Below are 285,683 nucleotides of genomic sequence, written 5' to 3'. Positions count from 1 at the left end.
AGTGCTTCAGGTAAAAATATCTGGAATAAGCATAATCCAACTACATATTTATAAGCATACACTGAAAACATAAATACAGGCATAACTTGGAGATTTAGTCGGTTCAGTTCCAGACCACTCCAATACAGCAAATATCACAATAAAGTGAATCAGATGAATTTGTCAGTTCTTGGTGCCTATAAAAGTTATGTTTACATTATACTGTAGTCTATAAAAGTGCATTAAATCTAAAATATGTACATATCTTAATTAAAAAATACTCTTGCCAAAAAATGGTAACCCCCATCTGAACCTTCAGCCAGTTGTAATCCTTTCTGCTAGGAGAGGGTCTTGCCTCCAAGTTGATGAAGATGCCTGTGAAGTATAATAAAATGAGGTGCACCTGTATATAGACAAGACTTGAAGGCAAAAATATTACCAGATGCCAATTCCTAGAAAGAAAATAGTCACTGTATAATAATAAAAGGTAAAATTGATAAAGTTCTAAAATTCTTATGGCACCCAATAACATCTCAAAATAAAGTAAAATGGATAGTCGCAAGGAGAAATAGGTAAGACATAAAGATATCAATTCTTCTCAAATTGATGACATTATACAATCAATTCCAATGAAATCCCTACAGCTTAATCAAATAATCTTAAAATATATATGGAAATGCAAAGGACCAAAAATAGTCAAGACACTCTTGAAGCAGAAAAAGTTGTAGGACTGGCTATACTAGATACATTATAAAAATTTATTGTAAAACCATAGTAATTAAATCATTGTGATACTGGCATAGAGAAAGAGACATTATACAAATGTAACTGAAAAAAATCCAGAAACAGATTCATACATATGTGCCCATACCTCTGAATGAGGTAGTAGCACTCTCAGAGAAAGGGAAGACTTCATTCAGATGTATGGGAACAATCAAAAAGAAGGTAAGAAAGAAGGAATTGGAGCTCTACCTAACACCATACACAAAGGCAATTCCAGGTGGATTAAAGATCTATATGTTAAAGACAAAATTATACAACAGGGGTAGTCAACCTTTTTATACCTACTGCCCACTTTTGTATCTGTTAGTAGTAAAATTTTCTAAACGCCCACCAGTTCCACAGTAATGGTGATTTATAAAGTAGGAAAGTAACTTTACTTTATAAAATATATAAAGCAGAGTTACAGCAAGTTAAAGCATATAATAATTACTTACCAAGTACTTTATATTGGATTTTTGCTAAGTTTGGCAGAATAAATCTTTATAAAACAACTTACTATAGTTAAATCTTTTTATTTATACTTTGGTTGCTCCACTACTGCCCACCATGAAAGCTGGAACGCCCACTAGTGGGTGGTAGGGACCAGGTTGACTACCACTGCTCTACAAGATAATATAAAATAACTTTTATATTATAAAATGGAAATTTATATTATTATTATAAAATGGGAAGTCATGAAGGGAAGGCTCTCAAACACATACAACTTGTCATAGCATACTCAGTGGTGGATTTAGGTCAGTTGAAGCCCCAGGTGCAGAAGAAAATATTGGGCCCCTTACATTAGAAAAAAGTGTAAAGTTTTGCAGGGTGCGCCCGCCGTTAAATCCACCTCTGAGCATACTGTACAGATTCCAGCCCAAAGAAGCTTACTTTACATATCCCCACAGAAAGAAGATTTTTCTCCTTGCCCAGCAACCACTCACCCAATTACAAGCGACCACAGCCCTGTACTCTCCCCCACTTCTAATGATCTTTTGTCAAAACTGCCCCTCCCAATTTCCTCCCTTCTTCTATAAATGTATGCTCCTCTCCTTTGTTCTCTGGACTTGACTATGATTCTCCATAGTATGCTTGTCCTGAATTGCAATTCCTCTTTTATTCCCAAATAAACTCATTCAATTACAATTATTGTGTAATTTTTAAGGTTAACAGTCTCCACGGGGGTAAAACCACATTTCTTTCTGTCACTGGTTCAGTTCCCTCTAGCAGCAGATTCAGGCAGGACTGGCAGCCACAGCTTTGATCCAGAGGCCCCACATTTAAAATAAAAAATCCTAGCCACACCAATCTGACAAGAAAAAGAAATAAAAACCATTCAAATTGCAAAGGAATATATAAAACTCATTATTTGCAGATGACATGCTACTGTATCAAGAGAACCCTAAAGATTCCACCAAAAAACTGCTAGGACTGATAAATGAATTTAGCAAAGTAGCAGGATACAAAATTAGTATTCAGAAAACAGTTGCATTTTAATACACCAACTACAAACTATTAGAAAGAGAAATTAAGAAAATCCCATTTACAATTGCATAAAAAAAATAAGATACCTAGGAATAAATTTAACCGAGAAGGTAAATGATCCATGCTTAGAAAATTATAAGACATTTAAGAAAGAAATTGAAGAAGACAAATAAATGGAAGCATATACCATGCTCATGGACAGGAAGAATTGGCATCATTAAAATGTCCATACCACCCAAAGCAATGAATAGATTAAAAGTATATAATTCCTATCACAATACCAATGGAATTTTCCACAGAACTAGAAAAAATCACCTAAAAATTTATATTCCACAAGAGACTACAAATAGCCAAAGCAATATTGAGAAAAAAGAATAAAGTTGGAGGAATCACACTACCAGATATAAAACTATACTTCAAGGCCACAGTAATCAAAATAGCATTGTACATTCTGGCATAAAAACAGACTGCAAATCAATAACACAGAATAGAGAACTCAGAAATAAAGTCATGCCTATTTGGTCAATCAACCTATGATAACAAAAGCAAGAATATACAATGAGGTAAAGATCATCTAATCTATTCAATAAATGGTTTTGGGAAAACTGGATAGATATATGCAAAGAAATGAAACTAGACCACCTTCTTATACCATATGCAAGAATAAACTCAAGAAGAATTATAGACTTAAATGTAAACCTGAAACTATAAAACTCCTAGAAGAAAACATAGACAGTAAACTCTTTGACATAGCTTTTAGTAATATTTTTGTTGATATAGCTCTTCAGGGAAGGGAAACAGACAAACAAATGGGACTACATCAAACAAAAAATTTTTGCACTAAACTATCAACAAAATGAAAAGAAAACCTATTGAATGGTAGAAGATATTCACTAATGACACGATAGAAATTAATATCTACAATTTACAAAAAACTCCTATAACTTAGCCAAAAAAAATTTTTTTTTAATTTAAAAATGGGAACTCTGGCCAGTTGGCTCAGTGGTAGAGCATCAGTCTGGCAAGTGAATGTCCCAGGTTCGATTCCTGGTCAAGGCACACAAGGAAGTGACTATCTGCTTCTCCACCCCTCCCCTCCCCCTTCTCTCTGTCTCTCTCTCTTCCCCTCTTGCAGCCATGGCTTAATTGGTTGGAGCACTGAAGGTGCTGAGGATTGGGAAGATGCTGAGGATGGCTCCATGGAGCCTCCACCTCAGGCACTAAAAATAGCTCTGTTGTGAGCATTGGCCAGAGACAGAGGTTGCCAGGTGAATCTTGGTCGGGGCACATGTGGGAGTCTGTCCCTCTATCTCCCCTTCTCTCATTTGGAAAAGAAGGGAAAGAAAAGGGCAGAGGACCTATGAAAACAATGCTCAACATTATTAATTGTCCAAGAAATGCAAATTAAACCACATTGAGATATTACCTCATACCTGTCACAATGGCTATCATCAATAAATCCACAAACAAGTGTTGGTAAGAGTGTGGAAAAGGGAACCCTTTTGCACTGTTGGTGGGATTGCAAATTGGTGCAGCCACTATGGAAAACAATATGGAAGTTCTTCAAAAAATTATAAATACAACTACCTTATGAACCAGCAATTCCACTTCTGGGTATTTATCTTAAAAAATCCAAACACAAATTTGAAAAAAATATATGCATCCTTGTGTTCACTGAAGCATTATTTACAGTAGCCAAGATATGGAAGCAACCTAAGTACCCATCAACAGATGACTGGATAAAGAAGAGGGATACACACACACACACACACACACACACACAGTGGAATCTTACCTGGCCATAAAAAAGAATGAAATCTTACCAACTGAGGCATGGATGGACTTAGAGGGTATTATGCTAAGAAAAATAAGTCAGTCAGAGAAAGACAAATACCATATGATTTCACTTATATGTGGAATCTAAAAAACAAAATAAAACAAACAAAATAAATACAGAGAACAAACTAATAATTGCCAGATGGGAGGGAGGTTGGGAGGCTAGGTAAAAAAGGTAAAATAATTAAGAAGTATAAGTTGGTAGTTACAAAATAGTCACAGGGATGTAAAATACACCATATGGAATACAGTCAATAATACTGTAATAACTATGTATGGTGCCACGCAGGTACTAGACTTATGGGGAGACCACTTCATAAATTACATAAATGTCTAACCATGCCTGGACCGTGGTGGCACAGTGGATAAAGCGTAAACCTTGAAGGCTGAGGTCCCCGGTTCAAAACATGGGCTTGCCCGGTCAAGGGTCATATGACAAGCAACCAGTGAAGAGTGAAGCAACTATTAGTTCATACTTCACTCCCTGCCTCCTCTCTCTGTAAAAGCAATAAATAAAAATCTTAAAAAAATAAATGTCTATCACTGCATTAAATTTAATTTAAAAAAATGTTTAACCACTATGCTGTACACCTAAAACTAATATAAAATAATACTGAATATCAACTATAATTGAAAAATTAAATTTAAAAATAGCAGGACACTACTTCCACACTTCAACGGCCATTTGCCAAAATCAACAGCCTGAACAGCTGCTCAACTGTTAACATGATTTTTATCCACATCACTTGGGTTTCCATTTACATCAGAAACAAGGCGGGGATAATTATTCAACTTTGTTTCAGAGATCTAGCTAAAGCAAACTAATAATTAAATTGGTATACTGGGATATCGGGAGATTATATCTATAAAACATAGGTTTATTTTTAAAACTACCAGAGTTCCCAAGATAAAAAATAAATTGTTAAGTATTCTCATTTTGACGGTCAGGAATAGAGATGGGAATAAAATATTCCATTCACAATAACAAAAGCCATAAAATACTTAGGAATAAATTTAATGAGAAAGTTGTAAAACCTATATAAAGAAATTATAAAACATATTGGATGATCTAAAAGAAGACTTAACGCCTGACCTGTAGTGGCGCAGTGGATAAAGCGTCAACCTGGAAACACTGAGGTTGCTGGTTCAAAACCCTGGGCTTGCCTGGTCAAGGCACATATGGGAGTCGATGCTTCCTGCTCCTCCCCCCTTCTCTCTCTCTCTGTCTCCTCTAAAATAAATAAAAAATAAAAATAATTTAAAAATAAAAAAAAAAATCAATAAATAAAATCTTAAAAAAAAAAAAAAGAAGACTTAACAAATAGAAACCATTTTTTTATCATCTGGGGAGCTTTAGGACCATACAAAAACGTCAACTCTCCCAAAATTTGCATCTAAATTGAATAAAGTTATTTTAAATTTCATGTGAGATAATAAATTCTAAGAATAGCCTTGTAAAGTGTTTTTAAAAGAAAAATAGTGAGGGAGACTAACCCATCTAGATGTTGATGCCCAAAATTCTAGTTTCAGCTAAGATTTCACTCCTCAACTCAGAATCACCTGTTCAACTAATAATAGGATGTCTCCATTGGTGTGTGGAAGGGACATCTTAAACCCAACAGGTCCAAAATCAAATACAGTGGATTATAAATAATGACCAAGGTATTTCACTTAATAAATAAAGCTGGCATAAGTGAATTTCCATCTGGAAAGAAAAATAAAAATAAATCTTGACTCCTGTCTACCCAGTTATAGGCCTGGAGGTTGACACAACAACTTAAAAACATTGCAACAAAATATAAAAGCATGTTTCTGTGTGGTGGGATGGTGGCAGGATTTTTTAAAAGCATGACAGGAGCCCTGGCCGGTTGGCTCAGTGGTAGAGCATCAGCCTGGAGTGCAGGTGTCCCGGGTTTGATTTCCAGACAGTGCACACAGGAGAAGTGCCCATCTGCTTCTCCACCCCTCCCCCTCTCCTTCCTCTCTGTCTCTCTCTTCCCCTCCTGCAGCCAAGGCTCCATTGGAGCAAAGTTGGCCCGGACGCTGAGGATGGCTCCATGGCCTCTGCCTCAGGCGCTAGAATGGCTCTGGTTGCAGCAGAGATGCCCCAGATGGGCAGAGCATCGCCCCCTGGTGGGCATGCCGGGTGGATCCCGGTCGGGCACATGCGGGAGTCTGTCTGACTGCCTCCCCATTTCCAACTTCAGAAAAATACAAAAAATAAAATAAATTTAAAGCATGACAGGAACCCCCCAAACCAATAAATATTTATCTGTCAAGAAACACCAAGCCAAGGATAAACCAGTAGAAAAGGAGCCAAAATTTGTGAAACCAAGAGGTCTCAAGAGCGAGGCCAACAGGCTACAAGCACTCTGGACCATCAAGGAAAATTACCTGGAGATGGCTCTCTTAAAACGTAAAGCATGCAGCTTCCTTTCCAGGTCTTCTATCCTGATATGAGCGCACCAACACCATAGGGACATCTATATAGAAAAAAGTTTTCTGTAGTGACAAAAAAAAGTGGGAAAACAACTCAGAAAACAGGTTTCATTTGCGTTCGAGCTTAACATGCGGACGCCAGAGGAAAAAATCCTCCTTTTCTGCATTGGGGTGTGAGTCGGCCATTGGGTCAGCAAGACCTTTCACTCGCCCTGGGCTTTGAGGAGACCTCAACGCTGCGGCCCCAGACTAGCCCTGGGGTCAGACTACACTCAATGGAGCCGCTGGGAACCGACGTACGCCCCTCGGATGGCCTCACCCGCGGAGTTTGGTCACATTGCTGCCCCGCACCTGGGCTGGAACGTGGACGCCAGCCTACCATGCTTTCGCCAAGTCGGCGGGCTCGCGATGCTTCCAAGGCGCTTGCGCAAGAGGCAGCCGCTTGTGCAGGCCAGACACTAAACAGGCGTGGTTGCGCGCCCACCACGCCTGGAGTGTGGGCTTGTGGCTCTCAGCAGGCCACAAGCGTTGACAGTCTGGGAGAAGGCCGCTGAGGACCTGAGCACTGAATACCCCCCAAGGCCTGTGGAGAGAGATGAACGGGTCCCGGCCCTGCCATCTGGGCCAGGTGAGAAGTTGTAGCCAGCGCTCAGTTATGTATTGGGTTGGCAAGAAAGTAATTTCGGTTTTATAGTGTGAAATAAAACTCATTTTTTATACAAAGAATAAATTTTAATCAATTACATATTTTCCATTTTGTTCTGTGACCTTTTGCCATCTTTCTTGCAGCTTCGTGATTCCGCACTTATAGAAATTTTGGTCCTTATCAGCGAAAAACTGAACCAAGTGCAATTTAAGGTCATCATCATTTGTGGAAGTTTTACCATTCAAAGAGTCTTGCAGACTTCTCAAATAAATGGTAAACAGATGGTGCCAGGTCAGGGCTGTATGGGTGATGCGACATCACTTCCCAACCAAGCTCCAATAATTTCCCATGAGTTACTAAAGATATGTGAAACTTTGCATTATCATGGTGGAACACAATTCCTTGGCGATTTGCCAATTCTGGCCATTTTTCTTTGCTTCATCCAGTTTCATTACTTGTTGACAGTAAACATCTGAATTGATCATCTGGTTTCTTGGAAGCAGCTCAAAATACACACCACCTTTGTAGTTCCACCAAATTGACAGCATGGCCCTTTTTTGATGCAATTCAGCTTTAGATATGGTTTGTGCCGGTTCATCATGCTTGTACCACGATCATTTTTGAATGATGTTACTGTAAATGACCCATTTTTCATCAGTGATGATTCTTTTCAAAAAAGAGTCGGTTTCATTGCACTTGAGATGCATATCACAAATACTGATTTGTTAAGTGAATCTTTCAATTCATGTAGAACCCAAATAGTGAGCTTCTTAGTGAGTCTAAGACATTTTAAGTGATTTTCAATTGTTGTGTGCGATACATTTAACCTCTCTGCAATCTCTCGAACAGTTATATGACGATTCTCTTCAATTATGGCTTTGATTTGGTCATCAACTTCAGTAGGTCGACCAGAACGTTGGTCATCTTTGAGTGAAAAATCTCCAGAACAGAATTTTTTAAACCAGTTCTGACAAGTGCATTTTTTTATGCAATCAACACTATAAACTTCACATATCTTTTTGTGAGCCTCTGCAGCTTTACGGAAATAAAAAAGTAAAATATGCTGAAAATGTTTGTTTCTGCACTTCATGTTAAAATTGACCCTAAACAGCCTGACCAGGTGGTGGCGCAGTGGATAGAGGGTCAGACTGGAATGGGAAGGACCCAGGTTCGAGATCCCAAGGTCTACAGCTTGAGCGCGGGCTCATCTGGTTTGAGCAAAAGTTTACCAGCTTGGACCCAAGGTCGCTGGCTTGAGCAAGGGGTTAATAGGTCTGCTGAAGGCCCACGGTCAAGGCACATATGAGAAAGCAATCAATGAACAACTAAAGTGTCGCAACGAAAAACTGATGATTGATGCTTCTCATTTCTCTCGTTCCTGTCTGTCCCTATCTATCCTTCTCTCTGACTCTCTGTAATAAATAAATAAAATTGACCCTAAACTAACAGTACAAACAAAATGACGCACAACTTGCTTCTAAAGTAACCTAAATGTGACTGATATCAAATGTCAAAAGGAAAAAACCACAACACTGACAGAAGTCCTTCAAAACAATTACAACACTGTGGCAACCAAAAATACTTTCTTGCCAACCCAATATTAGTTGATTTAGCATGAGGAACTCAAAAACTCTCTTCCTTCTGACAAATAGGGCTCTTCTCCCACCACAGTACCCCAAATTCAGCTAGAGAAAAGATTGATTTAAAAGGTGGGGCACATGGGAGGGGAGAGTCCAAAGCTCAATAGTGGGACAAACTCAAAGTGGCGGATTCGAGCTGGCCACACTTCCCAGGAAACCTGCAGTTGTTTGGGCATGAAGTAGTTCCAGAGAATCCCATAGAAGCATCTCAGCAGTGGATAAGAAAGGAGGAGGGATGTGTCGTTCAGGTCCTCCTCCTCCTCTCGGTCCAAGTTTGCCCCAATGGTATGAGCTTCCTATTGTCGAGGCTTTGGCTAGCAGCTGCTGAGCATGCCCGAACCCCATTACAAAGGCAACCTTCCGTACAGGCCCAAAGGAGGCTGAGTGAAAGCTGCACCCTACTCACCCTTAGGGGATACTGAAACTGGCCAAATGGGTAAAAAGCCGTAAGGATGGCCATGCTGTTCAAAAAGCAGCTGAAGACCTACAGGAAGCAGATGGAGAGCAATGAATCTTGACACAGACTGGGGGGTTGGGCAACAGAGGGCTTTGGGCCGCCATTCCAAATGATAGGCAGTCTGTATAGGTCTCTGGATAAATTTCAGGTGGAGAATTGGTTCTGTGGCTAAATAAGCTGGGCAACCTGTACTAGCATCTAATTTATTTAGAGGAGGAATAGGGAGCCAGAGCGGGCAGTAATTTGTCTTGAAGCCTTAGGAATTCAAAGGTTCTGCGGGACCTGGCACATTCTAAGTTACCAGATGAAAAGAGCCAGACTGCCAAACAGGCAGGGCTGGCAACATTTTGGCTCACTGTTAAATAGGATGTGCCTTGCCAGGCCCTTCATCTCTCGTCTTTTGTACTGTGGGGCCAGTGCCTCCAGCAATGCTGAGAATGGGCAAAAGACAGACAGTCTGAGTCTTCAGACCCACAGTGGAGAAAGCATGTTCTTTTAAAGCTCTGCCTCCTGTGGCCAAGCTGGCTGTTCACTGCTCAGGGAACCAAGAACAATGTGGCCTCTTGGTTCCAAAGGAAGCCTCAGAGGTTCCATCTCCAACAAAGGCCAAACACTCCAGTGGAATCCTGAGGATGTTCCAGGCACCTTGGTGATGATCAACAGTTCCCTCACAGCCTGGCCCAGCCACAGAACCACCTTCGAAGAGGGACAGATAGCCAATGGAGGCACCACCCACTTAGGCGAAGCCTTGTGTTCTATGTAAATGGCAGTTTGAGCCTCGTCTGTCTTAAACATTTATGGGAGCTGTGAACTCTTGGCCAATACTGCTTGAACCACAGGTCTGACAGTCATGTAGACCCAACAAGAAGAGTCAAAAAGCATTATCACTCAGATGGATACAGAGGAATCAGTTTTTCTCAGCCTGCAATTAATTCATGCCTTTTTTTTATAAACAAAAATGTCAAATCCTTGTCCTGATCTGGTAATAAATATAGTGAGGTTTTAAATCCTACATCCATGGGACACTTAAGGGCAGAGGGGGGTCATGTAAGGTGAACATTTTCCTGAGGTCTTTGCCCCTGGATTTTCATCCTATTTTTTTTTTACTCTTTTGTAAAGTGCCTAACCCAAGATTCAAAACTACAGTCCTACACCAGAAGAGAAACACAATTGGCCAATGAGGATACTCCATCTCACTTAAATTAGTTCAACTCAAAAATCCATCTTTTTACCCTTTCAAATTAGTAAAGAGACTGGCGTGCTGGCAAGTGTGTTTGTGTGTGTGTGTAAAACACAATAGGAGTTGAAATTGGAAGTCTTTTCTGGAATATATCTTAGAATTTTTAATATATTCATCATCTGACAGCCATTTCTTTTTGGAGTTTACCCTATATACGGACAGATGAGTTAATGAATATATCCACAGTCGTGGCATTTTTCATGTTAAAAACATAAACCAAAATCTTTATAAATAGGGGACTATTAAATGACAGGACAAGTTACTAAAATGCTATGTGGTTGTTCAGAATAATAGACCCCTATGGGCAATTCTGACAGTTTCCAAGATACATTAAGTGTGTAACAGAAACAGAACAGAATGGATTGTATATTTGTGTGCTCAGGATTGACAGTTTCCAGGGGTAAAACAGGTATAAGGGTGGGAAGGAACCTTGCTTTTCATGGTCTAGCCTTTGTATGTTTGAACTTTTACCATGTGCACGTGTCACTTAAAAAGAAAGACAAAAGGAGTCATCATCCCTCCGACTCCTTAAAAACAAGAGTAGCTGCACTCATTCACCTATTTGCTGCCTTGAAGGATGGACCTTCCTGCCATAAACCAGACAGACCATCTGTCTCCTCCCAAATAGGTCAACTAGTCTGTGATGAGAAAAGGGAGGGACCCCCGCATTGTATCTTCCCACCAAGAATGGCAGTAGCTCTCCTGAGAAACAGGCTGCAGTCAGAACATCCAGAAATTGAAGGTAAAACATTCAAGAAATTCAGTATTTGTTTTTGTGGGTATTGAAGATGAAGATGGGAAATGAAGGTAGAGATAAGAGAGGTTAAAGCCATCATGGTGGAAAAAATGAGGAGGAAGGTGCTGGACTTTATTAAGAAAACAGACTGAGTTCAGGAGTCTCACCAGTACAAGTTTATAGTATTGCCTTTTGATTACAGGTGTATAAATAAAAAACTTGAGTATAACCCTCTGGTAAAAATGCAGAACCAACTTCCTTTTAGATAAAAACAGTATGTGTAGGGACAGAAATGGACCATATGCTGCCTGGTACAGAGACAGAGCTGGACAGGGGAGGAATCACCAGCTTGAGAAACCCCAAAACTCAGAGGCTCTTCCAGAGGAAGAAACCAGGGTCTCTTCCAGTGGTATTTCCCCAAATTCCACTCTCCCAGGGTTGTGGTTTGGGGAAACCCAAAACCCACAAGCCATGGGTGCCTCTGGCATGTGCACAAGTGGATTAAGACTCCTGATTCTAGTGTGGCCTTCTTCCCTCACAAGAGCTTCCTAGTTTTGTGCAGATTTCACAGGGTGGCATATGGGCCACTGCTGACATGGGGTGGGTAGATGTCAGTGTAAATCACAGACCAGTGGTACAAGGCCTTCAGAAAACTCAAGTCTTCAAATAAGAGAGAGGAGAGCCTGACCAGGCAGTGGTGCAGTGGATAGAGCGTCAGCCTGGGACGCAGTGTATCCAGGTTCAAAACCTGAGGTTGCTGGTTTGAGTGTGGGATCAGAAATGACCCCATGGTCACTGGCTTGGCTAGAGCCCCTGGGTCAAGGCACATATGAGAAAGCAATCAACAACTAAGGTGCCACAACTATGAATTGATGCTTCTCATCTCCCTTCCCTTCCTGTCTGTCCCTGTCTCTCTCATGCGCGCAAAAAAAAAAAAAAAAAAAAAGACAGAGAGAAGAGCAGAGCATTGAGAAAAATCAAACTAGAACCTTTCCATTCTCTATTAAAGAGAAAACAACTCTTGCCTTTGTCTTTGACCCTGAGAAGTTGCTTGAAGAACACAGCTGTATGAGGCTGTGCCTGGCAGGAGTGAAGGTATGGTATGCTTCTGGAGAACCTCACTGTGGGCGAGAGGAACTCTGAGACCCCCTTCTGTTTGCCCCATAGTAGGGACCCTAACTGGGGGTGGTGGGGCCAGGCAGAGAAAGTGATTAAGGAAAAAGCAGCAACAGGCCCTCTAGACCCTGCCACCACCACATTGGTACCAGGTACTCTTTAATATACAAGGTCCTTTCCTAAAGGAAATCCTTTGGAATTCATTTATTTGGTGGGCTATCTAGGTCAGCAATGACCAGTGTCAGTTCTGTCTACTCAACCTCAAGTCATTGAGGGGGGAAACCTCATTGACAATAGTTAACTGAAGAAATCACTCCAGCAGTGAAAGCTTGGGTGATAGATGGTGAGGTTGAAGAGGATCTTTCTTCCTCATGTTGTTGAGACAAAGCCACAGCCAAGACGACAGCTGCTCAGGTCAACACATCCCTAACCCAAAGATAGGAGCTGTTCAGTGCCAAGCCTCCTCCTGACCCATGGCCCCCGTTGGGGGGGGGGGTGTCCCCTGGATCAGAACCTCTAAAGGGAACATTATTCTTGGGAGGGTTCCCTCCCCCCCTATCCTTCAGATCCCAACATTGTTCATCTTTTAGGAGAGACACCAGCCCTGCCCCTAGAGCCTCTTCAACTTCTGGATGGTGCTGGACTTGCCACATCTTGAGAAGCCAGGAGCCGATAAGAAGTGGCTCAAACTTGACATTCTGGTTTTGTCCTTTGCCCCAGTCACAAAAAAAAAAAAAAAAAAAAAAAAAAATATATATATATATATATATATATATATATATGTACATATATATGTATATATATGTGTGTGTGTATATATATGTATGTATGTATAGTCTCACAGCAGGCACAGTATCTTGTTTCTTTTTAAAAATAAATATTTATAAACTTAGGGAGGAAGATTCAAAGAATCAGAGTATTTTTCCCTCCAAAAGCACAAATGTCCCACTGAGTCAAATCAAGGTAAAAAGTCTCCCCCAACCCGGGAGCTCTGCACTGAGGAGCAGGGGAGCTGATCTCTGGCTCTGAGTCCCTTAGTCCCCCTTGGTGATCAGGTCCTCGATGTAGGCATCCAGCTCATCATCTGTATTGATGTCAATGTCCTGAAATAGAGCAGGACAGGGTCAGCTGGGGGCCATAAGGTAGTGGGGGGCCTGCCCCCTCACCCTTCTTGGCAGCCTGTAGGGCCCAAACCCAGAGTCCCTTTCTCTCCCTCCACCCCTCCTCCTGGCTATTAGCCCTGTCCCCTTCTTGGTCATCCCCGCACCCCCAATCCTCTGTGCACAGATGACGCCCAGATTTTTTGCTTCGGTCCTGACTCTACCCCAAGTTCCACGTTGCCTTTGGTGTGTTGCAGGATTCTCAGATTCAATACATACAAAACAGTGCGACTAGACCACCCCATCCCAAGTTGTTCCCATCTTGTATAGGTCATCCTCTTCTCTCCACCCAGAGGCTTAAAACAAATCACAAGAATCACCGCTGCGCCTGACCAGGTGGTGGCACAGTGGATAGAGCGTTGGACTGGGATGCGGAGGACCCAGGTTCAAGACTCCGAGGTCGCCAGCTTGAACGCGGGCTCATCTGGTTTGAGCAAAAGCTCACCAGCTTGGACCCAAGGTCGCTGGCTTGAGCAAGGGGTTACTCAGTCTGCTGAAGGCCCACGGTCAAGGCACATATGAGAATGCAATCAATGAACAACTAAGGTGTCACAACGAAAAACTGATGACTGATGCTTCTCATCTCTCTCTGTTCTCTTCTCATTCTCTCTTCTCTGTCTGTCTGTCCCTATCTATCCCTCTCTCTGACTCTGTCTCTGAAAAAAAAAAAAAGAATCACCCTGGTTTCCTCCCTTTCCCTCAGATATTACAGACCTGTCCACTACCCTCCCTCCTTGCTGTCACCTTACAAGGTTAAGGCCACCAGAATCTCTCACCCAGACAACAGTGGGAACCTCACTGGAATCTAAGGTTCTATCCTCTGCCCCCTCCAGGCCCTCCTACAACCAACCAGAGTAAATGTCTTAGATTGTAAATTGGATGATGCCACACCCCTTCAGTGACTTCCCACCTTGTACAGGCCCCACTTTTCCTACAGCCCACAATGCCCTACCTGAGGTCTGGAGTCCTGCTCCTCTCTCTTAAGCAGCCACACTCACTCTCGCTTGAGGGGTTCCCTCTCGGCTCAAATACCTCCTTAGAGAGACCACCCCTGAAGATCCTAGTCAAGTATCCTCCCCTTTTCCAGACTCTCATTCCTTTTACTTGATGGCACTTCCCGCCATCATTAACTCTATCTCCTCCACTAGAGTGTCAAGCTGTGAGAACAGGAACCTTATCTTGTCTGTCTGGTTCACCCGGCACCCACAGGACAAGCACAGAGCAGGCCCTTGGTGTTTACTGCCTGTATGAAGGACTGAGACCCTACAGGGTACTCCTCACTTTGGGGCCACCTAATCCCATCTGGGCGTCATCTGGAAAAGAAAATTTCTATTTTATGGCTTGGAGGATTCTTAAACCAGGTTGTACATCAAAAATGTCTAAACAAGGGCAAAAGTCTGATACCGTGGGTCTGGCTGGGATGAGGCCCAGGCAGCCGCACCACCTCCAGCCCTCCTGGTCAGGTTGCTGTGCAGCCAGGGTTGGAACCACAGATTCCTGTGAGTGAGGAGAAGGGAGCAAGAGGTGCCCAAGTCCCCCTCCCTTAGAGACCCGGTGGTCCAGCTGCAGTGAGAGGAGTGCCTGGCTCACCTCCTGCACCTTTTGCAGGAGTGCCACGATATTGGTCCTCAGCTTCTGCAGCTTCTCCTCGGTCTCACGGAGTTTTCTCTCGGAGGTACGCAGGCTCTCCTCGGAGGCCTTGGCCCGCGAGTCGGCGCGACTCTGGTAGGAATGGCATAGATTCTGGAGCCCCACTTCATACTGCCTGAAGTACTCTTTCTGTCAGGAGGGAAGACAGAGGGTAGGTGCATGAGCTCACAGAGACCTTCCAGATGAGCAATGGTTTCCCCAACTGGCTCATCGCAGGATTCTGAATCTGAGGGGATGTCAAACACCAGGGGAAAGCAGTCTCTAAGCTCCGGAATAGCAAGACCCTGCTGCCCATCTCGTGGGGTTGCCATGAGGACGAAGGCAAGATCAAATTTGTGAGGCACTTAGCAAAATGCTTTGGCCAACAGCAAGCTCTGAGTAAATGTGAGGGATGATTCTTACCATTCCAGGTGGCACAAAAAGACAAGTTACTCTCCTAGCTCACTCATACTTTTCTGACTTAACAAAAGACCTTTTATCAATCCATTTCCAAGCCACACCCCACAATGTCAGGACCAAAAGTTCTCTTCTACCAATATTTAGCAAGCAAATACCAACAGCAGATAGCTTCAGATTTGTGTAGTATATTTATGCAGCATCAATTTTTCCTATCTTCCCTGAGTCCCTGAAACTTCCAAGGGATGAAATAGTAAAGTTAACTACCAGTTTCTGTAGACATGACTCTTTTCAAACTTTTAAAAGGCAGCAGAGAATTTGTTTAAAATGAAATGTTACATGGAATCTCAGTGTAAAATATTGCCCTGGCCAGGGAGCTCAGTTGTTTAGAGCGTTGTCCGAAAGAACAGAGATTGATGGTTTGATCCCCAGTTCAGGGCACATACAGGAACAGATCAATGTTCCTGTCTATCTCTACCTTCTTCTCTCTAAAATCAAGAAAATAAACATTAAAAAGAATTTTTTAAAATTATTTAGGTAGTATCTCTTTAGATTTTATTTCTTTTCTAAGTTCAAACTTGTAATATCACAATTTACTCTCAAGTGAGAAAGATAAGGCTATTTTAATGAACACGAACTCACAAGTCCTGACTGACCAGTAGTTTAACCAACTCTAGCATGTATTTATTTCTATGAAGATGTGTGAACTACCTAGCACTGGATGGCTCCTGACTGCTATTTTTAACAAGTGTTACTATCAAATATTTAACTGTGTCACTCACCTTAGAATCTAGAATATTAGCCTATTAAACCATGATGGCAAAAGAAACGTCAAGTTCTACACAAAAAATAATTACCATGGCAGCACAAAGTGAATTTTCAAACCTGCTCCAAAGTATTAAAATTCAGTATAAAATGTTGTGAGTCTGACTGGGATTTGCATCAATGGTTTTTTTTCAAACTTTTAAAGTAATTATAGGTTCACAAAGCACTTGACTTACCATATATATGCATATCTCACAATATATGTATATATTTGAATCTAATATTTACAGGACTACTGTGGGCTTTATAGAACTCCTGGTCCAGCAGCAAGGGAAAAAGGATGATCATTTAGGCTGACAAGTACATAGTAATAGCCTCTATTGTGTCCGTGACATAAAAAAAATTAAAGTTTGAGAATTGGGCGCCTAAGAACTGTATAATTGTTAACCAGTGTCGCCCCAACAAAATTCAGTTAAAAAAAATTAAAGTCTGAGTTATTTTAGACATTACTGTCATAAGGACATCAAATTGATGCATTAGTGATATACCTCCTTTTATAACAATAAGCTAACAAGAGTGTTTTAGGCTCACACTCCTGCTGATTGTTTCAGTGTGAAAAGCCAAGCCCACTGCAGAGATCCCACTGCACCCAGGCTTTGCTGTGAGTTTGGCAACAACTTTAAAGCAACAAATCTGACTGACAAGAAGGTGTCAGGCCAACCTGGACAACCTCCCAGCTGTTTGTTCCTGGGATGGGCAGGACAAGAGTTAAGTATGGAGCTTTCCATGAAGCTGTCATAAGGGCTGCCATTTTCCAGCTTCCTCAGTGTGCAACACCCCCTCTAATCTCACAGGGAAACAAGATGGCACCATGAGAAGAGTAAGACCCTTGTCCTAAGGAGTGCCTGGGCTCAAATCTGGGCTCTACCACATTAGACTCTGACCTCTCAGGGGCTAAGTGTATTCAACTCCTAGCCTCACTTCCTTTTCCTAAAGTGGAATGGAGATAAAATCCCTATTTTTCTCTCTGGAAAAGCTTATTAAGAACACAGCTGCTGCCTGACTAGGCGGTGGTGCAGTGGATAGAGCGTCAGACTGGGATGCGGAGGACCCAGGTTTGAGACCCCGGGGTCTCCAGCTTGAGTGCGGGCTCATCTGGTTTGAGCAAGGCTCGCCAGCTTGAACCCAAGGTCGCTGGCTTGAGCAAGGGGTTACTCGGTCTGCTGAAGGCCCGCGGTCAAGGTATATATGAGAAAGCAATTAATGAACAACTAAGATGTCACAACAAAAAACTAATGATTGATGCTTCTCATCTCTTTCCATTCCTGCCTGTCTGTCCCTGTCTATCCCTCTCTCTCTCTCTCTCTCTCTCTCTCTCTCTGTCCCTGTTAAAAAAAAAAAAAAAAAAGAACACAGCTGCCATGTGAGGGCCCAACATCTTGAATATACTAATCTGGCAGTTTCAATTCCAGTTCTCTAGAAAAACCACCCTAGAAAACTTAGCTATTCCTACCACCATAAACACAACCCATTTGATGTGGATGGCTCCCAGATCCCCACCTTCAGCGCTAGCCTTCCACCCTAAAGATCTAGTCCCCAATCTCCACCTGTCCATTGGACATCACTAGAAATTTAGTGCCAGTACTCCCAGCCCATCACAATTAAATCTCAACTAATCGTTCTTCTCTGATGAAAGCCCTCCTTTCTCTTCCAGTTAACAGCTTTGTCATCAACCTCCAATTCCCTCAGACTTGAGACGCAAGGAAGCATGTGACCTCTTCCTCTTCCTCCGTCACTAGCCTACAGTCAATGACCACTTTGTGAACAACCTCTGCTATGGCCCTTTCAGCTGCTGGTCCATTCCCACCACTCTGGTGCCCATTCCTATCCCCTGGTATCTGATCATTTTTAACTGGACCTGTGTCCTTCCCCCTGGTATCTCCCATCCACCTATCCTACCCAAACATGCTGCTACTAGAGTTACTCTCTTAGGAGCAGGGTCAGCAGACTATGGCCCATGGACCAAATCAGCCTATTGCCTGTTTTTGTAAATAAAGCTTTAATGGAAGAGTCACATCCTCTTTTTTATGTATTGTCTATGGTGGCTTTCAGGCTGTAATAGTTTAGTGGAGTTGTTGCCACAGAGTGTATAACCTACAAAGGTGAAGATATTTGCTAACTGGCTCTCTAAGGAAAAGTTAGTTGACCCCTGTTCTAGACTGGTTCAGATTGACAATTCCATCAGCTCAAACATTTTTCTGGCTTTCCCATATCATACAGAGTGTAAGCCACTGTGTTTAGGACTGGACATTAAAGATACATCATATCCTGGCTATCAGGCCCCCTTCTTTCCTAAATGCTCACCCTTCACCTGCTGCCTTGACCTCCCCCATATGCCCCTTCATCCTGCTGAGCCTTGAATTCACAAATGCCCTCCTGCCCCAAATACTTTCCGTTATTCACACAGGCGCTTGCCAAAACCCACGTATTCCTCAGTCCGAGGAGTCACTCTCTCCCCCTCCCCCAGGCTGCCCACTTCCACAGCATTTACTACTCTCCACCTCGCATCCAGCTACCTGGTAAAAACCCAGTCTCTACTGACTCTTAAGCTGCTTGGAAGCAGGACTCTTGCTACTCACTACCAGTGCAGGACCTGCTCAGGGGAGGTGCCGCATCAACATTTGCTGGGTTAAATGAGACTCAGTGCTTATTTCCACACATCACGGGCCTCTGTGTATGTCTCTCTGAGAGTCAAGTTTTAGGTACATTGAGCCTAAGTTCTTCATTATTGCCTGGGACAGGTTTACTTCCTCTGCTGGGATAGAGGAAAAGAGATGCATTCATCATAAAATGTCAAACCAGGCCTACTATCCCTAAGTGTGGACTCAGGCCCAGGGTCTCATGACACCAGAGTTGTGTTCAACTAGGCCACTTCTTTTTCCACAGTGCAAAGTCTCCCCTTCCATTCTCTCAGCATAAGAAAGGAAAACTGGTGGGAAGGCACACAACTGAAAGCTGGCAATCACAACAAACAACAAGGGGGGCAATTCAGAGCATAAAACCAAAGGTCAGGCCAGACTCACCAGAGGAAACGTTATCAGCTCATCTGAATTCATAGCACTCAGCTCCTTCTTAGAGATGGGGAAACTTGGAGGCAGGAAGTACCGCAAACAATTCCTAAACAAGAAAAAAGGTAGGGATAGGAAATCAGAATGGCATGGAGGGGCAGAAAGCCACTGCTGGCCCCAGAGCAGGATGACAAACACACCGGAGAATCTGGACGAGCAGGTCGACGGTCTCATGGTTGGTGTTCGGGGCAGTGGTGTCAGGTTCGGTCCGGATACACTCAGAAGTGGAGGGGTCTGTCATGACCACAGTCTGCTGGGCTGTGGACAACTCTTCCTCCCCACCTTCCTGCTGTGTGTCAGGACTCTGATACTCAGGGGAAGGGGGCTTCATCAGCCGCACATCCTCACTGTCCTTTTCCACCCTAGGAAGAATACAGTGCTTCTGTCGTATCCCGAGCTCCCATAATGGGATACAGCCTCCCTGCCTTCGCCAACTCTGCCAACCCAGCCTCTTGGAAGGGGCATTACCAGCGGTCTCTTGGTGTTGTGTCTGTGGGCACATAGTCAAACTTCACCTTCCACCGCACCACGTGCTTGCCCACCTCCACGGCCGTGACACGTCCTGTGTACCACTCTCTGTTCACACGCACCTCCACGTGTAGCCCTTTATCTGAGAATGGGGATGCGGTAGAAGTCAGAAAACTAGACTAGAGCCCCCCACTTAGGGCTACCTTGAGAAAAGTTGTCCCAGGGTTTTCAGGGACAAGCACCCTAGGTGTTTACCCCTACTATGCCAAGGACATAGAGCCCAACCCCCTGGTCTCCTTCCCCTTCTATCATGAGTTGCAAAGAGCAGCAGGATGAGTGACTGCCAGAGGCAAATGCCAAGAAATTAGTCTAAAAATACACACAAGGGTGTGCTTCTTCAGAATTCTTCTTGGAATTAGACTTGGAACCACTGTAGCACAGCAGCCCAAAGCCAGGAACGCCTCTATAAGCTTTCAGGATAAGCTGCTGCTGGCTGAGATGCCCTACTTCCCCCATAGGATGCCAGATACCTCCCTGAACTCACCTTTCTGAGCCTTCTTGAGGTCGGCTGAATCCTCTTCCTCAGCACTGTCTGAGAGCTATAAGGAGAATGGAGTCTGTTTGAGGCAATCCCCAGTGTCCCTGAAGAGCAGACTTGCATGACTGGAGGCCAAGAGTCATCAGCCGTCACCTTCATGCTAACTTACAAGGCAATTTAAATCACCATGCCTTGCTAAGACCCACTCCTTAGATCACTATCTTAGGCATCTACCCTCTGTCATCTTTGTAAACAAAATAGCACGTAAGGGGCAGAATGGCAGGGACACAGGAAGCAAGGGTTTCAAGCCTCCCTGATCTGTGTCAATGTGACCTCAGACCTGAGACTAGAGCCAGAAGCCAGTCTCACTCAGGATCCTACCTGGCACCATGTTTCTAGACATCTTTGTGACTGACAGTCCTTCAGGGGTGAAACGCTTCTGGAAGACTTACGTCACAGAGCAGAAACAAAGCTGGTACAGACTATAGGTGAGAGCTGGAAACCCTGGGGAAGGAGGCTCTGACAACTCCACCTCAACTACCTACCTCATTCACATCCTTCTTTTCCTCCTTCACAGCAATTTTGCTCCGCTTGGACCTCTCCTTCCTCCTCTCAGCATCTTCCTCAGATTCTTCTTCATCAGAGACTTCAAGAGTCCGCTTCCGTACAGGGGTGGCCTAGAGCAAGGGGAGAGGGAATATAAGGAGTCATGTGAGCCCTTGAGATGCAAGAAGATTCCATCTGGCCTAAAGGAACTTCAGAGAGAAGCTTATATGCTTCTTGGTCCCCAAAGCTAAGCATCTGATATAACTCAGTACAGAGCAACTTCCTGGCCCCTATATTCATAAAGACCTTTGCTCAAAGCTGTCATGGAAGTCTCCTAGTTCACTCAATACTTGGCCTGCCTGGCCAGCCACGCTGTGACCTCCTGAGACACACCAACCACTACTGCAGCCCAGCAAGGTGATCTGTCACCAGACCACCAACCTATGCCCACAGTATAAGAAGCCAGTGGAGGCAATTCAAGTTTGTGGCAGGTCAAAATTTAGAGACAGTAGTGAAAAGTTCCGTGGATAAAGAACCAAATAGCTCTGTGCCTCTGACCAAGCCCCTTCAGGTATCTCAACTCCTCTTCAGAGACAGCAGGTGATCACCCAGGCTCCTCCAGCACAGCTTTGACCTATCCCAGTTTCACTTCTATACCACTGAGGGTGGGCTGGGGGCTGAAGGAAGAAAAGCATCTCACCAAGGAAAGTTTACTAGGTGGCTCTGGCTTCTTGACCACTGGAGTCTTGATGGGTCTGGGGGAAGGGACCTCCCGAGGGTTCTTGGAGTTGGGCAGCAGAGATGGTGACAGTGGCTGCACCAGAGGGGTGGGCCGAGGCATAGTCTTAACTGCAATGTTAGCAGGCTTTCGGGGAGGCTCAGGAGGCTGGAGAAGCCTGGATGTACAGGCCTCCTCCCGGGCTACCAGAGCAGGAGGCTTTGGGGTGCTGCTGATGACAGGAGCTTTTCTGGGCTGGTTGGTTGGCATGGGAGCTTGCAGAGAAGGGGGTCTGCTCGGGGCATTCTTGATCACAGCAGGTAAAGGAGGTGACCGAGGACGCTGAGGTCTACGTGCAGGTTCCTAAAAGAGGCCCAGAGAGTGAAAACATTGATGCTAGCACTGGACACCTGAAGGGAAGCCCCTCTCCTGCCCCTGGGCTTTACCTTAGTGGGAGGTCTGGTGGTAACTTCCAATGGCAATTTCTTCAGGTCAGCTTGGGAGCGAATGGGTGTGGTTTTCTGCAGGGCAAATATAATGATGAGGTTGTCTATCTTGGTACATTAGAGCAAACTCTTTTTGGAAGCCCACTGTCTGGGATACAGGTCAAATAAAAAAGAAAACCTGGACCCACAGCCCTACTATTACGAGCCTCTCATTTTTACTGGAAAGACAAAACAAAACAAAACACAAGGACATTCAAGAATCCGCAAATTGCAAGCTTCTAGAGGATTAATCCAGCAATAGAGAAATTGAACTAAAGTCCCATAAAAGAAACCAGAAAAGGTGATAAAAGTCTGATGAACAAGGCCGAGAAAGGACAAGTGGGATACAGCAAACAGGTTGGCATGCATAAGATGTCTGAGTTAGTGAGAGCATCTGCACAGACATAGAAGTCAAAAGCTTTTATAATATATAAAGGGTTGATACCACCAACATATCTAAAAAAAGCCCTCACAAATCAAGGGGATAAAAGCAGGAAAGACATGTTGTTAATGGTGGCTACCTCTAAGGTAAGCTATTTATTTCCTGGAGTTTTAAAACATTCATAAATTAATTGAACCACTTTGTAATAATATAAACAAAATACTCTGTCTTGTTAAAAGAATAATCAGATCATACTTGAGAACCAGTGTGCCTGGAGAGTCGAGCTGGAAAGCTTTGGCAGTACTCATGGGTGAGTGGAGAATGAAACTGAGCCTGAGGGAAAAGGGTCCCGGACAGACTTGACACAGCCTGGCTCTGCCCACTGCCCATGACCACACACCTGCAGGGCCTCTAATTTCTCCTGCTGTTGGCGTATTTTCTCTGTCAGCTGCTTTTGTTTCTCTTCCTGTGTCTTCAGGTCCTTTTTGAATGTCCCCAGGGGAACCTTCTGCTTCTGCTCGGAAGCTTCACACCTGTACAGAGAAGGTGCTAAGAAGGTTGTGGCAAAATAGGGCTCCATATAGGGCAGGGTCCTTTCTCCTCAGCCAACCCGTGCTGTCTCTCACCACAGCAACCACCTCAGAATTCCCAAATGTATGGAATTAATACTGCAGGACCCACGTATATTCTTATTTCCAGGACACTTATTATGTGCAGCAAGACAGATGTAAAGATGCAGGACCTCAAAAACCATAGTGAGAAAAAACATGATGGAAGGATGAAGATACCCACAATCTCCTTGTTAGAAAAAAGTGCTCACCGGTCCTGCTCAGGATCAGGGTTCATGGAGCAAACCCAGGTGTCAGGGTATTCTTTTTCGACAGAATTCAGCTGGAAGGGGAGGGTCCGCCACTTCAGACATAAATCTGTGACACAGAAATCACCCCCCACCAAAGTGAGCCACACCTACCAACAATATCTATCGCCAGGCGCTCCCAGCCAGGCCCAAGGCAAAGATGGACCTGACTTCCCATTCAAAGTGCTTCACACTGGCTCCAGCTGTGCCATTCTTACAGAACAGTCATTCTTCTCAGGCACAGTGAGACCAACAAAGGTGGAACCTTTACACCGTGGCCTTTCAACGCCCCCAACCCCTCTTTCTCCTCTAGCAAGATCCTGGCTTAGTCATCACTCACCCTATTAACAATGTGGTGCCAAACCAAGTGAAGCCTAGCAGCTTAGATGACATTTTGCCTCAATCAGGAGAGACAGGTAGAACTCAGCACAGCCCTATGACTGAGCAACCAGGGCCATCACCGAACAGACTCATATCCCTACTGGGATTGTAAGTCCATGAATGTCAATGCAGTCAGAAGGCCAGCACAGGGACAGAGAGAAAAGAGGGTCAGAGACTATGATGGAAAAGAGTCAAGAGGAGGTTCTAACCACCAACTCACCACACTGGATGGTGGTTGGGATTTCCATAGCTCTCCGGCGTTTGTAACGGAGATCATTAGATGGGGGTTGGTTCCAGTTGGCAGAAAGGTAGCCAAACTCATCCCAGAATTTGATGATTCCCCGCTGGGCTGGAAGGCAAACACCCACATCTCATTAGGAGGTAGCCTTTCCCTCTTCCTAATTTCACCCCCTCAGGCAATAAGAGTATCCTAAGGCTGAAGGTGAAGAAAAATGGCATTACCAATGGCAATGTCTTTCCAGTACTGTGCCAGGTGCTCCCCCATTGCCCGTAGTAGGTGCCGGTACTCCTTGGCATCAGCAAAGTCCTGCTTATTGTGTGTAGGCTCCAGGACCAGATAGGGCACATCAACGACTCCAACAACCCCACCACATGCCCTGCAGGAAGAAAGAAGAAACAGCTCTATTACTTCACTGGCCGAAATCCTCCCATCTATCTTGGGCTGGGAAGCTCTCTTGAGGCAATACTCACATGCCCCCTTCCAGCTGTGGGCCCACTTTCTCATACATCTTGATCAGGCGGCTACAGTTGTAGATGAACATGCCATCCAGATCCCGGTGTTCAATGTTAACCCCAAAAACAAAATTCAATTCCTTTGGTTCTTTAAGTGCTCTGAGAAGACAAAAGATAAATTCTAGTAGCTCAATCCAGTAACACACAAATACCATAGTGATTAAGATGTGTTTAAGCCCTGGCCAGTTGGCTCAGTGGTAGAGCATCAGCCCAGTATGTGGAAGTCCTAGGTTCGATTCCCGGTCAGAGCACACAACAGAAGCGCCCACTGCTTCTCCACCCTTCCCCCTCTCCTTCCTATCTCTCTTCCCCTCCCGCAGCCAGGGCTCCACTGGAGCAAAGTTGGCCCAGACACTGAGGATGGCTCCATGGCCTCCACCTCAGACTCTAGAATGGCTCCAGCCACAATGAAGCAACACCCCAGACAGGCAGAGCATCGCTCCCTGATGGGCATACCAGGTGGATCCCCGTCGGGTGCATGCAGGAGTCTGACTGCCTCCCTGCTTCTAACTTTGGAAAAATAAAAAGTAAAAAAAATTTTAAAAAGATGTGTTTAGCTTAAATTTGAGACCCATTTAGCAAAAAGTTTTGTATTTTCATTCAGTGTGTAACCTGTGTGACTAAGCATCTCTGATTAAAACCATGACTTTCACCTTTGGTAAGAGAAGTTGTATTTAGGTATGAAAGGGATACTGTGGAGCTGCTGCAAATCGGTGAGTTACATGGTGAATAAACACAAAGTTTTCTGCAATATCTACTCCACTAATGTGATGGTAATTAATTTTGAAAAGACAAAAAAATCACAACAATGAACAGGTATGTGGCAGAAGAGATTATCATGTGATAAATGTCAACAAAATCACAAAAGTTGACAAGTAGGTAAATAAGCAGTGAACTGACTTAAATGGAAGAAATCTGAAACCTATGCCTATGACAAGGGGGCCAAGAAGCAAGTTAGAAATTCAAGGCCCGAAGCCCAGAAAGGCTCCAGACATAGAGGTGGAACAGGGAGATGATTTAATGAACCAGGACAAACACCCATTCTAGATAAAAAAGGTCTAAAACTCAATCTATAGCATTATTCAACAATTGTAACCAGGAATAAAAAACTAAGAGTAGATATCACCAGATATTAGAAGTATAGGTAAGTTAAAATATTTTTTAATATTCTGTATTTTATAAGTTTTATACAATGAGCATTTTATATACTCTTTAAATGAAAAGAATAGGAAAGAAAAGGGGAAAAGGGGGATGAGAGAAAGAGAAAGAATGAAGGGGAGAGAGAAAAGGGAAGGGAGAGACACAAACAGGTGCCAGTGAGAAAGTTTTGGTGTTCAAATCAAAGCGAACACTGCCCTGCCTTTTCCTAGCTCAAGAAAGAGGAATTGAACTAGGACATCTGACCAGCATTTAGGATTAAAACATTAATGGCTTTCTCAAAGCTATCTCTGTCAACAATCAGTACAAAAGCTCCAAAATTTAAAAGATTAAAGGCCAGCTGTGGCACTCACCGCTGCTTGGCATCCTTGATCCGTTTCTTGACATCAGCTTCTCTACGCAGAGTAATGGCTGTATTCTGGACCTGCCTCAACATCACCTGGAAACAAAATTGGAACCAAGTGAGAAAAGGAGGTGCTCTGGCCCACAGCAGTGAATATTATAATACATTAAAAACCTCTTATTTTAAATCATATGGATGCAAAAACCATACCTGGAGATTTATTTCTTTTCCACAGAAAATGGGGACAAACTCAAAAGCTATATTTCACTTGACCACACTTATTCACATAGAGGAAACACCCCCAACTAAAACGAGTCTACATAGGTGAGTCAGACTGGGAGGGCCAGACAACTATACTGTGTGATCTGGAGCAAGCAATACTTTTTACTTCAATTTCTCTTTCTATACACTGAGGATACTAACAGTATCCATACGTCATAAGATTTTGGGGATGTTGAAGTGATTAGTCAATATTTTGCCACAGTGTTCAACAGTGATTATGAAACATCACAACATCCTATTTTTCAGCTGTAGGCCAAGGGGTTCACGACTGTCTTGTGGCTGCGCCAGGCCATCTCTGGGATTCTACTGCCAGAAATCCTGGAGAACAGCTAGCTGCACAGATCTAGAGCCTTACCCTAGAGTCTCGCGTGAGGTCTCCACCTAAACGCAGTTCTAATGTTCGAGCTTTGCTCTCCGCCTCCCGGGCCTTCTCTTCAGCTGTAACCCAGAAGAAACCATTCAAAGGTTGAAAACTTAGAAATCCCTCTTGGATCTCACAGTGCAGTCCCTACTGGGTAGGATGGTGTGTACATGTACGTGTACACTGTCAAGGAAGAGGTGGAGCTCGTCAGCAACCTCCCTGCTTGAACTGCAGAGTCAGTTCAAAAAGGAAAATCAAGGTGGGCCCAAGGAAATCGGCACTATTTATACCTGAGATAGGCTTTTCAAACTTTACAAATGAATCAAAACAGGTCAAAAACTGCCCAAGGCAACCCAAGATAAACCCTCAGCAGGAGCTGGAAGTTATCAAAGTTCTCAGCCAATCACTCTCCATTAAACAGCCAAGAAGCCCTGCTATCACGACTGACTTTGACATTTGTGTCCTGGAGTCACAAAAACCAATTTCACAAATATTTGGGCTAGAGGATAGTGTGGGATTCTTCACTCTGGGCAAGCCCAGCAATTGACATTGTTTTAGATAAGTCCCTACAAATGACTGCCTAAGAAAAAGATTCTGGGGAGAAAAACTAAGAGGATTGGCCAGCTGGGAAGGATGCAGGAGAAACTGCCCCCAGGGTGTGGGATGGAGATTTTTCCTAGATCTTGCTTTGGCCACAAGCCATGTCCCTTAGGCGACCCCCACCTATACCCTTCTGCACAGGGGAGACATTACCAATCCGTGCCACGTGCTCAGCTTTCTTCACCTCCTGCTCCGCCCGGGCCTTGAAACGACTTGATGTGTACTTGTACATCCTGAACAAAGGAAAAAGCAACCTAAGGGCCTGAGTAGTAGAGGGTAGGGTGGCAGCCCAAGCAGCTCAGAAGGCACTCTGACTTCCTGCCCCGTTTCAAGCTGACTGTCCTGGTGTGATGAGCCCAAACCCAAGCTTATTTCAGCAAAAAAGACTCAATTCCTTATTCTACTTGCCCCTTGCCCCCTGCTGCAGTTTGATAAGCAACCACACTACTCACCTGTATCATTAATACCACAGTATAAACAAAGATCAGTAACAGCCAGGGCCTTTGCTTTCCCATGTAGTGTCTAAAGGCCCCTTGGCCCTAAAATCAAGAGGCTTCAACAGCTCACTGTGCCAGGCAGGGCACACTCCATGTCACAGAGGGCACTCGCACTTCGCCAATCTCCAAGCCCACTGGCCACCTCTGTCCCTCCCTCAGGACCCAAATGTTTCCCCCCCAGTAAAGTACAGGCAACTTAAAGGCCCTAACATAGTCAATACAGTCAGAGCCTTGTGTATAGCATCGCTCCAACAACGCCCTAGAAGCATGAGCAGGCCCTGTCCTCCGTCCAAGGGAAACAGCAGGCCAGAGTGGGCAGGCCCCTACCTGGGCTTATACAGGCAGCACGAGAGCCTCTTGGTCTGCACCTTGTGCCCATGGATGAAGATCCTCATCCGGGGATCAATATAGAGCACAGCAGCATAGGCACGGAATGAGCGCCGCTCTGGCTTCCTAGAGGTGGCAGGGACAAAGGAGTGCTATCACCCACCCCACAACCAGCCTCACCAAGGGTATTGTATGACAACCTCTCTGTAGGCCCTCCATCTTCCCACCTTGTGTCTCAGCTTTTCTGGCTGCCCTGAAAGTTTACTCCCTCAGTGCTGGCACCACCATCCTGCCTCCTTCTCATATCCCCAGCACAGGTGCCCCATAGACACCTGACCTGGCCCTACCACTGCCCCACCATGGACCCAGCAAGTCCTCTCCCCTCCCAAAGGCCTCAGTTTCTTCTGTCAAATCAAGGAGTTGGAGCAAGGGATCGTTAATATTTTCTTTTGGCTTAGCTGAGGATCTGTTGTCTCATTCGTCCCTTTGCCTTGTGGCAAGAAGATATGGAATCCTCAGCTTCATGAACTCTAATACTGGGAAAGCCAGGGAATGAGCTCTCCCCTCTCCCTGAAGTTACCTCCTAAACTTCGCCCAACTGAGAGAACTGATACCAGTTCCAGGGTTTCCCTCCCTCCTAGTCACACTCACGTGCCCTCTGGGGAAGTCTCTGCCATCTGGATATCTCTTGGATTTGAGATTATGTCTAGCTCTGGCTCTCCATTATCCATGAGTTTGAGATTGAAGATAATCACCAGTGTTCCTAGGGAACAGAAATCCTTTCTCTTTGCCAGGTGCCTCTAGTCCACTCCCACACCACTCACAGCTCTCAGTTCCAGATTCGAGGCAATGCAGTTTCAAAGCCTACTTACCACTGTCTCCAGGAATCTTCATGAACTGAGCCATTACTTCCTCCTCATTATGAAAGGGAGAATACTTATAGATGAGCTCTGTCTCGATAGCGAATTTTTCCACATTGTCTGTGACAGGGTCCCGGGTCTGAGCATTCCAGGTGGGTAATGGGACTATCACCTTTCGAGTAAACAGAGGCGAACACTTTCAGTGAGGCCCCAGGACAGCACTCCCCTAACATGTGCATTCATCTTATCCAGTGGTGGGATCCAGCCGTTTTGCACTGTTTCAGCAGAACCAATACCTAATTTTTGTTGAGTTTGGCGAACAGGTGGCTAAAATGGCATTTATACTCAGGGTTCTCTCTAAGGTGGGCGCCTAGGCAGCCGCCCAACATGGAAATCACAAATTTACATTCCTTACTCTTTTTTATTGGTCATCTGCCCAACAGTTCTATTTTAAGCACTTAGTAATGTTCATTCCATCTATAGGTGAAAAAACTTGCAAGTTGAGGATGCCAATCAAGAAGCAATATGAAAATATCTTTAACAGTTTTATTGCTTTTTGTCAGGTATTATTTAATATTTTTTCATTAATATTTTAAAACTCTTTCTTATAACAATCTAGTTTTGTGTACCTCTTTTATTGTTCTTATTGAAGTATTAAGTGCATGAAATAACAAACTACCTTTTGGTATATCACTTTTTAATACTTAAATAGATTATTAGGGCAGAGAACCGGTTAAATTATTTGAATCCCACCACTAATCTTACCCTTCCCACAGTGGTTCCACACTGTTGCAGATGTGAGGCCCAAGCTCCACAAGCTGGCACTAGGGGCTCTGTGGCTTCAGCCCCATCCCAAGATTCGGCCTCTCATCACTAGGTCCTCTGGGGTATGCTTGATTTTTTCCTGGACATCTATGCAAAGGCAACGCCCTGCTTGGGATATCCCTGGCCATTTTCCTATCTTGGTAATAATTCTACTCTTTTCACTAAGGAAAGTATACAGGGGGCCCTTGGGTTACCACACAGTTCCATTTCTACGACAGTGACATAACCTAAATTTTGTTCTAAGTCGAAACACACCCTAGCCTAACACAAATGGAACACTGTGCTTTAAACAGTCCAAAATGTCATAGGTAAGTGTATTAGGGGACACCAACTCCCGCACTCATACCCACATTTCTGCATATTCTTCTGCCACACACAACCAAACTATAAAGTTCGCCTATGTAGTCTTTAAGTATGACACTAACGGTGTAAGCCTAAACACCCACATCTCAATTTCTTTAAGTTTTTATGGGAGTGAGCATTGTAAACTCGAAACATCCTATGTCGACACTGTCATAACCCAAGGACCCCCTATATTTGCAATTATCTAGTAAAGCTGAAAATATACATACACATAACTTAAACTAGGCGCTTCCACTGTCAGATATACATACTAAGAGAAACTTTTGTACATATGTACTAAGAAATATAAAAACAGCAAAGTATCTATTACAAAGTAGATAAACTCATTTATACAATGGAATACTATACAGTGATGAAACTGAAATACAGCTATTAGCATCAAACATGGGTGAATCTCACAATGTTACATGATAGAAGCAAAATTAAAAGAAACCTATGATGAGTCCATTTATACAAAATTCATAAATACACAAAACTATCCAAGAATGCATACAGGCCCTGGCCAGTTGGCTAGGTGGTGGAGTGTCGGCCCGGCTTGTGGAGGTCCTAGTTGGATTCCCAGCTGGGGCATACAGGACGGGTGCCCGTCTGCTTCTCCACTCTCCCCGCTCTCCTTCCTCTCTATCTCTCTCGCCCCCTCCCACAGCCAGGGATCCACTCAAGCAAAGTTGGCTCGGGCACTGAGGATGGCTCCATGGCCTCTGCCTCAGGCACTAGAATGGCTCCAGTTGCAACAGAGCAATGCCTCAGATGGGCAGAGCATCGCCCACTGGCGGTGGATCCCGGTTCGGCGCTTGCAGGAGTCTCTCTCTGCCTCCCTGCTTCTCACTTTAGGAAAATACCAAAAAAAAAAAAAAAAAAAGAATGCATACATAGGTGACAACTATAAAGAAAAACAAAGAAATAAACACAAAGTCACTTGAAGGTACTTCCTTAAGAGGTACAATAAGCAATCAGATGCAGGGCATACTGAGGACTTCCAGCATCTGTTTATGGTGGAGGCTACATGGGTGTTTGCTTTATAATTATTCCCTAAACTGTACATCCATTTTTAATACACTCTTCCTTATGTAAGAAATTTAATCTTATGTCAAAGCAATGTTTTAAAAAATCCTACCCATGTCAATTTTGCCTCAATAAAGCTGGAGGAAAAAATCCTACTCTTTCTTTAAAAACCCTACCTCAAATGCCACTTCCCCAGAGGCCTCAGTGTGCTTCTTCCTCTTCCCCAGACAGCTTCTCAGGGAGCCCTGTGGATGGCTGAATGCTGGGATTCCCACAGAAGTTCAAATCAGATGGCCCACCATGAGGAAAAAAGAACTCTCTATTTTAACAAGTGTCAGTGTGACAAACTGTTAAAGAGCTCTGAGACATTCTGCTGGTTTCTTTTTTTTTTTTTTTTTTCATTTTTTCTGAAGCTGGAAACAGGGAGAGACAGTCAGACAGACTCCCGCATGCGCCCGACCGGGATCCACCCGGCACGCCCACCAAGGGGCGACGCTCTGCCCACCAGGGGGCGATGCTCTGCTCATCCTGGGCGTCGCCATGTTGCGACCAGAGCCACTCTAGCGCCTGAGGCAGAGGCCACAGAGCCATCCCCAGCGCCCAGGCCATCTTTGCTCCAATGGAGCCTTGGCTGCGGGAGGGGAAGAGAGAGACAGAGAGGAAAGTGCGGCAGAGGGGTGGAGAAGCAAATGGGCGCTTCTCCTGTGTGCCCTGGCCGGGAATCGAACCCGGGTCCTCCGCACGCTAGGCCGACGCTCTACCGCTGAGCTAACCGGCCAGGGCCCATTCTGCTGGTTTCTAAGAAGCTTCATGCCTATAGTATTCAACCCTAGAACTGGTTTGGACACATTCTTACCCAGCCAAAAATGATCTTATTTTAAAATCTTGGCTGAGTTTGCAATACAGTACAATCCAAAACAGTGACCTTCTAGCACCAAGTAAGGAAAAAATTTCAACCTGGCTTTTTCACCAGGGAATTGAGTTCCATTTGTGTCTGTGAATCTGTACCTCACTCTGCACATCCCATTCTTCAGAGCAGTCCCAGGTGACAATGGCATTATTTAAATTGGTCATTCGCTCATTTCCATCAGCTCTCATTCCTGCCATCAAAACACTTCTTTCGTTTCAATGTAACCATTGCCTTGATTTTCCTCTTACCATTCTGGCCACTCCTGTCACCACTGGCGCTTTCTCCTCTCTCCAGCCTTTAAATGTCGACATGCTTGAGATCCCAGGTCAGGGCCCACCGCAGAAGCGACCATCTGCTTCTCCACCCACCCCACCCTTCTCCCTTCTCCTCCTGCAGCCATGGCTCAATTGACATCCTTTAAATGTTGACATGCTTGAGATCCCATCTCCCTTTATATGCTCCTTTAGCTGAGCTCATCTGCTACCAAAAATCTTGGAACCAGGCCTCCCCCAAGCTCCAGACCCACACTTAACTCTGAGTGCCCAGAACAAAACACTCTTCCCCTCCAAGCTGCCCCTCTTTCATTCTTTGCCAGCTCCAGATGCCCACCATGCTCCATTGCCAAACCAGAACCTAAGTCACCTATGACCCCACCTTCCCCTTTCCTCTCTCCACGGTGATCAACCACATCTATGGGTCTCACATACTAAAGAGATGAGGATTCCTATTTCTCTTACCTCCCTGCTGTGAGCCCTTTTAGGCTACACACAACCAGAGCCTTTCAACTGGTCCACTCCAACACCCTAGTCTTTCCAGTCCAATCACTACACAATAACTAAACCGATCTTTTTAAAAGAGAACCTGATATTGCCACACCCTTGCTTAAATCCCCTTTAATGGTTGCTTTTTTTTTTTTCATTTAATGGTTGCTTTTTTTTATTTTTTTATTTTTATTTATTTATTTATTTTTTCATTTTTCTGAAGCTGGAAACAGGGAGAGACAGTCAGACAGACTCCCGCATGCGCCCGACCGGGATCCACCCGGCACGCCCACCAGGGGCCACGCTCTGCCCACCAGGGGGCGATGCTCTGCCCATCCTGGGCGTCGCCATGTTGCGACCAGAGCCACTCTAGCGCCTGAGGCAGAGGCCACAGAGCCATCCCCAGCGCCTGGGCCATCCTTGCCCCATTGGAGCCCCAGCTGCGGGAGGGGAAGAGAGAGACAGAGAGGAAAGCGTGGCGGAGGGGTGGAGAAGCAAATGGGCGCTTCTCCTGTGGGCCCTGGCCGGGAATCGAACCCGGGTCCTCCGCACGCTAGGCCGATGCTCTACCGCTGAGCCAACCGGCCAGGGCCTAATGGTTGCTTTTAATAAAGTCCCACATATTCATCCAGGCCCTGAGGTCAAGCCTGACCTGGCCCATGCTGCTCTTTAGAGACCACCACCTTTCTTCAGGTGGCCCTTCTGTCAAGTCACTTCCCACAGTGCTCAGGGTCTTGAACAGCCTACTCCCACTGCCCTCGGTCCATAAGAAAACATTCCTGATAAACCCAGTTTGAGCTAAGTCCTCCTGCCCCATCTGTTCCCAAGAGCCTGCTACTTCCAGCTGCAGCATTTCACTCATTTCAAGTATGCCGAATGAACTGACTCCAATAAGGCAAACTTAACCCACTGGCTTACCAAGGAAAGATAGTAGAAGAAAATAGCTTTTCACTTCCAACACGAACTAATTTGCTATGATTTAAGCTCCCATCTAAACAGGGCTAATACAAATTCAATCATAGATAACCAACAGAAATAAATTATATTGAAACTTTCAATGAATTTACCTATCTGCTGATGTGACAACCTTGGATTTCTTTCTGCAGACACTCTCAGCCCTTTCTTTTTTACCATTCTTTTTTATTTTTATGTTTAGTGAGAGGAGGGGAGGCAGAGAGACAGACTCCCGCATGTGCCCCGACTAGGATCCACCTGGGAAGCCCACTACGGGGCGATATTCTGTCCATCTGGGACTGTTGCTCCATTGCTCAGCAACCCAGCCATTTTTTAGCACCTGAGGCAGAGCTCTCAAAGCCATCCTCAGTACCAAGGCCAACTTGCTTGAACCAATTGAGCCATGGCTGTGGGAGGAGAAGGGAGAAGGGTGGGGTGGGGTGGAGAAGCAGATGGTCGCTTCTGCAGTGTGCCCTGACCTGGAATCGAACCCAATATATCTACAAGCCAGGCCAACGCTCTACCACTGAGCCAACCAGCAAGGGCCCTCTCAGCCCTTTCTCTTAAGCTCTGGCCTCCATTTCTCACATATGAAAGGAGGTAAGAGTCTAGTCTGAGGCTGGGCAGACCAAGCCCAAGGCCTTCCCTGATCTCCCGCTCCCCAAGAGGGGGCAAAGGCCTCACCAAACCAGCTCTGCAGATATCTAAAATCAGAATATGGTAGATTCATTAGGCCTTCCTTCCAGCAGAGAAATAATCAGCTGGAGTTGCCATCTAGCAAAGGACTTATAGAAATCTTTCCATATGCTCACCAGTTTTACTATCTAGCCAGGCCCTGTAGGTATGTGACTTGTAGCTTCTGACATAAATGGTTAGAGCAACACATTTCCTCAAAAGGAAAATATGCTCATAGCACATTCCACAAAATCATTATCACATGGGACAGTGCTGTTCCCATTATTATTACCAACTGTGGTTTCCACCCATAGTCACAGAAGCCCCAAATCCTCCCCTTGATAAAACAACTCTCCATAGAGACACCCCATCAGACTGAATTCAAGCAGCAGACTTAGGGGAGCTACAAATCCAAATTTAGGTTCCTGCCACTTGATGACCTGAAGCTTTGAGGTTTTAATTCCTCTCACATTAAGGTATCTGCCAATTCATCCAACCAGCTAATCCAATGAGCAGGGCCATGATTGTAATCTTGAAACCTCAATGAGCCTAGCAAATGACCTATAAAAGCAGCCTGGGCAGACCCAGAAGATGTGGAATGGCAACTTGGGCCATGAAGATGGGACCTACTTCATCAATGCCTTCCTCCTCATGAAAGGTACGAGACAAGAAGAGGCAGGTCATGGTGTCTTCCTTCTTGGTGAAGAGGATAAAATCCTTCCCAATGCGCATCGAGCCTCTGAAAGAGAAGCAGAAATGGGTTATTCTCCCAAGGATTCAGGAGTTCATCTGAAAAAGGAGCAAATCTACTGTCTGGACATGACTGAACTGCCTTTGCAAGGCTATGCTAAAAGCCTCCTTAAAGTCTTCGTACCCTGAGCTGAGTTCCAAAACCCTCATCCCCTCTCCTCTCATCTGACACTCCTCCCTCTGCTCGCTCTTCCACTGGCCTCAGTCTTTCGTTATAACCTTTTTGACCACACTTACCCAACCTGCAGGGCTCTCTCACCACCCTTCTAGCGCGAATTCACTGCCAATCATCAGCCCCAGGCTATTGCTACAAGAGTAAAAGTAACCCTGCTGCCTATGCTCCAGGTTTATCCCAGTCACACAAGATACCCTCTACCTATGCCACCATCACATTTCACTCTGGTAACTGATACCTTTAAACACATCATCTTCCATTCTAACCACAACCAATTCCCATTGTACTCCTCCTTCATTGACACAAACTACTCTCACATCCACTCATCCAACGGCAGCACCATCAAGAGAACAACCCTCTACCTATGCTTACAAGTCCTCAAAAAAACAAAACGATCAAGCACAGCAGCTAGCCATATAAAATATAATTCTTGATCACAGTTTTTGAGGAGGCCTATAATTGGCTCAGGTCCTATAACTATAGCCATCTTCTGTCTCAAAATTGTTTTGCCCACCTCAATCTCATTATGACAGAGGCAGGTCCCTGCTTTTGGATGCAACTGGTTCCTGAGAAATGTGCCTTGAGGCTGAATTCCACAAGGCAAAAGTCTGAATGAAATCAACTGCTTCCTTCCTCTGTCTGGCCACGTTAAACCATCAGAGGGACAGGCTAGGACAGGCCTTTCCCGGCAACATGGAATAGTTGCCTGGGAGAAGAATGAGGACCAGCAGGAGGACTGCCCACTGAACAATGGAGCGGTTTAGTTCCTTTCCTTGGAACGGCTTCTGGGGCTTCATGGCTATAATCTCATTAGTCTTCATAATACCTTAGGGGAGGCAATAAGAAGCCTTATTCCTCTCCTCTATGAACAAATACAAACCAGACTAGTATGCCAAATACACAAATGAATGCCATGTCCCATTTCACCAAAAGCTCGGGAAAACTCCCAGGACACTATCCAGACACCCTAGGGGCTGCCAAGTTCTGTTTCTCCTCTTCCAGTTCCTGAGGTTCTGGCAATTCTCCTTCCCCTGATAACTTCACAGTCCTCCTTCTTCCCTAAAGCTATTGGGTGGCAAAATGAGGCAAATTATCTTGCCTCTGTCAAAGCTTATTCTTGCCCTAATATGGCAAAATCTCTAAACTTGTGCCACTTTCTACCTCGTCTTTGAACCTGACCTTGGAGGCTGAAGAACAACTACAAAATGCCACCTTTCTGATGATTTCCCTGTTTTCTCAGTCCTATTCTCAGCACAAAACACTTCCTCCTAAAACTATTTTCCAAATTCCGAATTGATTTAAAAATTAATTCACTCTGAACACTAGATGGCTCCATGTCAATGGGTACTTTACAAAAGTTGTACTATGGTATTAAAATTATGCTGACAACACCCTCAACTTCTGTATACGTTCACTTCCCAGTCTTCTAAGTGCTTTCAGAATCATATTTCATTTGATCCTAAAACGTGTTCTGTACAGGAAAATGTCAGAGATAAGAATCCTACTTTCCAGAGCAGGAAACATAATCAGAGAGGTAAAATCAGTTCTCTGAGGCCAGAGAAGTGATAAGATAGGTAGGAGAAGGCTAGCCTACAATCCAGATGGGAAGTCAGGTTTCCTCACATCACACTAACTCTAGCAGGCCTCAGTTACTGAGGACTTAGCTCGCCCACAGCAGAATTACCTAGGGAACCTATGAAAAGCACAGATTCCTAGGCCTTACCCCAGACTCACTGATTCAGGCCAGGAATCTGTGGAAAGATCAGAAACAGAGAAATTAAAAAGAAGCTAGAACCTGACTAGGGCTCTCACAACAATGATAACATTTAATCTGCAACTTGGTATGTATTATAATCTCAATTTATAAAGGAGGAAGCTGAGTTTCAAAGAATTAAGTGCCTGAGGTGAGATTTAAACTTCAGTTTTGCCTGACTTAAGTGAGATGAACACAGCTCTGCTTTGCAGTAAGAAAGAACTGGTTCTTCTCTCTGCTCTAAACTTGGGCATTTTTACACTTTTGGGCAAGTCACTTAAGCCTTTAAAACTCAATTCCCTCATCTGAAAATAAGAATAATCATACTGACACCTCATAGGACTACAGTGAAGATTAAACAGGATCATTCAAGTAAAGGTTTTAGCACAGTGCCTAGCACATGGTAAGTGTCTGTTATTACCATCTGGTTACTGCCTTGAGAAACAAATCGAAAAATCCAGGTACCAGGTTCTTGATGTCCTTCGGAAGCCCTTTCTTTCTTCCCTACACACCCAAAGCACACTGCATGTGAGGGACAACTAATACTGCTGACTGACCAGACCAGCACATTCTCTCAAACAAAACAACACGTTTCCACAGCAAGACTGGAAACGTGACTCAGAATTCCATTTGTACAAACTCCAATTCCACTAAATCTTATTCCATCCAAAGGTCTGTACAGCTGGAAGTGAGCATTTCAGAAATAGAAACCTTTCTCTTGGGGCTTCACTCAAAACCAGAACACATTCCAAACACCAAACAAGTGGGAATCAAGGGCTGAAAAAGAAGTCTCAAGGGATATGAAGACATTAGGTAAGTCCCTGCTACAGGACCTCACAGGGCATGTGCCTGGAGACCATGTCCTCTAGGAGAGAGGGTTGGGTCTCTCTGACTCAACCTGAATCTCCAGTGTCTAGGACAAAGCATGACACGAGACAGGTGCTCAGGGAACACAGCTGTGCCATGAACAACCTTCTCGCTAACTCAGATACATACCAACTCCACAAAATTACTACTCAATACCTCAACCACAGAGTAAAATAAGACTGTTCAAGAGGAGAGATGCAGTTCCAGAGCACAGTGCCAAGCGAAACCTACAGCTTCTCCCACCCCAGCTGGTTTTGGGCAGTCATACTTTTCGATCTGTGAAGTACACTAGACTAGACAACAGTAAGTCCAAAAACCACTCCTTTCTGATCTTCCTTCTGTTCCAGAGTTAGTGATGGAAACAAGAAAAAAGTGTTCATGCGACAGAAGCAGGAGAGCTTCACTTGATTCTGTTTTGAATCATGTGACAAGCTTCTAGTATACTTACGATTTTAACCCATTCCCATACTGCCCAATCTGGGTGGACTCAGGTGTTCGTTTGGCTGACTTCCCAAACTGGATCACACTGGCAGCATCGCCTGAAGCGGCAAGCATAAGAGAAAGTGAAAAGTTTACATCTCTTTCCCAGAGTTCTCAAAAATAAAAGGTCTGAGCCTTGCTAACCCCAAGCAGAGCTGTATGTCTACTGAAAACCTCCGTCCAAGGAAAATTCACAACCATGAGGCAACTGGATGCAACCCCAGACTGGCCTGTCAGCTTAAGTCTAGCCATCACTATGACTCTGTTGTGTTACCCAAACATGGTACTAAGGCTTGGGGTAGGGGGTGGTGACTGTATTATAGTTTTGGCTGCAGGACATTGTGCAAGCTGATAAATATAATGTCAAGAGACAGCTAACCAGAGTGACTTCAGGTTGCCATTCAGATGCTATCTCCCATGCTAGGACAAGACCTAGCAAATCCATTAGTGAAACTAAGCCTGAGATGTTGCAACAGACTCCTCTCTCCAGGTGAATCTTTTAAGTCACAAAAGTGAGGCAACAAAAAAACAAGTTAACACAGTATTTTATAAAAATGGTTACATTCTCACAAAAAGAAGTAATTATCTCATCACTTACTTGGATCCATTCCTGCTCCATCATCCAAAAAGCAAAGCATAAATCCTCCTCGCAGATCTTCTTGTCTTTCTGTAAAAAAAAAACAACAAACCAAAAAAGAAACAAACAAAAAAAACCCACTGCCATTGTCAATACTGGGCAGTTACCCTTCAAGAGAAGGGCAACATGGGTATGATCAGAAGGTGGATTAATGTGAAGATCTGTTCAAAAAGGGCAGGTTGAACCTAGTTTCTCCCTGTAACCAACTTAGCTAGTGTGAGTTAAATGTCAGGGCCCTTGGAGATGGGAATTCCCAAAGCTTCTCCAATGCTTTCTAGTTTATCACAAACCTTGAGACTTTACAGAGGAAAAGGAATACCTGGCTCAGCATCTAACTGCACTCAGGACCACAGAATAGATATGTATTTCACACATACCTCAATCATCTCTCTGCCTGTCCCTAATGGGATTATTTCAACCTCTCCCTTATGCTGTGAATCCCAAGCTACTAAAGTACTGCTACTACTACACACTATATCTTATCAATACTACTCAAATCCAATAGGGCACCACCTTTGTGGGTTAAATTCAGACAAAGTGATGACATGCTATAGGTACAGTGGTGGCTATACCTATAAGATGAATCACTAAGTCTCTCTGCAACTATTACCACTAACTGCGGTTTCTGGGCTATCTGAATTCATCATCATATCCTGTTTGCTGTGGGTCCTTGAAATGGCTCCCCAACCCAGGAGTGAGATGGCACAGGGTGCAGTGAAAGCTGCCTGGTTCCCAGGTAGATAGGCTTGAGTACCAGGAGGAACAGTCTTTTGAGGGTGAATTAGAGAGAGCAGCCATAGCAGAGCTTCTCGGTGAACAGGAAGGGAATGCAACAAACTGTGACTGCAATTCCAGTGAGTGGAAGACACTCTTCTTTTAGCATGTCTTCTACAGCAGCAAAAGATTACTTAAGAGTAGTCTGGGCCATGTCACGGACACTGGAGAAGAGATTTCCAAATACAGACGGGGGCCCATACTAGAGTGTCCCAGGTGCCCTTTGACCCAATGAGGACTAGGTGGGCAAAGGAGTAATAGCACAGGTCTTAGAATCAGGAAAGCACTTCCACTAAAAGGAAGGTTGATATAAAGTACTACTGGAACAAGCACGAGGCTGCTTTGAAGCCTTGTTTCTAATTGAAGGCTTTTTTCGTCTCCCCAAGCTGCAGTTTACCAACTTTTTATACAACTATCTAAGTTGAGGAATCTGTTTAGAATGCTGTGTCCTCCCTCAAGCTAAAGATTCGAGTTGAGTCACAACTGCCTTCTGTTAAATGGACTAGTTAATGTAATTTAAAATGCTATTTCAGAAGTACTATAAACCATATATTTTCAAGTATCACTCAGTGTTCAGGAAGCTTTAGCTTTGGTGAAACATTAAAAACAAGTTTGTCTTGAAAGTTCAAGAGCAAAAAGACCTTCCTGGAAGTACTACTTATAGATAAGAAAATTTCTTCCTATGGCAGTGCCTTTTATCAGAGTCTGGAGAATCCAAATGAGATCTAGCAAGTAGGAACAAGAGCAAGAAAAGTGAAAAAGGGCTTCAAAGTTTCTTCTAGAGGGAGCAAAGTGTCATATGGAGACTCAAACTGTGCAAGGTACAGATCATGTAAAAATGGTCTAAATCTAACCATAAGCAATTTGCTGTACACTTTAGCCATAAACTATACATAAACACTCGGCTTTGACACCTAGAAATTGGTTCAAGCCAAGTACATTTTGATAGTCCCCATGAATCACTGGTGGCATTTCTTGAATGCCACCTAGGAAGTTACTTTTAGGCCCTTGTGTTTCTTAGAACAGGACTTGTAAACTGTTTTAGCAAACAATCAGCACATAACAGTGGGTCTGAGATCCCTTTCTTGCTCATAGACTTCACTTCAAAGATTTTTCATTCGGTTTGAGCATAAGAAACTCATTTGTATGCGATCCTCCTGGCCACATAGTGATGGACAGCCTGTAAGCAGCTAGTAGTGTCCAGATCCATGGTCATGTACAACACTACTTCAGGGTCAAGAGATACTAGCCAACACAGCAGTATCTTCTTCAACTTTGTCAACAGGCAGTGTGGCATCTTTACCTAGCCACAATGCTTATCCCAATCACTTGTTTATTTGATGAATATTTACTGAGCATTTTTTGTGCCTGCCCCTGTGATGAAGATAACAACAGTAAACAATGCAGATGTGATCATTGCCTTCATGGAGCTTACAGTCCAATGGACTGTAGCAGATCAGGTAAGCCCAGAGGGTTTAAGCAGGAGACTGGGTATCAGCTAGATCAAAAGGTAGTGTGATAAGAATCACTTGAAGAGCCTGATCAGATGGTGGCACAATGGATAGAGCATTGGCCTGGGACGCTAAGGATCCAGGTTCAGAACCCCAAGGTTGCTGGCTTGCGCACAGGCTCAAGACCCCATGGTTACTGGCTTGAGCCCAAAGGTCGCTGGCTTGAAGCCTAACGTCGCTGGTTTGATCAAGAGGTCACTGGCTGAGCTGGAGCCCCCGGGTCAAGGCACATATGAGAGAGCAATCAATGAACAACGAAGGTACCACAACAAAGAATTGATGCTTCTCATCTCTCTCCCCTTCTCTCCCTCCCTTCCTCCCTCCTTCCCTCTCTTCTTCTCTCACACTAAAAATAAATAAATAAATAAATAAATAAATAAATAAATAAATAAATAAATAAATAGAATCACTTGAGTTGGAGTCTGATTGTGTGGGTCTGAAGTGGTACCTAAAAATTCCAATACTGTCCATCAGTGGACCCACTCTGAGAAGCACTGAGCTACAAGGCTTTCCTGCTCAAAACTACCTCCCCAGATATTCCATCAGTTAAGAGATACATTCCTAGTACCTGATAATTATTTTAATTAGTCAATTGAGTGATATTTGAAGCCTCTAAGGAAAAGATTTTGAAAAAAGGAGTAGAGGAGAGCTTAAGTAGCTGCGGGCTATATGCTCCTCTCATGATACAAAAATGCCAAACTGCCTTCTTTGAGTTGTGCTTAAGCAGCTATGTAAGATTGTCAATGCCAGTCTGGAAGGCTATACATCTAAACTGCCCCCAACATGGCCAAGTCTCGCTTCTCCAAATTAGCCTGACATCCCTCCACCAACCCTACGGGGGAGAAGACAGAAAAAGAAAATGGGAGAAGGGATGTATCCAAAGTCAGAGATGATAAAATACATATTGTTGTCCTTAGCAGAGATTGTAATGAAATGAATTCTAAGTTCTTCATCATACTTTGCGATCTGTTTGAACAGTATTCATTATGGTTACATTTGCTTCGACTAATTGTCCATTTACTAACCACTGACTTGACACTACAGATGGAATCTTTCTTTGAGGAGTGGCACTCCCTAACCAAGGAAGTGAAGAAAGTCAATAAAAACACAGTCTACTTCTACAGGCACATTATGGTCTGTATATGGAATGCTTTGGGTAAGTGAACACCTCTCTACTTTGAGTCTGGCTCCTTTCTTGCCCTTCTTAGGTTTAAATACAATCTTCTAAAATGTGACTTTGTGGTGAATTCAGTTTCGGAGAAACTGCCAAGTACAGTATCAATCTAGTTTAAAAACAGGATATAGAAAAATACTGTTTCCCACATACTAACAAAAACTTTATACTATAGGCACACCTTGGAGATACTGTAGTTTTGGTTCTAGACCACTGTAATAAAGGAAGTCATAACCTTTTTGATAGTGGAGGATCTTGCCTTCAACTTGTAAAATAATATAATATCTGTGATGTGCAAAAAAGTGAGGCACAATAAAGCAAAATATGACTATATTAGTTATTACTAATTATGTATTAATTCATTTGTAAAGTGAGGTTGCTTTTATTCCTCCCATTGAATGTGTGAATAAGGCACTGAGTTAGAAAAGTGTGAAGGATACTTCAGCCAAGACTTCCTGTCTTAGAGTAAATCATGTCTTTTTCCAAAATGCTACAGTGCTTACTGCTTCTATCACACCATTTAATACTTAACTGCTTTATTGTTCTCTAATGATTTGTAGAGTGCTAACTGTCCAAACAGCGACTAAGTTCTCTAATGAGAATTTACAAAGCCCCCATCTCATTCTCTCTGAACTCCTAAAGCAAAACAAGAGTAGTACTGAGCACAGAATAAATGCACATTCAGCCTTTTTTCATTTAAATTGAAATCTAACTGTTCTGCTGCATTTTGAGTGTAAAAGTCTAAATTCCCTTGTTGAAATGCATCCACTAAAGGTGGTAGAAGGGAGTAGAGATGGTCTTTTTTTTAAAGCTTCTTACAAATAGACTTGGCTATGATGTTTTGTCCCTTAAATATCACTAGGAGTAGAAGCTCATTCTCTGCTTTATCATTGTGCAGTGATTAAAATAGCCATGATTTCTGTCAGAGGTAGCTGTAATTACTCCTCACTAAAGCACATTAAGATTTAAGATACGCCTGACTGGTGGTGGTGTAGTGGATAGAGTGTCAACCTGGAACACTAAGGTCCATGTTCAAAACCCTGACACTGCCAGCTTGAGCGCAGACTCATCCAGCTTGAGCACAGATTATCGGCTTGAGGGCAGGCTTGTGAGCACAAGATCACCAGCTGGAGCATGGGATCATCAAAATGATCCCATGATTGCTGGCTTGAAGCCCAAGGTCCAGGCTTAAGCAAGGGGTCACTGGCTTGGCTTAAGCTCAGCAGTCAAGGCATATATGAGAAGGAATCAATGAACAACTAAAGTGACACAACTAAGAAGTTGATGCTCCTCATCTCTCTTCCTTCCTGTGTCTCTCTCAAAAACAAAACAAAAAAAACCCAACCAAACAAAAAAGAGTTAAGATACACATTGGTACCTCCAATGTGGCCTGAAGGTTTAGTAATAACTATCTCCTAATAGTCTTCTGTTATGCTCCTTTTTCCTGTTGGTTTCTTCTAAAAATAAAAGGAGTCTTATTTTCACCACAATAAAGACTTTTAAACAGATGGCTTTTGGAATTTAAGCAGTATAGCTGACTTGTAGCTGTTCTGAACTACAAAGTAGTTCTTTGCTCCAAAGTATATCAGGCATGAGAAATTCCTGTCTGGAGAGATTACTCATAATTATATGACATTGGAAGTTCTAAGAATTACTTCTTAGTTGTGTGCTTGTTCCCATTTATTAAAGGACTATATCTGATATATGTATATGCTGGAATGATATATGTATAGGTCTGGAAGGTTTTATCTGATAAATGTATATTCCCACAAAACACTCAAGTCTTCTCAGAAGCTAGTCAATGTTATTCAAAATATTCCCTCAAACCTTTCAGAAGACTTCAGAAAAGTTTGTCAGAAAAGCAGATCATGCTATCCAAATTGGATTTAAAAACCATCTTCCTCCACTCTGCTTCCAGACTTTTAGCCTTTAAATGACCAAAAAAAAAAAAAAGTGCTAACACAAACAATAAACAGGCAGAATGCAAATTATTTTTTAAAAAGGAGGGGGGCGGCCCTGGCCGGTTGGCTCAGCAGTAGAGCGTCGGCCTGGCGTGCAGGGGGCCCGGGTTCGATTCCCGGCCAGGGCACATGGGAGAAGCGCCCATTTGCTTCTCCACCCCCCCCTCCTTCTTCTCTGTCTCTCTCTTCCCCTCCTGCAGCCAAGGCTCCATTGGAGCAAAGATGGCCCGGGCGCTGGGGATGGCTCCTTGGCCTCTGCCCCAGGCGCTAGAGTGGCTCTGGTCACGGCAGAGCATCGCCCCCTGGTGGGCAGAGCATCGCCCCTGGTGGGCGTGCCGGGTGGATCCCGGTTGGGCGCATGCGGGAGTCTGTCTGACTGTCTCTCCCCGTTTCCAGCTTCAGAAAAATACAAAAAAGAAAAAAAAAAAACAGGAGGGGGGCAATGATAGTGACTAAGAATTCTTCCACTGTTGCACCTCCTCTAGAAAAAAAGAAGAGGTTCTTACTGCCCAACAACAAAGCCAACTAAATAAGCAAAACAGTACATGCTTTAGTATCCTTAAATTCCAAGCAAAGGAGCCCTCCTTCCTACCTGACACCTCAGCTCGAAAATATCTCTGCAAACCTCAATGCCAATCTAGTTACCCAACTCACTCTCCAAGTTGGGACTGGTCCTCACCAGAGTTGTAGAAGAAATTGGCCTCCAACAAGATCTCTTTGGCTGTAGGCACCACAAAACTGCTAACTCCAAAAAGCAAAATCTCTGGTGGTTAGTATTACACTCCCAATTACTCTACTCCATCATTCCCATGTATATATTTCCTAGTGGTTACTTGAAAAGATCTATAGATCTCATCACCGTGTGTTAGTTTCTTTACATCAATATTCTTGGTTTCTATTACATGCCTAACCAGGGCCACCCTGTTTCTACCTAAGACCTAGCTGGAGTAATTGTGTCATATCCTCAGGCTCTAGAAACCACTTATTTCCTACTCATTTCTTAGGCATATCAATAAATGCATCATTAAAAGGAACTGGCATTAGGCCCTGGCCTGTTGGCTCAGCAGTAGAGCGTCGGCCAGGCATGCGGGGGACCCGGGTTCGATTCCCGGCCAGGGCACATAGGAGAAGCGCCCATTTGCTTCTCCACCCCCTCCCCCTCCTTCCTCTCTGTCTCTCTCTTCCCCTCCCGCAGCCAAGGCTCCATTGGAGCAAAGATGGCCCGGGCACTGGGGATGGCTCCTTGGCCTCTGCCCCAGGCGCTAGAGTGGCTCTGGTCGCGGCAGAGCGACGCCCCGGAGGGGCAGAGCATCGCCCCTGGTGGACAGAGCGTCGCCCCTGGTGGGCGTGCCGGGTGGATCCCGGTCGGGCGCATGCGGGAGTCTGTCTGACTGTCTCTCCCCGTTTCCAGCTTCAAAAAAAAAAAAGGAACTGGCATTAAAAGACTGACATTTGTCTTACCTGCATAAATATCTATTCTGGTGGCATCAGCATCTCTGCAAAATTAAAAGAAAAAAAAAACAAAACAAGATCCAAATGAGAATCTGAAATACCAACTATCAAAATGCATACTATTATGAGTGAGATAAATACTATTTTGAGTCTATTTTCATGAAATCATAGTCATTCTACATACATTAAAACTATACTTTTACACTGGTAACACAATTTTCCTTATATATCTGTGAAGCCCTTCTGGAACTCCATATTATTTAAATAATCAGCCTGACCAGGCAGTGGCGCAGTGGATGGAGCGTCGGACTGGGATGTCGAGGATCCAGGTTCAAGACAAGCTTGAGCGTGGGCTCATTTGGTTTGAGCAAAAGCTCACCAACTTCAACCCAAGGTCACTGGCTTGAGCAAGGGGTTACTCGGTCTGCTGAAGGCCCGCAGTCAAGGCACATATGAGGGGGCAATCAATGAATAACTAAGGTGTCGCAATGAGCAACGAAAAACTAATGATTGATGCTTCTTCTCATCTCTCCGTTCCTGTCTGTCTATCCCTCTGACTCTCTGTCTCCGTAAAAAAAAACAAAAAAAAAACCAAGAGTGTACATTATTTAAATAATCACATGACACATATGGCCTGGAGATTTTATACATAATATACAGTGGTACCTTAAGATACAAATTTAATTCATTCTGTAACCGAGCTCGTAAGTCAGTCAACTTATATATCAAACTGCTGATATTGGAACCATGCTCCAATGCGCCAACTAGTGGCAGCTTTCTGAATCACGGCTCATATCTTGGAATTTCGCTCGGATTGTGAACAAAAATATGGACCGAGTCGCAACTTGTATCTTAAAAAATTCGTATGTTGGTCTGTTCGTATCTCAAGGAACTACTGTATGTATATATATCTATATCTATATCTATATATATAGATATATAGATATATATAGATATATTATCAAGAAGCAGGGGGAATGAGAGGGCGAGAGAAGGGGTGAGAGTGGTTGAGAAAGGGGGGGAGAGAGGGGATAAGAGGGAGAGATGGGGGAGAGAGGGGAGAGAGGGGGAGAGGAAGACAGTAACACCAAGCTGTTCCTGTAAGTGTCCAGACTGGGGATCAAACTGGCAGCCTCTGTGCTTCAGAACAATGCTCCAACCAGCCAAGCTATCTGGCCAGGGCTTAATTTTTTATTGATTGATTGATTTTAAGAGAGAGAGAGGTAGGGAAAGAGAGAAGCGAAGCATTCATTTGTTGCTCCACTCAGTCGTGCATTCATTGGTGGTTTCCCCTGTGTGCCCTGATGGGGTATCAAACAAACAACCTTGTCATTTTGGGATGATGCTCTAACTCAGTGGTCCCCAATCCCCAGGCCACGGACTGGTACCGGTCCATGGGCCATATGGTACCAGTCTGCAGAGAAAGAATAAATAACTTACATTATTTCCGTTTTATCTATATTTAAGTCTGAATGATGTTTTATTTTTTAAAAATGACCAGATTTCCTCTGTTACACCCATCAAAGACTCACTCTTGATGCTTGTCTTGGTTATGTGATACATTTATCTGTCCCACCCTAAAGGCCAGTCCGTGAAAATATTTTCTGACATTAAACCGGTCTGTGGCCCAAAAAAGGTTGGGGACCACTGCTCTAACTGACTAAGCCAACTGGACTGGACCCTGGATATGTATTTTTAAATACCAATTTCATCATGAAAACATCTAAAAAATAAGTAAAAACATTTCCCTTTAGACAATAAGAACTGACTCAAATCTGTTTCTCTCAATTAATTACAATGATAAAAAAAATGTTCTAAAAACTTATCCATTTTTCCTTCACACCAAGATATTGAGATAAAAGAAAAACTATAACCTGCCACAAGCCTATAAAAAAATGAGGTGTCAGGCCCTGGCTGGTTGGCTCAGCGGTAGAGCGTCGGCCTGGCGTGCAGGGGACCTGGGTTCGATTCCCGGCCAGGGCACATAGGAGAAGCGCCCATTTGCTTCCCCCCACCCCCTTCCTCTCTGTCTCTCTCTTCCCCTCCCGCAGCCAAGGCTCCACTGGAGCAAAGATGACCCGGGCGCTGGGGATGGCTCCTTGGCTTCTGCCCCACGCGGCAGAGCGACGCCCCGGAGGGGCAGAGCATCGCCCCCTGGTGGGTAGAGTGGGTCGCCCCTGGTGGGTGTGCCGGGTGGATCCCGGTCGGGCGCATGCGGGAGTCTTTCTGACTGTCTCTCCCCATTTCCAGCTTCAGAAAAATACAAAAAAAAAAAAAAAAAAAAAAAAATGAGGTGTCATGGTATACACACTACAGTCAGCAGACTGATTCACAAGCCCATAATCTTATCTTCCCTAACCTTGAAAAGAAGCTGAGGTATTCCATTATATTCTAGCCATCAGCTGAAATGGCAAGCTCAGTTCAGTCATTAATAAAGCCTTCAATAAAGGTCTGGAAGTAATTTAGTCCAATTTTGCAACTGCAGGCAAGGAAAATGAGGAACAGAGAGTTTCATTGGTTTTAAATGCAAAAAACTACCTGATCACCTGACCAGCGGTGGCTCAGTGAATAGAGCATCAGAATGGGACGCAGAGGGCCCAGGTTCGAAAACCCAAGGTCGCCAGCTTGAGCGCAGGATTATCTCGTTTGAGCAAGGCTCACCAGCTTGAGACCAAGGTCACTGGCTTGAGCAAGGGGTCACTCACTCTGCTATAGCCCCCTCCCCAATCAGGGCACATTTGAGAAAGCAATCAATGAACAACTAAGGAGCCGCAACGAAGAACTGATGCTTCTCATGTCTCTCCTTCCTGTCCCTATCTGTCCCTCTCTGTCTCTGTCACAAAAATAAAAACAAAAAAACCCCCGCCTGGTCTGTGGTGACACAGTGAATAGAGCAACGACCTGGAATGCTGAGGTCACCGGTTCAAAACCCTGGGCTTGCCAGGTCAAGACATATAGGACAAATAAGCAACGAACAATTAAAGTAAAAAAACCATGAGTTGAGTCTGATCTAGTGGTGGCGCAGTGGATAGTGTCAAACTGGGATGTGGAGGACCCAGGTTCGAAATCCCGAGATCATCAGCCTGAGCATGGGTTCACCAGCTTGAGCACAGGGTCACACATATGATCCCATAGTCACTGACTTGACCCCAAGGTCGCTGGCTTAAGCAAGGGATCACTTGACTCTGTTGTAGCCCCTCCCATCAAGGCACATGAGAAAGCAATCAATGAACAACTAAGGTGCTCCAATGAAGACTTGATGCTTCTCATTTCTCTCCCATCCTGTCTCCTTTTAAATTTTTAAAAAATTAAAATTTTTTATTTATTTATTGATTTGGGAGGGGGAGGGGGAAAGCAGGGGAAGGGGAGAGGAGGAGGAGGGGGAAAACACTGTACTATTTCTCCTTCACATGTCCTTACTGGGAATCCAACTGGCAACCTTTGCACTTCAGGATGATGATCTAAACAACTGAGCTATCCGGCCAGGGGGCCTGGTGTGTGGATGTCCCAGGTTCAATTCCCGTGAGACTTGGCCCTGGGCGTTGAAGATGGCTCCATGGCCTCCACTTCAGGCGCTAAGAAGAGCTCAGTTGCTGAGCAACAGAGCAACACCCCAGATGGGCAGAGCATCTGCCTCTAGTGGGTTTGCCATGTGTATCCCCATCGGGGTGCATATGGGAATCTCTGCCTCCCCTCCTCTCACTGAATAAAAAAACAACAACTTCTCCTGTCAACTATTAACCTCTTCTTCTTTTGTTAATCAATACCCAATCAATAAAACAATGTCTGAAATTGCATTCAGAAATAAGACTGAAACAGTATTTTCATAACATAACAAAATCTTACTTTGAATTTTTATTTGCTTACCTTTGAACTAACCGAAACTTTTCAGTCTTGCACAATAATATTTATAGACTTCTATCACTTTGAACTCAGTATAACAAAGTGCTAAAAAATTATTTCTTCCAAGCATAGCAGCTAACAATGGATGATGCTTTGATCAACTGGCATTATCTGACAATAATATATTTGGGAAGACACAGAACTCTGGTATAATTTTAAAGACGTACTGGTAGATGATACTCTCCTAATAGCACAAATTAATTCAGAACTTGTCTGTCTCATTAATTTGATTCCTAAATTTCTATCTGAATTCCCAGTATTTCACTACAATTATCTTGCTCACACATAAGGGAAGGTAGCTTTGTTATTTTTATGCTGGAACACAGAACAATGAATGAATTCAAGTTGATCAAATAAAATGGAAGTATCAACTACTGTGCTATTAAAAACACTCTTTTGGGTAACAGGCCTCTTAGGAGTTACAGCTGTTATAGAACTGCCTTCCTCTGATGTCTTCAGAGAGCAAAGGTCACAATGACCCCAAAAATTTTCAAGCTCAGACTATATGCCTAAAGACTACATACCTTGCATTATCAACCAGTTCAGCAAGAGCACCAAATAGGAATTCATGAGTAGTTCTGAAACAATAAACACAAAGAGTCAGCAAAAGACTTAAGAAATTGAACTACGACTCCTAATAAAAAGGCAAGGTTATAAAATACTAAGTTTGTAGAAAAAAAATCTAAAATCACCATTTGTATTATCAATTTACACTACTGAAATGTAAACCTCTCCATTAGCTTGCTAATACCCTCTAGTATTAAACTATCAAGTCTTGATAGCTACACAGAAATGTTTATTCTATGTTGAAAAACCCCCTCTATAGCATTAAAATATCCTTAAGTGTACTACTGCTAAAAGCAGTGTTTTTCACTATTCATTTTCTGCCTAGAAAAATGAGTAATTTAGTTATTATTGCCTTTACCAGCTGTTTCTGTATATATCTAAGTATGCTCAATGGACAACTTGTTATCATCTAGCTTTATCAATAGTTGTGTATGATCCACTGGTAAAAGAAGAAAATCCATTTGCTGTTGTGCAATTTATAAACAAAAATATTCCATTTGAAAGTCAGGAGAAAGAAGAAAAATCCATTTCTTAATTTTCTCTTATTCTGCCTAAAATCAGAACTTTTTACATATTAAAGGAATGCAACACCTTCTCAAACAATTCCTCCTGATAGAACAAGAGCATGATCTAGTCTCCAAGGACCCCTGTAAATTTAACCCCTTCAAGGAAAGAAGCTAATGTTCATCTCCTTAGAGAGGATGGTCAAAGTTTGGGTAAGCATTCAACTACCACATTATTCAGAGCTCAATAAAGATATTTATGTATAAGATTTATCCTTACAATTCTTCCTCCATTTACAGTCTCTTTAATTTCCCTTAATAGTTCTCATTAGATATCAAAGTTGGATGTGTCCACCTAGAAACCTTGACTTTTGATTAAGGAAGATGTAAATTCATTAACACATATTATGTATTACCATCATCAAGTTTTCAAAATAACCAAATTATTCCAGCTGATTTTTTTTATATACAAAGTTTCGGCTAGTAAACTAAAATTTCCTAAAAACTTAGAATGAACTATACCAGTATTAGATAACCAGGATCTAGGACCTCTGATCACTTTTAGTATTATTTAAAGTAAGTTGTAAAATGTTTGTTCATAAAATAAATACTCAAAACACAACTGTCAGGAACAATAGTTTTAACTCTTCAGGTAAATCTTCAAATTTTTACAAATTCAAATTTTGAATTTTAAAATCTGTGAATTTTAGGAAGAACTTTTATCCATGAGATCAGTGATTATATGTTGCTAATCCAAAAGTGACACAAAAAAATAAGTTTTAACAAAAAGTAGAAAATTTATCTCCAATTCAACTAGAAAATAGAGCTCAAATTATTCTGACCAAAATCCAATTCTTAATTATTTTACATGAAAAACATTCTAAGAGAAAAACCTACATAAAACATATCTTTAATCATTAAAAATATTTAAGTCTCTAGAATCATATTAAATTCTTCAAATTACCAAATGAAATACAAAAGAATTCCTAAAGTACTCCACTAAAAAACAAAAAAGAAAAAATTAGATTACTCCAGTAAAAAAAACAAACAGAAAAAAACTAATATGATTTGCTGAAGGTACTATAAATTTAAAATAAATCTAACATTAGGGTGGTTCAGTGGATCAAGTGGCAACCTGACACACCAGAGGTCACAAGTTCGACCCTATGGTCAAAGCACCAATGTGAAGCAATCAGCGAGTATGCAACTAAATGGAATAACTAAGTGAAAAAATGAGGTGATGTTTATCTCCCTCCCTCCCTTTTCTCTCAAATTAATGGAAAAATAAATAAAATAAATAAATAAACAAACAAAATCTAACATTTGCTCTCAAGCATTCAACACTCTATTTCCTGCTTTAGAAGTGACTTATAGGCCCTGGCCAGTTGGCTCAGTGGTAAAGCGTTGGCCTGGCGTGCAGGAGTCCCGGGTTCGATTCCCGGCCAGGGCACACAGGAGAAGCGCCCATCTGCTTCTCCACCCCTCCCCCTCTCCTTCCTCTCTGTCTCTCTCTTCCCCTCCTGCAGCCAAGGCTCCATGGGAGCAAAGTTGGCCGGGGCGCTGAGGATGGGTCTATGGCCTCTCTTCAGGTGCTAGAATGGCTCTGGTTGTAACAGAGCAACGCCCCAGATGGGCAGAGCATCGTCCCCTGGTGGGCATGCCGGGTGGATCCTGGTTGGGCGCATGCAGGAGTCTGTCTAGGCTTTGGTAATTAGAATGAAGAATATAAATTATCTGGAAAATTAATTCTGATATCCTTTGCCATCAGGGCAAAGAAATAAAAAATAGAAATACTAATCTGACCAGGTGGTGGCGCAGTGGGTAGAGTGTTGGACTGGGATACAGAAGACCCAGGTTCAAAACTCTGAGGTTAGAGCCGTGCATGTGGGCTCATCCAGCTTGAGAGTGGGCTCAACACCTTGAGTGTGGGGTTGCTGGCTTGAGTGTGGGATCATAGACATGACCCCATGGTTGTTGGCTTGAAGCCAAATGTAACTGGCTTGAGCAAAAGGTCACTTGCTCTGCTCTAGCCCTCTGGTCAAGGCATATAAGAAAGCAATCAATGAACAACTAAGGTGCTGCAACGAAGACTCGATGCTTCTCATCTCCCTCCCTTCCTGTCTCTGTTGCAAAAAAGAAAAAACAAAAAAACAACTGCTTCTAAGCAATACATATTTCTGATCGCTTCATATGAAAATAATAGACATTTAGAATTCAAGCAAGACCTCAAAAGGGCAAGCACAAACTATCGCTGGCTGTTTTCACTACTTCATGGATAACGTTTAGAAATGTGCCACATATATTTAGAATTTTCTTTAATTCCAAATTCCACACTGTATCAATGCTGTTTCACACTTAATATTTTCAGGTAAGTTAACAGATATCTTTAAAATGTAACTAAGGGGCACTTTTGTGATGTGTATGGATACACCATAAAAGGGGCCTTTTGTGACAACTGTTGATAAGGTCAGAAACAACACTCAGAATCTTCCCAGACCTCCAATTGATTAATGATGAATGCTACTACCAAATGATAAAGCTAGAGTTCTAAATATCTCTTAAAATGGTAAGAACCAAGAAACATATCAACTGCATAAGTTCTCTTCTTTTCTTTTTCAAATAATATTCAAAGAGATGCACTCATTTCTCTTAGGTTCAGGGCTGGTGGCAGGTGACCAACCACAAAGGAATGTCTGATGAAGTCATGGACAGTTGAAACTGCTGACGACTGAAAATCCACCAACATCCATAATTGGTGAAAAGCACCCCTGCGCACAGCAATAGCAGCAGCCAATCAGCAAATGCCCCGCCACCCTTCTTACTTCCCTACCCTAACCTTTAATAAGTGGCCTAAGTCTGTAGCCTGTGCTTCTCTCCCTTAGGAGACAGCCCAGCAGTTTCCTTTCATTAAGGCCTGTTAAACTGGTCTTTTGAACTCCATCAATTTCTAGTTGGTATCTAACATAGATATTTAAATAACTCCAAGGAAATCCTTTTCTTCATAGAACTAACAATTACTTAGATGTGGTCCAAGAAAAATCATCTGGAAGGCCCTGGCCAGTTGGCTCAGTGGGTGGAAGTCCTGGGTTCAATTCCCAGTCAGGGCACACAGGAGAAGCATCCATCTGCTTCTCCACCCTTCCTCCTCTCCTTCCTCTGTCTCTCTCTTCCCCTCCTGCAGCCAAGGCTCCACTGGAGCAAAGTTGGCCCGGGCGCTGAGGATGGCTCCATGGCGACGCCTCGAGGAGAGAATGGCTCTGGCCACAACTGAGCATCACCTCCTAATGGGCATGCTGGGTGGATCCCGGTTGGGTGCATGCGAGAGTCTGACTGCCTCCCAGCTTCTAACTTTGGAAAAAGACAAAAAAAAACTCTGGAAAAAGATTTTTAATAAACTCTCAATTTCAAATGATGGATGCTTTTATATTATTTGTGCTGCCCAAGAAACTGTTTTGAAGCTCAGCAATCCAGTGACAAATTCACATGTAAATGTACTCATTATGTAAGGAAATGTCTCCTTATTCATAATCAGCCTGATTTTAAACCAGCTGAGTTCTTGGATATGTTGATAATAAGTAATTGCACTAATTGATAGAAAATAAAGCTGAAAAGATCTATAGCAACCATTTTACATTCAAACTGCTTGAATACATTTAGAGTAAGAATCTACATTTCAACAGAACTACAAGTCATAAGAAATGTCTCGAGTTGACAGGTTCTACTATAGTGGAACTTCAAATGTGGATAAAACAACCTAAAAAAATATGGTAAAGATAAAAAGTTATAAAATGGGCCAAAAGGAACTGACATAGAAAGTAGGCCTTATACTTAAGCATCCTGCTCTATTAGAATACTTAGCAGTACTACAAAGAATGACTTTTTAAGATACGCAATTTTGTGCCAAAGGAACATCACTATCACCACTACACCTAATTGTTCATGAATTTTTTACTATCAGTCACAAATCTGCCACCAAAGAGCAATAACAGAAAAAACTTCTTTTATCTAAAAATCCTAAATTTGTTTTGTTTTGTTTTTTACAGAGTCAGAAGAGAAGGATAGATAGGGACAGACAGACAGGAACGGAGAGAGATGAGAAGCATCAATCATTAGTTTTTCATTGTGACACCTTAGTTGTTCACTGATTGCTTTCTCATATGTGCCTTGACCGTGGACCTTCAGCAGATCGAGTAACCCCTTGCTCAAGCCAGCAACCTCGGGGTCTCGAACCTGGTTCCTCCGCATCCCAGTCCGACGCTCTATCCACTGCGCCACCACCTGGTCAGGCTAAAAACCCTAAATTTTTTTAAGCATAAGCCCATGTGCGTACTAAAAGAGACAGACAGACATAGGAAGGGAGATGAGAAACCAACTCATAGCTGCAGCACTTTAGTTGTTCAATGATTGCTTTCTCATAGTGGTGGGGGAGGAGGCCTCCAGCAGAGCCAGTGACCCCTTGATCAAGTCAGCAACCTTGGGCTTCAAGCTAGAGCCTAAAAACCCCCTTTTATCAACTCACACTAGTAACATCCAGTATTAAAAGAAATTAGCCTAAAACTTTCATGTTATCCTGAGAATTTTAAAGTGCCCACTTTAAACCTTAATGCTAATGTAACCAAGAGAATAACCATCAGTAGTCACCAGTCACCTAATACAAACATACAAAAATACGTATTTACTCTAACAGATGCTATAGAACTCACTAAATCGATCTGCCCAATGACTAGTGCCAAACAGCAAATTGCTACCATGCTTACCAACTCTGGCTTATGTAAGCTAGCATTAAAAAAGAATAATCACCATCTATTCAATGTACCATATGCTATCTAAGAGTTAATTACTTCATAAATATTACTTTATATAATACTCAGAAAAATTGTTGAATTAGTCCCATTTTATAGATGAAGAAACTGAGACTGAGCCATTGACCTCTGCCCAAGGACAGAGCCAAGAAGCAATTAAATCCAACCTTGGCAGGCTCCTAAGCCTGTGATTTTTCCACTGCATTAATTATACTGATTTACCTTCCTTCTAGCTTGGGCTCTGCTTGCAAGTCTACATTAAATAGGAGGTAAGGAAAGAGCCATTTCTTTCATAAATCACAACACAGCTATATTGTAGATGTCAGACACCCTAAAATGATCCTGTTTTTAACAACTTAACAGAAAAAAAAATAAGGTACTATATAACAAATTACTCTTTCTCTGAAAGTGAAATCCCACCACTTAAAACACAGAGGAGATACAACTACCACTATTAAGAGTACCAAATCACATCTTAAGAAAATTCTCACAGTTGCTAGATAGGATGCTGCCTGATTCAGGAATTGTTTAAAGCCAAATTAGATCTTCCAAAAAGAAAAAGAAAACCCAGTATCACTTTAAACAAGTGACTTAAATGAGGTTTAATTCTTTGCTTTGGCTCTGTATGTCTACTGGTATGTTATAAAACAGCAAAATAAGCAAAGAGATATATGCCAGAATCCTCAAATTTGAGGCACACTGAGATAAAATTAAAGATTTTTAAAGTGAGAAGTAAACCCCTCCCTATATATATATAGACAAGAAAAGAAGTCCTTAATGGTAAAACTGACTAGAGTTAGTACCGCCTAATGGTTACAAGCACTAATCACTACTGCCAGATAAATCTTACTGCCTTACATCTGTCACTTAACCGGTGTGTAACCTTTGAGATGGAACTTAATCTCTTTGAGTCTCAGTTTCCTCAAATACAAAGGAGAAATTCCAGCAGTGTTGCCATAAATATTACTTTCACCTATGTTTAAAATAGTAACTGGCATGAAGCAACTAATTATTGTTACTACTGTTATATAATCAAATAGTTTTGGGGGAAGCTGGAAAAAGAACCCAGTTTCCAAAGTTCCATTCATATTATTCTATGACCATCAAATAGTCTACCATTTCAAATTTGGCTCCTCATTCCAAAATTCAGAACTGAGATAACCATTCATCAATCACAATCATCTGTGAACATTCAGTGACCTTCAAATACCGATTCTTAATGTGACAGTTCAAACATAAAAAGGATACTGAAGGTTTTCCCCAAGGCTATATTATAAACTAGTCAGCAGCCTTACCTAACTGGATTTGAGTCAACATCCATAGCATAAGAATTTGCCTAGGTAACCTTTACAGTACCTACTCTAAAACTACTTTAGTTCAATAAGCTTCTTAAACAAAACACAACAAAGCCAGGCTCTATACTTTGGCAATTCACTTAACTTAGAAAAATTTTATTTCCTTGGTAGGAAAAATAGCAAACAAAAAGTTACAGACATGACAACAAAGAAGACTGACAATTTAGGGCTCTGGTTTTGTTTCTAAGTCCTTTCTCATAAAATGACAAAAACTATTAAACTATTATTGGATAGTTGAAGTCTATATTCTCAACCTTGAAGGTGCTTCTTCAGATCTCTGGGCCATCATTTAGCTGCTCATCACCTCTCCACATACTAAAATGTTAGAATACTTACCTTCACCTCAAAAGTGATAAACGTATTAAAATACTATGTAGTTATGACCCAATGGATTACTTCCAAAAGAGTGAGCATAAGGACCTGAAACATTCCAGACCAATGTAGAGTGATAGTAATCTCTTCATGAACCCAAGAATCATGAAGATGGTATGTGTCCTGAGATTTGCACACATTTTGAGGAATGGCTATTTAAATCATAGATTTAAGCAAGTTGCCATTTCCTGTTTATTCATATGCTTACTTGATATGCATTTCCTGCATATGAAAACTATTTTGGATGTCGGGATAAACTTCCCAGGAATATAAAGCAACTGTTTGTTGAAAAAAAAAATTTTTTTCTTCTCAAAAGTTGTCATTTAAATGTCTTCATTCTATTTTTTTTTTTTTCCTTGTTAGAAAGAAAGAAAAAAAAAGTGCTATAACGCAACTATTTTGGCTGTTGACACTAAAGAGAATATTGAATGGTCCGACTTCTGGTGATCCAAAAACAGTACTTGTTGGATTCCTGTTAAACAGTTGAGAAACAACTCATTATAGTGACTTCAAATAACTAGTTTGCATTTGATCAAATAAATTTTGATCCAATAAATGGTCATATTCTTCTGGACTAGTAAGAAATATTTCACTGATCTCAGTTCTTCCAATAAAGAGCTCAAGGCTCATCCAGCGATACATTCCCAGAAGTGAGAAATCAAAATTTTCTGGGAAAAAGATTTCCATATTAATATCAAGAAATGAGTTATCAGTGACTACAGCGGCACCTACAGAGTACTTACGAATTTGTGTGCAGATATTCAAATGTTAGCTGAGCTCGATTCAAACTGCTGTAATTTGTGAAAGCCATGAGTGCAGTGAGGCCCAGTCGTTTAACCACTAACTGGGAAATGCGACCTTATAGTGGAACAGATTTTCCAGGATTCCTTCCAGAAAGATTTGGTAAGTCTGTGCTCCTTACAGTTAAACAAAAGTTCTCGACAACCTATCCAAAATATATTCAGAGATATCTAAAACCGCAAATGATTTCTCCTTTAAGTATTCTTTTAATCTTCTCAAAGGCTATGATGTAATATTTTGAATAGAAATATTCACAAATATGTAGTCGTAAGGAGCTTTAAGCGTTCAGTTGCGATAGTTCAGAGTTGAAATGTCTATGATCTTGAAGTAGATGGTACCGGAGTTGGCGATTTTATTACTGCTCAATCTTCATTTTCTTCGAGCCCTTTTTTGTTCTTCTAGGAACTTTACCAATCAGAAAACTTACCAACCTCTGTTATAAAAATGGACAATCGTCCATGTCTTTGCCGCCAATGATCCCAGGGTCCTTAAACAGACCCCAGACTGGCGACCATGCTGTCGACGATAGTTCCGGCTTCACTCCCAATTGAAAGACCTCTTAGCCACTGATGGCGAATTCGAGTCTTCGGAGCCCCGCCCCAATCTCCCCAGGGTAGTGGATCAAATTACCTACAATGACCTATTGAAACGCCTCAGTTAACCAGCCCAAATCAACTCCAGCGGGCCGCGCCCCTCCCCCACACTCCTCAGACAGCGGCCTCAGCTTCTCAGGCCCTTCCTGGGCCTCCCCTCAAGGCGAGGAGTTAGGACTAGTTTTCAAAGCCCAAACTGAGGGCAATGGCGAGCGCAGCACTCGACCAGGCGTTGCCCAGCGCTCGCGGCTGCCTTTGTCCCTCCCCACGGAATTGGAACTCAACAACCGCAGCGCGCTCTTGGAACCATGTGCTGCCGCCGCCGCTTCCTCCTCCTCCTCCTCCTCCGCCGCTGCCGCCGCGACACGAGCTGCCTGTGCGCAGCGCTGAATATGACGATGACAGCACTCAGCACCACGGAATTCAGCTTCTGGGCTGCTCCGCAACTGCTGCCGTAACCACCACAGCCACCGCTTTGTCTCCGCTAGCGCACAAGAACGCGGCTGCCTCGCGCACTCCCCGACGCCCCAAACCCCCGAGGCCTTCGCGGCGCACTCACCCAATCATAGAGCCGCAGCTCTTCCCGCCCCCGCCCTAAAACGACGCCTCCTGATTTGTGAGCAGTGTGCCCCCACGTGACCGGATCTTGTTAGCCGGCCCGCCCCTGTCACGTGAGAGAGAGCGCCTCTCTTCCTGCTTTCTTGACCCTCTCCGCCATTTAAAGAAACAGTACCGGGGGCGGGCCGAGCGACGCAGCCGGGACGGTAGCTGCGGCGCGGACCGGAGGAGCCATTTTGTCTCGTCGCCGGGGAGTCAGGCCCCTAACTCGAAGAAGCCCTGGCGCGCCCTCCCCCCCTCCCCGGTCTGGTAGGGCGAAGGAGCGGGCGCGCGGTCGATCGAGCGATCGGTTGGCGGCTCTTTCTCCTGCTCTGGCATCCAGCTCTTGGGGCGCAGGCCCGGCCGCCGCGGCGCGCGCCCGGTGGCCGTTGGCGCTCGCGCCGAGTCTTTCTTCTCGTACGCAGAACTCGGGCGGCGGCCTATGCGTTTGCGATTCGACGAGGAGTCGTCCGGGTGGTCGGCGGTGGCGGGCAGCTGCCCCGCCCCGCTGCTGGGGAGGCGGCGGCGGCGGGATTTGGCGCGGCCGGGGAAGCGGGGGTGGCCGGGGCCGGCCTGGAGGCCTGGCGCCACCCTTCGGGGTCTGCAAGGACCCAGTTGGAGGGACAGGAAGGTGCTGGGGGATGGTTGGTGGTTGGCTTTCTACTTTGCCTGTTCCTCCTCATGCCGCCTTAGTGAGAGGTGGGAGCCCTGGCGGCAGCTCCGGGGTGGGAGACAAGCTCCGGAGTCGGAAGAGCTGGGTTTGCTTCCGGGCCTAGCCACCAGTTGGCCGAGTGACATTGGGCAAGTCACTCTGTAATCTGTCTGCGCCTCAGTTTCCTCCTCGACCTATCGATGTTTGTGTGATTAAAAGCAGTTTGTAAACTAAAGCATCAGTGTACGTAAGTGGTAATTACTGTTTGTAAATTTTTTGAGTTGTAGTGAAGTAATTGCCCAGTCCATGGATTTTGAACCTGGGAACCTTGGATTGGAGTTGGAGATCCCCAAACTCCTTGAAATTGTATGCAGAAATTAGTGGGAATGAGGATCCATCGCCAACAGATTTTCAAAGGGAGATGAGTTAACCCCGAAAGAGTTAAGAACCACAATTTCTTTATGCCATAGGGAGGAAACTGAGGCCTAGATGTAATTTGGGATCCTTCACAACCAATTTTAAGCCCCTGTTTGAATCCCTGGGATATGTGAGCTTTTCTGTGCATAATGGATATTCGGGATAACAACACTCCACTGCTTGACTTCTTTTCTGAGTCCTTTCCTTTCCCTATGGGGTACCTAAAGGGTGGCTAATGCATATGGTACAGTGGCACCCAATATAAAGCAGCTAAAACTAGGAGTGGTTATGTCCTCTAGTATCAAGAAGCCTATGGCCATTAGTTCCTTGTTTGTTGCTGCTTATACTGGCGCCTGACTACCTAATTGGCTTTTTCGTTGACCGTTTTCCATGACCATGTTTGCCATCTGTTATACTTGCTCCAATTTTATATCCGTAGTTGATGTGGTTGGTAGTGAGCAGGCTTATTTTTAAATGGTGCTGTCAAGTCTAGCTAATTAACGGTGCAGGTGGATTTTTAGCAAGCTGGCTCACTGGAAAAGACTGAACCAGGCATGGAATTCCTGGACATGTTGGGGGATTTATTAAATGAAGGTTAACATTCTCTGAAAAGTTTTGTTAGAATCTCTGCCGAACCTCAGTAGGTTTGGAAGTGTTTCAAAGCTTAACTTTTTCCTGAACTGCTTTGTATTCTGTTTGCTTGCAAGTGTGTTACTAAGGTGGCCAAAATGCCAATTTTTTGCTTCGATGTTCATTGTTAGCTGCTCTTGTCTAATTTCAGGCTGTTACCCAGCAAACACTTATGTAAATGTTTGAACAGTTGGATTTCAAACATTTTTGTTTTGTGGAGTGGTACGGCTCTAAGCAAATGAACACACACGTTTAAGTGTATTTTGTCCGGTCAGGTGTTACCCAGATCTACTATTACATACAAATGTCTGAAAAATATCAATTGACTGTTCCCTTTACCTAAAGGGCAGAGACAAATGATCTCACTTCCAGAGAAATGTTTTGGAGAAAAATGTGTTGGTTTTTTAGGTCTTTTGTAGTAAAATCTGGATGTACTGCAAAAGAATCTTAAGACTGGTGATAAGAAGCTTTTCTCCCCAGAAAAGAGGGAAAAAAAGACAACTGGAACTCAAAGCTTGAAATTCTGTGACATAACATGAGATGTCCAGGATAGGAGGTTGAAGGGGTTTCACTACAATTCTGCACTAGCTGGAGCAGATAGTGTTGCCACGGCATGGACTCCAGATTTGGAAGACCTGAGACCTGGAGGACTTTTGGGGATGTGACAGGAACTCTGGAGCTGAATATTTTTATTTTGAATTTTGAGACTATTGACCTCGCTTTCAGAAGAGAGACAACTAAGAAAGCAATGCTACCCACCATTGCTGTTACTGGGAATTTGAAGACCTGAGTTTTTGCCAGACCATCAGTACAAACTCTAGTAACACTACATCCAAAGTGAATTACGGTACTTGCCATTTTCCAAAATGTCTTAATTTGTTACCGTCTGCACTTTTGTTTGTACTCTCTTTCTGTATCCTAAAATGTCTTCCTATGGTTCTTCACCTGCCAAAATGCTGCCATTTTCTCCTTTTCCACCTCAGATGCTCTCTTCTCCATTAGGTCTCTTAACTTTAACCAGAAATAATCCTTTTAAGATTTTGTTGTATACCTTTGTATATGATACCCTATAAAGTAGACATTTGCATGTGTTTTTTTTGTTTGTTTTCTTGCAGATATCAAACCCCTTGGAAAAAAGGGTCTTGTCTTACGAATCTTTGCCCACACATACTACCGCATATGATGAAGCATTTAATAGAAAGGAGGAATTTAGAGAGCAGGCTATCTCAGAATAAGCATTCAGTAAGTGGTTGCTTAATCATTAATTGATAACATGGTTACTCTTGTTTGGGGGGAAATCACTAGGTATGTGCCATGTTGCTTCCTTTGTTTTGTGTTTTTATTATTTTTTAATTCTAAATTTAAAAAGATTTCGGGAGCCCTCAAACCAAAGAGAAATTGATATGTTGCATAGAGAAGGGTGTGTGAACCACAGCTTTATTCCCTACATATCTTATTCTCTCCCACTGAAGGTGGAATCTTGTTAGAATGAAACTTAAGGACAGCTTTTTTTTCATAAGACAGTTTAAGAAAGGCATTGGAAAAGGAAGAAGGGCATATCGCCTTGTCCTTGGTGTTGGTTTGCAAACTTAAATTCATTTTTTTGTGTGTTCCTTCTATGGAGCCCTTCTTTCTTCCCACCAACCACTGCCCAACCACCTGAATGCAATCAAATTACTCCCACAAAAGTATGAGACAGTTTATTCTCAAAGAGTCAAGAAACAGTCTTTGCCAGAGAGCTCTTTATGTTCTTATTATCACTGATTGTTAATCATAGGGCTTATGAAGAATTAGTCCCCATCAGGCAACTGATGTGCTGACAAGCAAACCCACCCCAGCATTAGAGTCCTGTGTTTGTAACTTCATGTATTTGTTACCTGTTTAGTCCTTGGACCTTCTGACCATCTTCCTTGTGCTGTTTCATCAGCCTACAGAATTGATACCTGGATTTTGCCCATGATGATTCTGTCATCTTACTACTGAAGAAGACACTATTCCAGCAGACCACTGTGACCCGAGGGACATTCAACCATCATGATGTGGCCTTCACCTCCACTCCTGTCCAGTGTACCCAGATTGAGCACCACCTTTTATGTGAAGTCACACTCGTCAAGCTAAATAGCTGAAGCTATTTAATCACAACAGAGGCCCAGTTTGTTCCATGAGTGTGTATTTTATTTCTTCATTTACAGCCTTCAGAAACAATAAATTTGGACCAGGGGATTTTTTGTTACCAACAGTGTCTGAAGAATGGCAACTTCTTGAAAATGACATTGGACCACATCCCACAATCTCAAATGTTTGAAGTTTATGAAGTGTTGAGGATCCCACCCAGGTCACTGAATACTACTCTTTTTCCACCTCAAGTCTGTAGTATCCTACTGAATGAGAAAGATATTCTGACCAGTTGGGATTAAAACAGGCACAGTGAAGTTCTCATAGCATCTTCTTTGGGATTACTCAGGAACCAGAACTTTCATACAAATGTAAGAAATTTTACAAAGGAATCCTTTACCTAACAACATCTCAAAGCTTCAAACAGATTCCAGAAAAGGCTTCTTGAGACATCCAGGTAGAACCTATATGGTATTCCCTCATGTTTATATCGCACTTTACAGTTTCAAAGCACTTTTACATGCATTAATATCAATTATCAAAATCACACAATAATTTATAATCCCTTTTTGAAAATGAAAATGGGATTTGAAAGGTTACCCAAGGCGGCACAGCTACCAAGTGGTAGAGGCCAGGCCTTCTGACTCCCAGTCCAGTTCTTTCCTTGGAATTAATTAGACCCTACTTTAACTGCAGTGTTAAGATAACTTCAGGTTGGGAACCCCAGAAAAGTTTTCCAACTTTCTGATCTAGTGCCCTCAACAAGGATGTTGTAAATGTAATATTTTGATGTCTGTACCTAGACCAGAATTCCATGGAATTACCCCTAAGGTTTAGGAGCAGACTGTCTCTATGGCAGTAGATTGCTCAGTCAACAAGATGCCTGTTTATCTTAAAACACTACTACCCAACATGAAACATGAAGCTACTTTTAGATCTTTTATCTATCTTCATGGTCTTTCCAAAGATGACCTAATTGATTGGGGATTCCTGTTTATATCATGCCCTTGTTTTTTTGTTTTTAAGTTTTACATTCTAGGACACCTAAGATCTTATCTATAGTTCTTTATCCCCAAACTAATATTTATACAAAATGAGCCATCCATTTAGAGCAGTACTGTTCATGTATGTGTATTTATATATATGACATATACATAATATATATTTCATGTAGAGTTTTTGTAGTCCAGTACGGTGGTAAAAATACTGTAAAATGTGTCCCCTCCCTGATTGATAATGCAGTATAGTCTATTAAAGGATATCAGAAGGCTTGCAGCAAAAAGACTGTCCTTTAGCTGTTTAACCTGTTATGTTCTAAGTTTAACCAAGCATAGAATGTTGTTGTTGCAGCATTTTTAATGGAATGAGGCAACTGCTTTAGAGTGGCATTGCCAGTGCTTCTTGAATGCCAACAGTCCTTCATCTTGACCATTACCTTGATTTTCTGTAAAAAGAACATTGTGAAGATTTGTGGGAATGCAGAGGAAGGGAATGGGGGAAACAGTTCATCTAAATTTGGATGGATTCTGTGACATTTAGCAATATATTTCTCTGTCCCTAGAATTGTGCTGTAAACCTAGTTCAAGTGCATTGCATCTCAGGTGGGTGTGAAAATTGGGAAGGGAAGAAAGGAAGAGGATGGAGAAAACAGGGAAGAGGGGTGAGAAGGAAATAATTTGTTAGAATTTTAAAGTTGTGGCCCACTGAGATTTTATCAGTGTTTGAAGGGAAGTCATCAAAAAACCCAGTGCTATTGTCACTTAAAACCTACCTGTTCTTTGATAGTCACAAGCCGAATTTCAGGCAATGAGAATTTATAGCAGACTTGAATGTTAATTTTGTAATTCTATATAATGTGGCCCACCTTAGGGGAAGACTAGGAAAGCACTTTGGCTTACCAAAGGCTCACACAGTTTCTGGTTTCTGTGACCTATTTTTTGTATTTCAGCATTTTGTGAACAACTTACTCTTAGATCATTGGTTTTCCAAAGGCTTTGTGGCCATGAAGCCCTTTGAATGAAAACTATGTGGAAGCCCAAAGTAAAAGTGAAGCTGCTCTGGATGAAGCAGGAGTGGGGGGCCTGAAACCTGCCACAAGCGTCTTCCTTTACCACCATGGTGACACCTAAGGAGACTTCTTCCCAACATCTAGAATTCCTCAGAACACATTTTGAAAAACACTGCCCTAGACAACAATATGTTCAACCTAAATGGTATTCTGATCTGTACCTATCCAACACATTCCATGTTCAGTTGTTACTGAACATTCTTAGGAATAATAACTATGGGAAAACTCAGAAAAGTGCAAGAAGATGGGTGTATTTGCCCCCTGAGTAGTTATATGGGCCAAAATTGGTATCAAATGGACCTAAAATAACAGCCTTCTGCCCCCAGATGAACTTCCAGGGATTCCTGGGTACTCTACACTGACAAACCCCCTTACCCAGCTTCTTTCACAAACACCAGATGCTCTAGTGGTACTTGAAATATGTGAATTTGAAGTCTTGATCCTTCTTGGATACCTGAATTGCCAGGTATTGAAGCTGATGCCTCATTGAGGCCATAGTAGACCAACTTGTACATTGGACCTCCCATCATCAGCCATGGTACTCTACTTCATGTGCAAGGGTTGGCCATTAACACTGAAAGCAGCATTCAAATACTGGCAACTTTAACTAAAAGAGTACCTGGTTTTATCACTCATTCTCAAACCGAAAGTCGGTATGACTCAACCATTGGCAGTTATACTGCAGCTTGGTTTTTACTAACTTTAACTGCTGTTTCCAGGATAAATTAGCTAATAACCTTTCAAAAGCTAAAATATTTCCTCCATCATTGGCATATCTGCCTGGCATATTCTGCTCTAAAATTATGAATGCTCAGCTCTAACTACATGTAAGACCTGATCCATAGGAGACAATCTTTGAACATCTTTTCTCATGTATGTGATTTAAATGTGGCTGTTTGGAACATTTTCTTCTAGCCAGTGAGCATTTCTCTTTTAAGATGGATCTTTCCCATGTCTGGTACCATCAGCTGTAGGTATTGGGAATATTTTGAGGTAGGCCTTTTGACCAGGCCATGATAGCTTACTTGCTGGGAACCTCAAATTGTGTATCATATACTTTTTTTTTTTTGCTGGAAATGTAGACTGACTTGAAAAAAATCTACAAAACCTGCAGCTAAGGATTTTGTCAGTAGACTCAAGCTTCCTGCTGCTTTTTCCTAATCATAAGACCACAGTACCTTGTCCTTGTGGATATGTTCGTGGGATTTTATCTGTCTCAATACTATTGTTTTACACTGATTCAGAGTGGCTGACTTCATTCCTTGCCATGAGATACTCTCAGGCATTGAGACAGCTTACCTGTTTCTGCAGGAAGGATTCAGTTTATGAACTTCTGGTCTACATCATGGTGAACAAGTAGACTTTGATTTATGTCATGAGAAAATCTCATTTACTTCACAGTTGACTTAAGGGCCAGCTGTCCTCAACTACTCTAATGAATGCACTGGTTAAATACTGGGAATGGTTTCTTTATATCTCTTATCCACTAGACTATGAAAACACGGCTTGGTCAGTAAGTCATCAAATGAGGCCTCAGTCTGGTTACTCTAGACTGCTCACTGTCAACAAAAGTAAAATAACTATCCTGCTTGTATACAGAACTATTATTTGTAAAGGAAAAATTGTCTACAAACTCAAGTTTTCTGCTACCTTCAAAATACCAGCTAGACTTTTCTTTTTCCTGTTCAGGAAAATACATTGATCTACACTGCCAGTCATTCCCTTCAATCCTGTCAGACTCATTCAAAATGAGGGGCTTCAGGTGCGGATGATCATCTTTCACGAGTCTGATGAACACTGTATATATAAGAACTGATGGTTGAAAAAGTAAAAAGCCTAAAATTCAAACCTAGGATCTTATTACTATCTCCATGCCTCAGATCTCAGAATCTAAGTCCAGCAGCACCATTCCACCATTTTGAGGCCTTGACTTCTTTTTGATTCCCAGAAGATGCAGACTTGATTACCAAAGAAAGGAGGGCCAATCTTAATGAACCCTATCACTCCCAGATATAGCATAGACACCTAAACAGAACCTCAATTCTGGATTGAGAATATAGCCTTCTGAGCTGAAAATTTTGGGGCAAATGAGCAGGAAAATGAAAGCTGCTGTACCTGGCTGGCTATTTAAGATCAGAAAATTGAATCCCGAGTAAACACTATGGATTAACCCTGGAGTACTCAGGGTAAAAACTAATTTATAGAGCTTCAATATTAAACTGCATGTTCTATATCATTCTGGTTATTGGTATGGCTGGCCCTACTGAAGGTACCCTACTTAACCTATTTACCTGACTCAGTGCTTGCCTGCCTCTTTTTGACATGTTTCTACAATCAGCCTTACTGTCCACGAGATGACTACAACTGATGTCAGTCTATCTTCTACCCAATTCCACCAAGGAGTTTTGAACCCAAGCAACCTGCACCTCACCTCACCAGGACTTAATGTTCTCAACAGGAAGGACCATGCTATGTACTCTGGCCAGCACCAGCCTTTTTTTTTTTTAAGCCTATATATATATATTTTTTATCATTTTTCAGCACCTGGGACCCCTTCAACCAGATCTGAAGGACTCCAGTAGGACTACACTGTCAGTTTCTCTCTTCTGCAGTAATACAGAGGTGCAACTGATTCACCAGTACAGAAATGAGAAATGTTCAACTTGGCAAAAGACTTGAACACAAGTTTTCACAAACTTAAGATTTACTTTACTTGCCATTGGGAGGCTAGTTGTCTTGCACTGAGTCCATAGATAGTTGGGCTCTCGGACTCAATACTTATTTTGAAGCTCTATTGTATCATCCAGAGTATGTTACTAAGGACATGACTATTCCATTCAAATGGATTATAAGCTTCTTTTGAGGACATACTCCTCATGATGTTTTTTTCAGAACACTTTTATTATCAAGAAAGTGACAATGCCAGCTGTTACCATTCAACTTTATGAGCAGAAGTTAAACTTGTTCGATATCTGGTCTTATCACTGATAGCAGTTATTTTTAATTGACCAGTATTCATTCTATCTCTTTGTAACAACTTGATGTTTCTTGGAACCACATCTCCCTATTTTCAGTCCATGTAGTTCAGACAGTATGACCTAACCTTAAGGTTCATGTGTGGATGTATAATTCAGACCTGATCAATCAGCAGAGTTCATCTCCTTGATCATCATGATTGATGCAGGAATGGTCATGTGATTCAAGTTGATCCAGTGATATTCAATCCTAGGAGTTTTACTGAACTGTGGAAGAGGAGAAACTCAGAAACACTATTTTCTGAGGTTGCTTAGCTTTGTAGGATGGAAAAGCTCAAAACAGCAGGGTCCACAATATCAAATGTGCCAGTGAGTGAAGCCAGTGCAGAGGAAAGCAGAGCCAAATGATGGAGAGACTTGAGTCCTGATGACAGTTTGTGCTCCTGGATCCACCTGTGCCTGAAGCTAGTATATCCTCTGGATTTTTCAGTTTTGTGAACCAATAAATACCCTTTTGTTTAAGTTACTTTGAGTTGGGTTTCTTTTGCTTGAAATTGAGTCCTAATATACTATCAGCCAATACCAAAACTTGACATCCAAATATTTATTAAACCAGGTCATGGCCACAATGAAATTATTTTCCAAATTGAAAGGGTGAGAAAGGAACTGACATTATTTAAGACAAACATAAAAATTCATTACATGGTAGAAAAGCATACAAGAAAACCTAAATGTTTATCAGTAAGGGATTGATTAGATAATATGGTTTAACCATTTTAAGAAAATTTACATGTCAGAATGAGTAAAGTACACTTACTGTGTGTGAACACAGGAAAAAAATGGCCATTATATTAAGTGAAACAAACCATTGATAGGAAAATGTAGTGTGAAAATTTAAAACATGTTTATAATATATAGAAAAATCTATTAATAGCTTTCTTGGAACAGTTTAGCTTACATGAAACTTGGAACTTGATACATTTCTGTATTTGAGTATTTTTCACTACTCACATTACTTGTAAACTTTATTTAAAATTAAAGATTTTTTTGCCCTGGCTAGATAGCTAGCTCAGCTGGTTAGAGCATCATCCAGAAGAGCAGAGGTTGCTGGTTTGATCCCCAGTCAGGGCACTTACAGAAACAGATTGATACTCCTGTCTCTCTTTCCCTCTGTCCTTTCCCCTCCTAAAATCAGTAAAATGAATATTCAAAAAAAAAGAATTTTTAAAATTAGGTCTAGTTGCCCTGGCTGGTTGGCTCAGTGGTAGAGCATCGGCCTGGCGTGCGGAAGTCCCGGGTTCGATTTCCAGCCAGGGCACACAGGAGAAGCGCCCATCTGCTTCTCTACCCTTCCCCCTCTCCTTCCTCTCTGTCTCTTTCTTCCCCTCCCGCAGCCAAGGCTCCATGGGAGCAAAGATGGCCCGGGCGCTGGGGATGGCTCTATGGCCTCTGCCTCAGGTGCTAGAGTGGCTCTGGTCGCAACAGAGCAATGCCCCGGATGGGCAGAGCATCGCCCCCTGGTGGGCGTGCCGGGTGGATCCCGGTCGGGCGCATGCGGGAGTCTGTCTGACTGCCTCCCCATTTCCAGCTTCAGAAAAATACAAAAAAAAAAAAAAAATTAGGTCTAGTGCTTACTATTTGACATTGGCAAGTTACTCAACACTGAGCCTGTTTCATCAAATAATTTAAAATACCTGCCTTAGTCTTAGTGATTATTTGAATAAACATATTCATCATCTATATTATTCAAACTGACAGATCACTGCACCTTGTTTGAGAAACTGAGCTCAGTAATTGTTCCTTAACTTTTCAAACACATCTCTTTAAATGTCCAAGTATTCTCAGAATGTCAGAACTTCAGTTTAAAAGATTATTTAAGCCTGACCAGTTGGTGGCACAGTAGATAGAACGTCGGACTGGGACAGAGGACTCAGGTTTGAAACCCAAGGTCGCCAGCTTGAGCGTGGGCTCACCAATAGAGCCCACGGAGTTGCTGGCTTGAGTGTGGGATCGTAGATGTGACACCATGGTTGCTGTCTTGAGCCCAAAGGTCACTAGCTTGAACAAGGGGTCATTTGCTCTGCTGTAGCCCCCGGGTCAAGGCACATATGAGAAAGCAATCAGTGAACAACTAAGGAGACAAAAGAGCCTCAATGAAGAATTGGTGCTTCTCATCTCCCTTCCTATCTGTCCCTATCCGTCCCTCTGTGTGTGTGTGTGTGTGTGTGTGTGTGTCATTAAAAAAAAAAAACAAGGTTATTTAATTCTCAACTGATACTAGTCTATTAAGACCTTTATTGCAGTTTTCACATTAGGTAGAGGAAGGAAAACTCCCATTTTTTTGACATTCTGGGTATTCTCACTACAGTCAAGGTCATTAATAACCTTTTTAATGCTAAGTTCATTACATAAACATCTAAACTTTTAGTAGCACAGATAACTCCCACCAGCATCTTAACATCCTTTAAATGCAAAGACTTTTCCCACAGCCTTCCTGCCTTTCTGGCTCTTTTGTGCCTAGAGATTTTTCTCCCTGTTGTTTAAATATTAGTATAGTATACATCCATTGATTTTTGGCCTCCCTTAAATCATTTTCCCTTTCCTTTAGTGTAGATCTCCATTTCTCCTTTGGACCACTACCCATTCTGGGGTGTTAGTTGAACTAATTTACAGTATTCTGGCCTTATAGCCTTGACTGAGGTTTGATGTTGTGCTCCAAGCTTGTCCAATCAAAATTTCCCTCCGACTTACTTTGAGTCTTAAAAGGTGACAAAATTACAGGACCTAAGTCACTCTGATGGCAGTGTTCCCAAGGAAAGCATGTAAAAGTTGGTGCAAGGATGTCCCCACATATCACATATGCCCTGGTTCCTGTTGTCAAGGCCTAGTTATCCAGTTTTCTTTCAGGTGTCCCCAAACTGCAGCCCCCTGAGGCCATTTATCCAGCCCCCACTGCTCTTCTGGAAGGGGCACCTCTTTCACTGGTGGTCAGTGAGAGGACCACTGTATTTGGCAGCCCTCCAATGGTCTGAGGGACAGTGAATTGGCCCCCTGTGTAAAAAGTTTGGAGACCCCTGGTAGACTATCATATGTTCTCTTTATATGTTTCTCTTTTATTTGTAAGCCAAAGAGGGTTTCAATTGCTGGCAACCAAATGAGACTTGATAGTTCAATAGTAGGTTTCAGACCCTCAGGAACATGGAGGATCTGGAATTGATTATTATACTGAGACTGAAAGCCAGTTAACACTTGATTTATGTCCCTGGATGGAGAGAGAGGTGATGAGCAATTTATAGTGGCAAAACAAGATGCTTTTCCATCATTTGGAATCATATACCTATTGCAGGCAAAATTTGACTAGGTAGCTGTTGACAATAGGACAATTGGAAGTGGATAAGGAAGGCCAAGACAATCATTGAGTTATAATGGTTACTTGGATGACATTAGATAAGACAAACTCAAACCCAGAAATTTACCTGTAGGCATAGAATAAAAGCCAGGGCCTTTCTGTGTCTAAGATGAACAAATATCTGTGCTTAATTCAAAAACTACAACTTGGAGATTGATTCCACAAATTGCAAAATCACAATGCTGACTGAATTTGCAGCTTTATTAAGATCTCCTTTGTGAGAGTTAAGGCATTAATCAGAAAACAGTCTTGCAGAGCTCTGATATCTAGGAGAATTCAAAAGACTTGGAAATTTTCAACCTTTGTGTATTTTAGGAATGAAAGTTTGGGTCTTCCTGTCAAAAACAAAAAACAGCTGAAAAAAATATAGAGAGATTATATTGAAAGAAGAAATAAGTACCAACTACAGCCCTGTGACTTACTGAAGGAATAAGATCTATATAGCCTTACCTATATCTCTTAGTTTGCCATGTCTTTTTATCCACCTTTCCTCTTTCTCCTTTTCAGTACTTTGCCCCTCACACTTGCCTGAAATGCAAGCATGAACACAGGGGTCGCCTAAAGCCATCGGAAAATACATATTTATTATACAATACATTTTTAAATAAAATATGTATTTTCCGAAGGCTTTAGGTGACCCGTGTTTTGGTTGTTCGACCCCCGCCAGGGTCGCGACCCACAGGTTGCGAACCGCTGCCTTAGATTATCTCCCTTGGGGAAAAGATGAATCCATTTTTTACAGTATGTTAAATGGAAGCATTTATAAAATGGTTCATGATGAAGAATGCATATCTGGAGTAGCCAAGAGATAGAACCTAGTGGACAGCCATATTTGCATACCAAGTGTCTTTCCCTGCTTCCTTTGAGTATAACTGCATACCTTTCCTTTGGGAAGCTACCCCTCTCTCATGCTACCAGAAGATAGTATGTAAGGAGGCATATGAGTTCCTGTTACTGAGATTTCCTTAGTTCCCCAGGTTTCTGGTTAAGCTTCTTTAACTTTTGTGAACTGCCTCATATCCTTCCAATAAATTACATTGGCTGGACAGGCTGCTACAGATTTCACAAGGTATCTCCATACAACCATATGCAGAGATCCTGTAGCCATGGTTGGTTTTTGTTACTTACAGAGAAACCCATGTTCCTCCTATATCTTAGGCCTTGCCCCATAGACTCAAAGATTTCATTCCAATGGCTTTCATTTCCAGCTGTATGTTGATAACCTCCTATTTAGGTTATAGAATAATAGGAATAGATGATTCCTATTTTCAGCCCAGATGTTTTCAGAGCTTCATATCTGAGTGTGAATATCCACCTGCATCTGGATATTCCACCTGCTTGATTAACACAGAGATACCCCACACTGACCCCATCATTTTCCCCTCAAAATCGGCTCTTTAGTGTTCCCCTTTTTTTAAAGCGAGAGGGAGGGAGACAGACAGGAAAGGAGAGAGATGAGAAGCATCAATTCTTTGTTGCTGCACTTTAGTTCATTGCTTTCTCATATGTGCCTTGATTGGGGGGGGGGGGTTTACAGCCAAGCCAGAGACACCTTGCTCAAGCCAGCGATGTTTGGGCTCAAGCCAGTGACCATTGGGTCATGTCTATGATCCCACACTCAAGCCAGCGACCCCACTCTCAAGCTGGTGAGTCCACACTCAAGCCGGACGAGCCTGCACTCAAGCTAGCAACCTCAGAGATTCAAACCTGGCTCCTCAGCATCCCAGGCTGATGCTCTATACACTGTGCCACCACCTGGTCAGGAGAGTGTTCCATCTTTTTTTATTAATGGCAGCATCCTTTACTGTTTCTCAAACCAGACATGGTCATTATTCTTGACATTTCCCTATCTTCTTTCACACCCTGGAAATTCCTATCAATCATTAAATTCTCTTAGTTTATCATGTAGATATATCTCAAAACCATCTTCAGGCCCTGAGCAAGTAGTTCAGTTGGTTAGAGCGTCAACGCAATATGCCAAGGTTGCAGATTCAATCCCCAGTTAGGACACATACAGGAATCAATAAGTGAATGCATAAATAAGTAAAACAAATTGATCTCCCTCCCTTTTTTCCTCTCTCTAAAATCAATAAAAAATAAAATCAAAACCCATTGATATTTAGAACTACCCAATTACTACTTATTACTATGAATACTGTAATTTATTTTCTTCCAAATTCCCCTTTCCATGAAGTTTCTAAATTAAATCTGATATATATAACTACTATATAAATAAAGCTATAGTAAGATGCCCAGAAAGCAACCAGATCTCTACCTCACAACACACAAAAAAAATAGGCCCTGGCCAGTTGGCTCAGCGGTAGAGCGTCGGCCTGGCGTGTGTGTGTGTGGGGGGGACAACCCGGGTTCAATTGCCGGCCAGGGCACATAGGAGAAGCGCCCATTTGCTTCTCCACCCCCCCTCCTTCCTCTCTGTCTCTCTCTTCCCCTCCCGCAGCCAAGGCTCCATTGGAGCAAAGATGGCCCGGGCGCTGGGGATGGCTCCTTGGCCTCTGCCCCAGGCGCTAGAGTGGCTCTGGTCGCAGCAGAGCAACGCCCGGAGGGGCAGAGCATTGCCCCCTGGTGGGCAGAGCTTCGCCCCTGGTGGGCGTGCCGGGTGGATCCCGGTCCGGCGCATGCGGGAATCTGTCTGACTGTCTTTCCCCGTTTCCAGCTTCAGAAAAATACAAAAATAAATAAATAAATAAATACCAGAAGGACTACAAATTAAAATGAAATATTGGAAGAAGAATTTTTAGCAGACTATTTTTACAACTGATGGGAGATCTTAAGCTAAACAGGAAACTACAAGACCTAAAGGAAATAATAGACACATTTGATAACATAAATAAATTTTGGGAAAACACTGTCTTGGTTCTATAAAAGATAATTGACAGGCTGTAGAAATTAAGTGACAGAGGATTAATGTCCCTAATATACAAAGAGTTTCTACAAATTGATCACTACATAACAATCTAATAAGAGACATAACTCAGAAGAAATTGAAAAGATCACCAGTGCTAGCCACTAATCATTTACTTGTTTGCTACATACCAGACATTATTTCAGGCACTTTATAAGTATTATTTAATCCTCATAACTTTCCCTATAAGAAAGGTAATATCGCTGCTTTACAGCTAAGGAAAAGGGCTTGGAGAAATAAAGTAAGTCATATAAAAGGTGGTCACACATCTTGAGTTATGACTCAAACTCAGATGGCCTGACTCCAGAGTCTGAACCATTATGCTATTCTGCATTTTGATAAACATATGAAAGAGGATTGGGTGTACACATGGCCAGTGGCAAAATTTTAAAAAGGAATGACCTCCAGTGCTGGCAAGAATTAGGGTAAATGAAAACTTTTGTACATTGTTGGTGGCAATGTGGATTGTTCCAATCTTTTTGAAAAGTCATCTGGCCATATCAATTAAAATTTTTAAATGCACTTTTTAACCCAGCAGTCTGTGTCACTTAAAACACTGAGATATAAGGACATCAGTATAAGAAGTTTGCTGCAGCATGGTTGTAGTAGTAGTAAAATGGAAATCACTTGACAGTCCATCAAAAGGGAATGGTTGAATGAATTACAGAACATCTGTACTCTAGAGCAGGGGTCCCCAAACTTTTTACACAGGGGGCCAGTTCACTGTCCCTCAGACCATTGGAGGGCCAGACTATAAAAAAAACTATGAACAAATCCCTATGCACACTGCACATATCTTATTTTAAAGTAAAAAAACAAAACAGGAACAAATACAATATTTAAAGTAAAGAACAAGTAAATTTAAATCAATAAACTGACCAGTATTTCAATGGGAACTATGGGCCTGCTTTTGGCTAATGAGATGGTCAATGTCCGGTTCCATATTTGTCACTGCTAGATGTAACAAGTGATGTCACGTGCTTCCGGAGCCGTGAAGCGTGCATCCCACGTCACTGGAAGTAGTACTGTATGTGAGCAATGCCATGCTTTGCGTCTCTCACTGACCACCAATGAAAGAGGTACCCCTTCCGGAAGTGCGGCGGGGGCCGGTAAATGGCCTCAGGGAGCCGCATGTGGCCCGCGGGCCGTAGTTTGGGGACCCCTGCTCTAGAGTATTATACAGCTGTAAAAATGCATCAGATCGCCCTGGCCGGTTGGCTCAGCGGTAGAGCGTCGGCCTAGCGTGCGGAGGACCCGGGTTCGATTCCCGGCCAGGGCACACAGGAGAAGCGCCCATTTGCTTCTCCACCCCTCTGCCGCACTTTCCTCTCTGTCTCTCTCTTCCCCTCCCGCAGCCAAGGCTCCATTGGAGCAAAGATGGCCCGGGCGCTGGGGATGGCTCTGTGGCCTCTGCCCCAGGCGCTAGAGTGGCTCTGGTCGCAATATGGCGACGCCCAGGATGGGCAGAGCATCGCCCCATGGTGGGCGTGCCGGGTGGATCCCGGTCGGGCGCATGCGGGAGTCTGTCTGACTGTCTCTCCCCGTTTCCAGCTTCAGAAAAATGAAAAAAAAAAAAAAAATGCATCAGATCTCTAGCTCTTAACCTGTGGCATGTCTATGATGTATTTAAGCAAAAACAGAAAGTTACAAAGTAATGTACATCATGAGAACCCATTTTTGTGAAAATAAAACCTAAAGATGTGGCCAAATGATCATGAAAGAAAGTTGGAAGGACACAACAGACTATTATGACTTATATGGAGTTTGGGCACATGCCCCCCCCCCCTTTTTAAGAGCTTACTCATAAAATTTTTAATTTTTTTTAATTTTTTTATGGAACGCTTCACAAATTTGCGTGTCATCCTTGCGCAGGGGCCATGCTAATCTTCTCTGTATTGTTCCAATTTTAGTATATGTGCTTGCAAAGCGAGCACTCATAAAATATTTTTAAGAGGTAATTTAATTGCAACTGGACATTTTTGAATTAGAATATGCTAATAGAAGACTGATGATCAAAAAAGGAGGGTGACACATACTAATAATTATGTCATATATTTAAGGTTGCCTTTTGAAGGTGATTGATTTCCAGGTGACTGGTCCTCAATTTTTAGCTAGCCACTCTCTAAATCAAAGAAACAGCTGTCCATTAGGATGCCACATTCTGACAAAAATGGGTTCTCTCCCTTTATTTGTTATTCCCAAAATAAATATTACATTTCTCAGCCTTCACTGCAGATAAACAATTTTAGCTAGTGGGGCATGAGCAACTTCTGGTACAACTAAGAAAGGTATTTCCTTTTGTATTTAATCCACTGACTTTAGAACTGTAAGATTATAAGCCTGGCACTGCTGGCAACCATCTCACTACCACAAGACTGCCTTTCTGAGAATGGAACTTACACAAGGACTGAAAAAGAAAATCCTTAAAACATATTGTTCCCTGGATCCAACCATGCCTGAAGCTAAACTAACCCTGGACATTTTTTTACAAGCCAATAAAGATTTATTTGCTTATTCAGTTTGAGCTCTCTTCTCTTTTCATGAAATGGATAGAGTCCTGACTTCATGTCAACTTATTACCAGGACCTGACATATAGTGAAATATGACATTATTTTTAAGAGGCAGAAACTTAGAACCTGTTAACTCCAGTAGACTGAGCCATGGAAATTTCTGCATTGGCAAAGCTGAGTATGCTGGCAAGCATTTAACCTCTAGAGCTTATTTCTTAATTCATAAAAAACAGAGTAGCAACAGTTCCTACTTCAAATACTGTGAGGAATAGGAGAAATGATGAACACAGTTCTGAGCACTGTGCCTGGCACTTAGTAAGCCCTCAGTAAATGGCAGTTGTTATTAGTAATGATGTTATTAAGGTGACAGTACCCTGGAAGCCTCTAGGCTCAGCCAGCCATTCTCTTACCATCTTTTTAACCTCAATTAGCCAGAGTCAAGACACACATACTCTATCATACTTCATCTTGTTTATGAGGAAAATCAATTTCTTATTTGCCCCAATCACTCTCAGGAGTGCTGGTGGCATTGGAACATGTCATATTGTTGATCTCCTGGGCTGAAGTGTTTGGATGCTACCTGTGCTAATTGGCCTGTTAGCAAATGTGGTAAGAGGCCTGGGTTAAGGAGGTCCAATTCCCAATAGAAATATGTTCTTCCTCATCTGTATCAAAGCAGGCAGCCAGTCTGGGAGCCTGGACATGCTCCAGATAGAAGTCAGGCTCACTACTTCACTGTGTGGAATTGAGGCCCAGCACACCCAACAGCTCTTTGTTTTAAAAAGTACAGGTTTAAGTCAGAGTTAAAAATCCTAGTCCTTCACACCAACAAGAACAAAAGATTTTTTTTCTGTTCATATAATTCTGAATATCCCAGAAGACCTTATGGCTTTATCCCATGTTGCTTATCTTGAACTGCCTGGCCTTCAAGGTTTAGGGAGAGTAGCTGAAATCAGACCTAGTCATTGAGACAGGGAAATAAGCCAAAGCCTTATTTCATCAAGTAGCACCTAGGGATCCCTGGACTCATTCTTGTCATTCTCCTGAAGCAATAACAGCAGAATAGAAAAAGGTTCAATGGCCTCTTTGGACAGGAGTTCTGATTTGTCAGTTCAGAAGATGTTTAGGACTGTTTAAAATTGAAGACAAAAGAGTTTGCCCAGAGAAAGTATTCAAGTGCAAATACTGTTTTAAGTGGTCCAGGATTCTCGAAGACTTATACAGATCAGGGTTTCAAAGCCTTTTGAGTTGGGGTGGGGATAGAATGGGGTCAGGGTGGGTAGGCAGGAAGACCAACAAGCCCAGATTTCACGTGGGTCACAAAGATTTGCTGACGTGCTCAAAAGACAATGACAACAATCTTGAAAATGGCATTTAACTTACATCCATCTTTAGAACACATCACTTGTAGTGCATATGTATTAACATTAAAAAAGAAATCTGGGCCCTGGCCGGTTGGCTCAGTGGTTGAGCGTTGGCCTGGCGTGCAGAGGTCCCGGGTTCGATTCCCGGCCAGGGCACACAGGAGAGGCGCCCATCTGCCTCTCCACCCCTCCCCCTCTCCTTCCTCTCTGTCTCTCTCTTCCCCTCCCGCAGCGAGGCTCCATTGGAGCAAAGATGGCCCGGGCGCTGGGGATGGCTCCTTGGCCTCTGCCCCAGGCGCTAGAGTGGCTCTGGTCGCGGCAGAGCGACGCCCTGGAGGGGCAGAGCATCGCCCCCTGGTGGGCAGAGCGTCGCCCCCTGGTGGGCGTGCCGGGTGGATCCCGGTCGGGCGCATGCGGGAGTCTGTCTGACTGTCTCTCCCCATTTACAGCTTCAGAAAAATACCAAAAAAAAAAAAAAAAAAATCTGGTTCTTTTCTGACCCGCACAATTATAATAAAGTATATTCTTCTGTATTTTACAATATTCATTTTTTGGTGTAATTATTAAAGTTCCACAAGTTATGGAGAGTATATGATAAAACAAGCATCAAATCAGAGTCCAGGGCTACACACACACACCTGTCACCACTAAGGCTAAGAGGGAACAAACAGCTCAGGAAGCCGGCCCCAGAGGTAGGACCTGCCTGAGGAAAAGAGGATCAGACCTCCTCAAGGGTCGGACAGAGGAAATGAGTAGTCACAGGGCTTCTTCCCATCACTTCCTGGCCCAATGCAGGCCCCCACCACCACTTTCAGATGTTTCACTATCTCTAATGATGGGAAAATCTGTAGTATTCAAAAGTGAATGTGGAAAAGTTTCAAGAAACCTCAAGTCTATAACAGGCACCCTTGTTTCGGCCGAAAAGCAAATTGATACCAAGTTGTTCTTAGCACTTCGCCAAATAGATTGCTGTTTCCTTGTGTCTGGGGCACCCAAAAAGGGAACAGGAGCTTAGGCTGTGCTTATGGCTCTTTGCCTGGATACCTCTCCCAGTTTCCTCTTTTAAGGCAAAGATCCCTGTTCTAATAGCATTCTGGCCCCCAGAGCCTGGCCTTGCCTATGTGGACCAGTTTTATGTTAACTTGATACTCTTGGCTTCACTTTCTGTACTTATCCTTGGACCTAACAGCCTAAGAAGAAGAAGGAAAGCCTGCTTGTTGTTCTCTCCTTCCTTGCTTCGCTCATTTCCTGGTCTTTCTTCTGCTAAGAAACTTGAGTCAAGTTTCCATGTGCCTCACACATGGACCTTAGAGGAAACTAATTTCTTTTACATTTCTATGCATAGGGGTACCAGGTCTATATGGAGGGAATACTCATACTCTCTCCAGCTCTGACTCTTTCTCCTTTTTCTAATCCATAGTGTCCACCTTTTCCTTTCCCTGTCTTGTGAAATTTCATATGGAGGAAGGCATTGAAGATATATCTAGACTTGTATAAAATAAAGGGCTATAAGAAATTTGGAAACGATGTGTAGATTACTACTAGGAATAGTCAAGATATGGTATTACAGAATCAGTTACATAATTTGTATAGTTCAATGAAAAATGAAAATGCAGGGGTTTTGTTCAAAAGTTACTAAGACTTTCAAGATGACAACACATCTCCTGATCATGTGGCCCTTCTAAGTAGGGGTTCCTGTGTGACTGCACAGATCTCATGCCCAGGAACCTGGCCCTGGTGGTATATTTCACTAAAATACCCTTTGATTAACAGACTAAAACATGTCCATGACACCCAGTCTCCCAGTTTGGCCAACATTTGGCATCAGTATAGTAAGTGGTAATAACTGTCACTTACTAGGGCTGGGAATGGAGCTAGGCCTTCTGCCTTTATTAATTCAGTTAATACACATAACACCCCAGTCATTATAGAAGAGGAAAACCAGGTCTCACAGCTTGTAGGTGGTCTATCCAGGTTTCTCACCAAAGCCCCATCCTCTAAACCACAGATCTCTTTAAGCCTGAAAAACAATGGGACCCATCATGGTGGATAAATAAGAACAGAAGCGTTATATGCATTCAAACCAGCAGATTTGGATATAATAGGATAATAGCCTTTGTTTATCTAACACAGGGGTAGTCAACCTTTTTATACCTACCGCCCACTTTTGTATCTCTGTTAGTAGTAAAATTTTCTAACCACCCACCGGTTCCACAGTAATGGTGATTTATAAAGTAGGGAAGTAACTTTACTTTATAAAATTTATAAAGCAGAGTTACAGCAAGTTAAAGCATATAATAATAGATAATTACTTACCAAGTACTTTATGTTGGATTTTCGCTAAGTTTGGCAAAATAAATCTTTATAAAACAACTTACTATAGTTAAATCTATCTTTTTGTTTATACTTTGGTTGCTCCGCTACTGCCCACCATGAAAGCTGGAACGCCCACTAGTGGGTGGTAGAGACCAGGTTGACTATCACTGATCTAACAGTGTGTGTCAGGCACTGTGCTCTGCAATTTACATACATCATTTGACATGTTTCTGGTGTCAAAGGTTATTCCACAGCCCTAAGTATCCTGTACTTTATAGGTCATTTGATACTTCCCTGAGTCAACTGCCCAAACACAGCCTTCCCCCAGCTATTGACTCTTTGTGATGTCACAAAAGTGAGGCACCCCCCCCAAGATGGTCATGAAGGCTGCTCCACCTGCTTGTGGACACTATAGCCAAGGACTACATTTTCTACTGGTGTCCAAGGACACTGGCCCTTACCTCATATCTTATCTGACCTCATATCTACAACTGGACCCTCACTTTCTCCAGCCCCCAGTGGTACATTTCAGCATCTCCCAAAGGATCCTTCAGGACAAGCAAGACCCAGGTCACCTCCATGTCTAAACATCCCCCAGTCTCTTTCTGATTTCAAATCTTTCCATGGCCTTGAAACACCAAACACTAACAGCATGGGGATGGGGATATGAAGCAGCAGTTTCAGCCTCCTCTTACTGGGGCTGAGATGGGAAGAGGAGCCACTTACACCAGTGGTTTTTTTTTTTCTTTTATTATTTTCTTTAAATAATTTACCATGTTATATAAGATGAAACTTTGACTGGAAGGGAGAGTCAGTACTCTAAGGTCTTGTAGCTAGGAAGTGGATGGAATTTCAAGCTGTTGGATTTTTTTTGTTGTTGTATTTTTCCAAAGTTAGAAGCGGAGAGGAAGTCAGACAGACTCCCACATGCGCCCGACTGGGATCCACCTGACATGCCCACCAGGGGGCGATGCTCTGCCCATGTGGGGTGTTGCTCTGTTGCAACGGAGGCCATTCTAGAGCCTGAGGTGGAGGCCATGGAACCAACTTTGCTTCATTGGAGCCCTGGCTGCGGGAGGGGAAGAGAGAGACAGAGAGGAAGGAGAGAGGGAGGGGTGGAGAAGCAGATGGGCACTTCTCCTGTGTGCTCTGACCGGAATTCAAACCCAGGACTTCCACATGCTGGGCCTACACTCTACCACTGAGCCAACCAGCCAGGACCTCAAGCTTTTGGATTTGGAACCCTCAAATATAGGCCACCATTCCATCACTGGAATCACCTCAGGAGAGCTCATTGAAACTTCCCAGGCCCCACACTGGTCGACATAATGAAGTTCTCTGGAAGGATCTGCATTTTTTAATATTCCACATGTTACCTAGAAGCTTCTGGAATTTCTATGTGGAATTTCTATTTAGAATTTCAGCCAACCTCACAATATTAAGTATGGATACCTGAGGTGTCCCTTCCAGGATCAGTGCTTCCTGGCATTCACACCTGTCTTAGCTTGAGATGCCATAACACAATACAATAAGGCTGGATGGCTCAAACAGCACCAATTCATTCTCTCATAGTTCTGAAGTTTGGAAGTCTGAGATCAAAATGATCAATCAATTTGGCTTCTAATGAGAACTTTCTTCCTGGCTTGCAGATGGCTATCTTCTTGCTCTGTCCTCACATGGCCTTTCCTCAGTATGTATATGAGGGGAGGGAAAGAGTGATCTCTCTGATCTTTATAAGGACACTAATCCTATCAAATCAGAACTTTATCTTTATGGCTTGATTTAATCTTAATTACTTTCATAGAGGCCCATCTCCAAATACAGCCACACTAGAGGTTCGGGCTTCAACATGAATTCAGGGGGGGACACAAACACTGAGTCCGTAACAACACCTTTGTGTAATCTGTTCTCCTTGAGTTGGACATCGTCCTGAGGTGGGATGTGTGATTTGCTTCTAACCAATAACATCTAGCAAAGGTGACGGAATGTCACTCTGTCATTATATCATATTACATTAATTATGTAAGACTCCATCTTGTTCACAAACCTGCTCTAGAGGTTCTCCTTGATGGTTTGTTGAAATGGCCATGTTGAGAATGTCCACATGACAAGAAACTATGGGAAGGCTCTAGGAGCTGAGGGTGGCTTTTAAACAAAGGTCAGCAAGAAACTGGAGCCCTCAGTCCTACAGCCACAAGGAACTGAATTCTGCCAACAACCTGACTGACCTTTGAAACTGGTTCTTCCCCATTCCCCATTTGTGCTTCCAGATGAGAACACAGCCTGGCCAACCCCTTCACTGTAGCTTTGTGTGTCCCTGAGAAAAGGACTCAACCATGTCTGAATTCCCAACCACAGAAACTGTGAGATAATGAATGTGTGCTGCTCTAAGCCACTAAATCAGTGGCCATTTGTTACATAACAATGGAAAACCAATCCATTAGAAAACCCTACAAGCTCCACTAACAAGACTGCATGGATAGTTCCTCTTTTTACATCAACCTAAAGAAAGTTGTGTACTTACTGAGCATGATGAAGGGCATGTGCCAAACAAGCTTCCTGCTTTTAAAAAAAAGTTTTTAATTTCTTAATTATGAAAAGTAATAGATGTCCACTGTAGAAAATTTGGAGGCATACCAAAGAGAAAATTAAACAGTTACCAGGAATATCATCATCCCACTCCCTCAGATAACCACAGATAACACTTTGGCAAACAGCCTTCCTCAACTTGGTTCTGTGCAGAGAGGCTAGATAAAGTTACAGAGAACACTCTGTGCTCTGTAAGGACTGTTTTGTAGCTTGCCTTCTCCACATGTCAGCCCACATTTTCTAATCAATTTTAAGTATCAGAGGGCAGAGAATTTGTTCCCAGCATTTAGGAAAGGGAAATTAAGCTCTATCTCTTGAAGACAGGAGTATCAATGAATTTATGGACATTTTTTTTCCCAAAGCACTATAATAGCAACATATTCAACCTCATATTGGGCATTAGACACCCCATCCAGTTCCCTGGTCTTTGGAGACCAGTGTTAAGTTCCACCCCCTTGTCCCATCTCATAATGGAAATGGTGATTAAGAGAAACACTGATATGAAAAACAAACAGCTACCCCATAGTTTTGTTTGAGACAGTCAACACCAGTAGAACTGGTGTGTCCAATCTATCTCCACCAACTTCCCAACATATAAGATCATCAACTTTTCTCTTAACCATTCAAAGACCGCATCTACCCGTAGGTAGTATGCAGAGGTATATTGCTTCTTGCGATGCTTAGGTGCCTAAAAAAGAGGTTCAGTCTGGCCCAATGGCTTGGTTGGTTACAATGGTATACTGACATGCAGCAGTTGCCAGTTCAATCCCTGGTCAGGGCACATACAGAAATCTGTATAGTTGATTAACTTTCTCACCTGGTCTCTCCAAAACACTCCTATCCTTATCTTCTTCCCATGAGAGCTTATCATTATATTTTTCACATCACTTACAGTCCCCTCCCTTAAAAGAATTCTGGTGCCAGTTGTTAAAAAATGAAATTTCTGCCTGACATGTGGTGGCATAGTGGATAAAGCGCTGACCTGGAACGCTGAGGTTGCAAGTTCGAAACCCCGGACTTGCCTGGTCAAAACACATATAGGAGTTGATGCTTCCTGCTTCTTCCTCCTTCTCTCTCTCTCTCTCTCTCTCTCTCCTCTCTCTCTAAAAATGAATAAATAAAATCTAAAAAAAAAAAAAAGCAATTTCTGTTTTTTTACATAAAGAATTGTATAGAGAAAATGATTTTTAATAAAAAGTCCATATCCAGCCACACTCTCAAGCAAATCTGAGGGCAAAGAAAATATTTGATAACAAGCAGGGACTCTGAAACTTCTCAGTTACCCTCTCTGAAAATAAATTATGGTCCTTGAGAATGTACTCCAACAAACTGATAAAGAAGCCCAGGAAAAAGACTTGGGAAAAAAAGAAACAGTAGAACTAAAACAAGAGAAGGTTAAAAAAAAATCCCAACTCGATAGCTACACAGCACATCAAAAACACAATTTGTCAAAACTAGAATTGGTAGTTAAAGGTCTCTGAGACAAAATCATCAAGAATAAAATAGTTGTCATTGCACAAATTGACTAAATGAAAATCTGGAAGTTCTTAAAGATAAAAAGACAAAAGACTCTTTGATTACCAAAAAAAAAAAAGAGAGAGAGAGAGAGAGAGAGAGCAGTTAGAAACTCTGGGGGAAAATAAGCTGTGCTGGAAAATTGTGGTCAAGTCAAAATGTACACAATTTGAGACAACTGATAGTGATCTAAATAGTAAGGAACAAAGAGCACCAAATAGCAACCTGAAACAAAGCCAAATTTCGTGCCTTCCTGGCAAGGGACAGAGCCATGTCATCCAAATACAAGTTCCACAAGTTGCTCTAAGCAAAAATTAAAGTAAATAGATAAGGGGGATAGGGGGATGGAGAGGGAGGAAGTGCACCAAATAAAGCAAAATTCTGAATTAGGGTCTCGGCTCACAAAGTAGATTGACATCTTTGCAGGTGGTCGCCTTTAAGTTCTATGTCACTGACACAAAGAGCACTAATTTTAAGCAAGGCCAAGACATGTTATAAGAAAAAGAAAAAGGATCCCCCTGAGTCTCAGGTCATTCAGCAGAGAGGCTTGAATGTATTATACATGTTCAAAGTTTAGCAAGGTGGTTTATTTATTTTTTTATACAAATACTGTATAAAACAGTTTCCAACCCTTATTTGACAAAAAAATGAGGGAGGAGTAAGATTATTTTGAATTCATGATTAATTTTGCTGGGCTTATAATACATTCCTTACAAAAATTAGGGGATCAGGGAACATGCAGATACTCCAGTACATTCAGCCTTTTGTATAGTGTATTTTCACCAATGAAATAAAAGTTGGTTTTGCATCTCATGTCACTGACACAAAGAGCACTAATTTGCTTTTTTGAGTTATCATTTGCTTTTCTGCTTTCTTGTTTAATAAAAATCAAATGCTTCTTTTTTTCAATTTTTTTTCCAATTTTTTTTTAAATTTATTCATTTTAGAGAGGAGAGGGAAAGACAGAGAGAGAGAGGAGAGACAGAGAAGGGGGGGAGGAGCTGGAAGCATCAACTCCCATATGTGCCTTGATCAGGCAAGCCCAGGGTTACGAACCAGTGACCTCAGCATTTCCAGGACAAATGCTTCTTTTTTTTATTGCTTCATATTAATTTTGAAATATCCCCTAACCTTTGTGAGCAGTATAGATAGCAGATGTAAATGTCTTCCCAGGACATCTTTTTCACCCCCTACAAGCAAATTGTCACTTTTATTGGCTATTTTCTTAGACATCAGCCTGTCTCAATTACTTTCTTCTAGTGGATTCAGGTGTTTTTTAGTTTTTTTAATGTGACAGAGAGAGGGACAGATAGGGACAGACAGACAGGAAGGGAGAGAGATGAGAAGCATCAATTCTTTGTTGCAACATTTTAGTTGTTCATTGATTGCTTTCTTATATGTGCCTTGACCGTGGGGCTACAGCAGACCAAGTGACCCCTTGCTCAAGCCAGTGACCTTCGGTTCAAGTTGGTGAGCTTTGCTCAAACCAGAGGAGCCCACACTCAAGCCGGCAACCTTGGGGTTTCAAACCTGTGTCCTCTGCATCCCAGTTGAATGCTCTATATCCACTACACCACGCTAGTGTGGTCAGGCTAATGTGTTCAAGTTTTAAACTTGGTTCCTTTCAATAAATTTTAAAGATGTGTATGAGTGTGTTTATTGTCTATTTAGCCATCATAGTTGTCTTCTGATTTTCATTTGACAGGTGATAAAATTTTATTACATGGAAATTTAAAATTAACCTAGTAAGAAACACAAAGTTTAAAGAAAACACAATGTTCTCATTCTTCTTACTATTTCACACTCTTTTTAAATATAGAAGATTTTTGGGGTAAAGGAAAACTTTGCTCTCATTCCAGTTCTTTTTCTTCTATTAAATTCTAGTAAAATAAATAATTTATTTTGAAAAACTGAGGCTCAATATCAGGATGATGGGATTTTTTTTTTTTTTTTTTTTTTTTTTTTTTTTTTTTTTCCTGAAGCTGTAAACGGGGAGAGACAGTCAGACAAACTCCCGCATGCGCCCAACCGGGATCCATCCGGCACGCCCACCAGGGGCGACGCTCTGCCCACCAGGGGGCGATGCTCTGCCCCTCCTGGGCGTCGCTCTGCCTCGACCAGAGCCACTCTAGCGCCTGGGGCAGAGGCCAAGGAGCCATCCCCAGCGCCCCGGCCAGGATGATGGGATTAAGAATTTAAAAATGAAAGGAATTCAGGATGTTTTTTTCATTTTATGTTATGTTTTTCTGTAATTTTCTTTAAAAATTTAACCATAAATATGATTATTTTATTTTTTAATTTGTATTTTATTTTTTAAACTGCTCTCTCTTTTTATTTTTTATTATTGATTGATTGTAGCAAGAGGAAGAGAGAAAAAAATAAATATAGATCTGTTTCTGTATGTGCCCTGATGGGGGATTGAACTGGCAACTTCTGCGTATCAGGATGATACTCTAATCAACTGAACTATACAGCCAGGGCAAATATGCATTATTTTTAAACCATAAAATATTATTTTATGAAAGAAAGCCAAATATATATGAAAAAAAGAGTTATGACAACTTTAAAAAAAAACAAGAAACAACTGAAAAGTCTGCCAATAAAGGAACGGAACAGTTAAATTATGGTATCCCCAAAACAATGACCTTTGGGAAAGAGTAAGTTAGTCTTATGTAAAGGGACTTAGAAAAATATTAAGGAAAGCAAATTACAAAAAATATGTTCTCATTTTTTGTGGGCGGAAAGGAATTTAATTTAAATTACCTAAATATAACTTAAAGGGCTTGAGGATAAGAGAAAGAGCAAGAGAGGGGTATTTGTATCCATATCTACAAACTGATTCTTTACTGGAAAAAAAAAATCTGTTTCCTAATGTAGGAAAACTGAGTGGACTTACTAAAAGAAAGTATAGTATATACCAAGAACACATATATTGAACTGTATGAAACATGAAATGCTTTCAGGGTAATTTTGACAATAATAAAATTTAACATTATGAGCTGACTTTAGAATCCATCACTTCACACCACATAAGACATTACTTCACTCCTTCTATGTGGTCCAGAAATTCTAGGAGGATGAAAGCCAGCACTTAACAGATGCTGGGGAGCAGACTGTTATTTTTAAAGCTTACCCGCATACAGTTCTATATTGTTTGCATTTGATACATTTATACATAATTTACATAATTTATAATTTTAAAAAATTACAGATTTATAAATATATGGTGCATATTATCTTTCTTTATTAATCTATTCATATAATACAATTTTAATGGCTATGTATACTTGGACATTTAAGTCTTTTCTAATTTTATAATTGTAAACATTCTTGTACACAAACCCTTGTTTATTTTTTTCATTTGATTCTTCTATGAATTCATCCTAAGGAAAAAAAGTAGGTACACATTGTTTAACAATATCTTTTTAAGGGTAAAGTAAAATAATGTTTAAAAAGAAACTCACTTTTATAATTCTTCTCCTTGGCACTGGATTCAGACCCGAGTCTGAAGAACCCTGAGAATTAAATAAATATCTAGGTTCCATTTTAGTTTCCACAGCCTGGGCTGGTTGCTGAATGGAGCATGGACCCTGACCCTGAACTCAGGGAACTCACACTCTTGAGGGGAAAACAGACACAAATAATTATAAAACAATGCAACTCATGTCACAATGGAATTGCAGTGTCAGAAGTGGTATGGAACACTACTCAAACTTTAACGTGCATACAAGTCATGTGGGGATCTTTTAAAATGTATATACTGCCCTGGCCAGATAGCTCAGTTGTTTAGAGCATTGTCCAGATCTTGCCAGTTCAATCCCTAGTCAGGGCACATCCAGAAACAGATCAATGTTTCTGTCTCTCTCTTTTTCTATCTCCTTTCCACTCTCTCTAAGATCAATAAGTAAATTTTAAAAATAAATAAGATGCAGATACTGATTCAGTAGGTCTAGAATGGAACTTGAGATTCTACATTCCCAAGGGATGGCAATAGTGTGATCATTTGCAGACCACTCTTTGAGTAGCACGAGTATAAACAGAAGGTAAACAAAGCTTTCCAGATGCCTCAGTAAGGATTTGAAAGATGAATATAAATTTCCCAGACAGTTAATGAAGGGAAAGATATACATTAGCAGAGAGAATAGCTTATGCAAAGGTACAGAGACATGAAATGGCATGGTTTGTCTGAAGCACAAAGTGCAAAGGGTGGGGGGAAGATTAGAAAGATCCCCCCTAAGAAGCACCAATGGTGATGAACAGAAGAAGAAGAGACCTGAAGGTCTTTTCCACAGGTTGAATAACTGACCAAATGTGGGACAAAGTGGAGAAGTGCTGCAGACCAGCACAGCTAGTAATTGTCCAGGTCCTGAGTGAGAACATTGTGGAATAAAGATATAAACTCAGAGAGAAAAAGGATGAGATTGGGAGGTAGCTTTGCAACACAGGTAGCTTGCAAGAGCAGAGCAAAGCCCCTGGTCTGCTTTATTATATAGTGCAGAGCCATATGCAAATAAAGATGTCTCTGATACAAAGTCACACATCTCCAAGGCAACCAAGAATTCTCCCAAGTGCAGAAAAACCTCCACTCTGCATAACTGAAATCAACCAATATCAGAACAAACAAAGGGTGAGAGGAAGGGCATGTAAATTGCCTCTAGCAACTTAACCAAGCAAATGAGGTGGGAGGATGGGATGAGCACAAATACTCAGCTTTATAGCCAATATGGAGGTATGGGGAAAGAGCTTAACCTTTGGCTAAGCCTTAAACTGCGAGAGCTTTGCCAGCTTGCAGTCTCCCACATATCCCTCTTTTTCATTTTTTAATTTTAGTTTATGTGCTGAGATTTGTACTCATCTGATTTCCCAGATTTCAGTTTGGAGGCCGACTGGAAAAATACAGAATAAACATAAAATTAATATAGCCAATGCTAACAAGTGTCTTAGTACATTGAAAGGATTAAAGCCTTTTAGATTATCAAGAAAATTCTTAGCCAATACAGCAGAACCTATAATAGAGCCTGCTATTTTGAATGTCCTTAATATGTTGGTGCAATTTCACCAAGACCATGCTGACACCATCACTCTTCCACATTCCCTGTAGATGCAACCCAACCCCAATTCAGTCCCATTGAGAACTATCACAAGGAGCAGGAGTCACACTCAGGAAAAGTCTGCATGACACTGGAACTGTTGTCATATTTCTCACTCTCTATAGCTGGTTTCCAAGTCCCATTATCACTGTTTCCAGCACATTAAGCTTTTGTCTTACTTAAGCTTAATGGGCATTCTGGATCTCTGGAACCAGGTTGCTTTCTAGGGGTTGATGCCAATCTATGATGAGACTTCACCTTCCTTGTTCCTCGCTGGCATTCAAAGAGGACCTGTTGATGACAAAATTGGAACATACCCTCGTCCCCAAGTTAGTAATTTGATTAAATTTTTGCCACGTAGGGCCGGTTAATATATCCCGGTAGAACATGAGAAATTTAGGCCATTGCTTGGCTGGTGTAAAATGCCTCTCAGCTGCAGTAAGTCCTGAGAAGGAAATGTTCAAAAAAATTTTTAAAGTAAAATAAGTCTTATATAATTGCTCTTATGGGCAAGTCTCTCCTACTGACTTATGGTGTCTTACCAAACTTTCAGGAACCCACTGAGGAGCCTTAGCAAACCTAGGAAAAACACACATATCCTTGGCCCCACATTCCTGTGAGCAAGTCCTTCCATCGCCCTTCAGGGAAGGCTTTCCTTGTTGGATTCTAGAGTCTCTCAGTCACTGAGTGGCCCTGTGTAAATCCAGAAGCCAGGGTCAGGGCCACCATCAGAGCTGCCCGGCCCATGCAGGTTCGCATTGGATTCGGACAGTCGGTAAAGAAACCATGGAGCCAAAAACTGGTCGGCCATAGTCTTTAATCTAGCTTGCACCCGGCGGGCAAGTAAAAATACACACTGGGCTCTAAAACCCAGTCACATTCAGTGCTCACAAAGCTACTGATTTATCCGAGTTTCCTAGAATCAAAGGTTTCTAGCTCACCAGCCTTATTCTCCTCAGTTCCCCATCTCCTTCCTTATCCCAGATACAAACTCTGTACAAACTGGCATCTCACTCAGCTCTCCGCCATCTTGGCTGCTTTTCCTGGCCTCCTCCACGTGGCCTCCTTCCGCTGCTGGCTCTACTCTCTCTGCTCTCTCATGCTAACCTCAGGAACCAAGAGGCCGAGTCCCGTTCTGCCTCCCTTTTATAGTGTAGAAATCCAAACCCTTAATCCAATATACATAATAGGGAAGTCTCTAATACAAAGTCACTTCTCTGAGGCATGATAGGATTGTACCACCTCACACCAAAAAGGGTGGGACAGGCTTAATCCCAAAACCAAGCCTCAGGCTACAACAATTCTCAACACACATTAATATCACCTGGGCAATGGCCTCACGTGGGCAGCGCCTATTTTTAACAAAGTGAGCATAATACATTTTATCTGCCCAACACTCTGTACATCAGTATTTAAAATTTTTTTAAAGTAAAAAGCACAATAAAGAATATTTTCAGCCTGACCTGTGGTAGCGCAGTGGATCAAGCTTCGACCTGGAACGCTGAGGTCGCCGGTTCAAAACCCTGGGCTTGCCTGGTCAAGGCACATATGGGAGTTGATGCTTCCTGCTCCTCTCTCTCTCCTCTAAAATGAATAAATAAATAAAAGTTAAAAAAGAAATTAAAGAATATTTTCAGGAGTTTCAGGACATGAATCTCCCTTTTTATTTTTCTAATAGAACTTTAAGCATTTGATGGGCATGCTCTACAATGCCTTCACCCTGAAGATTTTAAAGACTACCTGTCCTGCCTGACCTGTAGTGGCGCAGTGGATAAAGCGTCGACCTGGTATGCTGAGGTTGCCAGTTCAAAATCCCGGGCTTGCCTGGTCAAGGCACATATGGGAGTTGATGCTTCCTGCTCCTCCCCCTGTTCTCTCTCTCTCTCTCTCACCAATAAAAATGAATAAATAAATAAATAAATAAATAAAGACTTCCTGTCCTCAGGTCAATTCCAAAAGTCTGACAAAATGTAGTAAATGCTTCTACAAGTAATGCTCCCATACCTTTCAAAACATTTTTATCCCATATATACATATTAACAGGCAATCTAGAGAGCACATAAGGCTGAAAAAATCCAATATGGTCTTCTTTATCTTACCATTATAAAAAAACTTAGAGCTTTGTTAAAAAAATTTACATTGCCCTAAGCCTCACAGCTCTCTGACTGCTTCATGAATGAGCCGTAAAAAAAGCCAATGTTGCTCAGTAGTAACAGATACATCAGCTCCTGTATCTAAGAGTCCTCTGAATTTATGCCCTTGTATTATTAACTCCATTTCAGGGCATCAGAGGAGTCAAATTCCTGATTTCCTCAGGGCCCCTTTTGCAGGATGTGACCTGACAAGCAGAATTAGCATTCTTATACTATTCTCCCAACTGCCTGAAGTAGCTATGAGACAAGTTCTTGAAATGACTTATCAGGGCCCTGCTTAATTTTGCTCAATTCCTTTGTTTCACAGACCTCAGTATAGTTTTACACATAAACAAGACAATTTACAGTACAGAAACATAAGTATAACACATAAATCTGATTAATCCTCATACCAGACAACATAAAACACACTTTACAAAATACAAACTAAATTAGCAAGTCTTTAGGATCTAAATTCTATTCTATTTAAATTTAAATGAGCATTGCTTACATGTTAAAATTTTAAAGAAAAATGTAGGGATGAAACTATTTTATTTTTTCTTGTTCAATATTAGAGCCATTTCCAACTTTTGCATGCAAGAATTTAATTCAGGCCTTAAAAATAGACACATTTTGGACAACATCAGACAAAAACTAAACAGAAACTAGAATCAGATAAACCAGAGAGAAAAACCCAGGATTTCAGAGCACAACCAGACTAGAAAGATGCCTGCCTGATCTCAGTCAGGGCACTTTATGACAGAGGCACACTGAAAGATGGAACCAACAAAATCTCCCAGAGAAAATTTCCTCAGTAGCTGCATGATAAATTTTGTAGTCAGATCCACCAGGGGTCTCCTGCCTAAATTCCAGGTAAAGAATAAGAAATAAAATGATAGTTCAGAAGATTGTAGCTAAAACATTAAAGAAAATCAGACAATAACAGGAAAAGCTATAATTTTACCTAAGTCTCCTAAACATTCTCAAATTCCATACTTGCTATAACTGGTGGTTCAGGTTGACTATGCTAAGACTTCTCCTTTACCTCAATTTTAAAGCAACTTTATTTATTTATTATTTTTTTTTACAGAGACAGAGAGAGGGACAGACAGACAGGAACGGAGAGATGAGAAGCATCAATCATTAGTTTTTCGTTGCGCATTGTGACACTTTAGTTGTTCATTGACCGCTCTCCCACATGTGCCTTAACCGCAGGCCCCCAGCAGACCAAGCGACCCCTTGCTAGAGCCAGCGACCCTGCGTCCAAGCTGGTGAACTTTTGCTCCAACCAGATGAGCCTGCACTCAGATTGGCAACCTCAGGGTCTCGAACCTGGGTCCTCCGCATCCCAGTCCAAGGCTCCATCCACTGCGCCACTGCCTGGTCAGGCCTCTACCTCAATTTTAGGTGAGCAGCAGACTAAGCAGCCAGAGAGAACTAAGGCAGCCGCCCTGCCATTGCTCGGAATAATTGGGCGATGTTTGGCCTGCTGAAATCAGATTTGCTGAGGAAACACTGACATTGCCCCTACTGTTTGATGGGGCCAAGGAGGGCTCCATTGTCCATTTCCCTGAATCACCTGCCCTTCGGCAGTATACTTAGATTTATATTCACTCATCCAATGTTTCCCTCTCCTGCAGTGAGGGCAGAGGTCAGAAGCATTAGGAGCTGGCTGCCTCTCAGGAGGAGACTGAGACTGATACCCAGAGTAGGGCAAATTCTAGCAAAATTTCCTAGACCCCGCATTGGAAACAAGATCCATTGGCAGAAGTACTTCCCTGGCCTCCCTTTCTTTGTTTGTTCTGCTGTTTATCAAAGTATTGTCCTGGAGTCCTCCCCTGAAGTGCTATGGCAATAGCCAGACCTTGTATGTAAGAAGGCCAAATATCAACACATATTCTGATGTAATTCCCTATATCTTGAGCCTGATCTAAAGCTTGTTGAAGCTGGGACCTCCAAGGGTCTGAGACAAAGACCTTGGGTGTGCCCTGGCCGTTTGGCTCAGGGGTAAAGCATCAGCCTGGCATGTGGAAGTCCCAGGTTTCATTCCCAGTCAGGGCACAGAGGAGAAGCACCCATCTGCTTCTCCACCCTTCCCCATCTCCTTTCCCTCTGTCTCTCTCTTTCCCTCCCGCAGCCAAATCTCCATTGGAGCAAGTTGGCCCGGGCACTGAGGACAGCTCCGTGGCCTCCACCTCAGGTGCTAGAATGGCTCCAGCCTCTACAGAGCAACACCCAAGATGGGCAGAGCATCGCCCCCTGGTGGGCATGCGGGTGGATCTCCGTAGGGTGCATACGGGAGTCTGTCTCTCTGCCTCCCAACTTCTCACTTCAGAAAAATACAATAAATAAATAAATAAATAAATAAATAAATAAATAAATAAATAAATGAAATAAACTCAGAGAAAAAAGGGATGAGATTGGGAGGCCTTTATGCAAAACAGGTAGCTTGCAAGAGCAGAACAAAGTCCCTGGTCTGCTGATTATGTAGTGCAGAGCCCTATGCAAATAAGGATGTCTCTGATACAAAGTCACACATCTCCAAGACAACCCAAGAATTCTCCCAAGTGCAGAAAACCCTCCACCCTGCATAACTGAAATCAACCAACATCAGAACAAACAAAGGGTGAGATGAAGGCCATGTAAATAGCCTCTAGCAACTTTATCAAGCAAGTGAGGTGGGGGAATGGGACGAGTACAAATACTAAGCTTCATAGCCTATATGGTAGTGTGGGGAAAGAGCTTAACCTTTGGCTAAGCCTTAAACTGCAAAGGCTTTGCCAGCTTGTAGTCTTCCACAGAGGAGGACATGGGTGATAGGAGCAGGAGTGCTCCAACCAAATAAGTGAATAAAGAACCTAATGGAGTGTAAAGCCAGTAGGTACAGCCACCATCACAGCCTCCTAGCCTGTGCAGGTTCACATTTGATTCGGACAGATGGCAATGAAACAACAGAGCCAAGAACTGTGGGCCATTACCTTTAATCCTAGCTCGCACCTGGTGGGCGAGAAATACACACAATGGGAAAACACTTCCCTTTCCATTCAGGGCTCCCAAAGCCACTGGCTCATCCGAGTATTCCTAGAATCAAAGGCCCCACCAGCCTTATTCACCTCTGTCCTCCATCTCCTTCTCTCTGCACAAACTCTGCACCAACTGGCTTCTCCGTCAACAATCTGCCATCGTGGCTGCCTCTCCTTGCAGTGCTGATGACAGGATCTAAGCAAGAAAACCCAGGTCTGCCTTATTTTATAATATAGAAATTAAAGTTTTTAAGGCAATATACAAATAAGGATGTCGCTGATACAAATCCACTTATCTGAGGCATAAATGGGATTCCTCTTAAGAGTGCACTACCCCACATCAGGCAATAGTCAAGGGTGTGGGGGAAAGCTTAGTTTTGAGAAGATCTTAGTATTAGAAGGATGTTGAAAATATCTTAATATTAAAAAGGTGGGAAAGGCTTAGTCTTAAAACTAAGCCTTAGACCTGTGATGGCGAATCTTTTTATAAAAAACGCCCACTTTTGCAGTGCTGGTCAACCTGGTCCCTCCCGCCCACTAGTAGGCATTCCAGCTTGCATGGTGGGCACAGCAGAGCAACCAAATGGCGCCATAATTGGCCCACCATGAAAGCTGTAACGCCCACTAGTGGGCGGGAGGGACCAGGTTGACCAGCACTGCAAAAGTGGGTGGTTTTTATAAAAAGATTTGCCATCACAGCCTTAGACTATAAGGACCTTGCCAGATTATGGCCTGTCTCCCACCCCCAATGCAAACTATAAGCGAGCAAACATAAACATCATATTGAAAACTTATTTGACCTACATGGAGGTTTGAAGGAGAGGGTTTGAGATTCAGAGAGTTGAAGGTAGAAAAGTAGGGAGCAGTGGGTCATTAGTAGAACACTTTGGGGAAAGGCTGAAGCAGGAATGGAAAAGTTGTCAGCGTGTTGGGAAGTCAAAGCCATGGGCTGTGCATAGCAAAGGACTCTACAAGCCAGAAGGTTGGATAGACTCTGCTATCCTCAGAACCCCCACTATAAAGCTGCAAACCTTTATAGTATGCAGTATGTTTTTCATACTACATCTGAGGACGTGGATTATCAGGAGCCAAAACCAGGATCCCAAGGTTTCCCAAAATTATCAACCACATCTTTTTGTCTTTTTCAGAGACAGAGAGAGAGATAGACAGGGACAGAGAGACAGGAACAGAGAGAGATAAGAGGCATCAATCATCAGTTTTTTGTTGTGGTACTTTTTTAGTTGTTCATTGATTGCTTTCTCCTGTGCGCCTTGACCATGGGGCTACAGCAGACCGAGTAACCCCTTGCACAAGCCAGCAACCTTGGGTCCAAGCTGGTGAGCTTTGCTCAAACCAGATGAGCCCGTGCTCAAGTTGGCGACCTCGGGGTCTTGAACCTGGGTCCTCCACATCCCAGTCCGACGCTTTATCCACTGCGCCACCACCTGTTAGGGGTCAACCACATCTTACACAAAAACCTGCATGGATATGTTTATAGAAGCTTTATTCATAATTTCCCCAAGCGATTGAAAGCAACCACATTATCTTTCAATAGATGAATGAATAAACAAATTATGATATACTCATACAATAGTCTGTTTAGCAACATAAAGAAATGAGCTATCAAGCCATAAAAGATATGAAAAAAACGTTTAATGCATGTTTCAACATAAAAGAAGCCAGTGTGGCCTGACCTGTGGTGCCACAGTGGATAGAACATGTTAGTCAAAAAAGTTTGTAAATATGATATATATGTTTGCTCACTTATAGTTTGTATTGGGTGTGGGAGACAGGCTGTAAGCTGGCAAGATGCTTATAGCCTGCCTAAGGCTTAGTTTTAAGACTAAGTCTTTCCCAACCTTTTAATACTAAGATCTTCTCAAAACTAAGCTTTCCCCCACATCCTTGACTGTTGCATGATAGGGGGTGGTGCACTCTTAAGAGGAATCCCATTTATGCCTCAGATAAGTGGCTTTGTATCAGAGATTTCTTATTTGTATATTAGCTTAAAAGCTTTAATTTCTACACTATAAGATAAGGCAAATGGGGTGGGAGTGGGGCTCTTGCTCAGATCCTGCTGCCATCATCATTGCAGAATAGAGGCAGCCAACATGGCGGAGTGCTAAAGGAGAAGCCAGTTGGGGCAGAAATTGTGTAGAGAGAAGTGTAAGGCCAGGAGCCATGGCTGTCACTATCAAAGCAGCCGCCTGGCCCATGCAGGTTCCCATTGGATTCAGGCAGATGGTAAAGAAACGGCGGAGTTGGAGGATGGTGGGCCATCCTATTTATTGGTGTCTCACCAAGACAGGCAAACCACAAAAGAAGACAAGGGAAAAGCAGAAAACCAGCTCTTCCCATGAAGGGCAAGGGATCAGGGAAGCCCCTGCAATCGTGATAGCAGGAACTGTGTGTGCCAGCTCCTGGTCTGTCCCACTTTATAGTGTAGAAAACCAAAATCCCTTAATCCAATATACAGACAAGGAAGTCTCTGATACAAAGTCACTTATCCAAGGCATAATTGGATTCCTCATGAGAGTGCACCACCCAGATCATACAATCAGTCAAGGGTGTGGGGAAAAGCTTAGTCCTAAAACCAAACCTTAGGCTACAACGACCTGGCCTGCTTATAGCCTGTCCCCCACACCCAATATAAGTCACAAGCGAGCAAACATATATATCATATTTACAAACTTATTTGACCAACAAGAAGGAAGTGGGGAACAGAGGTAAATAAGGCTAGTGGGGCCTTTGATTCTAGGAAACTCGGATGAGCCAGTGGCTTTGGGAGCCCTGAATGAAAAGGGAAGTGTTTTCCTACTGTGTGTATTTCTCGCCTGCCGGGTGCAAGTTAGGATTAAAGGTAATGGCCCACCAGTTCTCAGCTCCGTTGTTTCATTGTCATCTGTCCGAATCAAATGCGAACCTGCATGGGCCAGGTGGCTGTGTTGGTGGCCACGGCTACTGGCTTTACAGAGAGTCAACCTGGGATGCTGAGGTCGCTGGTTCAAAACCCTGAACTTGCCCAGTCAAGGCACATACAGGAAGCAACTACTACAAGTTGATGCTTCCTGCTCCCCCCTCCTCTCCCTAAAAATCAATAAATAAAATCTAATAAAAAAAAGAAGCCAGTGTGAAAGGTTATATATTGTTGTAAAGCCTGTAGCTGTGGCCACCATCACAGCCACTTGGCCTGTGCAGGTTTGCATTTGATTCAGACAGACAGTAATGAAACAACAGAGCCAAAAACTGGTGGGCCATTACCGTTAATCCTAGTTCACACCTGGCGGTTGAGAAATACACACAGTCGAAAAACACTTTCCTTTCGATTCAGGACTCCCAAAGCCACTGACTCATCTAAGTATTCCTAGAATCAAAGGTTTGTACCTCACCAGCCTTATTCACCTCTGTTTCCCATCTCTTTGTCTCTGCACAAACTCTGCACAAATTGTCTTCTCCTTCAGCACTCTGCCATCTTGGCTGCTTCTCCTCTCCAATGCTAATTTCAGGAACCAAGAGAGAGAAAGCCCCTGGTCTGTCTCATTTTATAGTGTGGAAATTAAAACCTTTAAGCCAATATACAAATAAGGAAGTCTCTAATACAAAGTCACTTATCTGAGGTATAATGGGATTTCTCATAAGAATGTACCACCCCACATCATGCAGTAGTCAAGGGTGTGGGTAAAAGCTTAGTTTTGAGAAGATTTTAGTATTAAAAGGGTGGGAAAGGCTTAGTCTTAAAACTAAGTCTTAGGCTATAATGACTTTGCCAGCTTACAGCCTGTCTCCCACACCCAGTGCAAACTATAAGTGAGCAAACACATATTTCATATTTGTAAACTTATTTCCACATTCCACCCCTTTTGCTTGCTTACAATCTAAAGCACAGGTATTCCTGCACAAGAAAATTAGGCATATTACACAAATTACAACACCACAAATCATACAGTTTCAACAATTACAAAGGTACATTTCACCAGTCTCTGAACATTTTACCAAAAGCACAACATGTCCTCAGACTTCTTCCTAGCAGTATGAAAAGCTTCCCGGGGCAGTGGAAAGGCCTCCAGCAAAACTGTCACCCACCCCATCAAGGTATTTCACATTGCCCAAAATCCATAAGTCCATTCAACAAAGGAACCAGTGCCCACTCCAGTCGTAGTCCAGAAATCAATCCAAGCACATGGGGCCTCAGCACCCCCGCCATCATTGTCATCCTGGCAGGTCTTACACTGTCCCAGGGAGGAGCACATGGCAATGGCAGTTAGCATTTCCATCTGTTGGGCAGATAAAATACATTATGCTCACTTTATTAAAGATGGCGCTGCCCACATGGAAGCTGTCGCCCAGGTGATATTAATGTGTGTTGGGGGCAGGCTGTGGGCAGGCAGGATCCTTGTAGCCTGGGGCTTGGTTTTGGGATTAAGCCTTTCCCACCCTTTTTGATGTGGGGTGGTGCAATACTATCATGTCTCTGATAAGTGACTTTGTATTAGAGACTTCCCTATTTTGTATATTGGATTGAAGGTTTTGATTTCTACACTATAAAATGGGGGCAGAATGGGAGCTTGCTCTCTTAGTTCCTGAGATTATCATTAGAGGAGACAGCAGAGAGGAGAGCAGAGAAAGGCCATGTGGAGGAGGCCAGGAGAAGCAGCCAAGATGGCGGAGTGTTGAGTGAGAGGCCAGTTTGTGCCGAGTTTGTGCAGGGAGAAGGAAGGAGATGGGGAACATAGGTGAATAAGTTTGGTGAGCTAGAAACCTTTGATTCTAGGAAACTCGGATAAGTCAGTAGCTTTGTGAGCACTGAATGTGAGTGGGTTTTGGAGCCCAGTGTGTGTTTTTACTTGCCCGCTGGGTGCAAGCTAGGATTAAAGATGATGGCCCATCAGTTTTTGGCTCCGTTGTTTCTTTACCGACTGTCTGAATCCAATGCGAACCTGCATGGGCCAGGCTGCTGTGATGGTGGCCACGGCCACTGGCTTCACACCATTTTTGCTCTGGAGAGCATGATGGCATTCACCCCTATGTCCCAAAATTGCAGAACTACCAGGGGCATAGCAGGTACTCCTTGCTGCTGGGCTCTCATCTTCTGGAGACTGTGGATCACAACTCCAGCTGGATTCTCCTTATCCTCCAAAGAGGAACTGAAAACACCAACTCCTGCTGCTGGGCTTGAGCCCTGGGCTGCTGCCGCCTTCTGCTCCATGAGTCGTGCAGCCCCAGCCCCAGCCTCAGCCTCGGCCTCCTGCTGCTGGCTCTCCACAACGTCCAGGGAAATCTGCAACTCACAAACTTGTGATTCCTTCTCCAGCAGCTGCTCCATTTCCAGGGGAATCTCGCGAACCTGGTCAGCCTCCCTCTCCAGTGCTTGCTCCAGCTCCAGGGTCAGCACCTCTTTCTCTCACATTTGCTCCAGCTCCTTCCACTGCTCGGTTTGCAGGTCCTGGGCAGCTTCTTCCACACAGCTCTTGGTTTCCTCACACATGGCTGTAAAAATCAGCCAACCTACAGCCCCCAAAAGGACAGCCTTGGGGAAACATAACAGCAGCCAGTCCTCTACTCCACTGCTCAAAGGTGGTGGTGGCTCCATACTGATCTGATTCAAATCCTGCCACAGACTACACCAAATGTAGAGCAGATGGTAATGAAACAACGGAACCAAGAACTGGTGGGCCATTACCTTTAATCCTAGCTCGCACCCAGCAGGCGAGAAATACACACAGTGGGAAAATACTTCCCTTTCCATTCACTGATTCCCAAAGCCACTGACTCATCCGAGTATTCCTAGAATCAAACACCCCACCAGCCTTATTTACCTCTGTTCCCCATCTCCTTCTCTCTGCACAAACTCTGCACCAACTGGCTTCTCCTTCAGCACTCCGCCATGTTGGCTACTTCTTCTCCGCAATGCTGATGGCAGTATCTGAGCAAGAACCCCCCCCATCTGCCTTATCTTATAGCAAGGGTCACCAAACTATGGCCCACCAGCCACATGTGGCCCCTGAGGCCATTTATCCAGAAGGGGCATCTCTTTCATTGGTGGTCAGTGAGAGGAGCATAGTTCCCATTGAAATACTGGTCAGCCTGACCAGGCGGTGGCGCAGTGGATAGAGTGTTGGACTGGGATCCTGAGGACCCAGGTTCGAGACCCCGAGGTCGCCAGCTTGAGCGCGGGCTCATCTGGTTTGAGCAAAACCTCACCAGCTTGGACCCAAGGTCGCTGGCTCAAGCAAGGGGTTACGCGGTCTGCTGAAGGCCCGTGGTCAAGGCACATATGAGAAAGCAATCAATGAACAACTAAGGTGTCGCAATGTGCAACGAAAAACTAATGACTGATGCTTCTCATCTCTCCGTCCCTGTCTATCCCTCTCTCTGACTCTCTGTCTCTGTAAATAAATAAATTAAAAAAAAAAAAGAAATACTGGTCAGTTTGTTGATTTAAATTTACTTGTTCTTTATTTTAAATATTGTATTTGTTCCCGTTTTGTTTTTTTACTTTAAAATAAGATATGTGCAGTGTGCATAGGAATTTGTTCATAGTATTTTTATAGTCTGGCCCCCCAACGGTCTGAGGGACAGTGAACTGGCCCCCTGTGTAAAAAGTTTGGGGACCTGTAAAGCCAGCGGCCAGGGCTAGGGCCTCCACTATCAAAGCAGCCCAGCCCATGCAGGTTCGCATTGGATTCGGACAGTCGGCAAAGAAACAGCAGAGCCAAAAGCTGATGGGCCATAGTCTTTAATTCCAGCTTGCACCCGGCGGGCAAGTAAAAACACGCACTGGGCTCCAAGACCCACTCACATTCAGTGCTCACAAAGCCACTGACTTATTCAAGTTTCCTAGAATCAAAGGTTTCTAGCTCACCAGCCTTATTCTCCTCAGTTCCCCATCTCCTTCCTTCTCTCTACACAAACTGGCCTCTCACTCAGCACTCCGCCATCTTGGCTGCTTCTCCTGGCCACATGGCCTCTTTCTGCTCTCTGCTCTGCTCCCTCTGCTCTCTCATGCTAATCATCCCAGGAACCAAGAGGGCAAACTCTCGTTCTGCCCCCATTTTATATTGTAGCTTCACAATCTCTAATCCAATATACAAAATAGGGAAGTCTCTAATACAAAGTCACTTCTCTGAGGCATGATTGGATTGTACCCCCACATCAAAAAGGGTGGGAAAGGCTTAATCCCAAAACCAAGCCCCAGGCTACAAGGATTCTCAACACATATTAATATCACCTGGGCTACAGCCTCACGTGGGCAGCACCATTTTTAACAAAGTGAGCATAATACATTTTATCTGCCCAACAGGACCCCATCTTATAGCGTAGAAATTAAAGTTTTTAAGCCAATATACAAATAAGGAAATCTCTGATACAAAGTCACTTAACTGAGGCATAATGGGATTCCTCATAAGAGTGCATGTAAAGCCAGCAGCCAGGGCCAGGGCCACCATCAGAACAGCCCCATGCAGGTTCGCATTGGATTCGGACAGTTGGTAAAGAAACAACGGAGCCACAAACTGGTGGGCCATAGTCTTTAATCCTAGCTTGCACCCGGCAGGCAAGTAAAAACACACACTGGGCTCCAAAACCCAATCACATTCAGTGCTCACAAAGCCACTGACTTATCCGAGTTTCCTAGAATCAAAGGTTTCTAGCTCACCAGCCTTATTCTCCTCAGTTCCCCATCTCCTTCCTTATCCCAGATACAAACTCTGTACAAACTGGCATCTCACTCAGCACTCCGCCATCTTGGCTGCTTTTCCTGGCCTCCTCCACGTGGCCTCCTCCCTCTGCTGGCTCTACTCTCTCTGCTCTCTCATGCTAACCTCAGGAACCAAGAGTGCAAGCTCCCGCTCCGTTCCCATTTTATAGTGTAGAAATCCAAACTCTTAATCCAATATACAAAATAGGGAAGTCTCTAATACAAAGTCACTTCTCTGAGGCATGATTGGATTGTACCACCCCACATCAAAAAGGGTGGGAAAGGCTTAATCCCAAAACCAAGCCCCAGGCTACAACGATTCTGCCTGCCTTTAGCCCACCCCAACACACATTAATATCACCTGGGCTACGGCCTCCTCGTGTTATCTTTAACAAAGTGAGCATAATACATTTTATCTGCCCAACAGTGCACCACCCCACATCATGCGACAGTCAAGGGTGTGGGGAAAAGCTTAGTTTTGAAAAGATCTTAGTATTAAAAGGGAGGGAAAGGCTTAGTCTTAAAACTAAGCCTTAGGCTATAATGACTTGGCTTACAGCCTGTCTCCCACACCCAATGCAAACTATGAGCGAGCAAAGATATATATCATATTTGTAAACTTATTTGACCCACAATTGTATAATCCTGAAATTTCAGAATAGGCAAACCCAAGATGTGCCAGTTCCAGTGTGTGAATTATTTTAAGCTGAAGGCAACTGAGACACTAAGGGCTCACAAAAAACTTTCATCCCCCTTAAAGAATTTGATTTTGAGGTTTTGTCCATAATAAAAGTCATAACCAGAGATAACCTTTTATGACCTATCTGTGGGGCAGGGCAAGTATCTAATTACTTAACATTTACTCTTCTTATCCTCCTACAAATGACCTTCCTCCCCTCCTAAGCCCTAGGGCACCTTATCTCATCTTTGGTGCAGAAGATCGCATATACCTCATTTTAACTTTCTGTCTCTGACCCTATCATGTATATAGGGTTCCCATATGTACACATGTAATTAAATTTGGTTAATTTTTTTTCTTGTTAATCTAATCTGTCTCATATAGATTTAACTATTCTATCAGCTGAAAGAAACTAGAAAGGTAGAAGAAAATTTCTTCCTCCCCTACAATTCCAACTAGCAAACTCAAAACTATACAGGCAATAAAATAATCAGTGGAAGCCAGGTGTGATATCGTGATTTATAATCAGAATCACATTTTTGGTGTTCATTCCTGTTCAAAGCGCAGAGCTCCTAACACCCTTGGAATTCCCTGAGTGATGAGAAGATAAAATGTGTCTTCTGTTATGTTAATAGGTAACTTTTGGGAAGCTGGTTGCCAAGGGAATTAGAAGGTTGGAACTTTCAGTTCCATCCCACCCCCACCTTCAGGGAGGGGAGAGGGGCTGACGATTGAGTTGGATCACCAATGGCCAATTATTTAATCAGTTGTTGAGCAGATAAAATATATTATGCTCACTTAGTTAAAGATGGTGCTGACCATGTGGAAGCCCATTTCCCAGGTGATGATATTAGTTGCCCTAATGCTTGGAATGGGCATAATTATATTAATGTGTGTTGGGGGCAGGCTATGCGCAGGCAGGATCCTTGTAGCCTGGGGCTTGGTTTTAGGACTAAGCCTTTCCCATCCTTTTTGATGTGGGGTGGAGCAATCCCATCATGCCTCAGATAAGTGACTTTGTGTTAGAGACTTCCCTATTTTGTATATTGGATTAAAGGTTTTGATTTCTGCACTATAAAGTGGGGCAGACCGGGGGCTTGCTCGCTCAGTTCCTATGATTAACATTAGAGCAGAGAGCAGATTGGAGAGCAGAGTAAGGCCATGTGTAGGAGAGGAGAGTCAGCCAAGATGGTGGAGTGCTGAAAGATAAGCCAGTTAGTACAGAGTTTGTGTAGAGAGAAGGAGATGGGGAACAAAGGAGAATGAGGCTAGTGAGCTAGAAACTTTTGATTCTAGGAAACTCAGATAAGTCAGTAGCTTTGTGAGCGCTGAATGAGTGGGTTTTGGAGCCCAGTTTGGGTTTTTACTTGCCCGCTGGGTGCAAGCTAGGATTAAAGATGATGGCCCACCAGTTTTTGGCTCCGTTGTTTCATTACCAACTGTCCAAATCCAATGCGAACCTGCATGGGCCAGGTGGCTGTGATGGTGACAATGGATACTGGCTTCACATCAGTCATACCTAAGGAATGGTGCCTCCATACATCCCCAAAAAGACAGGGTTTGGAGAGCTTCTAAGATGGTAGATACATGAAAATGTGGGAATCGTAAGGTAGTTTCCCCGCCAAGGAAGAAAGAAGAGCATAGCCACTGTAAAGCCAGTAGCCATAGCCACCATCACAGCCACCTGGCCAGTGTAGGTTTGCATTAGATTTGGACAGAAGGTAATGAAACAATGGAGCCAAAAACTGGTGGGCCATTAGCTTTAATCCTAGCTTGCACTCAGCGGGCAAGAAATACACACAGTGAGAAAACACTTCCCTTTCCATTCAGGGCTCCCAAAGCCACTGACTTATCCGAGTTTCCTAGAATCAAAGGTTTCTAACCTCACCAGTCTCATTCACCTCTGTTCCCCATCTCCTTCTCTCTGCACTAACTTTGCACAAACTGGCTTCTCCTTCAGCACTCTGCCATCTTGGCTGCTTCTCCTGGCTTCCACGTGTCCTTTCTCTGCTCTCTCTTCTAATGCTAATCTCAGGAACTGAGAGAGAGCAAGCTCCTGGTCTGCCCCACTTTATAGCATAGAAATCAAAACCTTTAATCCAATATACAAACAAGGAAGTCTTATCTGAGGCATAATGGTATTCCTCATGAGAGTGCACCGCTCTACATCAAAAAGGGTGGGAAAGACTTAGTTTTAAAACTAAGCCTTAGGCTATAAGAATCCTACTTGCTTACAGACTGTCCCCCCACATCTAATGCAAACTATACGCAAGCAAACATATATATCATATTTACAAACTTATTTGACCTACAGCCACCAAGTGTGGAACAGCAAAAGCTTTATTTATTAGAGTGCATCCTGGACAAATTTCTCTGGTCCACAAGATGGGCCAGAGAAGTTGTGCCACCTCCCCTGTTTGGGGGTAATTTATAGCGTCAGTAGGGTGGTCAGGTTAATATGATGTGGCAAAATTTCATTGGCTGACAGACCGTTGTTCTTTTTCAAAGGGCTTCTGGGAAGTTTCTTTTGGTGCACATCAGTGTGGGTGGTTCCAGCCAAAGTTTCCTGGCCTGGTTCCTCATGTGACCTTCCTCCATTGCCAACTGACCTCACAGGAATGTTGTAAAGTACTGTACCTTACTTCTGCAGGTTTACGTAGAGACACCAAGTCCAAATGAATTTTTGAGGAGTTTTATTGACTAAGCCAGCTGCATATGACTAACACGGGGTATAGCTGACCCAAATAGTGCAGTGTCAAATATAACTCTGAGGCTGGTTATATACCTTTAACCACATACAGGTTGGGGAGAGCACGACACAATCATTAACAAGCTTATAACATTTGTCTAGAGGATTTATAAAAGACATTAAAACTCTCAAGGTAACACAAATGTGATGTTATTTTACATATCAAAGACATTCACAAATCTTTTAGTATCTATCTCCCCTCCTTTGCCTAGAGGTATATGTTACTCTCAGGATTCCAGAAAGGGAGGTAGAGTTAAAATCAGTGTAGGGTATGTAAATTTTGTCTCTTATTGAAAGGGAAAGGAAGTTCTTCAGATAACCTTTATCTTTTCAGAGAACTATAGTTAAACTAAATGACCCAGTCGTCCTTGTAAGTCAGGAAACTCCTATATTCTTCTCCCTCCATTCTCTAAAGCAGGGGTTGGGAACCTTTTTGGCTGAGAGAGCCATGAACGCCACATATTTTAAAATGTAATTTCGTGACAGCATACAATGACCCATGTATGATATGCATTATCCAATAAAAATTTGGTGTTGTCCCAGAGGACAGCTGTGATTGGCTCCAGCCACCCACAACCATGAACATAAGCGGTAGAAAATGAATGGATTGTAATACATGAGAATGTTTTATATTTTTAACGTTATTTTTTTATTAAAGATTTGTCTGTGAGCCAGATGCAGCCATCAAAAGAGCCACACCTGGCTCGCGAGCCATAGGTTCCCGACCCCTGCTCTAAAGAGAGGATGGGGCAAGAAGCCTGACTTTTTCTCCTAAAATACTAATATTAATTTTTGCAATTCTCTGGTACCTTACCACAGGAAGAGTGACACAATGTTGGGCAGATAAAATATATTATGCTCACTTTGTTAAAGATAGTGCTGCCCACATGGAAGCTTTCGCCCTGGTGATATTAATGTGTGTTGGGGGCAGGCTGTGGGCAGGCAGGATCCTTGTAGCCTGGGGCTTGGTTTTAGGATTAAGCCTTTCCCACCCTTTTTGATGTGGGGTGGACTTTGTATCAGAGACTTCCCCATTTTGTATATTGGATTAAAGGTTTTGATTTCTGCACTATAAAGTAGGGCAGACCAGGAACTTGCTCTCTTGGTTCCTGAGATTAGCATTAGAGCAGAGAGCAGGTTGGAGAGCATGTGGAAGAGAGGAGAAGGAGCCAAGATGGCAGAATGCTAAAGAAAAAGCCAGTTTGTGCAGAGAATAGGAGATGGGGAACAGAGGGGAATAAGGCTGGTGAGGTAAAAACCTTTGATTCTGGGAAACTCGGATAAGTCAGTAGTTTTGTGAACACTGAATGTGAGTGGGTTTTGGAGCCCAGTGTGTGTTTTTACTTGCCCACCAGGTGCAAGCTAGGATTAAAGATAATGGCCCACCAGTTCTTGGCTTCGTTGTTTCATTACCGTCTGTCCGAATCCAGTGATAACCTACATGGGCCAGGTGGCTGTGATGGTGACTGTGGCAACTGGGTTTACATTTGGCGTAGTTGGCAGGATTCAATACAGATTGGTATGGAGTCATCACCACCTTTGAACGGTGGAGTAGAGGATTGGCTGCTGTTATGGTTCCCCATGGCTGTCCTTTTGGGGGCCGTAGGCTGGCTGACTTTTACAGCCATGTGTGAGGAAATGGAGAGCTCTGTGGAAGAGGCTTCCCAGGACTTGCAATCTAAGCAGTGGAAGGAGCTGGAGCAAACGTGGGAGAAAGAGATGCCAACCCTGGAGCCAAAGCAAGCACTGGAGGAGACCGACTAGGTTCGCAAGATTTTTTTGAAAATGGAACAAATGCTGGAGAAGGAATCACAGGTTCATGAGTTGCAGCTTTCCCTGGACATTGTAGAGAGCCAGCAGCGGCAGGAGGCTGGGCTGAGGCTGAGGCTGAGGCTGAGGCTGGGTCCGGAGCTGCAAGGTGTGCGGAGCAGAAGGCTAGAGCAGCCCGAGGCTTGAGACCAGCAGCAGGAGCTGGTGTTTTCAGTTCCTCTTTGGAGGATGAGGAGAATCAGGCTGGAGTTTCAATCCACAGTCTCCAGAAGATGAGAGCCCAGCAGCAAGGAGTACTTGCTATGTCCCTGGTAGGTCTGCGATTTTGGGACATAGGGGTGAATGCCATCGTGCTCTCCGGAGCAGAGATGGAAATGCTGACTGCCATTGCCACATGCTCCTTCTTGGGACAGTGTAAGACCTGCCAGGACAGCAGGAATGAGGGGGGTGGCTGAAGCCTCATGTGCATGGACTGATTCCTGGACTATGACCGGAGTGGGCACTGGCTCCTTTGTTGGATGGACTTATGAATTTTGGACAATGTAAAATACCCTGATGAGGGTGGCGGCAGCTTTACTGGAAGCACTTCCCTGCCCCAGGAAACTTTCCCCATGTCTAGAAAGAAGGCCAAGGACATTTTGCACTTTTGGCAAAGTGCTCAGAGACTGGTGAAATGTACCTTTGTAATTGTTGAAATTGTATGATTTGCCATGTTGTTGTAATTTGTCTAATGTGCCTAATTTCCTTGCATGGGGATGCCAGTGGTGTAGATTGTGAGTACTAAAGTGAGCATAGGGGTGGATTGTTGGGCTGATAAAATATATTATGCTCACTTTGTTAAAGATGGCACTGCCCACGTGGAAGCTGTCACCCAGGTGATATTAATGTGTGTTGGGGGCGGGCTGTGGGCAGGCAAGATCCTTGTAGCCTGGGGCTTGGTTTTAGGACTAAGCCTTTCCACCCTTTTTGATGTGGGGTGGACTTTGTATCAGAGACTTCCCCATTTTGTATATTGGATTAAAGGTTTTGATTTCTGCACTATAAAGTGGGGCAGATCAGGAGCTTGCTCTCTCGGTTCCTGAGGTTAGCATTAGAGCAGAGAGCAGGTTGGAGAGCATGTGGAGGAGAGGAGAAAAAGCCAAGATGGCAGAATGCTAAAGGAGAAGCCAGTTTGTGCAGAGAATAGGAGATGGGGAACAGAGGTGAATAAGACTGGTGAGGTAAAAAACCTTTGATTCTGGGAAACTCGGATAAGTCAGTAGCTTTGTGAACACTGAATGTGAGTGGGTTTTGGAGCCCAGTGTGTGTTTTTACTTGCCCACCAGGTGCAAGCTAGGATTAAAGCTAATGGCCCACCAGTTCTTGGCTTCATTATTTCATTACCGTCTGTCCGAATCCAATGAGAACCTGCATGGGCCAGGCGGCTGTGATGGTGACCGCGGCAACTGGCTTTACACACAACCAGAAAGCACTGAAGCTCTGGGCCTTTTCTCACATACCTAGCCCTACACATCTCTGCCATCTGGTTGTCCCTGGTTACATTCTTTCATAATAAACCAGTGATCTAGGAAGTAAAATATTTCTCGAAGTTCGTGAGCCACTCTAGCAAATTAAATGAGTCTGAGGATAGGGTCATGGGAACCTCTGATCTATATAGCAGCTTGTTCAGAAGCACAGGTGACAACCTAGACTTTCGATTAGTATGTGTTGGAGGACAGTCTTTTAGGACTGATTAAGATTCCTTAACTTGTGGGATCTGGTGCTATGTCCAGGTAAACAGTGCCACAATTGAGTTAATTGCTTGGTGGTATTGGAAAAAGCACACACACATTGGATCAGGGGTTGGGGGAGAAGAATGAATAATAAAGCACATGGGATTTTCAGGCAGTAAAATTCTGTATGATAGTCTAACGGTAGATACAACTTATTACTGAATTTCTGAAAACTGATTAAACTGTACAACACAAAGAGTAATCCTTAGTATAGGCAAATTTTAAAAAATCATTTAGGAGAATGGGGGATCTTAGGAAGGAATGAAAACTGTGACAAGAGAATGTAATTACAGTATATGAATGTATGAATATATAAAACAACTTTACTGAAGGAGATGGAGGTGCTGATCTAAAGTAAATCTTTGGAATCAGTGGGGTCTGTTAGACTAAAAGCAAAAGGAATTGCACATAAGCATGGTACCCTAGCTGATAACATTGTTTCCTATGTGGGTTAACAATTCTGATAGTGCTATAGATGGATATTGAAAACAGAACAATTAAGTAAATGGATGCCAGATAGGGGGAGCCAGGCTTCTCACTTTTGGAATGAGAGTTTCTGGATAAGCAAGAGGAGGAAGCTAGAATGATCCATGTGGTAATGAATTGGAGTCAAAAATATTAGCTTGAGCTCATGTTCAGCTTAATACAGATATAGATGGTTACATATAGAAAATGTTTAGATATGTGTATATATGTGGGTTAGTAAAATACACACACATACATATATGTATATGCATACACATATACAGAAAAGAAGACCAAGTGAATGAGGCAGGAAAGTAAGAAGCTAGGAAAATTCCTTGGCAAGTAGAATAGGGAAATTGAGACAGACAGTTGAACAAACTGGCCAAGCAATTTACAGCCAGATACAGAAAGTTACCAGAGTGAAAGCCCAGGTTCCTAGCAACAGGCAAAAATGGTGCCAGGTCCCACCCTCAGGGTGGCCTTTCTTCCCCTGGCATATCACTGGCCCTGTGGTTTAGAACCCTTGACCTTTCCTCCCTAGAGATTACATCTAAGCCTCAGTTGTATTTCAGCTCCAGGCCCAGAAAAGCAGCATAACCAGGCGGACTTTGCCAGGGCCTCCTGGCACCAACCAATCAGTGGAGGCCAGGACCCTGAAAAAATACACCTGGAAAAGCTGATGAATATTCTATTGCGATCCTTTCTTAAGACCTCCCTTAAATTTCTAGCCTTTAAAACCTTCAAGACCAAGGACCCAATGGGCACTCTTCCTCCCAGAAGTAGGCCAATGCCTTTCCCTTCCCCTCTTCTTCCCCCACAAGCACATGTATCCTAAATTCTAAGGGTCCCCACAAGATTTGCAACCAGGGGAGCAATGGGCAACAGCAGCTTGTTCCAAGCTAACCTTCTTAACCCAAGACCCCCTTTTCTCTGACTCTCCAACGAGCTGACAGCATCCCCACCTTGGCTTACTTTTTTCCCATATTGTTTCCGGAGAGCCAAAGCAGCCCCAGCTAGTCTCTCTCGTGTTGCTTCTCCTAAGCCCTTCCAGTTTCACTGGGACAGCTTAAATAAATGTATTCTTAAAATCATCCTAAATCATGTTGTGAAAGCTTTCCTGCATGAAGTCAGAACACACACAGTATAGCCTGGCCCAAGGGAGACCTACTCCAGGTCAGTCCCCTTTCCTATAACATGGAGTTGGAGACAGAGATTGGGGTTTCATTGTCATAAGCCAAGTAGCCAAGTAATGTCTGGGGCATTAGAAGATAGAAGAAGCAGGGAAGGATTCTTCTCAGACCCTTCAGAGAGAATATGGCCCTGCTGACAACTTGACCTGAGATTGAACTTTTAAAAACCTTTCAAGGCAGCCCTGGCTGGTTGGCTCAGTGGCAGAACATCAGCCTGGTTTGTGGAAGTCCTAGGTTGATTTCTGGCCAGGGCACCCAGGAGAAGCACCCATCTTCTTCTCCACCCTTCCTCCTCTCCTTTCTCTCTTTCTCTCTCTTCCCCTCCTGCAGCCAAGGTTCTCTTGGAGCAAAGTTGGCCCAGGCACTGAGGATGGCTCCGTGGCCTCAGCCTCAGGTGCTAGAATGGTTCCGGTTGCAACAGAGCAATGCCCCAGATGAACAGAGCATCTCCCCCTGGTGGGTTTGCTGAGTGGATCTCGTTCGGGCACATGCAGGAGTCTGTCTGTCTGTCTCTATGCCTCCACACTTCTCACTTCAGAAAAATACAAAAAAAAAAAAAAAAAAGCCTCTCAGGGCAAAAAAAGCCAAGCCAAGGACTTGCCATCAGACTTTGCCTGCAATACATACAGATCTGGGTGAATTCTTCTTGAGGTCACCCCAATACCCCGAGGTTCCTGAGCCTACCAAGAAGTGACCTTCCTTACCTGGCAAAACTACTGGGAATCCTGTCAGCAAAGTACCAGACCAAAATTTCCAAGCGGCTTTGTTGGCTTCATAAATTCAACCTTTGTTTTTTAAAGCTGTCGTTTCATATCTGAGTCTATGGACATCTCTCTCAAATATGACATTCCAGTCAAAGACTTGGTAATATAACCAACATTTCTAATAGTGTCCTGTTACAAGAAGAACAGATTTTCATTGAACATATGCAAACAACTATATTGCCATAAAGAATATTCATTAAGTTTTCAAATTCTGGAGGGATGAGATAGAGAGAAAAATTATTTCAATTCTGCTTACAAAGGTATAATTTACCTGATTGTTATGTCATAAATTAGCTTAAGAGGAAAGGTTTCCTAATATCTGGAACAGAAAAGATGAAAGAACCAACAATGGGTTTTTTTTTAGTTGATTAGAAAGAGAGACAGGAAGGGAAAGAGGGAGGAGCAATTTAGTTGTGCATTGATTGCTTCTCAAGAACCAATAATGTTTTAAACAAAACTTATAAAAGTTATAACCATCGTCATCAGTTCATTTAGTCCTGTGTTATTAATTCTTGTTCTGTTTGAATCCAGTTTTTTCATTAGTTCGGGAAATTCTTACCCAGTTCAGTCTTATGATCTTAAAGTTCTCAGAAAACAGTTCTTGTTAAAGTTAACATTATATTAGGGTATTTCATATTTCTTTTCTTTTTTTTCTTTTTTTACAGAGACAGAGTCAGAGATAGGGACAGACAGGGACAGACAGACAAAGGGAGAAACATAAGAAGCATTAATTCCTCCTTGAGGCACCTTCGTTGTTCAATGATTGCTTTCTCATATGTGCCTAGACTGGGGGACTACAGCAGAGTGAGTGACCCCTTGCTCAAGCCAGCGACCTTGGGCTTCAAGCAAGCAACTTTTGCCTCAAGCCAGAGAGCATGGAGTCATGTCTATGATCTCACGCTGAAGCCAGTGACTCGTGCTCAAGCTGGTGAGCCTATGTTCAAGCCGGATGAGCCCACGCTCAAGCCTGTGACCTCAGGGTTTTGAACCTGGGTCCTCCGAGTCCCAGTCCAACGCTCTATGCACTGTGCCACTGTCTGGTCAGGCATATATCAGATTTCTAAGAATTTTACATAATTTCTGGAATATTTATACACCTATAGAGATACAACATAAAGAAGGCTAAGCATTACATTTTTATTTGACAATGCTTCCCATGTTAGAATTTGATTTGAGGAAGTTTGTCAAAAATATCAAGAGATTTAAATACTTAGTCAAATAGGATCATAGGTCACTGTGAAACAATAGTTATGCATTTAACTACAGTGACAAAGACTTCACAGGCAACTACAGTAAGTTACATAATTAAATTTCTTTTAATAGAGAATACTCAGTCTTCTTAAGATATCAAAGAACTGATATGAAATACAAAAAGTTATCTTGGCAAGGCACAAAATTGTTGTTCTGTAGGCCAGTGTTTTTCAACCACCAGTCCACGGACCCATCTGCCAGAAATTTTGTGCTGGTCCATGAAAAAGTTCACCTCCCTGATGTTATATGAAGATTATAGACCCAATGATCTTAGTTGAATTCGCTTATACTCAGGGTGATTTCTGCCTTAGTGGTCCCCAAAATAATTTTCCTGGTTTCACTGGTCCCCAAGTGTAAAAAAGGTTGAAAACCACTGCTCTAGGCCAATTGCATTTAACTTTAAGATAAAATGAGTTTCTTTAAATCTTTTACAAAAAAATGCATGTGCAGTCTTCATATCTTCTTTTGTATACTTTTCATATACAGTCACTTTCCTTTATCTCCATCATCAGTCACCATAATATCCTCCTCTTCATTCTCATTACCTTCCCAGAGATTCCACCTTTAGCATTCTAATCAGGACTTCTCCTAAGTAACTGAATCTTAATTTATGGCATCATGTGCCTTCCTAGCTTTGCTAAGGTCTCTAACTTATCCTGCTTTCCATCTTCCATTTAATTGATTTTGTGTTTTTTTTTAATCAAAAATTAATTGGGTGCTGGCCCTGGCTGGGTAGCTCAGTTTGTTAGTGCATCATCCTGATATGCCAAGGTTGCAAGTTTTATCCCTGGTCAGGGCACATGAAAGAATCAACCAATGAATGCACTAAATAAATAGAACAATAAATCGATGTTTCTCTCTCTCTCTCCCTTCCTCTTTCTCTCAAATCAATAAAAATTTTAAAAATAATTGGGTGCATATTTGTGGGGATTTATTTTTGGATTCTCTATTCTGTTCCACTGATCTATGGGTCTATCCCTCATCAGTCCCTGTAGTTATATATTAAGCTTTCACATTGGGGAAAATTATTTCTCCCAATTTATTCTTTCAAAAAGTTGTTTGAGTTATGATAGAGCCCTTTTCTTGTCATATAAATTTTAGAATAAGCTTTTCTCCATCTACAAAAAAAATTGATGAAATTGTGTTAAATCTATAGATAGCCTGCCTGACCTGTGGTGGCGCAGTGGATAAAGCCTTGACCTGGAACACTGAGGTCGTGGTTCAGAGCCCTGGGCTTGTCTGGTCAAGGCATAGATGGGAGTTGATGCTTCCTGCTCTTCCCCCTTTCTCTCTCTCTTTCTCTCTCTCCCACCCTCTCTACAAATGAATAAATAAAATCTAACAACAAAAAAATAAGAAATTACTTATCTTTTAAAAAAATTAAAAAATAAACCTACAGATAAATTTAAAGAGAACTGACAATTTTACTATGTTGAATCTGCCAATCCATAAACATGGTATGTCTATCCAAGTATTTAAGGCTTCTTTGATTTCTTTTCCTCAGAATTTTGTAATTTTCACTAGACAAATTCTGTTCACATTTTGCTAGACATATACCTAAATTTCAAATATAATGATGGATTACATTAATTTATTTTCAAATAACAAACTCATATTGCATATCTTAAATAAATTCTATTCAGTCATCAAAGAAAGAAAATTATAGACCAATATGCCTGATAAACATAGATGCTATAATCCTGAACAAAATATTAGCAGACTGGATCCAGCAATACATGAAAAAGATCATATACCATGATCAAGTGGGATTTATTCCAGGAATGCAAGTTGTTAAAACCTCCACAAATCAATAAATGTGGTACACCACACAAACAAAATGAAAAATAAAAATTGCACGATCATATCATTAAATGCAGAAAAGGTACTTGATAAAATCCATAACCCATTTATGATAAAAATTCTCAAAAAAGTAGGAATAAAGGAAACATACTTCATATATGACAAACTCACAGCCAACATCAAACTCAATGGGCAAAACTACAAGCACTTCCCTTAAGATTCAGAACAGGACAGGGATGTGTGCTTTCACTACTCTTATTCAACATAATATTGGAAGTCCAAGCGACAGTAATCAGAAAAGAAGGAAAAATAAAAAGCATCCAAATTGAAAAGAAAGAAGTAAAACTGTCATTATTTGAAGATGATATGATACTATAAATAGGGAATCTTAAAGATCCCACCAAAAAACTACTAGAACTGATAAATTAGTTCAGTAAAGTAGCAGGATACAAAATAAATATTCAGAGATCAGTTGCATTCTTTTTTTCTTTTTTTTTTGTATTTTTTCTGAAGTTGGAAATGGGGAGGCAGTCAGACAGACTCCCGCATGCGCCCAACCGGGATCCACCTGGCATGCCCACCAGGGGGTGATGCTCTGCCCATCTGGGGTGTTGCTCTGTGGCAACCAGAGCCATTCTAGCACCTAAGGTAGAGGCCACAGAACCATCCTCAGCGCCCGGGCCAACTTTGCTCCAATGGAGCCTTGGCTGCGGGAGGGGAAGAGAGAGACAGAGAGGAAGGAGAGGGGGAGGGGTGGAGAAGCAGATGGGCACTTCTCCTGTGTGCCCTGGCTGGGAATTGAACCCAGGACTCCTGCACGCCAGGCCAACGCTCTACCACTGAGCCAACCGGCCAGGGCCCAGTTGCATTCTTATATACCAATAATGAACTATCAGAAAGGAAAGGAAAGAAAATAATCCCGTTTACAATCACATAAAAATGCCTAGGAATTTAATCAAGGATGTAAAAGACTTGTACTTAGACAATTATAATACACTGAAGAAAGAAATTAATACCATGTTCATAGATAGAAAGAATTAATGACATTAAATTTTTATACTACCCAAAGCCATCAATAGATTCAACACAATTCCTATCAAGATACCAACGGTGTATTTCACAGAACTAGAACAAATATTCCAAAAATTTATATAGAAACACACACACACACAAACACACACAAAACAAATAGCCACAGCAATCTTGAGAAAGAAGAACAAAGTAAGAGGAATCGTGCTACCTCACATCAAACTATACTACAAGACCATAGTAAGGAAAACAGCATGATACTGGCATAAAAACAGACATAAAGATCAATAGAACAGAATAGAGAACCCAGAAATAAAATCATACCTTTATGGCCTACTAATAGTTGACAAACGAGGCAAGAACATACAATGAGGTCAAGATAGTTTAGTCAATAAATCCTGTTGACAAAATTGAACAGATACATGCAAAGAAATGAAATGAGACCATCTTCTTATACTATACAAAAGAATAAATTCAAAATGGATTAAAGACTTAAATGTTAGTCTCAAAACCATAAAAATCCTAGAAGAAAACATAGGCAGTAAAATCTCAGATATTTTTCACACCAATATTTTGGATATATCTCCTCGGGCAAGGGAAGCAAAAGAAAAAATAAACAAAAAAAACTACATAAAGTTTTTGCACAGCAAAGAAAACCTTTTTTTTTTTTTTTTTATTTTTTTTTATTTATTTATTCATTTTAGAGAGGAAAGGGAGAGACAGAGAGAGAGAGAGAGAAGGGGGGAGGAGCTGGAAGCATCAACTCCCATATGTGCCTTGACCAGGCAAGCCCAGGGTTTCGAACCGGCGACCTCAGCATTTCCAGGTCGACGCTTTACCCACTGCGCCACCACAGGTCAGGCCAAAGAAAACCTTTAACAAAATGAAAAGACAACCAACTAAACGGGAGAACATATTTGCTAGTGATACATCTTATAATGGTTAGTATCTAAAATTTATAAAGATCTTTTAGCCTGACCAGGCGGTGGCACAGTGGATAGAGCGTCGGATTGGGATGCAAAGGACCCAGGTTCAAGACCCCGAGGTCGTCAGCTTGAGGGCGGGCTCAAAAGCCCACCAGCTTGAACCCAAGGTCACTGGCTCCAGCAAGGGGTTACTCGGTCTGCTGAAGGCCCACGGTCAAGGCACATATGAGAAAGCAATCAATGAACAACTAAGGTGTTGCAACGCGCAACGAAAAACTAATGATTGATGCTTCTCATCTCTCTTTGTTCCTGTCTGTCTGTCCCTGTCTATCCCTCTCTCTGACTCACTCTCTGTCTCTGTAAAAAATAAAATAAATAAAATAAAAAAAAAGAACTTATAAAATTCAATACACAAAAAAAATCTAATTGCAAAATAGGCAAAGTACCTGAATAGACACTTCACCAAAGAGGACATATAGATGGCCAATAGACATATGAAAAGATGCTCAACATCACTAATCATCAGAAAAATGCAAATGAAAACCATAATAAAATATCACCTTACTCCTGCCAGAATGGCTGTCATCAATAAATCAACAAACAATAAGTATTGATGAGGATGTGGAGAAAAAGGAACCCTTGTGCACTAATGGTGGGAATGCAGATTAGTACAGTCACTGTGGAAAGCAGTATGGAGTTATCTAAAAAAATTAATGTCTTATGACCCAGTAATTCCACTTCTGGGAATATACCCAAAGAAACCCAAAACGCTAATTCAAAAGATTATGTGCAACCCTATGTTCATTGCAGCATTATTTACAATAGCCAAGATTTGGAAGCGGTCCAAGTGCCTATCAGTAGATGAGTGGATAAAATAGCTGTGGTATATTTACAGAGTGGAGTACTGCTCAGCCATAAAAAAATAAAATAAAAAAAGAAGAAAATCTATCTTACTTTTTACAACAGCGTGGATGTACCTGGACAGTAATATGCTAAGTGAAATAATTCAGTCAGAGAAAGAAAAGTACCATATGATTACACTTACATGTGGAGTCTAATTAATAAAATAAACAAACAAACAAAATAGAAACCAACTCATAGAGAACAGACTGACAGCTGTCAGAGGGAAGGGGAATAAGGGGCTGGGTAAAAAAGATGAAGGGATTAAGCAACCAAAACTCATAGACACAGACAACAGATTGGTGATTACCAGAAGGAAAAGGAGTTTAAGGGAGGTAGAAGAAGGTAAAGTGGGGATAATGGTGATGGAAGGAGACTTGACTTGGGGTGGTGAAAACAATACAATGTACGGACAATGTATTATAGAATTGTACACCTGAAACCTATATAATTTTATTAACCAATGTTTCCCAAATAAATTCAATAAAAAATTCCACTTGGTCCTATGTTTATTATTCATTTTACATATTGTTGTATTTTATTTGCTAAGTTCTTGTAAGAATTTTTCTATTTAAATTTGTGAGATAGTGATCTATAGTTCTCTTTTTCTTCTTTTTGCGCTTTTTCATCTGTGTTTGGTATGAGGATAATACTAGATTTATAAAATGAGTTAGGAAATAAACCTTCCTTTTCTATATTCTGGAAGAGATTGTGTGAAATTGCTGTTAATTCTTTGAATGTTCGCTAAAATTCTCCAGTAAAACTAGAAGGGCCTGGAGATTTTTGAAAGCTTTTAAGTTACAACTTTTTAAATAGTTATAAGATTATTAGGTTATCTATTTCACCTTGACTGAGTTTGGGTAGTTTGTGGTTTTCAAAGAGTTGGTCCATCTTTTCTAAGTCTAACAGTGTGAAGTTGTTTGTAGCATTCCCTTATTATCCTTTTAATAACATCTGTTGTGATGTCTCCCTCTTCATTCTGATATAACTTCTTTTATTTTGTCAGTCTTACTAAGGGTTTGTCCATTTATTGTTTTTTCCCCTCTGTTTCTCATCCTCTGTTGCTTTTTACTGCTTTCATGTGGGTTACTTAAACATTTAGGTAACATTTTTAGAATGCCAATTTTATTTATAATCTTTTTAGTGTATTGCTTTGTATGTACACACAATGTATGCAAGTGTGTAAAACACAAGTTTTATACATATTGTGTGTATACACAAAGCAATACACACATTGTATATATATTCAGTTGATCCTTGAATAACATGGGTTTGAATTGCATGGGTCTACTTATTTGTAGATTTTTTTCAGTAAATACCATAAATGTATTGTGTCTGCCTTAAGATTTTCTTTTCTTTTTTTTTTTTTTTTACAAGGACAGAGAGAGAGAGTCAAAGAGAGGGATAGATAGGGACAGACAGACAGGAACGGAGAGAGATGAGAAGCATCAATCATCAGTTTTTCATTGCGATACCTTAGTTGTTCATTGATTGCTCTCTCATATGTGCCTTGACTGCAGGCCTTCAGCAGACCAAGTAACCCCTTGCTCAAGCCAGCAACCTTGGGTCCAAGCTGGTGAGCTTTTTTTTTTTTTTTTTTTGCTTATGCCAGATGAGCCCACGCTCAAGCTGGCGACCTCAAGGTCTCGAACCTGGGTCCTTCCACATCCCAGTCCGACACTCTATCCACTGCGCCACCACCTGGTCAGGCCTTAAGATTTTCTTATAACATTTTTTTCTCTAGCTTACTTTATTATAAGAATGCAGTATATAATATATATAATTTACAAAATATGCATTAACTGACTGCTTATATTATCAGTAAGACTTCTTGTCAACAATAGGTTATTAGTAAATTTTTCAAGGAGTCAAAAATTATACATGGATTTTCAACTGCATTGAAGTGGGAGTTGGCACCTCTAACACCTGAGTTGTTCAAAACTACCGGTCCACTGTAGTTTTTTTTTTTTCTTAGTAACTGTTTTAGGTATTACCAGATACTTATGTAATTCCTCCCAGCCACTGGTATTGGTGCTTACCACATTGGGGTGTAGAAGCCATACTTTTAGATCTCTTTCCCATAATTTTCTTAAATATTTCTTCTGTATACATTGTGCACCACATCAGATGGTATTATAAATTTTGCTTCAACCATAAAATACAATTTAAAATCGTGAGGTGATAGTAAATTCACTTCTTTTTTTTTATTATTATTATTAAGTGAGAGACAGGGAGGCAGAGAGACAGACTTCACATGCACCCTGACCGGGATCCACCCATCCTACCAGGGTGATACTCTGCCATCTGGGGCTGCTGCTCCATTGCTTGACAACTGAGCTTTTTTAGCACCTGAGGCAAAGCCATGAAGCTATCCTAAGTGCTAGGGGCCGATTTGCCCGAACTGGGGAGCAGAAGCAGGGGGAGGGATGAAAAAGCAGATGGTCGCTTCTCCTATGTGCCCTAACTGGGAATCAGACCTGAGACTTCCACACATCAAGCCAACGTTCTACCACTGAGCCAACCGGCCAGGACTTTAAATTTACTTCTATTACACATTCTATTATTATTTAGTGTCTAAAGACCCAACCTTCTTCTGTTATTTTCTGATGAGAGAACATCATTTAGTCACTCTTTAGTAGCAACTCTGCTAGCAACAAATTCTCTTAGCTTTCATTTACCTGAGAATGTCTTTTTTTTTTTTCTCCAAAGTTAGAAGCAGAGAGGCAGTCAGACAGACTCCCACATGCACCCAACCCGGATCCACCCAGCATGCCCACCAGGGGGGCGATGCTCTGCCCATCTGGAGCGTTGCGCAGTTGCAGCCGGAGTCATTCTAGCGCCTGTGGTGGAGGCCATGGAGCTGTCCTCAACACCTGGGCCAACTCTCTTCCAGTGGAGCCTTGGCTGTGGGAGGGGAAGAGAGAAATAGAGAGGAAGGAGAGGGGAAAGGGTGGAGAAGCAGATGGGTGCTTCTCCTGTGTGCCCTGACAGAGAATCAAACCCAAGACTTCCAATGCTGGGCCAATGCTCTACCGCTGAGCCAACTGGCCAGAGCCTGAGAATGTCTTTATTTCCTTCTTCCTGAAGGAGAGTTTCACTGGATTATAGAATTTAGTATTGACAGTTCTTTATATTCTTCAGCATTTGAAAGATGTTCTGCCACTTCTCTCTTGTCTTCATGGTTTCAGATGATATATCTGCTGTCTTTTAAGGTGGTATTCCTGTACAGGTAATGTGTGATTTTTCTCTGACTGCTTTTAATATTTTTCATTGTTGGTTTTTAGAAGTTTAATTATTATGTATCTTGATGTGGCTGTCTTTGAGTTTATACTATTTAGGATTCATTCAGCTTCTTATATCTATATTTTTATGTCTTCAAATTTGGGAAGTTTTCAAATATTATTTCTTTGAACACTTTTTTAGTCCCACACTCTTTCTTTTCTACTCCAGTGATATGAAAGTTAGATTCTTTGTTATTGTCTCACAGATCCATGAAGTTCTGCTCCAATTTTTTTGGTATTTTTTATTTTAAGGGAAGTTTTAGGTTCAAAGCAAAACTGAGATGAGGGTGTGGAGATTTTCTTTTATTTCTTTGTGTGTGTGTGTGTGTGTGTGTGTGTGTGTGTGTGTGTGTGACAGAGACAAAGAGAGACAGAAACAGGGACAGATAGGGACAGACAGACAGGAAGGGAGAGAGATGAGAAGCATCAATTCTTCATTGTGGCACCTTAGTTGTTCATTGATTGTTTTCTCATACATGACCAGGGTGGGGGGGGGGCTACACAGAGCACATGACCCCTTGCTCAAGCTAGTGATTTTGGGTTCAAGCCAGTGACATTAAGCTTCAAGCCAGAGACCTTTGGGCTCAAGCCAGAGACCTCGAGGTTTCAAACTTGGGTCCTCTGCATCCCAGTCCAACATTCTATCCACTGCACCACTGCCTGGTCAGCCCAGAGTTTTTCCATATATCCTATGCCCCCACACATACATAGGCTCCCCCATTATCAATGTTCTTCACCAGAGTGGTGCATTTATTTATTACAACTGATGAACCTACACTGACACATCATAATTACCCAAAGTCTACAGTTATCCTAGAGTTCACTCTTGGTTCTGTACATTCTGTGAGTTTGGATAAATGTATAATAACATGCATCCAATATTATAGTATCATATGTATTATTTCCAATGTTTTAAAAATCTTTTGTGCTCTGCCTAATCATCCCTCCATACTTCAATCCTTGATCACTACTGCTCTATTTACTGTCACCATAGTTTGCCTCTTTTAGAATGTCATGTAGTTGCAATCATACTGTATCGGTCTCTTTCACTTAATATTATGCATTTAATGTCCTCCATGTCTTTTTATGAATTGGTAACTCACTTATTTTTAGTAGAGAATAATATTCCATTCTGTGGATTATCACAATTTATTTACCCATTCCCCACTAAAAGGAATCTTGGTTGTTTCCAAGTTTTGGGAATTATGAATAAACCTGCTATGAGTAAATATATGTGTAGGTTTTTGTTTGGGCATAACTTTTCAACTCCTTTATGTAAATACCTAGGAGCAAAACTGCTTGATCATATGATGAGAGTATATTTAGTTTTGTAAGAAACGCCAAACTGTCTTCCAAAGTGTTTGCACCATTGTGCTTTCCCACCAACAATGAATAAGATTTCCTATTGTCCCACATCCTCACCAGTATTGGGTGTTGACATTGTTCTGGATTTTGAACATTCTAATGGGCATGTAATGGTATCTAATTGTTGTAATTTGCATTACATGTGGAGCATTTTTTCATATGCTTTTTTTTTACTATCTTTATAACTTGTTTGGTAAAGTGCCTGTTTAAGTTTTTAGTCCATTTTTAAATCAGATTGTTTGTTTTATTATTGTGTTTTAAGTGTTCTTTGTATATTTTGGAAAAGAGTCCTTTAACAGATGTGTCCTTTGTGTATATTTTCACTCTTTTATCTTTCTGTTGTGAAGACTGAGTAAATTTTATTGACCTGTCTTCAAGTTCACTAATTCTACTCTCTGTCATCTTCACTATACTAATGAGTCCATCAAGCAAGACTTTTATTTTGGTTATTGCATTTTTCAGTTCTATAAATGTTACTTTGGTTCTTTTTATAACTTCTATTTCTTTGTTGAAAGTTTCTAATTTTGCATTTGTTTCAACAGAATTTGTAATTAAAGTTAAAGCATTTTTACAATGTCTACTTTAAAATCTTTGTCAGATCATTTAGAGTTTTTTTTGTTTTTCTTCTTTTCCAAGTGAGAGAAGGGAAGATAGACTCCCACATGTGCCCTGACTGGGATCCACCCAGCAACCCCCATCAGGGGCCAATGCTCCGCCCATCGGGGTCATGCTCGCAACTGAACTATTTTTAGCATCTGAGGCAGAGGTTCCACGGAGCAATCCTTAGCACCCAGACCGATACACTCGAACCAATCAAGCCATGGCTGGGGGAGGAGAAGAGAAAAGGGGAGGGGAAGGGGTAGAGAAGCAAATGGTTGCTTCTACTGTGTGCCCTGACTGGGAATTGAACCCGGGACATCCACATACTGGGCCAATGATGTACCATTGAGCCAACCAGCCAGGGCCAGATCATTTCAACATCTACTTCATCCTGATATTAGCATCTATTGATTATCTTTTATCATCAAATTATAATTTTCTTAGTTCTTGGTATAAGAGATGATTTTTTATTGCATCTTGAACATTTTGGTTATTATGTTAGGAGATTCTTGATCCTATTGAAATCTTATATATTAACAATCACTCTGTTTAGGTGTAGGTTCTGGCCTATTGCTGTGGGGTTTAGTTCCAATGACAGATTAATTTTCTGAGTCTTTGAAATGGTGTTATGATCTGCTTCATTTTTCTAGTGATGCTGAGGTTTATGTTCATTCAGTCCTTGGTGGTGCCATATGTGGGGGAAGAAGTGCTATTCTGGGTCACCTGCTGTATTTGAGGACCTCTGGCAGGGAAAGTGGGTGGACAGATGCCACTGGGGCTACATCTCCCTATGTAGAGAGAACAGGTAAACACAGGACTTTGCTGCTCTGGTTGTGGAATGGAAGCTACAATGACCTTTGCTACTGCCACTGCTGCTGCCAAATCAGGCTGCCCATAGGGACCCCAGTTGTGCGGTAGGATCAGCTCACTTTTCCAAAACTCAAATACATGTACAGTCATAAGCTGCATAATGATGTTTTGGTCAATGACAGACTACATATACAGTAGTGGTCTCATAAGATTATAATGGAGCTGAAAATTCCCATCACCTAGTGATGTCATAGCTGTTGTAACGTCATAACACAATGCATTACTCTTATGTTTGTGGTGATGCTGATGTAAAGAAACCTACTTCCAATTGTATAAAAGTATAGTACATACAATTACAGTAGTAGGCTATACCATCTAGGTTTGTGTGAATATACTCTAGGACAAAATTGTCTAACAATACACTTTTCAGAACATCTTCATTGTCAAGTGGCACATGAATATATTACCAACTTTAACCTGTCCTAAGAAATAATGGCCATAACAAAATCATGACTAGAGGGAAGTTTTAAATTTTCCTCTAAGACACATGTAATGATTGATAGAAAAAAATATTTATCTTTGTACCACTTGAAATCGTTTCATGGATGCCTAAGACCACTTTGGGGAACCAGCCCTGCCGCACACTGACACAGGACTTTGTGTGTCCTGCCTGATGGTGTGGTGAGTAGAAATAATCTCCCAAATGACCTAAGGCCATTTTGTGCTGAGAACACTGTACTATGGGTCTTAAATGATGTCCCCTCACCTAATTACAGGCCAAAACCACAATCAGGTTGAAATTCAGAAAAGATCTCTGGTATATGTCAGTGCAGTGTGTGGAAGTAGCATGTCTCACCTGAAGCAACAGGGCAAATGTTCACATATTTGCCCACTTACATGCTGACCCATTTATATGATTGCTTGCTTATATGTTTACTTACTGATATACTTTCTGCCTAAATAATCACATATGTACTTATCCTGACCTAATTACTGAATTATATGTTTACACACTTATACCTGCTTACATTTACTTCTTTACATGTTTACCACCTTACACATGTGCTTTATACATGCTTACACTCTTATAGACTAACACAATCACACAATTGCTCATCTGCTTTCCCTCCTCCATGCTTACCCTTTTACCTGCTTAGTCACTTACATAATTACACACTTACCACTTCCATCCGTGTGCACAAGTACACACTGATAAGATTACAAGCTCACACACTGAAATACTTGTGACCCACTCATGTTGCTTCAGGTCCTGATAAGGTGGGGTGTCAGTTGCAAAGACATCCAGTTTAAAAAGGAAAGGGAGCTGGATTTCAGAGAAGGAAGGCTCTTAGTCATGCCCCCAGCAGTCAGGCCCACTCTCAAATCCTGGCGTCTGCTTCATACCAGCCTGTTCTTGCAAGAGCCTCTGTCCACACCTCCAACAGTTGCCAACATATTTCCTGTGGTCTGAACATTTTTGTGGGATTTTTTCCCCTTCATCTCCATGTGTGTCAAGTTGGAAGGAAAACAGCCAGCAATTGGGGCACTTGCGCATTCACAGCCTTATGTGTAGTGCCCTTTGTATATATATTCTCCTCCCCGGTGTTTGGCAACTGGCCTAGCTTCATGCGGCTCCCTCTGGTGTGAGTCAGAGCTGATTTTCAAATCAGTGGATGCTGGCTTCATGAACTGTGTATGCAGGGATCTCTTCCAGGGAAGAACACCCTGAGTGCATTAGTGGCAGGGAAGAGCACTGAACTGTGAGTCCATAGGCCTGAATTCAGTGTCCAAAAAGCCTATTCTGAGCTGTGTGACCTAGGTGATGTCACTCATCCCCTCTGAGTCTCTGTTTCCTCATACATCAAGTCCTCACTCGACATCATTAATAGGTTTTTGGAAGCCGCCATTAAGCCAAACGACGCACAGTATAATGACACCAATTTTCCCACAGGTTAATTGATATAAACAAAAGTTAAGTTCCTAAAGCACATTTCTGGTCACAAAAACATCACCAAACTTCTAAGTAAAGACCCAAACACTTCTAATATTAAACACTGAAATAAAAGTGAGCATGTGAGCCATACATTATTTAAGAAAGATTAATAAAAACAAGTAAGATAATTATTTTCCAACCCACTTATTCCAGGTCATGGTCAGAGGTGATCAGAGACTATCTTGGCAGCTCAGGGCACAAAGCAGGACATCACCCTGGACAAGAAGCTCTTCCATCACAGGGGCTCCACCCACTCGCACTCACTCAGACTGGGACATCGTAGGCATGCCAATCCACCTCACATGCACATCTTTGGGATGTGGGAAGAAACGGGTTTCCAGAGAAAACCCACATAGACATGGGGAGAATGAACAAACCACACAGAGTGGCCCCAGCCAGGAATTGATTTTTTTCTCATCAACATTATAACAAAATGATATAAAAGGAAACAACATTATTCAAGGACCTGCTGTACTAGAGAAGGGAGTACCTGAGGGTGTAGAGAGGCAGATACTAGGTCCTTCTGCCTTTCTCTTCTATCTTTGGGTCCTGGGACACAATAGGCCAGTGAATGTTATGCAACTGGAATAAGACTTGTCAAGACATTCATAACTCCACTGAGCACTAGACAAGTGGCGTGAAAACCACAGAGCACCATTCTCAAAGTGGGGTGCTACCTACTTCAGAATCATTATAACACTGATCAAATACAGATTCCTTAGCACCTCTGGGGATAGAACACAGGAGTCAGGAATTTAGCAATTTGCACAGAGATAATCACTGCCTAAGGCAGTGGTAGTCAACCTGGTCCCTACCGCCCACTAGTGGGTGTTCCAGCTTTCATGATGGGTGGTAGCAGAGCAACCAAAGTATAAATAAAAAGATAGATTTAACTATAGTAAGTTGTTTTATAAAGATTTATTCTGCCAAACTTAGCGAAAATCTGACATAAAGTACTTGGTCCCCCAGGTAACATTTGGCAACACGTGCTTTAACTTGCTGTAACTCTGCTTTATAAATTTTATAAAGTAAAGTTACTTCCCTACTTTATAAATCACCATTACTGTGGAACCAGTGGGCGGTTAGAAAATTTTACTACTAACAGAGACACAAAAGTGGGCGGTAGGTATAAAAAGGTTGACTAGCCTGACCTGGTGGTGGCGCAGTGGATAGAGCGTCAGACTGGGATGCGGAAGGACCCAGGTTCGAGACCCCGAGGTCGCCAGCTTGAGTGCGGGCTCATCTGGTTTGAGCGAGGCTCACCAGTTTGGACCCAAGGTCGCTGGCTCCAGCAAGGGGTTGCTCAGTCTGCTGAAGGCCCGCGGTCAAGGCACATATGAGAAAGCAATCAATGAACAACTAAGGTGTTGCAATGCGCAATGAAAAACTAATGATTGATGCTTCTCATCTCTCTCCGTTCCTGTCTATCTGTCCCTGTCTATCCCTCTCTCTGACTCACTCTCTGTCTCTGTAAAAAATAAATAAATAAAATTAAAAAAAAAAAAAAAAAAAAGGTCAGGCGGTTTGCTTTAAAAAAAAAAAAAAAAAAAAAAAAAAAAGGTTGACTACCCCTGGTCTAAGGTCTAGGAAGCATTTCTGCTGCCCCTTTTTTTGTCACATGATGGATTCTCTTCTATTCTTCAAGTGAGCTCCAATTTCACTTCCACCATGAAGCATTCCCAGACTTGCCCCAGATAGAAGTAATTGCCTCATTCTCTATGGGCTCACAAGTAAACTACGTTACATTTGTGTCCCTAGCACTTAGTCCAGGAGCATAAAGCAGATGCTCATATTTAAAAATAAAATAAACCTCCTTCCCCTGGCTTATGAAGCCCTCAGTGATCTAATCCTTCTGGTTTCTACCACACCTCCACCTCTCCCTCCCCTGCCTTTTATTTTCAATGCTCCTAGCACACCAGCCTTCATATTGTTCCTTAATCAATCCCGAGTTTTATCCAGTCTATTGGCCTTTGCTCTCACAGCTTCCTCTGACTGAAGCATGCTTCTTCCTTTAGATCTTTTAATAACTGACTCCTTCCCACCAGACATTTAGTTCCAGGTCAAATAGCACCTCAGAGACACCTTCTCTGACCACTCAACCTGACGAAGCCCCCCACTAACATGTTTCATCATCCCTTTTTTTTTATCATACATTTATCATTCTCTCATAATTTCTTTTTAAAATATGTTTGTCTGCCTTTTCCTGGGGAACAAAAGCTCGTGAGTCAAGAGATTTCCATTAGTTTAGCTCAGTAATTTTTAACCAGGGTTGATTTTTACCCCCAGGTAACATTTGGCAACACGTGGAGACATTCTGGCTTGTCACAACTGGGCAGGTGCTACTGGCATCTAGTGAGTAGACGCCAGGAATGTTGCTAACATCCTACAATGCACAGGACAAAACAAAGAATGTTCCAGCACCAAATGGCAATCATGCCATGGTGGAGAAACCCTGGTCTAGTTCATTGCTGGGGTTCCAGTGTCTGAGCCAGTGCCTGGCAAATCTTATGCAGCTCAAACATTTTTGCAGCATGAACAAATGAAATGTTCGAATTAAAAGTTGGATTTAATTTTAAAGCCTGAAAGGTCCTCAGAGGGCAATTAAACCACACGTTTTCACACTCTGCTTCTGGAAGCCTCAGGCTACAGGGCAGAGTTTCAGGAATTCTGTACACCATGAAGAATTTTCAGCTAAATGTTGAAGATGTAAACTTTATGACTATGATCTGTTTTATATATTGGGGTCTCAATTGTCTGACAAGCTCTACTGCTTAAAAAAACTAGAGAAACCTGTTCCAGATCAGCCTTCTCATTTCACCGAGCTGGAAGCCAGGATCCAGAGATGTTAGGGGCCCCTCTATATTACACAGACAGCCAGGCCTGGGTCTCCTGAGTGCCCAGGTGGCCTTGGTCACAGACTGACCACAACTCTGTGATTCACCAAAGACACAATTTAGAAGTTAAACAATGTGATGCAACAGTTACAAGCACCAGAGCCATACTAGGTGGATTTTCATATTGGCACTGCCTCCAGCCAGCTCTTTTCCAAGTGGCCTTGGAAAAGCCACTTAACCTCTCCGAGCTTTCATTTCCCTGAGGCTCTGTAAAAGATAATAATAGTACCTACCCTATAAGGTTGTGATGCAGATTAAAAGAGAATATGTGAAAAATGTTCGTAACAGTGTCTGGCACATGGTAATTGCACTGTGAAGAGTGGGTAGCAACTTATGTCCGTTTGCCTGGGACTTTCCTGGTCTTAGTACTGAAAGTCCTGTGCCCCCCAAAGCCCCTCTGAACAAAGGGGAACAGTTGGTTATGCTAGCTGCATGTGTATATTTAATTTTTAAAAGTCTTTAGAAATGTTCAGTTTAATTATCACTTAGTACATTTCATATACTGAGCATGAGGGAAAGGTTACTGATGAATTAATTTTTGCATTGATTTATGGGAGTGATATTTCTTGGGTAGTATTTTCTTTTTTACATTTTCATATTTTCCCAGTTGTATTGTGATATAATTAACATATAGCACTGTATAAGTTTAAGGTGGACAGTATAGTGATTTGACTTAACCTACTTTCTACTAATGAAGTAAATGAACTATTGGTCATTTTCTATCACTTCCTGCAGGGAGGTCCCCAGTGCTTCTACTTGAAAAACATTTTTATAGCAGTTGGTCTGTTACTGAATCTTCTCAAACAAGAGAACTCTGTTGTTTTTTTCCAAAAGTCTATATTTACAACAGTTCACCATTCAGACTGACTGTTCCTCAGTAACACAGAATCTTAGAACTGGAAAGAAGCATAGGGAATATTTAGGACAACCATCCCATTTCCCAGATGGGAAGGCTGAGTCCAGAGAAGCCTGCTCCCATTTCTAAGGTCACACACTAGGAAAGGAAAACCTTGGGTCTCAAGTCTAGGGTTCTAATACCTGGGTCAGGGCATTCTCAGAGGTTCTCAGACAAGGTTCCATACCCAGTGGCAGGTTTCACAAAGAAGTTGGTGACTAGGGAGTGAGAGGGAAGCCACTTCCCTCAGCAACCTCACCCCTCCTCTTTCTATCACAGAAGCTCCACTTTTACCTTTTTGTACATGCAGCTCAAGTAGCCTTTGCAAAAGGGTTCATGTGCTGAAAACGGTATTTTTCTAACACTACTCAGTTATATAGTTTGCCATATTTTCTTCCCTGGAAAATTTGCTCCCATGGAGAAAAGTGTTTGTTTGAACCACATTTCTCCCCTCCTGGATAGATTTTACATGGTCAGAAAAACAGATGTATGGGCCCTTTAAAAGAGAGTAGTTAAAATAAAAGGCTCGGCCCTGGCGGGTTGGCTCAGTGGTAGAGCGTCGGCCTGGTGTGCAGGAGTCCTGGGTTCAATTCTGGCCAGGGCACACAGGAGAAGCGCCCATCTGCTTCTCCACCCCTCCCCCTCTCCTTCCTCTCTGTCTCTCTCTTCCCCTCCCGCAGCCAAGGCTCCATTGGAGCAAAGTTGGCCCGGGCACTGAGGATGGCTCTGTGGCCTCTGCCTCAGGTGCTAGAATGGCTCTGGTTGCAACAGAGTGATGCCCCAGATGAACAGAGCATCGCCCCCTGGTGGGCGTGCCGGGTGGACCTCGGTCGGGCGCATGCATAAGTCTGTCTGACTGCCTCCCCGTTTCCAACTTCAGAAAAAATACCAAAAATAAATAAATAAATAAATAAAATAAAAGGCTTATTCACTCACAGGAATGAGCTGGGTGAGTCAGGGCGTTGGTAACAACTGGCCCACATGTATAATCTCATGCCCATCATTTAGAAAAATGCTGCTTCTTGGGGCCACTTGACAGAAACTTGAAGTGAAGGCCCAGGAGGGTCCCAAGGTGGACAGTCCCCAGAAAGCATGATGGAGGGTGGCAAGTTGCAGTGACATTATCTAGAACCCAGTCCTGAGGTGTTGAATGGGGGTGGGGAAGAAACTGCTGGCAAGTTATGCCTCTCTCCTTCCCCTCCAATATAACTTTAAGCTGATACAGAGAAGATCCGAAGCCAGGGAAACATCTTAGGTTAGACCCCAAAGTGGGAGAAAGACAACTAGAAATAGCAAAGCAAAATGCACAGCCTTTGTCCATAGCGATTCTGGACTTTTCTTTGAGTGGATCAAGGCTTAAAGGCAGGCAAGGAGGAGTAAGCTGATTCTGTAAAGTAGAGATGAAAGCTCAGACCTGACACTGAGTAAGACCAGGTCTGAATCCCACCTTGGCCACTCAGCAGCTGTGCAGCCTCTGGCCAGGGCCGCCTCTCTGAGAATCGTTTCCTCATCAGTAAAATATAGACTAGTACCTACCTTATAGGGACAGTGAAGGATTTGAAAAGAGAGCTCTTCTCCTTACAATGCTCCCATGCCAATGAAATAGTCACAGTCACTGTTTATTAAGCATCTGCTAAGTACCAATCTATTTGGGCTCCTATCACCATAGATTTATCTTGCCTGTTCTAGAACTTTATATAAATGTCATCACACAGAACATTCTCTTGTATCTGGCTTATTTTTTTCAACACTATGTTCATAAATTCCTGAGGTTTAAAAAAAAAAAAATCTCCCTCCATCCAGAAGGAGGCATTCATCAACATTCAGTCTTTCATTACTTTCTTCCACCATGGAATCACTCATTCAACAAATATTTCCTGAGCCCCTCTTTTGTGGGGAGGGCTGGCCTAACACACTCAAACCATGGCAAAGACTGATGAACCCTGAGCCTCCCAGGATGTTCTCTGACCCCAAAATATTTTGGTAATAGCCCTCTTCTGAACTCCCCCTCCATCAGTTAGAATCCCTGGTACATAGAGGCCACATAGCCCAGTGGTAAGAAGTCAGGCTCTGACATCCATAGATAGGAATCCCCCCAAGCACACATCCAGAGTCTACCCTTAGCTAAAAGAACTGAAGCTAGGGGTGCTGAATTTACTCCCCCAGCATCACAAAGTTAGGGAATAGCAAAGATTAGGTTTGAACCAGGGGCCCTACCAGTGAAGCCCACATTCTTTTTTTTTTTTTTTAATTTATTGATTTGAGAGAAAGAGGAAGAGAGAGAGAGAGAGAGAGGATCGACTTGTTCCTTTACGTGCCCTGACCAGTGATTGAACCAGCAACCTCTGGGCTTCAGGACAGTGCCCCATCTGGCCAGGACAAAGCCCACATTGCACCTCAGTCACATCGCAGCCTCAAAGGCCATGTATCTCAATTTTCTCTAAGATTCTGAGAACTCCCTTACAAATGGCTGGCAGCCTCCATCTGCATACTTCCAGTGACAGAGAGCTCATTATCTAACAGAATAAAACAGAAACTTAGGAGGAAGAGTTTTGACCCTTATCCCAGCCTCTTCCTTCTCCTGCCTGGGCTCAGCCATCCTGAGACTGCCCCACCCTGCACTTTGGGGACTTTTCCCCAGAAGTGGCCTTTCTCCTTGTTCAGTCCCTCAAGCTCAGGGGGCAGAGTGAGATGGTGATGATATATTTACAGTGGGTTCTCTCTCTTCCTTTCTCCTCCTCTTTCTCTCACACTTTCTCTCTTGCCATTCCCAGTTCCTTTGAAGAGCAGCTACGACTGTCATGTTATCATTATTTGGCAACAATTAAACATATTTAAAATGTACATGCTCTGTGACCCAGCCATCTCTCTCTTTGCACATGTGCCCAAAGGCAAAGCAGAAGAAGCTAAGAGCAGCAGGGTTTGTGAGAGTGAAACCTTGGAAACACTAAGTGTCCATTGATAGGGAACGGGTATGACATCACAATGCATCCTTCCAAAAGAGAATGCCACAGCAGTTTAAAAGGTTAGGATTGAGGTATCCACCCAAGAGAAATGTGAACACATGCCCGAACAAAGACTTGTATGTGATTGTTTATAACAATAGTATTCACAATAGCCTCAAACTGGAAACATTCCAAGTGTCCAGCAACTGGTAAATGGATAAGTAAACTGTAGCATACAAAAGAATATTAGCAATAAAAAAAGATGGCACACCCTATGGATGAATCTTCAAATAGTTATGTTAATAAAAGAAGTCAGATGTGAAAGATTTCATGTATCTGATATGTCCAGAAGAGACAAACCCAGGGAAACAGAAAGTTCAGTGATTGCTTGGAGCTGGAAGAGAAACTGGGGATTGACTTGACAACAGGTATGTTGGCATCGTTTGGCGTTGAGGAAATGTTCTACAACTGGCTTGTGGGATGGTAGCACAGCTTTATAAATCTACTAAAAATCATTGAACTATATACTCACAGCGGGTGAATTTGATAGTATGTAAAAAAATTTTTTTTAACAGAGACAGAGAGAGAGTCAGAGAGAGGGATAGATAGCAACGGACAGGAACGGAGAGAGATGAGAAGTATCAATCATCAGTTTTTTGTTGCGAGACCTTAGTTGTTCATTGATTGCTTTCTCATATGTGCCTTGACCGCGAGCCTTCAGCAGACCAAGTAACCCCTTGCTCGAGCCAGCGACCTTGGGCTCAAGCTGGTGAGCTTTTGCTCAAACCAGATGCGTCCGCGCTCAAGCTGGCGACCTCGGGGTCTCAAACCTGGGTCTTCCGCATCCCAGTCCAACGCTCTATCCACTGCACCACTGCCTGGTCAGGAAATAGTATATAAATTTTACCTCAAACTTTTTTCCAAAGATGAGGTTGATACGGAAAAAGGGGTAAAATGTTAGGTTAGAAAAGTAAGATGCTGGACAAAATATACAATGCCATTTATGTAAAAAAAAAAAAAAAGTAAAATAGCCTGACCAGTGGTGGCACAATGGATAGAGCATCAACCTGGGACTCTGAGGTCCCAGGTTCAAAACCCCAAGGTTGCTGGCTTGAGCACGAGTTCATCCAACTTGAGTGCAGGCTCACTGGCTTGAGCATGCTATCATCAACATGATTCTATGGCCGCTGGCTTGAGCCCAAGGTTGTTGGCGTGAGCAAGGGGTCACTAGCTTGGCTTAAGTCCCCCCTTTCATCAAAGCACATACACGGCCTAGCGTGCGGAGGACCCGGGTTCGATTCCCGGCCAGGGCACACAGGAGAAGCGCCCATTTGCTTCTCCACCCCTCCGCCGCGCTTTCCTCTCTGTCTCTCTCTTCCCCTCCCGCAGCCGAGGCTCCATTGGAGCAAAGATGGCCCGGGCGCTGGGGATGGCTCTGTGGCCTCTGCCCCAGGCGCTAGAGTGGCTCTGGTCGCAACATGGTGACGCCCAGGATGGGCAGAGCGTCGCCCCATGGTGGGCGTGCCGGGTGGATCCCGGTCGGGCGCATGCGGGAGTCTGTCTGACTGTCTCTCCCTGTTTCCAGCTTCAGAAAAATGAAAAAAAAAAAAAAAAAAAAAAAAAAGCACATATAAAAAGCAATCAATGAACAACTAAAGTGATGCAACTATGATTCTCTTCTCTCTCCTTTTCTGTCTGTCTGTCTGTATATATCTCTCTATCTCACTAAAAATAGTAAAACAGGCCCTGGCCAGTTATCTCAATTGGTTGAAGCGTCATCCTGAAATATCAAGGTTGAGGGCTCAATCCCCAGTCAGGGCACATAGAGTAAGCAACCAGTGAGTGCACAAACTAAGTGGAACAACATATGAATCCTTTTGTCCCTCTCCCTCTCTCTCCTCTTCTCTATCTCTCTAGAACCAATAAATAAGTAATAAATAAATAAATAAATAAATGAAATAAAAGCCCTCCTGTGGCCCTGACCTGTTGGCTCAGTGTTAGAATGTCAGCCCAGTGTGTGGATGTCCTGGGTTTATTTCCCAGTCAGGGCACACAGGAGAAGCAACCATCTGCTTCTCCACCCTTCTCCTTCTCCCTTCTCTCTCTCTCTCTTGCTCTATTTCCCCCTACCACAGGCATGGCTCAATTGGTTTGAGTGAGTTTTACCTGGGTGCTGAAGATGGCTCCGTGGAGCCTCTGCCTCAGGCACTAAAAATAGCTCAGTTGCCGAGCAACATCCCTAGATGGGCAGAACATCCCCAGTAGGGGGCTCGCTAGGTGGATCCTGGTCAGGGTGCATGCAGGAGTCTGTCTCTCTATTTCCCCTCCTCTCACTTTAAAAAACAAAACAAAAACCTCTTGGCCTGGCCAGGCGGTGGCGCAGTGGATAGAGCATCAGACTGGGATGCAGAAGACCCAGGTTCGAGATCCCAAGGTCGCCAGCTTGAGCGCGGGCTCATCTGGTTTAAAAAAAAAAAATAGCTCACCAGGGTGAGCAGACCAGGGTTACTCGGTCTGCTATAGCCCCACCGTCAAGGCACATATGAGAAAGCAGTCAATGAACAACTAAAGTGCCACAATGGAAAAACTGATGATTGACGCTTCTCATCTCTCTCCGATCCTTTCTGTCACTCTCTCTGTAAAAGAAATAAATAAAAAAGAATGTTAAAAAAAAAACCCTCTTGTATGAATATGAATATGTGTATACATACATGCAAAGAATCCTCTCTTGAAAGCTCCACCCACACATGATACATCAATACTTCTGAGGAGGAGAGTAGGAATGAGGGACTGCAAAGAGTGTCCATTACTTCACAGTGAAAGCTGAGTCTCTGGGTAAATTTTTTAATTAAAACATATCAAGCAAGATTTTTTTTAAAAAAAAGGAAAGAAGCCTGACCTGTGGTGGCACAGTGGATAAAGCGTCAACCTGGAAACACTGAGGTTGCCGGTTCAAAACCCTGGCTTGGTCAAGGCACATATGGGAGTTGATGCTTCCTGCTCCTCCCCCTTCTCTCTCTCTCTCTTTCTCTCTCTCTCTATCTCCCCCCCTCCTCTCTAAAATGAATAAATAAATAAAAAGAAAAAAGAAAATTAAAAAGGGAAGAAAGTCATGCAAAGGATATAGAGGCTGCCATCCATACTCTAGCACCTTCTTTTACAATCATCAGGCCCACGGTTAAGGAACTGGCATTTGTAAGCAGTAAACTGGATGTGTCTAGACTTGAGAAGGACTTAAGGAATGATCTAGTCTAGTTCCTTTGCTCTGTAAGTGGAGAAACTGAGGCTCAGGGAGGGGTTGGGGCCCATCCAACAACAGAGTTCATTGGGCCTGGGCCCGGGCTGAGATCCAGGACTCAAATGAAGCTCCCAGCTCTGCCCCCGCACTGCACTCTGCACAAATTGTTTCGTGTCTCCGGGAAAGGGGAGTTTATAAATTTGGCCACATTTTGGAACAACAGAGCCATAAATGGACATGCCCGAGGAAGGCTGGGAGGTACCTGACCTTTCAGACTGGAGATGGGGAGGGGAAGGGAGAACAGGGAGGGCAGATCCAGCCATGGGCCAGATTTTTGCATCCAGGAGAAAATAAAGCTGGAGAAGAAGCTCGTCCAGAGGAAGGCTGCACATGAAGCTGGCAAACCAGGCAGACGTGGTCTCCAAATGTTCCATTTGCAGCTGTCTGGCTATGACCTTGGGCAAATGCCTTCACCTCTCTGAGCCTCCATGGTCACCAAACCTGGTGAATGATGAGAACATGTGGAAAGTTTGTGAAAAAGCAGATGACCAAGCCCAACTGCAACTTAGAACCTGATTCTTCCAGGATGGGGCCCAAGCAGCTGTATTTTGCAAAAGCATCCCAGGATAGTCTGCATCACTAGAGAACTGGAGTTCAGGAGTTGATGACATTCAGGCTCTTAAAATAAGCTTCTCAAAATCGTTATTTTTATGAGACTCTCTTACCTATGGATGAAAAGCCGGATTGCTTAGCATAGCATTCAAGGCCTCCACAACAAGAGAACAGCTTCACTCCCCCACCTCAATCATTCACATCCATCTTCCCATTGCTTCAGCAAACAAGGTGGAGTATCTTCCCTGCAGCCCCAGATACGTGGGAATCAATTAAATTCCACATCCCACAGTTCTTTTCCTTTTCCAAACACATTCATATTCACACTTTTAAATCTTTGCTCAAGAAGTTCCCTCAAGCTGAACAGTACCCTCGACCCCACCTGGTTTCTCTTTTGATAGAAATCCCACCTCAAATCTCCTCTTCCATGAAGCTTTCTTGAGTCTTTGCATTCCCAGACTGAGTCACTATTTATTCAGGGCTTATCCTCCGAATGAATGAATGAGTGGAATTGCTGATTGACTTGCCTCCTAGCCCTGCTGCCCACTTTGTAGTTAATAATGTTTGTTGAAATACAGTAAAATCTGAGGTCCCTGATACAACTCTGATCTGAATGCCACACCCACTGAAAAATAGTCACAAACATTTACTGAGCACCTACTATGCTCCAGGCATGTGTGAGCAGGCCAGATCATTTTAGAAGTGGTTAGTTGCACTAATGCTTTAAGAGAGAGGGGCTGAGAGATGCTATTTCATAGAGAGTGGTCTGGAAGCCCTTTGGCAGAAGTGGCATTTGAGCTGAGACCTGAAGAATGACCTGAAGGGTGACCTGATTTGAGTTTGAGCTCTCCAGCTTGTAGCTGGTGAGTGGAGGTGGGTGGAGACAGTGGCCAGAGCCAAAGGATGTGATTAACAGCCATATGGAGAAGAAGGGCCCCGCCACATGAAGATGGACACCACAGGGGGACCTGCTGCTTGGGTGGGACAGCTGACCTTTCAAACCTTAAATTCTTTGATTCTCTGGACCTTATCTATATTTTAAACAGACACACACACAAATAAAGAAAACAAAACCCCTCAGAGCCTCAGAAGTTGGCTAGAGCCTCAGAAGTAGTTTGTTTGGTTTTTAAAATATATATTTTCCCACTAAATTTTCAGTTTTATGTTTCCAGCAGCTGGCCTCCGTCCAAGGGGACAAGTTAGCTGGGACAAATAGGCTTCCGTCCCTCTGTCATTGTCCTCTGGATCACAGCTCGTGGCTGCTAAGAGGGTCATTTCCTGTGGCCTCAGCAGGGCCAGGAGGGCGAAGTGTGGGGGCTAGGCCTTCCCACGGATGCAGCTGGGTCAGCTGCATTTCCCGAGAGGACACTGCTTTGGGGGAGGAAGTGGGGAAGGCAAAAGGCAGCTCTGGCCCAACAGTTCATTTTTAAGTCAGTTACCTGAGGTTTAACAAAAATGTGGTGAGGTTCCCAGTCTAGCCTACCAGAAGAGCCTATTGCCCTGATATTGGAGAGTCATCTGTTTAAGATGAGAGAAACCCAGCCCAAAAGAGGGTCTGAGTCACCTGATTTCATGACTCACCAAATTCAGGCCAGGTGACCTGGGTGAGAATGATCCTTTGTGGTGTGAATGGGTTTTTGACTGGATGGTATAAAAGCCCTTCCCCCACCACAGAGCGGGGCAGGCCACTCTGATCCAGAGACAGGGGACTCCAATCATGGGGTCACTGAACTCCACAACTATGCAAGCCACACACATACTCAAATTCTGAGTTTCTAGGTTCAGCCCCTCCTGGTTACAATATGGCTTCTTAAACTAGTGTTCTGCCTCCAGGGAGAGGAGGGCGGGTGCCAGGGCAGTGTCTACTCATGCCCATCAAATTCCTCCCACAAACATATGAATCTTCTATTAGAATCATGCAATCATGCACCTTCCTCTCATGCCACGCTCCCTTGCTCATTACCTCCAGTCACACGAGCTTGCTTTGGGTTCTGCCTTCCCACCTCAGGACCTAGGCCCATGCTGTTCCCTCTGCCTGGATCACCAAAGTTCTCATGTCACCTTAACCCTTTCCTTCTTAGAGCTAACCCCAACTAATGCCAGTGATTTGCATAGTAATTTTCATGATGTCTTCCTCCACATCTTTGAAGCCATTCCACAATCTACCACAAGAACTTCCAAACCTGCCACAGAAAGGGAAAATAGAGCATTGGAGGTTTTTGTGACCCAAGCCTGGAAGAGGTGCACATCCCTTCTGCTTACATTCCATTGGCTGGAATCAGTCACATACCTCCTCATTGCGAGAGAGACTGGGAAATGTTGTCTAGCTGATCGTGGAAGTGAAGACATGGACATTCGTATATACTAGCTGACTCTCCACAGTGTGGCAACACGATTTCCCAACATGAAAAGAAAAGGGTAACATGGACCTGGAGAGGCAAAAGCCCCCACCACTGCACTGCACATGGCCTCAGTATCCCCACCCAGGGAGGGGAAGACATGTCTCCTGGGCCTGTGTTCACCTTTTCCTATGAATGTAAAACCAATTAATGGTCAGCCCCTGGAGCAGATACTGCCCACATCTTTCTTACAGGCACCTTTACTCACCAACAACTGCTTACTGCAAATGTCTGTAACTCCATGCCTAGTAGCATTGTCCTAGCCTCAGGAGCACACTTGTGCCTACATGAATATATATGAGCTGGAAGCACCAAAAAGGATGGAGAATTGATGAATAGACATCCCAGCTCCCTCACCCCTTCTTTGAGATGACTGAGGCATGCTCCACACTGTCTCAGAGAGTTCCCTAGGTAGGTTGAACTCTGGTTTCCTACCATGGTAGCTGCCTTGATAATGCTTTTTTTTTTACTGGGTGCCTTCTCTTCCCTATCTCACTTTCCCACTCCTTGGCATGAATTCCCTGGGATTACCTTCCATTCAGATTATTTGTATTAAATACTTGTCTTAGGGTCTACTTCTGGGAAGACCCAAACCAAGGCAGCTCCCCAAGGATAGGGACAACAACCCATGCTCTTCTCCCCGACCATGTCCAGCCTTGTGCTTCATGAATGCACAGTCATCATTTTGATTACTTTTAGAAATAAACAAAACATATGTCAATGAATTGGTCATTTTGGCCAGGGCTGCGGCAGACTTACCAAAGAGATGGCCTCACGCACTTGAAAATAAGCCTTGAAAGAGTTATCTGCTCATCCTGTTTCTTTCCCACACACAGGAAATCCTGGGCAGGCAGAGCTTCCGACCCGGATTGGGGGGGGGGGGGGAGGGGAATTTACAGCACTGGATCCAAACTCTCCTTCTCATGAGAGAAAATTTTGGGTTATTTCAGAGAATTGTCTTGCCTTCCTCACTGCCTGGAGAAAGGGAAAGGTCAGAGTTCTGGGTTCAAGCCCTCACTCCACCACTAGGCTACTGTATCACTTGGGCTGTTCCTTCCCCTCTCCTGGGCCTTAAAATCCAGCTATGAAGTATAGAAGTGGAATAATTGTGCTTTGGGAAATTTTAGAATTGCTGCATTCTGCATCTCCTCAGAACTCAGATCCAGGTCTGGCACATTGTTTCACTTGTGAAAACTTTTAAAGGATTTGAGAAGTCAGAGCAGTCAAGTATTTGGAGTATTTTGGAAGCCAGTATTAGCAACTATTAAGAAGAGTTAGAGCGGTTTGTCTTGTAGATGGAATTTTCCATGAAAAAAATCATTTTAAATATTTTCTTAATAAATTGGCACTCACTAGCAACTTTTCTCTTTTCCTTCTACCAGGCTTGCTCCAATCACTACATTGTAGCCCAGGTTACCTTGGTTAATCAGATCATGTTGTTTTCCTGCTTAAAACTCATCTATGGATACCCCATGCTCAGAAGAGCCTCCTCCTACAATGCTTTGCATGTAGCAGATGAATGATTATTGAATTTGATTTCCAAGCTACTGTGGCCTAGGAGGCCACAGAAGAGGTTATTCAAATTGGATCTAAAGTAAAAGAAAAAGGCTATGAGTGAAGGCCAGGAAAGCTTACATAAGAGTAAGGTGCTATGGACAATGTGATGTTGGCGCTCAGTTGCCTTTTAGCTCCATTTCAGATTCTTGATGAGTAAAGTTATTGCCTAAGTTACTTCAGTTCAGTGAGGTACGGTTGTGTGTGCTGATTATATCAGTTGGGGATGCATTAAACAGCAAGTTGTAGGACACAGTGGCTTATACCATAAGGACATTTTATGTTTGCTTGCTTATACATCTGGATACAGGTGACCAAAGAGTTGGTCCACCAGCTTAATGATGTTATAAGGCACAGATTATTCCTACTTTTTCACTCCTCTGTTTTTATATTTCAGTGCCTCATGGTCCCAAGATGGATATCACTTTTGTGAACATCATCCTTGTTCAAAGAGAGTGTGATACATCTTAAGATTTTCTGTCCCTTTGGGTCCTTTTATCAAAAACCTTCCTAGCCTGACCAGGAGGTGGTGCAGTGGATAAAGCGTCGGACTGGGATGCGGAAGACCCATGTTCGAGACCCCAAGGTCGCCAGCTTGAGTGCGGGCTCATCTGGTTTGAGCAAAAAGCTCACCAGCTTGAGCCCAAGGTCGCTGGCTCAAGCAAGTGGTTACTTGGTCTGCTGAATGCCCGCGGTCAAGGCACATATGAGAAAGCAATCAATGAACAACTAAGGTGTTGCAACGTGCAACGAAAAACTAATGATTGATGCTTCTCATCTCTCCGTTCCTGTCTGTCTGTCCCTGTCTATCCCTCTCTCTGACTCTCTCTCTCTCTGTCTCTGTAAAAGGAATAAATAAATAAATAAATAAATAAATAAATAAATAAATAAATACCTTCCTAGAATCACCCCTGCATAATTTTCTTTATGTTTCATTAGCCAGAACTAGGTCACATGACCATCTGTATTAGTTATCCATTGCTGTTAAGGAAATTACCCAAAACTAATTGCTGCAATAAATATTATCTCTCAAAGTTGATGTGAACCAAGTATCCAGGAATGACTTAGTTAGGTGGTTCTGGATCAAAATTTCTCAGGGATGATCTATGCCTGAGTCTTAATTTATAAAGGTAACTGTGTGACAACATGCAGTGGCCAATGCAATCAAAAGAAATTATTTTTACCATTTTATTTATTTGTTTCTTTGTTTAGAGAGAGGCAGGGAGAGAGACAGAAAGACAGGAACACTGAGCTGTTCCTGTATGCGCCCCAATTGGGGATTGAATGAAAGAAATGTTAAATGTTTATTCAGAATTCCCCTAGAAACACTTCCCCAGTGTTGGTCAGGAGGCAGAAAGAAGCAACAGAAGATCAAGGTCAAAACCTTTTTTGGGGTTTCTGTGGGAAAGGCAGGTAGTTTAGGATAACTAGTTTAGTATTGGCTAGTTTGAATTGCAGTGGGCTTTGGAGTTTATGGGGTGTCCCTAGTTGTCCAGTACTTGGCCCTGGGTTGATATATGGCAGAGGAAATACTGGCTCGTTGTGTGAGGGTTAGATAAGACGGTGGTTGGGGGTATGGATTCGGGATTAGTTAGTGTGTATATGAAAAGCAGGTTCACTGACAAGTTGTTTTCTGTTTCTAGAGATTAGGAGGGCAGTCTCTTCCTGGCCACAAAGGCTCACCAAAGATGCTAAAACATCATAAAATATAGAAAAATGTTTAAATATGTTTAATACAAGGATCTTTCTGGGTCACTGCAGTCATCCTAAGACTTGACTGGGGCTAAAATCACTTCCAAGATGGCTCACCCACATGCCTGGTCTGCTGATACTGGTTATTGGAGGAAGGGCTTACTTCCTACCACATGGGCCTCTCCACAGTGTTGTTGAGCGTCCTCACGACATGGCAGCTAACTTCTTCCAGAGTGAGTCATCTAAGAGAGTAAGGCAGAAGCGACAATGGTTTTTTTGTGTTTGTTTTTGTTTTTTAATGAGAAGAGGGGAGGCAGAGAGACAGACTCTCACATGCACTTCAACTGGGATCTACCCGGCAAGCCCACTAAGGGGCAATGCTCTGCTCATCTAGGGCCAGTTGCTCCATTGCTCAACAACTGAGCCATTTTTTTTTTAATTTTTTTTTTATTCATTTTAGAGAGGAGAGGGAGAGAGAGAGAGAGGAGAGACAGAGAGAGAGAAAGGGGGGAGGAGCTGGAAGCATCAACTCCCATATGTGCCTTGACCAGGCAAGCCCAGGGTTTCGAACCGGCAACCTCAGTATTTCCAGGTCGACGCTTTATCCACTGCGCCACCACAGGTCAGGCAACTGAGCCATTTTTTTAGCACCTGAGGTGGAGGCCAGGGAGCCATTCTCAGTGCTGGAGGCCAACTCACTCGAGCCAATTGAGCCATGGCTGCAAAAAGAAGAGAGAGAGAGAGAGAGAGAGAGAGAGAGGAGAGGGGAAGGAGAGGAGAAGCAGATGGTCGCTTCTCCTGTGTGCCCTGACTAGGAATCGAAGCCGAGACTTCCACATGCTGGACTGATGCTCTACCACTGAACTACCCAGCCAGGGTCACAACAATGGTTTTTATGACCTAGCCTCAGAAGTCACTCTTTGAAATGAGTCAGTAAGTCCAGGTTATGTTCAGGGGAAGGAGATGAATTTCTATCTTTTGAAAAGGAAGGAATTAAAAAATTTGCAGACATATTTTAAAACCATTTGATCATTCCTGACTGCAAGGGAGTTTGGGGAAATCAAAGGAGAATAGGGTTGTCATGACTGGTTTAGACTAATCATGATTTATCCCCTGGGACACAATGCCACCCCAGACAAAATCAGGGGTCAGTTAAGGAAGAGGAGAGGGAGGGTTGACGGGGAAACCATTGAGAGTATCTGCCACAATGAGGACAATAAAGATGAAGGGGTACAGGGATGTCAGCTCACTCTATGTCCCAATATTACATGGGACATATTTATACTAAAACATCATTTGTTATTTATCTAAAAGTCAAATTTAACAGGGTGTCTTCTATTTTCATTTGCTAAAAATTTAGCAACCCTCAGTGGGAAATAATCTTCCATAATCGTGGAAGGAGGTCACTGCGGGGGTGAAACTCCCTGGGAATGGGGGGGGGGGCTTGGGGTTGTCTGGGGGAAGAACAGATGTTTCAAAGCCTGGGATAGGTTTTGGGGGGCATAGGGCTGTTAAGGTTGAGAACTCTTATGCTCTCCAATGGCTATTCTCTGCTCCCGTTCCAACTCCACATCCACCATCACCACCACCAGTGCCTGTCACCATCACCCCCACTCTGACCTCAAAACACAGCCAGGAAGCTGCAGCCAGAAGCACCTCTTTTTCCAAAAGAGTAAAAATCAACTTACAAAGCCCAAGTGGGGGCTGTGGACAATACTGCAAAATACATGTGAAGGGTGTGGGAACTCGGATCCTCCCTGTGTGACCTCAGGCAAGGCCCTCTCCTTTCTGGGCCTCTCTTTCCTTGGCTATATAATGAGGGTTCGTCCAAATCATCTCATAGGGCCCTTTTACTTGTCCTACGTGTCTCCCTCCCAAAAAGAAAAGCTAGAGGGAACAAAAAGACATGGGTGGTTTCTCTTGTCCCGTCTCCAAGCCAAACTCCACGAAAATGTCCAGTGTAACATAGATTTAATATAAACACTGGTGCGCTAATACTCACAAATACCCCAAAAGGAGTCCCAGAGGGGCTATTTTTATCCCTTAAGACACATACACACTCCAATTCCCTCCCCCCCCCAAGAGTTTCTCCAGTTGGTTTTTACAAGAAGACAAGAGTTCCAGTTAAGGGCACTAATTAAACAGCTTTGACTATGGGCAGGAGGGAGGCTGGAGAAAATCTCCTCTCTGGGCATGATGTCACCGCAATTGTGCATTTCTCATGACCCAAGAATGTGAGTGTGTTTGCACTGCACGTTGAAGCCCGTGATGTAAGCACGGCCTGGTAAACAGGCCCCAGACAAGCAGGTCCTGAAAGGCCTGGCGGGGGCCCAGCTTGCACTTAACTCCTTCCTGGCAGAACTGGCTGGTGAGCCGACAAAGTTTAGCCAAGGAGCCTTCTCTACTTAGCCCCTGCTTCTCTCCCAAGCAGAGTCATTTGTGAGAGATGTGGGAATTTGGGGCCTCTCTGTGTAACCTCAGGCAAAGCGTCCCCTCTCTGGGCCTTCTAAATTTGGAATCACTGAGGCCCTGACCGGATGGCTCAGTGGTAGAGCATCAGCCTGGCGTGCAGGAGTCCCGGGTTCGATTCTGGCCAGGGCACACAGGAGAAGCGCCCATCTGCTTCTCCACCCCTCCCTCTCTCCTTCCTCTCTGTCTCTCTCTTCCCCTCCTGTAGCCAAGGCTCCATTGGAGCAAAGTTGGCCCGGGCACTGAGGATGGCTCTGTGGCCTCTGCCTCAGGTGCTAGGATGGCTCTGGTTGCAACAGAGTGATGCCCCAGATGGGCAGAGCATCGCCCCCTGTTGAGCATGCCAGGTGGATCCCGGTCGGGCGCATGCTGGAGTCTGTCAGACTGCCTCCCCGTTTCCAACTTCAGAAAAATACAAAATAAATAAATAAATAAATAAATTTGGAATCACTGAGATCTGAATTCTCACACCTGCACCTTTTGCTTGCTCTAGGGCCTTAGATATGTGACTCCTCTGCCCTGAGTCTATCTTTTCATCTGTACAATGTGGAGAGGAATCAGGTCCTCAATCTTTATCTTCACCTCCACAGTCCAAAAAACCTAAACAACCAAGGGCTTTTCTACAAACTCAAAGAAAACACATTTGGAGGCAAAACCTGACCTGAATGGACTGAGGCTCTGCAGAATATTTATTCCACTCAAAGGCATTGCTCTCACTTCAAGCTATGGCGATATTCACAGATTTGATTGAAGATGGGTGGGCCCAGATCCCACTTTAAAAGGATCACCTTTTACAGCCCCTCAAAATACTGAATCCTGAATTCTGAAACCCATCCAGCCCCAAAGAATTGATCAGGGACTGTGGGCCTGGGGTACCTGCTTCTAGCTCATTAGGAGACTTACTGAGAAATGGTCTTCTGTTGGAAAGCCAGCCTCTGGGAGAGGGCTTAGCTCTGACCCTGTGGTGTCCCAAGCAGCTAACTCCATGCCTGGCACAAAGCAGGTACCCAACCAATAGTTGTTAAATTAACAGCTGAAGTTGTTCATACCCCATAAATGCCATGGTGGTGATTATGGGGAAACTGAGGTCCAAGTGTCTGAACTGGCTGGCCCTATATCCTTTCCCACAGAGGGAGTTCTGACTTTCCCCAAAAAAGGTAGCTGCTCATATTTCTCTGCTGGCCCGCTCAAAAACAGCTTGGTGACCCCCCTCCAACATTCCAGGGCAGCTTTTTCCCGGCTGGCTGGTTTGCGGGCATCACCAAGTTTTTTTTGGCAAAAGGTTCTGCTGATTTAAAATGAGGAGGGCATGCAGAAAGCTAGAAGTGGGGAAGGGGTGGTCACAGGGCAAGTGGGGGCTGAGGGGTGTCTGGGGATGATGGGATCCGTTGGCTGGCCTGAGACTGTGGACCAAATTCCAGGACCCTTCCAAGGACTGTGAATATGTCAGTCGGGCCCTGCCTTAAACCTAGGGCTGGAGAATTATCCAGACCCCTGCAGAGCTGCCAGAATGGAGGTCTCTCCAGTGTACTCTGACCTAACCCCATCTTCTGTGGGACCCCAAGTAACTCCTTTTTCCTCTCTGGGACTTAGCATGACTAGAGAATCCAGCACAGTGTAGCAGAGCTGAGGTTATAGACACAGACTTGAATCTAAGCTCAGACTTTTCCTCTGGCTAGGTAGGGAGTTAGGGCAAGCTACTTTTTCTTTCTGAGCCTTAGTTACCTCACCTGCAAAATGGCACTCAGTTACAGGGATGTTGTCCCGATGAATGTGCCTGGCATATAACAGTGATAAAGCAATGTTAGATACTATTACCCTTGGCCTGGATAACCTTCCTGACTTGATGTTCTATGCTAGGCACTTAGTACAATACCAATTTCATTATCTGAACATCCACTATGTTCCAAGACTGTACTAAGTGCTTCACAAGCATTTCTTTTTTATTTCATCCTCTCAACAGCTCTCAAACAGTTACTAGCACTGTCTGCATTTTTTAGAGGAGAAAACAGGTTCAGAGAGGTGAAGTGATTCTCCCAACACTGCCCAGCTAGTAAGTGGCAGAGCTGGGGTCTGCCAGACTCTAAGCACCTCAGACCATGGCTCCAAGAAAGATCTAGAAGCCACCTGACCAGGTGGTGGCACAGTGGATAGAGCATCAGACTGGGATGCTCTATCAGATCAGATGAGGACCCAGGTTTGAAATCCTGAGGTCGGCTTGAGCCCAGCTTAAGTGTGGGTTCATCTGGTTTGAGCAAGGATCACCAGCTTAAGCCCAAGGTCACTGGCTTGAGCAAGGTGTCACTTGGTCTGCTGGGTCACTTGGTCTGCTGTAGCCCCCGGTCAAGGCACATATGAGAAAGCAATCAATGAACAACTAAGGCCGCAACGGAGAATTGATGCTTCTCTTCTCTCCCTTCCTGTCTGTCCCTTTTTCTGTCTCTCTCTGTCTCTGCCACACACAAAAAAAGGAAAGATCTAGCAGCCAATTCCATGCTCAGTTCCTCAAAGCAAGAGATTCCAGGCTCAGCTCGGCCATATGTGGCATATGGTCAGTGCAATGGCTTCAGTTTCCCTTGCTCAACCATGGAGATCCTCCCTGCTCTGTTTCCTCCATGGGGCCAAGGTAAGGGCTGTGGTGACTTTGAAAAGGAATTTTTAGGCTCTGAGATGGAATAGGAACTCTCAAAGGCTCAGTTAGGAAGAGTCAAGGGAAAAATTAAGTTTTACCCAGTCACCCTGGCAAGTGTCAGACCAGCTTCAGTGACAGAGGGGCCAGAGTAGGGAAGGTAAATGAGGGACAGCTGCCTCAGAACTGGAAAGGCTCTGTGTTAAGGGGATTATGCAGAAGCTGAGAACTAGGCCTCCAGGGTCTGACAGATCAGAGTTCAAGTCTCAACTCCACTCATCCCTGATGTGTGTCCTTTGGATTTCCCCTTCTGTCAGTCTTCCCAACTGTAAAATGGGGGTGATAAAGGTAAGAGCCTCACCAGGACTATAGTAAGGATAAGACTTGGCCCATGAATATTGGCTGAACAATTATCTTCTGGCACCTGATCTGCAATCCTAAAGGGGCTTCTAGTCTGAAGTAGAGACTGTATATAAAGTGCCTGGCACAGGTAGATGCTTCTTGGATGGATGGAAGGAAGGAAGGAAGGAAGGAAGGAAGGAAGGAAGGAAGGAAGGAAGGAAGGAAGGAAGGAAAGAAGGGGAGGGAGGGAGAGAGGGAAGGGAGGGAGGAAGAGAAGGAAAAAGGAAGGGAGGAAGGACAGATGGATGGGTAGATGGGTGGATGGAAGGAAGGAATGAATAACTTACTCCTGGTCACATACTGTGGTTCAGAGAGGTAACTTCCCACATAGTTAGGAAGTAACTTTTCCTGATACCTCACAATTGGCACTGAAGGATGCATAAGAGCTGGTTAGAGAGAGAGAGGCACTCCAAGTGGAAGGGACTGCGTGAACAAAGGCTTGGGGTTAGGAATTGTGGTATGGATAGAACACTGGTTTCATATGTTCTCTTTCAGTAACTTGCTCAACAAGACTCTATCAGGAGAGCATCTGAATAAAGGCTCTCCCAGAGTCCTCTGGGGCAGAGCCAGGAGGTTGTGTAAGGAATAGGGCCCCAAGCCCAGATGAGCAGGCAGGGAGCAAGCCCAGACTGGGGGCCAGGCCTCAGAGGGCCTCTTCTGGCCATATTTGGTTTTCAAGGAACTTGGAGGGTTCTTGCTGGCCCTGCTGCCCACACACAGGAGTGAGGCCACCCACAGTTGCTGAGTTAGGCAGGCAGCTGGGGTCAGAGCAGAGGCCCCACAATGGGGTGACTGTAATACCCTTGTTCAGAGTCTTGACCAGTCAAGAAGATATGGGTTCAAATCCTGCTCAACTATTGATAACTGTGACTGGGCCAGCCACCTCACCTCTCAGAGGCTCTGTTTTCTTTAGCTATAAAATAAAGCAATAGAAGTATGGATAAGTGTCATTACTGAGTTTGCTATGTACCAGTCTGCACTAAACACTCTACCTGCATAATCTTGTTTAATTCTCATCAAGATGGAAAAATATTACCATTGTTCCCATTAAACAAAACACGTGAGAACCAGTGTTTCTCATCCATGCATCAAGTAATTCCTAACTTGAAGCCTTTGCTCAGGCAGTTCCCTCCTCCTGCAGTGGCTCTTTCTCTCTAATCAATTCTATGCATAGTTCAGTGCCCAGAGTGAGATACCAAAAAGAGTTACTTCCTGACTGTGGGATATGGACTTTCAGATGAGGATCTTGAGGCACAGAGAGGTAAGGTCACATGCAGCCAAGAAACAGAGCTTAGGAATAGCTAGGAAGTATTTAGCAACTTCCCTACCCTACCCTACTCTCCCATTTCTGTTATTTCATCATTTCCTCTTCAAATACCCCCCAATAACCCCTGTAAAATAACACGTGGCATCTGCCCCTCCCCTCTTCCAGTTTCCAAATTGCTACTAAGCCTTATCCAGCTTCTCACAACAGTCCTATGAAGAAGGTAGGCTAGATATTATTCTCACTTCACAGGTTGGGTAACTGTGGCTCAGAGAAACAAAGCAAGTTGTCTGAGACCTTGCAACCAGTCGGAAAGGAAGCCAAAGTTGGACTTCAGTGCTGTCTGACTCCCAGTCCAGTGCTCTCTCCCCACCACAATGAGCGGACCCTCCAGATTCTGAGATGGGAGACTTCACCTCTCCTCTCAGCCAAGGCATCCCTAGACAAATGTGAAGATAAGAGAGAAAATTAATAAAGTCCACTTGAAGTGGACCTTGGAGCATTCTGCAAATCAAGAAATCAGGCCTTGCCTGCTCACAGTGGCACAGTGGATAAAGCATCAATTTGGAATGCTGAGGTTGCCAGTTCGAAACCCTGGGCTTGCCCGGTCAAGGCATAATGAGAAGCAACTACTATGAGCTGATGCTTCCTGCTCTTCTCTGCCTCTCTGTAAAATCAATAATTTTTTTAATCCTAAAACAAATAAATAAATAAATTAGGGCCCCTTTGAGAATTATAAAAGAATAAAGTGATTGAATAAGCCAGGAGCTGTGTGGGGAGCCAAGCCAAAGCCCTGGCCCAGAGGAATTATTACCTGGCCAGAGCTTCCCAGACTTTGGGATTTCACATCCCAGTAAAGTGTTCTTTCCAAATGGGGCAAACAATTGCCAACATTTTGTTATTTGTCAAAGTACATTAAAGAAAAGAAAAAAATTACACCTGAATCCTATATAATTTTATTAACCAATAAATCCAATTAAAAACTAAAATAAAGCACTACCTTCTACTGTCATCATAAAATTTAATAAGAAGGACTAATCTCAGAATTAGCCAATTTAAAAAAAAATTACCTTTATAAGTAACTTCCCACATTGTCTTAGTTTTCTCACTAGCTCCAAACCAGTGAGAATTATATCTAAAACAGGCATTTGGCAATCTCCAGATAAGCAGGAGAGATAGAACATTTATGCAAATAACTCAGAGTAGCTATCTATATTCATTGAGTGTCTTTGGGTTGAGAGACACATAAAACTACTCTGATTAGCTTAATAAAGAAAGATTTATTGAAAGAAGATTTCATTAGGAGATTGGATTCTGGGGGTTACATAGTGGACAGTGGGGTCAACCAACCAACCACTCCAGACAAGGACAAAAGACTTCCAAAACAAATGGGGCTGGGTCTCCTTCTTTCTCTTCTCTCTCTCTCTTTTTCTCTCTCTCTCAGCCCCCCTCCCTCCCTCCCTCTCTCTGTGCATGAATTGTTTTCTCTCTCTAGTGCCAGACAGGATTCCTCATTGTGGCAGAGATCATGGTGGCTAACAGCTTTTATTTTTCACATCTCATGGTTCCAGCCATCAGAAAAGACAGATTTCTTAGTTCCAGTGGGGTGAAGGGAGAAGGGAAGGTATCTGATTGGCCCAGATGGGTCAGATGTCTACCCCTAGACCAATCAACTGTGGCTTGGGGTGGAGTCTGTACCAATATGGCAGCTCCTGTGAGAACATGGTTGGAGTCAGAAGGCAGAAGAGCTGGGCAGGGAGCTGGGTGGACAATACCATAAATGCCGATGATTGAGATGAAAAATGCCCAAGTAGAAGTACAGATAAAGTATCATGAGAGTTCAGGGAAGGAAGGCACACCTCTAGCTGTGGAGATCAAGTAGAGCTTCTTAGAAGATATGGCATTTGAGCTGAGTATATCTGAAACATACAGAGATTCTAAATGCCATTTCAAATTGTAAGAGAAAAATGAGCACTGGTAGGGGAGAAAAGATCATCTGAAGGAACTTTATGTTTATGCTTTCCTTTGTCAAGATTTTTATAGTTTCTTTAAATTGAGATATTGTGTAATTCACATGTCATAAAATTTAATTTTGTTTTTATTTTTTTATTTTTAGAGAGAGAAAGGAACATTGAGCTGTTCCTGTATGTGCCCTGACCAGGGATCAAACCGGCAGCCTTTGCACTTTGGGATGACACTCCAACCAACCAAGCTATCTGGCCATTGCAAAAATAGTTCAGAGAGTTCTCATAAACTCTTCACCTCCTATATCCCTCACTTAGTTTTCACCAGTAGTAACATCTTACCTAACCTAAGTACAATGACCAGAACCAGGAAATTAATGCTAATACACTACTATTAACTAACCTACAGACCTCATTTGAATTTTGCCAGTTTTCTTTTTGACCTAATCCAGAATCCCCCATGGCATTTAATTGTTGTATCTTCTTAGTCTCCTCCAATCTATGACAGTTCCTCCGTTTCTCTTTTACTCTATGATCTTGTCACTGAAGAGTGCTATTCAGTCATTTTATCAGATAGCCCTCGATTTGGAGGTCTGATGTTTTCTCATCACTTGACTGAAGTTATGCATTTTGGGCAAAAACACCACAGCAATGATGTTGTGCCCATCTGAGTGCAGCATACGGGAGCTACATTCTGTCAGTAAGATTTATTGCTGGTAATAGCAACATTGATTACTTGGCTAAGGTGTCTACTGGGTTTCTCTGCTGTAAAGGGTTCCTTTGTAATTAGTAAGTATCTTGTGGGGTGATACTTAAGACTATGCAAAAATACTTATTTCTCATTATTTACAGTTCTTTTTAAAAGTGCTATCAAGGCCCTGGCCAGTTGGCTCAGTGGTAGAGTGTCGGCCTGGCATGCAGAAGTCCCGGGTTCAATTCCCGGCCAGGGCACACAGGAGAGGCGCCCATCTGCTTCTCCACCCCTCCCCCTCTCCTTCCTCTCTGTCTCTCTCTTCCCCTCCCGCAGCGAGGCTCCATTGGAGCAAAGATGGCCCAGGTGCTGGGGATGGCTCCTTGGCCTCTGCCCCAGGCGCTAGAGTGGCTCTGGTCGTGACAGAGCGACGCCCCGGAGGGACAGAGCATCGCCCCCTGGTGGGCAGAGCGTTGCCCCCTGGTGGGCATGCCGGGTGGATCCCGGTCAGGTGCATGCGGGAGTCTGTCTGACTGTCTCTCCCGGTTTCCAGCTTCAGAAAAATACTATATATATATATATATATATATATAAAATAAATAAATAAATAAAAGTGCTATCAAATGTACACATTCTATCCTCATTCCACAAACATCAGCTACTCACCCACTGGGTGCCTAACACTGATATACTCATAGCATGGCTTGGCTATGTGTAGCCCTATGATCTTGCTGGATCTTAGGATCCTATCTATAAAATAGGTGTAATTAGCTCTTACCACTCAGAGGATAAAGCAGGACTGTGCTTGTGAACTGTTTTGTAATGGTTACTGGGTTGTTCATTCTCCTTCCAAAGTGCTCAGCTCTGTCATCACCTCACCTATTGGCAATCTCTATTTTCATCCTGCCTGAACCCATGTCTGCAGGCTTCCATCTGTACTCACTGGCCAGGCTCCCTTATCCTATTTGCCAAGCCTTACTTGTGATGTCATAATAAAGTCAGAATAAGTTTTGGAGACAGGAGGCAAGCCTTATAGAGACTGACAATTTCCTCTGGAGCCTCTGTCTGCAATTCTGGAAGCTGCCTTGAGGTTCCAAGTGATGCCTGGGACACACGGGTGACAGACAGGAGATCTTTCTCCTATAGTAGAAAGAAGTAGAAGAAGTGAGAATTGCCTTCCTCCAATAATGTTTTGGCCCTAAAAAGGAAACTCTTGATCCCCAGAGAGTTCTAAACAAGCCCAGATGGATACTTGTGTCTTACTGAGTGAGTGATCTAACATGGTCACACTTTAAATTAACAACCTCAAAATGTGAAAAGATGAGCTCACCTTTGACCCAGCCTCCTAATTCAATAGCACTTTTGAGAACCAGATTTTAATGAACCAAGAGGGAGGTACAAGTTAAGTAACAGATCTCACTAAATTTAACTGTCACAGTCACTTCTGAGGTTGAAGACAACTCTTTTTAGAGGCATGAGCCATCCATACTTGGCTGTTACATTTGGTTCTTTGTACAAGATTGTTATGAAGATCAAATATGATAAAGGGTAAAGGCACTTTGGAACATCTAAGGGACCAAGTCAATATCGCTGTTCCCATCCTTTGGCCAAAGGCAGCTAAGGAGCTGCTTGACCAGAGTACAAGGTAGGTTAAGGTCCCCAGCTCTGACATCAGCCCAGGCTACCCCCTGCCTTCCTTCAGTCAAGCAGATGAGTCCCCTAAGTAGAGACCCAGCAGTGTACAGTGTTCCCTCCAGAGTCCCTAGCAACATTCACCTGGGCAAGTCACTCACCTGGGTTTCTCAGGCCCATCTCCGACTTGAAGAGCAGGCAGTTGTAGGTTAAACTTCCATCACATTGGCACCTGAGCAAGAAGTAGTGGCAACAGCTCAAGACTATTGCCAAATGTATTGCCCTCTCCCCCATGGACTCTGGGTAACATCCATCCCCTGGAGACCACCAAAACAGCAGCTATCCCAGACTAGGCACCTTTAGGTTTAAGAGACACCCTTCCCACCTGACCAGGTGGTGGCACAGTGGATACAGTATTGGACTGGGATGCAGAGGACCCAGGTTCAAGACCCCGAGGTTGCCAGCTTGAGCACAGGTTCATCTGGTTTGAGCAAAACTCACCAGCTTGGACCCAAGCTTGCTGGCTTGAGCAAGGGGTTACTTGGTCTGCTAAAGGCCTGCAGTCAAGGCACATATGAGAAAGCAATCAATGAACAACTAAGGCAGGGGTCTCCAAACTTTTTACACAGGGGCCAGTTCACTGTCCCTCAGACCGTTGGAGGACCGGACTATAAAAAAAACTATGAACAAATCCCTATGCACACTGTACATATCTTATTTTAAAGTAAAAAAACGAAACAGGAATAAATATGTATACAATATTTAAAATAAAGAACAAGTAAATTTAAATCAACAAACTGACCAGGATTTCAATGGGAACTATGGGCCTGCTTTTGGCTAATGAGATGGTCAATGTACTTCTCTCACTGACCACCAATGAAAGAGGTGTCCCTTCAGGAAGTGCAGCGGAGGCCGGATAAATGGCCTCAGGGGCCACATGTGGCCATAGTTTGGGGACCCCTGAACTAAGGTGCCTCAACAAAAAACTGATGATTGATGCTTCTTATCTCTCTCCATTCCTGTCTGTCTGTCCCTATCTATCCCTCTCTCTGACTCTCTCTCTGTCTCTGTAAAAAATAAAAAATAAAGAGACACCCTTCCCCCCATCACCCAGTTTATTCTTGTGCCCACATACCCAAACTATAATGTGTACTGAATCCCCTGAGAATCTTGTGAAAATACAGATTGATTCAGTAGGTCTGGGGTGAGGCCTGAGATGCCATATTTCCAACAAGCTCCTAGGAGATGCTAAAGATGCTGGTCTGCAGATCACACTTCATATGCAAGGCCCTAACCAACAGGCTGATCAGAAGGAGGTGTGGAAACCAAAAAACAATTTTGAGTGCATGAAAACACAGTGAGTTTGATGGCCTTCTCTTTTTACTTGAAATTTTTATAATCTTGATACCACTTCTGATGGCCTTTCAATAAAGTCCCCCTTTAGCTCAGGGTAATCCAGGGACATTTCTAGTTTTTGCAAACAAGAAAATCTTTCCTAATACCTCAAAGTACCTTGCCCCCAGAAGTAGGAGTGGATGACTCTTCTTCAGTCCCACCCTGTACTTTCCAGGCCAGTTCTTCCAGTCCTAGCCACCATGGCCTGGTTAGACCCACCTGCTTCTTAAATGGACCAGGTTCCTTTGGGGGGACTTCTGATCATTTAAATCTCTTTACCCTGGGGACTCCTTATTGCCATCTCTCAGTATTTTCCCAAAAAGAGACCTGAGGTTCCTTTTTGAGTATCAGTTCCTTGCTGTCCTCCCAGCCCCTCAGCTGTCTTGTGTGTCGATTAGCTAGTGACTAATTGCTCCTTAATTGTGACTTGGCTGGCCCATTACCAGCTCCTACCCACACAGGCTGTCATGTACATCCTGCAGGGAAAGGTCTTTTGCGAGTCCTTTGGTTCACTTGTCTCACAACTGTGTGGTGAACCTTTTCTTTGGAGCAAGGTCTTATTCTAGGCCCTGGGGAGTCAGTGGCCCTGGAAAGCCAGACGGGCTTAGTCCTTGCCTTCAAAGACCTCACATCTAGCAGGACCCAAACAACAATAAATAAATAATTTCAGATAATAATTGGTAATAAAAATTTTTTTTAAAGATAATACAGTACTGAGTACAGCCTGGTGCTTCAGATAGGTGCACTGGGAAGCCTTTCTGTGGAGATGACATTTGAGTTGAAACATGAATGGTAACCAGGAGCCAGCAAGAATGAAGATGAGGAGGAAAAGTGGTCCAAGTAGAGGGTAAGGCAAGAGCAAAGGCCAGGTAGGAGGGACCAGCACAGCTTGAGAAGCCCTCATTATATCCACTGCACCCATTCAGCCCCCAGGGATTCAGGGACAGCTAACAGGCTGGAATTGGTTGTAAGAATTAGAGCAAAACAGCCCTCACTCTCCCCATTGGCAGAGACTAGAGGTGAGGTTTACTCTTCCTGGCCACGCCCTCAGAAGGAGGAATTATTCATCAGATTAGTCAGACTCCAGGATCCTGATTGGTCCTTGGCAGTAATTAGGGTATTCTTTCTTCAAGGTCTCAACCTGCACAGTCCCACTGAAGGCTTAAGGAGAAACACCTTGGAGGGTCCACTTCAGAGGAAGTGGTGCCCTGGAGAAATCCAGACCCAGTTTTGGGACTCTGCAGAGGAACAAAAATTTATATTGCCATGTGAATTTTTCTGATTTTTAAATGTTCACAACAGGCCCTGGCCGGTTGGCTCAGCAGTAGAGCGTCGGCCTAGCGTGCGGAGGACCCGGGTTCGATTCCCGGCCAGGGCACACAGGAGAAGCGCCCATTTGCTTCTCCACCCCTCCGCCGCGCTTTCCTCTCTGTCTCTCTCTTCCCCTCCTGCAGCCGAGGCTCCATTGGAGCAAAGATGGCCCGGGTGCTGGGCATGGCTCTGTGGCCTCTGCCTCAGGTGCTAGAGTGGCTCTGGTCGCAACATGGCGATGCCCAGGGTGGGCAGAGCGTCGCCCCTGGTGGGCGTGCTGGGTGGATCCCGGTCGGGCGCATGCGGGAGTCTGTCTGACTGTCTCTCCCTGTTTCCAGCTTCAGAAAAATGGAAAAAAGAAAAAAAAAAAAGTAAAAAAAAAAAAAAAAAAAATGTTCACGACAAATTCAGAATGCTTTTTAAAAGCTGTGCAGGCCAGACACAACATGTCTATGGGCAAGACCTGGCCCACTGGGCACCCCAGGGTGCAGTGGGGCTTGGGGAAGGCCTAGAGGTAGAGGTAATAGAGAGGAGTCAAGAGGGCACTAATTACATCCTGGATTTTGGAATAACTGTGCCCTGGCAAAAATGTGCCCCAAGAAGAAGTCACTGCCACAGGCAAATACTGAGCACCTAGCACTGTGCAAAGTTCTGTGCTAGGCTGGAGGATACAAAGCACACTATGAGGCTGCATCTTCCTCCAGGGCAAGGGTGGGCCAATCACAGGAGACCTAGGTTCCAGTCCTGACTTGCCCTTCTGTAATTGCTGTGTCCTTGAGCTCATTATTTCTGGGATTCAGGAAACAGCCTGTGTGGACATCAGGTTCTAAATTAGGTGAGGGCAGATTATAAAGGGCCTGGAGGGTCTGGGTAGAGAGTCTGGAATAGATCTTATTAGTGGGTGGGAGCCACTGCAGGTTCTTGATCAGAGGAGTGACAATCTGAGTAAAATATTTTAGGAAAATGAATCAAGCCACCTAAACAGAGAGGAAAGGGTCACATACCATCCAGATGAGGTATAGTAGTAATACAGTACCTAAGGCTTATGCAAATCAGATCTTATCACACCTAGCTCAAAGCCTTCTGTGGCTCCCTACAGACCTCACGTGGGCAGTACCAACTTCATGGGTGTACGGCCTGTGCAGTTGCATAGGGCTCCATGCTTGGTTAGTTCTACTGTTTCTATCTTGAAATTCCTAATAATTTCTGAACAGGAGCCTCATGCCTTCATTCAGTACCAGGCCCCACAATTACATAGCCAGTCCTGCCCAGAGGGACCCTTTGGTTTGGCCCTTGCTCCCCACTTCTATCTCATTTGCACCCCTTTCTTCCTTTACCTTTCAAACTCTAGTCACATTGGTCTTCCATGCTATAGTTCCTAGAAGCTGTTCTTGCCTCAGGGCATTTGCACAACCCTGCTTGTAACACTACCCCTCACCCAAAGACCAACCCAGTTCCTTGTTGAGCAAATTTCTTCTTACCTTCCAGATCTGAGCATAATTACCTTCTTGGGCCTCCCAGGATTATCTATTTAAAACAAAACTTTAAAAATAATTTAAAGCAGGTCTCCAGTACACGTTCACATGGTGTCATGTGGCTCTTCCTTCATAGAGGTCACCCCAATCTGTAAAATAACTTTATACAGGGCTCTGTTTGCTATATCTGTCTCCCCCTCCAGACTGAGCTCCATGAGGCCTACCAAATGTCAGCAGATGCTCACAAACCTCTGTCTGGCTCCAAGGGGGTGCCGAGAGATGGGTTAAATGGAGGAGAAAAGAGGGGAACTCACTTCTTATCCACCTTGGACCTTTCCTTCAGGGTGGGCAGAAATTTTCAGTAAGTTCAGACCACACTCTCGGCAGGGCTTGTTCTGGCCCTAGCCTTTCCCAAGCTGAAGCCCATATGCTCCAGACCCTCTTGCCCTGCCCCCTTTCCAGTAACGGAACAATGCAAGAGGTGTGTTGGCAAAGAGATACATTTCAGAGAGCCAAGCTTTACTTATTTATTTTTTTTAAAAATTTATTATTTTTTTTACAGAGAGAGAGAGAGTGATAGACAGGAATGGAGAGATGAGAAACATCAATCATTAGTTTTTCGTTGCAGGTTGCAACACCTTAGTTGTTCATTGATTGCTTTCTCATATGTGCCTTGACCGTGGGCTTTCAGCAGACCGAGTAACCCCTTGCTCAAGCTGGTGAGCTTTTGCTCAAACCAGATGAACCTGTGCTCAAGCTGGCGGCCTCGGCGTCTCGAACCTGGGTCTTCCACATCCCAGTCCAACGCTCGATCCACTGCGCCACCGCCTGGTTAGTCTAAAGGAAGCAATAATGGAAGCATTTCAGACCTCTGTCAGCAGAACAGTCATGGGTTTTGGGGTCGTTGTGCTTATAAAGGTTTGTTGAGAGACTAATATCTAACCAGGCAAATATTTCCTTTTTTTTTCTTTTCTTTTTTTTTCTTTTCTTTTCTTTTCCCTCTCTCTCTCTCTCTCTCTCTCTCTCTCTCTCTCTCTCTCTCTTTCTTTCTTCCCTTCCTTTGCTTTCCTTTCTTTGTTCTTTTTTTTTGTTTTAAGATTTTATTTATTGAGTTTAGAGAAAGAGAGAGGGAGCAAGATCATAGTTGCTTCACTTTAGTTGTTTATTGATTGCTTCTTGTATGTGCCTTGACTGGGCAAGCCTGGAGTTTCGAACCAGTGACCTCACTGCCATAAAACAGCCACTCAATTGGCTCACTGTGTGATTTTGGGAAGATTCCTCAACCTTTCTGAGCCTCAGATTCTTCACCTATAAATTGCCCCTTATTTAAGCCATCCTGTACTGGGTGCTGGAGTTAATTCTTTATAGATGTTAATGCTCTGCTTGACCCCTCACAGCAGCCTAGCGAGGGAGGAAATGTGGTAGAAGCAATGCTTTGTGTTCTCTAACCCGTTTCCTTTTCCTGAGCACACAGGAAGGGCATATGCTCATCCTCCCCTGCAGATAGTGGAGTCAAGTGAATGTATTCTAGTAAATGAAATTACAGATGTCACCTCTGGGCCAAAAGCAACTAAGGGTGGGTGAGCTTCTTCATTTTTAGGTTCCCTATCCATATATACTGGATTCAGGAATGCATTCCAGGGAGGGCTTGAGGGAGTCGCTACTGAAGAAAGCTGCCTGCCAAGAGAAATGGATTAGAAGAACATTGACCTATGTCAGACTTTGCATGAATGAGAAATAAACTCTGGTTGGGTTAAGCCTCTGAGATTTTTGGTTTGTTCCAGCAGTTAATTACACTGAATTTAAAAAAATTAACTGTGTTTCAGTTATTAATTGCCACAGCAATGCTGCATAACAAATTGCCCCAAAACTTAGTACCTTAAAACATAAACTATTTATTTAGCCCTTGATTTCATAGACTGGCAATTTGGGCTGGGTTCAGCTAAAGGTTCTTCTGGTCTCGGTTGGGCTTATTCATCTGTGGTCAACTATTGGATCATCTGGTGACCGACCAGTACAGCTTCATCTAGGACAGCTCATTCCTATTCTCCCATCCTTGAGCAGCATAGCCCAGGTTTGTTCACATGACAGCAGGGAAGGTTCCAAGAGATGAGCAGAAGCTACAAGACTTCTTAAGGTCCAGACTCAGAACTGGCAATGTCATCTCCACTGCATTCTATAAGCCAAAATAAGTCACATGGCTGAGCTCAGATTCACAGGATGAGGAAATATACTCTAACTCCTGATAGAAGGAGTTCTAAAGTCATATGGCAAAGGGGCTTGCATGAGAAAGGCAAAGCTTGAAGTCATTTTTACAACAATCTACTATAGGAGGTATTAGTGTCTTCATTTGAAAGACAAGGAAACTGAGGCTCACGGAGATGAATGGCTAGTAAATGGAAGAATCAGAAGTTAAGCAAAACCCAAAACTCTCTTCATGCCCTAAGCTTTCCTGGTCACTCCAAACACTGATCTTCTTTGTCCAGAAGCCACCTCCCCACCTCTGCTAGCTGCACCTGGAATCCTAGCCAACCAGGCAAGGGGCACAAAAATCTGAATCTTTCTCTAACCATTGGAGAACAGGACATCTTTTCAGATATTTAAGGCTAGAGAACATCTTGTGCTACAAGTCCAGAGAAGCTGTGCCTGCAGTGACCCGGACTGGCAAACAGGCCTTCCCTTCTTGGCCTTCCCATATCAGATAGCCCTAGAGACCTACCATGCTGTGTGACCCAGACATAGCTCACACACCTCCTCTGTGTATTAGGATGCAAAGTATAAAGAGCAAGAGGTCTGCCTGACCTGTGGTGGCGCAGTGGATAAAGCGTCGACCTGGAAATGCTGAGGTTGCCGGTTCAAAACCCTGGGCTTGCCTGGTCAAGGCACATATGGGAGTTGATGCTTCCAGTTCCTCCCCCTTCTCTCTCTCTGTCTCTCCTCTCTCTCTCTCTCTCTCTCTCTCTCTTTCTCTCTCGCTCTGTCTCTCCCTCTCCTCTCTAAAATGAACAAATTTAAAAAAATTAAAAAAAAAGAGCAAGAGGTCAGCCTCTGGAATCAAAGTTTTGGGCCCAAATCCTGACTTACTTGCTGTTGGTTCTGAGCAAGTCCCTTTCCCTCTCTGGACCTCACACTTCTCTTCTATAAAATAGTTGTTATAAGAAAAGAGCAGTCCCGCCTGACCAGGCGGTGGTGCAGTGGATGGAGCGTCGGACTGGGATGCCGAGGACCCACGTTCGAGACCCCGAGGTCACCAGCTTGAGCGCAGGCTCATCTGGTTTGAGCAAAAGCTCACCAGCTTGGACCTAAGGTCGCTGGCTCAAGCAAGGGGTTACTCGGTCTGCTGAAGGCCCGCGGTCAAGGCACATATGAGAAAGCAATCAATGAACAACTAAGGTCTCACAACGAAAAACTGATGATTGATGCTTCTCATCTCTCTGTTCCTGTCTGTCCCTGTCTATCCCTCTCTCTGTCTCTTTAAAAAAAAAAAAAAGAGCAGTCCCCACCTTGGGGGCTGTTGTGATAATTGAATGAGAAAATGCATGATGTAAATACGTGCTGTAAATGACCCCCAAGATGAATTTAATAGCTGACAGGTGGCATTAGCATCATCTCAACCAAACTCTCATTTTACAGAGGAGAAAAGAGAGGCTCAAGCAGGTGCTGTGACTCTGCAAGGCCACACAGCTAAGGAGCAGTGATGTCACCAGCATACTCAGGTTTGTCTGGTTCCAGAAGCCCAAGTCTTTTTCTTTTTTCTTTTTCTTTTTTTTTTTCTTTTTTTTTTGAGAGAGAGAGACAGGGACAGACAGACAGGAAGGGAGGGAGATGAGAGGCATCAACTTGTAGTTCTTGTGGTTGCGACACTTTAGTTCAGGGTTCAGGAAACTTTTTGGCTGAGAGGGCCATGAACGCCACATAATTTAAAATGTAATTCCGTGAGAGCCATACAACGACCTGTGTACGTTATGCATTATCCAATAAAAATTTGGTGTTGTCCTGGAGGACAGCTGTGATTGGCTCCAGCCACCCACAACCATGAACATGAGCGGTAGGAAATGAATGGATTGTAATACATGAGAATGTTTTATATTTTTAACATTATTATTTTTTTAATTAAAGATTTGTCTGCGAGCCAGATGCAGCCATCAAAAGAGCCACATCTGGCTCGTGAGCCATAGGTTCCTGACTCCTGCTTTAGTTGTTCATTCATTGCTTTCTCATATGTGCCTTGACCCAAGAGCTCCAGCTAAGCCAGTGACCCCATGCTCAAGCCAGCTACTTGGGCTCAAGCCAGCAACCCTGGGCTTTAAGCCAGCAACCATGGGATCATGTCTCTGATCCCACTCTCAAGTCAGCAACCCTATGCTCAAGCTGGTGAGCCCTGGCTCAAGCCAGAGACCTCAGGGTTTCAAACCTGAGTCCTCAGAGTCTCAGGTCAATGCTCTATTCACTGCACCACCAGCTAGTCAGGCAGAAGCCCAAGTCTTAACCTCTCTAGAGTTAGAGAGTTCTGGGTTTGAGTCTCAACTCTGCCTCTTGCAGTTATGTGAGCTTGAGCTATTCCCTTTTTTCTCTGGGTCTCATTTGTCCCCCTCATCTAAATAAATCACAATCTGTTCATATGCCTTAAAGATTTTCCTCAAATGGGAAAATACACAGGAAATGCTTAGTATGTGCCCAGAATGGAGATATATGTGCTCAGCAATTGGAGGCTACCGTAATCATCAGGGGCAAGCTACTTAACCCTCTGTACCTCAGTTTCTCTATCCATCAAATAGGGCTAATAGCAGTCTTATCTCATTGGGGTGGTCATAAGAAATAAATGAATTACTGTGGGCTAAGCCTTAGCACAATGCTAGCGCTTAGCACATGTAGGAACTGCATAATCACTATTATTTTTAAAGTTCTGAAACCTATTGCAGGCCAGCATGAGACTATGGGGGACCCAGCCTTGCCGCTGGCTGCAGCTCCAGGCTTTGCCCTTGCTGCCATTCAGCTATTATTAGGCCCAGAGTCTTCATCTTAAATCCAGATGGGAAGCTAGAGGGGCAGGCACAGCTGGGTCTGGCTGGCGGAGGGCTGGGAATACTGCTGGAAGGCCGGGTTAGGTTTGGGCCCCACCCTGCCTGCCCTCCCTCGCCTGCAGGCCTGCAGAGGATCCGAGCCGCCACGTCTACACTTGGCTCTGAGGTCTGCATGGAGCACTCCCTCCCACTGTGGCTGCCTCCTCTGGGAAGGTTAACAGTGTTTCCACAGCCTCAGCACTTTTCTTCCCGCCCTAGGGAGGCAAGGCCTGCGTGGAAATTATGAACTGGACACAGCTTGCCTCTGGAGCCTGCAAAGGGACCACGCACTCTCTGTCTACTGGGTAAAGGACCCACACAGCTGTGTTCGAGTCCCAGGTCTACCATCAACATGTTGTGTCAATTTGGACAAGTGTGACTTGCCCTCTCTGAGCCTGTATCTTTATCAAATGGATATAATCTTAGCACCTACTTCACAGGGCTGTGGTGATAATTAAATGAGTGAATGTCACATAGTAGGCACTCAGTATGTGCCAGTTATTGTCATTTCATGCTTGGGTATGCCACGCCCTAGGGGTAAACAAGGATTTGGGAAATGGTGACTGGGGTGCAAGTGACTCTACCCCCGGCTTCTTTTTTTTATTATTATTTATTTATTTGATTGATTTGAGAGAGAGAAAGGAAGTAGGGGAGGAGAGAGAGAGAGAAATGTTGATTTGTTGTTCCACTTACACATTCATTAGTTGATTATGTCTTCTGACCTAGGATCAAACACGTAATCTTGGCATATCTGGACAACATTCTAACCAACTGAACTACCAAGTCAGGGCCCTTTTCCCAACTTCTGTGTGACTTGAAGCCTATCCTGAGAAGGCAGGAACTCAGATTACATATTTGGAACATAAAGCAGGATGGGCATCTAGGACTCCATGCTGATGCTAAGATTCAGTTCCTGTGCTCACAAGTAGTTAAGAAATATGACAAGGCTCCATATAGGAAGAGATCCCAAATGGCAGATGGCAGGGTACAATGGTTGAGACCAAGGATTCCTGGTTCAAATCCTGTGTGAGGTGCTGGCATGGCTTGGTCTCCCTGAGCCTGTCTTCTCATCTATATAATGATTATTTTACCTCACAGGGCTCAAGCTGTAAGGGTCATGGTAATAGCAAAATAGCTACTCATGTATTATAAGGGTGATCTGGAGCCAACTTCCAACCCACTGGGTGGCAATTACACTGGGCCCCTGCCATGAGCCTAGACGATGTCAGGCATCAGAGAAGTCACAAGAAATCCAGGCCAGCCCATCCAGAACCCTCTCCTAGGTCCATGAAGCTGGTCTCCTGGGGTTCAGCACAGCTCGGTGGGCATATCAAGCCCTCTAAGGCCAAGTTCCCTACATCAAAGAGTCCCTCTTTTCCCATCCCTCAGCACATGGGGCAGGCCCCTTCTTCTCCTCCAAAGCCGGAAGTTTATCTGGCACTGTCACTCAGAGAACACAGCAGCTGGATTATATCATGGAGGAGACAGCCTTGCCAAACTGGTTTTCCAAACAGGTCTCCAGCCCCACTCCTGGGCTGCTGGCCATGACTTTAAAGGCCTCCAATTCTGCCTATGATGAGGAGGGTCACAGCCCATGGATCCAGCCAACTGTAGGAAACTATTTCTCCTCTAAAGACCACACACTCCACCCTCACCTCACAGTCCTACCTCCCTTCCTTTGCTCATGATGTTCCCTTCTCCATGCTGCCTTTCCCCATCCCTTTAGCATGCCAAACAGCAAGTAAGGGCTTTGTTCTCAATAACTTTTAGACTCTACACACCATGTCTCTCTCTACCGCCACTAGGCTATGAAACCCCAACAGTAGGCCCAACTTGAATTTATTTCTAACCCGTCCAAACCTCCCAGTGCCCAGCAGCCCCTGGACTCCTTCCGAGGCCCAAGGTCTTGGCCCTGGCTGGCTTCACAGCCACTTGTGAGCATATCCCAAGGTGGGGTCTCTCATACAGTTTTAGAATTTTAAGTTGTCTAGTCTAGAGGGAAAGGGTCTAGAGAGTTCAGGACATAACCCCCCATTGCAAAAATGAGGAAACCAAGGTTTCAAGAGGACTATAACTTTGCCTAGAGTGGATCCAGGGCTAAGATCCATCACCCTTCCTGAGTTCTGACCCTAGGCCTGGGCTTTCTCTGCAGAATCCTTGCCTAGGGGGAACTGGGGGTGGGGAGCTAGCAGGGTGATTCAAGGAGCTGGCACCGCCAGCCTAATATAATATTTATTCTCAAACTCAGGCACTGGAGAATATATTACGCTTGGCCCCTGTGCTGTTCCAGCTAATCCCCACTCTGCCGAGTCCAAGCGTTGGATTTGGAGGAATCTGGACCCTTCTTGTTACCACCAACACCACCACCACCCCACCATGTCTGGGAGGGCCTGAAGTGGACCAGTCCAATTCCCTCATTTTACAGATGGATAGACTGAGGCCCAGGCCTCCCCAATGCCCACAAGATATGTTCACCCGGCTCACCTGGTATTCAGCGAGCTTCAAAGATGGGACTGCCCCTATCTCCATTTCCTGCCCCATCCCAGTTACAAACCTCTAGGTCTCTACTCACACTGTTCCTCTGCCACAAACACCCTTCCATGCCTTTCTCCCCCTATTCTGTGGAGTGGATTTCTTTTCACCCTTCTTCAAGGATCAATTTGCACATCACCTCCTCTGAGGAGTCTCCCATGATTTCCCCCACCCTAGAGGCAGCAAGGTGGAGGAAAGGGACTTTGACATGGGCCTTCACCTCCCAGAGCTTCAGCTTCCTCCTTTGTAGAATCGGTTAATACTTCTGTTGCACATTAGTCAACGTGCAATGGGGCAAACCCGGTGTCTGACACGCAGCAGGTGCTCAGTAAATGCCGGGACCCTCCTCTCAGATGTTTACGCGTTCCTGGGCTGTGGCTGAAGCTTCCCCAGCGGCTCATGGAACTGCCCTTTGATCTTTGTTTCACTACTACCACCGCCCCGCCCCGCCCCGCCCCGCCCCGCCCCCTAGAACAGAAGAAAGAAAATAGCCAGGCAGTTAGGAGTACTCGATGCAACTCACCTGTGCAGTCTCTCTCAGCTTGCGGAGGGGTGGAGCTAGCATGAAGCAGGCCGTACATTGTAGCAGGGGAGCTGCCACTCTAGGCAGGCCTTGGGAATCCCAGGTGGCCTAGGTGTTCCCCGCCCCAAGGGGCTGTTTCAACCAGCGCGCGAGGTTTTAAGTAGTAACGAATTGGCCTTGGAGGGCGCAAGCTTTCGTTCTGCAGAATAAGATGGCATCTAGGATAAGTAGAGGCCTACATGAGCCCTGTTCAGGAGAAGGGGATCTCTTGGAATAGCCTCCGAATTGGGATATGTTTGCTCTTCCTCCCATGCGACCTGAACAAGCCTTTTCTTTCTCAGAGCCTTTGTTTCTCCATGTATAAAATGGGACTGTCAAGGGGAAGAAATTTGGGAATGTGGGGATGAAGTAGGATACGTTTAAAGGGTCTCAGAGTGAATACTGCACCTGTCTGTAGATAGGTATGAGGTGAGGTGGGTTGTCACAGAGGATCTAAACAGTGGGGCTGAGGGACTCTGCTGGGGGCAACAGGCCCGTTCCCACATATTCTGGCGTCAAAAGATCCAGAATCACTTTTATTACCTCTGAGCTGTTGTTCTCAACTGTAAATGGAACAGTAACCCTGGACTCAAAAGGCAGTTATAAGAATTACCGTATTTCCCCATGTATAAGACGCACCTTTTCCCGAAAATTTTGGGGTCTAAAAACTGGGTGTGTCTTATACAGTGGTTGTAGGGGTTTTTTTTCACTTGCATTTCCCGCTTTTTCGCGCTTGTTTTTGCACTCCTTGTTAAAGACAGTGATTCGTCATCAGACACAGGTGAGGACAAGCTAATGGATGGGAGTTTTGACAGTGATGAGAAGTTGTATGAATTTTATGATGAATAAAACTTGAGTTCAATAAAATTATGTAATTGGGCCCCCAAATTAAGGTGCTTCTTATACATGGGATCGTCTTGTACTTGGGGAAATACAGTATATGCCTGGTACCTTGCTAGTCCAAAATAAATTAATTGATAATATTGTTGGGGGGGGTTGTTTGGTTGTTTTTTTGCTTTTTGTTATTATTATTGTTTTTATTTGACAGACAGGACTCCAGACCCACACCTCCCAGGCTCCAACTCCCTTTGGTCTCCATGGAGACCTGTGGGAGGCTCCAGAACCTCCAGCGAGGGAAACAAAGTGGCTTTCCCCAGTGGGTCTGAGCTCTTTGGGTCTCTCGGATGATTCTTTGTGTTGTCTCAGGCGTGTTGGCTCTCTCTGGGCCTCAATTTCTTCCACTTATTTAATGAGAGCCTGGACTCCGTATTCCTATTTAGGACTCCAGCACTCCTACAGGCAGTCCCTAAGGGGCTCAGAAGGGAGAAGCATGGCAGATGAGGGCAATGTCTGTGCAACGATGTGTCGACTGAGAAAGGGATCCTGCTCCATCTGAGGTGGTGCCTGAGTTGATCCAACATAGAGTGAAGATGCTGCGGGTCACGCAGTCTCAACTCTGAGGTGGTTCCGACTAGGTGTGCTGAGAGCAGCCTGGGAGCGGCGGCCAAACCTTGCCACCGACCGACGCGAGAAGGGGGCGGAGTCCAGGGAGGAGGCATGGTTTCACGAACAAAGAGGAAGGCTGCCCTGAAAGCTCCGCGACTCGGACGATCCCGAACCACTTACCCCAGCTTTGGATGTCCTCCTGGACTTGGGCGTAAAACTGCGTCCTCCTACCGACACCCACCCGACCAGCCTACGCCACCGCGGCAGTGGTCCCACGACTACAACCCGCTACAACCCAGGCCCGCGTGGGGTGTGGCCGTCAAATTGAATTTCCCCAATGGGGCACGAAGGTGGGCGGTACCCTCCCGAGGGTTGGCTGGCGCAGCACAGCGAGGCGGAGCCGGCCGGGCTGCTGGCGCGGCTGGACAGGCGGTGCTTCTACAATCCCTAGGACGGTTGCTGTGCGGGTCTGGGATCCCAATCGTGGCGCCTTCCGCCTGACCGTTCCTAGTCCATCTGTCGGATCCCAAGCGATCTAACCTGAGCCCGCGCGCGACTGGCGAGCCTGACTGAGAGGTGGGTGTGTGGGCCTTCGGGTCCGGGATTGGAATCCGGACATCTGGGCAGAGAGGTTCTGGGACTCCCAGACCTGGGAGTCCCCACCCATCCGCGGGGATTCTAAACCATGGGATAAGGTTCTAAGACCAGGAGACTCCACAACCTCCACGGGCGTTAGCCTGTGAAGGTAGACACCCCAGGGAAGTTCCTACATTCCTCTGAGATCTGCCACAATCGCAAGGGACCCAAGGCTGTGTGACAGAGTGCCACAGGACTGGAGAGGGACAGCAGTGGGAACACCTGAGGAAAGAGATTTCCTACAGTCCCCAAGAGGTCCTAGAATACAGATTAGAGACCCCTACGCTACAGAAGACATGGAGGAACTCAAAATGTCTACAGAACCTAAATCTAGTGATTGGTGACAGTCTTGGAAGGGTTACTCCAAAGTAGGTAGATAAGAAGCAAGGATCCAACAAAAGGAGGTTGGAGGTTGACATCTGTCCAAGCCTACCGGGATGAGAAAAGCAAGCAGGAACTTGAACAGGCAGGGTCCAATGAAACCAAATGTGTGGATTAGGACCAGCCCCCTACCCTAGACCCATTCACCCGATTGGGTGACTCAACAAAGTGACTGTTCTGGGGAGAGGGAAGAATTGACTGAAGGATGAATCAACAGGAGGGGGGAATCCTGGGGCCATTTCAGTCACTAAACACCTATGATGGGTATTTCAGGCTATGGGGTCTTGAATTCCAGAAAGACAATAGGGCTGCAGGAGGAAGGGAAGAGCTTAATTGGGAGGCTGTGCCAGGATTTAGGGGGCTATTTTGATGAGTAATGATGGGGCAAAAAGTACTTTGGAAAGGGGTTTCAGAAGCCGGACGTAGCCAAGATTTTTATTGAATCCATCCCTACCTTCTGGGTCTTTGGGATGCTCCTTCCCCCTGTGACAAATCCCTGGTCCTCTCAATTCTCAGTTTGCCTAAAACCAGAGGTTGGATGGGTCATTTTCTGAAGGCCCTTCTGGCTGGGAAACTGATTTCTAAGTGTGTGAATTGGCAAAAAGAGCTGGGTACCTGGACACCTTGCTAAATGAGGTCAAGGCAGCAAGGGGAGGAGTGGAGAGGGATGTGTACAGAGGGCTGTCCTCAAGAATTGGAAGACAGGGTGTTACCTCACAGGCTTAAGTCACCTAGGGGAATAAGAGTGGCAGTAGCAGTAAGGACTTAGATATGGGCTCAGCCAGTGTCCAAAGGCTGAGCTTTTGGGGGGTGGGTAGAGCTGGGCAGGCCCTGGGGGTGGGTGGGGCAGGAAACTGTGGAGTCTAGCGGTCACCCTCTGGTGGTGATCACAACTTAGGTGAGCCTTGCTTGTGCCCAGCTTCTCAATCCAGGTCCCTAGCCTCCCTGTTTGATCCTTAGACAGGGTGAGGGTCCAGCTTAGGCTGTATAGCAGATTAGCAGTTGAGTTGGCTGGGCTGGAACCAGGGACTCTTGGTTTATTAAGTTTTCCAACATACTTCCCTAGGGCAGAGGGCAACTCCCAGCCAGGAGCCATCATAGGTAGCAAGGATGGGACAGCAATGAATGATCATGGGTAAGAGGGCAAAACTGAGGCTTTAGAAAAGCCTCCAGCAGGCCTGACTTATGTCTTTCCCCTGCAGAGTTCCTTGAGCTGGTGTTAGGTGCCTTGGGCACTGAGGATCTCACCAGGAGGGGAAGAACAGAGCTAAGGGCCAACAAGATGGCGGACGAAGCCTTAGCTGGGCTGGATGAGGGAGCCCTGCGGAAGCTGGTAAGTGGTCCCCTTGTCCTCAGTGAGAGGACAGGCAAGCCAGGCCATAGAGGAGGGCCTTCCAGGCTACCTCTCAGCTGACAAGATGAAGTAATGGGGGAGGGGAAAGGAGAAGGTCTCAGGAATAGGGCTAGGCCTGTTCCACATGGTTGATGCAGAGGCACCAGTGGCATATGCCTGTCCATGCCAGGTGCTGAGGCCTGATTCCTCCCAGCCCCCCACTGCTACCACCTGTTTAAACAGTAACTGCTCAGGACTCATCCATATGCATCCAAGGGTGTGGGGAGGCTGGAAGTGCTTTTCCCAAGCAACAGCTTGGGCAGTGCCCACCCCTGGAGGTTGGCCCAATGATTATAGTAGCAGCAATGATTAATAATGCCAGGACACAGCAAGGGCAGGCTAGGTGCTGGGCACACCATCTCACAAAATGGTCACAGGAGTTCTGAGAGCCAAAAGGACACTTCCTCAGAGAAGTGAAATCACCTGCCCAAAGGCATCCAGCTAGGAAGAGGTGTGCCAGGCAGGATCCAAACAAGCCCCAAAGGGGGCCATGGAGAATCAAGAGTCCTGAATAAGTCAAGGCTGAAAGAGCCTTAATGAGCTCTGTGACTACTAGTCCGTCATTTTTCCACTCTGAGCCTCCGTTTCTTTACCTATAAAATGGGTAGTCACCTATGTTATAGGTAAAGGGGGGATATGTGTAAATTTAATATGTAGGTATTAGAGTTGGCATGGAGATGGAATGAGGCATGAGCCCAGATCTTGAGGTAGAAGGATGAGCCCAATCTATTCCCTTTCGCTAAGCTTCTTCCTGAGTGCCCTTACACCGGGCCTTCTCCCCCACCATGCACAAAGAGGCTGTGGGGCAACATTTCAGGACAGGCATGTGCCCACCAGCCAGGGCAGGGAGCAGCTGAACTGGATGAAGGACCAGGGCCCCACCCCCCCTGACCCCTGATCCTTGTCTGAGGAGGTAATTAAAGATTTACCTTCCCTAGGAAAAGGCAAGCGACCCACCTCACTCTCTTAACATTCCTCTGGAATCAGGGACTGGAGTTACCCAGTCCAGCCCAGCCACTGGGCAGTACCCAGCCGCTGCCGTGATTTACCAAGGCACTAGGACTGTGTGTCCTGAGACCAGCACCTTAGACTCTGGGAGTTGACTACTACCACAGCCTTCGGTGTGCAGCCCAGAGGGGTGGGTTGGGTTTCCAAAGGTCAGTTCGACCTCCATTCAGGAAGTTGGAATTCTAATGGAGGTAGTAATGGCTGAGCGGTCCAGAGAGGAAGCCAGGTCTTCGCGCATCCCTCTGAGGCTTGGGGGTTCTCCAGCCGCCACCCGCTAGCACCGTGCGGAATTCTGTCGCTGGAGAAGAGTTCCAGAGTAGCCGCAGCGGTGCTGCAGCCGGCCCACCACTGTCCCCCGCCCAGGAAAAGGACTAGCGAGATCCCGCCCCTCGCCTCGGGCCCAAGAAGCTGCCCGAAGTCTTTCCCACTCTGGGACTTTTCTCCCCCGCCCCCGAGCGCCCGCCATTACTTCGTCCTGACACTTCGAGGGTCCCGCCCCGCGCGCCGGCCGGGCCTCGACCGGCCTCGTGGCACGAACGGGGTCGCCCGGAGCCAGGCTCCTCCCCGTGGGGCCGGGCCTTATAAGGGAAAGCTGGCCCCCGCCCCGGCGTCGGCCGATGAGGGACCCGAGTAGCCGCTTCCGGCCCCGGCTCCCGAGCATTCCTGAGGAGCCGGCGGGGCTACGTGGGTTGGGGGCAACTAGGGACACGCTCGCCGCGTGCCTCTCCACCTCACTCCCGATTCGAGTTCGAACCCCGACATTCACTAACTAGCTGGGTGACCTGGGGAAGCTGCTTCAGTTCTGTAAACTTCGGTTTCCTCTTTGTAGTTGGTGCTGTTAAAACCAGCAGTGGAGGGGTGGCTCCCCGTCGGGCTCCCACCTCGGCGCCTAGTGCGGGGCTCTGGAGTGGGCGGGGTGAAGGGGAAGAGACGCGGGCGGAGTTCTGGAGCCCGCGGGCTTCCAGCGCCCCCTGGCGAGACCTCGCTCCACTGCCAGCCAATTCCCCGTCCATTACTGGCGGAGCTAGGACTGAGCAAAAGCCTCGGAAGGCTTCCCTGTCATGCTGGTGGGGAGACTGAGGCCCAGAGAGACGCCAGGATCTGTCAGGTGCCCCCGGCAGCGAGAGCAGAAAGTACCCGAGGCCACCCCACGCCCCCTTCCAGAAGGAAGCGCCCTCTTTCCTCCCAGGGGAATTTCACTGGGCAGTTTCCGAAACCGCCCCATCCTTTTCCCCTTCCCCTCTGGTGGACAATGGTGCTTTGTACTTCCTTCCCTCCCTTCCACAGCCCCCTCCACACAAGTGGTGGGGCCGAGAGGGCCCTGAATGCAGGACACAGCAGGGACACTGTGGGCGGATCTTTGCCCTCAGGCCCAAGGGAAGGGTCATGTTCGTGGGTTGACCAGTGGAATGAGGTTTTCCATCCCCCAGCTCTACCCTATATACTTTGGGGGGAATCGAAAAAGGTTCCCATTTTCCAGACGGGGACACTGAGGCTCCCTCATGTTGCACTAAGTTACCACATCAGGCTTTTTTTCAGGGACAATGACCCCATCTCTGGAGTCCAGGGCATTGGGAAGGGTGGGTGACACAGCAGACAAAGGGCTAGTAACTGCATCTAAGCCTCTTTACCTCTGCATAGGGAGGGCTGGACCAGCTGTCATCTCTGGACCTGAAGCAAGGCAAGGAGTGGGAGGGTGAGCCACATTCGCTCTCCTTCTGCTATATTAGCCCCCCCCCCCAGGCCCTTTATCTGTATCTCTAGTCCAGTTTAGAAGGGGACCCCAACGCAGTACCAAGGTCCTCAAGTTACCCACTGTACTGACAGACCCCAGCAACAGCGCTAACAGCCCAGCACAGACCCTGGAGTCAGAGAGACTTGAATTCAAATCCTGGCTCAAGTCATTTGACCATAAGCAAATCACTTCTCTTCCCTGGGCCTCAGTTTTCTTATCTGTCAAATGGGAGTAATAAAGTGCCAGGGTTTCTGTGAGGTTAGGACAAGTGAGGGGCTCAGCATAGGATCTGGCATACAGATAGATTCTCAATAAATGTTACCAACGCCTCTATATCTTGTACTCATTTGTCCTCGCTTTTCCCTCCTCCAAAGTGGCTGGAACCAAGCAGGGGGGTAATGCTTACTACAGCCAAAGCTATATGGCAGGTGTTGAGGTGGGTGGAACCCAAGTTACTGTCCTCAACCTCACCCACTGCCCTGAAGTGAGAGCCACTATCCCATCTGGTAAATGTAAAAGCCAAGACACCTAACCAGGACTAGACTGGGGCTAGACCTAGCTGGGGATTCTGGCCTGAACCTCCATAGATTCTCAAGAATGTGGAGCCTGAAGGGACCTGGAAAGTGACTCTGTCTCCAGGGCCCTCCCTACTCTCTTTAGATTGGGACAAGTGAGCTCACAGCTCAGTTGAGCCAACCCACACTCTGTGCTGAAACTTATACCCCACCCCCTATGTGGCTTCCCAATGGAGCAGGAAGGAATGATCAAGGAAGAGGCTGAAAAGGAAGAGTTGTAGGGGGTTCCTGGCCCTACCCTTAAGTGATTGGTGGGGGGGGATGAGGGTGGAGGAAATCACCTTGACTATACTTGCTCCCATCTGGCTCAAACCCATACTGGAGGCTTATCTCTGCCATTATCTTCCTGGGGGTGGGGGCCCTGGGACAGTTTTCTCTCCTAAGAGCCACAGTGGCACAGTGGGGGGTAGAGGTTTGGGGGAGGCAACAAGATAGGCTGATTCCACCTAGAGAAGGTGCCCTTTCCTAGACCTGATTAGACCAGTTACCCCCAATTTTCCAGGGACTGAGGGCTAAAAGCCTGTGGGAGCACCTGTCCTGCATATTCACCCTGTGTGAACCCTAGTGCAACCATCTTATCTTTCTGGGGAATTGGCCCTCCCACTCTGGACCCTAACCTCTACACCCCTTCAGTGGTCACTGGGCCTGGACTAGTGCAAGGAAAACAATAGCCCTTAACCAGGAGGGGAGCTAGGACTGCTAAGCACCTGCCCCTGCCTCAGTTTTCCCATCTGTCCAATGTCGGTAAGGCTGCCACCCTCCAGCAGGCCTGTGGTACTTTGGGACTAGACCATAGTTGTCTCTCTTGCTCACAGAGTAGACTCCAGCTGCCCAAATCCAGGTACTATTAGGGACCCATAAGATGGCCTCTCTCTTCCTCCTCCCATGATTCCTTGGCTCTCAGGGATTTGATGAAGGCAGGAGTCAAAGGAGTGCCTGGCTTGGCACCTGGTACAAGTGGGCAGTTGCTGGCTGACCACTCTGAACCACGGTGGGCTGTCCAGAAGCCCAGGCTGTGTGAGCTGTCTCCCCATGAGATGCTGGGTGGGTGAGTGGGTGGACAGACACGTGACAGGCTTGGGGCAGAGTGCATGAAGACAAATCACTCATTGTGCCACAGGCTGAGCCATAGGCAGTTGATGCCCGCCCTCCGCTCCTGGCAGCCAAAATGACCTGCCCTTCGTCCCCACCTACCCTACAGTTGGAGGTCACAGTGGATCTGGCAGAGCGGCGGCGCATCCGCTCAGCCATCCGGGAGTTGCAGAGGCAGGAGCTAGAACGAGAGGAGGAGGCCCTGGCATCCAAACGCTTCCGCGCTGAGCGGCAAGACAACAAGGAGAACTGGCTGCAGTGAGTGTGTGTGTGGAACGTGGAGATGCAGGTGGGGGGAGTAGGTGCCAAGGCTCATCTCATGTTATGCAGGCAGGCACAACAAACACAGGTGTGTCTGCTTCCTGAGTGTGCAAGTGGCAGTACAGACTCACATTTGGAATACACAGGGATGTTTGTGGGCATGGATGACACATGCCAGTCTTGGTGTCCTGGCGACGCCCATGTGGACAGCATGTCTGAGTGTGTGATATTAGTGCTTACATCCATGGGCAGCATGTAGCCAAAAGGTGTTCACAGCTACATGTCCCTCTGCCAAGGTTCTGGGTACCTTGTCCTGGCCCCTGCCCTCAGCTCACATCCTCCATGACTTGGCCATGGCAGTGGGGGTTATAGGCATGATGTCCCTGCAGCTCTCAGCAGCGGGAGGCCAAGCAGCAGGCTGCTCTGGCGCAGCTGGCGGGGCGGCTGGAATCCATGAGTGATGTGGAGGAGCTGACAGCGCTGGTGAGGCCCAGGCCAGGGCAGGGGATGGGGGCAGGGCAAGTGAAGACCCAGATTCCACAGCCCAATACCTGTGGCCTGCCTCTCACCCACAGCTGCGAGGTGCTGGTGAGTACGAGGAACGCAAGCTGATCCGGGCCGCCATTCGCAGAGTACGGGCCCAGGAGATTGAGGGTACGTGTCCTATCCTGGCCCTACCCCTGCCTATGCTGCTCATAGCACCACCCAGCCACTCACTTGACACTTTTCTCATCTCTTTCAGCTGCCACCTTAGCAGGGAGGTTGTGCAGTGGGCATTCCAACAGTGGCTCAAGAGAGGACAGCAAGGGGCGGGCAGCACACAGGCTGGAACCGTGTAAGGTAAGAGATGGACAAGGTGGGAGGATGGCCCAGTGTCTCCTATATCCATGGATACCAGCAGCCCAAAGTACCTGTGTCTTTGCTAGACTGGTACTTGAAGGGGCCCCCAGTGTTCGGAGGACACTCAGAGTCTATCTCAGGCCTCTGCCCACTCTCCCAGGCCATATGTCCCCCATTCCATAGTTGTCTATACCCAGGCCTTCCTCTCAAAGCCAGCCTGTCTACACTGCTCCCAGGTTCCCGTCTGTCTCCCATTGCCACCCTTGCTGACCTCCCTGCTGGCCCTCCTACCTCCACAACTACCTTCCATTCCAATGCCTGCCATCTAGCCTCTAGTCATCAGACAGGTAGATCTCCCTGAAATGCAAGTCTGACCCTGGTACCTCCCCAGCTAAAACCTATCCTGCAGCCGCCTCTTCTCCAGACAGCCCACAGCCTTACCTTGGCTTATAGGGCCCACCTTTCAGGCCCACACTGACTCGTGGAGCACTGTTCACAGATAGGACTTTGTTCTCCCTCGAGTGTGGGTGAGAGGTCAGGCCATGCAGAAACCCTAAGTGGCCAGCAGAGGCCGCTGGGTTCCTGGCAAGACACCTACCCTGCCCCCTGATTAACCAAGGGATGCCAGTGTTCAGGGTCCTCCGCTTTAGGGATCTTTTAAGTCTGGGAGTCCCTAGCCAATCTCCTGCTATCCCCCACCCCAGGCATTAGGATCTTGTCTTCTCTGAATTGCCCTTGAGTAGGCAGTGCCAAGACACTGGGAAGTGAGGCTTAGAGACTGCTCATGGCATGCCAGTGCTCATGCTTATGCAGGTGTGCCTAAAGAAAGCCATGCCCAGCTCCTCTGCTTTGCATGCCCTGCCCTGAGCACCTGCCGGCCTGGGGAGCGTTGGCCACATCCTGTGGGGCCTCCACAGGTGCCAGAGCCAGAGGAACAGGAGCAACAAGCAGAGGTCCCAGAGCCAACCTCAGCCCCCGAAGTCATTAGTCGGGATGTGACCACTGTGACACTCCTGCTGCAGATCCCACCTGGAAACACATCCAGTTCACCTGCCTCACCTGACAGATCACCCACCACTGCCTCTCCTGAGCCTCCACCGGAGCCTGCAAAGGCCCAGTGCCCTGCTGCCAAGGCTCTGAGCAGCCCCAAGCCACCCCCCAGCCCACCCCGGGCCACCAGCCCTGAGCCCCAGGAGACTCCAGCCCCCCACAGCACTGAGGAACAGGAGGTCAACGAAGTGAGTCTGGATAATGGGGAGGAATGCCAGGTAGGTGAGCTCCTTGGTCTAGGAGTCAGGTCCTACCCATGCCGTGTTTCCCTTGCAGCTTCTGCCTGGCCCCACAGAGCCCCCTGCTGCCCAAGGCCCCACCAAAGGCCCCCCCAACACAAAAAGAGCAGGTGAGGGTCCCAGCAAGGGTAGCTACAGGCATCTACCTTCCCCTCCCCTGTCCTCTCTTTCCCTGCCTGGGAAATGGGCTTTTGTGCCTAGACAGCACCAACCACCTCAGGTCCTGGCAATCCCTGACTCCTCCCACTGTCCCTGAGGTGTCCCTGCCCCCTCCCACCCATGGCCAGAGGCCTCCCTGCAGCCTTGAAAGGCAATGGGCCTGAGACACATTCTTTTCCCCAATAAGGGAGTGCGCCCATCTCCCAGCTGGAGCCCTGGGCAGTGCAGGCCAGGAAGGGTGTCCTCCACCCCCATCGGCAGGGAGGATCTGGGCACCCTTCCTCCAGCCCAAACCAAGCCCCGGCCCCCAGGAGTGGCCAAGTCATCCTAGGGTCAGTGCATGAGGGGAAGGAGGGGCCTGTAAGAGAGAAGAAACTGAGTGGGTTGGCTGAAAGCTATGGAAGGTATAGGATGGGCTGGGGAGGTGAGGGTACAGGAAGGAGTTGGGAGGCTGAGGAAGGTTAGAGGAGAAGACTATGAGAGGTAGACCCCCATCCACTCTTTATCTTCCCCCACATGGCTGCTACTGCCTCCTGATACCACCAGACCTAGTTGGACCCCGTCCCTGCCAACGCTCCCTGTCTGTGCTCACTCCCCGCCAGCCAGCCCAGAACCAAGGTACTGCCTGTTCCACTACCCCAGGCTTTAGGCAGTCCTTGTCCCACCAGCCACTGATAGCCTTCTTGTTCCTTCTAGAACCCACTCCTCTTGCCAGCAGACCTTCCCCGTTCCAGCGGGCTGGTTCTGTACGTGACCGTGTGCGCAAGTTCACATCTGATTCTCCTATGGCTGCTGGGTTCCAGGATGGCTCACCTCAGGCAGCACTAGGTCCCTCTACCCCTGCAAGGCTTCTGGGCCCCTCCCACGTCAGCGCCACCCCTGCCTCCTCCTCCAGCAGCTCCTCCTTACGGAGCCCCAATGATACCTCCTCCCGGTTCAGCAAGGAGCAGCGAGGAACAGCCAGGCCCCTGGCCCAGCTTCAGAGCTGTCCCCAGGAGGAGGGCCCAGGGGGGCGGGGCTTGGCTGCCAGGCCCCTTGAAAATGGAGCAGGGGGGGCTGTGGCCTGCTCAGAGGAGCCCAGTGCCCTGCTGCCTGTGGCTGTCGGCACTGCTGAGCCAGGGGCCAGTATGAAGACGACATTCACCATCGAGATCAAGGATGGCCGTGGCCAGGCCCCCACAGGCCGGGTGCTGCTGCCCACAGGCAACCAGAGGGCAGGTAGGCCTCCCCACTGATGGAGATGAGTGTCTGCAGCTGCCACCTCTGCACATAGGACAGGTGCTGAGGCCAGGGCTCAGGGTGTCTCCAAAGGGTGTTCTGGGAGCAAGGGGGCATCAACCTTAGCTGGCATTGTCCTCACCCCACCTGATGTTGACAGTAGCCTCTCTCCCCTTCCAGAACTGACATTGGGTCTTCGGGCACCCCCCACCCTTGTCAGCACCAGCAGTGGAGGAAAGAGTACCATCACCCATATCAGTGGCCCAGGGACACCAGCCCGGCTGGGGAGTGTCACTCATGTCACCAGCTTCAGCCATGCCACCCCTGGTGGCCGAGGAGGCTACAGCATTAAGGTGAGCCCTTCCTCACCCCACCATCACCATCCACCTCAGAGAGACTGCTTCAGGATTGGCAGGGTTCCTCTGCTCCATTTCTCTCCCACTGCACACATGGGGAAACTGAGGTCCACAGAGAGAAGGTGGCTGCCCAATTGGTGGCACAGCTAAGGCCAGACCCTAGCCTACCATCCACTATACATGTCAGAAACTTACTCTGTATTGGCCTTAAGTTTCCCACATGCTGATCTCTGATCCTTCCTCCAAAATTTGTTGGTTCGTTCCTAATAAACAGATGGGAAAATTGAGGCTCCGGGAGGGTGGTAAAGGCTCTTCCTGTGGCAGTCCCAGTGCCTCTGCTCCTATCCCACCTGGACCTCAGCCATGAGGTGCAGAGCTGATCATCTGCTTATCCAAGATCAGCCTGGCCCTTAGAAGATTGGAGATTAGCGATTAGCATCTGCATCAACACTTCGGGAGGGGGGTTGCTGGGCAGAAGCATTGATGGGGGACAGATGGGCAGGGGGGGCACCAGTCAGGTGAGGCAGCAACCTAGCAGGTGCCACTGGAACTGAATACATTGCACCCTTCCATTATTCATTCCCGAGCCCGGGATCAGCTGGCTGGGAGCTCAACTGGTGAAGGAATCCCCAGTGGGCCGCCCGGCTGCCCAGGTAATGCCCTCTGTGCTGCACCAGGGACTGAATGGGACTTTGGCTGAGGTGAGATGGCTAGAGCCAACTTTTGGCCTTCTCAGAGGTGACAGGGAGAGGGTGGGGGCAAGAAATCACCCTTCCCCCCACAGAGCAGGACCTAACTGCTCTCTGCCAAGGGAGTGAGGAAGGAGTGCCTGAGGGCCTAGGAGTGGGTGGGAAGTTCCACAGTGAGCCCTGGGTCTGATACCACCCACTAGCCTCAGTTTCCCCATCTAGAAACAAAGGGAAAAAGATCATGTGCCTACTTGCTCACAGTTTGTGGTTGGATTCGAGGACATTTATCTCAGAAACAAGACACTTGTTATAACAGGTTGCTCAACATCCTGCCTCTGTTTCCCCTACCTGTTCAAGGCTTTTTTTTTTTTTTTTTAACAGAGACAGAGAGAGAGTCAGAGAGAGGGATAGATAGGGACAGACAGACAGGAACGGAGAGATGAGAAGCATCAATCATTAGTTTTTAGTTGTGACACCTTAGTTGTTCATTGATTGCTTTCTCATTTGTGCCTTGACTGCGGGCCTTCAGCAGACTAAGTAACCCCTTGCTCGAGCCAGCGACCTTGGGTTCAAGCTGGTGAGGTCTCTGCTCAAACCAGATGAGCCCGCGCTCAAGCTGGTGACCTCGGGGTCTCGAACCTGGGTCCTCCGCATTCCAGTCCGATGCTCTATCCACTGTGCCACTGCCTGGTCAGGTGCCTGTTCAAGGCTTTCTAAAACAGTATGGCATGAGGGCAAAGGAGTGCAAGCTCTGGAGTCTGGCAGACTGGCTCCTCAGCTAATACACACAATGTGGCCCAGGCAGGCACATTTCTTGCTCCTTGCCTCGGTCTCCCCACCCATGGGGTATTGGGCCTTGGCCTCAGTAATCCTTCCAAACCCAGGCAGTCTTGCTATGCTTCAGGTCTGATCTCTGTAGGGCCAGGGCCAAACCTAGCGGTCCAGCTGCTTGGCCTGGCTGCCCTTCCCCCACTGCCCCCTCCACAGGGAGCTCAGAATAGGTTTCTATTTGGGCTGCATCACCAGCTGGCGGGTGGCGGGCTGGGAGGCCAGCAGGGGCGGGGCAGGCCCACTGCCCTTGCCTTCGCCCTCAGACCAGCTGCAAAGACTCTGACACTACCAGCCAGAGGCAGCAGTCCCTACTACTGTCCTCATCGTCACCCCAACATAGAGCTTCTGCCAGCACCATGCCGGGGGTACCAGGGCCTGGGTCTGAGCTGACTGCAGCCCTTGAGGAACGATTGGGCCAGGCACTGGAGGAGCTGCGGGCAGTGGCTGAGGCAGGACGGGTAGCAGTGACCCAGGCAGCCGAGGCAGCTGCCTCAACTGTGGAGCCAGTGGCCCGGGCAACTGAAGAGCTGCGGGCAGAGACAGCAGCACTGAGCCGGCGGCTGGATGCACTGGGCAGGCAGGTGGAAGTGCTGAGCCTGCGGCTCGGGGTCCCACTTGTGCCTGACCTTGAGCCTGAGCTGGAGCCCAGTGAGCTGCTCCTGGTTGCCACAGACCCCGAGGCCCTCTTCCAGGCGTCTGAGGATGCTGGGACCCCCGTGGCCCACCCACCTGCCTTCAGCACCCGCCGCCGCTCCTCTGCCCCTGCCCATAGCAGCAGTCTCGTAAGTCCCAATGGGCTGAGGGGAGGGGGTGGTTCTGAGACAGGCTCTGCCTCTGCTAAGTGACCTTAGGTACACCACCATCTCTGAGCTTCAGTTTACCTATCTGTACAAGGGACAGAGGCACTCGTGCTCCAAGACTGAGGTGAGAGGGTATCGGGCTCCTGGCCCTGAGGCACGCGTGGTGGCTGCCCTAGCAGCCTCTGGCCACAGCCCAGCACCTAGGTCCACCCCCACCCCCTACCCCAGCCAGATTGAGCCTCCCTGAAGCAGCTGCCACCTCAGCTCTCCTTACCCTTACAGCAGACAAAGAGGCCTTGCCAGGAGGGGAGGGGTTGGGATAATTAGGCCTGAGACAGTCTGCAAGGGCTGGGATGCCCTATGTTGGGGCTGGAGGCCCCTTAGAGGGTGGTTCCCAGTAGGTGACGGGGAATAGAAATGAGCTTCAGAGAGTATTTGGCTCTGGGCCCTCCCAGTCAGACACCTGATCAGAAGCCTATGGGCCCTGGTCCAGCCTTCTTGATGTGTGTGTGGGGCGGGAGAAAGGTGCTGCCTGGGCCCTAGCCCAGGAGGACCCAGGCCTTGGGAACTGACAGGACAGAGCACAGCCTGCCTGGGAGGGTGCTAGGAATGAAGCAGTAGGAAGGACTCAGGTTCAGGAGTTAAGCTACCTTTAGCTGAGATCCCGGGCTGCATTGCACTCATAGGAAGACTGTGGGCAAGTCATGCAGCTTCCCTGAACCTCAGTGTCCCTTCTGTTAAATAGTGACAGTAGCCTGACCAGGCAGTGGCGCAGAGGACAGAACGTCGTACTGGGATGCGGAGGGCCCAGGTTCAAGACCCCGAGGTTGCCAGCTTGAGCGCAGGCTCATCTGGTTTGAGCAAAGCTCACCAGCTTGAGCCCAAGGTCACTGGCTCAAGAAAGGGGTTACTCGGTCTGCTGAAGGCCCACGGTCAAGGCACATATGAGAAAGCAATCAATGAACTAAGCTGGTGTCGCAACGAAAAACTGATGATTGATGCTTCTCATCTCACTCCGTTCCTGTCTGTCTGTCTCTATCTATCTCTCTCTCTGACTCTCTCTCTCTGTCCCTGTAAAAAATAAATAAAAGGAAAGGAAAATAAAATCCAAATTAAAAAAAAAATAGTGACAGTAAAATCCCCAGGGCTTATACAGTGCTTACTACTGAATGGCAATCACCATTATTGCCGCTGTTAATTGTATTAACACAATCCTGGGTACATGGGGAACTCTACAACAGGGCTCTCAGTGCCTCTTCCCTGAGCCTGACACCAGCATGGCCATCCTTGGGCAGGCAGTCTGGCGGGCTGGTGGTTATTTCCAAGGTTGTGCCTGGAGCCCTGTCCATAGGCAACGTGTAGGTTTCATCTAGACATCTCTTAAAGTCCATGCCCTCTCCCCACTCCACAGATGGAACCAGAGCCAGCAGAGCCCCCCTCTGCAGCTGTGGAAGTGGCCAATGGCGCTGAGCAGACCCGGGTAGACAAAGCACCAGAGAGGCGGAGCCCACTGAGTAATGAGGAGCTGATGGCCATCGAGGATGAGAGCATCCTGGACAAGATGGTAAAGCCAGATCTGGTGGGCTGGGGGTTGGCAGGGGCAGGGACCAGAAGGCACCAGGTGGGCAATGACTGGGGCTCTATCTGCAGCTGGATCAGACTACAGACTTCCAGGAGCGGAAACTCATTCGGGCTGCACTACGTGAGCTCCGACAAAAGAAAAGAGGTAGATTGCCAGTTGCCCCACCTAGATCGAACTGCTCCATTCCCTAGGTGTTCCCTTCACTCTGGGGTCCATTCACAGACACACTAGCTCAGTAACTGCCCTGTTCAGCTTCTGTAGATCTAGCTGTTCCCTTGCCTCCTTCCCCCTACTGTTCCCTTCCCTAGCTGCTTCTCGCCCTGGCCACCACAGTTACTGTCCCCAAGCAGCTTCTCTTCTTCCTAGACCCAGTTACTCTCTTTCCCAGCTACTCCACCTTGGATCCAATTGCTTCTCCAAGTCCTGTCAACCACTCCTTCCCTGAATCCAGATTCTCCTTCTCCCAGATACTTTTTTTTCCTTGAAGTTCATTGATGACCACTTTAGTCTCCACCCCCACCCAGCTTTCCCTTGCCTGGGAAGGGCTACTTCCTCCATGAACCCAGCTATTCTTCCCCTCAGATTCTAAATTCATTTTCTTCTCCAGATACTCTCAATTTCTCCCTCTCTGAATCTAGCTGCTTCCCTCAGGGTCCACTAATGGCCACCCAACCTCTTTGTTCATTCACCCACTTCTTTTTTTTTTTTTTTTTTTTTTGTATTTTTCTGAAGTTGGAAACAGGGACGCAGTCAGACAGACTCCCGCATGCGCCCCGACCGGGATCCACCCGGCATGCCCACCAGGGGGCGATGCTCTGCCCATCTGGGGCGTTGCTCTGTTGCAACCGCAGCCATTCTAGCGCCTGAGGCAGAGACCATAGAGCCATCCTCAGCACCCGGGCCAACTTTGCTCCAATGGAGCCTCAGCTGCGGGAGTGGAAGAGAGAGACAGAGAGGAAGGAAAGGGGGAGGGGTGGAGAAGCAGATGGGCGCTTCTCCTGTGTGCCCTGGCTGGGAATCGAGCCTGGGACTCCTGCACGCCAGGCCGACGCTCTACCACTGAGCCAACCGGCCAGGGCCCACCCACTTCTTCTTTAGGCCCATTTACCCCCTTTACCACCTTCTCTCCTAACTACTCTTTCCCTGGATCAAACTGCTTCTCAGGTATCTCTGGTTTCTCCCTCCCTGGATCTAGATGTTTCCTCCTCTAGCACTCTTCTCCTAGCTAAGGCCCATTTGAAGGCCCACTCAACTAGTGCCCTCACCAAGTTTCTCCTTCCCTGAACTCTGCTACTCTCTCCCTAGTCTAGATACTCTCTCAAGACTCAGCTACTCAGTGCCATAAATTCTCCCCTTTTGGATCCAAATACCCCCTCTTTGAGTTCAGCTATTCCATATCCCCTGTTTCTTCTGGAGTTCATCACCACACATCCCCACTCCCTGCCAAGTTATGGCTATTCCCTGACTCCCAGCCACTCCTTGTACCGTGTCTTCAGTATTTCTAACAAACTGCCCTCCGCCCCATCTTGTGTGCCCCGTGTGCCTGTGCATATGTGCTGTGTGGGTGATGGGTGGCCCTTCTGGGCATGCATGGGGCATCCCCCACCCAGACCAGCGGGACAAGGAACGAGAACGGCGGCTGCAAGAGGCACGGGCCCGGCCAGGGGAGAGCCGTGGCAACATGGCCACTGAAACCACCACACGGCACAGCCAGCGGGCAGCCGATGGCTCAGCTATCAGCACTGTCACCAAGACTGAACGGCTCGTCCACTCCAGTAAGGGGCCAGACAGGGCTCATGGCTCAGGGTGGGAGCACGTTTACCCCAGCGGTCCCTATGCCTCTCACATCTTTCTCATCCTCGCCCTTCTAGATGATGGCACACGGACAGCCCGTACCACCACAGTGGAATCGAGTTTCATTAGGCGCTCGGAGAGTAAGGCTGCCCAGCGACGTCCTGTGCCTTCCTGCCTGCCCGCCTCCTCAGGCTCTTCCTCGAACTCTCTCTCCATACTTTCGTCTGTGTGTTTCTCTGTCCAGTTGTCACTTTTTCTTCTCTGCCTGTGGCTACCACCACTTCTCCCCATACCCCCACCCCATCTCCTAATGTCTAACCCAGGCCTCACCCTGCTTCTTTTCCCTTTTTTGCAGATGGTGGTGGCAGCACAATGGTACAAACTAAGACCTTCTCCTCATCATCATCCAAAAAGATGGGCAGGTGAGCACCCAGGTGCTAGGAAGTGATAGGCATACAGCCAGGGAGGGGCAGCTACTCCTACTCACCTTATAATCTGACCTAACCCTCAACTGCACCATGGAGGAGCCAGAGATTTTGCTCCAGGTCACACAGCTCTGAGTGGCAACAATAGCAACGAACCCTTTGGGAGGCCTAGCTGTCATACTATCTGCCTGGTGACACTGCCACTTCCCAGTGTCCACAGACCACATCCCATGTCACAGAGCACCTTTACGCCTTAGATCTATGAGGCTGGGGTACACCCCTCTATGTTACAGACATGCCAGGGCTAACAGAAGGCAGGGTCAGAATCAGAATTCAGGCTGGGAATGAAAGAGGTCCAGGGACTTTAAATCAGAGAGACTTGAGTTACCAAGTTCCTGCGCTGCTCCCATGCCCTCTGAAATCTGAGAACAGGGTCCTCAGTCTCCTCATCTTTAGTGTGAATGATAAGGGTCCCTCTCTCCTCTTGTGAGTTTTTAAATGGCATATAGGAAAGGTTCAATAAACATGAGCTATTATTATTTTTACCATACTGTTACGCCGATCATTATTGGTTGATAGTGTTGAAACTCTGAACTCACCTATAACTTGACAATACGATGAGCCTTCTTAGAGAACTCCCCAGGGGCTATGTCTGTTGAAAAGAGCTTGGCTCCAGTCTTCTTTTTGTTTGAGCTTCAGTGTACTCCTCTGTAAAATGGGTGTAGTGAGGAAGCCTCCCTTGCTGGCTAGCATTGCCAGAGAAGATACCACAAGAGTGTAGGGTATGGAGCATGACAAGACCCCTCCCTTGGCAAGTGAGGTTTGAGGCTTGGGAGCACCCTAATAGTTACCTCCCCATCTCCCAGTATCTTTGACCGCGAGGACGAGACCAGCCCACGAGCTGGCAGCCTTGCAGCGCTGGAGAAACGCCAGGCGGAGAAGAAGAAAGAGCTTATGAAGGCACAGAGCCTACCCAAGACCTCAGCCTCCCAGGCACGCAAGGCCATGATTGAGAAGCTGGAAAAGGAGGGCGCTGTGGGGTGAGCTACAGGGAGCTGGGTTGGGGGTGGACCACATGGGGTGGGGTATAGGCAGTGATGGGCGGGGCCCTAAACAGAAAAGGCCCTGCTAAAACTGGTGGGATGCGCCTGAAAGTCAAGGAAGTGGAGATGAGGCTCACTGGATGGACTGACAGCAGTGTCCCCTATAGTCTCATGACCCAGCTCCTGATAATACCCCTACAGCAGCCCTGGCGGACCCCGCACAGCAGTGCAGCGCTCTACCAGCTTTGGGGTCCCCAACGCTAACAGCATCAAGCAGATGTTGCTGGACTGGTGCCGAGCTAAGACGCGTGGCTACGAGGTGAGGCCAGTCCACCATTAGTCCCTTCCCCAAGACTGCAGCTCAGCACCTCTCTCTTGGCAGAACTCTTTCTCACTGATCTGTACCCTTCCCAGCCACTATGTTTGGCAGGGAAAATGGGAAGCCCTCAAATGGAATTAGGCTCAAAGAGGACACATAATATGCCCTAGATTCCAGAATAAGTGGAATCTACCCTTGCAGTCCCCTCCTTATTGCTCTAAGGAGACACTGGGTAAATTTCTATAAGTAAGGGAAGGAGTGATGGGGACAGGGCCTGTGCTGGGTGGTGCTGGGCCTCTTAGTTGCACTATTCCTATAAGTAGCAGACATGGGAGTTGACAAAGTTGGAGACGGTTCATGTTCCTACTAACCTGCTGTGCAGCCTTGGACAAGCTACAGGGTCTCTCTGCGCCCAGTAGCCTTAGGTCTGTAATTCCAAAATGCTGGGGGTTAGAAGGCATGGGGAAGTTGACCAGTCCTCCCACCACCCCTAGCACGTGGACATCCAGAACTTCTCCTCGAGTTGGAGTGATGGGATGGCATTCTGTGCCCTAGTGCACAACTTCTTCCCCGAGGCCTTTGACTATGGGCAGCTTAGCCCACAGAACCGGCGCCAGAACTTTGAGGTGGCCTTCTCATCTGCTGAGTAAGTGTTGGGCCCCAGCCCTGCTGGTGTTGGCTGGGCGTCTGGGGCTGGGCATCTGGGCCAGGCCCAGCTGTCCTGAGGCCCCCTGAAGCTGGCCAGCTGCACTGTCAGACAGTGGCTAAGACCCCCTTCCCCAGAAAGCCCCTGTCCTCCTCCATCCCGCCCACCTGATGCTGAGTGTGCCAGGTGCCCACCGGAACGAAGGAACCACAGGCCCGCCTACCAGCCCAGGCCAAGGCCCACCAGGTGGCCCTGTCCATAACCCCTCCATCCTTCCTCTGCCCCCTTCTCCCTCTCTTCCTTTCTCTGTCCTGCTCTCCTCCCACTATCACCAGAGCTTCCTGCTCCCACGGGATCCCGGCTGGAGATTCCAAAAGGAGGCTCCTGGCCCGGGCACCGTGCCCGCCCAGCCTATATAGGTGTTGCCAGAGGCTTATATAGGAAATCAGCAAGCCCTCCACTTTGGAATCATTGCCCTGTCTGCTCACCTCACCCTCAGCACCCTCTTCCATCTATCTTTCTTCTGTGCCTTTCTCTTTTGGTTCCCCCCCAGATACCTTCCTCTTCTTTCTCCCTCCACCTCCTCTCACGCCTCACTCACCCCCCTCCCTGGGGCACAGCCCTCCTTTCCAACCTGGGCGCCAACGCCATTGCCCCCCACCCCGCGTTCCCGCTTGCCCCAAGAGTTCTCTGCACCTGTGACTGGTCTGGCCCCCCACCCCTGTCTGCATCGCACACCATTAGTAATGGGTAGAGCGGCACGTCCACGATGGGGAGGGGGCATGCGGGAGGCTGGCAGACTGCAGCACTGAGAACGTAACTGAACTCATGTCTCTGTGTGTGTATGTGCGTGTGTCTCTCTGTTCTCCCTTCTCTCTTCTCTACCTCTTCCCCTTCTTCCCCACCTGGGCCCCGCTTCCCTGCCCCTTCCCGGCCCCCTACCCTCCCCAGGACCCATGCGGACTGCCCGCAGCTCCTGGACACAGAGGACATGGTGCGGCTTCGAGAGCCTGACTGGAAGTGCGTGTACACGTACATCCAGGAGTTCTACCGCTGTCTGGTCCAGAAGGGGCTGGTAAAAACCAAAAAGTCCTAACCCCTGCTCGAGGCCCCACGGTGAGAAACGACTCCTTGCCCGTCTGCCCCACACGCCGGAATCTGCTCAGCAGTGCACAGAGAGAGGTCTGGGAGGTGGGTGGTGGAAGCAGAGGGGACCCTGAGAAGAGCCAGAAGGAGCCAGACATGGCCTTGCTTGTCTTCTGGCAAAGCCATTCTCCTAAATGGGCAGTGATGACCCAGGTGAACCTGAGATGGAGGAAGCCCAGGAGTGACCACAGGGGAGGTGCCTGACCCAGCCTGCAGTTCTAGGACTGCTATCTGAAATAATGCAAACTAAGCTGTCATCTGAAGGACAAAGTTCAGGCTAGAGAGAAAGGGAGTCCTAGACAGAGGGATGAGCCTATACCCAGGACTGGGCACAAGAGATTGAGAGTATGGCACCTCCACGAAGGGAAGGAAGTTTAGGCTGAGTGTGATGAGGACGTGACATCCATAGTCAGGAGTTTGAACTTCCTCCTGAGGACAACAGTCATAAAAGTTTTCCAAAGAGAGGAAGGATATATGTGGGATGGTTAGCCTTCTAGAACAATCCTTGAATGAAGAATGGGGAACAAGGGGGTGGACTAGATAGCTGGAGAAGCTTTATAAGAAGTAGAAGAACAGGCTTTCTAATGGCTCCAGTTCGGAAGGCAGAGGAGGTGATGGAAGCCTCCCAGGTGTCCAGTTCGGGTACTGGGGAGTTGGTGATGCCATGCTCCATGCTGGGGAGCTCAGGAGCAGAGCCAGTTTAACAAGAAGATGTTTCTGGTTGGAATTCTGAACCCCAGACCAGCTGTGGCATTTCTTCTCTAGTCACCTCACCTCAGGGCCACAGTAAAGAATTCAGATCCTAAGCTAACTGCCCATTCCAGACAAGCTTAGAGAAGGAGAGAGGTGAGCTCAGAGTGTCCCAAGGGGTTAGATCAGAGCTGGGCCAGAAACTGGAACTCCTGACCCCCCTCCCCCTCACTAGGTGGCTATTTACCTTGCCACATCACTTTTCCTACCATTTTTAGAGAGAAGAAAAGACAGAGACCCAGAGGGAGCAAGGGGATTGACCAAAGTAATGTGAGTCAGGGACAGAGCTAGAAGTGCACTCAGATGCCCTTTGGGGTCTGGAGCCATTGTTGGGGCAGCCCACATGTGCACACATATACCCAGAGAAGTTGTGCAGGTGAGGGAAGGATGGGCTTGGTGCTGTCTCCAGGTCATATATGGACTTAGGAGCTGCTGCCCAGCAGGCTGGCCTGAATGGAGAGGGGCCCAGGCAGGCCCTGATCCAGTTTGGAAAGTGTGACTCAGCCGTACTGTTTCTCGAATCCCCTGGTGTTTGGCCTGTCACTGGAGCAGCTGGAGCCCTGAGGCGTGAGCCCCAGTGTAAACAATGGCTTTATAAGGTCTCTAGGGAAGACACCAGGGGTGGGAGGGAGTTCCACATTGGGGGAGGGAGGCTGGGATCCCTGGGGAGATAACCCCAGGGAACGGGGAGAAGATGCAGAAAGAGGCTGCCTCCGCCATAGTACAGCTGGGAAAACAAGCCCACTCTGGGGCAGGGCCAACCCCAAGGGCACATAGCACATCAGCAATGGAGTCACGAACTCCTCACTTTTCCTAAGTGCTTTCAAGACTTCAAGACATAGGATGATTATACTGTTGCTACAAAGATGCCAAAATTGAGTCACAGCACAGGGCAGGGTTTTAGGTAGCATCCACCGCTGGTTAGGGATAGAGCCTGGACTGCAACAGAGGTCTCCTTCTTCCCAGGCTTCTTCTCTGAAGAAGTTCAGAGAGCTAGGAGCAGGCCTCAGCCCTACCATAGTCCCAGGTTTGACCTTGAAGACATAAGATGAGAGGTAATCCTGGGCCCTTGGGCTGCTTGGGAACAGGAGCAATTCCTGTCCTTAAGTCTTCCCTGCCAAAGGAAACTCACTTAAAAACATTGACAAGTGCTAACTATATGCCAGGCATGGCAGATAGGAAGGAGAAACGCAGAAGAGGTCTTGCTCTGGGAGAGGAGGGAAGATGGAACAAGGGAGCAAACTCCAGCTTTAGAGGTTTGGGGCTGTCATTTGTTGAGTCACTGCAGCCCACTCATCCCAGAGTGGGGAAAGGACTCCTGTAGTAGGGAGGAGGTGGCTCCAGAGAGGTACCAACACCCAGGGCTGGGGGCCTGGGCCCCATCCGGCCCAGCCTACGTAATAAGCCATGGGGCTTGAAACAATTGACTCTACTGCTCTGTGACTCAGTTTCCCTATCAGTAAAGTGCATCTAGTGCTCTGGGGTAGGGATGAAAGGGTGGTCCCACGATGTAGATGGTCTTTTGTATTGACTGGGACCCTCATTTGCCTTCCCTGCTCTACCCCAAAAGAGTAATAACTGCCCCTTCCCCCTATCCACCCACACACCTCCCTGGCTATCTCACACAGTAAGTTTGTCCCTTGAGTCAAGGACAGTGTTTGTAGGGGTGAGGGAAGTTCTCTGCAGGAAGAACCAGGCTAGAAAGCTGGCAAATAATCAGGCCCAGAGTGTCACTGGGGCAGCTGGAGCCCTGAGCCGGGATCCCCAGTGTAAACATGGCTTTAGGGAAAAGATTTGCTAGCGGTAAGACCCCTTGGGTGCAATGACCCAACTGAGAGGCTTATGTCAGCTGGAGTGTGCCATTGAGGGTGAGCAGCTGGCCCTCCAAAGAGAAGCAGGCGGGATCTAAAGTCAGGTCCTCTCCCAGAGATAGCAGTAGAAACCAGTACCCTGCCCTGACTGGAATGAACCACAGCTCTCCTCTTCCTCTCCACCTTCACCTCCACCTGCCTGGCCTTGCTCCCCACGAAAATGCCCCCAGCCTTGGGTGGGTGGAGTTTGGGGCCTCCTGCTTTCCTGGAAGGCTCCCCACCTCTCTTCAGCTGAAGACGGAGAGTATGGAATATATATGGAAGACCAGCAGGCTTTGGCAGTGAAAAGACCTCGGAGTAGCGGGTTGCCGCAAGAGGCAGGACCGGCGCTGACAACCACCCCTGTATCCCCTCCCCGCAGAATGCTGGTGGACTGCGTGCCCCTGGTGGAGGTGGAGGACATGATGATCATGGGCAAGAAGCCCGACCCCAAGTGCGTCTTCACCTATGTGCAGTCGCTCTACAACCACCTGCGGCGCCACGAGCTGCGCCTGCGAGGCAAGAACGTCTAGCCTCCCAGCCCGCACGGCCTGCCCGCGGCTAGCTGCCCCCACCATCCAGGCACTTCCCCCACCCCTGTGTGCCTGCCCACCGCTACCTTGTCTGTCGCGACACCCTCCCTCGCATACACAAGCAGCGTTTTGATAAATTATTGGTTTTCAATTACTCTGATTCGGCTCTACCTCTCTTACGGGACGTTGAAAGGAGGGCAGTTCGACAAGATGTGCCCAGGTGCCCCTCTGGTAGCCAGGCAGTTAGGGAGCCAGCGGTATTTGGCGGGGGGGGGGGGGGGGGGGGGCTCCAATACCCCACCCACCCCAGCAAGAAAGGAGACGAGTCTCTTTTTAAGGCGGAAGGGGATTTAGTGGAGCTATAGGGGGATTAGTGGGAGGGAATAATGGGTAATTGAGAGAAACCCCCAACTCCATCCCTGCTGGCTCCGGGACGGGCTTCTGCCCTCAGCGAGGGAGGTGCTCCCGGGACGCTGAGCGCTTCATTGTGTCCCCAGGGCTCAAGCAGGGGGGTGCAGCACTCAACCTACAGGTCAGCACGGTCCGAAGTGCCTTTGGCGGGCCTAGCAGGCGCCCGCAGGTACTCGGGGGGCACAGGCTCGTCGGGCGCCGCCTTGCGATAGAAGCCGAGCTCCTGCACCAGCGCGTTGATCTCCTCGCGGGTCATTTCACTGAGTGGGATTCGCTGTAGTGGAGGGACTAGGTCAGAGCACCAGGCCGGCCTTTCGCCCCGCCCCCGCCCCTCTCTCCTCCCAAGGCCTCACCTCCAGCTCCTCATAGCGGTGGCCCAGCAACACAAGCTCTGGGTCGGCCCCCGGAAGGTGTTTCATTACCAGGTTGTGGCTGAAGAGTTAAGGTGGGTAATGGTAGGCCAAGGCAGGGGTTTCCAGGGCCTTGTTGATGTGAATAGCCTAGACTTGTTTGCGGAGGTAGAGCAGGAATCCCCGTTTACACATGAGAAAATTAGGGTCCAAAGAACTAAGGGCTTTCCTCTTCATTCCTGTGTCTGTGGCAGTCCTCATTAGTCAATTTCATTTACCTACCCTACTTGGAGACCACCTCTGAATTCTCTGGGCAGCCACTACCAATCAATTCTACTTGTCAGATGAAAACCATTTTTCATCCTATCCATGAAATTAAATCGAAGGAGATTCTCCCAGATTCCCTTCCCATTCTCCCTCCCCCAAAACTGAAGAAGGATACTAGAATGGGATGTCCTGGGTGACAAAGGCCTTCACCTGGGGAGGAACCAGAGCATCAGACCCCAACCCCCTCCATGTACCAATAGAAAACTGAAGCCCAGTGTGGTCTCACACAGCAAGTCAGGTGCAAGCTTCTGACTCCAGCCCAAAGATCCTCCCCCACCCAATCATTGGAACTATGTTGCCCACCCTCAAGAGGTTCAGGGGAGACAGAGCTAGGGACCCCTTCCTTCAAACTTACCTCTTTTAGGCGATTCAGCTGTCATCCCCCACAGGTCTGGAGAATGACAAAATGGGATAGATAAGGAGTAACTTCACACCTCCCCCAACCACACCCCCAAGGCCATTTCACTGTCATCTCCCAGTTGGGTCAGGCTGGGGATTACCCCTAGAGCAGCAGTTCCCAAGGTGTGGAGATGGAGGCCTCTTGTAAGCAGAAGGGGAAATTCTGTACAGACGGGGAAACTGAGGCCTAGGAATACCAAGGGAAAATAGGAGCAAGCCCGGTACCTTTAGGGCACTTAAAGGCCTTGGGACTCTTGTCTGCACATCTTACTAACGGTTGACATTTCCAATGCCCGAGAGAAATGATCACCCTATTCCTCTCAGGCTTTAGAAACCTGGGCCTCACCTTTGGCCCCTAGAGCCTCAGGGTAGAGCAGACCAGAAGGAAACAGCTCAGAGATGCTCTGAGCACCCCCATTACAGGCATCTGCCATCTGGTCCCTACCCCACCCCAGCAGAGCTGACCCTCCCTGTCACCTGCTGCTCAGCCTTACAGACCATCTGGATGCTTTCCTAACATGGAAGAATGGGAGGACCCCTCCCTGTACTCCAAGCAAGGAGAGGGGCAACTCCCAGCTGGATTCCAGAGCCCAGGAACACCCATTCTAGCCCTTCCTCCTCCTCTTGCTCTCCTACCTCCGTTTGTCAGACAGCTAAGGTCCAGAAAGGGGCTGTGATGATCCAAGTCACACAGCAAGACCAGGACTCTGGTGGGGAATTTCCTTGCCGAGGGGTGTGGGGGTGGAGGGTGGGAGTTTGCTGCAGAGTAACTACTGGTAATGTAATTCCCAGCCCCCTTCTCTGGCTCCTGCGTGGTGGTGGGGGGAGGCACCCAGAAAGTCTTCCCTCCCCCAGGCAAAGGGAGAAACCATCTGGAACTAGGGTGGGGGAAGAATTCCAGGAAAAAGTGGAGCGATGAGGGGGATGGGAAGCTGGGCTCCAGAAAGCAGGTTTGGGAAGAGTTATAAGCTAGTAAAAGAGTTAGGAGACAGGGCCAGTGTGTCTGGGGACCCGTTGTCTGATCGGGTGTGGAGTTGGGGAGGGGTTGGGATTTCCAGGCCGTAAGATCGAACCGATGAGGACTTGGGAATCGGGAGGGTCCTGGAGCGAGAGCGGGCGGTGATTTCCAGGCCAAGGGGCCGTAGGGCTCGGGAACGGTGGTCCCCAGGCTGGGGGCCCGCCACTCACCTCTACCCGTGCTCGGGCCAGGCCGTGCAAACGGTTCCAGTCAGGCCGAAAAGTGGTAGCGGCGGCCGCGACTGCCGCTAGCAGCAGCAGCAAGGGCGGCGGAGGCAGCGGGATGCGCATCGAAACCGGGACGAAGTATATCCGCAAGCTAGAGGTGAAACACTGAGCCACTGCGCCACGTCTGGGCTTGCTGACTGGCCCCGCCCCAGCTCGTGGCCCCGCCCCGTTATGGACCACGCCCTCAGTTCCGGGGCCCCGCCCCAGGATCCGCGTGGGGGGTCCTCCAGCTTGCTTCTGGTGGGGTTCTGACGCCTCTTTGGTTTTCAGGCCTTTATTTTCCCAGTTCCGAGAGTGTCCACGGTCCCTCTGCCGACCAAGAACGTGGACGCTCCAGCAGGATCGGCCAGACAACATCGCCTCACGCCTGTAGGGGGCGCGGATGGGATGCGGACGGTCAGGGTAGTTTCTGGACCATACAGTGGTCTTCACGATGGTGAAATTAAGGCCTGGGGAATACTTGTTTATGTTTCTTTTTCTTTCTCTTGATGAACTTTTGATTAGAGTGTCAATTCCCTGGAGCACATATTGTGCTCCACGTATTGTGGCGCCACACATATTGTGGCGATAGGAACAGTAGTACTCTATAGGACCTGGGAGGATAAAAAGGTTAATACCCATAAAGCATTTTAGAAGTGTTCTTTTTCATTATCTCCTTCCCTATCTCATAGAAGCCCTATGAATTCCGTTTTTCAGGTTAGGAAACAGGCTCAGAAAGATTTAAAAAATTATTAAGTTGTGTATCTGGACTTATCTCACCAAACCAAAGATAACCAGATCGGGATGCAATCTCCCCTCTTAAAGCCTAAGGCAGAAACAGCAAATTGATTCCAGTGCTCTTTTCCACTGAATCTAGACTGGGACTCAGAATTCTTCTTAACATCAAACCAAGCCTGCATGATGATTTTCATGAACCCTAAGCAATATTTGCCTTTCTGGGCCCTTTCCTCAATTAAAAAAATATATATATATGTAATATATATATAAATATATATGTAATATATATATATATATGTAAAATATGCCCTGGTCGGATAGCTCAGTTGGTAGAGTATCGGGCTGAAGCACAGAGGTTGCTGGTTTGATACCCGGTCAGGGCACATACAGGAACAGATTGATGTTCCTGTATTTCTCTCCCTTCCTCTCTGGCTAAAATCAATAAATAAATTTTTTTTAAAAATGGAATTTTACGGCTCAGCTGTAGAGCGTCCGCCTGGTGTGCGGGGGACCCGGGTTCGATTCCCGGCCAGGGCACATAGGAGAAGCACCCATTTGCTTCTCCACCCCCCCCCCCCTTCCTCTCTGTCTCTCTCTTCCCCTCCAGCAGCCAAGGCTCCATTGGAGCAAAGATGGCCCGGGCGCTCGGGATGGCTCCTTGGCCTCTGCCCCAGGCGCTAGAGTGGCTCTGGTCGCGGCAGAGCAACGCCCCGGAGGGGCAGAGCATCGCCCCTGGTGGGTAGAGCATCGCCCCTGGTGGGCGTGCGGGTGGATCCCGGTCGGGCGCATGCAGGAGTCTGTCTGACTGTCTCTCCCCATTTCCAGCTTCAGAAAAATACAAAAAAGAAAAAAAAAATAGAATTTTACAACTGCTTTGATTAAAAAAAAAAAAGGAATAAAATCCAGGCTGGGTTCATTATAAATATTAATTTTTTCTTATGATTTTAAAAGAAAGTAAAACTATCCCTGGCCAGTTTCACAGTGGATAGAGTGTCATCCTGGAGCACCGAGGTCACCCGTTTGATCCTGGGGTCGCTGGCTTCATCCTAGTGTCCAGGGCTTGACCCTGAGGTTGCCAGTTGTAACCACATTCAGGGCATATATGAGAAGCAATCAATGAGTGCACAACTAAGTGTAATGAATTGATACTTCTCTCTCTAAAAGAAAAGAAAAGAAAAGAAATTAAAACTAAAACATTATCGTGGACACCTAAAAGTATCATGGACCCTAGACACTGAGCCTAATGGATGTCATCTGTTCTGCACTAAGCTCTTTGTTCATACCCTGCAACCTCCCATTCACTGACTTGATTATAAAGGTATAATAATGATAAGTTTAGGGCGGTTATTTAATATTCATTCTCTATAAATACATAAAGACACTGTAAATATAATTAGTTCTGTCCAGACTTTTGACATAATAGGCTAAGTGTAACACTCCATTGGCTGCTGTGGAAGTATAAATTCATCCAAGCTCCTGTAGGGCAATTTGATTCAATAAATCAAAACGCTTAAAATTTCTTCAACTCAATCGTTTCTTCTCATAATTTAACCCAAAGTAATCCTCCAAGAGAGGACCAACGGTTAGGTCAAACTTGTTGATCAAAACACTGTTTATCGTGGTGAAAAACCGGAGATACAGCCTAAGCATGTCACAGCAGGGAATAAATTAAATAAGTGATGATTCCCCCATAGGCTAGAAGGCCATGCAATTGTTTGAAATGATAAAGAATAGTGTTAAATGACATGAAGAATGTTCATTGTTATGATATAAAATACCAAAAAAATAATAATAATAACTCACTGCCTGACCAGGTGGTAGTGCAGTGGACCCAGGTTTGAAACCCCAAGGTCACCAGCTTGAGCATGGGCTCACCAGCTTGAAACCCAAGGTTGCTGGCTTGAGTCCAAGGTCACTGGCTTGAGCAAGGGGTCACTCACTCTGCTGGAGCCCCCCAGTCAAGGCACATATGAGAATGCAATCAGTGAACAACTAAGGTGCCACAACAAAGAATTGATGCTTCTCATCTCTCTCCCTTTCTGTCTGTCTGTCCCTATCTGTCCCTCTCTCTGACTCTCTCTGTCTCTGTCAAAAAAAAAAAATCTCACTAAGAAACAGAGTTGGTCTTCAAGTTACAGAAACCCCAACTGACTTTAAAAAGAGCATCTGTTGGCTCAAATAACAAAAATTTCAAATGGCAAGGAGGGTTTCAGGCAAGGTTTAATCCAGTTGATAAAGTCACCGAAACCTGATAGCTCTCCATTCTGCTTTCCATAGTTTCAGCTGATCATTAGGCCAGTTACCTGCATGGTATCAAGATGGCTGTCAGCAGTAACCAGGACCACCGATTTCATTCACATTTAATTGAGGGGTAATCATTTTTTGATAATCTCTTCAGAAGAATAAACAAGCTTTCTTTCCTAAAAGTCCTCAGCAAAAGCCTCCTTATAGCTCACTAGTCCATTCGTGATCCAGTCATGTGGCTGGAAAAATGGGAATTACTCATTGACTTAACCAATTGGGACCCATTCCTGAAGCCTGTCAAGAATATGGGCTGCTGGGGACCTTGTGACAGCAACAGAGTAACCAACCAATTTTATAAACTATGTATATATAAATATACAGGGTGGGGCAAAAGTAGGTTTACAGTTTTTCATATGGAAAGTAATGCAATAATTAATCAATAATAGTACAAGAATAAACTCTGTTTTACATACAACTGTAAAACTACTTTTGCTTCACTCATATATGCCTGGACCAAAAACCAGGTCTAGAAGGAAACAACCCAAGAAGTCAAAACGCTTATTTCTTGACAGATGAAATTATAGGTGAATTTTTCTCTTCTTTACACCTTTTCTATATTTTCTATAATAAACATCTACTACCTGGATACTAATAATAAACTTTGTTTTTAAAAAAAATGGGCTACATGATTTGGGACCATGCCCCATGTAGCTAGCTAGCCGGCTAATTAATAAACTCCTCAAATTTATTCAGTAAAAAAAAAAATGGGACATATGTCACAGGCTTCCTCTACCCTACCCCACACCCCAACAATGGTCTGAAAGTTGCTGAAGCCAGAAGCCCAATCGAGCCTGCGGGTTTTCTGCTGATGGAACCAAGCCTCAATGCCCTATGGGCCCATGTTGTTCACTGGATAGGTGCCACCAAACCACTCTCATTGCATTAACTTGAATGCTGCGGCCTGGAGAGGCCACAACCTGGGCTGCTGAGAGTTGACTAGCCAGCCACTGGAACCAGTGGTAAAGACACTGGCCACAACAGTACCGGGAACATTCTGGCATCAGGAGCCATGGGAGGCCCAGGATCTCCCAGAAGAGTCTCTGCTTGTAATCCATTTCCTTATGTGGCAGTTTATAATCTAGGCCAGCAGCCTTTGTCAGGTGGGGCTGGGTTTGGAGTTTAGTCTGTGATGGGGTCAGGCTCAGACAGGATCAAGGTCAGCCCTTAGCCTAAGACCAAGGTTAGAGCCAAGTGTGGGGTTGGAGTCAGGGCTCAGCCAGTAATTAGGCTTGGGCCTTACTCTGTGGCCAGGATCATGGCTCAGTCTGTGATTATATTCAGGACTCAATCTTTGACCAAATTCAACAGTCTGAGGTTATGGGTCAGTGTTTGACCAGAGTTATGTGATCCAGAGTCAGAGCTCAGTTTGAGGTCAGGATTCAGTCAATTGATTTGGCTCAGGACTCAGTATATTAACAAGATCAGGACTCCGTTGTCCACCAAGTTTAGGGTTTAGTTCAGCGGTCCCCAAACTACAGCCCACAGGCTGCATGCAGCCCCCTGAGGCCATTTATCTGGCCCCCGCTGCACTTCCGGAAGGGGCACCTGTTTCATTGGTGGTCAGTGAGAGGAGTATAGTTCCCATTGAAATACTGGTCAGTTTGTTGATTTAAACTTACTTGTTCTTTATTTTAAATATTGTATTTGGGCCCTGGCCAGTTGGCTCAGTGGTAGAGCATCGAAGACCCGGGTTCGATTCCCGGCCAGGGCACACAGGAGAAGCGCCCATCTGCTTCTCCACCCCTCCCCCTCGTCTTCCTCTCTGTCTCTCTCGTCCCCTCCCGCAGCCAAGGCTCCATTGGAGCAAAAGATGGCCGGGTGCTGGGGATGGCTCCTTGGCCTCTGCCCCAGGCGCTAGAGTGGCTCTAGGTCGCGACAGAGTGACGCCCCGGATGGGCAGAGCATCGCTCCCTGGTGGGCGTGCCGGGTGGATCCCAGTCGGGTGCATGCGGGAGTCTGTCTGAATGCCTCCCCGTTTCCAGCTTCAGAAAAATACAAAAAAAAAAAAAAAAAAAAAAAAAAAAAAAAAATATATATATATATATATATATATATATATATATATATTGTATTTGTTCCTGTTTTGTTTTTTTACTTTAAAATAAGATATGTGCAGTGTGCATAGGGATTTGTTCATAGTTTTTTTAGAGTCTGGCCCTCCAACGGTCTGAGGGACAGTGAACTGGCCCCCTGTGTAAAAAGTTTGGGGACCCTTGGTTTAGTTAATGACTAAACTTAGAGCTCATTTTAAACTGGGGGTTAGGGCTCATTCTACAATCAAGGGTTAGTAAAGACTAGGGTTAGAGTTCAGTCTGTGATTATAACTCAGTACTAGGCTAGGATCAGGGCTCAGTCTAAGTCCAGAATCAAAGCCTCAAGTCGGGATCAGCCTTAGCAGACCTGGTTCAGGCTCTGTACATGACTAGAGTCAGAGCTCAATCTAAGGCCATGGGCAGAGCTCAGTCTAGAGCTGGGGTAGAGGCTCAATCTTGGCATGAGATCAGGGCTCAATTAACACCAAGATTGGGGCTCAAGTTGGAGCTGAGATGCGGGTCAGGGTTTAGTCTGATTTAAGCTCTGTTCTGAGATCTCATAAAAAAGTTTCTAAAGACATGGAAGCCTAGGGCAGGTAAGCCTGCAAGAAATAGAAGACCCCAGGCAAGCTTATATTCCTACAAAAAGCCTCTCCTTGCCTGCTAAAGCCGGGTTCCTAGAGCCTTCTAACCTACATGCCTCTGCTGCCCGAGATCCCCTCGTACCAGAATAAAAATAGCCACTCACTTCAGAGCAGCTGACAGTGGGTGCCAGGCTGCCTAGGAGGAGGGGGAGCGGAGGTGAGGGAGGAGGGATGCCTGAGCTCAGTCCCCGCTGTGTGACCCCTTAGAAAAGTCGCTCCTCTTCCTTGAGCTCATTTTCTGGGGGGCAAAATAGGAGGTATAGATGACACCCAACCCAGAGTGTTCTCACTCCTGAGGGTGAGAACAAGGAGTCAGTGACATAACACAGGGTGCTCGGTACCCATAAGGAACTCTGGAGTGAGGTCTTAGGAGGAAAAATGTTCCCCCACACCTTGTATACTTTCTCCTCCAGGAAGCTCTCCCTGATGCTTACCTTTTTCTACCTTACCCAATACATGTAGCACCCTCTATTTCTCGAGCCAGTTCTCAGTGGCCATGTTGTGACTTGCCTCACAGTGGGCCTGGGTCAGGTGACCAGGGAGTAAAACAAAGGACAGATCCTTCTGTACATTACTACTCATAGGAGCCCCTGGGAGGTGGATAGAGGGAGAGGACAGAGGAAGCTGCTCATGGTGTATTAACTCTGAGCCAAAAGACTATGAGGACAGATGTCCAAATTTTGCATCCTTTCACAGATGGAACTTTCCACACTCCACACCTTTGCACCTGCTGCTCCCTTTGCTTCCCAAGGCATTTCTCCTCTTTTCAATTTGGCAACATGGATTTACCTGCAAAGAAGGGGTTCAATGGTCAACTCTATGCGGGAGAATTAGCCACCGTCTTCCTGGGAACCTCATGCTCTGTCCCCTACTGGCTGTGTAAATCCTGAGACCTCAGTTTCTTCCTCTGTCAAATGGGGATCTTATTACCAACCTTCCAGAGTTACTATGGAGCTTAACCAAGACAATCCACCAACCACCAGCTCTGTCCTTTCCTATTCCTGACCCAAACAACCTGAAGGCTAGCACTAAGAGTTTCCAAAGGGGACTGGACAAGCTGTACCCTGTGCCTCTGTATGCACTCCACCCCCTTGAGTGAGGGAAGAGAGGGAGCCAGCTATCTGCAGCAGGGGGCGGTTCTCTCTGGCAGCTGCCCCCGGCCTGCCTGCCGCCCTGAGCCCCAGAGTCTGTTATCAACCTCCTTAGTCATCACACCAGGAGCTCAAATATAGCTCTTACCCTGCTCCCTTCTCAACTGGGGTCCGCCCTCCACCTTCTTCTCCTGGTAAGGCCATGTCTGGGTCTCAGAGTCCCTCCCCCCTCCCCCCAGGGATATAGCTACACTGGGCCTCAGGTTCGGCATCCACCAAATGGGCAGGCTGGAGATAATAATGATGATGATATTGATGATGAGAAATCCAGAGCAGCTACCCTTACTGAGACCCTACTTGTGCCAGGTTCTGCGCTAAACACTCGGTATGCACTATCTTGTTGAATTGTCACGCAACCTTAGGAGTATCAACTATTGTTATCTCCCTTACACAAATCAAGAATCTAAATGTCTGCCCCAAGTAAGTCAGTTGGCAGGGCCAGAAATAAATTTTCCTACAGGGTCTGAGTTCAGGAAGGGGAAATAATAGGAAATCCTGGGCTGCCCAGGTAGGCCACAGGGGCCCTCTGCACATCATTTGCATAATATTTGCCTGGCTTCCAAAGAGCACTAATGTCCTTGTCCCAGACCCCAAGGCTGAGCCTGAGGATTGGTCCCAGGGGACTTGGATTGCATCAGAAGCTGGGTACTCCTGGGGGGTTTTAGTTTTCTCATCTGTAAAATAGAAGTCGGAGGGTTGGACAGGGTAAGTTCACATTTTCCTTCCCTCTCTGGTGGCCTGTATACCACTACCATGTCTACTCTTACCTCCTCCCTCACCACCACCCCCAACTTCACCACCATGTCTTTTTCCATCATTATAACATCCCACTACCTCTTCTGCCCCCATCTCTCCTCCACCTTTCTTTCTTTTTTTTTTTTTTTTTTTTTTTTGTAGCAGAGACAGGGAGAGTCAGAGAGAGCGACAGATAGGGGCAGACAGACAGAAAGGGGAGAGATGAGAAACATCTATTCTTCATTGCAGTTCCTTAGTTTTCATTGATTGATTTCTCATGTGCCTTGACTAGGGGGGCTACAGCAGACCGAGTAACCCCTTGCTCCAGCCAGCGACCTTGGGTCCAAGCTGGTGAGCTTTGCTCAAACCAGATGAGCCCGCACTCAAGCTGGCGACCTCGGGGTCTCGAACCTGGGTCCTCCACATCCCAGTCCGATGCTCTATCCACTGCGCCACCGCCTGGTCAGGCTCCTCCACTTTTACTATCATTCTCGTCACCATTACTGTCACCCCTTTTCTACTACCTCTACCACTGCCAACATCTGTACCTTTATTACTTCCTCCATTGCCATCACCATCAGCTCCACTACTTTCTCCATCACTGTCCACCCTGCACTTCCATCATCATCATTTCATTCATCATCATCTCCACCACTACAACCACCTCCCCCATTACCACTATCATCACCTCTACCATCACTATCCAAAAACCTTTCTACTCCAGGGTCTCCACCTATGCAAATTCCAGCTTCATAGAGTTGGCTCAAAACACAAACTGAACCCAGAGACACTCAAGCAGAGATGAAAAACCCATCCAGGGACAGAAAGCCCTCATGGTCCTGTAGGGAACCACGCAGGCCTATGAGGATGCAGAGGTGACTGTTTCTATGAGGGAACTCTGGCCAAAAACCTGATATTTTCTGCCTACATTGAGTAAGGTCACTTTTTTCTTTTCTTTTTAAGTTTTTTTTAAAATTGATTTTAGCAGAGAGGAAGGAAAAGAGAGAGATAGACAGGAACATCAATCTGTTTTCGTATATGCCCCAGCCAGGATGGAATCTACAACCTTTGCACTTTGGGACGATGCTCCAACCAACTGAGCCATCTGGCCGGGGCAACAATAAGGATTACTCTTAAGCAATCTAGCAATTCTGGAGGAATTGGAATTTCAGGGACTGCTTAGCAGATAAGAATGAGAATAGGGAGGAGGAAAAAGCAGAGGGCCCATAGCCATCCCTGACCTTATCACTCATTCACTCTTACTCATTCATTTGTTCATTCATTCAATAAACATAGGCCCATTGAAAACCAAGTTCTGTGCTAGGTCCTCACTAAAGCAGTGGTCCCCAACCTTTTTTGGGCCACGGACCGGTTTAATGTCAGAAAATATTTTCACAGACCAACCTTTAGGGTGGGATGGATAAATGTATCACGTGACCGAGACAAGCGTCAAGAGTGAGTCTTAGACGGATGTAACAGAGGGAATCTGGTCATTTTTAAAAAATAAAACATCGTTCAGACTTAAATATAAATAAAACGGAAATAATGTAAGTTATTTATTCTTTCTCTGCGGACCGGTACCAAATGGCCCACGGACCGGTACCAGTCCGCGGCCGGGGGGTTGGGGACCACTGCACTAAAGGAACTCCTAGGATACTCCTGCCAGTCCACTTCCCCACTGCTAGCCCTTCTCCACTAACGGTGTTCCCTTTCCTCACTTAAATTCAGGAGACCTCCCAAACTTACTAGGTAACCTTGAACATGTCCCCTCCCAAACCACACCCACTGAATACAGGAGAGAGGAAAGCTAAGAGGAACTGGGCTGGGATGGAACTGGGCTGGATGGGACGTCCTAGGGCAGGCAGGGAAGTGTCTGCAGAGGAGGAGGGGCCAGTGCTGAGGCTGAGATGGGAAAGGACTCAATTGCTGGAGCCTGAGTGTCTGGCTCTGGGATGGGAAGGATAGGGCCAGGCAGGGGGCGGGTATCAAGGCCTGAAAATGGGGCAAGGGTGGGGGCCAATGCAAATCCTGAGCTAATAGGCACCATGAAGGTCACAAGATCAGGGTAGGGAGTCAGGTGTCTCTGAGGCCCTGAAGAGAGTGCTGACCTCTGAGCTACCTGTTTCTACTTTACCCTCAGGTGTGTCAATGCCCCTCCCTTGAGCAAGGGCTAGCCAGGCCTACTGGTGGAAGGGGGGGATTGATATAGACAGACAGCTTACTCCATGCTGCCAGTGGGGACCCAGGCCAACCTAATAGGCATACTTCCTCACACCCCCATGACTGTTCCAGCTTCAGCAGTCAGCTTGAAGAGTTCTTGGGGGTAAGCCACCTTGCCCTGGCCACCTCTAGGTTGGAAAGTGGGTGCCTGTGCCTGTGCCTTTAAATTCTCAGCAGGTTGAAATGACTGATGACATCACTGGTTCCCGGGAGCGGAGGAGCTGGAGCCAGAGCCTGAGGGAGGCCAAGCTGCCAGGGGCTGCTGAGATGGAGGGCCACAGCAGCAATGGCAGCAGGAGGCCAGGGACATTGGCTGGCCTGAGCCCCCTGCCTATGCCCCATGGGGTTTTCCAAACTGCAGCACTCTCCAAGGTAAGACCCCTAGCCTCTCCATTCCTGATTCTTGGTCCCACTCCAATCCCCCCAGTGCAAGCACTCTGGTGCCCCTGGCTGAAGGTCTGGCTCTCTCTTCTGTCCACTGAGCAGGGATGGGCAAACAAGGCACCCTGTGGCCTGAGGGGGCAGCAATGGGACATGCAGAAAGAAATGGAGTTAGCTATCTCCAGGAGCCCCCAGGAGAACACTGGACTGGATGTTAGGGGACCCAGCTGTGCTCCACCTTTGCTGTGTGACCTTGGGCAAGTTGCTTGTCCTCTCTGAGCCAATGCAATATGAGGAGGCTTGTTCCTGAAGACTAAAACTGTTACATCTGGGATATCTAAGTTGTTAGTGCTGGAGGTGGTGTGGTGATTGGTAGTGGTGGTGGTGGTGCATAGTGGGATACCTGGAGCCAAGGCAGGGTATGCCCAAAATGCAGCTTTAAAGAGCTGAATTTGAGGAGAAAGGTGAAGACAGAGTTTCAGGTTCTCTGAACCGAGAAGGGCACAGGATGCCGACAGACTGCATCTCCGGAGGCAGGGATGGGGCCAATCCAGGGCGAGTATAAATCTTCTGTCCTCTCTGGCAAAGGACATTATCCTGTCTTCTGGAGACAGGGCATCAGAAACAGGAGACAGATGGGGAAGGAAAAGGAGGTCCCTATGGGGCTGGGTGACCTCCCTTCCACCAGCTGGACAAAAGGAGGTTATCTGCTTACCTGTCCTCACAGGTGGGGGAGAGGGTGAAGAAAAAAAGAGGGTACAACCTGGGTACAGAAAGGTACGACACTAGAATCAAGAGAATTCTGGACTTGCATTGAATGTTAGAATCACACTTGGTGAAGATGAACTTTCCAGGGGGCTCACATGGAATTTTAGCAAATGTAAGGGCTCATAAATGCAGGAAATATGAGACAAGGTTTCCTAGGAACCAGGTGTGGCCAGGTTCCTTCGTTTTCCAGACAGGAAAGCTAAGGCTCTGGGCAGGGAGGTGCTCACCTAAGGTCACACAGAGCTGGGCTTGAAATAGACATGGCCATTCTCAGCCTCAGGCTCTTGCTCCTGCATGTAAGCTTTGGGGATGAACGAAGAGGACAGAGAGGGCTGTGACCAAGGTTTGAAATGTTTGGTTTCCTAGGAACTGTGGAGGCAGGAAGGAGTATTGAATAGGCTGGACCTAGGATGTGTAGAGTGAGCAGAACTGGGATGTCAGGTTAGTAGCCCTTGATCAGGATAGCAGCAGGGACTGCAGGGAGTTTGCCCTAGAAAGCTGGCTTCAGCCACTCAACAATCCAGGGTGTCCAGGGAGTGGGTGCCAGCCAGGAAGATTCAAACCTATTCTGCCTCATTTGAGTCAGGGGTCTTAATTTCCCCATCTCTGAAAGAGGTGTCAGACTTGAGGGTGGAGATAAGGTTTTGTGTCCTGTTTCCCCCAAAAGAGAAGCTGATTTGCAGCAGGATTGATTAAGGTAAGAAATTAGGAAGAAGTTTCTTGGAAATATGTACCTTTCTTAGCTAGATCAAGTCTTCTGGGGTCTATATGGAAGTTGGGGTCCAAGCTACTAGTTAGGGTTACCCTGTGTCTTTAACTTGTCCTCTACAAGGTGGACTCAAGTTTTCAGCTCCCAGCCAAGGAGAATGCAGTGCCAGTACCCTTGGAAGCAAGGCTGGCTCAGGCACCTATGGGGCCACGTGCTGCTATGCCATCTTACTCAGAGGGGCCAAGACTGTCTCTGGTGTCTCCTCGACCCCTCCTGGCTCCACTGTCTACCCCTGAAGGGCAGAAAACAACTCCTGCCTGCCACAGCTCCAGCCTGGCTCCAACATCTGTGGGCCAGTTGGTGATGTCTGCCTCTGCTGGGCCAGAGCCTCTTCCAGCAATTTCAGGCTCAGTCCTGGTTCAGACATCCCTGGGGCAGCTGGTAATGTCTGTCTCAGCCGCACCAAGGCTGCCTCCAGCCACCCTGGGGCCCAGGCTGGCTCCAGTGTCTAGGAATCAGATGAAGCAGGTACCACCTGCCTCCGTGGGACCCAGGCCAGTACTGGCTACTTCAGGCCTGAACCTGGCGCTGGCATCTGAGGAGCAGCACCCACAGCCCCACTCCAACTCTTCCCCTATGCCCAGTCCAATTCTATCGCCCTCTCAGGAACAGACCCTGGCTCCAGCATCTATGGCATCAGCCCCGACCTCTATGGGACGGACACCAGCTAAACAGAGGGATGCCCCAGCCCCTAAGCCTCTCTCCCCTTCTGAAAGGCATCTCCAGCCTCCAGCTCGGGCATCCAGTCCTACAGGCTCCCCATCTTTGATCCAAGCTCCCCCAGACCCCAGGATCTCCCCCTCCTTCAGAGCTAGGCCTGAGGTCCCCCGCAGCAGTCCTGAGGATCCTGTCCTGCCTCGGCCACCCCAGACGCTGCCCTTGGATGTAGGCCAAGGCCTTCCAGAGCCTGGCAACCATTCCTCAGGACTTTTGTCCCCCACCTTTCGGCCAGGGGCCCCCTCAGCCCAGACTGTGCCACCTCTGCCCAAGCCACCCCGGTCTCCCAGCCGCTCTCCCAACCGCTCCCCCAACCGCTCCCCCTGTGTCCCCCCAGCCCCTGAAATGGCCCTCCCCAGGCCTGGCACCCAGGGTGCAGGGCCTGGTGGGCACCTGAGCCCCAGCCTTCAGCCCCGAGAAATTCCAGCCCCAGTCACCACCTCCTCTTCTACATCCACCTCATCGTCATCCTCCTCTTGGTCAGCTCAGCCTACCTGCAAGAGTGACCCCGGCTTCTGGTGAGAGGGCCCTCTTCCAAAAGAGATTGTTGGGTTTTGAGCTCTGAGGCTAGCCAACTTTCCAGGGTAACTTGCCATTCTTTGCCTTAGTTTACCATGCCTAGGGGGTGCTGGGCCCACCCTAGGACCTCAGAAGACAGCATCCCCTCCTAAGGGATTTGCCCACCCCTTACCTCAAGTGATCTCTTGGGAGAGTCTGGATGGAGGGATACTGGGCCCACTGTGGGTCCTTCAGAGGGCTTACACCCATACCTGCTTCAGTTTATTTCCCCAGAAAGAGTGCTGTGGGAGGGAAATTGAGGATGAGGGATTGCTGCTCAGCAGTGACCCCTCCTATACTGGTGCCGCCAGGATCACTGTGGTCACTTGGAATGTGGGCACCGCCATGCCCCCGGATGACATCACATCCCTCCTCCACCTGGGCTGTGGCAGCGATGACAGTGACAGGGCAGACATGATCGCCATAGGGTGAGGGGCAGGGTGCATGAAACTTCTCCCCAGCCTCTCAGGCCTCTCAGACCCTCACTCATGAGAGGGTATCCTAGGGCATCCCCCAACTCGACGGCCACTTCATCCTACATCCCAGGTTGCAGGAAGTGAACTCCATGATCAACAAGAGGCTGAAGGATGCACTCTTCACAGATCAGTGGAGCGAGCTCTTCATGGATGCGCTGGCACCTTTCAACTTCGTGCTGGTAACGCCTCCCTCACCCTCCGGGTGGGCAGAGACCCCTGGATTCCTGGCTCTGCATCTGCCTTGACTCACTGTAGGGTCCACTGGGCCTCTGCTGCCGGGTCTGTGAAAAGGGAGGATGGAGGAACAGACCTTAAGGACAAAAAAGGGCAAGGACGGGAAAGCTGAGGTTGTGCCCTGTCCCTCAGCCAAGTCTCCCCCCACTGCAGGTGAGCACTGTGCGGATGCAGGGCGTCATCCTGCTGCTGTTCGCCAAGTACTACCATCTGCCCTTCCTGAGGGACGTGCAGACCGACTGCACGCGCACTGGCCTGGGTGGCTATTGGGTAAGCGCGGGAGCGGACAGAGCCCTAAGGGGGCGGTAGTTTAGTCCCCAGACCCCCTGCACTGGCAAGGTTCTCCCCGCGTTCCACCCCTTAGTCTGAGGCAGGCCTCCCCCGCCCACCACCTCACTCTCTTTTCTAGACCCCGCCCCCTTTTTGTCCTTGCGGGACCCAGTGTTCTGTCCCTTTTCCTAGAACCCACACCTCTGCCAGCCTCCTCCACCGGCTGGCTGTCTCTGCCCATCTGTATGCCTCGTTTAGTGCCTCACCTTCTAGCCTGGACAGCGCCTGTGACCCGCCCAATCTTGCCTCTCAAGGGCAACAAGGGTGGAGTGAGTGTGCGACTGGCGGCCTTCGGACACATGCTCTGTTTCCTGAACTGCCACCTCCCAGCGCACATGGACAAGGCGGAGCAGCGCAAGGACAACTTCCAGACCATCCTCAGCCTCCAGCAGTTCCAGGGACCCGGGGCACAAGGCATTCTGGACCACGAGTATGGGCCAGGGCGGGGCCAAATGGAGCTTGGGGGTAGGGCTAGTGAAGGAGAATGTCTGCTAACTTGCAAGAAGGAACTTGATACTCTCCTGGGTGGGCCTTGTGGGGAAAGGCGAGGCCTATGGAGGTAGGTCACTACCCAAACTACTATATGTACATCCAGGAACATGAGGGCTGGATAAGTTTGATGGGGGCAGAGCATGCCAGGTGGAGCTTTGCTGAGGGACAGGGCCTTACTGAGGGGCTGAACCTAACTTTCCTCTAGATCTGACCCTCCAGCTACTCCTTAGCGGACTGGAGGCTCTGCAGCCACCCAGAAATGGCATCATCCCTAGGGGCATCCAGTGTTGTTGAGTTGAGTGGGGATGGAGAAGGATCTGGGTTGGGCTCTTCCACCCCATGAACCCCACTGAACTCCACCTCCAAACAGCCTTGTGTTCTGGTTTGGGGACCTAAACTTCCGCATCGAGAGCTACGACCTGCACTTTGTCAAGTTTGCCATTGACAACAACCAGCTCCACCAACTCTGGGAGAAGGACCAGGTGTGGAATCCCAGCCTGCACCCCAAACCACCAGGCACACAGAGCTTGCCTCAGGACACACCTGTACCTTAGGCTGTGGTCCTTGCCCTCACCTGCCCTGCCCAAGTTGTTGTCCAATTCTGCCTTTCTGGACCCTCACAGCTCAACATGGCCAAGAACACCTGGCCCATTCTGAAGGGCTTCCAGGAGGGGCCCCTCAACTTTGCACCCACCTTCAAGTTTGATGTGGGTACTAATAAATATGATACCAGGTAAGCTCAGCACTGGGATGATGATGAGGGGATGTGGGATGAGGTCTTCTAGATAAGGGAGACAGGGAAGAGGGTTAGGAGGCAAGGCTGGGGGCTGTACCTTGACCTGCTGCCTCTAAAATTTGGGTTATGCCTGCCCACTGCAGTGCCAAGAAGCGGAAGCCGGCCTGGACAGATCGTATCCTATGGAAGGTCAAGGTTCCCAGTGGAGGTCGCAGCCCCTCAGGACAGGAGAGCCACCGGCTCCAGGTGACCCAGCACAGCTACCGCAGCCACATGGAATATACAGTCAGTGACCACAAGCCTGTGGCTGCCCAGTTTATACTGCACGTGAGTCTTCTCATGACATCCCCAACCGAGCTCTGCATTCTGCATTCCACTCATTGCACCTGCCCTTAGCAATACCCATTTGTCCTAGCAGAGCAGGAGTGGGTTATATGATCACCATTTTCAGATGAGGAAACTGAGGCTCATAGACATAGCTTCACTTGCCCAGGAGCACATAGCTGGTAAAGTGAAAAGTTAGGAATTGAACTCAGGCTATTCTGATTTCAGAGCCCATGCTTTTGTGTGTGTGTGTGTGTGTGTGTGTGTGTGTGTTTGTGTGTGTGTGTATTTTTCTGAAGCTGGAAGCGGGGAGACAGTCAGACAGACTCCCGCATGCGCCCAACCGGGATCCACCCGGCACGCCCACCAGGGGACAATGCTCTGCCCACCAGGGGGCAATGCTCTGCCCCTCCGGGGCGTCGCTCTGTTGCAACCAGAGCCACTCTAGCGCCTGGGGCAGAGGCCAAGGAGCCATCCCCAGCACCCGGGCCATCTTTGCTCCAATGGAGCCTCGGCTGCGGAAAGGGAAGAGAGAGACAGAGAGGAAGGAGAGGGGGAGGGGTGGAGAAGCAGATGGGCACTTCTCCTGTGTGCCCTGGCCGGGAATTGAACCCGGGACTTCTGCACGCCAGGCCGACGCTCTACCACTGAGCCAACTGGCCAGGGCCGAGCCCATGCCTTTTCTACTAATCTCTAACTCCCTTCTTCCAAGAAAGGTTTAGGGCAACTTATGTTAAAATTCACATACATAATAAGATATATTCTATTTACTCAAAGCCCATGCAGCATTCATTCATACTTATTTATTATTTATTACCTTCACACCATATGCCAGGCACTATAAGAGCAAGGTAATAATGGAGAGAGGGAGTAGAGATATAAAAAATACAAAGCTAAACTCCAAATATATAGTTACTATAATTTAACACTGTCTTTTAGGATTGAGGTTCCTATTGCCAAAATAAAAGGGGGAAAATGCAAGAATGTCAGAACTGGACCTGAAGACTATGTAGTCCAACTCTGTTTTTCTGTGGGAAACTGAAGCCCCTAGTGGGACAGGCATGTGCCTCAAGTCACACACAGGCTCAATGGCAGAGCAGGATAGATTCCATCTTTCCAGTCCTGAAACCCAACACTAGGCTCTCCAATTCTTTTGCTCTGATAAGAGGAAGCACAGCAGGCCAAAGAATGTTTTCCTTGGTAACTCTGTCACATGGTCAGTCAGTGGGACATTAGCCAATATCCTCAGCTGGGAAAGAAAATCTGCCTAGGTCTGGCCTCCTATGACCTTTGGTAAAAGGCTTGGTTGTGAGGTTTAACCCTCACCTTGAGTACCCTACCCTGACCCTCCCTCCTCATCCAGGACTCTCCCTTGTAAAGCATTACCTGTTGAGCACCTGCTACATGCTAGGCCCTGTGTGGAGCACTTTGCATATGTCATCCCTTTGAATGCCTTAGTAGGCTCTGAGGTGTCCAAATTCTCCTTCCAGTTTTACTGGTGAGTGAAACTGAGGCTCAGAAAACTGAACTCTCTCACTCAAAGCAACACAATCAAAACAGGGTTTAGTGGGAGTTTTGACCCTGCAAGGACCTGCAGGGCATTTCTAATAGCCCATCTTGGCCAAACTGGCTGTTAGGAACTGAGGATCAGTGAGTGAGAGGATATGCTGTTCTCTTCTGGAGCAGTTTGGCTCAGAAGGTGAAGGAGGGAAACCTGAAACCAGATAAATAAGCAGACAAAAGTCTGGGGCTGGCAACACCTGAGTCCTCTGAGGGACAGAGGTGGAGTAATTCCCTGGCCACCTGCCACCCCAGTAACCCCACCCATGTGGGTGACTCTGGGAGGAGGGTAGTCGTGTCTATAAATTATCTTCATGGACTGATGACAAGGTCATAGGCACTTCTTTATAAAGATGGGGAAGCTGAGTCTTGGGTTGGCTAGGGCTTGCCTGAGGTCACAGAGCAAGTTAGTAGCAGAGCCAAGAAATAAACTGAGGCCTCCTGCCTTTACCCAGGGCTCTTCTTGCCCACTCAGGGATGTTCAGCTTGCCCCAGAATATCCAGTACATCATGTCTCCCTTACTAGCATATAGGTAAATCATTAATTGAGCACCTATTGCGTACTGGCAAGTTTATGGGGTGATTTACAAACAGTATCTCGTTAAATTTCTCGAACAACTCCAAGAGTTAAATGAGATCATCCAAGTTTATAGACAAAAGCCCTGTCATTCAAATGTTGAAAAATTCACCAGCAGTCATGCAGCCTGTCAATGACAGAGTCAGGGTCAAACCCATGATCTGCTAACTTCTAAGCTATGTTCTCATTCACTCCATAAGGAGACTATAAGCAGAGAGCGCTGGGCTGGGAAGCCGGAAGCCTGGCATTTATCCAAGAGCTGTTCTGCTTTAGTTTCCCTGTCTCTGCAGTAGCTTCAAAGGCCCTTATCCAGTATATTTGTGCTGACTTAAGCCCAAGGGTGCATGGAACACTAGAGGGTCTCTGCTGATGTCACCCCCTGCCCCTGGACAGTTTGCCTTCAGGGATGACGTGCCACTGGTGCGGCTGGAGGTGGCAGAGGAGTGGGTACGGCCCGAGCAGGCTGTGGTGAGGTACCGCATGGAGATGGTGTTCGCTCGTAGCTCCTGGGACTGGATCGGCTTGTACCGGGTGAGAAGGGTGGGGTGGTCAATGACTTGGGGAAGCTAGGGCCTGGAGAAGCAACTGGGTACCCAGGTGGGATCATGGCTTCTCCAGAGTTTGATGCCACACAGGGAGGCTGCTGGGGTCAGGCCATAAGAGTCAGAGCCCCTATTCCTCTCACCCCAGGTAGGTTTCCGCCACTGTAAGGACTATGTGGCTTATGTCTGGGCCAAACACGAGGATGTGGACAGGAACGTCTACCAGGTACTCAAAGGGAGGAGGGAAGGGCAGGAAGGGGGGTTCTGTGGCTGCTTCTCTGACCCCAAGCTGGGCCTACCAGGTGACATTCAGTGAGGACTCGCTGCCTAAGGGCCATGGAGACTTCATCCTGGGCTATTACAGCCACACTCACAGCATCCTCATTGGAGTCACTGAGCCCTTCCAGGTGAGTAGACCAGACAGTAGGGTCAGGGGTGCCAAAAGATTCTGTTCAAATGCCACAGCCTCTACATTCTACTCCGTGGCCTCCCGCAAGTAGCCTTACCTCTCTGGGTCTGCCAAGGAGGAACTTTGGAGTTCCAAGAGGCCTCAGTGGCCAGTTGGGGATGAGAGCACACCAATGACCAACCTCCCCCACTAGATCTCGCTGCCTAGCTCGGAGTTGGCCAGTAGCAGCACAGACAGCTCAGGTGCCAGCTCGGAGGATGAGGATGACAGCACCCTGGAGCTGCTTGCACCCAAGTCCCGAAGTCCCAGCCCTGGCAAGTCCAAGCGACACCGTAGCCGCAGCCCAGGCTTGGCCCGCTTCCCCGGCCTGGCCCTACGGCCCTCTTCCCGTGAACGTCGAGGCACCAGCCGCAGCCCCTCACCCCAGAGCCGTCGCCTGCCCTGTGTGGCCCCCAGCAGGGGAGATCATGGAGGCAGCCAGGGCAGAAGTGAGGAGGGGCCCTCTGGGATGCCTGGCCCCTGGGCCTTCCCACCATCTGTGCCTCGAAGCCTGGGCTTGCTGCCTGCCTTGCGCCTAGAGACTGTAGACCCCGGAGGTGGTGGCTCCTGGGAACCTGATGGGGAGCCTCCAACCCCTGACAGCCTATCTCCCAGCCCCCAGGGCCGGCAGAAGTTGGAGGAAGGGGGCCTGGGGCCCTGAAGGCAGGTGGGCAGGTGGGTGCAGGTGGCTCCCACTATGCTCCAATCTTCTGCAACCCACCTGCCTCCCTCCTGCTGCTGCTCCAGCTTTACCCACAGGTGCCACTCTGTCCTGGTCAGGGGTGGCCAACTGGGTCTCTCAAACTCAGTTCTGGCACCTCAACTGTGACAATCAGCAAAGCCCTTTCTAGGCCACCATCTGGGATGGGGAGAGGGGAGATCCTAGAGGTCACTGATTAGGAATTAAATTCTCTAGCCTCACTCCCGACTTCTTCTTAACTTGCTGGCAGTCTGGGGGTGGGAGGTAGTCAGAGAAAGAGACTAAAGGAGAAGACGACAGATCTGATCATTACCAGACACCAGCTATATACATTACACATGCCAACTCCTTTAATCTGCACCACAACCCTGAGTTGTGGTGTTCAATGCCGTTCTTAGCCCCATTTCACAGGTGACCAAACTGAGGCCTCCAAAAGATTATGTAAGCCCCTCAAAAATCAGACACTTGAGCACAATTTGGCAATCTTTTGGAGTGAGGGAATATTTACTAGGTCCCAAGCACTGGCCATACATACATTTGTTCACTTAATCCTCAACAACACTATGAGGTAGGTCCTTTTTATATAGCTCTTTTTAAAGGAGGAAACAAAGGCTCAGAGTTGGAGAAAGGGGTCCCTTACTCAAGGTCACAGGGGAGATTTGAATTTAGGTTTAGGGCAGAAAGAATAAGCCAGGGCTGGACCAGGATGGGCACGGCAGCTGTTAAGAGAAGGGGTCCCCTGGGAGGAGAAGAGTTGGGAAGTCCCTCTCTAGTGCCCCCCTCCATCTTGGATTCAGACACAAGCACTTCTGTCGCATTCTTCATTCTTCACCTGCTGCCTCAGGCTTCAACAGGCAGGCGCTCAGGCTCCTCTGGGCAGGACCTTGAGACATATATTCATTTTGCTACACGAACTTACGTGCATCTCCTCCTGGTACCTCCTGAGGCTGCTGCAGTTAGTTACCCCCCCCCCCCAATCCAGCTGGAGTGAAGTTTCCTGGCAAGGTGCAAACCCAGGGCATCAGAATGAGCCTCCTGAATACCATATCAAGCACGAAGGAGTAGTGTCACCAGTCCAAAGTTCATCTAGCACATCAGGAGACATGGTTCAGCATCTGGGCCTTGGCTCCCTCTCCCCAATCCAGCCTCCTGGTTGTCCACAAGGGCCCATGCCATGCTTCAGCATAACACATGAAGAGGAGGCTGAGATCCCCCCAGGGCCTAGCAAAACCACAGGCCAGGTCAAGCCCGGTGCCCATGAAAGCTGGAATTGAGTCCCTGGTTCTAGGATTTCTGCTTGCTCTTTGAGTCCTCAGTCTGCCTGAGTCAGTTGCAGGCACCGGTCAGAGAATGACATGGGGGCCCTTGGGTGCTCTAAAGGCCATGCTTGGCCCTCATCTGTGCCTGTACCCCAGAGTTTCTTCCGCTGAAGTCTCCGCAGGTGCCGAGCTGGCATCTTGATGGCTCTAGGGCCCATGGAACAGCTGTGGGGAGATAAAAGTGCAGCAAACGGTCATGGCTGCCAAGGATCCCACCATGCTCTGCAGACACAGGAATGGAGGCCCAGTGGAGTAGGGCTGGAGCCAGGAAGGTGTGATTATACAAGAAGGGGACAGAATAAACCTGGGTTAGTACCCAGAGGCCTGGATTCTGCCACTGACTGGCTGCAGAAACTAGGGCCAGTCTGGGTCTATTTCCTTACCTGTGAAATAGGAAAAGTAACAATGGGCTGGTTTTGAGGGTTAGAATTGAAATGAGATTGTGAGAAGCAAGCGTTTTACTACGCGCCCACAGAACTTAGACTGTGTGCATCACACACACCATTTCCTTGGCGTCTACACCATGTTCAAGTTAAGAAAATAGAGGTATGGAGAGGTGACTCAATTTGCCAGGTCACATAGGATGTAAATGACAGAGCCAAGAGGCAACGCACATGGGCCAACTGCAGAGCTGGACCCAGGCACCAGGGTATAGGGAGATGACAGTGGAGCTCAGAGGTCCCTGGCCCCTGCCCCCATCAACTTAGCCCAGTTGCAAAGAGGAGTATAGGCAACACACCCCTTGGGAAAATCCCCCCTCCCTCCTGGCTCTGTTGTCACTTACTCTTTGCTCTCAGCACAGTCCAGTGGAGGGGCCAGCTTGAAGCAGGTCGTGCCCAGCAGCTCCCAAAGCATATTGGTACCTGTTCGTGGGCTGTGGAGCCTCAGGAATCGTGCTAATCTGAAGCAGAGGCAGGCTCAGGCTCGAGCAAGGCCTTACCAGCCAGGTGCTGCTTCCCAATGCCTGGCAAGCAGCCCACCCCCAAGGGTCCTCACCGGCGCGTGCAGTTGCAGTGGAATAGGGGCTCTCGGGCACTATTGAGCAGCTGGAACTTGGTCTCCTGGGGCCTGATCTGGTGCTCACACTGGTCCAGGTGGCGGAAGCTGCGGCAGACCTGGCGGGCAACTGGGGACAGTATGGTGGTGAAGGGAGCCCAGTCACCCAGAGAGGCCCAACTGATGCCCACTGACATCCAGAAGAAAACCAGTACATGGGCTTAGTCACACACACACATAGACTCCTTCCATCTCACGCCTTTGTGTCTGCACATATGGATCTCACAAACACACACACACACACACACACACACACACACACACACACCAGTGCTACAGTGGTGGGAGTCCAGAGTTACTAAGAGCTGTCAGAAAAGGCTTTCTGGAATCAGAGACTGCTAAGCTGAAGCTGGAGAGAGGAAGAGGAGAAAGTGCTCCAGGCAGAAGGAATGGCATGTGCAAAGGCCCAGAGGTGGGAGAGAGCAAGTTTGCTTTTGAGAAACCAAATGGCTTTGGCCGGTTGGCTCAGCGGTAGAGCGTCGGCCTGGCGTGCGGGGGACCCGGGTTCAATTCCCGGCCAGGGCACATAGGAGAAGCGCCCATTTGCTTCTCCACCCCCACCCCCTCCTTCCTCTCTGTCTCTCTCTTCCCCTCCCGCAGCCAAGGCTCCATTGGAGCAAAGATGGCCCGGGCACTGGGGATGGCTCCTTGGCCTCTGCCCCAGGCACTAGAGTGGCTCTGGTCGCAGCAGAGCAACGCCCCGGAGGGGCAGAGCATTGCCCCTGGTGGGCGTGCCGGTGGATCCCGGTCGGGCACATGCGGGAGTCTGTCTGGCTGTCTCTCCCCGTTTCCAGCTTCAGAAAAATACAAAAAAAAAAAAAAAGAGAAACCAAATGAAGTTTATGAAACTAAAGGTTTGAATGAGGAGTATGGTCTGCAGAACCAGTGCCTGAGGGCCCCTGGTGTTGGGACATTGTCAGCCGAGGTATGAGGAACCATGGTGGGGGCTCAGAACTAAGTGATACTGTCAAGTTTATGAAAATCCCTCTGGCTGCAGCATGACTTGATGGGAAAAGTTAGGAGAACCCTGGAAGAGTTTGGAGCAAGAAAGGAAGCAACACAGGGCCCCCATACGTGCACAGAAGCAGGGACACCTCACATCAAGAAACCCCAAGGTTAGGTTCTGAGCTCACCTTGAGGTTTTAGGACACCCTGTGATCCCGGAAGGCCTGACTGGGTGACCTCTAGCCAGGCTGTGGGGGCCATATCAGGCCTAGGGAAAGCCACAGGAGCCTGAAGGGTTGTGGCATTGTCTCTGCTGAAGTGCTGAGACCCTTCCTGCTGCGGTAGCCACTTCTGAGGGTGCTGCTTCTGTTGTGGCTTGCTGGGAGCTGGGCTCTGGGGGCTATGAGTCGGGGGGATGGCTGGAGAGCTCCAGGAGGCATTGTAGAGGGTCTTAGGCCGGAGGTGGGCGAGGGGTATGGAGCCATACGTTTTACACCTAGGAGGTGACACTTGATGGCAATTGGTAATCCAGAAGCCCCCCAGGTCCATCTCCATGAAAACCGAAGCCCCATCAGCCCCACCCCTCATCCTACTGAGTTGTGTGGGGCACCCAGGGAGAGTCTGCATCCTGGGCCCACCCTAAGGAGAGGACAGAGGACCAGCCATCATTCCCTGGAGGACAGACAGATAGCCTCCCTCCCTGGGAAAGGGCTCAAAGGGGACAGCTACGTACCCGCCCCACCAGTACCACGCCACACACGCCTCCTGCTCCTCCAGCACAAAGCAGGGGACCTCCAGCACGTTGAAGAAAGCCACACCCACGATATCTGAGATGGAGTCCCGCTGGTTCTGCAGACATTGCCGGAACCTGCCCCAGAGCCAGCACTCAGGTCCTTGAACCACAGAGGACCACCTGGCCCTTACCCAAGCCTACCCAGCCACTACCAGCCACGTGGTTTGGGGTCCAAGAGATCCTTCTCCACTCAGGCCTCAGCTGTCTGAACATTCAGTTCTAGGCTGTCTAATCCTTTAAGGTTCCCTAGAATCCCAGTGTCTGCACCCAGGAACTAAGTATTTCCACCCCACCCCCAAGCCCTTACACCCCAACCTGGCATCACAGTCACAGTGAGAGATGGTGTGGAATCGGTAGTTTCGGATGCCATAGTTATACTGGAAAGGTGAGATGGTCTGTGGACAGCGGTCATGTTCCTGGCAGCAGAGATCAGGGCCCCGGAAGACACCTGCAGAGAGCAGAGGGGCATCAGCTCAGCAGGGTCCTGGGCACTACACACTGTCTATGCCCACCTGGTGTTGGGAGCAGAGACCTGGTTCTCACCCCAGGTCTTGGTGGCTTCAGGCCGCTCTCCTTCTGTGGGACTCAGTTTCAAAGCTTAAGAAAAGCACCCAGGCACAGCCTCTGTTGGGCAATTTCAAATATAGGGCAGCCTACCTAGGAGCTCTGCCTATGGAAAGGTCTTTCTGGGAGGAACTCTGGAGGCAGACCCAAGCTCACACCCAAATACGACTCTGAGGCCATGAATGTGTGTGGAATGGAATGACAAACAGGCAGGGTGCAACCTTTTCGCTGGCATGATGAAGCATTGTCAGGATGCCAACCAACTCCAACTCAGGTGCCAAGTCCTCTCCCAACCTCCACACACATGCACAAACAGCTGAGCTGAGAGTGCAAAAAGGCAATCCATGTTTTTCACCATCTGAGCAACAGCGCCTTTTACGGAGCATTTCCCAAGTGACCTCATTTCCCGCTTCCCACACCCAAGCTCACGGCAGCCCTGCAAGAGACGTGTCACTTCCATTGTTGAGGTGAGAAAACTGAAGTTTGAAGAGCTTGGATGTGCTAAACTGGTATTTGAAGCCAGGCCTTTGGGTCTCAGCATCTACTCCACTGAGTACTCTGTGCCCATAAAGCTTCCTCTTAGGAAATTGCTCTTTGGCTCAGTGGGGCTGGGATCCACCCCAGCCTGGTGATTATGAGGACTACCAGGTATGAGTAGGTCCTTTCCCATCTATGACCTCATTTAAGTATCCCATGATGAGACTTATGGTCACCTTCATTTTATAGATAAGGACATTGAAGTTCAGAGTGGGTAAGTCACTCCCCCAAAGACACACAACCTGGGAGAGCGGAGGCCTGAACTTCCCCCACCCCAGTCCCCCAGCCCACACCTCCATGACTCACCCAGCTCTGTAGAGTTCCCAGCCGAGTCCCCGACTCCACACCACAGTGTGCCAGGTATGGTCCAGCCTCTCTTCTCCCGCTTGTGCTCTATGCCAGGTGTTCCACTCTGCCCTGCTGCTCGCTTCTCCCTCACTCCTGCTGGACTCTCAGATGATCGGCAGACCTCCCACTGACTCTGAAGGGTGGCCAGGGCTCTCTGCAGCTCAGGTCCAGGCGTATGGATGAATGAGCCTTTGGTGATCTCACCAGCACACAGGGCACTGAAGGCTGCAGTTAGCGCCGGCTCATCATGCCGGCTACATTCCTGCAGCCTCTCATGCCCATCCCAGTGGGTGTGGAACAAGGCCAGTCCCTGAGCATCCTTGCCCAGGAAATTAAGGGACTCCAATGGGGTGCCAGAGATGGGCCTGGCCAAGTGGCAGGAGGTGCTGTCCCAGAAGAGGGCAGGAGAGCCCCCCAGAGAAGCCCCCAGGAAACACAGTACCACCAACAGCACTCCCAGAACCCCCATTCTGCCCTGGCCCAGCCCAGTCAGACAAAGCTCCTGGGGTGGGATGCCTAGCCCTGGAGGTCCACGAGGCAGCAGCTCAGAAGCTGAGCGGAAACAGTGCCCAGCAGACCGGTGCAGCAGGGCCAATGAATGGAGCCTTGGGAGGAGTAGGAAGGAGGTTGGAGTATGGGGTGATCTCAAGCTTGTAACTGAATCCACCGGCTGGGCAGGCTGCTGATTGGCTGAGAAATACACTTGCCGAGGCCCACGCCCCCACTCACCCTGCCTTTCTAATTGCCATCCAGTCACCTGCTGCCAGCCCTGCCTGGATGGGGACTATGGGAGCCAAAGCTCTGGGCCCTCCTGAACTGTGGGAGAGGTCTATATCTCCCTGGGGAGGGAATAGGGTCCAGGGGCTCAGAGAAGGTTTCTAGAACTTGTCCTCATCTCCCTACCCCAGTGGTGGCTTGCCACACACCCTGCCCATGAAGCTGGCAGGGGGTCATGGTCTTCTGCCAGGATTGGGTGAAAGAGGTGAAGGCAAGGCTGAGGCTCTGTGGTCAAACCCCCCCCCCCAGCTTCTGGGAAAGAGAGCAGCTATGTCCTGACAACCTAGGGTGCTCCCCTCAAGTCCTGGTTCTGAGAGAGGCTCTTGGCACACCCAGGGGACAGTGTCCCTCAGCTCCCCACTTCCTGGGACTCCAAGCACAGGAGTGCTCAGAAGCCACTCTCCTTGTCTGACAGTGGGCGGAGTCACAGACAGAGGAGGCCTTGAGAGCAATATGGGGCAGAGCTGATGCTCTGAACTTGAAGGTACTATGGTACTCAGAGAAGCAGAGGGTGCACAGGAGGCTGAATCTACAGCCACCTCTGTCCTCTGGACTATGGCCACCTTAGGGACACAAGGGTAGTCCCCCAAGAAACAGGGGTGGTTCATCTATCAGGAAGGGGCTAGACCCGGCATATGTTTCTATGTCCCAAAGCCAATGTATCATTCAGCCTCCAAACACCCAGAGAAGCCAGTGGGCTTCCACCCACAGTGCAGATGAAGAGACTGAGGCTCAATGAGGTGTGGAAACTTCAGGCGACAGTCAGGCCCCAGATTAGAGGTTGGAGCACAGCTCTTAAGGGACTTTTCTAGGAGGTCAGGGCTGGCTGGGACACTGACCTGTTTGTCCATCTGCCCATCAGCCTGCTGCTCCCGCAACACCCTCCCCATCAGTCTCCATCCAAGTCTCTCCCAGGAGGATGAGCCCAGTGAGACAGAGCCAGGAGCAGAGCTAGGGAAGGGGAGTGTGCTGTACAGAAGAGAGAGAAGGGGGCTGCAGGGTATATAGGCCCACCTCTGTGGCTTCAGAACCAGCCTGGACCTATGGCCCAGACAGTCACAGGCAAGAACAACAAAGAGAAGGGAGAAAAAGAGTGGGGGTCACAAGGAGCCAAGTTCCTTCTCTCCAGAGGTTGGAGAAAAGGGTGTGGAATAGAGCAAGTGGTATTGGAAAGGGTAGAGAGGCCTAGTGTTCCCAAAGGTGGGTCCCTCCGGGAAGAATTATCATTCTGCTAACTATCCCCAGTTGTAGGAATGGCCACCCACGTCTGCCCCTTTTTTCTATATTATAGAGCCCTTCCCTGCCCACCACATAGAAAGGCTGGGAGGTGCCATGGCAGGAACCCCACCTTCAAGGTGAAATAGACCTAGCTGTGTAACTTTAGGCTTAGAAATCAACTTCTCTGAGCCTCAGTTTCCTTATCTGTATGATGGGCATAATCACCGTAGTCACCTATGGATGTTAGGAAAGGCTCTCAGTACAGTGACTGTCATCTAAAACACTGTCATTAAAATCGCAGGGCCCTGGCCCTGTAGCTCAGTTGGCTGGAGTAGCATCCAGATATGCTAAGGTTGTGGGTTTGACTCTCATCGGGGCACATACAACCAATGAATGCATGAATAAGTGGAACAACAAGTTGATGTCTCTCTCTCTCTCTCTCTCTTCTTTCTTCTCTCTCTAAAAACAATTTTTTTTAAAAAAAGGGCTCAGGACAACCCTACAAGAAGCAATTTACCCGGGAGAAAGCAAGTCCCAACTTTTCAGGCTACTACAACCTCCACCACCATGGTATCTAGCCCTGTTGGTCGACTGCTTGGCTGTATAACTTCAGGCTTGTCCCTGCCCCACTCTGGGTCTCAGTTTCCTCCTCTGTTCAGTGATGGGTACAGTGAAGTAACCTTTGAGCTTTCTTCCTGTCTGGGCCCCAAAGGGAGGCAGGCTGGGGCCTGCCCAGGCCTTGAGGTAGGGTGTCACTGGGTTTTCCCTTCAGGTTCCACGCATTGACCACGTCTGTCAGCCTACAGGACAGGTTCTGGAGCCCTACCTTCTACCAGGGCACCCCTCAGAAGCCTTGGAACAGAGGATGATAGGAACCAAACCAGCAGGACAGGACAGACCAAGCTGGCCCCTGCAGACAGAACAGGGCAAAGCTTTACTTTGTGTCCCATCCCCACACCTGGGGTGGGGCAGGGTGCAAGCAGAGAGTGATGGGTGGGCATCCACGGGAGAAGGCAGTCCCTCCTGCCTCCCTGTCTGATTGCTTATCCCTGTCTCCCTCCATCAGTCCCTGTCACTCTGTCTCCCTTGGGTTTCCCTCTCATCTCTCTCTATCTCTTGGTCTCTTATTCTCTGGTTCTGATTCTCACAATTTCTTTCTATCTCTGCCATCCCTTCCTCTTGCCATCTTTCTCTCTCTGACTCTAACTCTCCATCTTGTTTTCTCTCCCCATTTCTTATTTATCTTTCTCTTTCACTCTTCTATCTCTTATACTGCCCCTTCATTTTATTTTCTCTCTCTCCCCCTAATTTTTCTCCCTCCTTCCCTCATCTTCTCTCCCTCTCTCTCAGTCTTCCTCTCTGTTTCTTTATGTCTTTTGGTACTTTCCTCTTTAATTCTTCGTTTATCTCTCATATTTTTCTGATCTTTGTTTCTCTCTGTGTGTGCATCTGCCTCCCTAATTCTTCTCTCCCCCTTCTTACTCTGTCTGCTCTCCCTCTCCACACTCTGACCCCAGGCCCAGGACCTGGTGTACCCCGCCCTTTCCCGTCCACATTTCCCCAGCCATGACTTCATCTGATTCTCACAACCCCTGCCCCTCCTGGGCAAACAGGCAGGGCAAGAGTTTCTCATCCCATTGTCAGGATGGATAGATGAGCCGTACAAGAAACCGTGCCGGGAGTCAGACTGGACGGGGGGGGGGGGGGGGGGGGGGGAGCCAAATCAGACTTGTCCTGGAATAGGGGGGGATGGCCTTCCCTGGCTCCCCCACAGCCTCCCTACCACGGGACCTTCTCCCCACTGCCTGAAGGGTGCCCTCCCTCTGCCCCTTGGAGCTGGCCCTCCCAGTCCTACCAGAAGGCACTCTGCAGCTCTCTGTCCCAGGAGAATGGTGCGGGCAGTGCCTAGCTCCAAAACATTCAGCATTCATTCAAAAACAAATAGTTACTGAGTGTCTACTATGTGCCAGGCGCAGGACAAGACCCTGGCCAGAGAGAGAGAGAGAGGAGGGGGAGGGAGACAGAGCATGCTCAAGACTTGGATAAAGAGAAAACTCATCCCCTGGGGTCTGGCAGCCCAGAAGAGCCAGGACCTGGGTGTCAGTTGGGTCCTCTAGAAAGCCACCACCAAGATTAAGATAGGAGTGCAAGAGATTTATTGGAGGAAATACCTGTGAAAGATAGAGGGAGAAAGCAGGAGTGGGCAGGGAAAGCCTTCAAACTCTGTTACAGGTCTGATGTCTATGGGGAGAGAGGAGATGGGAAGGAGGCCTGGATAAGAAGAGCTGCACAATGCAGTGCTTCTCTGAGAAAAATCTCAGCCAGCCAGCCAGCAGGAAACTCTGGTGCAAAGATTGCCCTTAGAAGAGCCACAGTTGAGGCCCTGGCCGGTTGGCTCAGCGGTAGAGCGTCGGCCTGGTATGTGGGGGACCCGGGTTCAATTCCCGGCCAGGGCACATAGGAGAAGCGCCCATTTGCTTCTCTACCCCCCCCCCTCCTTCCTCTCTGTCTCTCTCTTCCCCTCCTGCAGCCAGGGCTCCATTGGAGCAAAGATGGCCTGGGCATTGGGGATGGCTCCTTGGCCTCTGCCCCAGGCGCTAGAGTGGCTCTGGTCGCGGCAGAGCGACGCCCCGGAGGGGCAGAGCATCGCCCCCTAGAGGGCAGAGCGTCGCCCCCGGTGGGCGTGCCAGGTGGATCCCGGTCGGGCGCATGCGGGAGTCTGTCTGACTGTCTCTCCCTGTTTCCAGCTTCAGAAAAATACAAAAAAAAAAAAGAGCCACAGTTGAGCAGAAATGGCCAGGCCCTAGTGCCCTGGCTGAGCCTAGTCATTGGTTGGGGGCTGTCCAGGAATACAGTGGTGCCCACTCCAGTGCTGCTGTAGATGCCAATGGCTGCCACACCTGGGAACTTACCCACCCATTCAGCTGAGGCAGCCCCCACTGCAGACCAAGAGAGGAAACCCAATGGGGCAGATGGAGTCTGGTGTCTGGGAAGGAAGCCCAGAAGGCAGTCTTTTTCTAGCTTTTTCTGGTGAAAGTGAGGTAACTTCTGAGATGAATTCTTACAAACCATTGTGCCTTCCTCTTTGCTCTCTCTCTTGGCTCACTCACTCTGGGGAAGCCAGTTGTCAAACATGCCATGTGATGAGAAACTGAAGCCTCCTGTCAACAGCCATATGAGTGAGCCACTGGGAAACAGATCCTTCAGCCCCAATCAAGCCTGCAGATGAGTATGGCACCACCTGACCCTTTTACTTTTGTAAAAGCTTTATTGAGATATAGTTCACATACCACACAATTTACCCCAGGGGTCCCCAAATTTTTTACACAGGGGGCTAGTTCACTGTCCCTCAGACCGTTGGAGGGCTGGACTATAAAAAAAAACCTATGAACAAATCCCTATGCACACTGCACATATCTTATTTTAAAATTAAAAAAAATGGGAACAAATGCAATATTTAAAATAAAGAATAAGTAAATTTAAATAAACAAACTGACCAGTATTTCAATGGGAACTATGGGCCTGCTTTTGGCTAATGAGATGGTCAATGTCTGGTTCCATATTTGTCACTGCTAGTGTAACAAGTGATATGATGTGCTTCCGGAGCCGTGACTCGTGCGTCCCATGTCACCAGAAGTAGCGTGAGCGACACCACACTTTGTGGCGCCACCACATACAGTACTCCACATACAGCATCTGCATCCTGTGCTCCTCTCACTGACCACCAATGAAAGAGGTGCCTCTTCCAGAAGTGCGGCGGGGACCGGATAAATGGCCTCAGGGGGCCGCATGCGGCCTGCGGGCCGTAGTTTGGGGACCCCTGATTTACCCACTTAAAGTGTACAATTTATACAACTCTTAAATATGTGTCTGAGTGGTCAAAGATACAATAAAATAAAAAGTACAATTTAGTGGCTTTAGTATGTTCATAGCTTTTTTTTTTTTTTTTTTTTTTTTTTTTTTTTTTTCATTTTTCTGAAGCTGGAAACAGGGAGAGACAGTCAGACAGACTCCCGCATGCGCCCGACCGGGATCCACCCGGCACGCCCACCATGGGGCGACACTCTGCCCACCAGGGGGCGATGCTCTGCCCATCCTGGGTGTCGCCATGTTGCGACCAGAGCCACTCTAGCGCCTGGGGCAGAGGCCACAGAGCCATCCCCAGCGCCCGGGCCATCTTTGCTCCAATGGAGCCTCGGCTGCAGGAGGGGAAGAGAGAGACAGAGAGGAAGGCGCGGCGGAGGGGTGGAGAAGCGAATGGGCACTTCTCCTATGTGCCCTGGCCGGGAATTGAACCCGGGTCCTCCGCACGCTAGGCCGACGCTCTACCGCTGAGCCAACCGGCCAGGGCCATAGCTTTTTTTTTTAGTCTGTATGTCATTTATTTCTGCTCTGATCTTTTTTTATTTAATTATTTTTTTTATTTATTTATTTATTTTAGAGAAGAGAGACAAGAGAGAGAGAGAGAGAGAAGGGGGGAGGAGCAGGAAGCATCAACTCCCATATGTGCCTTGACTAGGCAAGCCCAGGGTTTTGAACTAGCAACCTCTGCGTTCCAGATCGACACTGGATCCACTGCGCCACCACGGGTCAGGCCAATATGTTCATAGTTGTGCAATCATCACTACTACCTAATTCCAGAACATTTTCATCATTCCAAAAAAAAATCCTATAACCAGTAACAGTCATTCCACCTTTGTCCCAACTCCCAGTCCCAAGCAGCCACTAACCTACTTCATGTCTCTATAGAGTTGCCTATTCTGTACAGTTCAAATAAATGGAATCATACAGTAAATGGTCTTTTGTCACTAGCTTCTTTCACTTAGCACGTTTTAAAGGTTCATCTGTGTTGTAGATTGTATCAGTATTTCATTCCATTTTATGACTGGAAAATATTCCATTGTGTAGACAAACCACATTTACCCATTTGGGTTGTTTCTACTTTGGGGTTGTTATGAATAATGCTTCTATGACCATTCACATAAAAGTTTTTGTGTAGACATATGTTTTCATTTCTCTTGGGCACATAACTAGGAGTGGAATTGCTGGGTCGCATAGTACCTCTATCTTTAACCATTTGAGGAACTCTCATACTGTTTCCAAAGTGGCTGCACCATTTTGTATTTTCACAGGTAATGTATGAAAATTCTGATTTCTCCACATCCCTGACAACACTTCTTACTCTCTGTCTTATAGCCATTCAAGTAGTTGTCAAGTAATATCATTGTAGCTTTTATTTGCATTTTTCTGTTGACTAATAATGTTAAGCATCTTTTTGTATACTTATTGGCTATTTGCGTATTTTCTTTAATTTTTAATTTAATTTATTGGGGTAACATTGTTTAACAAAATTATATAGGTTTTGCCATAAGCATCTTAGAAGACAACATAGGCAGTAAGCTCTCTGACATCTCTCGCAGCAATATATTTGCCAATTTATCTCTACGGACAAGTGAAATAAAAGACAGGATAAACAAATGGAACTATATCAAACTAAAAAGCTTTTGCACAGCTAAAGACAATAAGAACAGAATAAAAAGACAAACTACACAATGGAAGAACATATTTGACAATACGTCTGATAAGGGGTTAATAACCAAAATTGATAAAGAACTTGTAAAACTCAACACCAGGAAGACAAACAATCCAATCAAAAATGGGCAAAAGAAATGAATAGACACTTCTCCAAAGAGGACATACAGATGGCCAATAGGCATATGAAAAAATGCTCAACATCACTAATCATTAGAGAAATGCAAATTAAAACCACAATGAGATATCACCTCACATCAGTCAGAATGGTGCTCATCAACAAAACAACACAGAATAAGTGCTGGCGAGGATGTGAAGAAAAGGGAACCCTCCTGCACTGCTGGTGGGAATACAGACTGGTGCAGCCTCTGTGGAAAACAGTATGGAGATTCCTCAAAAAATTAAAAATCGAACTGCCTTTTGACCCAGCTATCCCACTTTTAGGAATATACCCCAAGAACACTATAGCACTGTTTCAAAAGAAGAAATGCACCCCCATGTTTATGGCAGCATTGTTCACAATAGCGAAGATCTGGAAACAGCCCAAGTGTCCGTCAGTGGACGAGTGGATTAAAAAGCTTTGGTACATATATACTATGGAATACTACTCAGCCACAAGAAATGATGACATAGGATCATTTACAACAACATGGATGGAACTTGATAACATTATACTGAGTGAAATAAGTAAATCAGAAAAAACTAAGAACTATATGATTCCATATATAGGTGGGACATAAAAATGAGACTCGGAGACATGAACAAGAGAGTGGTGGTTATGGGGTGGGGGGGGAGAAGGAGGGGGTTGGGGGAGGGGAGGGACACAAAGAAAACCAGTTAGAAGGTGATGGAAAACAATTGGACTTCGGGTGATGGGAATGCAGCATAATCAAATGTCAAAATAACCTAGAGATGTTTTCTCTGAACATATGTACCCTGATTTATCAATGTCACTCCATTAAAATTAATTTTAATAAATAAAAATAGAAAAATAAATATAAAAATATGGAAGATATATAAAAGTAATTAAAATGATATTAAAAATAATTATTAAAATTAAATAAAGTTATGCCATTTTGGATAAAAATTTTAAAAAATTACATAGGTTTCAGCTGTACAATTCTATAATACATCATCTGTATATTGTATTGTGTGTTCAACACCCCAAGTCAAATCAGCTTCCATCACCACTTATCTCCCCTTTACCCTCTTCTACATCCCTCATTCCCCTTTCCCTCTGGTAATCACTAAACTGTTGTCTATGTCTATGAATTTAGTGAGAGCCTCTGCTGCCTCCTAGTGGGAACCCAAAGCCAGCACCTCATAGAGAAACTGAATGAGGAAGGCTTTTTGCTCGTTTCCTGGTCCCTTCTTGCATCTTCCTGGTTTTGTTTTGTTTTGTTTTGTTTTGTTTTGTTTTTTATAAGGGTGAGGTCCAAATCCAGTAGGTTCTTTACTTTTTTTAATTTATTTTTTTTTACAGAGACAGAGAGAGAGTCAGAGAGAGGGATAGATAGGGACAGACAGACAGGAATGGAGAGAGATGAGAAGCATCAATCATCAGTTTTTCGTTGAAGCACCTTAGTTGTTCATTGATTGCTTTCTCATATGTGCCTTGACCGTGGGGTTACAGCAAACCAAGTAACCCCTTGCTTGAGCCAGCGACCTTGGATCCAAGCTGGTGAGCTTTTGCTCAAACCAGATGAGCCTGCGCTCAAGCTGGCGACCTCGAGGTCTCGAACCTGGGTCCTTGGCATCCCAGTTCGACGCTCTATCCACTGCACCACTGCCTGGTCAGGCTTCCTGGTCTTTCTTATCTGGGCTCTACCCTCTGACTGCTTGTACGATCCTGACAAGGCTTTTGCCTCTCTGGATCACAATTTTCTATCTTATATTAAGAGTTCACCCAATAGCAACAGTCCTGATCTTTCTAAAACACAAGCCCGGCCTGACCTGTGGTGGCGCAGTGGATAAAGTGTCGACCTGGAACGCTGAGGTCGCCAGTTCAAAACCCTGGGCTTGCCTGGTCAAGGCACATATGGGAGTTGATGCTTCTTGCTCCTCCCCCTCTTCTCTCTCTCTCTCTCTCTCTCTCTCTCTCTCTTCCTCTCTCCTTTAAAATGAATAAATAAAAATATTAAAAAAACAAAACAAAACAAAACACAAGCCCGGTCAGGTCTGTTCCCTGTCCCTCCCATGGCCATTAGGTTGAAGCGTGCATGTCCTGCACAATCCGAGCCTAGTTATCCTCACCAGCTCCCCAGTACTCTGATGCAGCTACACAGCTACTCTTTTTTCCTCAATCACTAGGGCCTCTTAGGGCCTTTGTACATGTTTTTTCCTTTATCTAAACCATTCTTCTCTATCCTTCACCTCGTTTGTTCTCACTCATCCTTCAAGTGTCCGTTTAATTACCCCCTACAAAAATCCCTCTTCCCTGACACCCCTAACTCAGGATAGGCAAACATACTTTGGGTCCCCACTGAGGAATAATCGAAGTCTCAAATGGGATATGACCCTGGAAGAGGTCAATTCAGTCCATTCAGACTAGGACACTGGGGGGACACTGTGGGGAACCAAGGGCTCAGGGTTCAAACTGACCTATTTTCCCACCCAATTCTGCCATGGTTGGGCAATGTAAACATCAGTCAATGACTCCACCTCTCTGAGTCCCTATTTCACAGGTGAATGAACCAGATTCTGTCTACCCTGGTGCTAAACAAAATAACTCTATTGTGAGCCATAAATGTAACTTAAATTTTTTGAGACAGTTTAAAAAATAAAAGAAAGAGGTAAAATATTATTTTAATATGTAATCAATATTTTTAAATTATTGTTTTAATGTTCATTTTAATTGACTTTAGAGAGAAGAAGGGTAAGAGCAGGAGAGAGACAGGAACATCTGTTCCTGTATGTGCCCTGCAGGGGATCAAACCAGCAACCTCTGCACTTCAGGACGACACTCTTAACTGACCGAGCTTCTGGCTAGGGCAATATGTTTTATATTATTAGTGAGTTATTTTACATTCTTTAAAAAAATTGTTTTTCTTGAGAGAGAAAGATAGAAAGTGAGAGTGATGAGAGACATCAACTTATAGTTGCCACTTTAGTTGTTCATTAATTGCTTACTATACATGCCTTGACTGGAAGAGTTCAAGCCACGCCATTCATCCATTGCTCAACCCAGTGACCTTGGGCTTCAAGCCAGTGACTTTGGGATCATGTCTATAATCCCATGCTTGGAAACCCCGTGCTCAAACTGGCAACCTTGGGGTTCGAACCTGGATCCACAGCATCCTAGGTTGATGCTCTATCCACTGCACCACCACTGGTCAGGCACTATTTTACTTATTTTTCCAAGCTAAGTCTTTGAAGTCTAGACAGTATTTTATACTTACTGCACATCTCAATTCGGATTCCACATTCCAAGCTCTCACTATCCACCTGAGGCTAAAGTCCAACATATTGGACAGCACAGCTCTGTATCTCTAGCTGTGTAGTGGTTACCTGAATGTATATGTAAAACTTTGTGGAGCTGAACACACAAGACTGACCTTTTTGGTATGCAGATTACATCAAGTCTTGAGGAAAAAAAAGGAGTAATTCCCAGGTTTCTAGACTGAACATGAATGGATGAAAGTTGAGGAAATTTGCTGGTATGGGGGAGGCTAAAGGTGAGCAGATGGAGTGCAGAGTGGGGAAAGTCTAAGAGTCTGAGTATCTCTGTCCCTTAGGTCTTCATTGTCCCCCAGCCCTGGGACAGTTTCCAATCATCAGATCAGAAGCTGTGCAGGCCTCTTTCCTGGACCCCACACTCCTAAGTTCTGCCCATTGTCACTGTTGGGGCCATGGACAATCACTGATTCTAGGATTTTTAGATTAGCAAAAATAAAAGTCCCTGAATTAAGTTTGAATTTGAGATAAACAACAAATAATTTTTAGTATGAGTATGCCCCATTTGTTGTTTATGTAAAATCCAGGTTTCACGGGGCATCTTGTATTTTATTTGCCTACCCAACTTCTAGCTCATCGTCCTGGACTCAGAAGCACAAAATCCAACTCTATTTCCTGACCACATTTTTTCACTTCTCTGAGCTTCATTTTCTTCCTCTGTAAAATGGCCAATAATTCCTTCCTCAATGACATATTGAAAAGACTCATTGAGAAAAATGTAAGAAAAGATCTTTCCATAATTTCTGGCATATGGTAGGGCCTCAGCGAACATTTCCTTCCTTCCTGGGATCCCATAGGTGCAGGGCAGAGACAAGCTGCTCAAGGAGTGTCCCACCTCCCTCCCCACACTGCCCAGGGGCAGACCCCATCAATTCTTAGTGTCTTCCAGATTTCCCTCCCCTTCACTAGTTTTTCCCTTCCCTGGTTTTGTAGATTTTTGTCCATGCCTCATCTGTGTTGGGAACCTTCTGGGAAGGTTCCTAACACATAGGGTCCTGACCCAGCTCTCACAAGATTCCAGGATATGGCCCTGATGCCACCTAGTGGCCATGTCGCTAAACTAATAATAATATTATCCAGACCCCTGGGAAGTCAGGCTGGTTCACTGTTCCTGACCCAAAGGAGACCCTGCCTTTGGTCAGCAGGTCCACCATGTGGATAGTGCTCTGGGCCAGGCCCCATTGGGAAGCAGACCAGAGCTGTTCTGGGGCAGGAAGTTTGATGGCAGTGGGCTTCAGCCTAAGCTTAGGACCCATGCATAAATGAGAGGAACCTGAGGCCCAGGGGATTAGGTAACATGGCCAAAGGCACACAGCAAAGATTCGCACGTTTGCCCCAGGTTGGGTAACCAGTGAGGCCATGCTCCTAACTGGCTTACCTCTTCCAGGGAAGGAATGAGGTTGAGGAGGATTTGAGGGTGCTTTCTCTGGCTTACTCTCCCTTATGTCTGCATACAGGTATTTCTGTCTGAGCTTCCTGTACCCAAAAGGACAGACTAACCCCCGTGTAGGTTGGGAAGGTGGCGGGGAGAGGCCAGATCAAAGCCTTACTTCCTTAACACAAAGCCTTACTTCCTTAACACACCTTCAAGTTACCTAACACAAGTCCAAATCCAGAATGTTCTAACACTCCGTTACTGAGATGCTCCATCATACTCTCCTTCAAGCCCAAGTCAGGTGAGGAGAGTGGAGGAAAAAGTGATGCCATCTCCTCACCACCTACCAGAGCTGGGCTGCTTCTTGGGATCTTATCTCTTCACATTGAACACAGTAGAAAACTGAGGCTCAGAGGACAGGAGCCTATGAGTCCTACCAGGTCAAATAGGCCAGCCAGAAGGTCTCGGTCTCGTTGTTTCTCCTTACTTTGACAGATATACACCTGAGGCCTCTCAGGTTCTTAATCACACTCTTCTTCCACCCAGTAATTTGTCCTTTCCCACTGTTTAACCTTCCTGGCCCCCTAAACAATTGACTCAGGTCTCTGTTCCCTCTGAAGCTCTGCAACGGCCTCCTACTTGTCCTATGCTTCTAATCCAGGGGTCGGGAACCTATGGCCTGTGAGCCAGATGTGGCTCTTTTGATGGTTGCATCTGGCTCACAGACAAATCTTTACTAAAAAAAATAATAACATTAAAAATATAAAACATTCTCATGTATTACAATTCATTCATTTCCTACCGCTCATGTTCATGGTTGCGGGTGGCTGGAGCCAATCACAGCTGTCCTCCAGGACAACACCAAATTTTTATTGGATAATGCGTAATGTACACGGGTCGTTGTATGGCTTTCATGGAATTACATTTTAAAATATGTGGCGTTCATGGCCCTCTCAGCCAAAAGGTTTCCTGGATCCTGTTCTAATCCCCACTCCCCTCCTCTGCATTCGGAAGAAGATCTGAATGTCTCTGCAAGGACTCCTACAGCTCCTGCCCCAGACCTTTTCTTCCTTTCTTCCTTTCCAGCCCCATCCCTTCCTCCATCCCTTCATAGACCCCACTTTCTGACCCAGGTTGGTGAAGCAGCATTTCAACAGGAGCAGGTTTTGCACGCAGATTCCAATCTTGAGACTGATTCTTACCAGCTGTGTGGCCTTGGGTATGTTGCTTAACCTCTCTGGGCTTTTAGCTCCCTTGTGTAACAATACTTGCTTCACAATTTGGAATGAAGTTTAAATAAAGCCCTGTGGCATGTTAGTGAGCATTCAATAATTTATTTATTTATTTATTTTTAGCAAAAGAGGGAGAGAGAGAGAGAGACAAAGAGAGCGAAAGCTAGGAACAGATAGGAGGGAGACAAATGAGAAGCATCAATTGTTCGTTGCAGTACCTTAATTGTTTATTGATTGCTTTCTCATATGTGCCTTGATCTGGAGGCTACAGCTGAGCCAGTGACCCCTTGCTCAAGCCAGTGACTTTGGGCTCAAGCTAGAAACCTTAGGCTTCAAGCCAGCAACCTTTGGGCTCAAGCTAGCGATTATGGGATCATGTCTATGATTCCACGCTCAAGCCGGCGACCCCGCACTCAAGCTGGTGAGCCCGCGCTCAAGCTGGTGATCTTGGGGTTTCAAACCTGTGTCCTCTGTGTTCCAGTCCAATGCTCTATTCACTGTGCCACCGCCTGGTCAGGCAAGCATACAATAAATATTAGCTGCTGTTATTAGTATTAGTATTAGAGGAGTATGTGTGGGTGGGAGTAGAAGAAATATTAGGGCTAATTCAAATAAGAACTCTTTAGATGCTCAAAGCAAACAGAGAAAGAAATGAGAACATTTCTATTTATTTTATTCTTTCCCATTAGAATATTTTTTTTATTCAGCACAATTTGCTGCAGGCATCAAATAATATGAAATTCATGCTGGGTTGTAGCAGGATAAATGCAAACATCACTAACTGGGCTCTTGGGGTCTTAGTGTGCTAAAGCATAGAAGATATTACTTGATATATTTTTAATGTTTATTTTATTGATTTTTAGAGAGAGAGACAGGGAGGGAGAGTGAGACAGGAACATCGATCTGTTCCTGTGTGTGCCCTGACTGGGGATTGAACTGGAAACCTTTGGGCTTCAGGACAATGCTCTAATCAACTGAGCTATCTGGCCAGGGCTACTTGATATATTTTTGAAGCTGAATTTCTTCCAAGTTTGGTAGTTCCAATTCTGTTATTTCATAGGAACAAGAACATGAAGAAATAAACAATGCTAGTTCCCTAACATTCAAGTTTCAGGAATGTGGTTGTCGCTTTCCAGAAGAGACCAATGAGAATGATCTCATTTCTGATGAAAGAAAAGCTGAACTCTTGGCTTTAGTCTGCCTTATACACCCAATAAAAGGAACAAAGGGGAATATAATCAGTAAGCTGGTCTTAGTTGAAGCTGATGGTTTCAATGTTTTTTCATAATGATGGTTGTGACTTTTTCAAAAGAGGTAATAACTCAAGCAGAAATTTTTAAAAGTATATTGAGAACAGTGCTAAGCCTTTTCTGTATCTTTACAACAAGCTTCTGAGGTAGGAATAAATCTCTTCATTTTACTAGATGAGGAAACAGAGGCCTCTAAGTGAACTTGCTGTCTAAAGTCACACAGATAGTGAGAGCACGGCGTTCTTTTTTTCAAGATTCTATTTACTGATTTTTTAGAAAGAGAAAAGAGAGAAAGAGAAGGGGGAAGGAGTGGAAAGTTTTATATGTGCCTTGACCGGGCTGGGGCTTGAACCAGGGATTTCAGCATTCCCACGTGGACACTCTATCCACTGTGCCACCACAGGTTAGGCACATGGGCACTTTCAATGCCCTCCAATTAAAGACCTCCAGAACACACCTGTGGTTCAACAAGTTGGGGATGTGGGGGTTAGGGGGATTTGAATCATAAAAAATGATGAGGTGTCTGAGTAACAGTGTTAGAAATACCATTTATGCCTGACGAGGCAGTGATGCAGTGGATAGAGCATTAGACTGGGACGCAGAGGACCCAGAGGACCCAGGTTCAAAACCGGAGGTTACTGGCTTGAGCATGGGCTCATCTGGTTTGAGCGCGGGCTCACCAGCTTGAGTGTGGGGTCACTGGCTTGAGCATGGGATCATAGATATGACCCCATGGTTGCTAACGTAAGCCCAAAGGTTGCTGGCTTGAAGCCCAAGGTTGCTGGCTTGAGCAAGGGTTCACTTGCTCTGCTGTAGCCCTCTACCCCCGTCAAGGCACATATGAGAAAGCATTCAATGAACAACTAAGGTGCCACAATGAACGCTTGACGCTTCTTGCCTCTCTCCCTTCCTGTCTGTCTTTCCCTATCTGTCCGTCTCTCTGTCTCTGTCACAAAAAATAAAAAAGAAAGAAAGAAAGAAAGAAAGAAAGAAAGAAAGAAAGAAAGAAAGAAAGAAAGAAAGAAAGAAAGAAAGAAAGAGAAAGAACATTTATGATTTAACTTGGGGGAGGGTTAAAGAAGCAGGGTTTTCATCTGGATTGGATACTATCTATGATTGGGTATCTTGATAAATCTAGAAGGAGGGAAAAAAATCTGGGAGGGAAGATTAGAATGAGACTAAAGCTGCATTTGTAAATACATAGCAATCTCTATATGAGCCAGGATAGGGCACTGTTTGGTCATTTTCGTGGTTTGGACAATGTTCATGTTTTGTTTGGTTCAAATATGATTACAAAAAGGTCTTGTTCATCACAGTCACAGAGTGGCCTTGTCTGATATTGGTGATCTGTGACATTTATATTCAACAGAACATCAAGGCCTACCTGTTAGTGCTAAATCAGCTCCTGGATATCACAAACTATTTTCTTTTTATCAGAGCCTGTACTCAAATCCATGTTTGTGTGACTGGAAACAAACCTTGTTTATTCCTGTCCACAGGAAACTGAAAAGAGGGCTGGCAAATGAGGAATTTCATCTATGAGCTTATTTTATCTACTACCTTCACCCCCTACTCAGAACCAATTCTTAACAATCCCTGAGATAACTGTAGGCATTTAATTAGTATTAGTTGAGGGCCTGACCAGGAAGTGGAGCAGTGGATAGAGCATCAGACTGGGACACAGAGGACCCAGGTTCGAAACCCCAAGGACCCAGGTTCAAAACTCCAAGGTCACCGGCTTGAGCGCAGAATCATAAACATGACCACATGGTCGCTGGCTTGAGCACGGGGTCACTTACTTTGCTGTAGCTCCCTACCCTGTCAAGGCATATATGAGAAAGCAACAAATGAACAACTAAGGTGCCACAACAAAGAATTAATGTTTCTCATCTCTCTCCCTTCCTGTCTGTCTGTCCCTCTCTCTGAGTCTCTCTCTGTCTCTGTCAAAAAATAAATAAATATTAGTTGAGGGCCTGGTGGTTGGCTCATGTGCGTCATTCTGGCATGTGGAAGTCCCGGGTTCGATCCCCGGTCAGGGCACATATGTATGAGAAGTGACCATTTGCTTCTCTCCCCTTCTCTCTCTCTTCCCCTCTCAAAGCCAGAGCCTCCACTGGTTTAAGTGTCAGCCCCAAGCACTGAGGATGGTCCCAGCATCGGCCTCAGGTGCTAAGCATAGCTTGGTTAATTCAAGCATAAGCCCCAGACAGGCTTGCCAGGTGGATCTCGGTCAGGGAGCATATGGGAGTCTGTTTCTCTATCTCCCCTCCTCTCACTTAAAAATAAATAAATAAATAAATAAATAAATAGTTGAGTTCATGAAACAACGAAGATGGGTGTCAAGAATTCCAGAGAACATGACTATCTCTGTGTCTCTGTAAATAAAAAAAGAATTCCAGAGAACAACTTCCTGAGTGCAAATTGCAGCTCCAACATCTAACAGTATGTGATTTGAAAACTTTTAATTAAGTGGTGAAATTGTGTAAATTTTTAAGTATTCCTTTACCTATTTGAAAAATGGAGATAATTACCAAAACCATTCATAGGGCTGCTCTGAGGATCTAATAAACCATTGTGTGGAGTGTGTTTAGTTAAGCTTAGTAAATGTTAGCTATTCTTATTTTCAAGATAAGTAGTCCATTAGGGTTTTTTTCTCTCTCTTTTTTTTTTTTTTTTTTTGAGTGAGAAGAGGGGTGGCAGAGACAGACTCCTGCATGCACCCACACTGGGATCCACCAGCAAGCCCACTAGGGAGAGATACTCTTGCCCATCTAGGGCCCTTGCTTGTTGCAACCGGAGCCATTCTAGTACCTGATGGGGAGCCCATGGAGCCATCCTCAGCACCCGGTGCCAACTCCCTCTAATCAAGACTTGGTTGCTAGAGGGGGAGAGAGAGAGGCAAGAGGCAGAAGGATGGAGAAGCAGATTGTCACTTCTCCTGTGTGTCCTGACAGGGAATCGAACCAGGGACATTCACACGCCTCACAGACACTCTAGTCCATTAGTTCTGTGATTGCATGTTTAATATTTTCTCCACTAGGCATGAAAGCAAAGATTTTGTCTCTTACTGCATCACCAGTGCCTAGCACATAAATGAATGTAAGCAAATTGGCTAGGATCCAGGCACTTTCCCTACTGGGAGTAACTTTTTTAAAAGTTGCAAAACTGATCTGTGGTGGCGCAGTAGATAAAATGTCAACCTGGAATGCTGAGGTTGCTGGTTCGAAACCCTGGGCTTGCCCAGTCAAGGCACATACAACAAGCAACCAATGAACAACTAAAGTAGAGCAACTATCAGTAATACTTCTCATTTCCCCCATCCCTTATCTCTGTAAAATCAATAAATAAAATCCTTAAAAGTTGCAAAAATTATGTAAGAAACTCCCATATACTGACCTGGAATGCTGAGGTCGCCTGTTCAAAACCCCAGGCTTGCCTAGTCAAGGCACATATGAGTTGATGCTTTCTGCTCCTCCCCCTTTCTCTCTCTCTGTCTCTCTCTCTCTCTCTCTCTCTGTCTCCTCTCTCTAAAATAAATAAATAAAATCTAAAAAAGTTAAAAAAAGAAACTCCCATATACTAAGGTGACTAACATTTTTTACAATAAAAAGGACAAAAATAAATGAAAGAAAATATCGTAAATAAAAGAAACATTTTATTCATTGCAACAATAATACACTATAATATGATAAATGCACAATAAAAACATTTGTAATATTTTATATTGTAATTATGCTTACATGCCTATTAATTTTTATTAATTGTAAGAAAATGAGTACTTTTCCACTGAACAAATATTTTTTGTCAATGTATCATCTGTAACAATATATCTGAAATATCTGAATAAGAAATATCCTTCATATTGAATTTTATGGCAAGTGCTGCAGCTAGAGTATCAACATTTAATCTTGATTTCTCGCTTGTCCAAAAATCATTAGCGATTGAAAAACTCTTTCAACTGCTGCATTAGTTCCAGGGCAGCACAATGTAAACTGAACAGGAATAAATAAATTTCACATGGAATATGTTCATTTTTGAAATGGCTGAATATTTCCACCTGTCTTTTATCAATTTTGACGTGTTCATTTTTCCATTATATTAATTTTTCAGATTTAAATATACATTCAGTCTTCTAATATCTTCAGAGACAATTGTTGTCTATTTTGATACCCGACATTTCTTTAGATAAAAACTCAAGACAAGATTCAATATCTGTCCAATATACTTGTGATAAAGTAAAAAAACACCATTGAAAACTTATTTCCCATGATGTTTGTTTCAGACTATTATTCGATATATTGAAAACATGTCTGGTAAATATTCTGCACTTCTTTGATAAACTTTTCTGTTATGCTTGGATTTGATTCCTCTAAGTCTAACAATTTTCTTTTTATAATTAAAGGAAGAAATTTTTCTTCAAAACGAGATTTATATTGAAGGATAGTCATTCAAAATAAGACTAACTTCTGTAGCTGAAATGTGTTCACCTTCAATCTTTTGAATCATTTTGTGAAAAATAGATGCTTGATTATGTACAAAATACATTAATATCTCAGCTATTTTATTATTGAAAAACAATTCCAGAATTTTAGGACATTTGTCTAAACTTTAAAAATATGAACAGAGAGGCTCAAATAATTGTAGAACACGCTCTATAGCAGATGTTAGAGCAAGCCATCTAACTCTTGAATATCCTAAAAGTTTTCTGTATTCAACATTTGTTTCTTCACAAAATTGTTTTAAAGTAGCAACACAAATGGTAAAATGACTAAAATGCAAATAAATTGTAGTTATTATTACTTCTACATCAATTGGCATGGCACATGACGCTGTGTTGATTGCATTTGACAAAATATGTGCATTACAACCTATTCCTTGCTGGGGTCCAGCCCCGGGGGGAATCCAGGGGTCCCACAGGAAGAGAGGGCGTCGGCACGAAACAAGTGAGAGAGCCGAATTCTTTAGCATTCACTGCTAGGCATATCCACTAATGGCTAGTATAGCTTTATTTTTATACACACACACTAAGTTACAATCACATGGTATACAGAATGCATTGATTAATAATTGTTTTTGTTTCACTATGGTTACATATTTCTAGGCAATGGTTAGTACATTTCTATAAGCTATAAATCAGGTGGTAAATCATTCTAAGTACAGTTATACAATAACTTGAAAACAGCAACAATGGTTTTTGTGCAAGCTTCTAAAAGGTCAGTATTGATTAATAACTCTACCTTACCTAAGATCCTATTGTCTAGTCAATTTTTTTTTTTTTTTTTTTTTTTTTCTGAAGCTGGAAACAGGGAGAGACAGTCAGACAGACTCCCGCATGCGCCCGACCGGGATCCACCCGGCATGCCCACCAGGGGGCGACGCTCTGCCCCTCTGGGGCATCGCTCTGTTGCGACCAGAGCCACTCTAGCGCCTGGGGCAGAGGCCAAGGAGCCATCCCCAGCGCCCGGGCCATCTTTGCTCCAATGGAGCCTCGGCTGCAGGAGGGGAAGAGAGAGACAGAGAGGAAGGAGAGGGGGAGGGGTGGAGAAGCAGATGCGTGCCTCTCCTGTGTGCCCTGGCCGGGAATCGAACCCGGGACCCCTCGCACGCCAGGCCAACGCTCTACCACTGAGGCAACCGGCCAGGGCCTGTCTAGTCAAATTTTATTTGTTGCTGAGGTCGCCGGTTCGAAACCCTGGGCTTGCCTGGTCAAGGCACATATGGGAGTTGATCCTTCCAGCTCCTCCCCCCTTCTCTCTCTCTGTCTCTCTCTCTCCTCTCTAAAAATGAATAAATAAATTAAAAAAATTTTTAAAAGTACAAAAAAAATTTTTGTTTGTCTACTATATTCATATACCAGTTAAGTTCTAACTTTATTTTTCTCAGAGTGTTCTACCACCTGTAGGTCAGGTATGCAAGAGGAAAGTTTTTCTATTATATTATATGAAAAGGCTAGGGAGGTAAAGCAATGAATTAAGTGAAAGCTGAAAGGTGCTTTTGTGTATAGTTACTGTTTTCTACCTATTCGTAAGTCACAATCTATTTTTTCCAAATATGATTTATAGGAGGAAATTTTCCCACAGACTAAGCCCTTTTCGGGGATATCATAGCCAGCCTCCTATATCTATGGGCCCAAGCAAGGGGGTTTATAGGCTTTTCTGTGGAATTCACACCCCCTGTCTCATTTCCAGAGAAATTACTATGAATCTGCAGGGAAAGCATGGTGCTATTATCCTTGTGCCATAAATGATAGCACACATACCCAGAAAAGGGGGGATAAAAACCCAAATTAATTCAAAATGTTAAAAGGGGAAGTATCGTTGCGCCTCTCTGCTGTGACTGTGTCAACCGGCAGTTGTTGATCTTCTTTGCTGTGACTGTCAACCAGCAGCTATTGATTGGCTTCCGACAATTCCTAGTATTTTCTTTTGGAGTAATTCTTGTAATTTTACATACACATTATTCATCCCTTTGCATCTTTGCCCACCAAAATTTGTATTTGTATTATCAGCCGTTAGTGCAACAACTTTGGATTTCAAATTGTTTTCATTTATTACTCTGTATAGATAGATGGTTTGACAAAATTTCAGAAGTTTCACCCTCAATGGATACTAAAATTGAAATTTTTACTTGGTAACATTAAAATATTTTACTATTATTGGTTACAATTTGATTTCATTATGATTTGATGCATCAGATAAAATCGTTACAAATGCTGCAGTTTTCAAGTCCGCTGTAAGTATTTTCTTACAATAATTTTTAAATACTGATTTCAAAATAGCCTTGCATTTTGTCCTGGCACATGAAAATTTTTCATTGTGAAACTTTCAATAATTTAGTTGTACAATCCATACTACAAAAGCTTTGATTGTAAATTATGGTATGAAATGCAAATGTTCCCTCCATTGCAGCTAACTGATTGATTTTCATCTTCAGAATAATTTGAAGTTTTAAAAAAACTTGTTACAACTGGAAGCTGATGCATCTAATGATTGCTTATGTTTGTTGGTGGTCAAGTGTTTCGTTATTGCTGCTCTGCCCCTAACTGCAATACAAAATTCTCCACTGCAAATATTGCAGAAAACAATGGTATCTTTCTTTGATATGAGGAATGGAAATTCCTTTTTCAATTTATTGTTGAAATGGCATTTTCCCTTTTTTGATTTTTCCATCCCTTAAATGAAATTAAAAATTAAAAATAAAATACAGAGCTACACGAATGATGCAAGCACATTAGGAACTGAAAACGTTAACGTTATATCATGGTAGGCGAATTTTCTGGAAGCTAAATTAACAAAACTAAATATCAAACAAAACCACTAATTTGGAGTGATATTCGGATGTATTTATCATTTTTTAATTAAAAAATGTCTGTTTTAGCCTGACCAGGCAGTGGCGCAGTGGATAGAGCATCGGACTGGGATGCGGAGAACCCAGGTTCGAGACCCTGAGGTTGCCAGCTTGAGTGTAGGCTCATCTGGTTCGAGCAAAAAACTCACCAGCTTGAACCCAAGGTCACTGGCTCGAGCAAGGGCTTACTCGGTCTGCTGTAGCCCCACGGTCAAGGCACATATGAGAAAGCAATCAATGAACAACTAAAGTGTCGCAACGAAAAACTAATGATTGATGCTTCTCATCTCTCTCCGCTCCTGTCTGTCTGTCCCTATCTTTCTCTGTCTCTGTAAAAAAAAAAAAAAAGTCTGTTTTATATAACTATTTAATCAAAATGCGTTAATAGATATGGTTTGATGTTAGATTTCCACTTTAAAACTCAAATTTTGGGAAAATATTTGTAAATAAATTATACATACTTGGAAATTATTAAATAGATAATGAGTTAATAAAACATGTATTGTGCTTACCTCTCTATGATTGAATACTCACTGAGAAATAATCGTGAGTCTACAATGTCGAATGTGCCATGTCGTGTTTCAGTAAGAAGTACACAAAGCCATTTGCGTGCTCAGTAAATTGCGTGCTCTCTCAAGGTCTCCCGGACGGAGTTGTTCATTAAGTTGTTCACTTAAGTTGTTCATTGATTTATTGTCACATGTGCCTTGACTGGGCAAGCTCAGGGTTTCAAACTGGCAACCTCAGCATTCCAGGTTGATGGTTTTTCTACTGCGCCACCACAGGCAAAGCAAGGGCATTTTCTTAATATAACCACAACACAATGATCAATTTTAGAATATTTAACATTAATATAATATACTAATCCATATTCAGATTTCATTACTTGTCCCAATATTGTCCATTATACCTATTCTGTATAGGTATAGGATCCCGCCCCCGCCCTTCCAGGATCCAATTTAGAATCACACTACATTTTGTCCTCACGTCTCTTTAATCTCCTTTAAACCAGAACAGTTCCGCAGTCTTCAAATGTCGTTCATGTTACTCATTTATTTTTTAGCATGTCCTTCGATGTCGGTTTACTTCATGCCTCCTCATGAGATCTGGGTTGCGCATTTTGGACATAAATATCACAGAAGAGAGGTTGTGTCCTTCTCAGTGCACCTTTTTAGGAGGCACAAGTTCTCTACTTGACCTATAAACCGGTGACGTTAACTTTAATTACTTTGATTCACTTGTCCTGTGAGGTTATACTTCTCTAACAATACTATTTTTCCTTTGTAATTTATAAGTAATTTATGGGAGACAATTTCACTATGTAAAACATCCTGTTCTTCTCGTTTTACCACTCATTGATTTTCTAATTCCATCATGCTTGTTGGTTGGTATTCTCCCCATTTATTTATCCACTTTTTAAATTTATATCAATAAAGTCTCATGGGTTATCACTTTGTTCAATTAGTTAAACTCTGCCTCTGTCTTTACCTATTTTCATGCTCAAATTGACAGGTCTGGCCTATGCGATCTCCTTCAAGTTAGCTCTTGTGTCCTCTGATGTTTTCCCATCTTTCGGATTCCCAGCATCCTTACATTCTGGTGCAACAAGATGTTCTAAACTTATTCGGTACCCTCCCTGTCCTTACCAACGTTCTTTGAAAAAGCTCTCAGAGAGCCCCTGTGCGCCTCCGGTTCCTAACCACGTCAGAAACCCGGACGTGGCCGAAGAGTAGCGTAGCGGCCCAACCTTTTCCGGTTGCGGCCGGAAGTACCTCGGAGAGGGGTGGCTTTACGTCAGGTGATCGGAGTCCGGGTAGGAGTAGTAGGAGGTTCGGCCGGAGGGACTGGCTGGGTCGACTGACTGGCGGAGCGGTCGACGGACCCAGAGGCTGGTAGACCCTCTGCGGCGTTAGCTGAGTAGCGACAGGTACCTGAGGGGCTGGTGGGGGTTGGCGGGCACGTAAGGGGCCGTTGAGGTTAGGGGCGAAGGACCGAATTCCTCCTTAACGGCGTCCACGGGCTGTGCGACACCTGAGTCCAGGGTCACAGAGACAATATGCCGGGTTCTGGCCCGGGCCCTTTGCTTCGTAAGAGAGGTTGGGCTGGCGTTGTGGTCTTTTGGCCTGTGATTACAGTTTGGGGAAACTGAGGTCCCAAGAAGCGAAAAGCCTCCCTACGAGTTCTCCTTTTCAGGCAAGGACTCACTCTTAACTCTTTCTGTCCTCCGCTGAGGCCGCCTTTCGTATGCTTTTAATAAGTTTGCCCCGAGTGGAGAAGCCGAGGCCGGGAAGTGTGGTGAGCAGAGTTGGGTTTGGTATTAAGCGACCGGAGTTCGAGACTTCGCCGCCAACCGCCAGTTGTGCGTTCCGGGCCAATCCCTTTCCTGTTCTGGGCCTCAGTTTCCTTATTTGTAAAACTGGTCGGTGGTTCTCAAAATACCGTTCTCACACCATCTGCTTTGAAAATGCCCTGGCGATGCATGCTTTACCGTGGGGAACTCAAATAAGACCTCGTACTTAGAATCCGGTCGGAACTTGGGAAACTGCGTTTTGAACGTACGCCTGTGGGCCCTATACATACTGATGTTTGAAACCCACTGATCTTAAGTGCTTTCCTGCTGTGAGTACTAGAGTTGCTTTGAGGCATCTGGACCCTATTCAGGATCTTTGAAAGAACTGAGATGTTCATCCCCAAAAAGGAAGTGATGGAAGGGAACTGTCTTTTAAAAACGGAAAACTTTGTTGAGGTGAAGAGGGCTTCCCACTTCATTGTTGGATTTGAAAGAAGCAAGAAGTAGGACCGATAGATTCTAGACAAGATTTTGATTTAATAGATGAATTTAGTGCTAGTCAGAGGTGACCAGCAATGTAATTGCCTCCAGAGGTAGTGAACTTCCCGTTGAGGCTGTATACAGGTACGGCATTCCTTTCCAACTCCAAAGCCCCTGCTTCTGAGTATTTTGAGTCTGGTGCTGACCGACTTCTTTTTTTCTACTCTCTCCTTTTCTTTCTTTCTTTCTTTCTCTTTTTTGTTTTGTTTTTGTTTTGTTCTTTTTACAGGGACAGAGAGAGAGAGTCAGAGAGAGGGATAGATAGGGACAGACAGACAGGAATGGAGAGAGATGAGAAGCATCAATTATCAGTTTTTCGTTGCAACACCTTAGTTGTTCATTGATTGCTTTCTCATAAGTGCCTTGACTGGGGGCCTCAGCATACCAAGTAAATCCTTGCTGGGGCCAGCGACCTTGGGTCCAAGCTGGTGAGCTTTTTGCTCAAGCCAGATGAGCCCGCGCTCAAGCTGGCAACCTCAGGGTATTGAACCTGGGTCCTTCCGCATCCCAGTCCAACACTCTATCCACTGTGCCACCGCCTGGTCAGGCTACTCTCTCCTTTTCTTGACACTTCCAGCCTACATCTAGTGGAACTGAATGTAATATATCTTATGTAATGTCTTCCTGGTTGTCCTGGGAACCATCCTTTTCAAGGACTTTGGAATGGCCCATCTGATTAGGGCACCTTAAAATGTTTGTTAAATAAATAACCAAGTTGGGTCTCCACCCCACAGGTTTGTAGCTTTTTTTCTTAGAACACCTTGGAAATGTCTGTGAAGACTTTATGTTTGATCAGGAGAAGCCAAGAAACTCTTTGAATCACAGAATTGAAGTATCTTAGAAGGGCCCATTGAGACTGTTCAGGCCAGCCTTTCCTCCAGGGATGTAAATCCCTCTTTAATTCACTCTCCAGCACTGTGTTGTAGGGATGATGTGTCTACCAAGGGAATTTTTGCTAACATTCCATCCAGCATTTAAAACCAGCCAGTTCATCCTCACAGGTAGTCTGTGGAGAGTGCTTTTGGTGTATCTTTAGTTTTATAGTCAAACATCCAAGCTTCTTATTTTCTGATTTATAAAACCTCAGGCAGATCATTTTTTCAAAACTTATTAGAATGCTTATGTTGTCCTATGGAGTAAAGATTCCATATTATGACCCAGTTCTACTGACATGGTCCCTCACACCCCCACACCCCCACCCCCACAAAAGGTGGTTTCAGCCAAGACTTCCTTTCTGTGTTTCTCTTCCTGCCTTGTGTGTGTTTCCTAGGATTAAAAAAAATTTGTGTGTGTAACGCTTATTCTTATATCATCCAGGTGCTGGATAAAATGATTTTAACTTCATGGTGGTGTTTTTAAAACTTCTCAATTGGAAAATTTCTTTTTAAAAAAGCACCAGAGGCCTGACCTGTGGTGGCCCAGTGGATTAAGCATTGACCTGGAAGCTGAGGTCACAGGTTCAAAACCCCGGACTTGCCTGGTCAAAGCCCATATGGGAGCTGATGCTTCCTGCTTCTCCCCCGTCCTCTCTCTCTCTCTCTCTCTCTCTCTCTCCCTCCCTCCCTCCCTCCTCCCTCTTTCCTCCTCTTACCCTGCTCTCTAAAATGAATAAATAAAATCTAAAAAGAAAATTTTTAAAGCACCAGAGTGCTCACTTTACAGCACATATGCTGGAATTGGAGCGATAAAGAGAAGATTAGCATGGTCCTGTGCAAGGATGATAGGCATATTTGTAAAGAGTTTCTTGTTTTTCTTTTTTTTTTTTTTTTTTTGTATTTTTCTGAAGCTGGAAACGGGGAGAGACAGTCAGACAGACTCCCGCATGTGTCCGACCGGGATCCACCCGGCACGCCCACCAGGGGCGAAGCTCTGCCCACCAGGGGGCGATGCTCTGCCCCTCCTGGGCATTGCTCTGCCGCGACCAGAGCCACTCTAGAGCCTGGGGCAGAGGCCAAGGAGCCATCCCCAGCGCCTGGGCCATCTTTGCTCCAATGGAGCCTCGCTGCGGGAGGGGAAGAGAGAGACAGAGAGGAAGGAGAGGGGGAGGGGTGGAGAAGCAAATGGGCGCTTCTCCTCTGTACCCTGGCCGGGAATCGAACCCGGGACTTCTGCACACCAGGCCAACGCTCTACCACTGAGCCAACCGGCCAGGACCTTGTTTTTCTTTAAAAAAAGGAAAAGAAAAAAGATGAAGAAGATACCAAATTGGCATTTACACAGTGTGTTTTTCAAGTCACTAGCCTGAAGAGATACCTCTGAAAAAAATATTCTATGGTAATGGTAAGTTTAGAAAAGCTTCATATCATTATTCCTTTTTGGAGCTTCTCAGTGTCAAGAACCACATCTGAGGCACTGAGACATCCTGCAGTAAAGAAATGTGCCTAACCTTGTTTAATCTAGTGTTGCATACTTAATAGATGTGAAGTACTTTTGGCCCCACTGCCTGTTTTTTGCATGGCCTGGGAGCTGGAAATGGTTTTAGCATTTTTATTTATTTATTTATTTTGACAGATTTTCTTGATTTTACAGAGAGAAGTAAGAGAGGGACGGGGAATAAGAAGTATAGTTGCTTTACTTTAGTTAATTATTCCTTGACTGTTTGTCGTATGTGCCTTGACTGGGCAAGCCAAGGGTTTTGAACTGGTGACCTCAGCAGCCCAGGTTAACACTCCCAGGGGTTCCCAAACTTTTTACACAGGGGCCAGTTCACTGTCCCTCAGACTGTTGGAGGGCCGCCACATACAGTGCTCCTCTCACTGACCACCAATGAAGGAGGTGCCCCTCTGGAAGTGCGGCGGGGGCCGGATAAGTGGCCTCAGGGGGCTGCATGTGGCCTGTGGGCTGTAGTTTGGGGATGCCTGCTCTAGGCACTGCACTTCCACAGGCCAGGCTTAACATTTTTAAATGATGGGAAATAAATCAAGAGAAGAATAATGTTGCCTGACCAGGTGGTGGTGCAGTGGATTGAACGTGGACTAGGGATGCTGGAGATTCAGGTTCAAAACACTGAGGTCGCTGGCTTGAGCACGAGCTCATCAGTTTGAGCACAGTATCATAGACATGACCCATGGTTGCTGGCTTGAGCCCAAAGGTCGCTGGCTTGGCTGAAACTGCCCCCCCCCCTTCCAGTCAAGGCACATATGAGAAGCAGTCAGTGAACAGCTAATGTGATGCAGCTGTGGGTTGATGCTCCTCATCTCTCTCTCCCTTCCTGTCTCTCTGTCTCTCTGTATCCTCTCTCTCTCTTGCTAAAAAAAAAATAATATTTTATGACATATGAAAATTATAGAAAAATCACATTCTAGTGTCCAGAAATAAGGTTTTATTGGAACATAGTCACACTCATTAATATACATATTGTCTTGGGCAGCAGAGTTGAGTTGTTGCCCCCAAAACCATAGAGTTCACAAAGTCTAAAGTTTTTATTTTTTAAAGACTTTATTCAGCCTGACCAGGCAGTGGTGCAGTGGATAGAGCATTGGACTGGGATGTGGAGGACCCGGGTTCGAAACCCCAAGGTTGCCAGCTTGAGCGTGGGCTCACCAGCTTGAGCGCAGTGTTGCTGGCTTAAGCATGGGATCATAGATGTGACCCCATGGTCGCTGGCTCAAGCCCAAGGGTTGCTGGATTGAAACCCAAGGTCACTGGCTTGAGCAAGAGGTCACTCCTTCTGGCACGCCCCCCCCCCAAGGCCACATAAGAGAAAGCAATCAATGAACAACTAAGGAAACCAAGGAGCGGCAACAAAGAATCGATGCATCTCGTCTCTCTCTCTTCCTGTCTGTCTGTCCCTCTCTCTGTCTCTCTTTGTTTCTGTCACACACACAAAAATAGACTTTATTCAATTTTTAGAGAGGAGTAGGGGGGGAGAGAAGAGGGGAGGAGCAGGAAGCATCAACTCCCATATGTGCCTTAACAAGGCAAGCCCAGGGTTTTGAACCGGCAACCTCATGCTTTTTCCCATTGCGCCTCCACAGGTCTGGTAAAGTTTTTACTCTGGTGCTTTGCAAAAAAAAGCTTGCCAGCCCCTGGCTTGTATCACATATATTTTTTTAGCTTTTTATTTTGAAATAATTTTAGACTTGCAGAAAGAATACACAGGCTTCCTATATACTCTTCACCCAGCTTTTCCTTAACATTTTACACAATCATATTAAAATTAAACAAAAAATTTAACTTTTTTTGTGACAGAGAGGAATAGATAGGGACAGACAGACAGAAAGGGAGAGAAATGAGAAGCATCAGGTCTTTGTTGTGGCACCTTAGTTGTTCTTTGATGGCTTTCTCATATGTGGCTTTCTCATATAGCCGCCCCCCCGGAGGGGGGGGAAGCTACAGCGGAATGAGTGACCCCTTGCTCAAGCCAGTGACCTTGGGCTTCCAGCCAGCAACGATGGAGCTTGATCCCATGCTCAAGCTGGTGAGCCCACGCTCAAGCTGGTGGAGCCTGAGCTCTAGGCAGCAACCTCAGCGTTTCAAACCTGGGTTCTCTTGTGTCCCAGTCCGACGCTCTATCCACTGTGCCACCGCATGGTCAGGCAAGAAGAAATTTATCATTGACGTAATACTAGTAACTATTCTGTAGCCTTTCTTCAAATTTTGCCACTTGTCTCACTGATGTTTTTTTTTATTCCAGGATCCAGTCCAGTTTCCCACATTGCACTTAGTTGTCAAATCTCCTTAGTTTCTGGCCCTGGCCGGTTGGCTCAGTGGTAGAGCATCGGCCTGGCGTGCAGAAGTCCCAGGTTCGATTCCCGGCCAGGGCACACAGGAGAAGCGCCCATCTGCTTCTCCACCCCTCCCCCTCTTCTTCCTCTCTGTCTCTCTCTTCCCCTCCCGCAGCCGTTTCCAGCTTCAGAAAAATACAAAAAAAAAAGAAAATCTCCTTAGTTTCTTTCAATCTGAGACTTTCTTCAGTCTGTTTTTCTTTCATGACTGTAAACTTTTGAAGAGGACTGGCTGATTATTTTGTAGAACAACTCTCAAAATTTTATTTTAGATAGAATTTACATATTAGAACATTTTCATAATCCCAGAAAGAAACCCCATATACAGTAGTCATTCCCTATTCTTCCCTCTTCCCACCCCCTAACAACATACATGTCGTAGCATTCTGTTTTATGACTAATTAATACATTGTATAGACATACCATATTTCATTTATCCATTCTCCACTTGATGGGCATTTGGGTTATTTCTATCTACTGGTGATTATGAACAGTGTGGCTATGATAATTCATGTACATGTTTTCAACATATTTTCAGTACTCTTAGATGTGTATACCTAGGAGTGGGAATTGCTGGGTCATAGGACACCATGTGTAATGTTTTGGAAGAACCATTAAACTATTTTCACAGTAGCTGTACCAATTTACATCTCCATTAACAATATATGAAGGTTCCCTTTTTTCTACATCCTCTCAATACTTACTGTCCTTTTTTTTTTTTTTTTTTTACAGAGACAGAGAGTGAGTTAGAGAGAGGGATAGACAGGGATGGAGAGAGATTAAAAGCATCAATCATCAGTTTTTCATTGCACATTGCAACACCTTAGTTGTTCATTGATTACTTTCTCATATATGCCTTGACCGCAGGCCTTCAGCAGACTGAGTAACCCCTTGTTGGACCCAGTGACCTTGGGTTCAAGCTGGTAGGCTTTTTTTTGTTGCTCAAACCAGATGAACCCGCGCTCAAGCTGGCGACCTCGGGGGTCTCGAACCTGGGTCCTCCGCATCCCAGTCCGATGCTCTATCCACTGCGCCACCGCCTGGTCAGGCCTTACTGTCCTTTTTAAAAATTATTTTCAGCCTGACCAGGCGGTGGCGCAGTGGATAGAGCATCGGACTGGGATGCGGAGGACCCAGGTTCAAAACCCCGAGGTCACCAGCTTGAGTGCGGGTTCATCTGGTTTGAGCAAAGCTCACCAGCTTGAGCCCAAGGTCACTTGCTTGAGCAAGGGGTCACTTGATCTGCTGTAGCACCCCCTATCCCTGTCAAGGTACATATAAGAAAACAGTCAATGAACAACTAAGGTGTTACAGTGAAGAATTGATGCTTCTCATCTCTCTCCCTTCCTGTCTGTCCCTATTTGTCCCTCCCTCTGTCTCTCTCTGTCTGTCACCAAAAAAAGGAAAGCTCCCCTCTCCTCACACCCCAGGCATCTCTAGCTCCAGTATCTAAAGCAGGGGTGCAGGGGTCCCCAAACTTTTTACACAGGGGGCCAGTTCACTGTCCCTCAGACTGTTGGAGGGCTGGACTATAAAAAAAAAACTATGAACAAATCCCTATGCACACTGCACATATCTTATTTTAAAGTAAAAAAACAAAACGAGAACAAATACAATATTTAAAATAAAAGAACAAGTAAATTTCAATCAACAAACTGACCAATATTTCAATGGGAACTATGCTCCTCTCACTGACCACCAATGAAACAGGTGCCCCTTCCGGAAGTGCGGCGGGGGCCGGATAAATGGCCTCAGGGGGCCACATGTGGCCCGTGGCCCGTAGTTTGGGGACCCCTGATCTAAAGGGAGCTTTAAAAAGTTGCTTTATTTCCTTCTTGTTTCTCCTCACTGGGTGCATGTTTCAATGGTTGGAATCATTCAATGGACATACTAGTTCTGTTGCTTGTTTTTGTATTAACATTTTAATGTTAATGTATCCACAGTTTTGCCAGCCGCTTCTATAAGCATTATTTCTAATACATTTACTTAACCATTCACTCTTTAATAAGTCTAATTGTATAGCTATAATGTATTTAACAAGCACACATCATGTTCTTAGTGAGTAGAAGTCCAGTTTTGTTTTTTTTAAATTAGTAAATTTTATTGCATATAAATAATATCTTGATTTTCAAAGAGCTTTGTGCTTTTTTTGTTTTTTTTAACATGAAATTTATTGTGTTTACGTAGATTCTAGTATATCCCCGAATACATCCTCCCCTCCCCTGTGTTCCCCAATACATTCCCCATAATGCCCTCCCCCCTTCCCTCCAGGATTTGCTTTTCTGCTCTTATTTCATCCTGTCATCCTATCATCCCTTTTCCCTCTGTCCGCTTTCCCTCTGGATCCTTTGATATGACTCTGTCTCTATTCCGCTCCTCAGTTCATATTGTTTGTTGGATTCCTCAAATGAGTGAGATTATATGATATTTTTCTTTCTCTGCCTGGCTTATTTCACTTAACATAATAGTTTCCAGGTCCATCCATGTTGTTGCAAAAAATAATATTTCCTTCTTTTTAGTGGCCCCATAGTATTCCATTGTGTATATGTACCATAGCTTTTGAATCCATTTGTCCACTGTCAGACACTTGGGCTGTTTCCAGTTCTTGGCTATTGTAAACAATGCTGCCATAAACATGGGGGTGCATTTCTTCTTTTGAATCATTGATGTGGTGTTCTTGGGATATATTCCTAAAGGTGGGATGGCTGGATCAAAAGGCAGTTCGATTTTTAATTTTTTGAGGAATCTCCATACTGTTTTCCACAGTGGCTGCACCAGTCTGCATTCCCACCAGCAGTGCAGGAGGGTTCCCTTTTCTCCACATCCTCCCCAGTACTTACTCTGTGTTGTTTTGTTAATGAGCACCATTCTGACTGATGTGAGGTGATATCTCATTGTGGTTTTAATTTGCATTTCTCTAATGATTAGTGATGTTGAACATTTTTTCATATGCCTATTGGCCATCTGTATGTCCTCTTTAGAGAATTATCTATTTATTTATTTTGCTTATTTTTTGATTGGATTGTTTATCTTCCTGTTGTTGAGTTTTACAAGTTATTTATCAATTTTGGTTATTAACCCCTTATCAGACGTATCGTCGAATATGTTCTTCCATTGTGTGGTTTGCCTTTTTATTCTGTTCATATTGTCTTTAGCTGTATAAAAGCTTTTTAGTTTGATATAGTTCCATTTGTTTATTCTGTCCTTTATGTCCCTTGCACATGGAGATATATCAGCAAATACATATATTGCTGTGAGTGATGTCGGAGAGCTTATTGCCTATGTTTTCCTCTAGGATGCTTATGTTTTAATGACTTACATTTAAGTCTTTTATCCATTTTGAGTTTATTTTTGTGAATGGTGTAAGTTGGTGGTCTAGTTTTATTTTTCTGTACAATTTTCCCAACAGTTTTTCTTTTTCTTTTTTTTCTTTTTCTTTTTTTTTTTTTTTGTATTTTTCTGAAGTTGGAAATGGGGAGGCATCAGACAGACTCCCACATGTACCCGACCGGGATCCACCTGGCATGCCCACCAGGGGGCGATGCTCTGCCCATCTGGGGCATTGCTCTGTTGCGACCAGAGCCATTCTAGCGCCTGAGGCAGAGGCCACAGAGCCATCCTCAGCACCCTGGCCAACTTTGCTCCAATGGAGCCTTGGCTGCGGGAGTGGAAGGGAGAGACAGAGAGGAAGGAGAGGGGGAGGGGTGGAGAAGCAGATGTGCGCTTCTCCTGTGTTCCCTGGCCGAGAATCGAACCCGGGACTCCTGCACGCCAGGCCGATGCTCTACCACTGAGCCAACCTGGCCAGGGCAGTTTTGCTTTTTTAATAGCACTGATTCTGAAATTTAAAAAACTTGTATTGTGCTAAAATATATGTAACAGAATTTACCACTTAACAATTTTTTAAGTGTACAGTTCAGTGACACCAGTACATTTACAGTGTTGTGCAACCATCGCCACTATCTGTTTCCAAAACTTTATCACCCCAAACAGAAACTCTGTACCCATTAAGAAATAACCCCCTATACTCCCTTCATCCTAGATCCTGGTAACATCTAGTACCCTTTTATCTTTATGAATTTGCTTACTGTATATAATTCTTGTAAGGAAATCATATAATAAATTACCTTTTGTGAAAATGTAGGGATTTCCCACTTTTTCCCTTTTCTTTCTTTTCATTTTTAAAAAAGATTTTATTGATTTAGAGAGAGGAGAGAGAGAAAGGGGGTGAGGAGTGGGAATCAACTCATAGTAGTTACCTCTCATATGGGCCCCACCAGGCAAACCCCAGGTTTCAAACCGGCAACCTCAACATTCTGGGTCAACCATCCACAGTGCCACCAAAGGTCAGGCCCACCTTTTTCTCATTGTGATAAAATACATATAACATAAAATTTACCATCTTAAACCATTTCTAAGTGTATAGTTCAGTGATATTTAGTATATTCATATTGTTGTGTAGCTTTACCACCATCCATCTCCAGAAGTCTTCTCATTTTTCAAAACTGAAACTCTATACCCATTAAATAAAAACTCCCCATTTCCTTCTTCCCCTCAGCCCCTGGCAATCACAATTATACTGTCTGTCTGTGTGATTTAAAAAAAATTTTATTTATTCATTTTAGAGAGGCGGGGGAGGAGCAGGAAGCATCAACTCCCATATGTACCCTGACCAGGCTAGCCCAGGGTTTTGAACCTGCAACCTCAGCCTTCCAGGTTAATGCTTTATACACTGCATCACCACAGGTCAGGCCCTGCCTTCATAATTTTTAACTACTCTAGGTACATCACATAAATATAATCCTCCAATATTTGCCTACTTGTGAATGGCTTATTTCACTTAGCATAATATCCTCAAGTTTCATTGATATTGTAGCATATGTCAGAATTTTATTTTTTAAGGCTGAATAATACTCCATTGTATGTATATACCACATTTTGCTTATCCATTCATTTGTTGATAGATACTTGGGTTGCTTCCACATTTTAGCTGTTGTAAACAATGCAGATATTAACATGGATGTACAAATACCTCTTTGAGACTCCATTTTCAATTCTTTTGGGTATATCTCAGAGAAGCAGAATTGCTGGATCATACAGTGGTTCCTTAGTTGCTCATTGATTGCTTCCTCATATGTGCCTTGACTGGCGGGGGGCTACAGCAGACTGAGTAACCCCTTGCTCGAGCCAGCGACCTTGGCCTAGGTGAGCCTTGCTCAAACCAGATGAGCCTGCGCTCAAGCTGGTGACCTCAGGATCTCAAACTTGGGTCCTCCGCATACCAGTCTGATGCTCTATCTACTGTGCCACCGCCTTGTCAGGCCATACTTGTTTTTTCTTAACAATGCCATCTCTGCAGAGCCATTTCTCAGTGTGAGATGCTTTTTTAAAAATAGCAGTTAAATTCTGACTTGACTCCTTGAGGGCAGAGAAGGTATCAGGTGGCTACAAACACTAGCCTGATTTTGATTTGTAAAAGTCAATACAGGCTCTGGCTGGTAGGCTCAGTGGATAGAGCATTAGCCCGGCATATGGATGTCCCAGGTTTAAATCCCAGTCAGGGTACACAAAAGAAACAACCATCTACTTCTCTCTCCCTCCTTTTTTTACTCCTGCAGCCAGTGGCTCGATTGGTTCAAGCATTGGCCCTAGGTGCTGAGGATAGCTCGGTTGGTCTGAGAACCTCAGGCACTAAAAAGAGCTTAGTTGATTTGAGCTTCAGCCTCAGACAGGGGTTGCCGGGTAGATCCAGGTCAGGGTGCATGCGGGAGTCTGTCTGACTATCTCCCCTTTTCTCACTTAAACAAAAAAAGTCAATATGAAAGATTATTCAAAACGATGTCATTTTGGTTTAATTTTTTTTAATCATGATCTATTATATATCTCTCCAATGATCTATTATATTCTCCCGTGGTCCTCCTCAGGATCCCCTATTGGAAGGAGAAGTGAGATTACTTCTTTTTTGTCAGCTATATGCTGGATATTATTAAACTCTTTGGAAGTCTTCTCCTTATTTGGTTAATTCTTGACAACTTTATCCATTTTCTTCTTACACTCTACTGTCAGTATTTTAGAGGCCTTTAATTCAGCCTCAGGTAAAATCGTAATGAGATTTTACACAATGTAAATTAATAAGGATTTATTGACTGAAAACAAAAGCAAAACTCTCATTTTGAAACTTTTCTGATAATAGGCACAATTATCCCATTTGAAGGTGAACATCCTAGCTTAGCAAGTAGCAGAGCTAAATGTCAGACTGGGTCCTCTGGTTCCAGATTGTTCCTTTCACTGTATTATACTAGAAATACACAGCCCTTAATTGGTATCTCTTCAGTCTGAAGAGCTTTTCTTTAATACAATATTTTACTCAATTATATTAGTTTGAATTGATATTGGCAAATCATCATTCATTCACATACATTTATTGAACATTTACTTTGTCAGGCGCTGCACTTATGGCTCTAGGAGGTATCTAACTAGAGAGAGTTTAATGTGAATAATTAATACTCTGTGTGAGTAATGTTATTCTTAATAGAGGTGGGTACCAATTTGGAAAAACTCAAACCTTTTTCTAGTTGCAGATACCTGATTTTTTTTTCCATTTAAGTTTGGAACAGTACTTACTTTAAAAAAATATTTTAATAAAATAATTGTGTGACATTTCCAGTTCAGAAAAGACATCACTGAAGAATGTCTTTTAGGATACTGATTTTACACAACTTAGTTGGGTAAATTGGTTCATATTGAGTTGAACAGTTCTAAGTATTCCTGGGCATCAGATCCATCAATGTACACACATTTATGAGGTGTTGTTGAGGTGTCTGGCCCTGTGTTGAGTAAAGCACGTGGAAGCTGGGTTCACATTTAAGAAGACAGACATGAACAGATCACTGATGTACTTTCTGTCTGTTAAGCACATTGGCTTGGGAGTTGGGAAGCTTTGTCTCTGACTGGTTCTATGACCATGGGCCAGTGACCTAACTCCTCTGAGCCAGGGGATGCTAACTTAGTATAGTGGTATTTACCTCAAAGGTGAGCTGTCTAGAGTAAATGAAAGAATTTATGTAATGAGCTGAGCAGAGTGTTCATTTGTTATTCACAGTTAAAATAACAGATGCCTCCTGATTTGAACACTTTTGAGGGAAATCTGACTTTGCCTGGCTCAAACTATGTCCCATTCTGGATTACCTCATACAGAGTTCTGATGTCTCACTTACTATGCCTTCAAGGAATGATGTTTATTCAGAAAGGGAAGTGGCTCATTCACTCAGCAAATTAACCAAGTACCTGCTGATTGCATAGCTCTGTGGGGACTATAAAGAAACAGTATACCCCAGTATGCCCCGTGAGAGACCTTATAGTAGAGGGGGAATGTGAGTAAAACAAAGGCTTAGAAAATGTCTGAAGTCACAAAGTAGCAGAGCTAAGATTTGAAACCAGAGGCATCAAATTCTTCTGTGCCATGCTAGTTTTTAAGGACAAAAGTCCTAAGTAACAAGGAACATTATAAGACAGTGATACAAGGGATGATAAAAGGCAGCCTTTTGTATGACTCTTAAAAGCTTATACCAGGGCAGTTCAAATCCTACTTCACCCGTTCTTATGAAACCTGGTAAGCTTTAAGAGAAAGCATTGCAGCTTAAAACAAAGCAAAAAAACTCTTTTGATTCAGAAATAGTGGAAGGAAATGTGAAAAAGAAGGCATAGCTGACCCTAGAGTTCCCACTCACATATGAAGGGTACAGGCCTTTCTGTCTCAGTCCTAGCCTTGTTGTCCTACCACCCCCGTATGTTCCCTGGGCTCCAGCCACACTGAACTTGGCAGTGAACTGTCCACTTGTCCTGTGTGCTGTGTCTGCATCCTCCCCAGCATGCCCAGCCTTCATGCACACTGTATATACCTCTGTTAGCGGCCAGCACACTGGACTGCTTTGTTGGTTTACTTGTCTGTGTCCCCCTTTAGACTGAATCCTTTATCTCTGTATCCTGAATGCCTGACCAATAGGGTTCTTTAATAAATCTTTAAAGGTAGATGAGGGGTTGATTGTACAGATGGGGAGATAGATAGTACCAGAGAAAAGGACCAGTGCAGCCCCAAGGAAAAAGAGGCCAGCTTCTCAGCCTGCTCTGTCCTTCTGCACCTGGAAGGCCATTCATGCTCTTGGTCCTATGTTTGAGGGCCAGGCCTGTCTGAGCTATCCTTGGAACCTAAACTCCACTTAGACTTGAAAGATTTGGAGCCTCATTTCTGTGTTCCAAGTTCCAATCAACTTACTCAGATTTCTTTCCACCTCCACCTCCTGTGAGTGTGATGTAGAGACATTCTCAGAATTTAGGTCCCTTCTCTGCTAAAACATGGCCCAGCAGCAGCTTAATGAGCAGCACAGACAGGCTTGGGCACAGCATGGTTTTTGGCATGTATGAACAAGCATATGCCCAACAGAACAAGACCTCTGCTGGGTCCCCTCTCGGATTGTGCCAGTTGTTCATCACCCAAATTTGTAATCTTCCTAACTAGGATTAACATTTCTAGATGCCTCTGTACACCTTGATCCAGTAATTCTTAAAGAAGCAGGGATGGCAGATTATGATTATCTGCAGTACACTAGAACCTGAATATTTCCTCATGAAATCGAGTTCCCTGGTGGTTCCTGCAGGGATGTTCATCTCTGACATTCTTTTTCTTTGCCCAGTTCTTGTGAGGTTGGGCCAGGCCAGCTCTGTGAAGGTAGTAAGAGTGAGGGTGCTGAGTCAGTCTGGTAGTCCACTTGAGCTTCCAGGCTCTGCATTCCTAAGGGATCATTAAGCATTGCAAATCTGCCTTAGTCCTGACACATGTGCCAGCCTGGACATCTCAAATTTAGGAATGTTTTCCAGAACTGGGGGTGAACTTGTTGGTAAACTCTGTCTTGAATGGACCAGGTACTGGATGGTCTGTGATCTCAGCAGACTTGTCCCTCAACTCCCGAGTTTATCTGACCTCTTCATAGTCCCTAAAGACTGTATTTAAGGGTCATGTATTCTGAAGGACGGGCCCTGAGGTTACTATCCCTCTGAAACTCGATGCTGTGCTGTATTACTTTGTGCTTTTGGTAGCATTATCACTTTTATGAGAGCTGGATTTTCAAAACTTCATCAGAGAATCATCTGGAGTAGAAGGTGATCTATATCTATAAAGATATAGATCAGTGGTAGTCAACCTGGTCCCTACCACCCAATAGAGGGCATTCTAGCTTTCATGGTGGGCAGTAGTGGAGCAACCAAAGTATAAATAAAAAGATAGATTGAACTATAGTAAGTTGTTTTATAAAGATTTATTCTGCCAAACTTAGCGAAAATCCGACATAAATTACTTGGTAAGTAATTATTATTATATGCTTTAATTTGCTGTAACTCTGCTTTATAAATTTTATAAAGTAAAGTTACTTCCCTACTTTATAAATCACCATTACTGTGGAACCGGTGGACGGTTAGAAAATTTTACTGCTTACAGAGACACAAAAGTGGGTGGTAGGTATAAAAAGGTTGACTACCCCTGATATATGTATAAATTATTGTGTGACTAGGTAGTGGTGCAGTAGATAGAGCATCGGACTGGGACGCAAAGGACCCAGGTTCAAAACCCCAAGGTCGCCAGCTTGAGTGTGGGCTCATCTGGCTTGGACGTGGGATCATAGACATGACCTCATGGTCACTGGCTTGAGCAAGAGGTCACTTCCTCTGCTGTAGCCCCTCCCCATAAAGGCACACATGAGAAAGCAATCAATGAACATCTAAGGAGACAAAGGAGCCACAACAAAGAATTGATGTTTCTCATCTCTTTCCCTTCCTGTTTGTCCCTCTCTCTGTCTCTGTCACAAAAATAAAAACAAAAAAGATATAGCCTGACCAGGCAGTAGCCAGTGGATAGAGCATTGGACTGGAATGCGGAGGACCTAGGTTCGAGACCCTGAGGTCTCTGACTTGAGCGCAGGCTCATCTGGTTTGAGCAAGACTCACCAGCTTGAGCCCAAGGTCGCTGGCTCAAGCAAGGGGTCACTCAGTCTGCTGTAGCCCCCCTGTCAAGGCACATATGAGAAAGCAACCAATGAACAACTAAGATGCCACAACAAATAATTGATGCTTCTCATTTCTCTCCCTTCCCGTCTGTCCCTATCTGTTCCTCTCTGACTCTTTCTGTCTCTGTCACAATAAATAAATAAGTATAAATAAAAAACATATAGATTATTGGGCCCTATCCAGATCCAGAATCTTTTTAAATCCCGAGGGGATCTAGGAACCAGATCTCTGGGATAATACTTTATTTAGGAGAAACAGGCAAGTTTGGTGGAGCTCCCTGTTAAGAATTCTTATAATTACCCATATGTCTTCCTTAGCTCCTGTTCTAGTTTCCAGAGTTTCAGCTTGGCCTTGCTCTTCTTTTTGACTCACCCCCACTCCACCCTGACCTTGAATTTAGATGGTACTAGAGTTCTTTTGATAGAATGAATAAATGGATGAGTGATTTGCTTTGCACTCACTTCAAAGAACACAAAAGTTATAGCATTGCACAATGAATTTGAGGGAAAACAAAAACCAGGTATTTAATTTTGTAAAGGGAACATATAAGAGTAAAAAGAGCGCCTGACCTGTGGTGGCACAGTGGATAAAGCGTTGATCTGGAACACTGAGGTTGCCGGTTCAAAACCCTGCACTTTTCTGGTCAAGGCACATATGGGAGTTGGTGCTTCCTGCCTCTCCCCCCTTTCTCTCTCTCTCTGTCACTCTTTCTCCTCTCTAAAAAATGAATAAATAAGTAAATAAAAAAGTAAAAAGAGTGTGTATATTGTGTTAGAAAGTCTGAAATTGGCACTATATGATGGCCTGGTCTTGGGCAAATCTTCTAACCTCCCTGGGCTGATGTCCTCCTCTATAAGATGGAGGGTCAGAAGTGGTAATACATGTGAATGTATTTTTTTTTTTTTGCATGACAAACAGTCTTTACTTTTAAATGATTATCAGTACACCAAGTAATAACATGTAACAAGTTCTTGAATTCTATCATCTAGTAATTTTGAGCAAGAGATAGTAAAAGCAGCCCAAACAATTACACTAACATTGTGAATGTATTTTTAAAACTAGAATGGATTCAAATCAGGAGTGAGAATGGTCAGGGTTGGGACGGGGCACAGAACTAGCCACAGCAAGATTGTTATATGGTCAGGTTTAAGTCCATAGGATTTACAGGGACCAGGAAAGAGGACTTTTAAACAAATTTTATTAGAGTTTATTTGAGCCAAAATGAGGATATATGCCTAGAAACAAGATTTTAAGTGCTTCAAGGAAAGAATTTTAGTAGGATGGCAGCTTAGACATGCTCAGGTCCTGTTTCCCTTTTACTCTATTCAGTTTCTGAGCCAATTGGTCCACTATCTTCTGAACTACTGTCCTTGTCCTGCTGGACCCATGAGGCTGTGCCCACATTTAGTTCCACAGGTGCTCAAGGGACAGTCTCCTGGGAAGGCTGCTCATTTTTCCCATGCTGCTGTGGTGTGGTGAAGTTCCTGTGCTTGAGGGTAGGGAGGAGATAAGGAGAGGAAGCTCCAGGGAGGGATGACCAGCTGGCCTGGGAGTTGACAAAGACTAGTCATGCATGCCTGCACCCATTCAGCAAATATTTGAGTGCCTACTGGGATGAGACTCTAGAACCTAAGTAGGGACCACGTGTTCACTCTACTAAAAATTAGAATGAGAGTGATGTGAGCTGCCTACAGTTGGGACATGCAGACCTGTCCCAATGCCTGGCCTGCTACAAAGCTTGCTACTCCCTGCAAACTCTGAGCTTACCTCTTACTGTCCTCTGACCATTCCTACCTAATACCTACCTTAACCCTGATTGTCTCCTTATGCCTATGTGTAGGAGTATACATCTTGCAGAACTCTGTTGGGTCCAGGAAGTGGAGAGGACAGTAGACCAGGGTAAATGGCATGTATGTGCATCTCCCCAGCAGCAACAGCCCATCCTACATTGATGTGCTCTTCAAATTGCTGTGTTATCTTGTAGGGCCATCTTAGCAGCCCTGTAGGAGGCATTACATTCTCACTTTTCAGGTGAGAAAAATTATTGAAGCCATTAAGATATCTACCCTGAGCCACATGGCTAGTCAGTGATTGGAGCTAGGACTTGAAATCAGAGCTTTTCAGGATTGGGGAAAATGGAACAGTGGAGAAATTTTAAGAACATGTACTCTTTTGTCTGATTTCAAGATTAATACATGTAAAAGTATCAGTTTTATAAATGTGGAGGACTTAATAAAATATAAATCACTACCGGCCCTGGCCGGTTGGCTCAGTGGTAGAGCATCGGCCTGGCGTGCAGGAGTCCCGGGTTCGATTCCCCGCCAGGGCACACAGGAGAAGCGCCCATCTGCTTCTCCACTCCCCCCCCCCCTTCCTCTCTGTCTCTCTCTTCCCCTCCTGCAGCTGAGGCTCCACTGGAGCAAAAAGATGGCCCGGGTGCTGGGGATGGCTCCTTGGCCTCTGCCCCAGGCGCTAGAGTGGCTCTGGTCGCAACAGAGCGACGCCCCGGATGGGCAGAGCATCGCCCCCTGGTGGGCGTGCCGGGTGGATCCCGGTCAGGCGCATGCAGGCCCCCCCCCCCCCCCCCCCCCCCCCCCCCCCCCCCCCCCGTTTCCAGCTTCAGGAAAAAAAAAAACAAAACAAAACAAAACCTGAGGTTGCCAGTTCAAAACCCTGGACTTGCCTGGTCAAGGCATGTATAGGAGTTGATGCTTACTGCTCCTCCCCCCTTCTCTCTCTCTTCTCTCTCTCTCTCTCTCTCTTCTCTAAAATGAATAAATAAAAATAATTTTTAAAAAAAAGATTGATCCATGGCCCTGGATGGTTAGGTCAGTTGGTTAGAGTATCATCCCGAAATACCAAGGTTGCAGGTTCAGTCTCTGGTTAGGGCACATACAGGAAGCAGTCAATGAAGGCACAGCCAAGTAGAACAACAAATGAAAAGCCTCTCTTTCTCTCCTTCTCTCTCTCTCTCTCTCTATCTCTCTCTCTTTCTCTTCCTTCCTCTTCTGTCTCTCTAAAATCAATGAATTTTTAAAAAATTGATCCATGAACCTAACTTTATGATTGTCTTTCCCCATCTGTATACACATAATCTTTCATTTAAAATTTTTTTAAAAAACAAAACATGTGTCAGGTAGTTGAGCTAGAATGACAAAGAAAAGCCCTCACAAGCAGGCTCCATCCTGTGTATAGAGAGGGGGAAACATTGGGTCACGGGGAAGGTCTTAGATCACTGGTGCTGCCGTCAGCCAGCTATCTGCCCTTCTGGGACATTATGTAAAATGATGTAACTGAGTGAAAAAGTGGCGGTGAGCTGATTTCCTCTCTCTGCTCAAGTCACTGCACTGCTATCGTGAGGGATACTCGTGAGTCCAGAGTTCTGAGTTGGTGGTGTGTAGAAAGGCTTCTGAGAGGACTGTTTTTTGCTCCTTGCCTTCTTGTACTTTGGAAGCTGAAATCAGGGTGGTCTTCTGGTGCTCCAGTGGTGAGTCCATCTACTTGAAATGGGGCCATCTACTTTGGGGAGAGTGAGTAAAGACCCTCAGTGGCACAGTTTCAGAGCTGCAGAGGGGCACCTAGGAGACCACATGATCCAGTGCTTCGGTTTATAGATGAGAAAAAATTGTGGCCCAGATAGGGAGATTCCCAAAACCACCTTTCAACTGGAACCAGCCTCCAAGCCTCTGGTTCTCTCTGCTAGCCAGCTAGAATTTCCTACTTGAAATTTCTGAGATAGTGAAGGTGGCCATATCAGGTTCTTCACAGATTCTTAATCTGTACCCAGAATTTCTGAGTATCTTTTGGTGTTGCTCTTATCTTCCTTGTTCAATTCCTGACAGGTTCTTTGATTTGGAAGAGGTAGTGAACTATAGTCTCTTTGTCCCAGCACTTAGTGGCCAGCTTATACACAAGTGGTTTGAGTACAAACTGGGTGTTATGAGTCTGTCTCAAATCCACATTAGTCATCTAGCTGAGAGGTCTCAACCTGCAGTTTCCTAAGTAATTGGACTAGGTTAACCCAAAGCATGGTATGAGTGTGCCAAATGGTTTCAGCTAGTATGAAGATAAAAGATTTTCTTGTATTATATTTATATTCTTTTTCACTTATGGTAATATACTGCTTTTTCTATTTTCAGCAGTGTCATAAGCCTCCTCTTTAGAGGTACTGAGGCTAAAAGAATGATAGGTTTAAACAAAGTAAGCTGGCAGAAGGGGGAATGCAAAGATTGCATTGTGGAAGACACTGGAGCAGATGACCTTTCTGGTTCTGCCCAGCTTTGTAACCTTTCAGGGTTACATAGTTTTCTTTACATTCTGACATATACCAATCATCAACCTTCTGGCCTGAGCAGATTCAATTTAGAGTCTGTCCAGAGTTAGGGGACAGCCTGTTAATGGTCAGTTTGATTGAGTGTGTTATTTATTACCTGGGGCAGTTATTGTGGGAGAATGTAAAGACAGTGAGACCCAGTTCCTATAGAGAGTCATCTGGAGGCTGTTCTCTATTGGTGCAGTTTGTGTATTTGTATGGTAAATCCTGGACCATGTTTGTCGGAAGTTTCTGAGTCATTGCTCTCGGGGTAGTGGCCCACGGCTATCATTCTGTGCAGCTCCTGGGAGGTCTACTCAGGGATTCAGTCATAATCTGAACATCTGGAGCTGAGAGAAGATGGGGATATTGGCATGGAGGCCAGGAGTGTGAGCTGCAGGATTGGGCAGTCAAGGGTTCTCTGTTTTTTAGGATTTTCCTGGGGAGAATCTTCACTCAAGAGTTTGCTGAAAGCCAAGAATGGCAAGCAAGGGGCCCTCGGCCTCTGCATCTCCTGAGAACTCCAGTGCAGGGGGACCCAGCGGCAGCAGCAACGGTGCTGGTGAAAGCGGAGGGCAGGACAGCACTTTCGAGTGCAACATCTGTCTGGACACAGCCAAGGACGCCGTCATCAGCCTGTGCGGCCACCTCTTTTGGTCAGTACCCCTGCCACCATCCCAGAGAACATGCTGCCAAGTTTGGAAAGCTTGTAGTCCTGGACAGCTTTGGAGAAGGTTTTCCACATATTTTGGGTCATGATGTGCTAAGGCCCAAAGGTAGGCAACCTAGGTTCTCATCTCAGCTCTGCTGCTGATGAGCTGCGTGACCTTGGGCAAATCTTGTCCCCACCCTCAGCTCCATATTTCCATCTCTAAGTAATAACACTCACCATTTAGTGAGTACTTACTACGTGCTACTTGCTGTGCTAGCCAAGAGGCAGTTATGTACAATGGTTCTGAGCAAGGACTGTGGACCCAAACTGCCTTACTATGAATCGTGACTCTGCCACTTTCCTACTAGATGACCTTGGACAAGGTACTTGAACTCTGTCTCATTTTATAGGGTTTTTTTTTTTGTTTTTGTTTTCATTTTTCTGAAGCTGGAAACAGGGAGAGACAGTCAACAGACTCCCGCATGCGCCCGACCGGGATCCACCCGGCATGCCCACCATGGCGCGATGCTCTGCCCACCAGGGGGCGATGCTCTGCCCATCCTGGGCGTCGCCATGTTGCGACCAGAGCCACTCTAGCGCCTGAGGCAGAGGCCACAGAGCCATCCCCAGCGCCCGGGCCATCTTTGCTCCAATGGAGCCTCGGCTGCAGGAGGGGAAGAGAGAGACAGAGAGGAAAGCGCGGCGGAGGGGCGGAGAAGCAAATGGGCGCTTCTCCTGTGTGCCCTGGCCGGGAATCGAACCCGGGTCCTCCTCACGCTAGGCCGACGCTCTACCGCTGAGCCAACTGGCCAGGGCCCCACATTTTATAGGGTTTTTTATGAACATTAAACGACTTGAAATATATGAAAGGCTTAGGAGGGCACATAGCATATAGTAAATATTATTTGTTAGCTATGATCATAGCAATTGTTACTATATTTTACGTAGTATATGAAAATGAAGTGGCAGAGTCAGTGTCCATTCATCCCACCCTCGATGGTTACAGAAGCCCCTTTTAGCTCTGAGAATCTGGGTGAATCTTGCAATCTTATTTTTTTTCTCTTGGTTTTGAGTAACATAAGGGTGAGAATGCCAGGTAAGGCAAAGAGTGTGCTATTCCAAGGCCAGCAATTTCTGGGGACAGCATATGCACTGTTAGGTTCATCTGAGACCCTCAGGCTACTCTATACCTGTATAGTACCCTGGATCGGTGCTGTGAACGGAGGAATGTTAGAATGTTTAAGGGAGGGTTGGCCAGATTATCAAACCCAGGTTTGACTGAGTAGGACCTAGAGCTATTGGATATTTTTGAGCAGGCAAGTGGTGTGGAAAAAGGATTATTTAAGCAATATTTAAGAGAATTTAAGTTGCCAACAGTGAAAATGTTTAGTTAATTGGTGTGTGAATAGAGTAGAATAGAGATTTTTGTTCTGGAGGCTCTTTCCCTAATCATTAAGTTTTGTGCAGAAACTGTTGTCATCAGCCGTCTCCCAGAATTTGGAGATACTGCAGTTTTATGTTTGCGGTATCATAAAAGCAACACTTGAAATGGTGGCAAAATTAAGAATTAAGTCTGGGTATGAATGGAAAGAACACATACTCTAAAATGAAACAGATGTTTTTTGTTTGTTTGTTTTTTTGTATTTTTCTGAAGTTGGAAACAGGGAGGCAGTCAGACAGACTCCTGCATGCGCCCGACCAGGATCCACCCAGCACGCCCACCAGGGCGCGATGCTCTGCTGCAACCAGAGCCATTCTAGCGCCTGAGGCAGAGGCCACAGAGCCATCCCCAGCGCCTGGGCCAACTTTTGCTCCAATGGAGCCTTGGCTGCGGGAGGGGAAGAGAGAGATGGAGAGGGGGAGGGGTGGAGAAGCAGATGGGCGCTTCTCCTGTGTGCCCTGGCTGGGAATCGAACCCAGGACTCCTGCACTTCAGGCCGACGCTCTACCACTGAGCCAACCGGCCAGGGCGAAACAGATGCTTCTAACCGGAGTGGTTTGTCTTTGGTCAAATCTGCTTATCCTCTCTATGCCTCAGTTTCCTTATCTGTAAGAGACAGTTGCACTTCCTCAGAGGTTAGTGTCACTATCCAGTAACATTAACAAATGCAAAGCTATTCAGCTACAGGCCCACAGTAATTGCTTTATAAATGGGAGTAATCATCATCATTGTTAAATCCTTAATTTTCCCCAAGGAGAAGATACTTCCATTTCTTCCCCACAGTCTTTGAGGGAAATTACCAGTGGAGATCTGCCATGATCTAAGGTGCCCCAGTTCAGTTTGGAATGGCATTGTAAGGTTATTGTTGGAGTCAGATGTCAGGTGTCTGTTATGTCCAGGGAGATAGTGTATCTGAATTATGAGGCTAAACCATGGCTAAGGAGTCATGAAAGGAATTATCCTCTGAGTTAAATTTTACTCAGATAGAGGAGAGGTTATTTGAGGGACAGAAACCATGTGCACATTTTCTACTGGCATTTAGTAGGTGTGCAGTTGATACTTGTTACTTGAATGAATCAATCAGAAGAGAAAGAAAAGTTAAAAATCTGGAGTTAGAGTAACTTTTCATTCAATTCTGTACATGTCATTTCTTGCACCCAGTGCTGGGTGATAGAAGGGACAGTAGAATAAGTCAAGGAACTTATTTTTTAGTCCTGGTGCTATAAGTAATTTCACATTTCTGAGCTTGGTTTCCTCATTTGAAAATAAGAGATTGGGTAGCAACCTATGTAGTATATAGCTCACTAAGCTGAAGGTAGCTCTTTCTGCCAAGCAGCAGGCCCCATCCTTCTTGTTACTTAGATGTTTTTAACAGTAAACCTGAACTTGAAGCTATTTACTGCCAGCTGAACTCTCGAGGCTGAAGACAGCCTGAAGATTTTGTTAAACTGCGTCTAGATCTGCCTATTCCTTTTGAGTCTGAGGAGGCTACGAACCCATTGAAATTGAGTCCAAAATATTACATGTGTGCATGTATGCATAGATGAGAGCATGAGAATGTCCCCATGAATTTTTCTGTAGAGTCCTTAGCTTTTATTGAATTCCCTTAGAGACCAAAACCCCTCAGAGTTTGATTTATAGAGAAGTTAGGTCTGGGATGGTCTGGCACCTGGGGGTCTTCACAAGTAGTGGGACTCCAGGGGTGGAGATTGGCATTTTGACACCATTGCTTCATTTTTCCTGTGTTTTTAGCCCAATCTTCTCTAATTTCTGGCACCATTGATCCCCCCGCCCCTCAGTGGGGTAACAGTGCTCAACAGTTTTATCCTGTTTTCCCATTTTTCTGCTCCTGCCTTGGTGTTTCTGCTAATGAAAGCATTTTCCCCCCTTTCCCCCTTTTTCTCTTCTCCTGGATGACTGGTTGCCCTGGGGACTCTGACAGTTGGCCATGTTTACATCAGGTAAGATGCGTTTCATTTTACTTTGTCTTTCATCAGCTATGGTTGCACAAGACATCCCTAGTCTCAGGAGACTACTGTCAGAAACTGCAATCTCCCTTGCTTGTGGCACATTTGCTTGCTTTGCCCCCAACCCACAAAGCACTTGATGAAATGAGGTGTCAGTGTGGTATCCAGGATGGTCCTGACTCTGCTAGCAGTGGCCTCTGTGGCCTTCACAAGACACTACCTCTCTGGGTCTCAGGTCCTCATTTGTAAATTGTATTGGATTTGATAGTATGTTAGTTTTTTATTTTTGAGAGTGTGCCTCTAGAAGGTACCTCTTATCATATCAGCAATCCCCCCTACCCTTGAAAGTCTTAAAAATGTTAGGAAAGGGAAAACATTTTAGTCAAAACAGAGAGCTTTTGTGAAAGGAAGACAGTCTGTTTTCCCAGCTTTAGCTTATTATGAAAACCAGTTAATAAGTATTCACCAAGATCCAGGCATCTGCTTGGTGAGACAGCAGGGTCTGGCGATCACAACTGGTTGTGAGTAATCTCTGTGAGCTGGCCATATCTGCAGTTGTTGGTAGTGGAGCCCCACACTAGTAGGTGACTTAGGAATGTGGGAGGTCAGAAGTTCCAGACCGATAGAGCCTCAGAATTTGGATGGGAGAAAGTGGGGGAAATGAGAGGGGTTCATGTTAAGTTTGGGTGTAGTGCATTCTGGTCCTAGTGGAACCTGGCGAAACATATCTGCTAAAATTTTTGAAGAGTGCAATACACACACATTTTGGGGCTTTTGAATAAGATAGAGGAAATAAGATATAAAATCGCTAAACACTGCCTTCTCCTTGGCCCTGAAGTTCTAGATTCACATTTATATAATAAACTTTATATCATTGGGTCTAAAGATGCAATTTATACTCTAAAGTAAATGTTGAGAATATATATATATTAAATTACGTAATGCCTACAAGTAACATGTTTTTATCTTTTTATGTATTTATTTAAGATGTTATTTATTGATTTTATAAAGAAGGGGTGGGGGGATAAGAAGTACTTGCCTCACTCTAGCTGTTCATTGTTTGCTTGTTATATGTGCCTTGACCGGGCAAGCCCAGGGTTTCGAACCAACGACCTCCATGTTCCAAGTTGGCTCTCTATCCACTGCACCACCGCAGGCCAGGCATCATTTTTATCTTGTTTTTAAGGAAGTTAAATAAACAAAATATTTTTAGTATTACCAGTGAAAGGTCCTGGGAAATCCAAAACCAGATTCTGGTGTTCTTCATATTAAAAGAAATAGTTGAGTGCAAACATTAGTGAAAATACATAAAAAAACCACTAAGGAAATTTAGGTAATGAGCAAAATCTATCCTTTTACACGTAATAAATCACCAGAAAATTATCAGCTTATATCAAGATGCTAATGTGTAGAATACAAAGTTGTTGATGAAATGCTATAAAAATAGAAATCACAGAAAGAAATATCTGACTACCAGAGTAATATCAGGGAAGGTGGAGATTTAAAGTTCATTATACCCACACCTGCAGGCTAAACTGAGGCTGTGTCTGTCAGATACCTTGACATAGCTCCAGGTTTACAGTTCTTTCTTGCTATATTGCTGGGAGCCCCTAAAGAAGATTCAGTATGAAGAAGCTTGTTTAATTATGATGGTATTTAAAGGTAATTTTTATTTCATCACTAGTAAATATTTATTGAGTGGCAGGATCAGGGATCAGAGAGTCAGGTTCCTTGTGGTGTTTCCTGATGGTGCTGGTGTTTCCAACTTGAGGCCTCTGGTCCACGTTGTTCTACTGCTGGCTCTTACTGACCACTCTGTGGTGGGCTTACACCATTCATGCATTTTTCTCTCCTGCTCGCAGTGGTTGGAGACCAGACCTAACAGACAGGTGTGTCCAGTTTGCAAAGCTGGGATCAGCCGAGACAAGGTCATCCCACTCTATGGCAGGGGCAGCACTGGACAGCAGGATCCCAGGTGAGGCCTTGGGGCACCTCTCACACCTACTTTTCTCCTTTGGATATGAATTCACTTCCATTCAGCACCAACTCACCCCACCCTTTACTTAGTGCTTGTAGACCCTCACTTCTGAAGCAGTTGGGATCCTGATGGGAGTCTGCCAGGAGGATAAGGGAACTAGGTTGCCACTTGCTGAGCTATATATAATATAGATATCCACCGAGCATCTGCCCGGGGCAGGCAATGTGGTTGGTGCACAAGATATCACTATTGCAAGTGTGCAAAGTGCTCTAAAGAAGCAGCCTGGGAAACAGGGTATCCAGCAGGAGGCTACATGGAAGGTGGGGTGCTCTAGCAGTGATGTATATAATATTGGGGAGGAGGAGATAGGATTCTGGGAGGCTTGTAGAGTTTAGATTCCTGGAAATGGAGGTGTGGGTGGGTCTGGCATTCTCCAGACACAAATACTGAGAGCCCTTTGTAGTGTGGCAGACACACAAACCCCATCCTTGAACTCCCCAGTAGTGTCTCTTACCTTCTCCCACACACCCTATGCCCAGACACAGTGGACTTCTCTTAAAGGTTCTTACTCTTTCGCATTCATGAGCCTTTGTATTTGTTTTCCTTAGCCTCTTCTCCTCTCCCCAGTTCTCTTCAACTCTTCCTCCTCAAACTTCTGCCCACCTTTAATGAGCAGCCCTAACGGTACCTTCTCCTTGAAATGGCCCTTGTTCCCCACATTGGTTGCTCTCATCCATGCTCCCACACCATTTAGTTCATACCTCTCTTAAAGAAGTCCCTTTCCACACTGTAGTATGTGATTGGTTGTAGCCCCCTTTAAACCATGAACACCTCAAGAGTAGGGTCTATTGTCAGGCTTAGTATTGGTAACAACCTACCTTGTGCTTGATGGGTAACAAGTTCTCAGTCCAGTATTTGTAGGATGAGTGATGGAAGAGACTAGGACCCAGAGGCAAAAAAGAATAGTGTAGAAGGCCCTGGCTGGCTGGCTCAGTGGTAGAGCGTCAGCCAGGTATGTAGATGTCCTGGGTTCAATTCCCAGCCAGGGAACACAGGAGAAGTGCCCATCTGCTTCTCCACCCTTCCCCTTTCCTTTATCTCTCTCTTCCCCTCCTGCAGCTAAGGCTCCATTGGAGTAAAGTTGGCCTGGGCACTGAGGATGGCTCTGTGGCTTCCACCTGAGGCGCTAGAATGGCTCTAGTTGCAACGGAGCAACTGCCCAGATGGGCAGAGTATCGTTCCCTAGTGGGCATGCTAGGTGGATCCCGGTCAGGTACATGCAGGAGTATGTCTCTGCCTCCCCACTTCTCACTTTAGAAAAATACAAAAAAAAGAAGAAGAATAGTGCAGAATACTTGTCCAAAAGTAGTGGGAGGTAAAGCTGAAGTTAATAGGAGCAGATCAGAGAGACCATGAGTCTCAGCCGTCTCTGCTGACAGGCCACCCTCTGTTTTAGTTTGTATTTGGCATTTTTATTTCCATGACCCCTATATCACTCAGATCCAGGGATAGGTGTCTGCTTGGCATTCTTAACCAAACTGGGTCAAGCTGTCTGTGAGAGGAGTAGGATGAGTGCAGTCTGATGAGCATATTATAAACAAGCTGCTTTTCTTCTTGGTTTTCTATAGGTAGGAAAAAATGAGTGCAGGTAGAACAAAGAGTTACTTAGTATTTGGTTTATTTTGACCATAGGTTCACACGCTGGGATGGAAAATGGACGTGGCCATGGTGAGGAACTCCCACTTCACTGGAGCAGCTCAAAGCATTATGTAATAGACCTATTTACCCCTGTTTGTGTTTCAGAGAGAAGACCCCTCCCCGTCCTCAAGGACAGAGGCCAGAGCCGGAGAACAGAGGGGTGAGGAAAATTCTAGGAGAAACTTCTAGAAATGAGCTTATGGCTTTAGAAGTTTCTCTCTTGGCCCTGTACGTTTTCCTTCTTTATTATAAAAGTAAAGGCAAATTTGTAAAATACAGAAAGTATAAGGGGGGGAGATCACTTATCACACCATCTAGAAATAATACAATAAATATTTGGCTCCTGTTTTGTAACCCTCTTAATATTTCATTCGTTCTGTATTAAGTACCTTCTGTGTACTAGGCATCATTCTAGTCACTGATGCTGTATCAGTGAACATGGAAAAAATCTTGCCCGCAGGTAGTTTTTATTCTCAAGGTGGGGGGAATTTTCAGTGATAGATCTTGAGATTTTACATGTCAGTCATGTTTCATGTAACTGTTTGATGCTATAATATATGGACTTTACATAGTTTATTTAGTCCATTGTTGGACATTTAGCTGTTTTCTTTTTTTTTTTTTTTCCTTTTATTTTAAAAATACTCTGATGAACTCACAGGTTTTTGAGCAGGTTCATGATTATTTTACCAGGGTAAATTCTTAGAAGTACTGGCCTGACCTGTGGTGGTGCAATGGATAGAGTGACCTGGAATGCTGAGGTCACTAGTTCAAAACCCTGGGCTTACCCAGTCAAGGCACATATGGAAGTTGATGCTCCTACCCCTTCTCTCTCTCTAAAATGAATAATAGGGACCAGAGGAAAAGAGGACAGAGGGAAAGGGGATGATAGGATGGGATAAACCTGAAAGGAAGGAGGGAGGGTGCTATGGGGAGGGGGGCAAAGGAGATGTTGAGGGGAATATGGGGGTGGGGGGTGCATTTGGGGCAACACTAGAATATATGTAAACACAATAAATTAAAATCAATTTTAAAAAATAATAAAATAAATAAATTTTAAAAAAAGAAAGAGAACTAGAAGTACTGGCTCAAAAATTTTGCACATTTAAATGAGATATTAGTCTTCTTTTAATTTAATTTTTTATTTATTCATTTTTAGAGAGGAGAGAGAGAGAGACAGAGGGAGAGAGAGGAGAGACAGAGAGAGAGAAGGGGGGAGGAGCTGGAAGCATCAACTCCCATATGTGCCTTGACCAGGCAAGCCCAGGGTTTCAAACCGGCAACCGCAGCATTTCCAGGTCAACGCTTTATCCACTGCGCCACCACAGGTCAGGCAAGAGACATTAGTCTTTTTAAAAAATTTCTTGTGGAGCCCTGGCTGGTTGGCTCAGTTGGTTAAAGCATTGTCCCGAAACTCTAAGTTTGTGGGTTTGATTCCCAGTTACGGGCACATGTGGGAAGCAACCAGTGAATGTACCACTAAAGTGGAACAACAACCAGATGCTTCCCTCTCTCTCTCCCTTCCTTCCTCTCTTTCTAAAATGAGTCAAAAATCTTTTTACTTTCTTGAATCATTTAAAAAAAGTTTAAAGCAAAATATTTACATAAAAATCTCAGAATCCCACAAGTATATTATTTCCTTATCTTTTTTTATCTGTATGTTGTGTGTATGTGTATACATATTTTTTATGCTGTCACTATTTTCTATGATGCTCTATAGCAGGGGTCCCCAAACTTTTTACACAGGGGCCAGTTCACTGTCCCTCAGACTGTTGGAGGGCCGCCACATACAGTGCTCCTCTCACTGACCACCAATGAAAGAGGTGCCCCTTCCGGAAGTGCGGCGGGCCAGATAAATGGCCTCAAGGGGCTGCATGCGGCTCGCAGGCCATAGTTTGAGGACACCTGCTCTATAGTATAGTATTCTCTTTTTTTTTTTTTTTTTGGTAAGCGAGAGAGAGAGAGAGAGAGAAAGAGAGAGAGAGAGAGAGGGAAAGAGGCAGACAGGAAGGGAGAGAGATGAGAAGCATCAACTCATACTTGCCGCACCTTAGTTATTCATTGATTGCTTTCTCATATGTGCCTTGACCAGGGAGCTCTAGCCAAACCAGTGACCCCTTGCTCAAGCCAGCAAGCTTGGGCTTCAAGCCGGCAACCCCATACTCAAGCTGAGCCCTCGCTCAAGCCAGTGACCTCGGGGTTTCAAACCTGGGTCCTCAGCATCCTAGGCCAACGCTCTATCCATTGCGCCACTCCCTGGTCAGACTCTGTAGTGTCATCTTTGTTTTTTTTAAAAGGTTCTATTTATTCCATTGAATATTGATGCATTATAATTTAGGTGTTCACATTGAAGGACTTTTTAGTTTCTTCCAGATTTTGCTATTATAAATAATGCTTTAATGATCATCTTGGCACTTTTTTTTTTTTTTTTTTTTGTATTTTTCCGAAGCTAGAAACGGGAGGCAGTCAGACAGACTCCTGCATGCACCCGACTGGGATCCACCCGGCACGCCCACCAGGGGGCGATGCTCTGCCCATCTGGGGCATCGCTCTGTTGCAACCAGAGCCATTCTAGCGCCTGAGGCAGAGGCCACAGAGCCATCCTCAGTGCCCAGGCCAACTTTGCTCCAATGGAGCCTTGTCTGCAGGAGGGGAAGAGAGAGACAGAGAAAAAGGAGAAGGGGAGAGGAGGAGAAGCAGATGGGTGCTTCTCCTGTGTGCCCTGGCCGGGAGTCGAACCCGGACTCCTGCACGTGAGGCCGACACTCTACCACTGAGCCAACCAGCTAGGGCCATTGGCACTTTTTTTAAAAAAGATTTTACTTTTTATTTTTTTTGAGATAGAAAGAATGGAGGGGCAAGGGATGGGAAGCATCACCTTGCTTCTTGTATGTGCCTTGATCTGGCAAGCTCAGGGTCTTGAATCAGACCTCAGCATTCCAGGTTGATGCTTTATCCACTGCACCACCATAGGTCAGGTGGCACTTTTTTTTTTCTATTTGAATTACAGCCTTTTCTCAAGATTCCCAGGGGTGGGATTATTGAGTTAGGGATCTTGGTAGAAATTGAAGGTCTTTTCTCCAGATTACCTTCAATGGTAACAGCAGCAAACACTTGTTGCATGATTATTATATACAAAAAACTATATGTAAAGGGCTTTATATACACAGTCTCATTTAAGCTTCACATCAGCCCATTTAACAGAACAAACTGCAGCACAGTAGGTGAAGTGACTTGTCCAGAGCCTTACACACGGGGCTGAAATCCAGATCTGGGTGCTATTGAGTGAAGTCCCTGCTTTCGACTACCAGGCAGCAGCACTTTAACTTTCCCACGCTCTGGTTCCTAACAGGGTATTAGCTCCTAACCCAGGATCAGAGGCCCTGGCCTTGATTCCACACTTCTAGTATTTACAAGCACCTGCAGCTAGTAATGATGCTTTTTGCCTACTTTGCCCTAGGAACATAAACTGCCAAATGTGAGAACTTGTGGGACTGTATAGAGTTGTCAGAAAGGAGGCCAGAGGTCAGTCCTATGGATTGCACTGAGTGAAGTGGCGGTTCCTTATAAAACAGTTACACCTCTCTGGGTAATGCTGCCTTGGTCCCAGGAGCCCACAGGCTCTCAACCATACTGGGTCTAAATAAGAGGCATTTTTGCACTGAAATGGAAACTGGTTGTTTTCCTTCCATATTGTTTATTTTTTTATTAAATAGACTGTTAAGCTTTATAGGTTGTGTCACCTAGCAAGAAGTTTGGAACTGGATATGCCAGGTGGCTTAGTATGGGATAGGGAGCAGTCACTTTCGTGACTCGTAAAAGACTTAAAAATGCAAGTTCTTAGGCCTGACCTGTGGTGGCACAGTGGATAAAGCGTCAACCTGGAAATGCTGAGGTTGCCGGTTCAAAACCCTGGGCTTGCCTGGTCAAGGCACATATGGGAGTTGATGCTTTCTGCTCCTCCCCCCTTCTCTCTCTCTCTCTCTCCCCTCTCTAAAATGAATAAATAAAATCTAAAAAAAAAAGAAAAGAAAAGAAATGCAAGTTCTTTGTGGAGAACAATTGGCCCAATCATTTTTTTTCTTTTTATTATTTTTTAATCATTTATTCTAAAGATCTACCCAGAGATACAGGGGAGAAGAGAATTTTTTTGTATGATGTGCACAATTAAGAGCATGGGATTTTGACCCTGGCCAGGTAGCTCCGTTGGTTAGAGCATCGTCCCAAAGCACAAAGGTTGCCAGTTCGATCACTGGTCAGGGCACATACAGGAGCAGCTCAATGTTTCTCTCTCTCTCTGCCTACCTATCCCCCTTACTTTCTCATTTAAATCAATAAATTAAAAAAAATTTTTAAGAGCATGGGTTTTTAGATTATACTGACTTAGTTTTAGATCTGAACTCTACCCGTTACTACCTTGGTCAAATTATTTCACCTCTCTAAGCCCAGTTTGGTCATCTGGAAAATGTGGGTGATGCTATTGTAAGAATTAAATGTGACTTATATATCCTAGTGCTTAACATGGTACCTGGCACAGAGCTAGCACTTAGAAAATGGGAATTACTTATTTACAATATTATGATTCCTCTCTAAGTTTTTCACGTGAAAGATGATGCAGTATAGAACGTGTAGGAGGAAAAAGGCTCCGAGGGACACACCATGCTGCTGACAGCAGATTTTAGAGGGAAGGGGCAGTGATATGGAAGATGAATGAGGAGACCCCTGACTTTCTGTCAGTTATTCTGTAATGTGTGAATTTCTTATAACAAGCATATATTACTTTTGTGATCAGAAGAAATTAAAGGGTTTTGATTTGTTTAAATTCTCTAACACTATTAATAGAAAAACTTAAGGGAAAATACTTATCTATATCTTATCCACATACTTACATATTGTCATGTACTTGTGACCATGGTGTTCAAACAGTTTCATTTGGTAACTTGGTGACAGAGTTTTTCATGTTGCTGCATAGTCAGTGTAATAGTCCTTAGCATATATCAAGGTTTTTATCATTATCTCCATTATTAGCTAATTAGGGTTCCACTTTTTTGCTCTTACCAATAATGTGTAGCTTATACTGACATTCTCTTGTAATTGGGCATAAGGGTTATTGCTAATTTTGCTTTTAGAAAGCATGTAAAAATTTGTGGAGAACAGCTAGCGGGTGAAGGAACCTGGAGCTCTAAGAACCCTGACTTGCTTCAGCAGAGTATTTTACTTTGGGTCAGAGCCAGTTCTTTCTGACATTCAGATCTCCTTACCAGCACTCCTTGTAGGCTAGAAGGGAAGAAGGGCCACCAGTATACATCTGTTTTGGGGTCTAGATGGGAGGGAAAGATCTCCTCCTTGGAAATAGGAGCAGAGGGTTGGGAGGAGAGGTGGGTGACACATATAAGGTGATATGTTTAACAGGTGCGGGAGAAGCCTGCTTATTCTACTTTTTAATTGCATTTCTTCTACAGGGATTTCAAGGATTTGGATTTGGAGATGGTGGCTTCCAGGTGTCTTTTGGAATTGGGGCATTTCCCTTTGGGATATTTGCCACAGCATTTAACATAAATGATGGGCGGCCTCCTCCAGGTAAGACCCTGTTCCCTTGGTAATCCTGCTTGAAGGCTTCTTAGAATCCATCTGTATATAAGTTACAGGTAATTGTTACTGCATGGATCATCAGCCTTTTCAAACTGTGCTAAACTCTTATTTTTTTCTGAAGTGAGAAGCGGGGAGGCAGAGAGACAGATTTCCGCATGCACCCATTTGGGATCCACCTGGCATGCCCACCAGGGGGCGATGCTCTGACCATTGGGTTGTTGCTCCATTGCAACTGGAGCCATTCTAGTGCCTGAGGCAGAGGCGACAGAGCCATCCTCAGCACCTGGGCCAACTTTGCTCCAATGGAGCCTTGGCTGCGAGAGGGGAAGAGAGAGATAAAGGAGAGGGGGAAGCGTGGAGAAGCAGATGGGTGCTTCTCCTATGTGCCCTGACCGGAAATTGAACCTGGGACTTCCACATACTGGGCTGATGCTCTACTGCTGAGCCAACAGGCCAGGGCTGTGCTAAACTTCTTTAGATTGCTGGTAGTCACTAATGATAATGCATACTTATCAAGTATTAGGCACATTCAGAGTGCTTTCTCTTACAAACGCAGGATCCTCATGATAAAGCCTATGTGACAGGTGTGTGATTAGCTCAGTTTACAAATCAGACAATACTCAGTAGTGTTTCATAAGACATACTCCATGCCCATAAAATGAAAGGATATAAACCATACCTAGCTGAGGAAAAGCCTGGTCTGTCCTGCACATGTACCACCACCTGCCACTTTGACCTTTGGGGGCTGGAAGGGACAAGGTGACCCAAAAGGAGTCAGGGCCTCTCTATTCTCTGGCATCTCTGTCCAGCTTCCCTCGGGACACACATGGGACTGGTCCCAAATCCCAGTCCTTTAGGAACTCTGCCTACATCTGCCACCTGCTGGTACCTTTCTCCCTCTAGTCAGCTTGAGAATTCCAGCTACATTCGGTGTAGAGCAGGGTGGCAAGGTGGCTGGCTTGTACTCGATCACAGTCTAACACCCAGACCAGGATCCTTACCATGGAAGCTGCTGCCACTGACGTTGGCTGAGCTCTGCTTACAGTCCTTGGAGCCTCATGTGTGCTAGGTACAGTAGGAACCTGTGTATAGTTCCCGGCCAGGAGCTTATGCTCTAGGGACAGTAACCCACTCCAGGGCTATCCTGGTTGTCCCCTGCCCCCACCCTGGTGCTTGGCACATAGCAGGCAATTGATAAGTCTTTTTTGACTGCCTGCCTGGATGAATCCCATCAGAGCACCTAACTGGGGAATAGTATATAGTACCAAAAGATCTTGGGAGTCTCCTTCCCTATCTCATCTATCCCAAAGGAAGGAGACCCCAAAGGGCAAGTGTCCCATGAAGGTAGCAGGAACCTGCCTGGTAAATTGGTTCCTTCCAACCTGGTCCAAGGCTCACCTTGGCTTCCCCAGGTAAACATAGTTAGTTGCACAGCCAGGCCGGACTCTCGATCTCTTTATCCTCCTGCCACTATCAGACAGTTTTGTCATGTTTGGTACATCTTGCCTGTAGGGGTGTAGATTCTCTTAACTCTCCTTTCCCCATAGTCAGGACAGGGAACTCTATATAGCAGCTTTTCTCAAAGTAGAGAAGAGGGGAAAGCCAGGTTCTCAGCCCACTTCTGTCCCTAGTTTGCTATGTGATGAGGGAAACAGGTTACTTTGCCTGTCTGGGCCCTAGCTCTCTCATCTGGAAAAGGAAGGCACTCCATGTTGGGCTCTCTGAGACCCCTCCCAGTTCAACAGTGCTGGAATCTAGAGGATCCATGACTCAAGAGGCGGTGCTCTGGTCTCTTCCTTTATTAATGAATTTATTGGGGTGACATTGTTTAATAAAATTATATAGGTTTCAGGTGTACAGTTTTATAATACATCATCTGTATATCGTCTTCAGTTTCTTCTTACAGAAAAATGTGAATAGTACCCACCAAGCAATAATGTGTGTACAGAACACTCAGCACACAGAAGATGCTTAACAAACAGTAGCTTCTCTTTTATTATTCTCTCTATAAGAGTTTCCTGTTTTACTTGTACCTATAAGCCAAACCCTCTTAGGATAAATTGGAGAACTTTTCCTCATTGTTATATTATTCCACGTGTTTTCATAATTTCAGTTTTTGTTTTGCCTGATATCACTTGGGGTTTGGAAATCTTTTTAGTGTGCAGGATTTATTCTAAAGAGATGAAGGTTGATGCTTCTTGACTTCTGTCCCAAATGGGCAGTGTGCACAGCTGCAGTGTTCTGACAGCCTCTCTTCTCCCCCATCTCTCCAGCTGTCCCTGGAACGCCCCAGTACGTGGATGAGCAGTTCCTGTCACGCCTCTTCTTGTTTGTGGCCCTGGTGATCATGTTCTGGCTCCTGATTGCCTAATGCTAGGCTCCTAGCCTGCATCCATGGCAGGACCTCTGGACTGGTGACACACCACCCCCACTCTTGATGTTTGGCTTCCTGGATAATCCTGGCCCCTGGAATCAGTGGGGTCAGTAACACATCAAGGAATCTTGCTTCTCTATCAGAGCTTTGGGACTCAAGACCAGTTGTCGAGAACCCTGGAATATGGCCACTGCAATAAACACTCTGCTATGACCTCAGGCCTTGGCATTGCATTGTCTCTCATTGGTTATACCATGAAATCCTGTTCCAACCAGTTCAGCAGTTCCTGACTGCACAGGAAAGAGGCGGAAGAGAGAAACCGTCAGTACAATTTTACCTGAGTTTAATATTATAAGAACAAAGGGATGAACCAAATGTTACTTATGAAAACTTTCTTTTATCTCTTTAAATAACCCTTGGTAAGTGGCCTCCAAAGTCATTGGGGCTCTTCATACAGAGAGCTTCCTCTTCAAGATCCCAGTGCTGTTCTGTCCTATTTCCTCTTCCCTCTTGTCTCCCTCCTTCTCCCCCTCCTCCGCAGCAGAGATAGGAAATTGTCCTATATTGCCTGACCAGGCGGTGGCACCATGAATAGAGTGTGGGGACATGGAGGACCCAGGTTTGAAGCCCCAAGGTCGCCAGCTTAAGCGCAGGCTCATCTGGTTTGAGCAAGGCTCACCAGCTTGAGCCCAAGGTCACTGGCTTGAGCAAGACGTTTCTCGGTCTGCTGTGCGCGCCCCCCCCCCCCCAAGACACATTTGAGAGGGCAGTCAACTAACAACTAAGGTGCCACAACAAAGAATTGATGTTCTCATCTCTCTCTCTCTTCCTGTCTGTCTGTCTGCCCCTCTCTCTGTCTCTGTTACCCCCCCCCCAAAAAAAAAAAAAGAAAAGTGCAGCAGCTGAAGTTGGAGTCACATCATGAATTCACCGGAGACCTAAAGATCTTTTATTTGCTCTGTGCTATACTTGGTGTCTTTGGCCCCGGAGAGTGGCTTGAATGACCTCCTTGTTTTCTGGCATAGATTATCCTGGGAGACCTATGGCTTCACTCACAGGTTTTCTATCATCTTTCCTCCCAAAACTGTGCACAGGTGCCTCTCTGCCAGAGGGCGCACAGCCTAGACTGCTGCTGAAGCTGAGGCTGACTGCTACACATTAGGAAAGACCTGCAGTTGGGACTCCAGTGGGACTCAGAGCTCTGATGCAGGAACAACGCACAAGCAGCCTTGTCCCCAAAGCTACAGGAGCTCCATTTGCATCTTCTCCCGGCCTGCCCAAAGGAAACTGGGCTTTGTCAAGTCAGCCCAGCTGCATGTTGAAGACCATCCTGTTAGAAGCCAAATTGTCCTTAAAAAAGATGCAGCTTCCGGAAAGGGGAAGACCCTAATTTTGGTACAGCTTGAAGGACCCCTGAAAACACCTTGTATATGTGCTAAAAGAAACCAGGGAAGCAGGCAACCCTTGATGATTTGTTAAAGCCAGGTGGTGGGTCTGGGGAGCCTCAGCACCGTGATATGATGTGGTCTTTTTGTGGAAATCATGCTTCCCAAGCCCTTGGTTTGTTTTTCAACTTTACAAGCTTCTTCCTCTGAATTTGATTGAGGGAGTATGGTGCCATGCAGGAAGATAGTTCACATGGTGGAATGATTCTTGCTCTGCTCTCAGGCCTCTTCCTAGAAATCCAGTCTATTCCAAGAGACCCCAAGAATGGGAGGAGATCATTTTCCTCTGGGGCCTCTGCCACATCACTAGTCTACAATGCTTCTAGCTTACCCCAACAATAGCCAACAGATGATAGAAAGACCCACCTAGTGTTTTTCCAGATATGGCTCTGCATAGCATGTGGAAACCAAGACCTTGTCCAAGATGAGGGAAGCCCTCCTCCCCTCTTCACAGACCCCACCCTCTCCTTTGTACCTGTCAATGCCAGAGTTCAGTGTTAAAAGACAAAGTACAAGTATTGAATAGGTGGTTCATTTGCTGAATCCATTAAGTAAGAATAAGCCATCAGCTTTACAGTGTGCCTGATGGATTTTAAACATCTTGGAGGCCCACAAGAATACTTCTTTTATTACCTAGAAATCCCCAAAATGGGAGGTGCCCCTGGAATTTTTCATCTGGAAAGAACTGCGTGAATCCCTCAGTGAAGTGGCTCCACCTAATGGTGGGAGAGAGGACTTCAGTCAGATGGGTCCAATAGAAATGGATTTCCAGAAGAAAGGTTGAAAAAGGGATGTGGGTAGGAAGACCAATCATATGAACTCTAATGAAATGGAGTGAGCCCACGAGAGCTCTGCCGGCAAAGATATCCCAGGAACCTGTTAGCAAAGCCAGGTTCCTTATAGGTCCCCACTTATCCTCTGCCAGGAGCTAGGGCACGAAAGCCTTCTTGGGACTGCTGGCCCAGCTGTGATAGGGAGCCCCGTTCCCACCACTCTTCTGTGGGCTCACCACCTTGCCTTCCTGCCAAGGCAGTTTTCCTTTATTTTTGTGTGTTCTATGTTCTTAGCCTCTACCCCCATTCCTGCTACCTTTGTGGATCAGGATCCACTACAGACAGAAAATGACACCATGTACAGTGGCACACCTTGACTGATTTTCACTGTTGTGAAAGTGATTTGATTTAGAATTAAATGGTTTTACATTACTGTGAGCTGTGGACTTCTTGTCTTGTCGTGGGTCAGGGGGATGGGTTGTGTAGTAGTCACACTGGTCTGGCCTCTGAGAAGCACCTGTGCCTCCTTGGGAATATCACACTGAAGATGAAAGTCTTCAAACAGCCATCGATAATTAGAGACGAGAAGTATAGGCTGGAGGCCTGGCCTCATACATAGTCCTACCCAAGATATGATCTCTAACAGGCAGCACTGGTCCTGAGAAGTACATGAAATTCCTAAGCTTGCAGGCTGCCACAGTGAAGCTTAGCTTATGGCCAGTCAGAGCCTTGAGGGCAATCAGGTTATTCACTGTCAGTATCTCTGTGCACGTTCTGTGACAGGGCAGGTGGTATGCTACTCTGCAGAATTTCCTCTAGCAGAGTGTGAGATGGAATATGGTAAGGTTACAAACCTGGCCCAGCCTCAGGCTCCCCAACACACCAGAACTACAAGTCATCCCTCTGAATGGAGCTCTTTTCTCCCTCTTACACTTTGACCTAATAGTTATCAAGTTAATTAGTGCCAAGACAATAGTGGGAACTCCAGGAACTCATAAACCCAACAAAAGAATGGTTTTTGTTTTCGGTGGGAAAAAAAATACACAAGTAAAATAGGACAATAAAGCCTCCATGGACCAATTGCCCAACCCCAATAACCATTATTTTAAGTTCAGTCCTGTTTGATCCCTATCCTCATACTACTTCCCCTCTATACATGGACTGTTTTGAAGCAAATTCTGGTTATATGTCATCTATTATTTCAAAATACGTCTCAATAAGTCTTTTAAAATAACTAAAATACCATTTCATTTTATGTACCTTAAAAATAGCAATAATTCCTTAATGTCATCCAGTCATTGTTCAAATTTTCCTAGTTGTCTCATAACTTTTTTATGCAGTTTATTTTAATTGAGATCCAAATCATATCCATACATTGCTGTTAGATGTCTCTTAAGTCTATTACATCCATAGGTTCCTCTTCCATCCCTGCTTTCCCTTGTAGTTTATCTGAAAACAACATCAGTTCAGCCTAACCAGGCGGTGGTGTGGGGATAGAACATCGGCCTGGGAGAGGACCCATGTTCTAAACCCCAAGGTCAACAGCTTGAGTGCAGGCTCAACTGGCTTGAGCATGGGCTCACCAGCTTGAGTGAGGGATTGCCAACCTGAGCATGGGATCATAGACCTGACCCCGTGGTCGCTGGCTTGAGCCCAAAGGTTGTTGGCTTAAGCCCAAAGTTCGCTGGCTTGAGCAAGCAGTCACAGACTTGGCTGGAGCCTCCCAGTCAAGGCACATATGAGAAAGCACACAATTATGAATTGATGCTTCTCATCTTTCTTCCTTCCTGTCTGTCCCTGTCTGTCTCTTGCTTGCTAAAAACAAACAGACAAAAAATAAAACAGTTCATTTGTCCTATTGAGTTTCCCACAGCTTCAGTTTTGCTATTTGCATCACTGTGATGTTAACAAGATTCTCTTACTTGGTTGTTAGATCTCGAGGCTTAACCAAATTCAAGCTTGATTTTTTTTTTTTTATTCTTTTTTGTATTTTTCTGAAGTTGGAAACGGGAGGCAGTCAGACAGACTCCTGCATGCGCCTGACCGGGATCCACCCGGCATGCCCACCAGGGGGCGATGCTCCACCCATCTGGGGCGTTGCTCTGTTGCAACCAGAGCCATTCTAGCACCTGAGGCAGAGGCCACAGAGCCATCCTCAGCGCCCAGGCCAACTTGGCTCCAATGGTGCCTTGGCTGCAGGAGGGGAAGAGAGAGACAGAGAGGAAGGAGAAGGGGAGGGGTGGAGAAGCAGATGGGTGCTTCTCCTGTGTGTCCTGGCCGGGAATCGAACCTTGGACTCCTGCATCCCAGGCCGATGCTCTACCACTGAGCCAACCGGCCAAGGCCTCAAGCTTGATTTTTTTAAAGATATTCATTTTAGTGAGAGGAGAGGAGCAGGAAGGATCAACTCTCATATGTGCCTTGACCAGATAAGCCCAGGGTTTTGAACTGGCAACCTCAGCGTTCTAGATTGAAGCTTTATCCACTGCCACCACAGATCAGGCCTTGATTTTTATTTATTGATTTTTATTTTTATTTTTTGTAAGACTGTTGTAAGTGATACTATATACTTTTTTTTTTAGTGAGAGCGTTAGAAAGGGATAGAAATAAGAAGCATCAACTCCTAGTTGTGTCTTTAGTTCATTGATTGCTTCTCCTATATGCCTTGACCAGGGGGCTCCAGCTGAGCCAGTGATCCCTTGCTCAAGCAAGTGACCTTTGGGTCGATGATCCCATGTTCAAACTGGAGACCCTGCACTCAAGCCAGAGACCTCAGGGTTTCAAACCTGAAACCTCAGTGTCCCAGGTCAACACTCTAACCACTGCCCCCCACTACCTGTCAGGCTACACTGTATACTTCTTGCACCATATCAAGAGGTATGTAGTGTCTGGTAGTCCCTCTTTGTGATGTTAATTCCTCTGTGATATCTGGTAGACCCCCTTACTGATCATTGTCTAAAATAGTGTGTACTACTGTCCAATAGAATTTTCTGCCGTGATGGAGATGTTCTCTATCTGCACTATCCAACACAGTAACCACTAAGCCTCATGTGGCTATCAAGCACATGAAATGTAACTAGTGGACTGAGGAACCAAATATTTAGTTCTATTTGTTTTTCCATTGATTTGAGGGGGTGGGAAACAGAGACAGAGAAGCATTAGCTTGTTTCACTTGGTTGTTTACTCATTGATTGCTTCTTGTATGTGTTCTGACCAAATGTTGAACCCACGACCTCTGGTGCACCAAGTTGATGTTTTATTCACTGAGCCACCTGGCCAGGGCTATTTAGTTCTATTTCAATTTAAATAACCACATGTGGCTAACGGCAATTGTATTGGACTGTGCAAATTTAGGTTAATTCATAGGCGCTGCAAAATGATATAACTGAAAATAACAATGTGTTAAGAGTTTAGAAACAAGACTACTTTTGGGAAGAATGGGGCAACAGAATTGCAGAGAACATGGGGGTGCTGGTGGTTGAAGGAATGGCAGCGTGGTAATAGGGCAAAATGTGTTCAGAAAAAGGCTGAGTCCTGGAGTGAAGGGAGGAAGGAGAAAAGCCAGAGAATGAGATATAGTTAACACAGGAGGGCCTGGTCTGGCCTTTATATTGTAGGCAACAGAGAGCTGTGGAACGGTTTTGAGCAGAGATGTGACACACATAATTTTGGAAAATTAGTCTATTTTAGGTAGGATGATTGAGGGAAGGGAGAGACTAGAAACCAAAGACTGGCTCAGTTTGAAGCAAGTGTCAATGACATTGGGAAAATCTGGCTAGGGGCCATTAGACCAGCTTTCTCAAGATGGCAGAGCTTGAACTTAAAGGTGGTTTTCAGGGCTCAGGCTCTCATCATTATAGGCCCAGAATGTTGATTGTGAGTCAGCAGGATCTGGCCTCAAGGACTGACCATGCCATTGTCAGGCAATCAAACTGGACAGGTAAATTGGATGCTAGAAACCCAATAGATCCTCCTCCTGTCTGAGCCTTTTCTGCCCTCCAAAGTCTCCCTTTAGTTGACAAGTGATTTTGGAAGGGTCTTTGGGTCCATATTGAAAAGATATCTTAGTTATATCATTTCTACAGACTTCTGCTCCTCTTTATATTTCAACTTACCATTTCTCAGAGTTACCTGAACTTCCCTAGGAGGAACTTGGGGGTCTTGGTTTCCCCCCACTCTCTGCTGATGAAAACCTGTGGAAAAGAAGTGGAATGAGAGAGTGAAGAGGCAGAAGAGACAGACACGGATACATTGCTATGGGGCAGAGAGACAGGGATGATACTCAGGAGTCTTTGTTTCAAACCTGCCAGTGCTTGCGTGTCTGGGAAAATACAGTGTAACCTCTTCCCATGTGCAGAGTGAATAATATCCCCACCCTCTTTTTGCTAGCCATGAGGTAGTACGGCAAAAGAATTCCCTGGATTCCCGTCACTTTTAACTCAATACACAATCTTGCAATTACTATAATCATAGCAGAGATTTCCTCAGAAACTGTAAAGGTGACTATTGAGAAAGGTTCCCAGGAATTAACAAGTTAGGCACATTGCCTTCACTACCCCCCACCACTTTCTACATGCTCAGGACATCAGGAGCCTCCTGCCACACCCAGAAGAGAAAAATCTGACTTGCATCCTGGTTGGATTGCATGGTCAGAACGGGAAGAAAGAGAATCACACTCACCTTTGCTTACTGGAGTACTAGAACCAGAGAAAGCAGGTTTGAACTTTGTCCTTGATGGAAGCGTCATGATCCATTCCTTTAGGCTTCATCTTTGTCCATTCCTAGTCATTTGACACTTTTCCCATGACCTAAATCTGATCTAAGGAAACGACAGTTGCCAAAGACCTAGCATAACAGAATCAGCATAACAGAATCAGATGGGAGGAACCACAGGGACCAGATGATGTGGCTGACCTTTGGTCACATGGAGGACTCCAATCCCCCTTTCAAGCCCAGTGAGCGGAAGTGATTCTTTTTTTTTTTTTTTAATTTTTTTTTAATATATTTATTTTACAGAGGAGAGAGAGAGAAAGGAGAGAGAAGCAGGATGTGCCTTGACCAGGCAAGCCCAGGGTTTCAAACCAGTATCCTCAGTGTTCCAGGTCGATGCTTTATCCACTGTGCCACCACAGGTCAGGCACCAGAAGTGATTCTTAAAGCCCCTTAGCCAGCTGCCAGAAACCAGTCTGCTGTCCTAACTCCTTGTCTAGTGGTCTCTCCTCCATAAAGAAGAACCTGCAGGGCAAATCC

The 285,683-nt window shown here is 45.4% G+C and overlaps 7 protein-coding genes and 4 non-coding genes across 29 annotated transcripts; 5 read left to right on the top strand and 6 right to left on the bottom strand.

Annotated features, from left to right (window-relative positions):
* Nucleotides 1–13,096: 13,096 nt before the first annotated feature.
* On the bottom strand, nt 13,097–59,753 carry MORC2 (MORC family CW-type zinc finger 2). 3 transcript variants are annotated; one of them, XM_066370463.1, is made up of 27 exons: nt 58,263–59,753; nt 50,445–50,498; nt 46,027–46,061; nt 39,107–39,175; nt 38,477–38,567; nt 35,114–35,222; nt 29,003–29,162; nt 28,782–28,893; nt 28,131–28,256; nt 27,460–27,539; nt 26,701–26,783; nt 26,074–26,159; nt 24,521–24,661; nt 24,272–24,426; nt 24,030–24,158; nt 23,393–23,498; nt 22,973–23,105; nt 22,152–22,226; nt 21,688–22,068; nt 20,987–21,118; nt 20,448–20,502; nt 19,904–20,045; nt 19,576–19,797; nt 19,391–19,484; nt 15,087–15,275; nt 14,901–14,993; nt 13,097–13,439 (listed from the first exon to the last, which is right to left on the bottom strand). In XM_066370463.1, exons 1-27 carry the CDS (start codon nt 58,328–58,330, stop codon nt 13,371–13,373), a joined length of 3,189 nt encoding a protein of 1,062 aa, XP_066226560.1. In that variant the 5' UTR covers nt 58,331–59,753; the 3' UTR covers nt 13,097–13,370. The 3 variants fall into 3 exon arrangements, with proteins under 3 accessions (XP_066226560.1, XP_066226562.1, XP_066226561.1); XM_066370465.1 differs by lacking the exon at nt 14,901–14,993 and having other exon boundaries at nt 13,098–13,439; nt 15,096–15,275; XM_066370464.1 differs by lacking the exon at nt 14,901–14,993 and having other exon boundaries at nt 13,099–13,439.
* TUG1 (taurine up-regulated 1) lies at nt 59,119–68,893 on the top strand. The gene is made up of 5 exons (XM_066363755.1): nt 59,119–59,367; nt 59,638–59,677; nt 59,746–62,056; nt 62,325–62,451; nt 63,137–68,893. Exons 1-3 carry the CDS (start codon nt 59,119–59,121, stop codon nt 60,201–60,203), a joined length of 747 nt encoding a protein of 248 aa, XP_066219852.1. The 3' UTR covers nt 60,204–62,056; nt 62,325–62,451; nt 63,137–68,893.
* A 7,633-nt stretch (nt 68,894–76,526) lies between these two features.
* LOC136396453 (U6 spliceosomal RNA) lies at nt 76,527–76,633 on the bottom strand. Its single transcript, XR_010749740.1, has one exon. It is a non-coding gene; the product is annotated as a U6 spliceosomal RNA (small nuclear RNA).
* A 9,376-nt stretch (nt 76,634–86,009) lies between these two features.
* RNF185 (ring finger protein 185) lies at nt 86,010–278,433 on the top strand. 3 transcript variants are annotated; one of them, XM_066370494.1, is made up of 7 exons: nt 86,010–86,030; nt 262,949–263,172; nt 266,552–266,570; nt 268,439–268,551; nt 270,358–270,412; nt 275,712–275,829; nt 278,115–278,433. In XM_066370494.1, the coding sequence occupies exons 2-7, from the start codon at nt 262,997–262,999 to the stop codon at nt 278,210–278,212; spliced, it is 579 nt and encodes a 192-aa protein (XP_066226591.1). In that variant the 5' UTR covers nt 86,010–86,030; nt 262,949–262,996; the 3' UTR covers nt 278,213–278,433. The 3 variants fall into 3 exon arrangements, with proteins under 3 accessions (XP_066226591.1, XP_066226592.1, XP_066226590.1); XM_066370495.1 differs by lacking the exons at nt 86,010–86,030; nt 266,552–266,570 and adding exons at nt 242,380–242,515; nt 270,247–270,282; XM_066370493.1 differs by lacking the exon at nt 86,010–86,030 and adding an exon at nt 242,380–242,515.
* SMTN (smoothelin) lies at nt 167,739–190,846 on the top strand. Of its 8 annotated transcripts, none has more exons than XM_066370476.1 (21): nt 167,741–167,919; nt 169,563–169,693; nt 174,273–174,421; nt 174,814–174,907; nt 175,000–175,078; nt 175,167–175,264; nt 176,182–176,502; nt 176,591–176,663; nt 177,259–177,330; nt 177,409–177,930; nt 178,111–178,283; nt 182,018–182,170; nt 182,257–182,332; nt 183,799–183,963; nt 184,060–184,122; nt 184,338–184,404; nt 185,274–185,447; nt 185,652–185,769; nt 186,264–186,415; nt 187,367–187,531; nt 190,353–190,537. In XM_066370476.1, exons 2-20 carry the CDS (start codon nt 169,643–169,645, stop codon nt 187,509–187,511), a joined length of 2,745 nt encoding a protein of 914 aa, XP_066226573.1. In that variant the 5' UTR covers nt 167,741–167,919; nt 169,563–169,642; the 3' UTR covers nt 187,512–187,531; nt 190,353–190,537. The 8 variants fall into 8 exon arrangements, with proteins under 8 accessions (XP_066226576.1, XP_066226577.1, XP_066226573.1 ...); XM_066370475.1 differs by lacking the exon at nt 190,353–190,537 and adding an exon at nt 190,544–190,681 and having other exon boundaries at nt 167,742–167,919; XM_066370477.1 differs by lacking the exons at nt 187,367–187,531; nt 190,353–190,537 and adding an exon at nt 190,544–190,846 and having other exon boundaries at nt 177,265–177,330.
* SELENOM (selenoprotein M) lies at nt 191,025–193,576 on the bottom strand. The gene is made up of 5 exons (XM_066365953.1): nt 193,370–193,576; nt 192,138–192,173; nt 191,898–191,932; nt 191,459–191,537; nt 191,025–191,379 (listed from the first exon to the last, which is right to left on the bottom strand). Exons 1-5 carry the CDS (start codon nt 193,487–193,489, stop codon nt 191,221–191,223), a joined length of 429 nt encoding a protein of 142 aa, XP_066222050.1. The 5' UTR covers nt 193,490–193,576; the 3' UTR covers nt 191,025–191,220.
* INPP5J (inositol polyphosphate-5-phosphatase J) lies at nt 203,036–213,063 on the top strand. 7 transcript variants are annotated; one of them, XM_066370456.1, is made up of 14 exons: nt 203,036–203,150; nt 203,405–203,602; nt 205,212–206,383; nt 206,735–206,851; nt 206,970–207,078; nt 207,287–207,403; nt 207,718–207,893; nt 208,326–208,437; nt 208,579–208,688; nt 208,835–209,018; nt 211,546–211,683; nt 211,843–211,920; nt 211,997–212,101; nt 212,297–213,063. In XM_066370456.1, exons 2-14 carry the CDS (start codon nt 203,414–203,416, stop codon nt 212,801–212,803), a joined length of 3,114 nt encoding a protein of 1,037 aa, XP_066226553.1. In that variant the 5' UTR covers nt 203,036–203,150; nt 203,405–203,413; the 3' UTR covers nt 212,804–213,063. The 7 variants fall into 7 exon arrangements, with proteins under 7 accessions (XP_066226553.1, XP_066226552.1, XP_066226554.1 ...); XM_066370455.1 differs by having other exon boundaries at nt 203,064–203,602; XM_066370457.1 differs by having other exon boundaries at nt 203,074–203,602; nt 205,755–206,383.
* PLA2G3 (phospholipase A2 group III) lies at nt 213,197–219,024 on the bottom strand. 2 transcript variants are annotated; one of them, XM_066370489.1, is made up of 7 exons: nt 218,363–219,024; nt 217,271–217,403; nt 216,896–217,030; nt 216,351–216,658; nt 215,158–215,287; nt 214,946–215,062; nt 213,197–214,326 (listed from the first exon to the last, which is right to left on the bottom strand). In XM_066370489.1, exons 1-7 carry the CDS (start codon nt 218,871–218,873, stop codon nt 214,155–214,157), a joined length of 1,506 nt encoding a protein of 501 aa, XP_066226586.1. In that variant the 5' UTR covers nt 218,874–219,024; the 3' UTR covers nt 213,197–214,154. The 2 variants fall into 2 exon arrangements, with proteins under 2 accessions (XP_066226586.1, XP_066226585.1); XM_066370488.1 differs by lacking the exon at nt 216,896–217,030 and having other exon boundaries at nt 218,363–219,012.
* Nucleotides 245,066–245,170, top strand: LOC136396511 (U6 spliceosomal RNA). The gene has a single exon (XR_010749796.1). It is a non-coding gene; the product is annotated as a U6 spliceosomal RNA (small nuclear RNA).
* Nucleotides 265,064–265,139, bottom strand: TRNAF-GAA (transfer RNA phenylalanine (anticodon GAA)). Its single transcript has one exon. It is a non-coding gene; the product is annotated as a tRNA-Phe (tRNA).
* On the bottom strand, nt 272,968–273,042 carry TRNAV-CAC (transfer RNA valine (anticodon CAC)). Its single transcript has one exon. It is a non-coding gene; the product is annotated as a tRNA-Val (tRNA).
* Nucleotides 278,434–285,683: the final 7,250 nt, after the last annotated feature.

Source organism: Saccopteryx leptura, chromosome 2 (assembly GCF_036850995.1).
Source record: "Saccopteryx leptura isolate mSacLep1 chromosome 2, mSacLep1_pri_phased_curated, whole genome shotgun sequence".
Classification (NCBI taxonomy): domain Eukaryota; kingdom Metazoa; phylum Chordata; class Mammalia; order Chiroptera; family Emballonuridae; genus Saccopteryx; species Saccopteryx leptura.
Note: the sequence above shows the minus strand (reverse complement) of the source record. Positions and strands in the feature narration are given on the sequence as shown.

Excerpts from the sequence above, each read along its gene's own strand:
- RNF185 (XM_066370494.1), top strand. The coding sequence starts at position 262,997 with ATGGCAAGCAAGGGGCCCTCGGCCTCTGCATCTCCTGAGAACTCCAGT. Across the intron at positions 270,413-275,711 it reads CAGAGCCGGAGAACAGAGGG|GGATTTCAAGGATTTGGATT; the intron begins GTGAGGAAAATT and ends TTTCTTCTACAG. Across the intron at positions 275,830-278,114 it reads TGATGGGCGGCCTCCTCCAG|CTGTCCCTGGAACGCCCCAG; the intron begins GTAAGACCCTGT and ends CCATCTCTCCAG.
- INPP5J (XM_066370456.1), top strand. The coding sequence starts at position 203,414 with ATGACTGATGACATCACTGGTTCCCGGGAGCGGAGGAGCTGGAGCCAG. Across the intron at positions 206,852-206,969 it reads GCAGACATGATCGCCATAGG|GTTGCAGGAAGTGAACTCCA; the intron begins GTGAGGGGCAGG and ends CCTACATCCCAG. Across the intron at positions 208,689-208,834 it reads ACTAATAAATATGATACCAG|TGCCAAGAAGCGGAAGCCGG; the intron begins GTAAGCTCAGCA and ends TGCCCACTGCAG.
- SMTN (XM_066370482.1), top strand. The coding sequence starts at position 169,643 with ATGGCGGACGAAGCCTTAGCTGGGCTGGATGAGGGAGCCCTGCGGAAG. Across the intron at positions 182,333-183,798 it reads GCTCCGACAAAAGAAAAGAG|ACCAGCGGGACAAGGAACGA; the intron begins GTAGATTGCCAG and ends TCCCCCACCCAG. Across the intron at positions 185,770-186,263 it reads CTAAGACGCGTGGCTACGAG|CACGTGGACATCCAGAACTT; the intron begins GTGAGGCCAGTC and ends CACCACCCCTAG.
- PLA2G3 (XM_066370489.1), bottom strand. The coding sequence starts at position 218,873 with ATGGGGGTTCTGGGAGTGCTGTTGGTGGTACTGTGTTTCCTGGGGGCT. Across the intron at positions 217,404-218,362 it reads TGGGAACTCTACAGAGCTGG|GTGTCTTCCGGGGCCCTGAT; the intron begins GTGAGTCATGGA and ends TGCTCTCTGCAG. Across the intron at positions 217,031-217,270 it reads CACTGTGACTGTGATGCCAG|GTTCCGGCAATGTCTGCAGA; the intron begins GTTGGGGTGTAA and ends GCTCTGGGGCAG.
- TUG1 (XM_066363755.1), top strand. The coding sequence starts at position 59,119 with ATGGCGAGCGCAGCACTCGACCAGGCGTTGCCCAGCGCTCGCGGCTGC. Across the intron at positions 59,368-59,637 it reads GCTGCTCCGCAACTGCTGCC|AAACAGTACCGGGGGCGGGC; the intron begins GTAACCACCACA and ends CGCCATTTAAAG. Across the intron at positions 59,678-59,745 it reads CGAGCGACGCAGCCGGGACG|AAGCCCTGGCGCGCCCTCCC; the intron begins GTAGCTGCGGCG and ends CCTAACTCGAAG.
- MORC2 (XM_066370463.1), bottom strand. The coding sequence starts at position 58,330 with ATGGCTTTCACAAATTACAGCAGTTTGAATCGAGCTCAGCTAACATTT. Across the intron at positions 28,257-28,781 it reads GAGACTTCCCCAGAGGGCAC|GAAGCCAGAGCGGCGCTCAT; the intron begins GTGAGTGTGACT and ends TGCCACCTCTAG. Across the intron at positions 20,503-20,986 it reads AAAAGAAGGATGTGAATGAG|CTCTCAGACAGTGCTGAGGA; the intron begins GTAGGTAGTTGA and ends TTCTCCTTATAG.